At 44.2% G+C, this 274,484-nt stretch overlaps 11 protein-coding genes across 12 annotated transcripts in view; 7 read left to right on the forward strand and 4 right to left on the reverse strand.

Annotated features, from left to right (window-relative positions):
• gigyf1a (GRB10 interacting GYF protein 1a) overlaps positions 1–9,567 on the reverse strand; it is a 15,731-nt gene extending 6,164 nt beyond the window's left edge. For both annotated transcript variants that reach the window (XM_079295742.1, XM_079295741.1), the window contains exons 1-10: positions 9,366–9,567; positions 5,131–5,737; positions 4,973–5,036; positions 3,764–3,893; positions 3,383–3,478; positions 3,096–3,213; positions 2,020–2,128; positions 1,459–1,667; positions 404–678; positions 107–230 (exon numbers count right to left, since the gene is read on the reverse strand). In XM_079295742.1, coding sequence (XP_079151868.1) covers positions 107–230; positions 404–678; positions 1,459–1,667; positions 2,020–2,128; positions 3,096–3,213; positions 3,383–3,478; positions 3,764–3,893; positions 4,973–5,007 — 1,096 coding nt within the window. In that variant the 5' untranslated portion in view covers positions 5,008–5,036; positions 5,131–5,737; positions 9,366–9,567. The remainder of the gene's footprint in view (positions 1–106; positions 231–403; positions 679–1,458; positions 1,668–2,019; positions 2,129–3,095; positions 3,214–3,382; positions 3,479–3,763; positions 3,894–4,972; positions 5,037–5,130; positions 5,738–9,365) is intronic.
• Positions 9,568–15,147: 5,580 nt separating this feature from the next.
• LOC306796831 (endonuclease domain-containing 1 protein-like) lies at positions 15,148–16,198 on the forward strand (the record flags this gene model as incomplete). The annotated part of the gene is made up of 2 exons (XM_079295897.1): positions 15,148–15,441; positions 15,608–16,198. 2 exons carry the CDS (start codon positions 15,148–15,150, stop codon positions 16,196–16,198), a joined length of 885 nt encoding a protein of 294 aa, XP_079152023.1.
• Positions 16,199–17,393: 1,195 nt separating this feature from the next.
• LOC306796832 (endonuclease domain-containing 1 protein) lies at positions 17,394–18,732 on the forward strand (the record flags this gene model as incomplete). Its single annotated transcript, XM_079295898.1, has 2 exons — positions 17,394–17,717; positions 18,151–18,732. The coding sequence occupies 2 exons, from the start codon at positions 17,394–17,396 to the stop codon at positions 18,730–18,732; spliced, it is 906 nt and encodes a 301-aa protein (XP_079152024.1).
• A 744-nt stretch (positions 18,733–19,476) lies between these two features.
• Positions 19,477–20,401, reverse strand: ufsp1 (UFM1-specific peptidase 1). Its single transcript, XM_079295137.1, has one exon. The coding sequence runs from the start codon at positions 20,304–20,306 to the stop codon at positions 19,557–19,559; it is 750 nt and encodes a 249-aa protein (XP_079151263.1). The 5' UTR covers positions 20,307–20,401; the 3' UTR covers positions 19,477–19,556.
• Positions 20,402–31,803: 11,402 nt separating this feature from the next.
• epoa (erythropoietin a) lies at positions 31,804–37,430 on the forward strand (the record flags this gene model as incomplete). The annotated part of the gene is made up of 5 exons (XM_079295899.1): positions 31,804–31,905; positions 35,859–35,989; positions 36,129–36,215; positions 36,414–36,578; positions 37,278–37,430. Exons 1-5 carry the CDS (start codon positions 31,884–31,886, stop codon positions 37,428–37,430), a joined length of 558 nt encoding a protein of 185 aa, XP_079152025.1. The 5' UTR covers positions 31,804–31,883.
• A 1,402-nt stretch (positions 37,431–38,832) lies between these two features.
• Positions 38,833–41,042, reverse strand: pop7 (POP7 homolog, ribonuclease P/MRP subunit). Its single transcript, XM_079295782.1, has 2 exons — positions 40,917–41,042; positions 38,833–39,918 (listed from the first exon to the last, which is right to left on the reverse strand). Exon 2 carries the CDS (start codon positions 39,863–39,865, stop codon positions 39,410–39,412), a length of 456 nt encoding a protein of 151 aa, XP_079151908.1. The 5' UTR covers positions 39,866–39,918; positions 40,917–41,042; the 3' UTR covers positions 38,833–39,409.
• A 4,582-nt stretch (positions 41,043–45,624) lies between these two features.
• On the forward strand, positions 45,625–58,003 carry LOC306796610 (up-regulator of cell proliferation-like). The gene is made up of 4 exons (XM_079295636.1): positions 45,625–45,722; positions 46,934–46,997; positions 47,127–47,241; positions 52,032–58,003. The coding sequence occupies exons 2-4, from the start codon at positions 46,992–46,994 to the stop codon at positions 56,711–56,713; spliced, it is 4,803 nt and encodes a 1,600-aa protein (XP_079151762.1). The 5' UTR covers positions 45,625–45,722; positions 46,934–46,991; the 3' UTR covers positions 56,714–58,003.
• Positions 58,004–74,240: 16,237 nt separating this feature from the next.
• On the forward strand, positions 74,241–80,310 carry LOC306796834 (up-regulator of cell proliferation; the record flags this gene model as incomplete). The annotated part of the gene is made up of 1 exon (XM_079295900.1): positions 74,241–80,310. The coding sequence occupies one exon, from the start codon at positions 74,241–74,243 to the stop codon at positions 78,981–78,983; it is 4,743 nt and encodes a 1,580-aa protein (XP_079152026.1). The 3' UTR covers positions 78,984–80,310.
• A 3,152-nt stretch (positions 80,311–83,462) lies between these two features.
• On the reverse strand, positions 83,463–243,044 carry nlgn2a (neuroligin 2a). Its single transcript, XM_079295478.1, has 9 exons — positions 242,975–243,044; positions 184,595–185,508; positions 163,879–163,932; positions 139,205–139,354; positions 91,489–91,674; positions 87,780–88,045; positions 86,825–86,978; positions 85,721–86,087; positions 83,463–85,427 (listed from the first exon to the last, which is right to left on the reverse strand). The coding sequence occupies exons 2-9, from the start codon at positions 185,100–185,102 to the stop codon at positions 84,608–84,610; spliced, it is 2,505 nt and encodes an 834-aa protein (XP_079151604.1). The 5' UTR covers positions 185,103–185,508; positions 242,975–243,044; the 3' UTR covers positions 83,463–84,607.
• A 15,921-nt stretch (positions 243,045–258,965) lies between these two features.
• On the forward strand, positions 258,966–261,411 carry tmem256 (transmembrane protein 256). The gene is made up of 4 exons (XM_079295439.1): positions 258,966–259,076; positions 259,536–259,573; positions 260,235–260,315; positions 260,852–261,411. The coding sequence occupies exons 1-4, from the start codon at positions 258,995–258,997 to the stop codon at positions 260,993–260,995; spliced, it is 345 nt and encodes a 114-aa protein (XP_079151565.1). The 5' UTR covers positions 258,966–258,994; the 3' UTR covers positions 260,996–261,411.
• Positions 261,412–267,637: 6,226 nt separating this feature from the next.
• tmem102 (transmembrane protein 102) overlaps positions 267,638–274,484 on the forward strand; it is an 11,179-nt gene continuing 4,332 nt past the window's right edge. The window contains exons 1-2 of the mRNA XM_079296022.1: positions 267,638–267,762; positions 269,003–269,214. Of these exons, the coding sequence (XP_079152148.1) occupies positions 269,013–269,214 (202 nt within the window). The 5' untranslated portion in view covers positions 267,638–267,762; positions 269,003–269,012. The remainder of the gene's footprint in view (positions 267,763–269,002; positions 269,215–274,484) is intronic.

The raw sequence follows: 274,484 nt of genomic DNA on the forward strand, positions 1-274,484 counted from the left end.
TTCATTGACATTTAAATTTTGCATTTAACTCATTTGGTCAGTGAAACAATAACATATATTCCAAAAACATTTTAAAATCATCAAATAGAGAGAAGTCTTTCCTCACCTTTGTCTTTATCTCCTTCAGCACTGTTCCTCTCCATGTCAGCGAAGCGCTCCTCCTCTTCCTCCTCCTCCTCCTCGATGCCCTTAAAGTCAAACTCCTCCTCCAGGATTGTATCCTTCCCCCCCTTCTGACGGAAAAGTCCAGGAGAAACAGTGGCAATGAAGGAGTGTGACAAAAAGTGGGGATGACTGTATCAGAAATATACTGTCTGAAATACAAGATGTGCCTGTTTTCGTATAAAACCCAATTGTGCATATGTTTATAAGACCAGGGGCTGAAAATAATTGAAAAACCGACCTTCATAGTCATGAAAGCTCCAGAGGAGTCAAACGTGCCCATCTCCCCGTCCTCATCGTCTGTACACCACTCGGGCAGGCCGTCCCTGCCGTCCTCCAGGCCCTCACTGCCTGCACGCCGGCGGCCACCACCGCCACCGTGGCCATCCGAGTCCCGGAAATCAAAATCAAACTTCCTCCGACGACTCTCACCTGGACCGGTATGGTCCCGCCAGCCTGCTGAGCGAGGACCACCATCTGCCAAAAGGAATGGGCCGCCATCAGTGTCAAACTGGACTGGAGTCAAAAATATAAAGAGGTAAGTTTCTGCTACAAACATTAAAAAAAATAAAAAAATTAAATAAAAATAAAAATAATAATAAAATTTAAAAAAAAAAAAAGTGTACAGATTCAAGGTTTCCGGAGAAACACATTGCAAAGTGACAGCAGTTGCTTGGACAATCATGTGGTTATGTCTTGGGATCTTATATCTCACTTCCTGTTTCGAGGAAGAGTTTTAGAAAAAGGTCTTTCAACCCGACTGTCCTCAGAAACTGTGGAGGCTTCAAAGTGCAGCTCTGTTTCAGCTAAAACTGGATTGTGTCATTCAGGATTACATTTACTGCCACTAGATGTCACTATAGATACTATTTAAGGGAAATCTGCTGCACACATTGTTATTAACTTAGCTCTGATGGCAGTGAGGAGTAACATAAATCATTTTCTTCCACCCAGGACATTAATCTCATCAGCTTTCACAACTTAAACCAAAATGTAACACATTAGGTTATTACACAGATTGAAATCCCTTATCATTTGAATTTTTATGAAGAAAAAAAACCACTATAGGCGACGATAACAAAAGGAAAAGGATTTTAACATTTTGAATTTTTGATAGTTTGCACAGACTTAAGAGCGGTTGAAATGAGGCCTGTATACAGGAATACCTGATTTGTTCAAAAAAGGTCATCGGTCTAGTGTGGTTTAAAGCTCTTCAATACAACATGGCCATGGAACCAACATATGAATTGTTAAGCCACCTGACACCGAATAAATAAGAGTTTGTATTTCTCTTACCATCCCTGCGGAGTCCAGTAAGTCTCCAGTTGGTGCCCGGCTCCGCCCCCTCCTCCTCCTGCTGCTCCTGCTCCTCCCGGAGGATGCGCCAGTTATCGCTGTCAGCCCTTGTGTACTCCTTCCTCCCTGGAACCACGGGACCTACGGCCTCTTCAAAGCCGGGACGTCCCACCTCCCGCCGCAGCGGCTTCTCAAATCGACGCTCGCCCCTGAGGACAGGAGGGAAATAGAGAGGAATCAGTTACAAGCCCAAAAACATGAAGTCATTTTTTTTTTAATCTGAGAGGAATATGTCAAGCCAAAACTTGCATCTCATCACTACTGATACCGATTCACACTTTAACTGGCCTCAAAAATAAACTGGCTAAGATATATGATATACAGATACTTTCGTTCAGCCTCAGCAGATACAAACAAATGTCTGCAAAAGTGAAAAATCATCCCACAAAAGCAAAAACGTACAAAAACAGCAGAGGATAATTGAGTACACGACGCTGGATGACAGCTTCTCTCAGCAGTTAAGATATATGCCGTGACTACGCCATGCACGGCCTTTCTTACCGGTCATCCCAGCTCTGGCTGCGGTGTATCTCTCGGACGCTGCGTCCGAAACCCACCTCCGGCTCTTCAATACTTCTTTGGTAGAATCCACCTTCACCACGACCTCGTCCTGATTATATACACACGGAGAAGAAGGCGTTTGTATTTAATATCGTCAGACAGTCACTCATTCCCTGGAGTAGAACATATCATATATCGCCTCTGGCCAAATCATACACACGACTATAACACTGCTACAGCTGCTGTTGAGGATCAGTGCACTACTGCTTAGTTCATTTCTTCCTACTTAGTTAATTTAATATCATTCTATTTCGTGTATATCCTGTGCATTTTATTACTTTATTTTCTTAAATTGAATAGGTCCTGCTCTGTTATTTTATTATATTGTATATATTGTGCATTTTCCATCCTTAATATTTTTATTTTATTGTGTAACTTCATTTGCTGCTGCCACAGACAAATGTCCCCTTGGTGATGAATAAAGTATATACGGTATATCTAATCGAATCAGTCAAATGTGCTCTCTCGTTTCTTATCAGCCTAACATTTTAGATTTTTTTCCAACAATTCAACAAACACGTTAAATCAACATAAATGTCTTGTACCGACAAAGCTTCAAGGTGCAGACAGAAACAAACACCAGCACATGCACACGAATCATGAAAACCACACAGCATCGCTCTTCCAAGCTGTTTCCTTGGCTTTCCTGCACCGGACGGCTGGTGTTTACGTTGGCCATTCATGTGCGCCGAGTGCTGTGTGAGTCACAAGGTGAGTTCATAAGCCCCAGCCGTTTTTAGACAGGTGTGGCTGGACAAAAGGCTACGCAGACAGGCCGAGAGGAAGTGTGTTGCATCAAGATGGTGGAAGAAAAGGGGGAAATAAAAACACTTCAGTGGTTGGCTTTTGTAGTTCCAGCCAAGGGTTCTGGGCAGCATGTCTGTTGCTGTTGGACTCGTGTGAGTTTTAGCATAAGTGGTTGTGGATTTATCACGAGTGTACTTCGGCCGAATCAATGCTGTTCTATATTTGTGGCAGTTTCTCTTCTAATGGGTGTCTTGGGAAGTTTATTTTACCTCGACCGCCTCGTGTGGCCCCTCGTCCTCGGACCACTCCAGCTGGGGCGGCCCCGCCCACCCCTTTTCCCATGAGCCTCAGCACAGCCACGCTGTTCACAGACATGGAGAAGTTCCTCTGCAGAGAGAGAATGGAAAGAGCAAAAGGGAGGAATGTGAGCTCAGAGCCATATTTGTTAACCAACAGAACAGCTCGCTTTCAAAACGGAGGTCGTATCGCTACGACATGTCACGTGGCGAGCTGAAACGGCTCGACAATTGCAGGTATCCGTGTGTTTGTGACCGACCTGCTCCTCCTCAGTGAGTGGCACCAGTGCCAGTGGCTGCATGGGCTCATCTTGCAGAATAGCAGCAAACTCCTTATCCTGCATGTCCTCTGGGACCTAAAACAACAACAACAACAACAGGCACTTAGATGAGAAAACTATCTTAATACCATTTTTTGTTCATGACTTCTAAAAGCAACTGACCTCCAAACAGGTCTTGATTTTGGAGGATAGGGAAGTCAGTGGAGGTTTAAAAGCAAAATGCACGCTCGTGTTGAGAACATGCATGATCGCTTTTGGCACCAATGACTTCCTCAACATTGCTAAACATTAAAAGATGATTCTTGCCATTCTGGGATTCATACAGTCCCGAGAGAAACGGTGCAGAGTTTTGCCACCAACCTTGTTGTCTTTGATATAAAGTGCTAACATCTCCTCTCGGCCGTAGCGGTACTCGGCCAGCTTGTACTTTGGCATGGCGGGGGAAGGAGGGGGGGAAGTCACACTCCCCCCACTGGACAGTGCACGAAGCCTGCGTGAGGAAGGGAAATGTCTGAATACACTTGGCTCAACACAGATGACATATTAGCTTTCCAATCTCAAGACTTCATTTAAAAAAAAGCTATCGCGAGCAGCCCAGATTCCAAGGCCCGCTGTTTAACAATGGCTCCATTGACGTGCCTCGACAAAACAGGTCATTGACTCACAGACCCACATGGAACTCTCAAGAGATGTGGAGGGGGGGGGAGAGGTGTAAGAGGTAAAGGAAGGCGTCATAAAGGACCAGTTGGTGGCATATCAAAGAGGGTAAAAATAAGTGGTGCAGCAACTAATATGAATAATAAAAGCAGAGCTGAGGAAACATGGCAGTGGGTGAGATACTAAGAAATGTGTTTGCATCCACTTCTACCTCTCAAACAAGACAAAACGTGATCTAACCACACTCAAATCTATACATTCACGCTCCTTTGTGCTCCTGTAGAGTAAAGGTTGGCCTAATAACGGGTACGTAAATCAAAAATGCGAGGCAGAATGTTTTCACTGTGAATTCTAACACAATGACTCGCACTCTCGCCGACTCCACTGCCAAGAAAACCTCAAATGGTCAACATCGTTTTCTCACGCCGACAGGCATTAAAAGACGTGTAAACATGCCGGACACCAGACAGCTGCATGTGGCGAGCACTCCAACCGGCCACTGGATAAAAGTGGGCGAGGAGGACTACCGAGAGGAGAGCAGCTGCAGATGTGTAAAGAGGGAAATATTGTGCAAAGCTGGCACTGCACCAAGAATGCACACAGCACTCACAGGCCGTTAAGAGATGGAGTGCTACCAAACTGAAGACTACTAAGACTAATGGCTGCGTTTACAAAATGTCATACAGACTTTGTAAAATGTCAGTTTTACACAAAAATGAATCTCATCACGAGGGCAAATTGCCATTAAGTTTCTCCACACCAAGCAAGTTAAGTACATATTGAGTTGAGTCGGTCATAACACACTTTAAACTTCATTACATCTTCAAACGGATTACATCGTCAGGAGACACTATGAATTCAGTATGACTTCAAACATTTGCTGAAATAATGCAGAGAAAACAGATCAGTTACCATTCTGGGCCGAAGTTAAGAGTCTCAGCAGTCATATTCCTCACGTCCACACAGAACTGAGTATCTGAGAGGAAAAACAAATCAAAGTTTTAAATTCTGAAGAAAAAAAAAAAAACATCTTTTAAACAAAAGAGCAAATGTGCCTTTATCTGCCTTACCCTGTGCAGATGATCGGAGCAGGCTGGACTGGACCGGGCTGGCTGGCTTTAGTTAGGCTTAGGTGACTAGAAGGCTGAGTGGTGCTTAAGCTGTGGTCACAGAGATCCCCAAACACACAGACACAAAGAGAATAGCTGCCAGTTTCAGGTGCTTGAGGAATACCAGGTAATCAGGTCCTAACTAGATAAGGAAGGGGGGGGGGGGGGTCGACTATAGTTTGGAGAATGGAAGCTCCTGCTACTCACAGCCGAAAAGGGTCGATGAACATAACAAAAGAAACAAAAAATGAACCCTGGAAATTAACGATGGAACAAAATAAAACACTCTTGCTAGTAGTAATGTTTTTGTTTTTTTTCCTTTTTTACAGCAGTTATATCTCACATTAAATTTAAAAATATCAATTGATTCATCAAAAAAGGTAACGCAGGAACGAAACAGCCAAAACACTGAAACAGGCTGCTGGAACAGCTGCCAAGAGCAGACGCGACTCCTCTTTTCTTTTCTCCCTCTCCCTCCGTGCCCTTTCCTCTCGCTCCAACTGAAATGTGGATTGACGGAGACCCTCCAGGTAACTCCTTTATTTCCTGTCCTCCTCCCTTTGCACCACTGAAAATGAAGCAGAGTTTGAGAGAGACGAGATCAGAGAAACCATTAAAAGACAGGTGGACAGAATAATGTTAGAGCTGTGCACTTAGTAAATTAGCTGTTTGTTAAGATGCATTTTCACAGCTTGGCAGTCTGCCCGTATTGTGATCGGAAAACAAGTGTAATTTGATTTTCCACAGCGTAGCCGTCACACACTATTTTCACAGCAAGCCTTGGACTCTCTGAAAGGTACCGGCGCAGTCCGATCGATCCATTACAGTGCACGGCGCTGGGAGAAACACACTGTGGTGTTCCCACACGGAATAAATGAAACTAGCAAACTGTTTCTAGAGGAGCGCTCAATCATGGCCCTGTGCTTCTGCTGCTCGCGGGACATTTTTTCATCCAGAGAGTAGATTTCAGTGATGTTTTAAACCAGGCAGCTGTTTGGGGATAGTTGATAGACGAAAGTGTCACGGCAGCTACACCGATATCCAACCGTTAATGCTCATAGATGGTTAGCGTATTCCTCAACATTTACATCTTCTTTGCGGTTGTATTTACGTGACCGCGCCATGTAGTTTTAAGAAATGTTAATAGAGACGGGTGTACAGCTGGGTCTGGCTATTACCACTATTCACAACTTCGACCAATGTTTACGATAGGTAGATGCGGTCATTTTAAACCTAGACGTAACGCTACACGTTTTTTTTAACCATCACAACGATCGTGTTAGTTTTCACATTCCAGACGCATGGAGCACTGCTCTGTAATAAGCGGCCAGCAGACCAGCCCGATCTCCACAAGCTGAATTCAAGTTGTGCCATGATATGCAATGACACAGATATTATGTTTCCCAAGCACCATCTAGCATCAGCTTAAGCAGTTGTTCAGAGCAATGTGTTCCAGGTTGTTGGGCTTTGTAGGCTGATCTAAGGAGCCGATCGGTAAAAAGGCATTTTAATTAAGACTGCCTTCTATCGAGCAAGATGTTAGGAGCACGATAGAACTTCATGAACACGATGAGTGAATCAGAAAATAGTCTGAACCATTAAGTCAACCATAAAACAAACTACCGGTAAGCATGTGTTCACATTAATGTCTTTGTCCTTTCGATCAATATCGGGGGCCATAAATTCTGGTGACTTAAATAAGCAGATTTTATCAGCTGTACCATATTACAATCACATAGGAAATTGATTAAAAAAAAAAAACAATTGCTGAGGGTTGGATGATACAATGCGAGAGGATCAGAGTGTGATTTTGTCTACTGTTCATACAGACGTGTATTTAATGCATTTGTATGTATTTAGTATCTCTGGCTGTTTGATTAACAGAACACATGCCATTTCAACTTCGAATTCAAACTTCAGAAATCTATAACTTGTTAAATTTGTCCACATATGTGTATAGTAGACAGCTGCATGGTGCAAGCTCCTATCACTTCCATGCTATCCGAGTACCATTTTAGATTTTAGTCAGCATTCAAATTATGTAGAAAAACTGTTTTTTTTTATGAATCGGATGTTTGAAGCAAGCTAAAAGTTGAATATCACTATAAAAAGGAGGAAGAGGCATTCATCTCCTGTGTCCGATAAGTTATTGACAAACAGCAAATATGAATTGTCTGAATATCTCACATGTAACACAGATTACGTTTACATGCACACTAATAATCCACTGTTATTGAACATAAACATATTCCGTTTGGATATTCCAAATTACAGTCTTATTTTGAAAACATGTTGAGCATATTTTCTATATATTGCAGTGCTCGTATGAGGTGACTCAACAGCGTTTGTGACCTCGTACTTGTAATAGTGTTTCTTTTTAGCATTGTGCACACCCCTGTGGAAAGTCCACTGATATGTTGCACGAAGTGAAACAAGCTTTTGTTACAAAGTGTGGAGTGCGTTAGCGTCACGTTATATCATCCTTTCGTAGGTGCACTATTTACATCAAAGTTTTAAAATCGAATACAAACTAACGTTATTTCATTTATGAAAGTTATTGTGAATGAAGCAGACTCTTTTGTGCTGTTCACTGCTAGCGTTGGTCTTTTGCAACTTGTTATGCCACACTGGACTCGGTTAACACTATGTACTTTAAAAAAAAATCATGTGTAACATGATTACAGTAGAGTACTTTGACAGTCTACCTTCTGCATAACTCCACAGATATTCACTACCATAACTAACAACATGTATGAATAAAAAATATACACGTTTAAAGCAACAGACAGTTTGGAAATTGGATGCCGACAGGTTCAACTTACAGCAGTGTGGGTTTAAACTGTTCAATCTTATTTTGAATTTATCAGCTGGAGGTAAAGTTGGTCCTATGTGTGTGTGTGTGAACTTAAAATATGTCAACCACTACAGAAAATATATCACTGTTGTGGAGATATATTGGGACAAAAGCCACCAAATGGGATTGTACTATTTCCCTCAAACCTCTGGATGAGACAACTGTTTGATAAACTTATTTAGGGTGCTGATGCTTTTAAGTATCTGGGAATTATTTAATGCTGGTAATCATACTTAAAAAGGGAATGTTTGGAAATGTTGTGAGCATTGTGACATGTATATTTTGCAATCATTTGTCATTTAAAAAAAAAAGCAGCAAAACAAGAGAACATATGACAACTATAAGGCACTTGCTTTTAAAGTCATAAAAAAATACATATCAGCCTAGAGCAGCAACAATTAAGAATATTTAACATGAACCTCAACATCTGTAGACTGCATGAGGTTAGTATGGCTTCAAAGTATTTCATAACTTTACTCCATCCGGTCTCCGGGCCACAACAGGCAAATAATAGCGATCTTTAGTGTCCAGCTCAAACTTTGTACCGAGGAAACTCAAGCAAGGTCACGCAGTAATAACGTCGCCTGCAGAACATGACATTTCTTATGCATTAGGACATTAGCAATTGTTATGCTCCTTAAAATGTGGCGGGATAACGACTTTAAGCTGCGAGAAGGCCGACTGAAAAGCAACGATAAAGCTGGCATCCAATGTATACCAACTCAAACTTGAACACACTCAACAACGCGCAATTGTTTCGTCGTAAAGATGGCTAACGTATTGACAAAATTGCTCGAGTTGACGTTAGCTACCGTGAGTGGTTCCGAGCTACATTAGCGGACATCGTTACGTTGTTCGTCTTTCAAGCTCATTACTGCAGATCTACATGTGGGTAAAAGTACATACATATATCCTTACAACAGTATACGCAACCCACAATATCATATTTATGTTGCATAACAGAGATAGGTTAGCTAGCTTGCTACCTAACCTAGCACAAGCTATGAGTTAATCGTAAAGGCCTTGGCTCCTAGGTTCAAATGACACCCGATATGATGGCGGAGGGGGCGGAGTGTTCAGAGCAGACTCCCCGGCCTTCTCCGCCAATGTGCGGGACGACCACCTCCACTCCGTTGTCGGTGTTAAGCTAGGGCTAATGCGATGTAAACAAAACAAAATGGCAGAAACAACAACGCTTTAACCTTAAAAGGACTTAGTGCAAATGCATTTTTTCACGACAGATAAAACCAAACCATTCGAGCTGCTAGAGCCGAGGTTAGCATGTTAGCTCACGTTAGCCAGCTAGCTAGAAGACAAGCTGCAAAGAGGAACCGTGTCTTACCTTCACTGTTTATAGCTAACGTTACCAGACTGGTTGTGTGCACGGCGTGTCTACAGCCAATATATCGTATGCATTGGTCTCTTTAAACACTGTAAACGACAGAATCGTACTTTCAGAAAGTCGTGCTCTGTATTTTATTTATTATTTTTTCCCCTCTCCTCCAACGGTCGCTGCTGCGTATCAGTATGTGTCTGCTGGCTCCTAGTCGCTGCTCTTCTTGTTGTTTGTGTTTCGGAAACATGGCCGTCCGTGTGATACCACGTGACTGGACATTGACAAGCGGCTAACCAATGTTGTAGCAGGGGAAACACACCCCTATTTAACAGCCTGGACACTGTTAAGAGTACACTTTGCAACGGTATTTTTAAAATGCAGAGCGTCTAATGATGCGTTTAATCAGCCAGTAAGCTGAGCAGCGAGGCCAACTTTAGCACAAGATTGTGTTTCAGGCATAAACAGCCAGTTCAATACACATTCGCGAGGCAGGAATAACAACAATAACTTGAGACAAAGTTGTTTCATGAACTTTACAGCCAATCGCATCATGCTTGAAATGCATACTGATATATTTTAGAGTTATTAGCTATCAATACCCTTGAAAGTGAACTGAATGACTAGCAGAACATGTTGAGTAGCAATGTCGAACTGAGCATGCGCGAGACTTTGTGGACGGCAGTATAGGGTTTCGTCAGCAGAGGGCGCTGTTGATTAACTGGCAGTGTGTGAATAAACGGTAAACGGTTTGGGACAGATGCACATAGCCGGCTCCTTTGAAATGGGACCAGTCTTCACAATATTATAATGATACAATATTGTAAACATGCATGAAGGCTAAGTTTGAACTAATAATATATTTCATGCGCCCTCGACAAGGGGGTGAAGGTGGATGAGAAAAATATTTAGAACATGTGCCAAAAATATATATGTATACACTTTTTTAATAGGAACGGCTGTATTACCAAGCAGTTATTGTGTTATAAGGCATGCGTAATAGGGTTGAAATGACTTATGTATGCGTGAATATCCATTGTTCATTAGTAATTATCACACAACAAAGAGGGACAAGAACAATAACAACCAAAAAGGGGATGATATATCACCAATTCAAAGTCACATCTTATTGTTTTTTGTGTAAATATTAAGGTGTTAGTTATAATCAAGTGTATATCAACACTTTTTTTTTTTAAAGGAAATACAAGAAGACTACTTTAATATGTAAGAAAGCCTGCAGAAATAAATACAGAACAAAGGTGAAAAAACGCTAATTTAGATGTTTACCACATTTATTTTCATATGAGAATCAGTCATATCCTTGCATACAGGTCACTCCAGGTCTGTCAAACCATGAAAGACTACACTTAATGTTATTATAGCTCGCCCTTGCTTCCCATCGTCAGGCTGCTGCAGGACGAGTGGGACACACTCCATCTTGTAGGAGAAATACAAGATGGAAAAGTTGCCGTGATTCATAGGACACTTGGAGGTGAAGGGCCCCGACTGAATTGGTGCCATTGGCTCGGTCATACACCCGTGGCCAAGAGTTTTGAGAATGACACAAAGTATTGATTTTCATAAAGTTTGCTGCTTCAGTGTTTTTAGATATTTTTGTCCGATGGTATACTGAAGTATAATTGCAAGCATTTCATAAGTGTCAAAGGCTTTTATTGACAATTACAGGATGTTGTGGTACCCTTCTTTATTCAGGGATGTGTTCATATGCAAAATTGTGAGTGAGCCCACTCCCTTGGCTGAGAAGCAACCCCACACATGAATGGTCTCAGGATGCTTTACTGTTGGCATCGGCTGCACACACATTGCAGGAGCAGATAAATCAACCGTGCAGCCAATAGATCCACCCTGAGCTGCTGCAGCTTTGCATACCGAGTGTCTGTTCAACTGTCATTACACTTCACCAGATTATGACAGCAACACCAACGCTCAATGACAAATCAGCCATTCACTCATCGCCACATGGAATTTCTCCCCCCGCAGAGATGTGAGACAGACATGTCCCCTCCACAATATTTGTACCATTTCCACTGACTCCAGTCGTGTGGCAATGCATCTGTTTTGCACCTGCGTCCTGTCCGTCTCCCTGCTGACGGCGTGCCCCCTGGTGAGCGCCAGTGTGTCGAACAGCTTCAAAGACTGCAGCCATTTCTTCTACATGCAGACACCGCCTGCAGGGATGAAGGGAGCCGACCTGAGGAGGGTCTGCCAGCAGTACGCAGACAAACTGCGCTACGCCACATTGTATGACAGCCGTCGCCGCCTCCCCCTCTATTCAGCTTACATCTTTAAGAAGTCTGATGGGAAGAGGAGGATGGACACACCGTGGATGTACGAGCCACAGGTAGAGTATAATGTATTCGTTTTACTTATCAGAAACTGACTTTACTTTTTTTGCCATTGTTGCCAATAACAAGATCAACTGTAGCACAATCCCTGTTTGTATTTCACTCCAGCTGCTTTGCAGGGAAGTTCAGTGTCGGTATGCATGTTATTAAAGACCCAACAGCACCAACAGAAGTACTGGTGACATCACCAGATAGGTTTGCAAAGGTTGAATTTGGGACTACTGCTTGTTGCCATTTGGCCAGTTGCTGGTGGCAGAATTTAGTAAAGAAGACAAGAACTGCTTGGAGTTAATGCCGGACAAACATGGAGGAACTTCCACCTGTCAATCCCCCAAAACATATCCCCAAACACACTTGTCTTTCAAGGAATAGTTACAGATAATGAACGAGGAAAAAGTATCTTTAGAAAACATTTGCAGAAAAATGATTTTAGCAGAAAGACAGCTGGCCTACGAGTACAAACACATACACACCGAGACACTGAGAACACATGAGATCGTCTCATCCAACTCTTGGCAAGAGAGGTAATGAGCTCATGCTCAAAACTACTCCTTTTTTATAAACCCTCATTGGATAATTATCGTTTCAGCAGTTAATAAAACGAACCAATCATTATTCACATTCGATTTGTGGAAGAAGTTGAAACTTTTTGAGTGGAATCGTATTTCAGTCAGATTAGATGAGTGGAACTGCATTTTAGTGTCTTAACCTTTGTAAAACAGTCACTTTGAAGATGATAAACACCACGTTCCTTTCATTTCCTTTTCCCTACAGTTGGTTTCAGATGATGAGAGTGGCAACATGAAAGCGCTTCCCCTTACTGAGGACACCCCACCTCTGATTGAGGACAGCCAGGCCGTGTTGGAGGACTACACAGATGCTGTAGAATATAAACGTGGCCCACTGAATCCTGACCTGCACCAATCAGAGCCCGATGACAAGTCCTCCACATATACTCTGACCAATGTAGTCCCACTAATCACACACTTCCTGGACACTTCCTGGAAGCCATACTTGGACATCATCCGCCGCCGCCTCAACAACTTCTGCCACGGCAAATCTTTCATGGTGACAGGGGTGACCGTCTCTGGGGGGACCCTCCGGCGAGATAACAGGGACCGCCTGGCAATCCCAAAACACCTATGGTTGGCTTACTGCTGCCCACGGTTCGACCATAACTCTCCTTACGAGGTGAGGTTCATGTTCCCTGGTTATGGGGGCTATGCATTGAATGAACAGACTGACCACGGTGTGGTGGAAGTCCCTCTGAAGACTCTGGAGAGCTTCCTGAAGAGCCAGACAGACGTAGACCTGACTATTTTCTACAAGGGTTGTTTGTCAGAAAGCACCTTCAGGAAGAAGAGAGACCTGACCAGTGTTTACTATGACGGGCTGCACAGTCGAGGATGAAGCCTACCTACTGTACAAACAGGTCTAACTCAAATAAACTGGAGTTGAGGCAGTGTTAAGGAGGGAAAAAATAATTTCATGACTAACCTGGCTCTTCATTTGGCAGGTTTGGATTCAGATTAATTGAATGGACCATGTTACAGTTGACCAATTAGCATCAACAAAGCAAATTGTGTGTAAATGCACATTAAAATGTACGCACTACAACCACACGTCCATGGAGTCGGGGGATCTGTGAGGAACAGGAAAATAAAAATAAAAGCAGCAGAGCGACAGGTATCCTGAATTGACTGTCAAATACCAACCAATCCCCAGGAACTCTACATCCTACATTTCCCATCATGCAACTCTAATCCATGTGCATTTCAAAAGAGAAACAACTCCACCACATGTTGGCAAACTCAGATTAGGCCTTAGTCTGGGTATAATTTGCCTGTACTGTAGATATGGCAGTGCTGAACAAATGAAGCTGAAATATTTCACTTTTAAAATAAGAAAATACTGTAGATGAGAAGTATTTACTAACAAGTGAGGTATAGTGTGCGTGGAAAAAGATGCTAAATCAAACAGGCAAGAGCCAAAACATTATCTTTATGGGGAGTTTAGCTCATATGCAATTAGCAAAGTAGCAGAGTAACCAAAAATATGAAGTAATTAAATTAAATTAAATGCACAATAGAATAACAGAGTAGGACAAATTAAAATATCAGAATATAGAATATATATAAGATAAAACAACAAAAATGCACAGTATATGCAGTGTACATAAAAAGACAAACACAAACAATAAAAGTGCATGGGCCTATAGCAATGCCTTACAAAGAGACAGCTAAATAAATGATGTAAGAATTGTCTGGCCTTCAGTCGTCCACCATACCCTGCACCTCCATGCATGACATTGGAGTGTTTAAAATATGTTGGTTACATTACAGTTCCTGTTTGTGAATGGATTATGTATGAATTATATTTAGAACAGGCTATAATTTACACTTTTACTGTGGATATGCTTTTACTATCTTTGCTTCAGTTGTACATATTGATTACTGACAATGTTTGAGATGAATGACACATCTGTAAAAAAAGACATGAATAAAATAAAATTAAAAAAACAGTTGCAAACATGCATAATATGTAATGTGGTTCAGAGTGCACTGCCTATGCTACACTAATCCTACACTAATTAATTTCTCCAGATGTCTTTATAGTTACATTGCATGTTGTACTTTTTGGGGAGGCGTTCATTTGAAATGTGTAACCCAAAAGCTTTGATAATAACAGGCGACAGAGACGAGAACCTTTGGACAGGTTCATACCCCTCTAAGCAATCTAACGGCTCCAATGGCTTCACTGTTGCAGTTTAGTCAAATGCTATGTGGGGCCAGCTGAACCCTGACAAACACACCAGTCCAGCTCAGTGGGCAACACCTCCACCCTGGATACTGATGCTCAACACGCTCGAGGCTGTTGTCTATACAAGGTACATGCTCTCAGCTCAATGACATCAGCCAAGGCACAGTGAACTCAAGAATACGTTGCTGCACTCCAACATAAGCTGTCCTTATATCCTATTCCCTCAATTCAAACAGAGACATACTGCATATTCCAGTGCTCATTAAAGCTATATCACATTTATAATAAAATATTGAAATCAAACATTTAAAATCATGTAATTCAGCATGATATAAATTACATGATACTCTTTGAAAAGCCTTGGAACTTGAGTAGAATTTGAAATATTTATAATTTAGTGTATTTGAGTTTTGGTTGACTGGTAACATGACCTTTCCCCCCCATGAGAAACAGGCGGATGTCTCTGCTGTAGGCTACCTGATGTCGCTGTTCCTCTAGCAGTGGGTGGAGCTGCTGAGGTGTAAGAAGTGCATTGCTTTGCATATTGAGTCCTGATTACAGAGCGTGAAACCTGAGCTCCATGGGCAGCTCGAGAGACACGTTCAATCATTCGTAGCAGCTCGCAGAAACACACTCAACGTCAATTTATCAAAGCTCTCCCGACGATGGCATTGTGGGCTCAGACTTTCCCGCTTGTCTACTTATTAACAACATCAGCGGTAAGAGGCAGAGTGGAAAAAGAGCCGTCTCCAGAGTGCAGAGCATTCCTCTACATGGGAACACCGCCGACCGGGCTGGAGCACCCCTCCCTCCAGTTCATTTGCCAACGTTACAACAAGAGGCCACGCTACATGACACTGTTCAACACTGTGGACCACATACCCGTGTACTCTGCGTACACTTTCAAACGCTCAGATGGGGCGCAATGCGTGGATGTCCCATGGATGTATGAACCGCAGGTGAGGAAGAACACAAGGTGCTAAAAGAGGCTTTTAACATGAGCAGCATGCTGTAATTGTTTTTCCAAATTAAAAAAGAAACTCATGCAGATGTTGTGTGACCACATTCTACCGTCCTATCCTCATCATCTCACGTGCACTGGCTCTGTCTGTCTGTCCCACACAGCTCTCCACATCCTCTGATACAGAAGAGATGCAGCCCTTCCCGCGTGGTTACATGCACATGAATTTTGAAGATGCCCAAGCCGTTCTGGACGACTACACGAACGCCATCCTTTACGAGCGCGGCAGCCTCAACCCGGACGAGCATCAGGACGACCCCGACGACAAGGCCTCCACCTACACCCTCACCAACGTGGTGCCCATGGTGCCCGACTTCACCAACAGAGTGTGGAACAAACAGGAGCACGTCATCCGCAAACGGCTCAACAACTACTGCCACGGTACAGCTTACGTCGTCACAGGCATCACCACCTCGGGGAACATGATCCGCCGGGAGAACATCAACCGCGTAGCAGTCCCCGCGTACTTGTGGTCTGCCTACTGCTGCGTGGACTACGACCACAACGCTCCTCATAACGAGCGCTACAAGTTCCCATCTTTTGCTCACTATGGGCTGAATGAGGAGGAGAACAACGAGGTGGTGGAGATCTCCGTCCAGAAGCTGAAGGAGTTCCTCAAGAAGACAACCTTTGTAGGCCAGAACTTTCAGATCTTTGTGGGTGACTGCGTCCCACCGGGGTCCAGTAAAAACTAAATCGTCAAATATTTAGCGACAAGGCAGCTATGTGCCATTGTTAGCAGTGCTCCTCTTGTACTTTGAACCCTTCATTTCGAAAAAAAAAATGGACTCACTGAAAATGCAACATAAATGTACTGTACCTGCTTTGTCTAATCTGTGGTAATAAAACATTGCGCACTATAATTAAATATTATTCTATAATTCTCTGACGCTTTTTTTTTTCTGTGATATTACATCCATTTGTCATGATCACTTACAAAAGGAACACATTCAAATGAAAACGGTAAACCTACTCTATAACGATTTCATACTTCTCACTATATATCTATATATATATATATATATATATATATATATATATATATATATATAGTGTCTCTTTCTTACTGCCCTACATGAAACAATCACCAGCATTATAACTGAACTAACAACTTTCATGGGGTCACTGCAGACTCGATCCTTGACTCATTGGTATTCATACTGGGTGAAGAAGGTGGACTTAAAGGCCAGAGCTGAGACAGACGGCTGCTTTACATTTGTGTAAATAAACTACAATCTGAAGCTAGTGGGTCAGATCTCCTTCTCTTGTCTGACACAGGGAATCACATTCAGTGTCTGACCTGCATTTGTATCTCCGCCAGGAGGATCCTGAGATCAGTCAGCGAGTGTCTCTGTGTTTGTCCACATCTCACATGCTGCTGCTGCAAACTGCTAAATAATGTATGGCTGCAAAACACCTTTTATTGTCCGTTATAGCCTGTTAACGCCTCGCTCACTATTAACCGGCCCCTGACCGGTAGGGGCCACACGTCATAGCACAGCTGAGTGCATCGCTGCCAGAGACACAGGGAGGGAGATTCATTAAATAAACGCTTGAAGTCGCGTTTACGGCCGTGAGAAAGAGCTGTGACGGAGCTGATAAAGTCAGTGTCATTTTTTTTCCACCTCTGCTGTTCACAGCCATAAACTGCTCTCCATGACTGATAACATTCACCGCTTTTGAATTCCTGCTACGACACTCGTGGAGCTTTGAATATATGGAAAGGACTTCACAATGGGAGGCCAGTTTGCTGGAAGTACAGATGAGGCAAGAAGGGACATGTTGACAGAGCTGGGATAGAGGCTGTACTTGTCAGGCCGTAGCGGGTTTGCAGTGGTGTAGAGGTCTAAAAGGACAAAAAAAAGATCGAGGAGAAAGAGAGCTTCGGTGATGACACCTGCATCAGGAAACTGTGTCTCCCCCCTGGCGGCTGTCATGGCCGTGCTGACCTGCGCGTTGCTACGGGGGGCTCGGGCCGGAGTGGTGGGGGACTTCAACCATGTGGAGCGCTGCAAGGACTCCCTCTACATGGGCACCCCGCCCAGAGGCTACCTCAGCAACTCCTTCACCAAGATCTGCCAGAGGTACGAGGACAAACCCCGCTACGTCACCCTGTACGACCCCCACAGACACATCCCCATCTATTCTGCCTATACATTCAAGAAGTCAGACGGGGAGAAGAAGGTGGACTTCCCCTGGATGTTTGAGCCCCAGGTGAGTGTTCTGTCAAGCTCCAAATGTTAGTCAACTATAAGTCAGAGCTCCAATCCAAATCCATTGTTTTTGCAATGTATACTACATTTTATTGTGCCATATAATAGGCACATATTTAATATATTTACACCTAACAAGTAGTTTAGAGAGCTGTGGTAACTATATAACTGTTGCTGCTGGCATCAAAGTGAGCTCGAGATAAGCTGCTTTATTGGCGATGAATAGTATTTCAATGAGATAGTGTCGTCTTGACCATTCATGCTCTGGTATGTATTCAAATGTATCCTTTGCAAATCTTTATTGTGAATGTGGCAAATTGTCAGAATGTAAAAAGTCGGACTTACAAATGAACAATTATTTTCTGCTCTGTCAGAAGTAATAAAACAGTCGACTAAATTCCAGCCATGTTGTGCCTCTCCTTGTCTCGCTCTAGCTGGCCTCAGAGAAGAGCAGCAGTAACATGGAGCCCTTCCCCCAATCTTCAAGCATGCACATGAACTTCGAGGACACCCAGGCAGTCCTGGAGGACTACGCTGATGTGGTTCAGTACGAACGTGGCCAGCTGAACCCTGACCAGCATCAGGCCGACCCTCTGGACAAAGCCTCCACCTACAGCCTGACCAACGTGGTGCCCCAGATCAGGGAGTTCAACATAGGGCCCTGGGCCGAACACCAGGACCTCATCCGCAAACGTCTCAACAACTACTGCCGCGGCAAAGCCTTTGTGGTCACCGGGGTCACCACCACCGGGCACACGATCCGTCGCAACAACCTGGACAGGGTGGCCGTGCCGGAGTACGTGTGGTCGGCCTACTGCTGCGTGGAGTTTGACCAAAACGCGCCGTACTTCGTGCGCTACAAGTTCCCCGTGTTCGCAGCTTACGGGCTGAACGACCGCGTCAACAACCACATGGTGGAAGTTCCTCTCAAGAACCTGGAGAAATTTCTCATGGGGAGGATGGATGTGGATAAGAACTTCCAGATATTCTACAGTGATTGTGTGCCAGATAACTGAGATGAAGTGATCTTTGTTGTAGTTCAAGTGTTACAAATGTACTTTAACACTGCGGAGAGGTACAGGGTTCTTACACTCAAAGCATACACGGATCTAAGATGCGTTGTCAAATCTAAATCAATATTGCAAGCAATAAAATGTGGAATTGATTAGAGTCTGTGTCTGAAGTCCAAATGAGGATTATTTTCATTTAGATTCCTCTTTATTATTCTCGACTAAATGTTGGGTCTACATGTCAAATATATTCAGTTTACCATCAATTAAGACAAAGAAAAGCTACAAATCTTCATATTTGAGAAGCTGGAACCATAGAATCAAAGTATATTTGGTTGAAAAATGACTTGATTAATTGATTGTCAAAATAAAAGGCAAATAAAATCCAGAAACTTGCAATGCAGAAGGTGAATTATCTTTCGTATTAATAGTAGCGATGATATTGATAGTAAAAGTGCTACAATCACTCTCACTACAACAATCATGTCCAATCTAAATCCTAATCCAGACTTGTTGATGATTGACCTTGAATTGCAATTTGAAAATGAATACAAACTAAAGCAATTTACTTTTGAAGCTACAAAAGAAACCATCGAGGGAAATTGAATTCATGATAAATTCCATTTTAAAAATGAAGAGCAATAATGGAGAAATTGTTCCAAGTTCTTTTATCACAATGTTCTTCAAATACGTTGTCATCATTGATTTCATCCACAGGATGGCATTGCAGCTCATTATAAATGCTGAAAACCTAATAAGACACTTTCTATAGCTCGTCTTCACCATTAATCATGACATTGTAAGTTACAGAAATATGTCTGTCGGTTAGTTTATGTTCCCTTGTTGGCAGTCTGAGGCATACACAGATTATAAAATGACGACTGGTCCAGAGACGACACTCTTTTCCACGCCACCCACCCCCGCTTCTGCAGCTCGGTCTTCTCCAGCGGACCTCCATAGTAGTGAGGGTCCACGACCAGCAAGTAGCTGCCATTGTCCCCAGTGCACACCCCTACTACCCCCTTAGAGGAGTTGTCCCTGTCCCCTCCCATCATGACGGGAGATCCGTGCTTCTCAAAGTGCCGATGGAGCTCTTCCACCGCGACGTGCTCCAGCTCCGCCCCTCCACCTCTGACGTGCACCAATTTACAGGGGACGTCGTAGAAACAGTCAAGGACCAGGGAGGCTTCACATGTTCCGATCCACTCCCTGGAGCACGATAACGAGCCCGGCTTGTCCCCCATGGTGACCAGGGCTTGCTGGATTTCTGGGAGGCTTGGCGGAGCTTGGTGTTTGTCATTAAGTGGAAAGCAGTTACGGGAAAGCCAGGAAGCCATTGTCTGAACGGTGCGGTAGCCACATCCCCAGCCCCTGTCATCGTGTCCATCACAGCCATAATGGAAGTAGAGATAGTCTCCTTTTATCTGAGAACATTTCACAGGATCTGTAAGTGGATTAGGAAGACCGGTGTGGACATTACTGGATAAGGTTTCGGTCTTGTTCATAGTCTTCCCGTCTTCAGCTCTAGCTCCTCCCCAGTCAATCTCCTCAGATCCCGCAAACACAACATTTCTATCCATTTGTCCAATTTCTCTCTACCGAGCACACACTTCGCATTTAACGTACTGCATTTGGTTTTAATTGCTTCCAGCAGTTCGTTACTTCATAACATGAACTATCCATCCGGAAGTCTTCTGGTGTAACTGCAATACCTGTCCCTTCGCTGCACTTACGAGAACACTGTTCCGCCTTATTGTTCCCACTGACGGTGGTGCCTTCAGGAGCTTTTCGTCAGCTCCGTTTCATTCTTGCGAATATAACCATAACTTGTAGTTTGAAAGGGAATTTATTTTGGAACATCAATGAAATATTTACCCTACATTTTCCATTAAAAAACAAAATAATCTGAACAACTGTTGGCATTGGAAACAAAGTGGAACAAAGCTGCAGTAACAAGAAGCACAACATGACCGGCAAACTAGCTTTCATTAAAAGGACTAACTTAGTTGTCATGATTGTATACAGTATAGTCATATAAGATAATTAATAATACATACCTCGTCGTAGCTTAGCATAGCCTACAATGCAATCTATTGTTCCGGGTGTATGATATTTACAATGTTTTTAGCCGCCTTTGAAGATAGCATAAACTCTATCCAGTGCACGTGAGCGCAGCGCATCTCAACACACCTGGTTGTAATTAATTTTACGGTAATCCATGAGTTGCTGTTAAAAAAAAAAGAAAGATAAATGGCTACCCGGGTAAAAGATACACAATTAGTCTCCTCATTCATAGTGTTGCTGTCTGTGTGCGGCGTTTTCTTTGCGAAAAAAAGTGATGTAGAACTAGGAACTCGGGAAAGCGTCGGACTTGAAATAAAATGCGGAGAAGTGGAGGTGACAATAACCGTAAAGCGACGGTTTTTTGAGGAGAAACGTGTTCCGTTCAAACCTGAGAATCTTCGACTTGGAGCAAACTCAACGCAGCAGAGGTCCTGCGAAGCAAATGGACCGCTGTCTGACTCTGACATGGTCATCTCTGCAGGGCTGCAAGAATGTGGGACTGAGTCCAGTGTAAGACGAGGGGAGAGAGGGGGGACAGGCCAGGACATGAGAGGCCCAGAGAAAAAGTTAGCCTGATGATAACCCAGTGTAAAGAGAGAGACACACTTTTCAAATATCTATCAGACATGGAAAGCTCAATATTGAAGCACAAATTGATCTCAGGCAAATTTTGGTATTTTTGTCATTCATGGTTTGATGCATTTCTTCTTAATTGCCATCATCCAGGTTCATGGTGAGTGGCTGGTGTATTCCAACCAGCTGGTACTGATTCGTGCTGTGGTTCCCACCTCTGCAGGCAGTGTGATAGTTAGAGGGGCGACTACTGTCGTCATACCTGTTGAGTGCCATTATAAGAGGTAGGCCTAAGGCAGAGTGTGCCATATTATTGTGTGTAGAGTAGGCACAAAGTCAGGAGTGTAACTGTCATCAACCCTTTGTAATTGCATAAGCAGTGCCTTATCTTTGTGTGAGCACAGAAAGCAGACAGTGAATGGAGAACCGCTGACCCCAACCTGGCAACCCATGACATCCACAGTCAGTGCCTTTGGCCTTCTGCGCTTCTCCCTTCGCACCATGGCAGGTGAAATCAACACCTCAATGCATCTGGACTGTATCAGTGGAAGATTTCTCTCAACATGTGGCGATATTGTTTCTATCTGGAACATATCAAATTGTGACTGATGAAAGCTTTGTTCTCGTGCAGATGACTGCAGCGCTCTGCGTAGTTCCTCGGTGTATCAGCAGGGGGAAGCAGTGTTTTTGGAGGCCAGCGTGGAGGCCCCGCTGCACCCTCCTCTTGCTCTGTTTGTCGACCACTGTGTCGCCACGCTGAAGCCGGACCCTCTCTCCCTGCCCGGCTACAAGTTTATCAGCAAGCATGGGTACATTTTTACTAAAAACAAAAAAAAGAGTTACTCATAAATATAACACTCATTTGTGGATAATTCAGCACATAAAAACTCACACAACAACAAGAGGTCACGATACAGCACAGTGCTTCATCCAATAATCGGATGTAGGATTGGAGTGGGTACTCTTCGATCATGGAGTCATTTCAGCATGTGTTGCTCCTCTGATGCAGATGTCTAATGGACAGTGTATTGCCGGGGTCTTCATCTAAATTCCTCTTCAGGAAGCAAGAGAACAGACTGTGCTTCAGCGTCCAAGCCTTCCACTTCAACCAGGAGTCTTGGGAGCAGGTAACAACTCCTGGTTGGACAGGAGCCGCCAGTCCAATACTTTCTGAATTTCTAATACTTGTAATCGGAGCCATCATTTTAGCATAAAGTATGTTGTGTGTGTGTAATAACTTGGGATTGTTGTGTTACTATTCCTCTTGCATCTAAAGGGTATTGTTTGTCAGATATGTCACATTTTTAACTCATCTTTGGCCTGAAGATAATTATGATTTTGTTGAAATGAAATTCATTAGTCTCTCTCCTAGATGTTCATCAGCTGCCACATGAGGGCCACTCTGAAACCAAACTCTCACAGCCACCGTGATAAAGCCTGCTCCTTCCACAGACCCACATTCAGGTTAGGCTGTTTGGTGCCCTTCAGTTGTTGAATCGGCTCATAACGTCCACTGATGTATTGGATCATGTGGGGCACAGCTGAGGTGTGTTATCAGGATGTTTCTCTGTCATTCAGCTGGAGAGCCACAGAGGGAGACAATGCTCTGTGTGGATGCTGTGACTCTGATGACTGCTCTGGACAGACCAGAGAGGAGAACACTGGACACACAACTCAACTAGATACAGGTTGCTCAGCCCTTTATTTATATATGTTATGGAGGTTTTTATAAAACAATTACACGATGACTTAGCCAGTTGTGTGTTTCCAACAGAAAAGGAGCATGAGGCGGACACAATAGTTGGGCCACTTCACACCCTGCCACGCTCCCATTGGACAGGCCGCCTGTCAGTCACTCAAGAGCCCTTTTCCAACTCTACAATTATGACTGTGACCAACGCCAGGGGAGTTAGGGGACGATAAAGAATCCATGTCATCATGAGGGTTGACATTTAGGATTCTTGGTTCTACTGATTGGAGGCACCTACAAAAGCCATTTAAAGATCCTACAAGTTATCTTTCATAACTTTGAAGCCATGGAGGCCTGTCGCAGCATTATTTTACTATAGCCATCACAAAAAGCTCCACACACACCACTGCCGGCTACAAGCAGAACATGTTGGCAGAAGAGATGAGCGTGCCATAATGTAAACTGAGTAATAGACTTGAATACATTGATGTAAGGAGGGGAGGTTTTTTCCTCTGTGGCACAGATGTGTTCATTATTTCCGACGGATGAATACTAAAGGATGCTGCCTAATTTTGTTTCTGTAAACTTCAGTAATTCCAACAACATTGTGACGCAGATCGTCTGACGTCTGTGTGAGCATGTAGTACAAGACTTCCATGCTGCATGCCGGCGCAGTGCTGTTCCTGTTTTGACTGAGGACGCTCCTAAACCAAAGCTCAGTCGTGCCTACTTCGAGGAAGTTGTATCTGACCCCAGGAGAAACAAACCGACCAATCTCCACCCTGATGGTTTCATTTTTGTGCATTGTACAATAAACAATCATTTTGCGAACGATGTGTTGAAGTTACTATCATACATCTATTTTTCTTTAATTGTCTCAATACTTTTAAATGTCTTTTCATTCTAGACATACCAGGGATTTTCATCATGACAGAAGAGTGTGTAGGTTTTCATTCACCCATGAAAAAAACCCATGAGGGATTTCCACAAAGAGGCCTAAGAACTACAATGGAACCTAAAATATCAATGAGGCAACAAGTGCACTAGAATAACCAGACATTTGAATAAGAATCGGACCGTTACGCAGCCATGCACTGTGCTTCACATCCCCGTCTGCAGCAGAAACACTTGTCCAGTCCTGTGAGAGGACGTGACAGACCAAATGGAAACCTAGTTTTCACTTGGCAGTGTTTTGTTTGATGACAGCAGGGCTACAACACTTCCGGATCTCCGTCCCTGAACATAAAGCACTGCATTAATGTAATTCACAATTCCATTTTAAAGAAGATCGATTCTAGACCTAGAATATGCTGGTTACAGTACAGCAGTCACATCAACTTCTGTGGCGTTAGGCTTTGCTGCGTAATGTTTTAATAAGCTTGTGGTTTGAACAGATGCGGGACTACTTATATTTTGAAATACCAAAATTAAGGTTCTGTGTCAGAAGACTTCAGGATGCATTGGTTCTGTTTTGATATGGTATCGCGGTTAACAGCAATATTTGATCCAGCACGAGAACTGAGACACCAGCAGCTTTTTAGAGGGCTATGCATGCATAGATGGAAATACAATGTACAGGTGAAATGGGGTCAAATGTCTTATCGTGCCATTTAATTATGTTCAACACTAGAATTCTTTTTTTATTTCATATAAATTGTGTTTATATTTTAATGTACTTGTGTGAGCAGAACTGGACAAGTGAAATAATTCTTAATGAATAGTTCCCCTATGATATTTAAGGCATTGGGCATGTTTACTTCCTCACCCCTCGTATCAGTTATGTGGTTCGTGCTCTCCTGTGTTATAAAATATTGTGTCTCGTGTTAAACTAGAGTGTGTGATGCAAGTACTGGTCTTGGCATGGCACACCAGATAATGTTTTATGTTTGATGTCTCTTAGTTGGAGCCTCTCAGGGAACATTCAGGTCCTCTCTACAATAAAATTGATTGCAAACTGATCCAGTGTACAGATAGTGCAACAGTACAAGGATCAAAACAAACATGCAATGTTAACATCACTGGATACTATTCCAGATCCCGTTCATATTGTCACAAAGAGGGCCTTTTAACTACACAGGGACAGAATGAATAATCCTGGAGTTTGGGGTTAATATTTGTAGCCATTAATGCTATTGTTTAGCTTCAGAAAAAGGCTACCTGTCTAAATTTAAATACAAATTTTCAACAGCAAATGTTTTTCTGAATGCATCTGCAAAACATTCACTGACAACGCATTCCATTCGTTTTCTCTACAACATCCGGTTTTGGAATACAGTATTGTATCGCCGCTAGAGCATGATTTGCATTATTTATGGTTATGTTTAGGGACTCGAACCACTTGGTTAAAAGTCCAGAAAAGATCACGGTCTTGGTTAAATATTGAAACTGACTTAATGTCACAACGATGGACAGTGAAAACAAGGGCAACATGGCAACATGGCAACCACATGGCAACTTTGATGAACTGACATTGAAATAAAGGTTTTGGGCCAGTATATATATATATATAGAGAGAGAGAGAGAGAGAGAGAGAGAGAGAGAGGCGGAGATGTGGAGCGGTGTAGATGGGTGGGGTAGCTCAGGTGACTGCAGAGCAGATGAGGGAAGTGGTAACGGGGTGCAGATGGATGGGGCAGTCAGGTGATTGGGAAAGGAGGGAAAGTCTGAGGGCATCTGGTGGATCGATGGAAAATGGCAAAGAAGGGAGAAAGGGATTGTGGCTAGAGAGGAGGGACAGGGAGACAAACAGGGACAATTGAACCACAAGACATGCAGTGTTTATTCTATTAACATTAGTACAAAACCAGGATCTTTCCTTAACCTTAACCAGGCTTTTGTTGCCGAAGTCCTCGTCCACACTTACACAATTATCTTTTTGTAAACAGCCTGTTTCGTCCCTCTTCAAAACTATAATGTTAACAAAAATGCCGCACTCATGAAGGAGGTGAACCCCTGCCTCCGGTGCCATCACGGGTTTGGAAGAACAAATTAGTAGTATATTTCTACACAGAATTGGAGAAAGGATGGAGAAATCCTCTCGTACATGTCGTCTCTCAACTCCAACTCCGGTCTCGCATCTTGAGTTGCTAATCAGACAGTAAACAACGAGCAATAATAAAGCAAACAATAAAACCAGGTCCGTCAGTGATATTAGAATCAATTGTACTGCCTGAATAAAGAGCACCCTCAGAGATTAGTACGGTGAGAGATAACATACCTCATGGGAAGTATGTTGACAGTGCAGCCAGTTGTGTGGAACTGATGCATTAAGAGAAAAAAAAGGTGGGTTGGATGGATGGCATCTTAGTTGGATGCAAAACAAGACATGGTTGCATTGGAATATACAGTATTTATTCTTTTGTTTCGGCGCCAACATAGAAAGGTAAACAAGAGCAAGGCACAAGGGAGATGTTGAGCCAAGAATAATGCTCTCGTGTTGGCTGTAAATTTGGAAAGCAAACATACTGAAGTAATCAGATCAATGGCAGACGATTGTCCGATTGTCTATCAGGATTATGTTGTCAGTAAGTCGTTGAACATGAATAACCCATCCAGGCAAACGAAGAGAAAGTCCCATCCAAGGAGACATTTTACAAAATGGAGGTGAAAGGTTGAGTTAGAATTTAAAAGCTGCAGCCTTAAGCTGCACAAGCTGTACAACAGTCAGGGCCAGCAAGTCAGGGAAATAGCAGACAGGACAGCCAAAAGCAGGGGGAAGAGCGTGAGGTGGAAATGACAAGTGATGAGAGGCCCATTGGATAATGGAAGGTGTGAGGCCAGGGGCAGCTGAGCAACAAGAAGAACACCAGAAACAAGAAAAAGTCGGATGATACCGACCAGATAATGGTCTTGTCTAGACGGCGAGCCTAGATTTGAGAAACGAGATGGTTGAGGTTAGGCATTGACCTCGAATGATTAAGGTTTACATCAGACAGAGAGTCTTGCGAGGGTTTCTGTACATTTTCGCAAACCTAGGAAATATTTGACATAAGGCAAAGTCTTGGGTGACAAAGGTGAAAAAGAAGACAGCATGGTTGGGGAAAGGATGTGATAAGGCAGGTATGGTTCAACAGCATTTGAGTGGGGAGAAACTCCAGCGATAAGGTTTGCTGTCCTGGAATGCTTCTCCACACTTGTGGTTATCGCCATGGGATCACATTATGTTCAACAGAGGGATACAATTCATGTCACTGTGGATGCCTGAAAGCTGAAACAATAACTTCCGACCTCGTCAGTGGCTACTGTCTTGACTCCTGCCTTGGCTCCGGTGTCCCTCACAGACAGTCCCCCCCCCCCCATTCTTTTATCTCAGCTTCCTGTCTTGTGTCGCGCCAGAGGAGTAGACCTAGCTGGCTGCGAGCCCAAAACTTGGATGAGAAAGCGAAAAACAAACACACACACACACACACACACACACACACACACACACACACACACACACACACACACACACACACACACACACACACACACACACACACATATGTTATAGTCCAATATAACAGCTGTGCACTTTCACTTCCTTCTGTATAGTATGATAAAGCCTCTCCCGCCTTGTTTTTTGCATCACCCCTGACCGTCAGGTAAAGATTGTTTGGGTTCGTTACCAACATTGCTTCACTTTTAAATCATTCTAAATTCAATAATTGTGTCCCATTCCAACCACGGAGTCACTGTGGCTGGACTCCCCGGCCCCCGCACTCCCCACACCTCCCTCGCCTCCCACCCAAATCCCCTCCTGGTCACGGATCATGGCTCAAAGCACGTACCTTGTCTCCCTCTTGTCTCTCCGTCATGTTGGCTCAGACATAAGCAAACAGCCCTTTGAGCAAATAGTGCAACAATTTTTTTTGTCAACACTGCTTTCAGCTTAGAACAGCGGTGACCATGTACTGTTAAAGCTCACTCATATCACAAGCAGTAATATATAAATACATTTGTAAGAGAAAGTCTTTCACTTATGAGAAGAATATTCAATACATATTTTAACACCTGAAAAACTATTTATGTTCGATGCATATCAGTCCGAAACATAGGGCGTCACATTTTTGGCATTTTGGCATCATAATGTTGAGAATGGAAAGAAGGTAAAAGAGCAGAAATATTATTTGATATTTCATTATTTATATGTTCATATCAGATACAATATAATGTTGTTCATGATTTATTTTCAGTACATCTTTATATTTTACCTTTATCATTTTTTAAACTTGCGTACACAAGCATGTGTACATGCACCTTACGTACAGTAGGCTTATGAAATAGTAGGTATGCAAACGAGGGAACTTTTATCAGTGTATCAGTATTTGTGGTTCACTTGACCCACATTGCATGTTCGCTCCAGATAATGCATATGCAAAAATATTTTTTGCTTCCTGTGTGATGCAAAAGCCTCATGTAGCCCGTGGTCGACGCCCCCTCCTCTATGACACATAGATGGATGTTACAGGAAATGTCTATACGTTTCCTTTACTCTGGCTCCAGAGGGGCGTTCAAAGGTCAGGTTGGGACATAAATAGGCCTGCTTGAATTGCAGAGAAAAGAACGGCTTCATGCCATCACTGAAATCCCATTTAGTTTCACAATTAGAAATATATGGAAAGGTGACAGATAGCAAAAGCTGTATGTGAGTCACACAATTCCATACAGATCAAATCATTCAACTTTTGAAGTGGGCAGCAGTAAGGGGGCTGGACTGACCATTAGCACCTTCCCTCTGCTTTACCACGGCTTCAACTGGGTTAAGTAGTCGCTTTGATTTGGTAGATGTCAACCTTGCGATGCCACAGAAGAAACGTATCCATCTCTCATCCTTGCCATCTAAGGCAGTGGCTGTGGTCATATCAGGCCATTCTGTCTGTTGGATGTAGCCCTCCTCATCTTCTATGCGTCGGTAGACAAACCCGTAGGCCCGCTGAGAGGCATCACAGAAAGTGTGGATCTAACACTGGGCTGGTTGGTGTCTAGCTGTAACACTTGGCAATGTCACCAACATAGACGCAAACTCTGCTCCAGAGACGTATGGCTGGCTAGTTAGCTTGGTTGCTTGTCCTTCCCCAGAGTGATGGGGAGTGAGACGGAGGGACCGTCAGACACAGCCCTGCCGCTGGCCACCAGCAAGCTGTTCGTCTCATCATCTGTAAGCATGGTGGAATTAGCATGCTAGCTAACTTGCTCTCTGCCCACTAGTTAGCTAGCTAGCTTGCTAATTCCACCATGATTTATTGCTACACCGGTTACAGATAATGATAGCCGGAATGGTGGGTCTGTTTGGTAGGTGGTCCACTGAAGTTTGGTTGTTGGAGGCCTACTGTGTGATCTCAAACCCACCAGTTGCTAGCAGTTCATTCACCAGCTTTTTGGCATTGTCAGGTGATGATACGCTGTAAAGGCAATTATCCACATACAAGATCCTGACTACTATCGATCTCAGTCCGTCACCTATTTCAGTGTGGTCCCTGATGTGCCAGTTAAAGCAATATGATAATACTGGCCATTCACAAATGCTGGGTTCAATGCTGCTTTCCAGGTCACGCCACACAAATTGATGGATGTGGGTATCTTCATGTAATGTATGGACATAACCGGCTCCATCAAGCTTCCCGACTGCCTCCTAATGTGCTGTTGATGTTACAAGGTCTAAAGCCATCTGCTTCTCTGTGTTTCCCAGGTTTGGCATGACTGCTTCCTTTGGAAGCCATACATGGGGCCTGGTATCCTTCTGAAGGAGGGCCAAGGCATAACTGTTGATTCCATCCACTATGACCATTGTAGTTTTGTCCACCAGCAGGTCCGTTGCTTTCTGGTCCAGTCGGGAGCGTGTCACCAGTTTCTCAATCGTGGATGGCTGCCAGAGTTTCTCCCTGTTTTGATACAGCTCTCCCATTGGGAAATATAAAGGCACTGCTGAGCTTCAAGCTGTTCCTTTAGGACTAGTGTCCGACTAATTGGGGTTGGGCCTCCAGGCGAGCCGACATGGACTGGCTCTACTGCAGTGATTTAATGTGGGCGATATGCTTCATTTAGAAGCATGGGGCATGCCTTGCTGATGGGCTGTAAGGGGGAAGTCCCGTAAGTGGCGATACTTGTACACTGGTATTGGATTGGGATGCTCAGCAAGACCCAGATGGATGATTTGAAAGCTCGGGAAATGTGGTAACTGTTACGATAACTAATTTTGTTGGATGATATATTGTTCCGAAAATTTGTACAAAACAATATTAATATTATTTTAACACCATTTTATGCCACTGATCTAATGATAATGTAATTGCATATAAATGCATTGGAAAACATAAATAAACAATAAATAAAATGGAGTCTTGAGCTTAACTAAAAATGTGTTGTTTATTCTGGCATCAATTGGCTAAAATATTAGTTACATCCTTATGTGAACAAACAACGGGGAAAGTCGGGGTCAGCAAAAATGATCGATGTCATGACGAAAACGTAAAAATGATGAAGGTCATGTCAATATACTGTAAGATAATGGAGTATTTTCACATCCTGTCACATCCTCCTCAATGCCGTTTACAAAACAAAAGATACAGAAGATGACGCCTGCAGTATAAGAGTGTGATTTATCCATCTACATATTAACTAGGCTTGCCAGCATATAACTATCTGCAGTAGACAGCTACTCATTGACACCTGTTATAAAACTGAACATCATTCATTACTTTGGACTCTTAACAATAATAACAGAATCAAAGTACAACATAAAGGTCTATTAGCAGCAGCAGTGTGTAGTGTAACATGCTTTTCCATTAATGCAGTCACATCAACTTTATAGTAGCGCCTGCTGTCTTTCCCTGAGGAAATAAAAAAACCGACCTTGAAACGTAGAGAGCGAGGAAGTTTAGGAAGCTGGATGAGGATATGTGTCACTGTGGGAAAGGGGGGCAGAGGGGCAGAGGGTGTTAAAAGGTATGCGCAAAGTGCGACTAACATGTACACGCTTACTGATCTGCTGGCACCAGTATACATTTTAATCTCAAAATCAAATTTTAGATTTGATTTATGTCAAATCTTGATTTATGTAGCATCATTTGACCTGTGGCCGCTGGATGTGTCCTGGCATGTGACAGTTGTCTAATAAAAACCTGATGCTTTTGGACAAAATAGCCCATTTGAGATCTAATTTCAATATTCACAATTTCTGTTTTGAAAAGATTCTGAAATCAAGGTTTCTAAAAAAAACCCATCCTAACAATGGATGGGAAGTCTCCTCACGGCGTCTTTTTTCTAAGACATTATTTACTTATTAGGGCCACACGTTTTATAAACAGGGATAGTCTATTATTTGGATAACAATGAAAGAAAACAGGTGGCCTTAAGGGAGGAGGTCGTGTGGATTGTCATAGAAACAATGCAACTTTATTTTCAAAGTCATCAATAAAAAAAATCTAACGGGATCAGTTTTTAGAAACACCTACCGGATAAGTACAGGAGATCCACAAAAGAGCTTCGTTTCCAATTAAGCGGCAATAGACGAACCTATGGGCCAAACCGCGAGGACCCTGTGAGGGGCAATGCGGACACCGCTATGGAGTTTCCCAGTGAGTTATGGACATGTTTTTTCTCTCCTCTGTACACCGGCTTTACTCGTCTATTTCACGCTGTAAGCAAAGGGGGGACTGCATGCACGGGTTGATGTTTTATCGCTCACCGTGGTGCGTAAAAAGGCGCGTCCTCGTCGGACTATCGATGGGACCCGCGCGCTTGGTTGCACGTTGGACTTATTGGATGCAGTGCCTTTAACTTGAGCCGCAGAGTTTGTGCATAGGTTTAAACACACGATGTTTCTTAAAGATGCGGCACCTATTTGCGAATGTTGCAGAAAACGAATAGAGGTAAGAGCGCCTGAAGCGTTAGGTCTCGTGCGTGACTTTGTTTGAAATCCTTGTTTGCTGCATCATTCTGTTTGCGCAGTATTTATGAACACGTGTATCACGTTAATGATAGGCTTTATCATATGTGGATGTATAGGCGTGCAGATTTCTTGAAAGTGGCATAAGAGAATATGTTCCCATGAACTGCGGTCAATGAATACAGACATGAAGCATGCAGGAAAAGAGTGAGGCACAAATCAGAGGACCGCTTTTCGGAAAGCAGGCATTCATTCAGTATTTAAGATGGTTTTCATTTGTTTTTGATATGGTTTAAAGCCTCTCTGGAGGTCGTTTTGGTTTTTTTATGCCTATTTTCCGAAAAGCTGTCCTCTAATTTGTGCCTAACTCTTTTCCTGCATGCTTCATGTTCATTTCATTGACCGCAGTTCATGAATAGATTGTCTAATTAGAAAGCCTCTGTCCATCAGGTTGTTCTGCTAAACTATAATCCTCTCAATAGCCAAAAACTCCTTTACTCCAAATTAAGCCAAACAACAGGTGTAGGACATTGAACAAAGTTAATAACGTAGGGAATAGACAGTATTCAGTCTCAAAAAGACAAAGCAAATCATCATGTTGGTCTTGGACCTTACACAGTTGAGCAAGGCACTAAATCAGCTGGAGTTGCAGGTTTGATTCCCACTAGCGATGTATTATTTCCTGTTACTGTAAGCCATTGCAGATACAATGGTCTCCTGGGAGGGGATTGCTGAGCACTGTTTCTTTTTCTGTCTTGGCCACTGGGCAAAATACAACATCTGTCATTATTCTCTAGCATGACACAGCAGATTGGGAAGTTGAGGGTACTGAATGCGAAAGCTGAATCTGCAGTTTTTGGCTCAGTGGTCTACTTATGTCAGCAGAAAAGAGAAAAGGGTTATCAAAGGCTAGAAGGGATTCTAGCGAAGACGGACAGGAAACTATGTCAAACCGGTGTCATCTGATAGCTACTTATTTATAACTGTGATGGGGAAGACCTTTTTGTTGGTCTAAATTGCTGAGCTCTCTCTGTGCACCTGCTTGACACAACTTAGTCGATGGCACATGTCTTTTTATTTATTGGTTTATAAGTGACAGTGCACATTTATAAAAACATTGCTGTAAATGCGCCAGAGTTAGCCAAGAGGCTATTTTTTCATCTGTAGTCCCAAAGCAGATGTTACAAAGTAAACCTAAAAACAGAATATAACTTTGTTAAATTTACAAATATATGCAACATTGACCCTTTACAATGCGTGCAGAAACAATGAAAGAAGTGAGAATATTAATATAAGTTGTATCATCATTCAGGCGACTCAAATGTCAAAGGCATCAGCTCACGTGAGCATCTGGCCATCTTTCCAAAGCATCACGTTACATACACAGAGTGAAGCTTGCCACTATCCAAGGCACTGCCACTTGGGGACTACGGCTTCCGATTTCAAATAGCAACATGGTTTTGGCAGCTGATGTTGGCAGATAGAGGTGTTAACCTTCAGTTTGGCAGAGTCCTGGACTGAAAATTCTACCAGAACGTAGAGAGGGAGAGTGTGTGTGTGTGTGTATACACAGTTTGGATTGATGCATTCTCACGTAGGCAATAGCTGAGGTAAAAAGGTCAGCTGAGTCACACACACTTATATCAAGTTATTTATAGTGGCCGCGTTTTTTTTTGAAAATGACAAACGTCAGAGCGTATGGATGTGCAGACATCACTTTGCCTCTGAAACTGCTGTATGATTTGGTATAAGGTAATTTAAACCCTGGGACCAGATTGTTGATCTGACGTTTTGCTCCCGACCAATAATATAAAAAGATGTAGATTGTATAAACTTAGAGTATCATATGAGGCCTGAAAAAGACCAGATTCACATGGATTTCAAGTGCTTCAGTTTGAAGTGGACACATTTACAAAAGTCGGAGTAGGAGTGAATTCACCAGCGTCTCATTATAGTGGAACAGCCACTTACCAGCCAACTGGGTGAAAACAGGCCCAGTAGTAGGTTATGTGTCAAATGCTTTGTAATTCAGTATTCATTCCCACTCTGCTTGTACTCAATATAAGTATATCATACCTTTCAATGAGCCGATGAATGACACATTGAAAACGCATGTCCGCAAGTTCCAGTGAAAGTCACCCGACGACACCATTTGTGTGCATGTATTAGTATTTAGATGCAAGTCTGCAGGGATTATAAATGCTCTCTCAGGGGAACGAGGAGGCTTTAATACTGTTGCTATTGCACCCATTAGTAGCGTGTGAAGTTGTGCGACGCTATGCATAAATACACACTACATACATAGAGTATACACAAGGATTCTGTGAAACAGAGGGCTGGTACAGCTTGGTCCTATGCGTCATCCGCGCTCTGCTCCATGACGTTAGAGTAAAGGGGGCATGGAGGTTAAGATGATTACACAATTGAACTCAGTGGTGGCAAACCTCCAGTATTAACTTAACCTTTTTTTTTTTTTTGCGGTTCAGATGAATTTGTTCTCGTTATCTGGGAGTCTGGGGACTTAATGTAGCCTGTATTTGACCCGTCTGCCCGGGAAGAGCTTCTGTATTTCCTATCATCCGTCTGCGTCACACATCCAGGCTTCTGCATGCGGCACGGAGGAACGAGGCCGGACGCCCACATGACCCACAACAGCAGAACCACTCTCATTGCCAAGTGCATCCTTGGAGTTCAGTGTGCTGCACTCTCCAGAAATATTGTCTCGATTTCTGAATAAAGCTGACTAGCGGCCCAATTATAGAACCGCCCTGCTCTAAATCAGTGTGAAACAAGGATACAGTCATTTCTGCACTGTCATGATATTGGCAGGTTTCTGTTCAGAGTCCAGGATATCACATGGTTTCTGCGGCGTGTGAAACAAGATGACTGAGCTCCTGCTCAGTCATGCTGATTTCACATGATACAGCTCTAAAAGTCATTTGTTGTTTGTGACGCCGACGTATGTCCAGAGTAGACTCATATTGTAATATGATGTTTATTAAAGACCCTGAGCCGCTTATTCGTCCAGATAACAGCAATACATGCAAGCAAAGGCACAGTATCCCAGGCAACTCAAAGGGGATTGTTGTGTAATTGACCTCTGACCTCACAGCAAACAGAAATTTGGGATTTTGTTCAGAAGATCAATGATCTGCAACATTATTTGTTCGCATACATACTTATCTGAAAAGCTCTGGATCTGAATAGGTCACAGGAAGTTAACGGTGGGAATGAAGTATTTGTAGACAACAGATAGATATAGAAATATAAATCATATGTCATGATACCCCTGAAGATCAGACCTTACGTGAGACGCATGAAAAAAAGTGTCCAGATGTGTTTTCACGTGAAGCCTATGTATCGTGATGAAAGACCTCGACTGACGTCACTAGATGAGGGCGGTGGGGAGAGTGGAGACCTATTACAAAAGACACAATGTTCCTAAAGAATGATTCACATGTTAGTTTGTGAAGGCGAGCCGGTCATGACCAGGCTCATCGCTGCAGGAATGTGTCCTTAAATCATGGCAGGGTTTAAATCCCCTCAGTACTGAGATGGCATTTAATTAGGAATCATCGCACACGGTCCAGATGTACAGGAGCGGGTCTGTGTGTAACTGCATCAATCTGAAATAATAGTATTCTAGTAGTAGTAACACGCATCCTGAGACTGCCTCTGTTCTGCTTCTTGGCTGTACCGTGTGAACCTTAATCTCTGTGTCTGGGTACACACACCCGCCCAGGATTTAGGAAGCTGCAGTGGCGTGAAAAGGTTTGAGTCGTGTTCGACTGTTCTTAGATCTCTGCGTTCATCTCAATATAACTCGACTGGTGGGCAGAGGCGAACAACGGTGAGGCGGCGTTTCTAGTTTTCCTTCCGTGTTGACGTTCAGCAGCATTGGCGTGACTGTATGTGTGTATCTGTTGTATGTGGCAGGACTGCTTGCCTTGCTGTTGATGGTGTTGGAGTGGACCCGGCCAGGCCTGCCGTCCCCGCTGAGGCCGATCTGTGATCTCAGGGTCCTGAACCATTTCATTAAAGAAGCACAAGACGCAGAAGTCGCTATGGTGAGAGGAAAACGTATGCACTCGGATCTCAGTTCCTCAGAGATAGTGTGGTCCAGGAGATCAGCCATACTGAACGTCCATGCACCACTGGACAGACGTAGCCTGAACACTAACATCACGCCTTTCTTGTTTTTCTTAGAAGTCATGTCGAGAAGGATGTAGCCTGTCGGAGACTGTCACTGTTCCCCAAACCAGAGTCGACTTTGATGTCTGGGAGAAGACAAATGTAAGTAACTAAAGAAAAAAGCTGTATGTTCAAGCAGCCGACAACAGGTTTAGATCAGCTGTGAAGTGTAAGTCCACAGACATTTGCTGCCTTTTGGGGACCAGGAACTCTACATAATCCCAATGACTTCTTCGCTCTGTATCGCTTCCATAATGAGACTCTGAAACTCTTGTCCTCTGTCTCCTTTCTTTTGGCAAGGCATTAGAGCAAGCCCAGGAGGTGCAGTCTGGCTTGTGGCTCTTACAGCAGGCCCTCAGCTCGCTACGGACCTCAGTCACCAACACAGCACTGCACAGCCACATAGATAACTCCATCAGAAACCTGCTCAGCATCAATGCTGTGCTGCGTAGCCTCAACATCCAGGTGAGTTACAGCAGGTTCAGAGGCACAAAGTCAGTTACCGGACGCCCTTTGTCACCCTAATGGTGTGAAGAGAACCCGACAAATGTTGGATTTCTGTTCAGGAAGTGCAGCAGCAAGGTTTTTTTAATACGGTCTGTTGCTTCTGTTGCTTTCTTGGAATGAAATGGTGTTTTCTCCGGTAATAGAGAAAGTGAGGGATGTCATGGGACATTCTCTAGAAGTGTGACCTGAAGCGCTTCGTATAAAACTGACTCTGAAGCTGCTGTAAGAGTTTGTTCTTAAGGTTGTGGCAACGCAGCCTTTAAATTGATTCAGGACCGAGCGGAGGCGTTGTGGAGAGACAAACTGAAGCTGAATGAACCGCCTGTGTTCTGGCTCAAGGGTCACCGAAATCAAAGTTTCGTCATCGGGAACAGTTAACAGGGTTCTCAAACATGAAACCCAAGACAAATATGGAATAAACAAGAAACAGTTTACAAAGCCTGGGAAGATTATGAATGTATTTTGTTGATACCAAGACGTGATCAACATGAGAATATGTGTTTAGGACTTTCCGAGATAAGACTGCAGGTGAGATTGTGTGGATGTCCAGAGTTTTAACTTTACAAGCCAAAGGAAATGCCATGAAACGTGTCAATCAGATGCAATTGAAAAATACATTTCCCAAATTGAGACATGTTGCTTTGCATTGTCTTTTAGGAATACAGCCCTCCAGCGAGTGCAGCGGGGCTTGAGGGAACGTGGAGGGTGTCCTTGGCAACAGATTTGCTTCAAGTCCACGTCAACTTCCTGCGAGGCAAAGTGCGCCTCCTTCTGTTGGATGCACAGGCCTGTCAGCAAGACGTCGGCTGATCTCCCCAACTCCAGGCGGAGCTCATTTGTGTTTCCGAAGGCAAGAGGAGGGACTTGACACTGTTGACCTGCACGCTGGCTGCTGGAAGCAGCGTGCAGAAAGAGAGAGAAATTGAAGCCCTCCTCGCGTGAGGGGGAGGACGCTGAGCGGAGAGGACAGTCCCAGCTGGGCTTTGGACGGACTGGAGATGATTGCACCTTGGAACGTAGACGTGAAACATGGACACGGCGAAGCACACACTGACCAAAAGGAGGCCTGTGGGAAGCACCGCTCCAATCGCTGGTCTACTGGCACTCTCTTGCACTTTGTGTGTGGATGTTCTTCTGTGTGTTGCAAGTTTAAATCTGTACGTAGCGTGCATGCGTGTCCGCTCCCAGTGAGTTTGACCCCGTCACTCACCTCTTTGGAGTGAATTGTGGAGTGAAACAGAAAATATTGATTGTACCTGGAAACTGGAGCCCTGTGAGGACAGGGCATCCATTTCCACTATAAAAAGAAGGAGGCCCTTTCAACTATGCCTCACAGTCACGGCCTCTTCTGATATTTTTTTTTCAATGAATATTTTTATATATTTGCACAAGTTGTGCGATTACTATTTATACAGGTTTTCTACTTTTAAGCTCCAGTCTGAGTATTTTTTTCAGTGTCTGATCTTTAAGATGTTCTCTTGTGGAACACTGAACACACTCACGAAGCCATTTGTTGGCATAATTTGCAATAGCACGCTTCCCTCCGACTGTATGTACTATGTACCCGACTAGCTGTAGGTTTCACATCGCATTTTCCTTCAAACTAACTAGAAAAGGACTAAAAAGTCAGTTCACAGTGAACGAGAGGTCGTGAGGAGGTGGCTGGAGGGTTGCACGAGATGTCATGTGTTTTTGATGTTGCCTAACAAACACACTCAGCCTGTCTCCACACACCGATAGCCAGACGGCCCGGAAAAATGCTGTTTGCCTTTTACAATTGACATCCTGCGAGGCTGTAATTGCAAATTGTTTTCCAGGATCTGACGTTGACGTTTCTTGCCTCCCTGTATTTGTTCGTCATCAAACAGCAGGCAGGCAATTAGTCCGTCATGGGAACTCGAGGCTTTCTACCAAATTGATGCTGAACTCCTTCATACCGGTGAAGTGTTCTTCCTTGTTTTTTCCCGTACTTTGAAACCTTGTTGTGAGAGTGCAAGATGTTTTTAAGGATGTTTGTACATGTTTTCCTTCCTGTTATTTTTTCTGTTGTTTTGTCCCATCACTGTATAATTATAAATGCTATTTAAATACAAAATATTATTCTTGGATAAAGAAAGGATAGATGGAAACACGACAAGGGGAAGTCTGTCCATTTCATTCATTATCTAGATCAGGTCAGTGGAGTTAAAGGAGAGTTACAGATACATTCCAGCACATTTCATTCATCAAATTTATTGTTTGTCAACAAATCAAATACACTGTCCAAAAAAACTGTCCATTACATATTTTGAACATGAACACCACCAGCAGCAGCTCAACGGTCCGAAACCAAATTTAAATAGATTTAGACTGCTGACATCTAGTGGACATTTATTGCAACACTTGTATGAAATAAAAGCTTTGTATTTGTATATTTGACTACAGTTTCATACGTGCACGTTAACACTTCAACAGTCCCTTAGTCGGGCCTAAAAAAATGAAAGACACTTGTACATTCACATCTGGCACAGCCATGGCTACAAGTACATACATTACACCGAGGTTTCAGCTGGCAAACACCTCTGCTGCTTCAAGACATGCAAAGTAAAAAAGGTACAACAGCAACAAACCAGCTCAATATATTTAGTCAACTCAGGTCGTCCCAATTGGAGTATTCCAACGCAGTTTAATGAATTACGTTCAGCCAACACATTGTCCATTCTGCAGTCCTCTGCTGCTGTCCTCATAGGTCCACACACTACGACTTGAAAACTCATGGAGAGCCTCTGCCTGACACACCTCTATTCAGCTCACTGAGGGTCAGGGTAGAAAACCTTGATATGAATGGCCGAGTTGTTGCGTGTGCGCGTCATTGGCTCCCCGGCCTCATCGGGATCCTCAGGCTCCAGGTCGTCCACGAGCTCCACCGTGGAGGTGTTGGCTGCCAGCTGCAGCGCCCCCTGGCTGCTGGCCTGCAGTTGAAGGGCAATGTTGATAGCCCTGTTGATGGCCAGGCCCAGGCCGTGGACACAGATCTCCCTGTGACCCCCACCGTCCAGCAGCTTCTGACAGCGTGCCAGCTGAGCGCGGAAATCCGTCTTCATGTTGACGTAGACGTCGTTCCGTCTCTTCGGGAGTTTCCGGGGGAGGCGCTTCCTCAGGGTGTACTCCACCGGGTCCATCTCCACAGCCGGAGAGGTGGCGTCAGTGTGCACTGGGGCTGTCTGAGGCATAGAGGACATTCCTGGGTTGCGTGGCTCAGTCATGTTCTTCAGTGTGTTTATGTGCTTTAGGCAGCAGCTGGGGCCAAGTGACCAAGCTGAGAAAATAAAGTTAGTCGGCAGAAGTTAATGAAATGTGATCATGATACCTTACAGCAAGCAAACATATTATATTTGGGATAGCAACATTATCTCTTCATCTACTGAATAGGGTCTATAAAAAAGTAAATATTAAATAATTCCCATCACAATTTCTCATCTTTACCATCTATAACCAGTCCAAATCGCAAACATAGCTCAAGGTAATAACCTATTAGACAAAGAAAAGAGATTCGTAAAACTGAGAAGCTTTACGTTATTTAATTTGCATTATTGCATACAAATTTTAAATAATAATTTCAGCTCTAAATCCTGCAGTAAGTCTACTGATATTACAATAAAAAAATGCAACTGAAAGTCAATGAATCAATCCACACAAATTTGGCTCATTAAAAACACCGAACATTCCCTGATTCCGCCTTCATAGATGTGATGTCAGCTGAATTTATTTGGAGCTTTGCACCGACTGTTGGACAAAACAATACATTTGGGGACTTCACCCTGGGCTTAAGGGAATGGTGATTTATTTCACACATTTAGAACATTTTTAAGACCAAAGGATTAATCTAGAAAATAATAAGCCGATTCATTGATGATAATAACTGTTAATTACATCCATGGACTACTAAAAAACGAATACTACCAGTAAACAAACGCGGTACCATAGGAATACCATACTACAAGACTACTGCACTGTTAATGGAATTAATTCATGGTAATGTTAAGAATATAAGCAGCAAGTGGCATCTTAATAAGAGAAGAAGTCTTGCCTTAGAAACAAAAAAGACATACCGGTATGTCCCATATAACAGTTACCGGTAAAAAAAAAAAAAACACGTAACAGTTACGTTAGTTAATTGTGTCTCATATCCAGCAGCAGGTTGCATTTTCACGTGTAACAGTTATATTATCCCTTCTTCCCTTAGTAGTAAAACATTTGTCCGCAGCAAAACCAACGTTTAAATCAAATATGAATACGCTATGTGAGCACACTTACCTTCAGAAGACGATTTAAAGTCAGAAAAGACGCTTTATATCATCGCAATAGTCTCAGGTTGCGTTACATTGCATGTCTGTAACAGCAGCATTCGCTTTAGCCAACTATTGCTAGCTGTTTATTTCCTGTGTGCCACGGAAGTACACTTCCTCGGTCATTCTCCTGAAACAGAAGTGACACGAGGTTGTCGCCACCTATGGGCGCTACATTGTAACGTCTCTCGTCAAAAGTCTGACAGGAGTTTAAAAATAATTTGGGATTCAGATTTTAAAAATCCCAGAAAACTTTCTGTCAACTCTAAAAGAGGAATTTATCCGTTTGTATTCTGCCAGATATCGAATTGTAGGCAACCACAACATGGCACTATTAATAATAATGCAAAGAAAAAAAAGCTACAATTAGAATTTTGCAGAATGCAATGCAATTGTAGCCTCTTCTATGCTACATGCACAGAAAATAACCTATAAAATCAAATAAAATATTTTAAATCAAAAGAAGTTCAAGCAATAAAACGGGCACTAGAACTAAAAGTAAATATTTGATAATCGAAATAAATTTAATCCAGACATATGCCTATTTCAAGAAACCCACGTGCCAAACTGCAAGTCATCAGAATTCAGTAAAGTTCTCTGAAATGTTGTACAAGGAAAAGGGGTTTTTGATTCACAGGAAAATTACAAAATGATATTTCCATTTCTAACCTAGACAGCAGATCGATTATATACATCAACTAGAAAATGCATTTCCTGCTGAAAATGCGTTGGAATGCTGAAAGCTGAAATGAATCTCAAAAACATTGCTGAAAATAGATATCCAATTTAAAAAAAATTGCAAAAAGCTGAATCATTTAAAAAGTTGAAAGATTACAAATATGAAGTTATATCACCCCTCTCCTGAAAGAGCTGAACATTTTGATATTCGAACCGTTTCTGTAGCTTAAAAGAATTCCAGCAGTAGTGATATTTGTTGTAGTAGTAGTAGAAGTATTATTCGCAGTATAAGTATGAGTAGCATTTGAATAAGTACTAGTTGTAGCAGTAGTGATATTTGTAGTAGCAGTAGTAGTAGAAGTTGTCGTCGAAGTATTTGTAATTAGAAGAAGTAGTAGAAGTAGTCGTATCAGCAGTCTTACTAATAGCTGTAGTAGTATTAGTACTGGTTATTAGTACTGGTAGTAGCAGGAATAGCAGTATTAGCAGTTGTGGTATCAGTAATAATAGTGGTAGTGGTAGTAATAGCAGTAGTGGTAGTAATAATATTTATGGTAGCAGTAATAGCAGTAGCAGTAGTAATAATAGTAGCAACAGCAAAAGTTGTAGTAGTAGTGGTAATACTAGAAATATTAGCAGTAGTAGTAGTTGTCGCAGTATTAGTAAGAACATTCATTATTTCAACAAAAAAGCCTAATTTTGAGCGAAACGTTTAAATACAGTTAATCCATGAGGCTTTTATTTTGAAAGGGTGGGACTGGGTGGGGGAGGGAGGGGGAGAGGAGACATAATCATCATGTTTGACACATAAACAGAGGTTATTAAATGACAGGCTTCATCACAAGCAGTTCAGTTAGAATTCACTCTCTGGGGCTTTTATTTTGAAATAAAGTGAAGATTTAGTGAAGATTGTGGACACAGTGGCAAAATACAAATGTTTTTTTCACAAGAATCTCAAGCTGCTCTTCACTCTAGCGGTGACATCACGCACTCTAAGCTGCGCAATACACCCCCATTGCGCAATACACACCCATTATAAAGTCAGAAAAGGGCTGAAAAATCATAAAAGTTCAATTGCTGCAGTTCAAAAAGTTTAATAGATATCAAAAAGCTGAATCATGTTGGCAATAGTTGAGGGTTTTCTCAACATTTGAAAGTTGAAATGGTGTCTGTAGCTGAAAGTATGAGGATGTTGAAGGATTTGAAAGTTGAAGAAGTTTAAGAGGATTTGTAAATATTCTCCATAGAGATCCCATTAAAAAAAAAGTTGCTAAAAGCTTAATAATTCAAAAAGTTTAAAGGTTAGAAATAGAAAAAGTCATAGCAGAGATGAGCTGAAGGAGCTGAACATTTTGATAGTTGAACGGTTTCTGTAGCTTAAAAATGAAGAAGAAGAAGCGTTGCGACGAAACGGGGGACGGAAGAAATAGAGGAATAAAGAAACAGGATAACAATAGTTGGAATGCTTAACAGCATACCAACAATAAAGAAACAGGATAACAATAGTTGGAATGCTTAACAGCATACCAACAATAAAGAAACAGGATAACAATAGTTGGAATGCTTAACAGCATTCCAACAATTAACAGTATTAATCTGACCATAGCATATCTTTACATCTTTAGGTAATGTCACAGACTATCATTGGGAGGGATTTTAACATAGATCTCAACCCAGCAATCGACCGACCTGGATGAGTAAGCAGGACATGGCAAAACATTTTCAACAGTAAATTATTTTCATGACTTCTCTTGTTTAGAAATAAATCAATCATACAAAGACATAACAGATTCCTCAATTCTCTCAATTATAATAAGTGATCATGCTACCATCTCCTTACATCTCCACAGAAGCAGTTCCATAAACAAGCCTCCAGATGGCGCTATCTACTTTGCCTCGCAAGAAGTGGACGTGGACTATTTCATTGCTGAAAGGTCAAGACTGACATATTTTTAGGAGAGAGTGGGCATCCTTTATGGACATAAACGACTCTCTATAACTAACTAATATTACTCTATGAAACTGCAACAACAGTAATCTGGTGGAAAAGAATCTCATATTCATCCAGCCAGACGCAAAGAGTGACAGACCACAAAACCAATTCATAACTAAAAATCTAATCCCAATATATTTAGGAAACTGTCATGGAGCATGCTGAGGACTCAGGCGCAGACAATCAGAGTAGTGAACAAAAAGGGTTTTAATAACTCACGAAACAAAACAGGTAATCCAAGGACGAGACAAGGGGGGAAATCTGGCAGGATTTAAACATTGAAATATGTCAGAAATAACTAATTGAAAAGCAAAGTTCTTAAAGCAAAGAAATAAGACATCATTAAGCTAAACTCTGAGACACAACCTAAACCTGTCTCTCTATTCAAGTCCTTGAAGAGATTATTTAATTGATTAATCAAATTGAAAGTTCTAAAATAAAGCTGGAAACATTGTGAAACTGTGGTACTGCGCTGTACTGCAGATTAACTCTGATGCTGTCCAACACTTCTTCCAGCCAAGCGAGAGCAGTAAGTGAGGCCATGAAGGACGCAGCAATGAAGCATTCTGTGCTTTGAGAACCTGACTGACAAAGCAGTATCTCAAAAGGGTTATTTACTGTTATTCTAATTTAGACTCAGTTAGTCTTAATTCATTTAAGTTTCATTATACTTGTTAATTTAATGACGATAACCTTGATACGATTTTCTTTCATTTAGCAGAATGTAATCCTCTATGTGCCTTTTTACAAACTGAATAGTGAAGATACGTAAAACAAAAAGGTAATATTAGTTTAACTAACTCTGGCCTGATCATTGTCAGAGTCAGCATTGGAAACAGGTTGGAAGTGCAGATACTGCAACAATGTGTTAGAGAGACATCCTGACTGATGTTCCACCAATGAAGGCCTGACAGGAACCTTTGGAGGAGGGCCAACAAAGAAGTGCTAACTTAAATAAGTCATACCTTGTAAGACTACGTAAACAGCGTTATCGTTTGACTAATCAAACGGTGTGTATGTTTGATGAGTCAATGTTTAGTCGTCTACCACATATGGATCTCGAGGCGAAAGATGCTCCAAGTAAAAAAAAAGGGGGAGAAAAAAAGGGTGCTCTGCTTTTTAGGCTTTTGGAACTTTGGATCTTTTGAAGTCCTAAAGAAGGCTTACATTTTGTATGATTCATTGTTGTAATTTTTTATCTTAATTTCATTCTAAAAAAAACAAATAAAACAGGTTAAGGTCCTCAAGGTAAGAGTGCTCTTGTTGAGCAAAATCTGTTCAGAAGCTTTCTCAACAACACCACCTTAGATGATTACATCCATGAAAGCAATCTGTCCCGTCCACCTGTACAACACCTTTGACTCACTGATGAACTGACCCGAATACTAGACTGCAAGACTCCCCATCGCTCTGCTTGTACTGCACAACCACAGTAAAAGTGGTACTGAGCCAACTGTTGCCAAGAACACCGTCCTCCTAAACCAGAAAAACGCTAAACATCTGAATAGACTTCTTTCCACAACACATGAAGGGAAAACTGACTGCATCCATCAACTGTAAAATACATCAGGTCAAGAAGGAAGGATACTTTTCTCTGGTAGTTTGTGTTTCCTCATAAGGGCGTGTGGGTGGCCAAGGAGAGGAAATCCTGCCTCACTAAGAAACATGAGGAAGGACAATGAGACACAAACAAAGTGTAACACATGCTGCTGCCAGTTCCAAGAGAGTGATCGCGTTAAATAAGCTGATCATCAAATTGGCACTTCATTTATAAAAGCAATCAATGTGGAATGTTGCTCATGTGAAATTAATTTAAATGTGTAATTGAATTTATTTTTTATGATAACAAAAAAAAATGTAAATGTGCTGCCTATGTTTCACAATGCAGTTTCCTCTATGAATCTTTGATTCCGAGAAACCACATGATCATGAAGCTGGAAAGTGAAAGTATCTCCCCCAGAATAAAAGGAGAGGTCTGCAGGGGCGCATTTGCACACGCGGGCTCGCTGCGTACAGGACACGCTCCTTGAAATGCTGCACCGAGAAGAAGCCTCTGCATAGAAAGGTTGATATTTTGACATGGCCACTTCTCTTCTATAAAAGGTAGGTCGCGCTATGCTTTTGATTTACCGTTATGTGCCGAATAAGAGGACCTGAAAAACTGGTCGAGAAACGCAGCGTGAATAACTTCCACTGTAAACTCTTTCAAACGTGACACGTTGCAGCCTCAGCCTGTGCAGATGCTGACATGATATGTTGTGGATTTTGTTTTTGACCGATCAACCCAAATATTTTGACTTTCACCGATGAGCGGATGTCGAGCTATTCAGCCACTCCTTGTTTTAACGACAATATATTAGACTATTCATTCCATTGGAGGTGTAAACAAATGAATAATCTTCCCTAGAAATGCTCAACAGTATCGCATTGTGACTCATGCTGCTTATGTTTGTTGAAGCGCCTCACAATTTAAACACAATACATGTTGCGGGGCGAGGCGCGAGAGGCGGGAGGGGATGGGGGCGTTGAGATTAGAGGACACGAGGTGATGAGCTGTGCAGGGGGCGTTGACAAAAAACTGTGGTCAAGTCGGTTTTCACCCGCCTTAAAAAATGTCAGGAAGTCAATGAAAGTTACATCCGGTTAGAGCCGATCTGTAGGCTACTTGTAGTTTGTTGACCTCTTTTGGATTTATTATGAGTTTGTAAATATATATTTATGTGGAAACTTGCGTTGTGTCTGTGAAACACTGTAATTTCTTAATTTATTAGAAAGATTTATATTTTCATGACCTGATATTTCCCTCAATTACTTTTATTATGGATACAATTAAAGTCTGAGAGAGTTGGAGACAAAACGCTTTTTACATAATTTGTCATCATTTTCATTCAGTCACGTGAGGCTGGTAATTCCCGAGTGTCGGGTTGATGAGTTATGTAATTTAAAAGACGCAAGTGACGGGAATGGAATTAAGAGACTTGGGATGTTCATAGTTCCACTAGGATTTAGCAAAGTCGTACATTTTCAGACCATACACACAAGATTAAAGATTAGTATAAATTATTGCTGTGATTATAATTTCATAAATCCTTTACATTCATACCCCTCATGGCACTGCACATGATAAGCAAGTGTATAAATGCACCCACAAGCTATGGTTCTCGTTGAGCTTCGTGTTTTCTGGTTTGAAGTGACTTCCTGGTTTTGGTCCATACGGCAGTCAAGAAGGCTGCGAGGCATTTTAAACTTTACCGCATATTGTTACAGCACTCAGGCAACAAAGCCTTCAATACTTGTCTCTTTTTTACTTTCAGTGAGAAGCTGTTTGAATAAACCCAAACCAAGTGTGGGGGGACTGACACTGCACCCACAATGGAGGTAAACAGCCTGTTAGTATATCTACAAGAAGAAGAAAAGAAAATGGAAATACTGTCTTATTAACTAATGTGTATGAGATTATAAATTGATTCAACACACATGAAAATGTCCATTTTCTCATGAATGAAGGGAGTCGGTGATGAAGATTCATCCGATGATCTTTACCGTGCAGGAGAAGACGACCCTCCATCAAAGCAGTGGTCCGACAGCAAGGATGACTGTCAACACGGCACGTGTGTTAAAAGTAAGTTTTATACAGTCTACTGTTCAGCAGAAAGGAACTAAATGATGTGCAGTCCATAAGTAAAACAATTATTATTGCTGTTGTTTCCACTGGGCCAAGCCCCACTGTGAAGATGACAGCCTGTCATGTCAACAGCTAGTCTGTCTACACAAGTCAGTAAAAGAAAATTATTTGTAATTGCCAAGTAAAATCTATTGAAATAATCAATGCACATGTAAACTACATGTCTTCAGTCTGTGGACATTGAAATGTGGCCGTACATTGTTTACTAATATATCCCAAATCAAAATCACATATTTACATGATATCTGGTGTTGGAGTAGATTTTCTCTCGTGTCTGTGCTGGTGTAGTTATAGTTATACGCTAAAGAGACTCAAATATCAAATAAAAAAATAGAGTTCTTGACATTGGATTGCATTCAGTACAGTTGAGCGTTTATTACCTCCATTCAACTGGTTTTCTGCAGTGTAATTAAAGAAACAACAGCATACATCTAAGGACAACACAGTATATCAAACTATACGATGACGAGGCAGTTATGTAATCAAATGTAGAGTAACAGCATTTATCAACCAGTATAATGCCCAGAAAGAGACTCACGTTGCCAGTAACGCATGAGGAAGCAGGACGGGAGACATGTGAGCGCCAGGTCAGTCTCCTGAGAACTGTCTCAAACTGAACTGTAATCAGTCTCCACCTGTGTAGACCTGAGCACACCTGGAGTCACTTACTCCAATCAGGAGGGTAACGGAAGGAGAGGAACTCACAGCAGGTTTGATGATGAAGCCACACTGCTGAAGTTACTGCAGGTTGAAAACTGCATTTGAACTGAACCTGGAGAGGCTCTCCAACGCGTCCTTTCAGAACAGACCGACACAGACAGAGCGCTTTGGGACACGATATAATATGTCAGGGGAAAAAAATGAACAACAATCGGAATTCTGACCTGTTCTTCCGTTTTTTGTTTAACGGCTTTAATGAAATAATTGAATGATCAGATGATACATGGACCTTCTTTGTAACCTGCACTGACCGTCACTTTTAAAGGTTCAAATATCAAACACTGCCATCAGCAGGTTTTATCAGCTGCCACTAATTTACATTGATTCTCAGAGTAATTAAATATCAGACCAAAATTAAACTTGCTGTTGTCAGGTTTGTGTGCATTCCACAAGCCAATTATTTTATTCAGCCAAAGATTGAGATGAAAGACGTGTCACTCTGTAGCGCCAATGTGCAACCATGAGTGGACTGTTCCAACAACTCCAACAGAGTGATAAGTCTTCTCTCAAGAGGATCGCTTTAAAAAAAACTTGATCGGAACATCCCTCGTGTTTTTTGCAAATTACGGTTTACGCAAACTTTATGTGCAATTTGGTTTCAATAAATAATGGAAGATTTTAACTTGTACATCTTGCTTAGAACAAAAGTTATGTGGAATGAAAATTAAAGATGTTTATGGGTTGTTCCATGTTAGTCTGCTAAACCTTAGAATGCAAAACAGTTTGCCTCCCTATGAATTACAATGATGAGTGACATAAATGTTCAACTTTTAAATGACTGTCAAAATAGAAAAGTTTCGAAACAAAACACAACTTTCCATGAAAATTGTTTTTTTTTTACAGCAAATAAAAAGTTCCTTTGACTGAAGGGTGTTATGATATAGCTGTGTTGACGATGACGTGATATTAAAACATTTTAATGTTGATATCATGTAAATAATTCACATGATACTAACGTGTAAAGAATCTATTGCTGTTAAAAAGTAACCGCTGAAGCAGCTGTTAGCAAATTTAATCCTACATCGTCCAATAGAGTGGACAGTAACTAGTCACCAAAGGCAAAATACAGCTGCAGTCAAAAAATTGAACAGCCACCTCACGAATGAATGAAACTATAAACCAGCACAAAATGACCATTACCAACATAAGCCACCGTGTTCTGAACAGACACTTTACAAACACCAACAAAAAGTAGCATTTGTATTTTGTAACATAAAACGTCAAACTTAACAAATGACTCAGTCCAGCACTCAATGTGTCTTTCATTTGTGGCTCGACTGCGCACAGGCTGCATATTAAGGTTGACTTGCATCAACATACTGACAGAGACACAAGGAGAATAAACACTCCGGATCACTGCTACACGCCATTCAAATATGGCTACAGTGCAGCATCGCTACCCGTGTTCGGGTAGAGCGAGCATGCGGCCATCTTGCTGAGGTTAAAGATTTTCTCCCTAATATCCCCAAAAATACAGTGTCAGTCAGGCTGTACTCTTAAATCATGCTTTTGTTCAGTTATAGTCACAGATTATCTCTCTACCACCCCACAGTATTTCAAGAGCAATTCATTTGCCAAATAAATAACAAAAACGCAAAATAAACTAAGTTCAATAAAAAGTCCAATGAAGTTTCATATAGTGTCATTCTCTTATCTTGCTTGTGATATCCACCGACAACATAATTGTTGCATTTATGTAGCGCCTTTCTGGTCTTCCGACCACTTGAATCGCTTTATACTCCACATGTTAACATTCACTCATTCACACACACATTCACACACTGATGGTAGAGGCTGTTATACAAGGGGCCACCTGCCCAACAGGATCTAGACATTCACGCATTTTAACACACGGCAGCAATTTGGGGTTCAGTATCTTGCCCAAGGACTCTTTGACATGTGGACTAGACTTCAGAATTCTAGCTCAGCAGCCAGACCCACAGCCGTTGGCCTTCCTCCAGGAGGTGCAGGATTGCACCGTCCAGCTGAGACAGTGCATCTCTGCACCATGGTTGGGAACCACGACACGCTCATTCGTGTCCCTTGTATTCATGGATAGCAGGCTGTGCCACCGCTAACCCGCCCTGATGGGTTGGAGGTGGTTGAATATTCTTAAAGGTCAATAATGCACATTATAACTGGGACTGGGCTGTGCATGCTGCATTGTGACTTGTTCGGTAAAAATTTGTATTGAGATAAATTACAACGTTATGATGTGTTCACGTGTAATCTCATAAAATATACTTTTGGTGAGAAACTTGAATAAATCCAGTTGTTTGAAGGAGACGTTTTCACAGCAACATAAATAGATATTAGAGATGACTTATGACCTGTTTACACGAGCTCTAAGCAGCTTATAATACATCAATTAAACTACTAATGACAAGATTTGTTTTAAGCCATTAAAATGCAGTCATTTATTTCCTTATCATTTGAATTGTGTTTTATGAGGGAAAAAACTACAACAAGTAAAGTAAAATGATAACAATTATAATTTTTTATGGTTTACAGACTTCAGAGTGGTTGAAATGATTTTTGGGATTTTGTTGAGACTTGTTGACCAGCTGCTAGAATCAGACAACGATATGAATCATCAATGATCATCAATTAGTATAGGCAGCAACAAAAACATGATCAGGGATCTCTAAAATTTATATTTGCTCCCTTTTTCTTTTGTGCTCCGTGATCCGATCCAAACCGTGAGTTTTATGGTCCGTTGCACCATTACTGAACAAGTTTGTGTATTTGAAAGGTTGGGAGTGATAATGTGTTGGTCAAACTATGTATACGATACATGAGGATACGATAAATCTGTCACAGTTCAGCTCCACACCCTCCTCACTGTACTTGTCAGTCAGTCCCGCTCAGTCTAAACTCCCTTCACCTGTTCACTCACCTGCCTCTGATCAGTAATCAAGCCCCTATATAGACTCCTGCCTCCCAGACACATTTGCCATATTGTTCTTCGGTTTTCTATGCCAAACTCTCCAGCACGCTCTCACGGACTGATCTCATGTTACCGACCCTGCCTGCCCCTGTTCTACCCGCCTTGCCTGACTCCCGGTAAACCCACCAGCCTTCTGACCCTGACTCTGTTTAAACTCTGCCTGCTGTATTTGAAGTTCATAATAAAAGCCAAAGATCCCTGGAATCCTGTGTGTTGCCTTTGGGTCCATATACAACCGGTTACAACATCGGGCAGACTGATTACCAAACTGACTGCCCAACACGTTACTTTTAGGCCTTGCTGCTGTGCAACAAAAGTTAAATTAATTGTATAATTTGGTGCTTTCATGTAAACTACTTGAATTTCTGTTGGAAGGGCTTTGGATTTTAGACACAAGACACTGAATATTATGAAAACAATTTACTCAATTAAATTTGAACAATTCAGTGTGAATTGTTGGTAGAAATTTAACCGTATGTTAATATACATTATATGAAACTTAAGTTTGTACAGAGCTGAACAGTGGACTACTATGGAGCCCCCCAAGCCCAAACAAGATATTACTTTATCTTAATCCTGCACACAAGACAAACAAAACTCTTTTTCTAGAGGTTTGCAGTTTCCTTCAGCTTGAATGCAAAGGCAGGGTGTGAAATTGTGCAGCAGTGACGTGCGGTGAGGTTCGTGGCTGGTGAGGCACCGACTCTTTCAGAGTCAGATTTACAAATGTATGAACCCAATAGAACCCATTACACAATCTGAGATGAGGCACAGCTCGTCGCTGCCTCACCTCACATGTCTCCTCTGTTTGAACAGAACGTGCGCAAATCCAGCGATTTTGATTGTAGAAATGCTTGAAATCATAGAGAAATTACAATTATAGCACAGATCAGTAGAGTAATTATTTAATTTGATCATGTGTTTTTTACTGTCCCTGTCGTGCATCATTAACAGAAATGTCAGCATACATTCTATGTGTCAATGTACTTTGGATGTATGTTTTGTGGAAACACTTGGTTGGTTGATTGGTTTGAAAGAACAAACATCTTCTTATCCACAGAGACACAACTAGAGACCTTATTGGAGGATCTGGGGTTGGAGCAGCTCTACCCTGAGAAGCTATCCCTGAGCACAATACTTCAGATTGACCAGAAGACCATCACTGATGAACCGGCCAAGTGTAATTCAGATCTTCCATGGTACTTCCTAAAGAAACTGATGATGGTTAATGTCACAGCTAGGAATGCAAAATGTACATCTGCATGTGAGTCAAACGTTGATGCTGCATCAGGAGAGACAGAGTTAGATTTTGATCATCTGTTTGACAATCTGCATTTAGGTGACATGCTAAACCCCCTTGACATAATCACTGCACTCTTTCTGTGTTCTGATGGTTTTGTACGGCAGGAAATGGCACTCAAAATGTCTATGTGTCAGTTTTCTGTGCCTCTGTTGCTTCCTAATTGTGACACAAAGCAGTGCACACTCATGCTTTGGGCCCTGAGAGACATTGTTAAAAAGTACAGACCTCAGTCCCTCTCAGAATCCAAAGGCTTTATTGAAGACAGAATTGTTCTCTCTGAATGTCCAATGATATCTTTTGTGAGACTGGGTGAGTGCTCCTTGTCCAAGTCAGAGATCCTCAATAAGCTTCTGAGCAATTCTCAGCAGTACCATGACACCTTTGTTCATCATAATATGGAGTGTGGTGACAGTCCAAGGAGAATATCCAATGGACTGGTTGAAATCACTTGGTACCTTCCTTGTGGGAACAAAAACATGGACGTCTTCAGTGAGCCAGTAACTGTAGCCAACCTTCGTGGGGACATTGCTTCATTTGAAACACAATTTTCATTTTTGTGTGAGACATCTGCAGCAGTTTTTGTGTTCTTTGACACTTTGGACTCTGAGTGCGAGCTGCTGACCAACCAACACCACAAGGCACAGATCTTCTTGGTTGGGAACCATCAAAGCAAGGACTCCAGTAAAGCTGCTCTAAAAAAGGTAGCAACCAAGCTGGGCTTGACTAACAGCAACATCCTTTTGAAGACTAAACAAATGAATGATGCAGACTTTGTCATAAAATTGCGAAACACTGTCGGCAATGTAGTTGAGAACTCAAAGATCAAGATGGGAATCGAGCAGATGGCTCACATTGCCCATGAACTGGGGATCTGGGTTGATGAAGACTCTTCAGAGTGCCAGACTGCCAAGAAAAATGCAGATGCCATCACTGCTGACATTCAAGATATCCTTGAATACAAAGAAGCTCAGCTGCCCTTGCAAGGCCAAATATGGAAGGAACTGACTCTCTTAGAGAAGGAAGAATTTCGACTTCGAAATGTCGGGTCTGAAAAAATAGAAGACTACAAAAGTAATCTTCAGATACAGAAAACAAAACTTAGAGAAAAACAAAACTCTTCCGACATTTCAAATGCAATGACATGTTTCATCAATGCAATATCAAGCCCAGGAACAGAGAGGTGCTATTTCCTGAAATGGATGCGAATGAACCTCGATAACGTGTCTCGAGGGAAATTGTCTGATCTCAGGGAGCAGTACAAAGAAAAATGCAAAACTTCTGAAAACAAAGCAGAAATCAAAGACATTGACAGACAGCTTTCCAACAACTCATTGGGGACTGAACACTTCTTCCGTGAAATGGGTCAGATCTATGAAGCTTCACTTTCCCTTCCAGACACAGACCCATCACGTCAACAATTACAGCATCTGCCCAAACTATGTGCAGAATTGTTACTTGATGGATTTCCTCTTGAGCTTGTAGATGGAGACGCATCCAACATACCTCTCAGATGGGTTAGTGACGTTCTTTCTCAGCTCAATGACTTGATGTCTCCTAAGAGCAAGATACTGGTAGTCACAGTTCTTGGAGTTCAGAGCACAGGGAAGTCCACTCTCCTCAACACCATGTTTGGAGTGCAGTTTGCAGTCAGCAGTGGTCGATGCACTCGAGGTGCCTTTATGTTGCTCATCAGAATCAATGAAGATGTTAAAAAAGTACTCAACTGTGACTTCATGCTGATAATTGACACAGCGGGCTTAAAGTCACCAGAGCTTGCACAACTGGACAACAGCCACGAGCATGACAATGAGCTTGCAACACTTGTTGTGGGGCTGAGTGATATCACCATTATCAATATTGCAATGGAGAATTCAACAGATATGAAAGACATCCTACAAATAGTTGTGCATGCTTTCCTCAGGATGAAAGAGGTGGGCAAAAAGCCCAAATGTCAGTTTGTTCACCAGAATGTGTCAGACGTTTCAGCCCATGACAAGAACTTACGAGACAGGAAACTGCTCTTGCAACAGTTAAACGAGATGACCCAGGCAGCAGCCAAAATGGAAAAGAAAGAAGAGAACAAGAGCTTCACTGATGTGATGGAGTACAGTCCAGACACTGGGAACTGCTACATTCCTGGACTCTGGAATGGAAACCCACCAATGGCACCAGTCAATGCAGGGTACAGCGAAGCTGTGTATGAGCTCAAGAAGAACATAATTAAAATGTTGGAAAGTTGTGGATCATCTGCCAATAATATCTTGGAGTTTACAGAGTGGATGAAAAGTCTTTGGACTGCAGTGAAGCATGAAAACTTCATCTTCAGCTTCAGAAACAGCCTGGTGGCTGATGCATACATGAGGCTGTGCACAGAATTCAACAAATGGGAATGGGAATTCAAAAAAGAAATGTACACGTGGGTTACACATGCAGAAACAAAGATTATCAACTTTGGTACATTTGCTGTGAAATCTGAGACATCTGACATGTCAGAATTTCTCACGCAGTTGAAAAGTGAAGCTTGCACAGTGCTGTCTAAATGGGAGACGACGCTTCTTGAAAATCTGGCAAAGTACTTCGAGCAAACAGAGGATCATGTCTATCTAGTTGAAGGATACAGAGAGGACTTTGCAAGCAGTGCAAAGAGTCTTCGACGAGAAATGGAGAGCTCTGTGTTTAATCAGCTCACAGCAGCAGCTGACATCAGACAGGGGATGGCAGAACTTGATAGAATCAAGGAGAACCACACAAATGAATTAGAGGGGAGAGTGTGTGCATTGATAGACGAATGTCGGGAAAAAAAAGTCAAGATGGCAGACAAAGAGCTAGACATAGAATTTGATAAGATGTGGAAGGAAACAGTAAATGAACTCTCCTTTTCCAAACAAAAGACCAAAAATGTCATCACAAATGTGTCCTACTACCTGAGAGACAATGTATCACACAAGGGGAGTCATGCATGTGAATTATTAAGTCAAAAAAATCTGAAAGATTGTGGACTGGTGCCTTTCAAATATACAGCGGACGGACTTTACAAACAGATAATACACACATTCAGCAAGTTCTTCAACATTGAAGATCACGTAAAGGCTGTACAAAACCTCGCTGACTGTATCATTGCAAGTTGCACACAGTATGTGACTGAAAGAATGGAAAGAAAAAACAATTACCATGACACTTACATCCAGGAGATCTTACACATGATTGACAAGAGCCTGGAAAACAATCAGAGTGTTAAAATAAAGATCGAGTTTGAAGTTTCTCTGAAACAGCACATCTGTGGAGTTGCAGCCAGACAGTTTCAGAAACTGCATGAGGATTTCATACGTGCGAATGATCCCTACAGATGTCTGAACCAAAACAAGGAAAAGTTCCGCACTGATTTTAAAGATGTGTTCCATGAACGAGACCAGTGCCAGAAGAAGGCAGAAGAATTCACGGATCGCTGCTTGAGGCCTGCAGTCGAAGACTTTGTCTACCGTTCCTTGGGTCCTGATATCATTGGTGAAATGAAGACAAACCAGACGTTCAGCACACGAATGTTCTTCCAGTCTTCAGTCTTACTGGATTTGCTATCAGAGAATGACTTTGAAACCTATCGGCACTACATTTGCTATTATGAAGAGTACGTAAAGAACTGGATACTCAAGCAAATAGTGGAACGCTTCTCAAAAGGGTCTACAATGTTTGAGTTGGAGGATAAACATGTTCAGTCAAGTATCAGGAGCATAAATGATGCTGTCAACAAAGCTAAAACAGAAAAGAGAGGCAACTTGAAGTCATTCATTCAAAATGTGTGTCAGGAACTTGGTGATAAACTGGTCATTTCCCAAGATGCTCTTGGTGCTTTCATGATCCTGAACAATGCTGACCAGGAACAGTTTGCTCACTGGCTGACTGAGTGTGTGAAGGACATGGCACAAGTCATTCAAGAGAAGTTTAAAAAAACAATCATCGAAATGAAACTAAAGAAATTAAATGTGAATCCTCAGAACGAGCTTTTCACCAAACTGATTGGATGTGGTAAACAGTGTCCGTTCTGCAAAGCGCCTTGTGAGGCAGGAGGAATCGAACATGGTGAACACTTTGCTTCACTACATCGGCCAGAGGGTCTGGGTAGAGTCATGTCCTCTGAGACAAATAAACTCTGCACTGACGTATGCTCTTCCTCTGTGATCAGTGGCCAGAGTTTTAGCTGCGCTGCTACAAATGGTGAATTGCACCCCTACAAGGATTACAAGGCCATTTACCCAGACTGGAGCATTCCTTCAGATGCAAGCCTTCAGGCATCAGACTACTGGAAATATGTACTGAAAAATTTCAACCAGCAGTTTGCCGAAGCATTCGCTGCAGAGCCTGCTGACATTCCTGCAACATGGAAACATATCACATGTAAGCAAGCAGAGGAAAGCATCAAAGTCTCCTTCAACACCAAGTGAGAGACTACATGCTTTGTGGTTACAGAGGTGCACATCCTCAAATATATTCATTATCCTCTCGTGGATATTTAGATCTTACTTGTTTTATATAATTTAGAGGAGAATCACAAATAAGAACATGACAAAACAAGATGACAAGGTTGAAGATATAGTGAGTATACAGATATATTTCACCACAACACCTTATAATAGGAAAAGATGAAAACCATTGTCGTGCTCAGATCACATTTAACATGTTTAAAGAAAAGAATCCACTTTAACTGTTTCTTTTGATGTGGAACATTTTAAATACTTGAGGTATTTGTATATTGAGTCAATTTATGTGTAAGGGGCACATGTTAGAAACATCCTAAATGTTTACAGCTTGATCAGACTTTGAAAGAAATGTTTTTGTGGAAGATGATTGTCATATTGTCAGTGAAAAGATGTACACTGTCAATCAAATGTCACTTTGTCTCTAAGTGGTATAATCATAACAGGACAGTTTTATCAGATTGAGTTTGATGTTGTTGAGGTATCCACCATGAATGTCCGAGACACACCACACCCTAAGAGCCTATCCCGGCAGCATCCTGTGATTTGAGCACCTGGCTGACTCTTATACAGAGAAGTCCTCGAGGCGTATTATAGTTTCACACCTAACGGACCAGTATGGGGCATGACCCCTGTGGCAACTAAGCCAGAGGTCCTATCTCACGGTGTTATTTTTGTTTCATACAAGATTGTTTATTCTTTTATTTTCCATTGTCTATCATGAGTTACGATCTGTTTATTATCAAGCAAAGAAAGCATTTTCAGATATCAATATACTCTCTAATATATAATATATAATCCCATATTGCTTAGAGATGGATCAGTTATAAAAATACTTTGTGTGACTTTCTATCATTTATTAAAATGTAATCATACGTCATTGTGATGTTGACTGTATGTTAAAGCTATGAAATAAGTAAACTTTGAGTTAAACTCACTGACATGATTTAGGTCTGTCAGAGGTGATAAGACGATGAGAACTGTCTTGTCCAATGATTTAAGAATGATCTGTTGTCTACCTTATGTGGACCCGGAGGTTGCAGAATGCGTGACACGTGAGAAGGGTACAAATATGGGGAGACAACAAAGGATCGGGGCTCTGGCTCTTTTGGGGTCTCTGGGAAAACTTGGTTCCCTGTGAACTTAGTGCTTTTGATATTTTGCATGATCTTTTATTTCAATTTTTTATTGTTCATTTTTGTAACCTATTTCTAAACCTTTTGTAAAACCAAATAAAACTGGAGTGGATTTTGTGCATTCCAACCAAAGTCCAGTGTTGCTCATCTCTGGTGGGGCCCTCGTAGTCTCCTCAAGGTAAGGGAGCTCTTCCCCGGGGATAGGCTGACAGTAGTACATTTATTAGACATGTGATTTGAATGACGTTGCTGCTACAAGCTAAGGTTAAGATGGTGTTATTCATTAATGTTGTGATTTACTAACTGGGTTGGCTCAGATTGATTTTGAAGCTCTGCTAACATATCATATGTGATGTTGCAGTGTTGGTTAATAATGTTTAGACATTAGCTGAATCTAAATTAAGGGTGTTCGGGCCAGGGCTCTGAAGTTGCCCTCAATAACAGAGCGAGGTTCCCCCTCCAGCGCGGGTCCACCCTGGAGTACATACAGTCCTCCCACACCTATTGCGCGCACGCACGCACGCACGCACACACACACCTAAATCCGTTGATATCCGGCAGTCGGGAAGCACGACTGAAATAAGTGATATGACGGTGGTATTAAGTTATCCTGGTTTTCGTCTCCCTACGCGGGCTGAGATGGTCTCGCGTGTATATTTTGGGGGGTGTGTTCGTTACCTAGGTCAGAGGTTATTGAACAAGCCGTCTCCCTGCGCTTCGAGAGCAGAAGCGCAATCGGTTACGCAGCTGTACACCTTTTCAATGTACAATTGTAGTCAGAATCTTTGAATCTGACCATTCTTTTTTCTTTCTGTGAATGATGCAAAACATTACAATTCCAATCTTTTGAACCATCATTCAGTGTCAATGTCAACATGCATCGGTGTAAGTTGTCTTACCTAATTGAGTAGAATATGTTTTGTTTTATTATTCAACTTTTTAAGTGTTTGGTTTAATTTCAATTAAGTATCTGGTTCCAAATATCAACATATTTAGGTTCATATCGTCTCTTCTACTCTTAAATATATGTATTTTTTTAATCAAATCAATTTTTTTAATCAAATTCCACTTACATTTTAAAATTATTCAAAATACAATTTTCTTTGTTAATTGAATTCTTACTTTTGTTCACGATATCAATAAAGAGAGAAAATCATCAGACTGGCTATGAATGTCTCTAATGTTTCCCAGATCACAATCACAGCATACAGTGTATAATAACTTCGAAAGTAAACAGAAATATCATCACCGCATTTATTGATATAGTTTCACTGTACTTTCTTTTTTTAATAATCATCTTTTTTTAAATTCCATTATTTAACATTTTTCTTCGTCTCAAGTCTTGGGTTTCTGAATTCAACAAAGAATGTAAAAACAAGACAACAGGTGCAACTTGATGCAATCGAGACCAAGCTGGAGGTGTGTGTGTGTGTGTGTGTGCGTGTGTGTGTCACTGTCTTCCCCATTGTGTGGCGTTAACATGTGCTGTCAATGCACCTCTGACCTGATAGAAGATCTCCAACTATCTCAGCGATATGAAGCCATTTTGGTTTGCTTGACTGCAGTTTTCGGGCACGTTGAAATAAGAATAAACCAAAATCCCTTCATAACACAGACGAGGCGAAGTGTGTGTCCACATACATCAGTCTGATCCACTGTTAAACACGCTCGGGCTCTACAAGTGCACTGGACTTTAAGATTTACTGAACATCCATCTCTCAACTGTTTGGAGCATGAAGCTCTCCACTGCTACATCACATCACTGTAAGGTCAACACAACCTCCACACCCACAATGCAACAGTGTGTGGAGGGAAGAAGTCAGACCACCTGTGTGATCTCATTTCTCTACGAGGCATCGTATGGTATCAAAGCCCTCATGTCTGTCCCACATGTGATCAAGTAGCTCCATGTAAACACTGCTACATGTGAAGTGGGAGAATATTTAGTTGGCTGCACTTTGTGTTTAGAAGTCCTGACCATGAATCACAGGCCACGCCCCTCCACCATTACATCATCAGCGGGTCAAAGCGGACTTTTGTCAGGGTGCTTAGCCTCTCATCAGCAGTATAGTTGGACCACAAGATATATTTCAAAATAAAAGGAGAAAACAAAGAAGGAAAAACTATACGCAGAGAAGTTGTTCCATCGACTACAACCCCAAAACAAAGAGCGATGAAGCCACAGTCTTAAATTAAAAACTAGCAGAGTTGACTACAGCATCTTAGGCCCTCTGTCGTGTGGGGCTGCAGTGAAGATGTATTTCTGCTACAGTGACGCTCCTGGTTAGAATCATGATGCTACAGGATGCCCACATGATTATGGGCAATGTGGAACAAACTAAAGAAAAAAAAGTTATTTTGTAATGGCATGAATAATTATCAGTGGAAAGCATTTCTTTACTCACTAATGAATTTGAAACCTCAATCTGGCGGCCATTTTTCTTTTGTTGCAAACTGCACCTGTTGTCTTTTGTTGTCACAAAATAGGCATTTCATTCATTCACTCATGAAAGAAAAAGAAAAACAAACAAGAAACTTAATATTTACAAATATTTTGTCTGTTTAATTCTCACACTTAGAAATGTACAGTTTTGATCCTTACATGTTTGGTCCTCCGTAGGACAGATAAGCAAGGGATCCTGCTGGCAAACATTGTGGGGAGAAAGATGTCCATGCCTTTGAATGTCTGCATTTGCTCGTGATCAGTTCATCCTCTCTTTTGATTTCTACATTTAAGGCTTTGAGTCTTTTTCCAATCTCCTCCCAAAGTCTCTTTTCCACAGCGTGCATCTTTCCTTGCCCTACTGTCCATCACCGGTTCCACTGCATCTATCCACCTGCACAACGCCCAAATCAGTTGTTTTGTGTTTTACATTGTGCACATTTCCCTTTCAGAGGGCTTACAAAATCTCTGACAGGAGCAGCCGGGTATATTCCTCTCCCTTCTGTCCCTCCCCGCCACCCTGTTAGGCAGCAATAAAATAGAAAACAAACAGGCTATAGCTAGAGCACAAGCAAAGACAGCACCGGTGACTAACTTCTCCCATACCGGACGTAGGCTACCACGTGTTCCAGCATTACCCATGACCCATGTTTAAAATCCGTAGCAGAGAATCTCAGTGAGGGAGAGTGGGGCATCGCCGAGCTGTAGGCCTGCACATTCTCCCCCGAATGAAAAATACTGAATCAGACACAGCAGTTGTCAACTGTTGTGGCTTTTACCCCGTTTGGGAGATCCGAACCCTCTTTTCAGCTTGCAGCAAACTGGAACGAGAATCCCCAACCAAGTGTGTGGGAGGGGGCTGACACTGTACCCACAATGAAGGTAAACAGCCTGTTTGTATATCTAAACAAGAAGAAAATTAAATGGAAATACGATCTTATTAACTAATGTGTATGAGATTATGAGTTGATTCATCACACCTGAAAATGTCCATTTTCTCATTCATGAAGGGAGTCGGTGATGAAGATTCATCCGATGATCTTGACCGTGCAGGAGAAGACGACCCTCCATCAAAGCAGCGGTCCGACTGTCAACACGGCACGTGTGTTAAAGGTCAGTTTTATACAGTCTACTGTTCAGCAGAAAGGCACTAAATGATGTGCAGTCCATAAGTAAAACAATTATTTATAAAATTATTATTGCTGTTTCCACTGGGCCAAGCCCCACTGTGAAGATGACAGCCTGTCATGTCAATAGCTAGGCTGTCTACACAAGTCAGTAAAATAAAATTATTTGTAATTGCCAAGTAAAATCTATTGAAATCATCAATGAACATGTAAACTACAGTCAGTCTGTGGACATTGAAATGTGGCCATACATTGTTTACTGATATATACCGATTCAAAATCACATATTTACATGATATCTGGTGTTGGAGTAGATTTTCTCTCGTGTCTGTGCTGGTGTAGTTGTAGTTATACGCTAAAGAGACTCAAATAAATAAAACTGAGTTCTTGAATTGGAATGCATTCAGTACAGTTGAGCGTTTATTACCTCCATTCAACTCCTGGTTTTCTGCAGTATAATTAAAGAAACAACAGCATACATCTAAGGACAACACAGGATATCAAACTATACGATGACGAGATAGTTATGTAATCAAATGTATGCTAACAGCATTTATCAAACAATATAATGCCCAGAAAGAGACGCACGTTGCCAGTAACGCATGAGGGAAGCAGGACGTGTTCAGCCTGACATATTAAGTTTACACAGAAACATTAAGGATTTACGATGGTCCATAAAAACACTGGGATTGGGCCGATTCAATTCTGTCACTCCCTTTAAAAAGCACTGCAATGGACGAGGAACGGTTGTTATCAATAAGACACCTCCTCATTTCACAGTAAAACCCTAAATAAGGTGGCAGCTGGCTGCAGGAAGATCGCCCAAAAGTTTCCTTCTTGCTGTTGGGTAAATTGTATGTCCTTCCGAGTAAATATCACCTTATAAAACAAGTGTTTTCTGTTTAAAAAGTACAAGCGTCGGAAGATAACAAGTACAGCTCACCCATCTTTGAAAAAGTTACGTCTCCAGTTTGATCTGGAGCTCACAGCTGATGGTTTCTTTACAGACGTTTACGTAACGCTTGCTATTAGGAGACGGTGTCACTCTGTCTACGGCCGACTTGTCTACCCTCATTGCTGCTGTTGCTGAATCATTCCTCGTTCAGCTTGACCCAACATTACATTTAATTTTGAACGAATGAAAGTGACGTTGTGACTCTCTTCATGCATGAGACAGACAGACCAAGCAGCAGCCAAGCAGGTTGACCCAGACTTCCCTCTCACCGGAAACATGTTCCAGCTCATTCTGGGGGATCCCGAGGAGTTCCCAGGCCAGCTGGGAGATGTAATCCCTCCAGCGTGTTCTGGGTCTTCCCCAGGGTCCCTTCCCAGTTGGACGTGCCTGGAAAACCTCCAGTGGGAGGCGTCCAGGGGGCATCCTAATTAGATGCCCGGACCACGTCAGCTGACTCCTTTCAACGCGAAGGAGTAGCGGCTCAACTCCAAGTTCCCTCCTGATGTCCGAGCTCCTTACCCTATCTCTAAGGCTGAGCCCGGCCACGCTACGGAGGAAACTCATTTTGGCCGCTTGTAGCCGTGACCTTGTCCTTTCGGTCACGACCCAGAGTTCGTGACCATAGGTGAGGGTAGGAACGTAGACCAACCAGTAAATTGATAGCTTTGCCTTCCGGCTCAGCTCCCTCTTCACCAAGACGGTCCGGTGCAGCGCCTGCTTTACTGCTGCAGCCGTACCGATCCGCCTGTCGATCTCCTGCTCCATCTTAACCTCAGTCGTGAACAAGACCCTGAGATACTTGAACTCCTTCGCTTGAGGTAGGCACTCCGTCCCCACCTGGAGGGAGCAATCCACCGGTTTACGGCAGAGCACCATGGCCTCAGATTTGGAGGTGCTAACTCTCATCCCTGCCGCTTCACACTCGGCTGCAAACCGCCCCAGTGAATACTGGAGGTCACGCCCCGAGGAGGCTAACACGACCACATCATCTGCAAACAGCAGAGAGGCGATCCCGAGATCCCCGAACTTGACGTTCTCCGCCCCCAGGCTGCGCCTAGATATCCTGTCCGTGAAAGTCACAAACAGGACCGGTGACAAAGGGCAGCCCTGGCGGAGGCCAACACCCACCGGGAACGTGTCTGACTTATTGCCGAGAATGCGGACACAGCTCCTACTGCAGTCGCACAGAGACCAGATCGCCTGTTGTAACGGGTCCGGCACCCCATGCTCCCGCAGCACCCCCCACAACAACCCCAGAGTGACCCGGTCGAAAGCCTTCTCCAAGTCCACAAAGCACATGTAGACTGGTTGGGCAAACTCCCAGAACCCCTCCAGTAGTCTTGCGAGGGTAAAGAGCTGGTCCACTGTTCCACGGCCAGGACGGAATCCGCATTGCTCCTCTTGAATCTGAGGTTCGACAAACGGTCAGAGCCTCCTTTCCAGCACCCTGGCATAAGCCTTCCCCTTGAGGCTGAGTCGTGCGATACGCCGGTATTTTGAGCACACTCTCCGGTCCCCCTTTTTGAAGATGGGAACCACCACCCCGGTCTGCCAGTCCATGAGCACTGATCCCGACCCCCATGCGACATTGAAGAGGTGTGTTAGCCAGGACAGCCCAACCATGTCCAGCGCCTTCAGCATCTCAGGACGGATGTCATCCGCCCCCGGCGCCTTCCACAAGGAGCTTTTTAAACTATCTTAGCGGCCTCTGCCAGGGATATGGGTGATCCTCCCCCCCCCCCGCTGAGAACAGCCTGGGGTAAGCCCTGTTTTCCCTTCCTGAGCCGTCAGATGGTTTGCCAGAACCTCCTTGAGGCCAACCGAAAGTCCTTCTCCATGGCCTCCCCGAACTCTTCCCATGCCCGAGTTTTAGCATCTGCGACCACCGCAGCTGCAGCCCTTCTGGCCTGCCGGTCCCTGTCAGCTGCTTCAGGAGACCCCTGGGCCAACCAGGCCTTGAAGGTCTCGTTCTTCAGCTTGACCGCTTCCCTCACCTCCGGTGTCCACCACCGGGTTCTCGGGTTGCCGCCATAAAAGGCACCGATGACCTTCCGGCCACAGCTCCTAGCGGCCGCGTCCACAATAGAGTCTTTGAACATGGTCCATTCGGATTCCATGTCCCCAACCTCCCTCAGGATGTGTGAGGAGTTATTCCGGAGGTGGGAGTTAAAGACCTCCCGGACAGGGTCCTCCGCCAGACGTTCCCAGTTCACCCTCACTACACGTTTGGGCTTGCCGGGTCTTTCCAAATGGTTCCCCCGCCATCTGATCAAACTCACCACCAGGATCAGTTGACAGGTCTGCTCCTCTCTTCACCCGAGTGTCCAAGACATACGGCCGCAAATCAGATGATACGATTACAAAGGCGATCATTGATCTCTGGCCTAAGGTGTTCTGGTACCAGGTACACTTATGAGCCACCTTATGTTCGAACATGGTGTTCGTTATGGCCAAACCGTGGCAAGCACAGAAGTCAAATAACGAAACACCACTCGGGTTCAGATCGGGCAAGCCGTTCCTCCCAATCACCCCCCGCCAGGTTTCTCTGTCACTGATAAACTGACCCGAAAACTAGACTGCAAGACTCCCCTCTCCCCATCGCTCTGCTTGTACTGCCCAACCACAGTAAAAGTGGTACTGAGCCAACTGTTGCCAAGAACACCGTCCTCCTAAACCAGAAAAACGCTAAACATCTGGAAAGACCTCTTTCTACACCACAAAGGGAAAACTGACTGCATCCATCAACTGTAAAATACCTCAGGTCAAGATGGAAGGATAATTTTCTCTGGGTAGTTTTTGTTTCCTCATAAGGGTGTGTGGGTGGCCAAGGAGGGGAAATTCCCACCTCACAAAGAAAAATGAGGAAGGACAATGAGACACAAACAAAGTGTAACACATGCTGCTGCCAGTTCCAAGAGAGTGATCATGTTAAATAAGGTGCACATTCTTAGAGCAAACTTATACAGTTAAATACTCAATTATAGAATTGAGTCTGAAATGTAAGCCAAGTTATACAACAGGTGTGCAAGTATGCGTGATGGGTCACTGTCAATACTCTCTACTGGACAATATGTTTTTCTCTGAGGCAATTGAAAATGAATTGGAACAAAACACATGTAAGTAAAGTATAAGCATAATTCTGGTGGAAGACCTCAATGAAAAAGAAAGATATTTGTTTTGAGACATATATATTCATTTTGACTTAGTTCTTTGAATTGTCATGTAATTATTACAATAAACAGTGATATTGATTAGAAGTCAGATTTTTGTTAATAATTATGCATATCTTTTACATTTGATCACATACACACACACACAAAAAACCCAACTGATAATCAAATCGACACTTAATATATAAATGTATAAAATCCATGAATTAAATGCCAATTTGAACTGATTAAAATACATCAGTTCAAGAAGAAAGGATATCTTTTCTGTCAGTTGCTTTTGTTTCCTCCAAAGGGCCTGGGAGCGGCCAAGGAGGAGAAATTCCTGCCTCACTAAGAAAAATGAGGAAGGACGTGAAGCATTCTGTGGTTTGACAACCTGACTGACACTTAAACAAAAGGAAACTTTTAGGATGCCTTGTGGTTTTCAATTCTAACTGACATCTTCTGCAGCATGCCTCTCGTAACCTTTAGCCATAGTCAGTAAGCAGTATCTCAAAAGGGTTATTAACTTTTATCCTAATTTAGACTCATGTAGTCTTAATTCATTTAAGTTTCATTCTACTTGTTAAGTTACGATTGATTTATTTCCTTTTTATTGAGCTAAGACCAAATTTTAAACTTGCATGGTTTTGTTTGTCATTATTTAATTACATTGTTACCGAGAGTTAATTTAATCATAACCTTCATGTGATTTTCTTTCATTTACCTACTGAATAGTGAAGATAAGTTAAAGGTAATATTAGTTTAACTAACTCTGGCCTGATCATTGTCAGAGTCAGCATTGGAAACAGGTTGTAAGTGCAGATACTGCAACAATGTGTTAGAGAGACATCCTGACTGATGTTTCACCAATGAAGGCCGGACAGGAACCTTTGGAGGAGGGCCAACAAAGAAGTGCTAAATAATAAGACTGACATATATTGTAAGACTACGTAAACAGTTTTATCATTTGACAAATCAAACAGTGTGTATGTTTGATTCGTTAAAGTTTAGTCGTCTACCACATATAGATCCGGAGGCGAAAGATGCTCCATGCAAGTAAAAATAGACCTGCTACTTGCTAAGGTTGAAATAGTGTTGCTCATGTTTATGTGATTCACCAAATGGATGGCTCAGATTGTTTGATGCTTAAACAGAGCTGTGTGTGTTTAGTGTACTATAGGGGTCATATTGGCATCTAAATAGGGCCAGGGTCCCGAAGCTGCCCTTCATAACCGAGCGAGGCTCCCAACACAGGGTTCCTCCTCCAGTGATGGCTCTTGAAACAGGATGTCCCTGGAGTACTTCCAGTCCTCCACCACCCTTCTGTTCTTCAGAATGACACAGGAACTCATCGAATCCAGTGAAATCCCAGCATAGGAACACTGCGATCATTACAGTAACAATGAAACCCGATCAAGATCCCATCAAGCAATTACCCTCTGTCTTCAATCAACAAAGGCATACAAATGATCAGCAAGGCGTCATCAAGTAGAATCAAAGCAGTCACTCCATCTCCAATACATATTCATCCAACAGGTTTATATCAAAGGCAGACGCATACAATCACACATGCAGAATATTCAACATATTGATCATTTAACTCAACAATGAGGAAACTATAATCGATGCAGAAAAAGCTTGTGATGTTTTAAGTTGACATTCTACATGAATTTGGACTCGGAGAGTCGTTCAGCACTTAACAGAACCCACAAATCTCACCACCAGAAACCATGAACTATTCAGAACAGTCTCTAAAATCTCAAACTACTTCATTAACTGATCCACATCAACACTATTGCCACTCTCCAAAAAGAGAGCTGGAAAGTGGCAGCCCTGTATCACCCATCCTTACCTCCACATGGGCACCATAGGATACAGATTCCCCCCAAGCTGTCAGAGCTAGTGCATTCAAGTTTAACCCACTTCTTCAAACAACTGAAGATGACAAAGACAGATTAATGAATGTATTCATCTTCAGAATTGGAAGAATTGCAGTCACCAAGATGAAAATACTTCACCAAATATACTATCTTTTTCAAATGATTCCAGTCCACCCACCCTCCACAACATTACTTTTATTTTTTAGCATTACTGGTTCAACTCTCTAAACTCAACTATTAAAACTTTTTCCTGGTAAAATGAAAACCGTAAACAAACAAATGCTATCCCTGGCAATTGAACACCAACAAATAAACCAACCAGATAGCTCATCCCTCCATTTATCAGCTCCTCCATAAAACACTATGAGTGCTTTCAAATAGTACGATGGATACTGTACAGCACAACTATGGAATAATCTGTAAAATACCTCAGTTCAAGAAGGAAGGATACTTTTCTCTGGTAGTTTTTGTTTCCTCATCAGGGCGTGTGGGTGGCCAAGGAGGGGAAATTCCCGCCTCACTAAGAAAAATGAGGAAGGACAATGAGACAAAAACAAATTGTAACACATGCTGCTGCCATCTAGCTGGTATCGCCACCACCTCCAGGAGGAACCAGACAATACATTTCACTTTACCAGGTAATCTAGTTCCCAGAAAGTAACTTCACAAGGCTGAATAAAAGGCGATGCCAGTGACAGACTGTGGCATTGCAGAGATGTGCAGAGCGTTATCCTCAGGACTAATACTTAACCTATATTGCTACGGTAGATAAAAACTCCTCGATTAAAGAACGGATACAGTTTGTACTATGGATAATCTACAAAGGTAGGCAACAATTTATTTGTAATTGGTTGTTTTTTCTTCTTCTTTTAAATAGTGTTCAAATGTAGGCCTTCCATAGTGACTGAATGCGTGTTCACACCAAACGCCGCATCATTCGCGCCGCCGGTCTCGCCGAGGACCATTTTGGTAAAGGGTCTCAATACTCCTAACTACTACCTAATGATCTTTACTAAAGCTAAATTGTGGAAGTCCCAGACATCCCGGGAAATTAAACGCCGTCATGTCTGGTTCATAACATTCTCCGGAGGAGCTCCGTGGATTTTATCGAGCTGTACTCACTGTGTCTAGCAAGCCACACGTCGGCTGTTTACTACAGCTGTATGAACCCCAAATGAACAGATTTGGCTGTGATTTAACGGCAATAAGCCGACAAAAAGGGACTCCGAAATAACTACGTAATGATGCCGATTTGTATGTTTGTGAATTCATGTTTAGTTAGTTCTCTCCGCAAGGTTTACACACACACACACACACACACACACACACACACACACACACACACACACACACACACACACACACACACACACACACACACACACACAGAGTTTGGTCCGGTCTCTGTTGATATGAGGTATCGTAGAGCTCTGGGTGAACCAGTGACGTGCGGTGAGGTTCGTGGCTGGTGAGGCACTGACTCTTTCAGCGTCAGATTTACAAATATATATGAACCCAATAGAGTAGATTAAATCACCATTCAATTGGCAGCTTGCACATTGACTGCTGGTTGTTTTTCACATCAGTATTCTTTACACATACATAGGTAAGGTACATATTTGATTCCACCGGGAGTTGAGGCAGAGGTACTGTTTGCTTCCCCTCTGTGCTTTTTCTCTGCGGTTTCTGTCAAATCAGCAAGACTAAATAGGTTCTACACATACGTGAAATACATGACCTATTCTATGGAAAGAAAGGACATACTGTATAATAAAAGTGTCAAGAAATATTATAATGGTGACAAACAATGAGAAAGCAAAAGGCATGCGCTCAAACCAGTTTGTGAGGGATTGCACAATGTGAGATGAGGCCCAGCTCGTCGCTGCCTCACCTCACGTGTCTCCTCTGTTTGAACAGGATATGCGCACATCCAGCGATTTTGATTATAGAAGTGCTCAAAATGATTGGACTCATACATAAATTACATTTGTAGCACAGATCGGTAGATGAATATTTATATATATTTATAATAATAATGTTATTAAGGTGAGTCCCTGGTGTGAACGCACCTTAAAACATGACTCAGCATGTTCTATCTGTCCTCATGGCTATACTGTGAATTGATTCCAGTATTTTTGTTTTAGTCTATATTGTAGTCTGGCAGGTTGCAAAGTACACTTAGCTGAGTGATTTTTGTGTAACATCAATAGTTTTGGCGGAGACGGTGTTACTTTCTCTTACTTTCAGTGAGAAGCTGTTTGAATAATCTGGACCAAGGGTGGGATGGCTGAGAGTGTACCCACGATGGATAACTCAGACGAGGAGGTAAACAGCTGGTTTGCACAACTCTAAACTGAATTAACAATACAATTACAAGCCATATATGTGTTGTCCTTCCAGCTATTGTCAATAGATTCATTACACTTTAATCAACAAATTTGTATCCAAGGAGTTCTTTGATGCGTCTGAATGCTGCTGTGAGCTATACTGTGAGGAAGAAGAGAACACTCCACCACCATCACCGTCTGACTGTAAGTGTGGGTCCGTGGTCCGTGCAGGAAGTGTAATTTATCTGCCATAGTTCACGTTATAGAATAAAGAATGTCAAACTAGGATTATTGCCTAATCGCATCAATCTCACCAAAACGTCAGCTTGTTCTATTATCCAACTTTAATCATCAGCTCGCCTTTCAAAGTAAAAGCAATTTAAGGAGAGCTAAATTAAAGAAATAAACAAATTGCCGAAATAATGAACATACAGTAATTTATAACTGTTATAAAGTCATATTTCTAGGCACTAGGCACAAACAATAGGCACAAACCCTGGAGTTATAATGATTCATTAAATTATTTTTTAAATGTATTTAATTAAGGCTTCTTGAACTATTTGGGTGAATGTTACAGGCTATAGCATTGAGACATGTGATGAGTCTGACTGTAGAAAGAGTTGTTTGACCTTAAACTTTGAGTACAGCCTGGACAGGTCGCCAGTTTATCGCAGGGCACATGTCGAGACAGACAAACATTCACGCTCACATTCACACCTACGGGCAATTTCAAGTCTCCAAATATCCTAAACTGCATGTCTTTGGACTGTGGGAGGAAGCCGGAGAACCCGGAGGGAACCCACGCTGCCACGGGGAGAACGTGCAAACTCCACACAGGACGATCCCCGATCCCGGGATCCTCTTGCTGTGAGGTGACAGTGCTAGCAACTACACCACCGTGCAGCCCCACATTGTTCATTATACAACATAAACAATGGCAGATCAATTATACTTCATGCACGGACCAAGTGTGACCGTCAACAACTGATCCAATTGAATGACTAAATACACACTGCAATGATCCTGAGATGTACCTCTCTTCTCTTATGATAGATGTTCGTCCTCCAGGAGAAGTGTCCGTTCTTAATGCAACAAGCAAATCCATGCAAACTGTCTTCACAGGTAAATCTGAATAATAAATCAATTGGATAATAATAATAAAAACATGGAGGGTTGTCTGCATGGTTTTTGGGCTCACAAAAAAAACTAAACACATGTACTTCTTACACTGATGTATTCTCAGTGTGTGTATATATATATATATATATATATATATATATATATATATATATATATATATATATATAAATATAAATATATATATATATATATATATATATATATATATATATATATATATATATATATTTATATTTATAAATACATAGTGTGAGTTTCAGACTAAAGAGATCGTAAATTGTATTCCTTCAAAATAAGTGCATGGCGTGATCATATGTGTCTTTGTCTTTTACTTCACCTCTTGCTCTTGGCAGTACTTTAAATTACAGACTTTAAATTGACCGCTTGAATTTCCAGTGAAACCATTGTATTGTTTCCACAGAGCCCAACCCTCCTGTGCAGATCACAGTCGATCAGGTCAGCAGTGAGTCACTGTCTCTGCGTTGGGACCCCCCTGCTGGTGAAGTGGAGAGTTACATTGTGACTTGTTGCCATGAAGGAGACATTGTGGAAAAGTCAACAGACGCAAACAAACTCACTCTCAGCAACCTGAAGCCCTTGGTGTGTTACACTCTTACGGTTTCTACACGATTTAGGAATAGAAGAATCAGCGAGCCAGCTGTGACATCTGCCCGCACAAGTAAGTAAAATAGAATTATTGTTGCTTAATTAATGATTTTTCAAAATGTTGTCACAGACTTAGGGGCAATCTACACATTTTACCAGAACTCTGTAGAGGTTTCCAAAAGAAGAATCAAATAAAAGAGGAATGAATAAGATGCTAGCATCTCTATCTCATAACTATTTATTGTAGAGATCACAATTTGTGACACTATAGAAAAAATAAAACACCTCACTGAATACGGTTACTGTGCAGTTTTAGTCCCTCTATTAAAATATGTCAATGAAAATGGGTAAGCCCACTCAAAGCCAATGCAAAAACTTTATATCACACTCACACAAACACACATAACGAAAGATAAAGTTATGAAGCCAAAATCAATGAAATTTCTACATCATGTTTGCACCCAGTCAGATTCACACAAAGCACACAGAAACATACACATTAGCGTGCGGCCATGATAATAGCGTAGTGAGATTTTGTGACAGCCCTCATGGAAACACTGTTTTTAGACAATATTCTTCAGTACTTTGATCTCTGTCTGGAAGAAGTTGCACTTTTCCATTTATGCTTCAATCCCTCCTGTCCCAATCTACTAAAGACTGCATCCAGACACTCTAATGGTGTGTTCACACCAAACACTAAGTGAACTTTTCAATTACAAAACAAAGTCAATGCAAAGACGCAAACAGAGGCAAATTCGTGCCGGCCTGCCGTTCAGAAAACAATCATCTTAAAAGTTGATTGCTTGTTGTCTTGCAGACAGACTGGAAAAAGCACTAACACAGACTTACAAATTTTCATCATAATGTCATTTGGGCATCTTTTTGTTCCGTTTATTGCAATTGTAAAATCTGCTAGATACAGTAAATATAGCTTGGTGAAGCTCCTCCATATGATGTTATGAACCAAGACATGACGGCGTTTGGTTTTCCGACACATGTGGGACTCCCCCAACGTGCACAAAGCAAAAGTGGTTATTTCAGCCATTGTTGATGATAGCAAGAAAAGGCATAAAAAAACATTGTTAGTATCTATATGGAGGTAAGCTGTTCATTCATTCTTGCACATGACACCTGAGTAACGCAAATAAACACAAATAGTCCTGGGGTAAAATGTTTAATGTGAACACAGCGTAAGTGCTGCTCTAAAGACAAATAGGGGACACTTACTTCATCAAGAAACAGAGGCAAAGTCAGGAAATGCTGGGGCCCAAACATTTGCTCTATTAACGTCGGAAATGTATTTGGGGAATTAAGAAGGCCAAAAGGCACTCTCCCTTATGGTAAAGCAAGTCTAGGACGTTGGCCGCAGCTGGCTGCAGCCATTAGCAGGACTGGAGTTATTCCATAAAGTGTTGATTGAACAAGGTCTCAGTAATGGTAGAAACCATTGACCCTATGTCAATAAGCAATACTCTTGCTATACCCTTAATATATAATTTTCATCAGGAGAGGGCCCCAACTAACAGAGGGACCTTGATTTAACTGACCTGCAGTGTCTGGCCTCTGGGGGTCACTTTCCTGAGCAAGTGGGCTGCAGCACTGTCTGATGGCTGTAGGGTAGCCTCCTTCTGTGCAGGAGCCCAGATCTGAAGGGAGATTCTCTCTTTGTCACACTGGCTAGCAACGAGACCTGTATATTGAGAGCAGAAACATTGTAGTGGTCATAGGTATGAAAGCAGAATCACATTTTTGATGCAGTCTGCAAGCTGACAAGTCCTTTTTATTTGTTCATCATTTCCTTAAACTGTACTGACTCACAGATATTGAGGGTTAGAGAAGAGTCTTTTGGAAGGGAAAGAGGGAAGAAACAGAATAGCTTCTGACCTGAGACGAGTCAAGTTGAGACGAGTATTTGGGTTTGCAGTACGAAACAGTCTCAGCAGCGAGCGCATACAGCTACGGTAAGCACAGAGGGGAAAATGCATGTGCCACCCATACTGCTTAAAGGAAGCTAAACTTAGCCATGCAGTACTTGAGTGAGTTTGTAACACGGTTTAAGGCTGCAATGCTCCCATTTTGATTGCTGGCAGTTAGTTTAGCAAAATATAAAAGCCGAGGACGTGGGCCTTTAAAGTGCAAGGCTGTGGCTATTTCCTGGAGGCAACACATACCAATGTAGATGCAGTATGACTCAAACTTGCGAAAGATTCAGTTCAAAATATTTATTCATTCAGTTTTTGCCAATACTAGTACTGGTGCACAAATGCCTAACGATGCATCCGAAAACCGAAACTTCCTTTTGATAGTTTGATAGATAGTTCACTTTTTGATTTATGAATTGATCAAAATGAAATGAAATTGAAAAACAATGTCTTCATACACCTCTTTCAAGTCCTTTAGCTGACAATTCCATGACAAGCTACCCATTAGATTTTGATATCTCTTGTTCAAAACTTTAGGCTAGACTAGAGAAAATGTCAAAGGGTTTCCAAAACATAAGGTTTCACTTTATAGTCTTGAAGTATTCGTTATCTAGACCCAATAATTGGACAGACAGATTACTGACTGCCTGACCAACATCAACATAAGCCTTCATTTTAGTTAGGTGTACCATATTAAAACTGTGTTACAGCTCAACAAATTTAAATGTTACAACTTTGATCCATGCTTATGAATATTGACAGAACCAATAATGGGTTTAATATTCATTGTTTTCATTTCTTCAGAGATGCATCTAGAGACCTTATTGGAGGATCTGGGGTTGGAGCAGCTCTACCCTGAGAAGCTATCCCTGAGCACAATACTTCAGATTGACCAGAAGACCATCACTGATGAACCGGCCAAGTGTAATTCAGATCTTCCATGGTACTTCCTAAAGAAACTGATGATGGTTAATGTCACAGCTAGGAATGCAAAATGTACATCTGCATGTGAGTCAAACGTTGATGCTGCATCAGGAGAGACAGAGTTAGATTTTGATCATCTGTTTGACAATCTGCATTCAGGTGGCATGCTAAACCCCCTTGACATAATCACTGCACTCTTTCTGTGTTCTGATGGTTTTGTACGGCAGGAAATGGCACTCAAAATGTCTATGTGTCAGTTTTCTGTGCCTCTGTTGCTTCCTAATTGTGACACAAAGCAGTGCACACTCATGCTTTGGGCCCTGAGAGACATTGTTAAAAAGTACAGACCTTTGGAGGAGGGCCAACAAAGGACTGCTAACTTAAATAAGTCATACCTTGTAAGACTACGTAAACAGTTTCAGTCCCTCTCAGAATCCAAAGGCTTTATTGAAGACAGAATTGTTCTCTCTGAACTTCCAATGATATCTTTTGTGAGACTGGGTGAGTGCTCCTTGTCCAAGTCAGAGATCCTCAATAAGCTTCTGAACAATTCTCAGCAGTACCATGACACCTTTGTTCATCATAATATGGAGTGTGGTGACAGTCCAAGGAGAATATCCAATGGACTGGTTGAAATCACTTGGTACCTTCCTTGTGGGAACAAAAACATGGACGTCTTCAGTGAGCCAGTAACTGTAGCCAACCTTCGTGGGGACATTGCTTCATTTGAAACACAATTTTCATTTTTGTGTGAGACATCTGCAGCAGTTTTTGTGTTCTTTGACACTTTGGACTCTGAGTGCGAGCTGCTGACCAACCAACACCACAAGGCACAGATCTTCTTGGTTGGGAACCATCAAAGCAAGGACTCCAGTAAAGCTGCTCTAAAAAAGGTAGCAACCAAGCTGGGCTTGAGTAACAGCAACATCCTTTTGAAGACTAAACAAATGAATGATGCAGACTTTGTCAAAAAATTGCGGGAAAATGTCAGCAATGTAGTTGAGAACTCAAAGATGAAGATGGGAATTGAGCAGATGGCTGACATTGCCCGTGAACTGGGGATCTGTGTTGATGAAGACTCTTCAGAGTGCCAGACTGCCAAGAAAAATGCAGATGCCATCACTGCTGACATTCAAGATATCCTTGAATACAAAGACGCTCAGCTGCCCTTGCAAGGCCAAATATGGAAGGAACTGACTCTCTTAGAGAAGGAAGAATTTCGGCTTCAAAATGTCGGGTCTGAAAAAATAGAAGACTACAAAAGTAATCTTCAGATACAGAAAACAAAACTTCGGGAAAAACAAAACTCTTCCGCCATGTCAAATGCAATGACATGTTTCATCAATGCAATATCAAGCCCAGGAACAGAGAGGTGCTATTTCCTGAAATGGATGCGAATGAACCTCGATAACGTGTCTCGAGGGAAATTGTCTGATCTCAGGGAGCAGTACAAAGAAAAATGCAAAAATTCTGAAAACAAAGCAGAAATCAAAGACATTGACAGACAACTTTCCAACAACTCATTGGGGACTGAACACTTCTTCCGTGAAATGGGTCAGATCTATGAAGCTTCACTTTCCCTTCCAGACACAGACCCATCACGTCAACAATTACAGCATCTGCCCAAACTATGTGCAGAATTGTTACTTGAAGGATTTCCTCTTGAGCTTGTAGATGGAGAAGCATCCAACATACCTCTCAGATGGGTTAGTGACGTTCTTTCTCAGCTCAATGACTTGATGTCTCCTAAGAGCAAGATACTGGTAGTCACAGTTCTTGGAGTTCAGAGCACAGGGAAGTCCACTCTCCTCAACACCATGTTTGGAGTGCAGTTTGCAGTCAGCAGTGGTCGATGCACTCGAGGTGCCTTTATGTTGCTCATCAGAATCAATGATGATGTCAAAAAAGTACTCAACTGTGACTTCATGGTGATCATTGACACCGAGGGCTTAAAGTCACCAGAGCTTGCACAACTGGACAACAGCCACGAGCACGACAATGAGCTTGCAACACTTGTTGTGGGGCTGAGTGATATCACCATTATCAATATTGCGATGGAGAATTCAACAGAAATGAAAGATATCCTACAAATAGTTGTGCATGCTTTCCTCAGGATGAAAGAGGTGGGCAAAAAGCCCAAATGTCAGTTCGTTCACCAGAATGTGTCAGACGTTTCAGCCCATGACAAGAACTTACGAGACAGGAAACTGCTCTTGGAACAGTTAAACGAGATGACCCAGGCAGCAGCCAAAATGGAAAAGAAAGAAGAGAACAAGAGCTTCACTGATGTGATGGAGTACAGTCCAGACACTGGGAACTGCTACATTCCTGGACTCTGGAATGGAAACCCACCAATGGCACCAGTCAATGCAGGGTACAGCGAAGCTGTGTATGAGCTCAAGAAGAACATAATTAAAATGTTGGAAAGTTGTGGATCATCTGCCAATAATATCTTGGAGTTTACAGAGTGGATGGAAAGTCTTTGGAATGCAGTGAAGCATGAAAACTTCATCTTCAGCTTCAGAAACAGCCTGGTGGCTGATGCATACATGAGGCTGTGCACAGAATTCAACAAATGGGAATGGGAATTCAAAAAAGAAATGTACAAGTGGGTTACACATGCAGAAACAAGGATTAACAACTTTGGTACATTTGCTGTGAAATCTGAGACATCTGACATGAGACAACTTCTCACCCAGTTGAAAAGTGAAGCTTGCACAGTGCTGTCTAAATGGGAGACAAAGCTTCTTGAAAATCTGGCAAAGTACTTCGAGCAAACAGAGGGTCATGTCTATCTAGTTGAAGGATACAGAGAGGACTTTGCAAGCAGTGCAAAGAGTCTTCGACGAGAAATGGAGAGCTCTGTGGTTAATCAGCTCACAGCAGCAGCTGACATCAGACAGAGGATGACAGAACTTGATAGAATCAAGGAGAACCACACAAATGAATTAGAGGGGAGAGTGTGTGCATTGATAGACGAATGTCGGGAAAAAAAAGTCAAGATGGAAGACAAAGAGCTAGACACAGAATTTGATAAGATGTGGAAAGAAACAGTAAATGAACTCTCCTTTTCCAAACAAAAGACCAAAAATGTCATCACAAATGTGTCCTACTGCCTGAGAGACAATGTATCACACAAGGGGAGTCATGCATGTGAATTATTAAGTCAAAAAAGTCTGGAAGATTGTGGACTGGTGCCTTTCAAATATACAGCAGAAGGATTCTACAAACAGTTTAAACACACACTCAGCAAGATCTTCAAAATTGAAGATCCCGTAAAGGCTGTACAAAACCTCGCTGACTGTATCATTGCAAGTTGCACACAGTATGTGACTGAAAGAATGGAAAGAAAAAACAATTACCATGACACTTACATCCAGGAGATCTTACACATGATTGACAAGAGCCTGGAAAACAATCAGGATGTCAAGACAGACATTGAGATTGAAGTTTCTCTGAAACAGCACATCTGTGGAGTTGCAGCCAGACAGTTTCAGAAACTGCATGAGGATTTCATACGTGCGAACGATCCCTACAGATGTCTAAATCAGAACAAGGAAAAGTTCCGCACTGATTTTAAAGATGTGTTCCATGAACGAGACCAGTGCCAGAAGAAGGCAGAAGAATTCACGAATCGCTGCTTGAGGCCTGCAGTCGAAGACTTTGTCTACCGTTCCTTGGGTCCTGATATCATTGGTGAAATGCTGACAAACCAGACGTTCAGCACACGAATGTTCTTCCAGTATTCAGTTTTACTGGATTTGCTATCAGAGGATGACTTTGAAAACTATCAGCGCTACATTTGCTCTTATGATGAGTATGTAAAGAACTGGATACGCAAGCAAATAGTGGAACACTTCTCAAATGAGTCTACGATGTTTGAGGATAAACATGTTCAGTCAAGAATCCGGAGCATAAATGATGCTGTCAACAAAGCTAAAACAGAAAAGAGAGGCAACTTGAAGTCATTTGTTAAAAATGTGTGTCAGGAACTTGGTGATAAACTGGTCATTTCCCAAGATGCTCTTGGTGCTTTCATGATCCTGAACAATGCCAACCAGGAACAGTTTGCTCACTGGCTGACTGAGTGTGTGAAGGACATGGCACAAGACCTTCAAGAGAAGTTAAAAAAAAAAAACATCCTAATGAAACTAAAAAAATTAAATGTGAATCCTCAGAACGAGCTTTTCACCAAACTGATTGGATGTGGTAAACAGTGTCCGTTCTGCAAAGCGCCTTGTGAGGCAGGAGGAATCGAACATGGTGAACACTTTGCGTCACTACATCGGCCACAGGCTCTGGGTAGAGTCAGGTCCTCTAGGACACAAAAACTTGTCACTGACGTATGCTCTTCCTCTGTGATCAGTGGCCAGAGTTTTCAAAACATTGCTACAAATGGTAAATGGCACCCCTACAAGGATTACAAGGCCATTTTCCCAGACTGGAAAATTGTTCCAGATGCAAGCCTTCAGGCATCAGACAACTGGAAATACATACTGGTAAAGTTCAACCAGCAGTTTGCCAAAGCATTCGCTGCAGAGCCTGCTGACATTCCTGCAACATGGAAAGATATCACACGTAAGCAAGCAGAGGAAAGTATCAAAGTCTCCTTTCACATCAAGTGAGAGACGACATGCTTTGTGGTTACAGAGGTGCACATCCTCAAATATATTCATTATCCTCTCATGGATATTTAGATCTTACTTGTTTTATGTGATTTAGGGAGAATCACAAACAGTAACGTGATATAACAAGATGACAAAGTTGAAGATAAAATTCCTGTGCCAGGTTCTTGTCAACTTTTACAGAGGAGCAATAGGAAACATCCTGACTGCAAACATTACAAACTGGCAGAGGATGTGCACGGCACAGGACAGGAGGGCTCTACAGAGGGTGATTAAAACTGCCCAGAACATCATGGGCACATATCTACTGAGCATCACTGATATTGGTGAGAAGAGGAGTCTGTGAAGAGTTAAAACAACATTAAAAGATAAAACACACCGAGCCACAACCTGTTCACCCTGCTGCCGTCTGGAGAGATACAGAAGTATCAGCTGCCAAACCACTAGACTTCACAACAGCTTCTTTCCTCTGGCTGCTAGACTCCTTCATTCACCCTCCACATATAATGCAGTTTTTTCTTTCTTTCCTATGCAGCGAATTGGGACAACAATTACATTTTGTTTTGTTGCAACCCTGTCGTACAATGACAAATAAAAACCTTGCAATATTGTAAGTACACAGATATATTTCACCACAATGGCTTACAATAGGAGAATATGAGAAAATCACTGCAGTGCTCAGATCACATTTAACATGTTTAATAACAATAATCTGCTTTAACTATTATTTATTATTATTATTATTTATTTTGATGTGGAAAAGTTGAAATACTTGTTGATATATAGCTATATTGAGTCAATGTACATGTTAGGGGCACATGTTGGATGATCAGACTTTGATTTAAATGTTTTTGTGAAAGATGATTCTCATTATATTCTCAGTGAAAAGCTGTACTTTGTGAATCAAATGTCATATATCTTTTATTCAGCCTTTTTTTTCTGTGACGTGTCTAATTTTAAATGTCAACATTTATTTTATTCATCTTTTAAAACGTCACTTCGTCTCTACGTGGTATTATCATAAGAGGACATTTTTACCAGATTAAGTTTGATGTACAATTGTAGTCAGAATCATTGAATCTTACAATTCTTTTTTTTATTTGTGAAGTATATGATGGAAAACATTTACAATTCCAATCTTTTAAACCACCATTCAGTGTGAATGTCAACATGCATAGGTATACGTTGTCTTATCTAATTGATAAGAATATGTTTTGTTTCTCAACTTTTTAAGTGTTTTTATTTCAATTAAGTATCTGGTTCCAAATATCTACTTTAGGTTCATGTCGCCTCTTCTACTCTAAATATATGTATTTTTTAAATCAAATTCCACATATTTACACTTTAAAATAATTCAAAATATCATTTTTTCTTGATTTTTAATTGTATACTTACTTTTGTTCACTATATCAATATAGAGACAAAATCTTCAGACTGGCTATGAATGTCTTTAATGTTTCCCAGATCAGAATCACAGCATACAGTGTATAATAACTTCTAAAGTAAACAGAAATATCATCACCGCATTTATTTATATAGTTTTACGATACTTTTTTTTAATAATCATCTTTTTTAAATTCTATTATTTAACATTTTTCTTCGTCTCAAGTCTTGGGTTTCTGAATTCAACAAAGAATGTAAAAACAAGACAACAGGTGCAACTTGATGCAATCGAGACCAAGCTGGAGATTATGTGTGTGTGTGTGTGTGTGTCACTGTCCTCCCCATTGTGTGGCGTTAACATGTGCTGTCAATGCACCTCTGACCTGACACAAGATCTCTAACTATCTCAGCGATATGAAGCCATTTTGGTTTGCTTGACTGCAGTTTTCGGGCACGTTGAAATAAGAATAAACCAAAATCCCTTCATAACACAGACGAGGCGAAGTGTGTGTCCACATACATCAGTCTGATCCACTGTTAAACACGCTCGGGCTCTACAAGTGCACTGGACTTTAAGATTTACTGAACATTTCATCTCTCAACTGTTTGGAGCATGAAGCTCTCCACTGCTACATCACATCACTGTAAGGTCAACACAACCTCCACACCCACAATGCAACAGTGTGTGGAGGGAAGAAGTCAGACCACCTGTGTGATCTCATTTCTCTACGAGGCATCGTATGGTATCAAAGCCCTCATGTCTGTCCCACATGTGATCAAGTAGCTCCATGTAAACACTGCTACATGTGAAGTGGGAGAATATTTAGTTGGCTGCACTTTGTGTTTAGAAGTCCTGACCATGAATCACAGGCCACGCCCCTCCACCATTACATCATCAGCCGGTCAAAGCAGACTTTTGTCAGGGTGCTTAGCCTCTCATCAGCAGTATAGTTGGACCACAAGATATATTTCAAAATAAAAGGAAAAAACAAAGAAGGAAAAAATCTACACAGAGAAGCTGTTCCATCGACTACAACCCCAAAACAAAGAGCGATGAAGCCACAGTCTTAAATTAAAAACTAGCAGAGTTGACTACAGCATCTTAGGCCCTCTGTCGTGTGGGGCTGCAGTGAAGATGCATTTCTGCTACAGTGACTCTCCTGGTTAGAATCATGATGCTACAGGATGCCCACATGATTATGGGCAATGTGGGACAAAGTAAAGAAACAAAAGTTATTTTGTAATGGCATGAATAATCATCAGTGGAAAGCATTTCTTTACTCACTAATGAATTTGAAACCTCAATCTGGCGGCCATTTTTGTTGTTGTTGCAAACTGCACCTGTTGTCTTTTGTTGTCACAAAGTAGGCATTTCATTCATTCACTCATGAAAGAAAAAGAAAAACAAACAAGAAACTTAATATTTACAAATATTTTGTCTGTTTGATTCTCACACTTAGAAATGTACAGTTTTGATCCTCTTCCAGATGTTGTGTCTCTCTGTCCTGCCACACAGTTTTCTTCACACATCCAGTTTCCTCAGAGTGGGCAGTCTGCGTAAAGCAGCCACAATGGCGCCCTCCAGTGTTAGCTTATAAAATAGACAGGGATAAAGAACAGACCAAACTAAATACCTTGTTTCAGTTTTCACCTCTGGTGGTTTCATTGTTGCTGTGAGGTTCACCTCACGACCCCTCACTGCCTCCTTATCCACAGGAGTGAGTACAAAAGGGTTCATATGGGTCTGATCGGACATGTTTGGTCCTCCGTAGGACAGATAAGCAAGGGATCCTGCTGGCAAACATTGTGGGGAGAAAGATGGCCATGCCTTTGAATGTCTGCATTTGCTCGTGATCAGTTCATCCTCTCTTTTGATTTCTACATTTAAGGTTTTGAGTCTTTTTCCAATCTCCTCCCAAAGTCTCGTTTCCACAGCGTGCATCTTTCCTTGCCCTACTGTCCATCACCGGTTCCACTGCATCTATCCACCTGCACAACGCCCAAATCAGTTGTTTTGTGTTTTACATTGTGCACATTTCCCTTTCAGAAGGCTTACAAAATCTCTGACAGGAGCAGCCGGGTATATTCCTCTCCCTTCTGTCCCTCCCCCGCCACCCCGTTGGGCAGCAATAAAATAGAAAACAAACAGGCTATAGCTAGAGCACAAGCAAAGACAGCACCGGTGACTAACTTCTCCCATACCGGACGTAGGCTACCACGTGTTCCAGCATTACCCATGACCCATGTTTAAAATCCGTAGCAGAGACTGTTGTGGCTTTTACCCCGTTTTCAGCTTGCAGTGCCGCTCCGCAGGCCGTGAAGGCCCACCGGTTACCCTCGGTGTGCTTAGAGTTTAATTTACAACTGACGAGCTCACAAAAAAAAGTCACTAGCGTTGTGAACTAACCCTTGAATGTGAGGATAATAGCAAGAGCTGAACTGAGGTCAGAAATTGTGGAGAACGCAGCTGATACAGTGAAGTCAGGTGTTTCGGAGTTTTGTGGTCACAGCAGGGATTTGATCACCGCAATATGAGCTCCGGTCTCCAACACGAAGCTAGTGTGCTGACGGAGACAAGAAAAGGGAGTGAGTGAGTGAGGTTGATACGGAGCGGGGGGGGGGGGGGGGGGGTTTGTACGCAGCCGGAAGGAGCTCATTTTGAAGTGTGAAGTTTTCACCATGAGGGTGATCCTGCCTGTCTGCCTCTCTATCTCTTTGCTGTCTAATTAGGGCCCACCTATGCCCATGTGAAGCACATCTGACATCACACACACACACACACACACACTAGCACACACACACACACACACACACATCAAACTGTATATGCATGTGCTGGAAATAGGGGTGCAGACAGGATGTAAAAGAGCAAAGGCTGCCTGTCTCTGCTTTGTTTTTTACACTTACTGAAATACAAAAATAATTCTGCACAGGCCAGCTACAACAACAGATCTGGTACTTCACGCACCCTAAAAAGTAATCATCTCCAAACAGACTGGAAGGAAAAGTAGCTACTGCAGGATGATGGGCTTGCGGTCGCCGTGATGCATCACTTGGTTGGAGAGAAACCTCTGATTATCCGGAGAGAATGAATGAAAGAGTACGTTCACAGTTGATCAACATCTTCTGAGATTTGTGGAAATGACTCTTTTAATAAATGGGTGTTGGGAGGTGAAGAGGATTTTTGGGGGATTTTTCCTTGTTCTGTGAGTTCTACAACAAAAACCAAGATATCCAGAGAGCCGATGTGATCTGATTAGATTTGGGGAACGTGCATTGACAGATACAGTGTCCTTTCCCCCCCGTCATCTTAAAAAATAATTCATGCACAGATCCCCACTGAGAAAACCCCTTTATATACTTTCTCCTTTGTACACATTTATATATAACTATATATAATATCATTTCTCTATATCTATATTTTCAGCAAAAGTTCTTTCCACCAAAAACAACAACTAAACAAATGCTTGAAAAGAAAAAGAAACAGAAGATGAAAGAAAAAACAAAAACACAATCGAGGGCCAGTTTGGCACTTTGTCATGAGAACACACAGCATCTGTTAATTGACAGTAAATAGGAATACTCTCGAATTTTCTTTTGTTTTTTTTCCTCCCTCGATGAGAAAGCAGACACAGTAGTACATACTTGGCACCAATAATGCTGGTAGAATGAAAGTATCAGATATCAATGCTTTCCTAGCTCGAGGATTACTGGTGGCACTCTATGCCCCCTCCTACAGCTCAGTCGTTTGTGAGTCCCTGGAGCAAAGGAGCGCTGGGAGAGAGGGAGAGAATCACATGAGAGAGAGAGGGAGAGAATCACATGAGAGGAACAACGCAGGGAGAAGACACAGATGTAGAAAAGAGAACGATAAATTGCACGCAACACGCCAGGGAAAGAAGAAGAGGATGAAAACTGCAAGGGCCGAAAAGCATTTGTCCTTTTGACTAGTGTCGGGGGGCTTCAGTCTGGAAACGGCATACCTTTGAAAACAGTATCTTTGAACGATCTAAATCACCCCCAAACTGATCATCTGCTGCCGTGCAGTTCAGTTGCTTCTCCACACGCCACCAGTGGAGCTGCTGAGTTTGACAGCACACGATGGAGGAGGTGGAGTTGTTTGTGGGGAAAGAGAATAGGAGAACAGAGCAAAGGCCCACATCCAGAGGGCCTCTCTTCTAGATCTGCGGCAGAGCCAGTCTTCCTGGTCCCTAGGTGGCGCTGTGTCCTGCTAGTCCCTACTATACCCTGGTGGTGGAGTGGGGATGGGGCAGGGTGTTGTTGTGGCCGGTGGAGGGGAAAGTGTTGAAGGCATGAAGAGGCTGCATGCTGGTGATGGTACTGGGGATCATGGTGATGGTGTTAGGCGTCATCAGCGGCACGTCGTCGGGGGCACGGCGCAGCGCCAGTGTGTAGTCAGGTGGGCAGGCGGGCCGTAGGATGTCATGGGGCCGGAGGGGCTCCATGTCGTGGTGAGAGTCGTGCTCCGAGTGCTTCATCTGCAGGGACATGATCTCCTCCTCTTGGCTGTGAGCCAGGTCATTGGAAGGCCCGCCGCGTTGAGGAGACAGCCGGTGGCGTCGCATCTCGTGGCGCTTGTCGCGCTTGTAGTAAAGGGCGGCAAATGCCAGGATGTTGAGAAAGAGGAGCGATGCCCCCACGGCAACTGTCACACTCAGCTCGGTGGAGTAGTCCCGGGTGTCTCCAGGGAAGAGGTTCTGGTGCGGACGCTCCGAACCCTCGAGCTCCGGATCAGAGGCGAAGGTAGGGTAAGGGTGACGAGATGGGCGAAGGCCCGGTCGGGGGGTGCCATGACCAGGGCCTCCCGGCGAACGGGTCGTGGTGGGGAAGAGCTCCTCATGTAGACTATGGAGGTGGGGGACTAATTCCAGCCAGAAGGCCACCTTGTTGGCCCTGTAGTTGTCTCTAACACGAGGTTTTAATCCAATGTGGAGGTACTGCTTGTCCTTTGAGTTGAACTTGGTCCAGATGACCTCTTCAAAGCGGTTGGGTTTGGTGTGAATGAACTTGGTGTCCTGAGGGACTGGCAGGTTGGGGTCCCTAATGGAGGACAGAGGGGACATATCAGTCAAGGATTTAATCATCTGGCTCAAAGATTTCCTCAATGCGTGTTGACATCTAAACATTGAATATATAAGTTTTTATTCATGAACTTGCAGCACATGAGACAAGACACTGAACTTTGAACAATTCTGCGAACATCCGGTTCATGAGATCAGCCCTTCCACCAAAGACAAAGACACTTCAACTCTACTACTAAAGAGGCACTGCACTTGCTAGTTCATCAAAAACGTATTCCATCATTATGAAATAAAATCATCAAAAAGGCTTACCCAGTCTTGGCGAAGTTGGTCCAGTAAGTCATGACCACAGCGCTCAGCATCACATCGTTCTTGGAGAAGTTGCATGGGAACAGATCTGTAGCACCGATCATGGGAACGCCAAACACGTACGGTATCTCATCTCCGTGGGCGGCATCGGCCCATTCGGGTCGCGTCTCGGTCTGGCAGTGGTGGTAGAACGTGTAAAAGTAAACCGGCGACTGAAACTCCGCGTGTAGTTTGGCGGTGGCCACTGCCGGCGCCACCCACTGGTGGTCTGTAAACAGAGCTAGGAGCGTCTTCCTTCGCATGTCGCCATTGTCCCTGTCTGCCCAGTCTGTGTACATGAATTTAATGGTCTCCCTCAGGATGTCTTTGCCTGGAGAATAAGAAAAGGGATAGGGGGGGAAAAAAGGACAAAGGGAAAAAGAGCTGATACGTTAAGAGGAAAGTAAAGACAGAGCTTGAACACATTTGAGAGATAAGAGTGGTCAAGAGATGTGAAACAGAAGGGGGGTGGAAGATGGAAGCAAACGCTGCTAAAATGAACAGGAATGACGGAAATAGGAAGAAAAAGACGTTTGTATGTACGTGTGAGAGATAACCCGATAAAGCCGAGAGAGACACTGAAAGGACAGACTGAGCGACACAAAGGGCAAAAGAGGGAAACATGCCCCGTCAGAGTGAAGAATGAGTGACAGGCACTTGAGCGGAAGCGTGACTGCATTATCCAAATGTGTCTGTATTTTGACTGTGGCCCGCTGCGAGGGGGTTGCAGGCTGATCTGTTAGGAACAACAGCGCTGTGATTGGGAGCTGGCTGCCTGGGGGCTGATGAGAGACAGCATTAGAGCCCACGGAGCCTCAAAGGCCAAAGCACAGACCCACCGTGGTGAAAGATAATCCCGATGATAGGCAATCTCTTTAGTATGCCTGTCTTGGTTGATTCACTTGGGCTGGGCTCACACATGAGTGTTTTTTTATTTTCTGCCACTGGCACTTCTAATAAGCATAGAAAAACAATGACACTGCAAAGTTCTGTCATCTGAGAGGCGGCAGATGACATAATGTGGAGGACATTAAAGCCTGAAAGGAGTATAATCTTGGCTCTCCTTACCCTCAGGGTAGCCATAGAGGTTGTCAACAAAGTTGGAGATGGTGTAGTCGAACGCTGCCGCTGAGATGCCGTCGTTGTCCTCGCTGTCGTCCACAAACTTCAGCCCCTCTCCTTGGTTCACTCCTATAAGGATGTCATAGTTGAGGAACTCCCCCTGGTGGCGCAACAGGGGAAACACATGTTGAGTGTGGAATTTGTTGGTTTTCAGTCACAAAGTCAAATCAGCTTAATTTACATTTTGTATGTGGTATTTATGCCATTAATGTAAATCTGCATCTTTGTAGCTGGTGATATGGGACCGCCAGTACAAGTTCACTACTGCAATGCTGCCATATGTTATCATCAACTACACTAGCTGTGATCCATCATAATTATAATCAATATTAGGACAGAGATAGTCATGTGCATGTCAAATGTGACATTGTGGCTGCACTGGGTTGTGAACAGGGAGGGAAAAATAGGAATTAAGACTAAATGAAATGTTGCTGATATATATATATATATATATATATAAATACACACATATAATCATGTTTATTCTTTGGACTATTCACCATCTTTTCTTTGCTCTTATACAATATGGTGTGACCTCGTCGGCTGAGAAGAGAGGATCAGTCTTTGATTGAACTGCTCACGACTCAGACATGCAAACTGTGTCGAAGGGTTTGTATATACGAGATCACAAACAAAAAAAGTTGTGAGCCGTGGGTCCAGAATATACCACCAAGGGAATGTGTTCCAGCATTTTAGGATGCGAGTTCACACCAGCTTTTAAATGTCACCGCCAGACCCCCCCACTCTGTGGAAAGGTCACCCTCACACCAACAAGTTCTTCATGTTCTCACTGTCTGCTGTGTCATCACAGCTCAGCTCACTCTACTTGCAAAACAAGAAAAAACAAACAGTCTCGGACATATCTGCAGTGCCACCTTTGATCGTGGTGGCCGACCCTCACCTGCTGCATGAGGATCTCAGGGTCGTCAGGCACCACGTCTCCGTCCACCACGGGGCCAAAGGCGATGTGGTACCGGGCCGGCTGGATGTCCTGGTCCACCAGCTCACGGAAGTTCTTGCGCCTCAGGCAGTCAACCAGGTCGGCCGTCTCCGTGTAGGTGCAGCCCACCTTCCGGGCCAGGATCTTGGTGTACTTGAGGGGCTGGTAGTTGACAGACCAGCTGGAGATGGCAGTTCCACTCTGGGCTATGGCCCTGTGGAACAGACCTGAGGGGACGGATGGAAAGGATGCGGTATTACTGTATGCAGAGGTAAATGTGAGCAAACATGCAAAAATGTCAGGTGATCTCTCCAGTGTCTACATTTCCCCAATTTTTGCAGGCAAGATGGCGCTCTGATAGAGATAGACAGAGCGAGATTCAGAGAGACTACATGACGCAGAATTCACTTTCTCATTTTCCACTTTTAGAATGAGAGCATGCTATGGTGCTCTCAGCTCAAACAAAAAAAGAAGCAGAAGCAGGACTGGGAATAAGCTCATCTGAGACGTCAAGAGAGACGTTTTCCTCTTGTTTTTGTGCTGGCTGTTTCTTCTGTCAGACTCTCTCTCTAGCTGCGTTCCTCCCTCCCTCTTTGTCTCTCCCTCTACTTATTTTTTCTCTTTCTCTTCCCTCTCCTGGGCTGAAGATTGGTCAGTTAATTATTAAGCAGAGCCGCAGCGCCCCCTCTCCCTGGGAAATCAATTATAGTAAAAAGTAGCTTGGAAACAGCGACACCTACATATCTGCACTGAGGAAGTCGGAGGCGGGAGAGGCAGACTAGGAGAGAGCTGGGAGGTAGGTATCGTTTCATTCGTCTTCAAAATACGTTTCTTTGTCACTCCCTAAGTCCTTTCCTATACTTCCTTTTTCTGATATGCCACATCAGAGTATTTGCTGTCCTCTATTTCCTCCCTCAACAATGTTATTACCTCTCCTCCTGCTCCCTTGAACACAGGGTACCATGGATACTGTCGTCCCCTCTATAGTTCCCCACCCTTCATCATATCAGTATCACTAAGAGCCCGTCTCTCCATCCTGTCTACCACTTCCATCACGCCATTCATCCCGTACGGCTCTGCTGTGGGCTTGATTTGTGATGCCGTGTTGTTGACATGATTGGTGGGGATGACGGACTCCTTACCTGGCGTGCCTGGCGGGGGGAGAAGGGGGGAGCATGACAGACAGGCGGCGTCTTTAGGGCTGATGTTAGATGCTGACGAAGACGAGGACGATGATGATGACGACGATGGGGTGACGACAAAGCGGAGGCATGAGAATGGACTGGTGGCAGTGTGAGGGGGTTGGTTGTCAGCAACAGGAGACAAGGGGTTAATACAGGCTTTCCCAACCGTTAGGGTCCCTCTGCTGATAAAGTGGGGGCTTCCCTGAAAAATGAACAATGACTATCAATAGTTCTGGTTGCTATCTGGCTTTTGGACAGAGAATTGGAGAGAGATTGTGTGCAAAAAAGTCTACAAGTCCTGCTTCAATGTAACATTTTAGAGAAGACACTTCTCCAGTTACTTTAAGAGAGTCAGATGAGAAGACTTACACCACACTCATGTCTGAACGTTATGTACGGACCTGGAGCTGGGACGTAATTAGCTTAGCGAGAAATGTTTTAAGTTTATTTTGACGAGCTCTTGACCTCAGCTTCCTGCCTTCATGTTAAGTTAAGCTGCCCATCCTCTGTCTCCATACTTAAAACGGTGCTAGATTAATATAGCAGCAAACAACTATGTGCTATCTAAAGATATGGTGGAGGAGTGTCTACCAGAGCAGAGAATGGAGTGCGTTGGAATCGGAGCTTCTCTGTACTAGTTGACTTCGTCGGACTGGCCGCTCATGCATGTTAAAGTGCATGCGAGTCCCAGTTTGTGTCCCACGGCTGCCGCTATACACTGTGTTTACACGACAGTTAATGGTGATAACACCCACGGCTTTGTCGTGGAAGCGATGAGAGCCATGTGGAGGCAATAGAAATGATCCAAACTTGGCACCATTAATGAGCAGACAAGAGGGTGGTATCAGTCCTCTATTCCCAAACAAATCAACATATGCTTTTAAGCAACGTTTTCCCTCCGTACAGGATATCGAGTGGTTATACACATGGTTTCAACTTTGCATTCTTAATGTCAGATATGCTAATAATTTCAATTTAAGTAATGTAAAACTTTTCAAACGGGAAGCCTGCTTTGTATTCATCACAAACACTTTGTATCATCATGATATAAAGATACCAATTGGGGTCTGAGGCGGTTTCTACTGCTGAGGGACAAAGGTTGAGTGTGCCTGGGTTAAGATGACGGGTGAGCAGACATCAGTGGTAATTATAGAGGTTGTGTTAGAGGGACACAGCGACATGCAGCAGTGTACAGATGTTCACTCAATCATTGATGATACACATATTTGTTCTCAAGGCACAGAATGAGTCAAAGTAAGAGAGCTGTTAGACACACACACACACACACACACACACACACACACAGAATGGTTATTGAAACAGTTGCGTGGTTGTGTGAACACGCTCTCTCTAACCTCTCGCTTTCTCCTCACCCACCATTTCTTCCCTGCTTCTGTCCTGTGCGGTTTGTGTGTGAGACGGAAAGTGAACGGAGGAGAGCGACATTGAGGGAGAGTCCTCGAGCGGCGAACAGAACAGAGAAGTTACGATCGGAGGAGGACAGCTTCAAGAACAGCGTGATCAAAGGCGGCGAGTGCGCGACCATTTGGCTGCGGGTCGTCAGCCAAACTGATCTCAATTCAGATCAAAGTCGATTGGTCCGTGGGCCGCTCACTCTTGGCGGTTCAATGTTAACACTTAGCCCTCGGGGTGTGTTGTCGGTAATGGGGAGCATGAGGTCAGACGGATGTAGGCCTCTCGGCGGAGGTAGAGCCTCTGTGCTGCAGAGCAGCGGACCGTTAACAGAGCACGGAGCGCTCGCCAAGTCAGGTAATGTGGGGAAATGTTCGAGCTCCGGCGTTATTTATCTTCCAGAGACGTGAATGACATAACCTGGGTCAAACCCGGACTCGCTCATTAGCCACACGGCTGCATACATTCTTCAGTTCGGAGGAAAAGCAGTGCTTTCCAGGGTAGAGGTGTCAAGCGGACATCACAGGACTTAACGATTTCTGGGCTAAATGCTGCTAACTGAGTATCCATCTGACCACATGGGTATAGAAGAGCCTCGCTGCTATGATTGCATTATCAAATAGCCAAAGGACAAATATAGGTAAAAATATAGTATAATAAATATACTGTGCTGAGCGTAACACAAGTAATTCAAGCAACAAATACAGGAACATCATTTTTGTTTTTGTTGAGAGTTTTAAAGGATGATTCAGACATGCAGGTGTGCATCGCCATCCGTTTCCAGCTAATACAGAGAACAAATACACAGAGATAGATTGTAAATATGCCCTGTGGCTATTCAGGGATTAGAGCGGACTGACACTTTAACGGACCAGGAGGAAATCACGTAAGCAGCCACGACCCATTTGTCAAGAAACGTGTGGTTAATGAGTCATTCACAGGGCTGGATCCAGGCTGTTAGCAATCACAAGAAACACGACGACAACAAAGTCAGATAATCAAGGAATCCCATGACCAGTGGAAACATTGTGCTCGGGGGGTGTTCTGTGTAAAAAGCAACGGTCTTAAATTACCCTCCGAGTGGTGCGAGAGGATGAGGAGGTTGACGCAGGACGCCCCAGCTCCGGATCCAAAGATGGTGATTCTGTCGGGGTCTCCGCCGAAGTGGCCGATGTTCTCGTTGAGCCAACGCAGGGCCTGAATCTGGTCCAGCAGGCCGTAGTTCCCCTTAGCGGACTGATCACCTGTACTGAGAAAGCCTGGGTATTCGCAGAGACAAAGGTTGGATGTAGGAAGAAGGTGAGGGAGGGTATTTAGGAGAGAAGAGGGATGAGGACAGATGGGAAAAAGAACAAAGAGGAGGAGGATATAGAAGAAGAAGTGGTGCAGGGATGGGAGGAGAAGAGAGGGAGACAAGATGGCGTTAGTATCAGTACATTTAGCATTTAGTACCTGGCTGGCAAATGTTCCCTACTTTGGCCTGTAAATCAGCTTCTGCACGAGAGAGAATTGCATGAGAACAAGTATGTGTGAGTGTGTGCATGTGCGCAACACCATCATTCATCAACAAGGAGTGACAGACGGAACACAGAGAAAGCAAAGGAAGTGAGACGAATTTGCTTTTTCAGCTCCTCTCTTCATGGCGTTTACTCCGTCTCATGGCTTTGAAGAGTACAGCAGCCTGCACTCCCAGGAATACAGCTGACCCGAATCTGAATCACATCCATGACTGGATTACAAGGGATGAAACATTGTGCTTTGAATTTAGGATTGAACAATGTCGTTCTTTTTTTATTTCCACAAACAACTGTCAATCATCAATATTGTTATGGCATGCTGTGAGAAGACTCAAAAAAATATTTTGACATGTCACAGTCACAACTCTACATATTATATATAAAAAACACCCCCATCTTAAGTCTGGTTTCCATCCAAATGTATACTTTATATATATTATATATATATATATGTAATATATATATATAATATATATATAATAATTGTATTGCATTGTAATAATAGCTTAGCTTTTCTCATAGCTGACATTTGCCTCTCATTATTGCTGCTGAGTATCTTCGATTGTTCCACCAAAAGACCTAAATCTTTTCTATTTAAGTGCCCATTAACTGGCAGCCTCTGCGATCCGAATGGGACTCCCAATTAGAGCTTAATTAAAGGCAGGCGAGCTGGAAAGGTCATCCATTAAGCCCATACAGCAGAGGTTAAACACTTGTACACAGACAGACGCTTGGATCCTTCCAAACGTCTGTTGTCTGCTCTGCGCACCTAATTACTGTTATCAAGATCAAAAATAGGTTTATGTAGCGAGTCAGAAAGTTGTGACTGTCTGTGGGCTTTTGGTTCAGGACATGGGAGTGAGATATACATGTATTCAGGATCCAGGTGTAGTGGGCAGGCTTAAGAAGACAAGCTGCGACTCCTCGTCTGTGTGGGGAATGATGATGCAACTGAAATGTGTAAGTTGGAATGTAAAAAAATGTAAAGAATGTAAATCTGCCCAGTGGTTTTTCCGTAAACCTCCTGATAAGCAGACAAACACACCGAACCGGGAAACCTCCGTAATGGCGAAGGTATAATCAATAGTAGGAATTACACAAATGACAATATCAGGAATAGGATTACTTAATATATAAATGTGGAAAAAAGCTGCAGTGACAGGCGTGGCCTCGCTAAACCTCAGCAAACAGAAATAACAACACTTCTTAACAAGATACAACCGAATGGATGTGAACACAGTGTCACCTTGTGGCGAAAAACATGATGCAGAACAATAAAATACACAACGGTGAGTATCTCTTCTTCTGACAGAAGACGTTTGCCTCGTCACCCTTTTACGCGTACATATCTATCCTGAATTTGCACTTTTATTTCCCCACGAGTGAGTCTGCCTGTAAACACTGCACTTATGGTAAAGGCTTGTACTTTACTGAAGTTCACAATGTTACCAAATCATTTCTCTCGTCATCCTGCAAGTACAACCCATAAATATTCATCATCTCAGGTGATCCATAAAAACAAGTTTCATCATCAACATATCAGTAAGCACATCATGCATTCACTGGCTTTTGTGCTGCTCATTAAACACACACAAGCTGCATGTCTGAGTGCATTCATTAAGCCGAGGCAAATCAGCTGCCTAATGCCCTGCTGTAATCGCCACGACATATCAAACATACCCAAATGTGCTTATGAGGTCATCAATTCTGCTAATTAATGCGATACGAAGCAATACTTCTATGTCAGAGTACTTTCTTGCGCACAATAAGGGAGCCAGATATTAACGTTCTTATTATTGTGCAAAGTCATGAAGAAGGATCATCTATTGCTGTGTTTTTAGAAGCGACTGATCTGAGCCACACAGAGCCGGCAGACAGCACAGGTCCTATAACGTCGTCTTGTTCCGGCCAAAGCCGCCGTCTCTCTCTGCGCCTTCACGCCGCGTCCACCTGACTGTGAGTCAGTGTACAACAGCGGGCCACTTCACCCGTCCTCCTCCTCTATGATCTGATAAAAGGCTGGAAAAAAACAAAACAACAACAACAGAAAACAAGAGGAGCTGGTTAAAACGCCGCAATGCGAGATGAAAGCGCGGCTCTACATGAATAGCCTTTAAAATGGCTGTGGTAAGGACTGGTGGTGGGGGGGGGAGAGAGAGTAAAGGAGAGACGGATAGTGGGTGTTCTGTGAGTCCCGGATAGAGGCACAGTGTTTCATCTGCCTCCAAGACACCAGGGGTTGGCTCTCACACACACACACTGATCAAAGGCTCACACTACCTTTTCTCTCCACCTCCCTCTCTCTCTCAAACGGTGCTCCTCACACACTACATCCCATGCAAATTCATTGTTTGAGGTTGACATGGGTGCCAGGGCTCTCCGTGTGAGTGTGTGTGTGTGTGTGTGTGTGTTCTTGGCAGCGTAGCAATGATTGTCTATCAGAGGAGAGAGTGTGTGTCGTCCAGAGACACGAACAGATGTGGGCAGCTCGAAGCATCTGAATAATGGATCGGACGCACACATTTTGGACAGGACACACAAACACACGCCTCAGATTGAGCCCGGCTCTTTCAGAGGCGATGAAAGCCGCCTACCTGTTGGATAGGCTGCACGTTTGCAAATGGTGTCTAAGTGTATTATTGTTTTCCACAAACACCAATCACAGCGACTGGCCTTGGGGTAATCCGCTGCGCTGCTTTCCTTCTTTCTTATTGGGCGCGTTCTCTCTCTAAAGTTGGTATAACTATTGCCTGGCTGTGACAACCAAATGATCTGTGAAATCATTCTGATGATATGCCCACACACCGGGCAGGACCCTTCTAAGTGTGTGGATGTGTCTAATGGGCTGTACCCTTTCCAGAGCAGAGAAACAACAGCATTTAGAGACGTGAACAATCAGCCGTTTGAAGGGAAGACCTGCTCGATGCCATGGACTAGTCTGCACGCCATTTCACTGTTCTTCTCCTCTCTCCATTTCTTTCTGCGACAGTCACCTCTGACTTGCACAAACAACAGCAACGTGGTCCCACATTTAGTAATGCTGCATGTTTTTACCTCCATATATTGTAGTTTTCATTGGGAGTGGCGGAGTCCGCCATTCAACAAATAGATAAAATTGCTTATCTGTGCACAAAGAAATATTGAATGCAATGTAATCCAGCGTTACTGTTTGTAGTTTTATCACTTTATAACTTATTTTGTGGTCCTTTTTAACCACCAGGTGTCGCCAAATCAACAAAGAAAGGAAATCAAGAGCAATACAACTGTAAAGAAAAGGCTTTGGGTTGTCACATTTTCGTCAGGTTATGAGACTATTTTATCTTTCACTGGTTTTCCTTTTCATTGGATGCCCCTTCGCTAGATCTCCCCAGTCCCCTGTGGCTCAGTCCTTCCATCTTTCAGGGTTTCGTCTGGGGCTAAGGCTACTAGCCTCTGAAGTCCTGTCCTTTGTGTATATGTGTGTGTGTGCGCGCACTGTCATTGGACTTTTTCAACTTTCTCTCGCTCCACCCTTTAACAAAGTCGTGGACATGCGAGTGTGTGTGTGTCTGTGTGTTTGCATCAATGTGTTTTGATGTCGTCTCAAGCTGTTGTCGTCCTGTTTGCTCTGTGTGTGTGTGTGTGTGTGTGTGTGTGTGTGTGTGTGTGGTACAACAACAGAGATAGCGCATGCAGCAGCAATATAGAAAACGTGTGTGGACGCTGGTGAAAGAGAAACCAGGCCAGCTCCCAGCAGAGCACGACCGTGTGCCCACAAGGGTGTCCCAGAGCCTCGAGCTGCACATGCATGTTTATGTATTAGTGTGTGTGTGTGTTTAGCACTGAGGAGTGCGACTGCTCTTGTTTTGTTTTGTCACTGGCCGGTCCAAGTGTGGCAGAGGGATGCAGAAGAACACACACACACACACACACTCGTACACAGAGGAAGGATGACAGGGAGGGAGAAGGATGAGAGCCTCTGACAGAGACAAAATGAGTCACAAAGGGACAAACAGTCAGAGGAAGTGAGATGATACATTGGCAGGTGTGTGTGTGTGTGTGTGTGTGTGTGTGTGTGTGTGTGTGTGTGTGTGTGTGTGTGTGTGTGTGTGTGTGTGTGTGTGTGCCCACAGGGACAAGAAGAAGGGCCGGTATCTATTTCACTCCGTCTTTAACTAGAGTCTTTACAGAGTGGCGGTGTGTGTCTATCGATCAGGTTTTGTTGCCTTGTGAACACTTTTACAACCCCAAGGAACAACAGCTCAACTGCCTGATCACACACTCCCACCACAATCCTTTTCACGTGTGTGTGTGTGTGTGTGTGTGTGCTCAGAATCGAAAAGCCATCATCTCCCCTGTCTCATTGCTTCTTTATCATTTCCCTCGCCTCTTCCTTCCCTGCACTCCCTGTTGATCCATCATTTGGCTCCCTTGGGTGTTGCTGTCCCTGGGGGCTTCCATCCAGTCAGAGGGTAATGGCGGGTGAAATAGGGGTGCCACGGGCCAGATCGGACACAATGTATGGCATGATGTGTGTGGGCGCGTGGACAGCATCTGTACAAAGCTACGGTAATTGTTTTTTGGTCATTGCTGTGATGGACACCAGCTGAAAAGACTCGTGTGATGCTTTTAGAAGACGAGAGTCATTGGTGCCGTATGCTTTGTATCTTACCGTTATAATACCGGCATTTTAGTCCACATACTTGGGTCTAAAATATAATCTATTAAAATAATATAATATATATACAACATATGATAATTTATCAATTTGATTTGATAATTGAGGTCAGGTCTGGTACTGAGCTTTGCCACAAGCTGACCTCATCTTGCTTCTGTATGTTAATTTACGTGATCCTTTTTCAGGCCGAACAATATATCATTCTAAAGATTATACTGTAGTTGTTTGGTTGAACGAGGTTCTGAACTATCAGAAGTCAAAATAATAAAAGCATGTTCAGTGTTGAAGGTAAATGTAGTTAATGAAAGCAATAGATTACTCAATGCTGCCCGCGGCGTCGTGCCGGCGGTGCCTACATGTACCAGGATGCAGCGAGCTTCTGACACCAACTATCCTCTTGCACATGTCTTCAGCCGCATACTCGGGCTGGAATACATTTGGCTGAACATCTATCCTCGTACATAACACACTCTACTCATATTTTGGGATTCCATTCAAGCTGTTTGCAATACAAGTGAAGAGAACAAAGAAGGCGTGTTTTTGAGCATGCCCCCTGGCTACTCAGAGGCGGAGACTAGGAATCCAAGCCGCCTGTAGTTCTTTCTGGCCTCCGACGACGTAACGCGCAACAAATAACCATATAAAATAGCTTTCTGGGTCAACATAGCACACACTGAGGAATTTAGTGCTTCAGTCGACTACATTTTCCAATCTACACTGATTTGACATCCACATAAAAAGGTGCAGAATTCTCCCTTTTAAGATTCTCTATTGGTTTGCCATGACAAGCGGACTTTTTAAAGTCCTTGAGCGCCTGTTTTCTCAATCTTAACATGAGCGATGTGCTCTTGCCTAATCACAAAGAACTGTTTTGGTCATTTTAATTGACAGAATCTGTTTGTTTCGTCTGAGCTGTTTACCTGGTCGGAAGTGGACGGAGCTCAGGTGCCATGTACTTCCATTCATCAATCGTGAATCAGCTAGATTTGATGGCAGTTGTGGAACTGTTAGCAGCACTGTCACTCAAATCAGATCAAACTACATGTAGGGAGTCCTGATAACGTTTTTGAGTTGCCTGAGGATGCTTATTTAAGTCACTAACATCTAATATTCTAAAGAATTTGACCATATTCTGACCGTTATTCCCCATCATGAGTCAAGCTCCAAAGACACTGGATCCTACAGCTCACATGATCTCACCGCACATCATTTCTGGGTCAACGTAGACAGATTTCCAACTCCATGCTACCAGTTTGAGACGCGGGACTGTTAAAAACTTGCATCATCCAATTACAGGTCAAAGCTGAGATAACCCTGATGACATCACTTGGGTCACTCAGCAAGCTTCTCCAGAAGCACAGTATTAGTATTCCTCATGGAAACTTTAAAAACTCAAAAAGAAGACAATAAGAAAAAGAAAACAGTGCAGAAATCAGCTCCACATAACCAGTATCCTGCTCCAAGCCGACAGAAATCTGTTGGGGGGGGGGGTGTAGGACAACAAGAGCTAATGAATCCCCAACCTGCTGTCCATGCCTGCTCCAGCAGCAGCAGCAGCTGTGCGGTGGTTAGGATTTACCGAGCAAAACAAACAAACAGCAAAACTAAATGGATAAACACTCATTGCACGTCTGCAGGAGTGTGCGAATGTGTGTGTGTCTCGGAGCACCGGAGTGTGCATGCGGTTCTTTTATTTGTACATTTACCGGTATGTGCACATGCTGGTGTGTGTGTGTGTGTGTGTGTGTGTGTGTGTGTGTAGCCCCTTCTGTGAACGTTTGTGCGCGCCATTCCCCCTTCTCTTCATGTTGTCGCCTTCCACGGCTGCGAGTGCAATGAATGGCTGTCGTGTCTGCGCATCACTGGAGCTAAAAGTAGACCTCTGCTATTCCACTACGCGCTGGCAAAATGCTGCAATACTTCAAACGGAGCTCATGCCGGGTTGGCCTACATACTGTAACACCTCCTCGCGCAGCACTCAGTTTGCATGGCGCTGAATAAAGCCGGCATGGTGCAGTTTAGCTGAGCATGGGTTCTGTTCAGCTGGCAGCGCTCACGGTTTTATGGAATCATTTCATTTGGCCATTCTGTCATCGCTTACCATTATAATTGTTATCGTTTACAATGTTAACAAACGTGCGATAATGAAGCGTGGATCTAATTTGGTGAACCATCCTCTATTATGGTTCCCTTATGAATCATTATTCAATGCTAAGTTAAGTTTTTCTATGTTCTGCAGTGACAGCACATAGGAACTGGGACTCAAAGTGAACAGAAAGGCCCAGTATGACATGCTTCACAACGAAACATGCTCAATGACAGAGGCTCCAATGGAAAAGCGCTTGGATTCATTATTCATCGGGTAACCTCCTCCTCTACTCACAGTCGGCCTCACGCTGAGGTGCTCCTGACCCTGCTGCATGATTGATACCAAACCTCAACACCGCTAACTCACCACCTCAGTAGACACATCATTCTCTCACACACACACACACACACACACACACACGACCCATCAAAAGTGAAACGGCAGAACAGACATTCATCGAGATGTCTCATGTTCTCCCCCTACCGTGGCAGTGTAATTAAAATATGCAAATGAAAAGGATAAAATGCATTTCACTCCGATGTCAACATCGTCAGTTATGCCCAATGCCTTCAGTATTGGAAGGTAATTGCCAGATAAGGCCCGGCGTCAACGGCGTGGATGACACGGGCCTGTGTGTGTGACAAAGAGACTTGCATGTATATAGGGTAAAGTATTTAGATAAAGAATGTTCTGGAAGAGCTGTGCACGACCATCGCCTACACATTTGGTGTGCGTTTGTTTAGCTGTGTCGCTCAGGATTTCAGTGTTAACAGGTTCAAACCGAGGCTGACCAATGAAACCCACATAGATCGGCTGAGCAACACGGCAGCGCACACTCGCTGACATTGTCCAAAGAACACCATCTTTCTCCAATTTGGAAGATTTATCAGAGGAATTTAAAGGGTAACTTTGGTATTATTCAACCTGGACCCTATTTTCCCCATGTTTTTTGTGTTTAAGTGACTAATGGAGACAACACTGTTTGAAATAGGTCCAGTATTGAGGGAGAATGCTGCAAACAGGCTACAATGTAACCCTATTGGGCAACTCCTGGATCTCAATGTACGTCCACTGTCGGACCCTTAAGGAAAGGACCCTGAAGAGAAATAAAACCTCTCTTTACCTTTCGCTTCCTCTCTGTTATAAGGGCGGAACGATCAAAACCTAAGAGATCCCTCTGAGCTCATGAAGAGTGAAACGCATTTTGAAGATACTTTTTACCGATACATTTTCACATTCAAACTTTCCACCATTCCTCGTCCATGATGAGAAACACGTCATGACATTTCTCCACTCAGAATCACAATAAATAAATGACAACAAGAGCAAAATATTATTGATTTACAATGAATTAAAATGTATGAACATTACAGTTGAACGACAAAATCTCCACACCCAGGCATGTGTTTTATTAAATAGTTATTACGGATGCATAGAGGGACATTTCAACGTTGTATCCGGTTGGTGTGGAGCGAATTTCAGTTCACTTTTTGTTACTTTGTATGTTTTTGGTTTTCTAATCTATATCGATAGTTCATATTAAACACATGTGTGTATTTTAGTGATCAAAAGTACAGTAATTATGGTAACTATAGCTGTCAAATGCATGTAATTGAATAAAAAGTGCATCATTTCTAAACGTGGAGGCGTAGAAGTATGAAGAAACATCAAATGGATATTTTTAAGTCAAGCACAAATAGCTCAAAACTGAACACACACTTTGAATATGAAGGACCCCATGACACTGGCAGGATGACACTTGGTTGGTGCCTGAAGGAGTAAAACTGTGTGGACCCAGAATAAAATAATAACTGAAATCTTGGTTTCCCTCTTCACACCATCACATGCAAATGGGAAACTCTGCTCCCATGTGCGGAGCCAGATAACACCGTTTGTAATACTTTGTCAAACCCCTCATTGTTGTGAATGTGTGGAGGTAATGCCCCGAATGAAATCGCTCTCCAAAAGGAGAGGAAGGCCTCACTTGTCTAAAACACGATCAACTCACGAGGCCCGTCCGCCTCGTGAGATAAACGCAGTCTGTGAAATCATAGACTGCGTTTACCTCACGACATTTGCAGATCGTGCAAAGTTGAAGAAAGTGAAGAACATTCTGTGTATCCGTCCCAGGATTTGTATCGCTCTAAAATGAAATGCCTTCCTCCTCGTCCCGTGCTACACCATTCCACTGAGTTTGATGAAAATCGGGCCCTAATCCTGCTGACAAACAGACAAACCAAACAGAAAACATAACCTTGCGTTGGCGGAGGTCTATTATTAACCTTGTATGAACATTTATATTCTTTGATCAGCTGTGCTGTGTCAGCAGACCAGGGCTTTGCATGCATTTACACCCCAGCGTAGCTTTGAAATGACCAACACACTGCTTCTGAACATTGCACTTCATGCGTTATGTCGCTAAATGACGTCCCCCGTATCCGTAGATGTGAGAAAGCTATATGTACGATGCTGTGTGATAGCATCCCAGTTATCACAAGAACTGGGTGGTTGCCAGGGGCAGCAATGGAACTCATCAGCAGAAGATTCAAGGAAAAAGCTAATAAAAGCGTCTTCGTGTCCTCAACGCCGGGCAGACAACAATGGAAAGAACTGAACAATCAGCCGGGCGAGCAGGCACAAAGAGGAAGCACCTGTCAGGTAGCAGTGAGCAGTGCACCTTGATTGGAAGTGCGGATCTATTCCTGCAATTTTCCACCACTGTTATCTAGTGCATCTGTCCCTCGCTGCCTTTCTTCTCTCCAATTCAGCCAGCTGTGCCCGGACAAGCTCATGCATTAATGAAGCTTAGCGTGTGTGTGTGTGTGTGTGTGTGTGTGTGTGTGTGTGTGTGTGTGTGTTTGTGTGTGTCCCAGAACTGTATACAGTGCGGTGGTGTTTCAGAGACTGTCGATTACTTTTCATCCCCTCTCCTCTTTTTTAATCTCGCCGCCCATCGTCCCCTTCTTCTGATCTCTGAGGCAGACTCAGCTGTAAGGCCGCCTAAACATCAGCTGCAACACAAGTACTCGCTGTATAAATGACGTGCTGTGTTCAGTGTCAAGGAAAAACGCAATTCATGAGGCAGAAAGAACGCTTTCACTAAAAGGGAAGACGCCTTTGTAAAAACAATGTCTCAAATACTTGAAAAGCATGAAATTCAGCAGAAAAAGAGAACGATGTTGCTCTAATTGGTGACATATCTGGGATGCTTTTACATTGTGTTAGACTCACACCTACAGGACGGATGTATTAAGAGAACTTGGATAAAGATTCTAAAGATTCTATTTAAAGCCGCTAACAGACCCATATGCCCAAAAAGTTCTTTGGACTTCCACTTTTTTTGTTACATTTCATATAATAGTCGTTTTCCTTTTTCCTCATTGTTTTGCAATGGATTGTGACAGTCTGTATTGTTGCTTTTACTTTCTGGTGTGCCAGCCAGGTATTGTCCTGACCAAAGGTATTAAGGAATTTGAGCTAGATACCCGACACCAAGCACAAAGGCTGCGCACAAACACCTTCTATTTTTCAGCAATGTAGAGAAAAGAAGTCAGTCCACTTCTCTTATTTAAATCTTCAATATGAAGTCTGTTTTTTTAATAAGCAGAAAAGAAAAGGTCCAACATCAGATCCTTCAGTTTCAAGCTATCGGTTCACTTCATAATGCTAAAAGACTGTATAAGTGGATGTAGTCCTCATGGCATCACCTTATTGGTGTGTGGACTGTGAAGCCTCGAGTTTGGCAATTTGGTCATCGCCATCTTGGTTTTAGTTTTTTTGCAACCAGAAGTGACACGAGAGCTCAGTACAACTGAACGCTGAATAAGACATTTTTAGGCAGCCAAAATGTGAAAGGGTTAAAGTTCGAAGACGAAAACACAGACAACTCCACCACCGGACAATGCAGTGGTAGCCAGCTGTCAATCACTGTGTAACCACGCCCTAAAGCTTGCTTTATTGTCTATTCTACTCGAAATGGACCATAACTTACTAAATGAAAAGAAAACTTGAAACTAGAGATCATGAACTCATGTTTACAATGTTTACTGAGGGAATAAATCAAGAGAGAAGTCGGGTCATTTTCTCATAGACTTCTATGCAACCAGAGGAGCCGCCCCTTGCTTCAATTATGCCGCCAAAATCACAGTGCAGCCGGCGCGATCAGGGTTTGATGATATCTCTGGAAACTCCGAGATGCCTCCGTCGTGTTTATGCTTCTCGATCTCATATGCATGGAGGGCCAGGAGCAAACGGGGTTTAGGTTCATTCTTTGACGTAAAACCTGAGCGGTGGGTACCTCAACTGTGTCAGTGTCATCACTCTTCCCATTGCAAAACAGTGGCTCAAGCTGGTACAAATATCTAGAGTATGAGGCTTACAGTACGTCTGCGTTAGAGAGAGCTGATGGAGTGGAGATATGTCAAAAATAAGATGGATAGTCAGAGAAATGTGTGCAGATTGTGCTGTCAAAAAGCGCGCGAGAGAGAAAAAGAGCAGTCAAAGTCAATATGTTCGTGTGTGTACCTTGAATCTACAGAAAGACCGATATGAAAGAAGTGCAACGCCTTGATGAATAATTCATACAACAATATAAATAGATGCAAGGGAACTTGGAAACTCTTTACTGTGTCGCATTTTCTTTATGTTATGGTTCAGGACACCAGAAATGTCTATTATTCAGATGATTTTAAAATCACCATCAAAAACCGGAGCTATGAAGTCTTTAAGTTTAGCAGACCATTAAAGAACCAAAATTTAAAAAAGCACTTTCAGATTCCCCTCGGCTGCACTCAAGGTTTTTGACAATTATTTACACTTGAGCACAGAGCAGAGGGATTACATCTTCTGAACCATCCAAAGTCACAGTTTGGGCCGATCAATTAGCTTTTCTTTTGCTTTTTTACCCGTTAGAAGTTTTGCCAGCAAAGATTGGCAGTGGCATTGCTTCTGCTGGACTACCACATGAATGAAGATAAATAAGCATTTATTTTCTGCTGGCAGAGAAAGTGCACCGCTTTGAATGTGCACCGACTTTCAGCCAACCTGCTATTAGCGCGTGGACACTTCCTGCGTCGGGGTTGGTCCAAGAAACCCGGCACGTGTGGGAGAACTAGAAAAAGAAGCTGCCAGTTCGTCTGTTTTCTTCTACCCGCTTCCTCACAACCTCTTACTTTCTTCTTCTTAACCCCCACCCCGCAGCTCCAACCGACGCCATCGGCTTGTTAGGCGAGCCGCAGTCTCTCGCCCTCCCACATCATCAGACTATTCGACTTATCTCAGCCACAGTTGCTCCTGATTTGGCTGCCTCGCAGCAGTGGGTGTAGAGTGTTGAAAGTTATCAGAGTGAGGCCAGCTCCCTATTTGGCAGGCAGAGGGGCAGCGCCACCGCTGTCTGTCTGCCAGGTTGATTAATAAGTAGTGGCAGAGCGGCTACACTAACACACTGGCCTGCCTGGGCGCTTCACCAGCTCTGCTAAATGAATGGCACACAAACACACACACACACACACACAAGATGTGTTTACCTACACACAACTACACACACCGATACTCCTTCTGTCTCTCTCTCAAGACACTTGTATTCTTCACACTTGCAACACCGCAAGCAATATTGCAGCACACTCCAGGTCAGCTGATAGCACAGAACAGACGTACTAAGTTGTAAATTAGCATAAACTGGAGGGAAAGAAACACACACGCGCTCAGATTATAAAACTACCTCTCGCCTGTCATCTTCTTTTCCGGCAGCGAGGTGTTTGAGTGACACGGAAGTGAAATCAAGCAGCTGCACACATTTCGTTTGGTTTAGTTCGATTGTTTTTGTCGGTTTACCCATTCATCTGTCACATAGCTCAGATGGCATTGAATGTATGGAACTTGAGGGGGAAAATTAAGCATTTCAGCATTTAAAAAATAAAGATGATTAAAAATCACAGTTGAGAGAAATCTGACACATTGGTGGATGACTGGGAACTGCAGAGGAACAGAGCATTCTTTTTCAGGACAACAGCTCATTGTTGCCTTGTGCATTTTCCTTCTGGGTTTCATTCATGCTACTATCACAGTTCTAGCTTCATACAAGAAAGAAAAGAAATGGGTGAGAAGCAGGGTGTAAATATATTTTAAAATCTCAACATATAATCTAAAGTCGTCATCCACAATGTCAAAAATGTGTTTTGCTTCGTGCTACTTCACTTGGGTGTTTGTTTTTGCCCCAAGCATCCGCTGAAGGAGGAAAGTTTCTCCGTGCTCACCTCAAACCTTTCAACACATCTACTGATGAGCAGGATTGTGTGACATCACAGCCAATTCTGGTCAAATATGGAGTTATGGAAACTTGAAGTCTCCGGCAGACATCTCGTGTCCAGCAGGTCAACTTTTGAAATATTTGCATGTTCATACGTTTTGAATTGATCTCTACAGATGTTAAAGACATTTCTTATATGTTAAAACTAAACCACATTAGGGGCTTAGTGTAAATGTTTAAAAGTCCAAAACTGATTATTGTACATAGCTTGATTCTTTTCAAAACAGCTGAGCACTGCAGTTTTTAACAAACATTACTGAAATAGGATCAAACCTGCACTAATGAGCCCCATGGAATCTCCAAATGAGTTCATATACAGACATTTTCAATGGAAACTTTATTTGCATTGTGATATTAAATGAATTAGTGATTAAATTAAACTGAATTGAAATACTTCTGTACTTATGAAGGACTGTCAGATGCCCTCTGATGTTTCCTTATACTCTAACCCTCATCTTGCAGCAACTTGAGGTCTTTTTTCCTCGACTCCCACTGCGGATGTTCAGTGTGTGTGTGTGTGTGTGTGTGTGTGTGTGTGTGTGTGCATCAATGGTAGCATTACCATGAGCTGCAGGTGTAAACAGTGGTGGGTCTCTGTCAAGGCGTTTGCTTGGGGAGTGGGAGGGAGCAAAAGGCGGGCAGGTGGGCTCACACGCGGCGGGATGCACAGACATTCACTTATTCATGCACACAGCATGACACGGTAGAGAAGTACACACACCCACACACACACACATACACAGAAGTGCCAAATACTAACTCACTGTCTGACCTTAACGGCCACATTCTTGTGCTTGGCTACATGGACTGTGTGCATGTCTGCAAAAGTCAGTGCGCGCCTCGAATCCACGACACTAAAATCTTCAAGTCAGGCCAAAAGTTTTAGTGCAGTCATTGACTCGCACCGACATTTTAACAGCAACATAAAGACGATCGCAAAATCAGCCCACTACCATCTTAAAAACATAGCAACAGTTAACCTAGACAAGATTCAGAAAAAGTGGTTTGTGCGTTTGTCTTTAGCAGACGAGACTATCGCAAAAGGCAAGAAACAAATCGCTGTATATATGGCCTCCTGTGTGTCATACAGTAGATTTTATATTTCTAACACTCGTCTGTAAAGCACTAAATGGTCTCGGACTTAAATACAACTCTGGTTTACTTGTATGGAAAGCATCCAGACCACTCGGGTCATCTGGGACAGCTTTACTGGGTCAAAACCAAGCGGGTTGAGGCAGCGCTCAGCTTCTTTCCTCCCCACCTGTGGAACGAGCTCCCTCACCATCTGAGACCTGCTCAAACTCATTTAGTCAGTCTTGCAACATTATTGTTTCCTGCAGCTTTCCAATAAACTAGATTACATAACTTGTTTTTATTTTTTATCTCAAACTACTTATTTGCTTGCTTTCGCTCTTCGTTTTTATTGCTATTTAAAATGCAATTTAATCCGAATCTTTAACTATTTATTTGCTTGTTCTCGCCTTTCGTTTTTTTTTTTGTATTTTAAATGCAATTTTAATGTTTTCTTACCGTCATTTCTATCAAGCATTTGAATAGCCTTGTATCTGAACGGGGTTCTGTAGATAAAATTGCCTCGCCTCTGTGTGTGTGTCTGTGTGTCTGTGTGTCTCTGTGTGTGTGTCTCTGTGTGTGTGTGTCTCTGTGTGTGTGTCTCTGTGTGTGTGTCTCTGTGTGTGTGCTCCAATGGGCCAGCGAGTGTGTACCACTCAGGTGAAGCCTGTGAGGCGACTAATTCTTGACACGCACGCACACACACACACACATACACACACACCTACACACACACATATACACACACGCACACACACACACACACACACACACACACACACACACACACGCACACACAATGCCATTCTGTTTTCTCTGTTCTCCCATCAGTAAAAGATGAGTCCCTCTTATTGACCTTGTGTGTGTGTGTGTGTGTGTTGGGGGGGGGGGGGGGGGGCTGTGTGACATTGGCTACCCCCCCGATTCCTCGCTGTGACCGGAGAGCGATATATATTTCATCCCCGGCTGTTGTCAAGCACACTGTTGCCTGGCAACTGGCCGAAAGAAGCGCATCGCTGGAGATGACGAGAGAGACGACGGCCGCTCCGTCTGTCTCCTCACTATTTGTCTCCTCACTATTTGTCTCCTCACTATTTGTCTCCTCACTATTTGTCTCCTCGTTCTCCACACATTCGTTGCTTCTCTTCTATTCTTTCTATCAGAATTTCCTCTTCAACCTGCACTTTTCTAGCACTTCCCAAGTGTGGTCCAATGCTCTTTGTACCGTTCTCTTCTTCTGTCTCTTTTCGTTCACGTGTCAGTACAGTCCCTTTAACTTCAACCAACTCACCAGTCAAGTTTAACTTTCACAACGTGGTAGGAGCGGTTTGGCCCAAATATGAGTATATTCACTACCTTTGTAGACCTTTTGTACACCAGTTTAAAAGAAATGTAAGACAATCATAACTTTAGACCTGTCAGATACTGACTCTCACTAGTAAACACTGCCAAAGGAAACTACATTGAGAACTTTAAACATTTCATATAACTCATAAAAAAGTTAAACATATGAATGAGCCAGAGGAGGGAACTCTTATAACCGCTTACTGCTCTCTTATTATGCCTCCTCACTCCGCCTTTTTGTCGTTCCTGTTTTCTTTCTCCCCCTTTCACAACACAAACACCTGTTTTATGCTCTATTTCCCTCCCTCTCTCCCTCTCCCCCCCAAACCCTGGCACCCTTGTGACAGGTCTGCTATGTAGATGACAGCGGGCTGACGCTGAGTTTGCATTTAAAGAACATTCCAATATTGCATTGATGCAAGTAATCATGCAAGATTTGCAGGTATTTGACTTTCGTACCACACACTCTGGACCGGATGTATGTGAATGGAGCATACAGCAAAGAGCACATTGCAATTCATTTACATTTATTTTGATCTCATGTAATGGAGATAATGTATCACAAAAAAAATAAAAGGTCAAATTTTATTTAATTAGCATTTCTTAATCGGTTTGCTTCGTACAGGAAGCATTCTATTTTTTGTGATATTTTTTAATTTATGCAACAGCTGTATGATACAAGTAACTAATTGACAAAAAATGGTTTGGTTCAAAACTTTACATTCATTCAAACTAGCAAAACCACGGAGATCATGTCCTCATTCATGAGAACAACACAAAGTGTAAAGTAACATCACATTCAACTGTCTCAACTAAACCTTTCCTGTTTCCTTGCTTCCTTCCCCATCCCTCTATCCTCTGCTAGTCTTTTTTCGGTGACTCTCTGGAAGCCTGGCTGTCTTTACGCTGAGGGCAGCACTTTGTCACGTCCCTCATACATATGCAACACACGCCCCCAGTAAGACACAGAGAGAGAGAGAGAGAGAGAGAGAGAGAGAGAGAGAGAGAGAGAGAGAGAGAGAGAGAGAGAGAGAGAGAGAGAGAGAGAGAGAGAGAGAGAGAGAGAGAGAGAGAGAGAGAGAGAGAGAGAGAGAGAGAGAGAGAGAGAGAGAGGACTGAAGTGAGGTAATGAGGAGATGGAAAGGTAATGGAGGAAACAAATGGAGAAATGGAAAGGAAAGGCACAAAAGGGGAGGAGGATATAGGGAGGTGAAGAAGACAGAGATTAAGATGAAGAGCGCAAACATTTGATTAGGACAAATAAATGACAGGGAGAGAGAGAGAGAGAGCAGGAGACAGAGAGAGATTGAGTGGACAGGAGTCAAAGCCATTAACCTGCAGGCTGGGTGCTGCTGTGTGTGTGTGTGTGTGTGTGTGTGTGTGTGTGTGTGTGTGTGTGTGTGTGTGTGTGTGTGTGGGGGGGTGTGTGTTTGTGTGTGTGTGCGTGTGTGTGTGTGGTAGGTGGATGGGGACATAGTTGTATCCCGGGGCCAGGCCAGCCAGGTCTGTCGTCAACCTCTCCCCCCTCGTTCTAAGATGGATGGTGGACAGTGCTGGCTAATCACGCGCTCCGCTGGCCGGGACACGCACACCTGAGGCCAACGGACACATGCAACTGTAACAGGTGCTTTTCAACCCTGAGTAATGGTGTGCACCGCTCTGTATGGTTATAGACGGAACCTATAGTGCCCCTATAGTCTCTGCTGTCAGGGTCCAAAAACATCGGTTTAACATAATCCACACAGCTTTGCGTTTCCTGCAAATAACACTTGGTAGAACAGACGAGTGGTCAACATAACGTCTGCTCCCGGCTTTATTTGCAGAAACTCTACAAGAAGAAGACTTAACGCAAACACTCACAAAACGTGCTGTTGTTCTACAAATATATCCACTCACACTCACACACTCGTCTCTTCCTCCCACTACCACAAAATAATATTGGGCTTGCTGCTAATGCATCTGCTCTGAGAGCTTTCAGAAGCGGCTGATCCCCCCCCCCCCCCCTTCCACTCATCCACGCAGATGAGAGATTCAGAGTCCCACCATCCGTCTCTTATTTCAGCATGTCAGAACTTGGAGTTATTAGTCTGCTAATTACATCTCAGAATCCCTCATTTACCCCCAGAATCCAATCACTCTCTGATTATAATGAGAAAATTATGATAGAGCACATTAAAGATAGAATATGGGATTGATTGGTCCGCAACGAGACCGGGAGGCGAGAAGGGAGCGGGACAAGTGGAGGGGATGGAAACAGAGGCAGGGACAGAACATTTGAGACGGAAGGAGAAAGGGAAGAGAAAGATGAGGCGGGGGATGTTCAACGACAAAAGTAGAAAGAAGCTCGACTGGCCAAAGTATTAAAGGAAAGAACACACCAATCACCATCATCCTTACTGAGAACATGCCCATGGAAGACTGTTAAACCAAGAGACAATACAGAGAACTGTACATACAGTATGAGAGGGTGTTCAAGCCCTGGGACTGAATGGCAGCAGATTGGTTGTGGTGATTTAATCGCTTGTAATTATGGAAAGTTTATTCACACACGGCCCTTTATCCTGGCTATTGGCGGGGCTTACACATTTACCATATTCATGAAGAGGGGGGCTAGATGTACGAATACACACAACCTCCCTTTATCTGGTGGTCTGAGGCTAATGTTTCAGCTGAATAACATCCATAACCACACACACACACACACACACACACACACACACACACACACACACACACACACACACACACACACACACACACACACACACACACACACCTTTCTCCCTGAAGGTATAGGTTTCCCATTTACTAATGAGAGATTGTCATCTCTAAATTCTATAACTCAAGGTGTAAATGTGTGCCCAGTATGTGAGGCTGGATTGATATTAGCATGGTGTGTCTCTACAATGGTGGAAGATTACGATTTGTAATACCCGCTCGGAGGGAAGTTAATCATCTTTTAATGACAGCGTCCATGTTAGGCAAGGCGCAGACAGTGGGAACCGACGGCGGTGGTGCTGATGGTGCTGGTGGCGACGGTAGTGGTAATGAGAAAGTAGGCTTACTAGGTGTGTGTGTATGGGAGACACATCACATTGCATATTTGCATGTTTTTTTTGTCATCAATCATGCAAAATAAGTGTGACGACATTATTAAGCTGTGTGCATGTGTGCTCACACAGTGGAGACAACACATATAATCAGCACGTCCATCTCTCTCTCGCCATCCTGCTGAAGTCACCATGTTAACAGCAGCTGATAATGACGGGCAGATTGAGCAGCCCTCCCCACACTCAAGTCTTCCGCTACGTTCTTTCCTCCCTCTCAAGGCCTCTATCACTCCCCCCCCCCCCCACCCTCCCAGCCTCCCAATCAAGATACGATAAGCGGAATCTTGAGCACATCTTGATCGTGCTGAAAAAAGAAAAACCTGCTGCCATGGACGTGCTGCCAAAAGCAGTTTGGGCAGGCGGGCGACGGAGGGGGTGTGGAATTGAAGTGGGACAACACTGAGATAACATTGGGGAGGTGTGAATGCAGCGTGGGTTGTTTTTTTTGGGGGGGTACGGTGGGCGGTGGAGGTGGAAATGCTGGTTACTCGTCTGAACAAAAAGGCTTTGTGCTCTCATTGCTTTCCTTGCAGGGCAAACAGAGCGTCTGTGGAAAGGCCGATAAGAGCAGAAAAAGCATGATTCCATTCAATAATATCCCTCTCCGACCAGAACTGGCGGTGGTATATGTGTGCGTGTGTCTGCGTATGTAATTTTGGCATTAAGCCATCCTAATGCTGTTGTTGTCTTTGGGGAGTTGCCATTAGCACACACGCAGGATTAGGTGCCGTGTGGATGGCATGTCAGCGCTGATAAGATGACTTTGACTGGCATGTTTCGTAGGATTACATTGTGTGCGAGCATCAACCTATATTTAGGTAACGACTGCATTATGGAGAGTGCAGTTTATTCTAAATACACACACAGCAGGGCTCCAGTTCCCAAATAATAAAAAAAACGCGTGCCAAAATGATGCCAAGGCTTGATAGATGATATATGTTTTTCATTTCCTGCGTATAAAATGATTTCCGGAGTCGGAAGAGTTATGTTCAGCGTGACCCTGTTGGTGAAAAGATCAGGAGGCTATTCAGCGCCTCAGCTGTTGAAATTGGCCCGCACCGCAATGGCTATCCGCCGCAAGATAACCGCGATGATAAAGATGCTAACGATAGCCCGTAGCCCTGTGTGACAACATCCATTCAGCTTGTGCACCGCCAGATGAGCGCGCCGACTCCACAAGGATGAAAGGATGAGGATGAAACACTTCCTCGTGTGCCCGCCTGACACTGCAGCAAGAGCGATGATGACCTCACCATATGGATCGCTTCAACGGGGTTTCTTGTGATGTTGGATCAGAGCACGCGAAAGAAAGGAGGGAGAGGGTGCTGAGCAAACGAAAGCAGGCCGAGGCAGGCGATGGGCCATTAGACAGAGAAGATCACCACTTCAAACAATGTGAACGTCTATTCGTGTGCGAGTGGTTGTTGTGTCTCAAGCTAGGGCGATGGAAAGAAAAGCCCCATCTTCAAACCAGTGGTGGGAAATACAGCACTCGTTTCATGACACTGATGAACGAAAAAAAGAGCCAAGTGGCAAAGTGAAAATGAATTGCAAACAAATACCTGTTTGCATTAAATATTAACATCCTCCAAGTCTCCTATGTAGTGCATGCATCTTCACAGAGTGTGCTTTTGTCTTCATGCTGCAGGTTTTGACACAATGCTGACTCAACAAAAGCTGGACCTTCCAACTGAACCGATACTACGATCAACTGAACGCCATCGACTCCACATGGTGATCTTCATCTCACTAATCATGTGATTTACTGCGCCGGTGAAGATTTAGGCGCGTTGTATTGTAGTCGTATGTTCTGCAAACATGTATTTTCATACGTGTGATTAATTACGATCACATTGAGATCAGTTTTCACTGTAAAATTAAAGGGTCGTTTTTTCTGTTCATCAGTGACATAGAAGCCGAATTCAAACATGATCCTCAAAACATGAAAACTTCAGAAAGCGTTGTAAAATGAACATTAAACCAGTGATTCCCAACCTTCAATGGCTTGTTACTTGGAGCTTCTTGTCACGTTTAAGATGTCTACTAGTCGCGAGCAGTTCCAATAAAGAGACGTTTCCCCTTTAAACCTCTCACATGGTTCCATTTAAATTACTGTTCGAGGCTCAATGAGATCAAATGATCCAACACTGTGAGGCAATTAGAGAAAAAAGAAACCTATTTTGTGTAACAGAACATAGCTTTTTCTTCTTTCTACCCCATTAATCATCTCATGACCCTTCAGATCTATCTTGTGACCGTGACCCTCTCCCAGGCTTTAACTTTATTGATCAGCTTACTTTAACGACCTACATCACTCCTTTCTGCTGACATCTGAGTGAGTGTTGCCAGATGGACCTGCCCTTCATGTTGGGTTTTGAATCAAGAATTCGACTTGTGTTTTCTTTAATTGTTAGATTTGTGTGTTTATTTAAGTTAAGGATCGGAGTATTTCTTCCCATCGCTGCTGTGAACCCTATAAGTCAAGAGTCCTCAACAAGGGTCGTGGCAATAGCAGACGAAGAAATGAAGAAAACTCTTCAGTCTTTGGAGCAGAAACAAACACAAAAATACATGTAACATAGTCCTTGAAAGACAAACGAGCCCTCTGTCCTGGCAGATGGAGCTCTAACTAGATAACCAAAATGACATGAGCCCCTCGATGTGCTAATTGCTTTCGTCGACTCCACTTGTCCACTCATTCCTAGCATCCGATAGGTCAGTGGAGGCCAGTGGGGATTATAAGGATTCTTAGGTGTCCTTTTTATCAACAACAACAACAACATGGTCGGCCTCAGGAGGGAGCGAGACAGAGAGGCGATCAGGATATAAAACAGGCAAAGTGAAATAAAAAGAGCCTGACGGTTAATGAGAGGACCTGCCATGACCGGGGGGGGGGGGGCTACCAGGAAGTAAGAAGCACAAACATAGTGGTGTCTCATATTAAGAGTCGCTTCATCGGGTTCACAACAAATGGAGCAAGACGGCTGAACACCGTCACCCCCGCACGCGGCACATCAGAGGGAAGAAGATCTCTTTCTGAGTCACAGGGTGTGATACCGGACTGGGACTTCATTAGGAAAACATTTTGACCTGAAAAGGCTCTTTCATTCATCAACTCGGGGAAACATTAATGCCTAAGTTGTCGCAGTTTGTTCTCGAACATCTTCTCTTTTCAGCGCTCCACAAATGACGATCATCTCCGACCTGCATGAGAGCCACTGTTGGAGACTGGGTGGTACCTTCGTGACAGAAATGAACTTCTCTGTGATGAACACCTCTAAAATACTCTCTGTCTCTCTCTCACTATTTGTTGAGTCACGCAGCACTACTTTGGGTGACTTGAGGTGATCTTAGTGTCGGCGTGTGGTGATGACATTTTGACAGGCGCGCACACACACACACACACACAATGTCAGAATGCACACTGCTTGTCGTTGGTGAATTGAAGTGGACAAAGAGTACAGCGCTTTGCCTCAATTTCCTTGATTACACCTCTTTTCCTATTTTCACTCCCCTGAAAGTGGGTGTCTGTGATGCCATTTTGCCGGTGAGCGAGTGAGCCAGCCACCTGGAGAAACATGGAGAGAGAGTCGTGAGAGAATGGCAAATGACACTCAACCGGCCCGCCAGTGGAAAGTTTCATATTAAGTCATCACTCCCGATCCGAAATGAAGCAGTGGGCAAGGCTGAGGGGCAAACTAATTCCACTCGCTCAGCAATATTATTATCATTACTAATAATGTGGGATAATTATAGCTATGTGCCTCGGTCTACCCCTTCTCCATCCCTCCAGCACCGCCCTCCCTCCCTCGCTCCGCTCCTCCACAGTAGCGACCTGAATTAATAAATGGAAAATTAAAAACGCAGTGCTACCGCAGGCAACGTCAACAGCTCAGGAGTTTTGCCAGGTCTCTCTGCCGCCTGGCTGGAGCGACAGTTGCAGCGGCTTCGTCCCCGTTCATCCGGGGCCTGATTCATAATTAATGGAGGTTATAATTGCAAAGCGAGAGCATCAGAGACAGCGAGCGACAGACAGACAGACAGAGAGAGAGATGGGTGCAATAATGAAAATTTAAAATAACTCCCACACACACACACGTGTGCACAGTTGACATTTCACACGGCTTTCCTTTAGCCTTCCCTCCATTTCTTATATCATTAACATTTACACACGCACACAAACATGCACACACACCGCTCACCGCATGGCTAATGAAATCACTGTCCTCTGCTCCTCTGTTTGAAGGTCTCTGATGCAGTGAGTGAAGAGGTCGGCCGCCAAGCACAAAGATTCAACTTTGTTCTCAAAGTGAAGTGAAACACAATATACCTTCACTGTATGGGGTCAGAGATGTTTGTATTCCTTTTATGTTTAGGATTTGTCTCCTCAATTAGCCGTTTGAGAGGAGGATATGATTATGTTCATATTGTCATCATGTACAAATTATTTACATTTTCCTAATGATGGTGAATGGTTTCATGTGAAACTGCATGAATCAGCATATATGACAACAGCTGTCCTTTTGAAAGCCATAAGTGGCGAAAGACTGAAAGGGTTTATTGAGTTTATTGTGATTTATTGTGAGTTATTAAATGTGTTTGGTGGATAAATATATCAGCATTTTGAAATGCTAATACAAACTAGAATTACTGCCATACGGTTGTATGCCGCCGCCAAAGTTACAGTTTAAATCCATGTCTGTCCAAAATGTCATCACTCCATAATTTTTATCCTGTTAGACATTTGTGTGAAATTGTCAGAATTAGCATAATATGAATTCTTAAGTTATGGGCTATCACATTGACCTTTAACCACCAAAATTGAATCGGTTCATCCTCGAGTCCAAAAGGATGGTTGTGCCAAATGTGAAGAAATTCCCTGAAGGCGTTCCTGAGACATCGTGTTCCTGAGAATGGGACGGCCGGACGGACAGCCTTTTATCCATGGTCACGGCAACGATGCATGAAACCCCACACAGACACCATGATCGCAAAAGCAGAAGTCACTGCAGTGAAAACATGCTAACACTAGCATGATAGAATTATCACCACTAGCAGAGGAGTTATGAAGATGTTTAATTTGACTTCGTAATGCTCATAAATGTGAGAAACTTTTTTTCGCTGGAGTCTTTTCTGAAAACACATCTCTTCAACCTCAATCAGCCTCCTTTTCAAGGCCAACGCGCTCCAGTCAGATTTCTCCGTGACTTACTCCATCACCTGCATCTGTATTTACCAAATGCCAGCAGGGAGAAAAGAAAAAGTAACCTTAGATTTCTCTGACTTCGCCGCCTTCACTCTCAATGGCAGCGAGGCGAGCGGCAGTGAGCTATTGAAGCTGGGGAGATGTAGGACTTTGCCGAGGATGTGAATTAAAGCAATTCATAATTAATTAGCAACCTCGAGAAGGGGAGATGGAGGTGACGTGAGGATTGGAGAAAGAAAGTCAGAGTGAGGATGGAGGAGTGCAGAGGACATTGATTTCTGCCATGTCGGGGTCAGCTGAGCACCATGGCTGGTTTAGTTCACATCACAGCCTCGTTCTCTGTGATTAGAAGTCACGAGCGGAACAATGAGCCTCCCACACACAGGATGTGTGTGGGAGATCTAGTTTGAGCGTGGACGTAGATTGAGTGCCTCTCTGTGATTCCAAGACAAGGTAATAAGCCGGTATTTGGGTCAATCTTTCCTCCGTATTGCCCCCACTCTTAGTATGGATGACTGAACTTTGATTAAGAAACACTTGGAGGCATGTCTCTGTCCCTTGAATAAAAACCTAGTGTTCAACAACCACAACAGCAAAGAGCCTCCAGTGACAAAAACCCAGATGGCAAAACTTTATTACTCTTTTCAAACTTGACAAAAGGCTGCTCAGACCACACCCAATCGTTTTGCTATTACCTTTCACAATAAAAGCCCTCAGAGCATTTCACAAAACGGAAACTCATTAAAATAGCTCACATAACTTTACACAACAATTTACCTCGGACAGAATGCCAGACGATGCTCTATTCAACCCTGTTGTTGAAAAAAGAGGTTGCAATTGTCTCAGATTGGCACAGCTGTCAATATGGATAGTTTTGATGCGAAATACGCCACCGACGGCTTTCTAATGCTGGTGAACATTCGCGGTTGATAGTGAAGACGATACAATTTACAATTTTTTGGGTACAAGTCAGGAATTTACAAACTTATAACCAACGTAGTCCTAAAGGTTGCTATTCTGGAGCTAGGCAGTACCAGACAATCTCAACTTGAAGGCACTCATAAAGGCAGCAATAGTGGGGCCAAGAAAACTGTGATCTTTCTATAATCCTTTTAAAGTATTTTCTTGGACTATACCAAGACCTTAGCAGTCAGGGCCTGTGTCCATATAGCGTTGCTTTCTGAGCATTGTTTTACGATATTTCAGAGCGTATGGCACGTGGCCACCTAGAGAGAAAGCATTTTCTGAGCACTTAGCCTTTTTCTGTGCCGCCGCTCCGAGCCCTTTTAGTTGAAAATCCCTTAACTTTTCAGAAAAGAGCTGGTGACATCACTGTAGAAGATGGAGGATAAGCTTGTTTTGGCCGCGTCCGTCTGTCCTGAGCTTTATATGTCCGACAGACACTGTCATAACAAAAGACCAAAAAGCACATTTGTTGAAAAAGATTGTCCGGGAGGACACTGAATGTTGCTGGTGAGTGTTGTGCTTTTATCGCAGCACGCGTTGTCCCCGACGGATCGTCCTCCTTGCTCTAACGTTACGGCTGTCAGATTGAGCAGTGACAGCTCATCTATACAAAGTATGAGGGCAAACATCCTGCGGTCGGTGCTCAAAACTATGTCAAACAAATAGACAGTAGCCCAAATAGATGATAAAAAGAAAAGGGGCAATGCTAGGTTAGAGTGGTGAGATGTTGTCAAAAATGTTTTTATCAAAGAAACATTACAAAAAGTGCTAGGAGTGCCTTTTCGATGAGATGCTGGGATGAAACTCTCTTCAGGCGCTTTTCTGCCAGAAAAAGACGTTATGTGGAGACAGGCCCTTAGCCGTTACAAAACTAACAATTTTTGCAGTGATGATTAATAACGGTTTTGGAAGGAAGTGCCAAATGATGTTGCCCTTCAGATGAGGGGGGAGGGGGGGGGGGGGTCGGATCAGAAAACACTGATGAATATTCTAGAGGGCAAATACTAACAACATATCTTGTATTATTTTGAGAACTTATTGGAAATACGCCATTTCTGTTTTCCTCAGAGAGGATAAAAAGCTACACACTCTCGATTCCCGTAAGGAACAGCTCAGTCTTTGTCACGCTGCCGAATATGTGATCATTCTCCCATCCTTCCACTTTACTGCTTTGAATTGTATTTGGTTTAGGTAATGAGTTACAAACACAAAAATTGAGTGATTTATGGACAGATCGGCTAGACCATGCATTTGGGAAAGCAGTGTCAGAAGCATTCATACTGTCAAGTCAACAACAATTGAACCGGGCTGAACATCAAGCCCCCGCGCCATCTCGGGGCTCATTCCCCCGAGTGGCCCGCAGAGAGACGGCTGAAGATATGACACTCCTTTGTATTCTTTGACGAGTGTCTGGAGTGGTTATCTTTCTGTCCTCCTACCCCTCTTCCCCACAGATCGATCTTCCCCCTGGGACACCTGAGGCAATCAGGAGGTGTTGATTGGTGTCCCTTTCGCTTGCCTGATCCGTCCTATCCATTCTCGTCAACTCCGATACGTCGCATACTCTCTCGCTCTCCAACTCTCTTCCTCTCATTGGCATCCCTCATCAACCCTCTTTCCCAATCACTCTCACTGATAACTAACTCCGATGCCCTGTTCTCTCTCCGTCTTTCTCTCCACTCTAGATTTCTTCATCCCTTCACTGTGTGGGTCTCTCAGGTCTTGCAACGCTCAAGGACCATTGAGCAACATTGATTCATGTTCTTAGAGGTGCTGCTGTTCATCCACATCCTCGGTCACTTACAGTTTTTCTCGATTGCTAAGACACATTTCTTGAAACGGTCACCCATTCTCTCAAGACTGTAAACACAAAACCTCATCTTCAAGCACTATTTACAAAACCTCTGAATCCTCTTGCAAAATGAAACTTTCGCCTCAAAACCTGTGCTCAAAATCAAACACTGCTCTCAAATCATAAACAAAGTGATCAAAATAATATACACTATCAAGCAGTCAGTAAACAATACACCAATAAATAGAAAACACATTGTTCTCATCAAAACATATAGTTCTCAGGGAGAAGTCGATTTTTAATCTCAAAACAAATTTCATATGAACGAAAACATGTTCTATTACAGTCGCTCAAAATTGATCAGAAATGACTACTGTGCTTTGCTCTTTGCAATTAATTTTGTTCTTCCTCCTCCTTGTACCCCTATTTTTACAGTACTTTACCCTGCATCTCACAAACGTGTCCTTTGTCTCTGTGATACTGTAATTTTTGTTCTTTGTTGATATGAACCTGCAACCAGTCAAAATCTATTGAGCAGTCAGTGCTGTTCCGGTTACAAATAGAAAGCACGATGTCCTCTCACATTGTTTCTTCTATCCATTCTCAGACTTTCTCCTTCCCACCTTCAACCACCTGTTTGCTCTCTAAACTGGCTTATATTGGTTGTGTCACATCATTTGATACAAGTGAAATCAATTTTGAGTGATTGTGTTTAATCAATGACATGTGTTCTCTATTTCTATTTGATTGTTGCCACTTGTGTTTACCAGTATGGATGACATGTGCATTACAGTGCAGAATGTGTTTTGAGACTGAGAATGTGTTTAGAGTTTTGCTGAAAAGTCGAAGTGAGATCTGAAAATTGTGTTTTACCATGTGAAACAGCTTATTGACAACAGACTGCACAATTAGCTAAATGAGTTCAGGCAACTGAGAACTTTGTTCAGCCAATGGGTTTTAGTGTTTTAGCAATTGAGAAAAACTAATAGTTACCGGGATCACAAGAGACTTGCTGAACACGGCTAGATTTCGCCAGGACAAACATCCGGTTTTGGCAAGGCGTATGACTACTCGGGCTCTGATGCGAGACAGACTTCAGACAAGTAACGAATCACTGTGAGAACAGTTTGGGGTGATGAAAGGAACACTATTGTGTTTCCTTGCATATAAAATAAGTGAATCTGAAATACGACTAAAAGAAATCAGTCTAAACAGCAGGTCATTTGTAAAATTCAAGCAATGTAGTCTCGCAATGGGTACTTACAAGCATTAAAAACACAAAGTTATATTTGAAGAGCTTCAATAGAGTTCAGAGTTCTAGGCACACACACCACACTCGTGTCCTTATCTAAAGGAGAAGAAGAAAAAGTTCCACCGTTGCCAGTTTGGTCCAATCTGAAATAATGAACCAGATTTAATATTGGTCTTGGTTAAGTGTAACTGTTCGATATTAGAAGATGCTATTAGTCATCGATTGAGCAGAGAAGATGTTACGTCTTATCATAGTTGAAAGATACTCATGAAGACAACAAAACAATTCCAATAAGATGTGGAATAGTAGAATCAATACAGTATTGGATTTGCTTTCTCACGACATCTTAAACACATTGATCACGAGTTGAATCACGTGTAGGGTAATGGTTAAGACGTATTATTGTATCGAACATGTCGGGTGGGAATTTCAATTCAGCGGCAGTAAAACAGAAGCACAAAAACAAGCACAAAAAAAAAAAATCTAAATCCTGAACAAGAATCAATGAAATGAAGTCACTCAGTCTGGCAGCCACCAGATCAGGATATGGAGTCCAGATCCATGACCCAGAAATACTGGGTAAAACATATTCTCCCGTCTCCTGTGGATCACACCCCATCTCCATCGATCCTGTGTGTGCGTCATTGTGCGCGTCATTGTGTGCGCTCGTATGAGTCTGCCTGTTTGTAGTAGTTATGAAGAAAAGCAGGAGATTTACTGGCCAACTGATTCAACGTGTACTCTATACGTCATCAGCCAGACATTCAGCCTGAGTATGTGTGCATCGTCAGCTCGGTGTTTGTCGGATGCAGAGGCAGAGTGAATTGTGCATTGGTGTGTCGTCCTCTGATTACTTGGTTCTCCTCCACCCGGCTGCTCTGTCAGTCACAGTAATGGGAAGGGAAAGCCGGGGCTCAGCAGCTGCTAATGGGAGATGACTAGTGAAACCTTAGCACTGCCCTCGCTAACCGCTAATGCAAACCAATGAAGAGGGGAAAATCTAGCACTGTCCAGACTGATGCTAACTGCTAATTCAGAGTAATGAAGAGGGAAAACTCTGATAATGCCAACACAAGATAGAAAAATTAACACCGTCAGCGCTTATGTTAACCATTAGTTTAAAGGAGGGGAAATGTGACATTTGCTAATGCTGGTGTGCAAACTAATGCAACTGGAAAGATAACAGCAGCACTGGCCTCATTACTGGTTGCTGCTGACACCAATTAGCATGATTCAAATCATAATGTGATGCGTTATTGATTTATCTTCTGAAACTCTCTTTATTCTTGCCCTGTCCAACAAGAGGTCAGAGGTCAGGGTCAGGTAACAGTGCAGCCTCTGCATTATTATCACTTTAAAGGGAAAGGGCAGACAGGACTTGCTGCAGCAGTAATGAGGTGGGTTTGTTTGGACGTGCAGGGTTCAGGAGATAAAAGTCCTTTTATATTTTCTGAATGAGACGATGATAGGTGACTAGCAGCTGAAGCACTTTCACAGACAGAATGAACATGAAATATCTGGTCTTTTGACAAAAGATAAAAACTAAAGAAGAAATCTTCACCGCAACTTCCAAGTCTGCTGTGTGCAAACCCAACATTAAGCAAAAGATTATAACCTGATAACATTTAAATAATTCCGGGTCAATTTTGAATTTGTTCTCGCTTGCAAAGATGATGCGTTTTGATTTTGCTGTGATTTGAGTCAATGAGTGGCTTCTTATACAATACTAAAGTTGAAGAAATGAAATCAATCGTTTGATATTTTGGGAAGTATGCTTATTATTTCTCTCAAATCTGTTCAATAAATATGAAACTGGAGCCAGGAGACAGTTAGCTTAGCTTAGCCTTAAGACTGGACAGCTGGCATAGCTTGGTCAAACATCAGCCTACAGTGTTTCTTAAATGTGAATACTTTGAAGTACTGTATTAAAAAATATATTAGTCATGCATGATTCGTAAAATAATTATACTATAATAAGTGGAATAAAAATTGTAAATGTAAGTTACACAAACACATTTTCTATTCAATATTGTTATTTATAATGCAATCTTTAATTGCCATAAATTGTCAACTGCCGCCACAAACGCAATAACGTTCACAGTGACGTTTCACCAGTTATGTGAAATTTTTTTTTTTTTAAAAGGGGGTTACATTACTGAAAGAAGTTTGAGAACCACCGCACGAATTAACACATTATTTTTTTATTTCTTTAAGAAATGTGTAAACCGCAACTTTATGCTAAGCTAACCATCGCTTGGCTAAAGCTTCAGATTTAAAGAGGTACTGCACTTTACGCGTGTATCATTCTATAAACAATGATATGACTGTACTGTGATGAAACACACCAATGCCGGTGTTAATATTGACATTTCTTCCCAAGTGTATACAAATCAGTATCACATGGGTTGAAAACAGGCCATCTACTGTTTTAAATCAGCCCTGAACCTTACAGGCCACTGCTGACATGGAGTCGACTGGTTGGGACTGATCTATGTCACTGGATGTTTCTAAGAATAGAATGTTAACGCCCACCGAGCGAATACTGCCTCACACATCCATGCACGCCTCAGCCCTCTGCCCTCTTTTTAAGCATTTATTTGAAATGATGAAGTGGGCGGAGTTCAGCTCAGACCTGCGGGTGAAGGCACGCTTTCAGGGAGGGACATGAGAGTGATGTTGATCTTTCAATCTTAGAAAGAAAACCAGTAATGGTCACAACATAAATCTATAGCACTGTTTCCAAGGAGTCGGTGTTATCATTACATCATCAAAAAAAAATGTTTTGAATGTGAATTAACGCTGAATAAAACGTAACCAGTGGCTTCCACCACCACACAACTCTATTGTTATTGTTAAGGTAGTTATTAATAAGAAACATCATTATTACAGGATGTTCTCTTGGCTGCATTCAAATCGCAGTGAGAAAAACTAAACATGTCCATTGGGAAAATGTTGCAAGGTTATATTGTAAAGTGTATTGAATTAAACTCAACAGTGATTCCATTCCATGTAACAGCGATATCTTTATTGAATGTAATTATATGCGGGCTGATGCAGACTGAAGCTGCTTTTCTTTTTATTAGGGTTCATCCTGTCTCATCATTAACTGCTGAAGTCTAAGCACTTGTAGGAAACATTAGTGCTTTGTACCTGCAAATAAACACGTAGAGGATTAGCAATGTATTTCAGATGGGAATGAGTTTCATCTGAGGAAGAGTGGTTTGAAGTTCGGAGGAGCTACATATAGAGGCAGATAGATGATAGAATAGAGGGAGAAAGACGGGGGGAGTGCTGAAGATTAATGAACAGACGGACCGCTTGCAACGCAAGAAAATGAAGATGAACGATCCCCAGGTTCACAACGAACGGATCTTTTCATTAGGAAAAAGTAGAAAAACAGAAAAGAGAGGGAGGAAAAAAAAGATGAAGTGAGTGACGGATGAGGGACAGAGCATGGGCGATGGCGTGGGTGTGTGGCGCAAGAGGAGAGAGGAGGAGACAGATGAACTGATAGAGACGGAGACGGAAGGACAGCTATTAGGGTTTGAGACATATGCATGGCAACGAGAGAGGACAGGGGGAGCCGGTGATGGATGGGAGGGCCAACGCGGGGTTACAGGGGAGGAAGAAAAGATGACAACGGCTGGATGGGAGCACGAGATAGAAGAGGAAGAGGATGATGAAGAGGGCAGGAGGGCGATCACAGCGTGAGAGTGAGGGGGAATCAGGAAGGGCAGAGAGTCGAGGAAGATGAGGAGGAGGAGCAGGAGAGGGGAGGAAGGTGTATTCACTTGGACAGGCTGTCATAACGGGAGCCGACTGCTCATCCTGACGCTCTGAACCGGCCTGACCCGCACTGCTGAGGACGCGGGGGGGGGGGGGGGGGAGAAAAGGAGGGCATGGAGCGATGGAAGACGGGATGAGGATGGGGAAGATGGAAAGGTGGGGATGGAGGGGGGATGGCAAACTGTGAGAGAAAGTAGGAGGCTTCACTTTGAGCTCCTCTGACCTGCCTGGCTCTGGATACCACAGAGATAGAGAGATGTAAAGAAGGGTGGATGGATGGAGAAGTACGGCACGGCTCGTCTCAACTGATCTTAGTTTGTGGCAGGGAGGGAGACGCAGAGATGCAATGAAGGGAAGAAAAGAGGGAGTTGGAGAGTGTAGAAGGCTGCTGCTACGTCACCAAAACTCTTCACTCTTAACTCAGTGCAATCTATTTCGTTACCAAAATTCAACTTGGAATAAGTATACTTTTCTAACTTTCCTGGCAGAGAAACAGTTGAGTGCTTCATCAATGAGAGTCAGATGACTCATTATTACAAGGAAAAGGAAATCAGAAAATTATCGAGGGTTATGCTTTTCAAGGTTAATCCGGTATTCACGGGGGCAGATAACAACAGTAACAACTTATTTCTGAATTGTAACTAATGACTGAAGTGGTTATTTGATTTTCTCTTTTGGCAGACAAACCACTTATCTGGAAAATGTGTCTTCTTTATTGGAGAGAAGGGTGAGGGTGAAATGTAAAGGGATCGGGGCGGATGTAGAAGAACAGACGTAGCGAGGATGGAAGCGGAAGAGTTGGTGAAAGATAGAAAGGTGTGAAGTCACACAGGAATACAGAATAAAAAAAGGGAGGGAGGGGGGGATTGGGAGACTGGCTGTAGGAATAAAAGGTGGGGTTGGGCTGACTGAAGCTTGGAATAGAAGGAATTCCTGGTGGAGGTCTCTGCAACAGAGGTAAGGGAAGATAGAGCCTTTTTCTTCTCTATTCTTCCTCACAGGATATCAACTCTGCCAGGAAATCCGTCACAAGGCCACATTGTGCGAGTGCGTGAATACAGAGCGGTACATAATCATACTCTTAGCCGCTGAGGGGGGCGATCCACAACCCCCCTGCTAGGAAACCAGTTTGGGAGTCAAGATGTTCTTAGGGCATGAATGTGAATGCACACACACACACACACACACACACACACACACAGGGTATATGAATAATGTTGGAGGTGTCGGGGCTCCTTGGACTATTTCACATCAGCTGCATTCAAGTCATACATTATCCATGGTGTATCAAATGCATGATTGAAGTGTGTATACGCGACAAGTGTAGGAAAGCTAAATGTGCGCCACATGACACATAAATGGTTTGTGTCATGTTTGGAATGTGTCGTGTGTTTGTTTAGGTTCACAGCCGTCTGTGTCAATGGACTTGCAGTTAAAGCTGTTTTGACATGAAGGCAGGCAGTAGTCTCCTATTAGTCTCCTATTAGTTGCCGGAAAAAGAAGAAAAGGCTTCAACTCCAAAAGGTAGCAGTATTTTCAGGATCTACAAACGAGCCAAAAAAAATACAAAAAACTAATCAAATAAATCCCGTCATCTTATTCCCATACTGGGCTGCACTCAATTTACCACACTCATATTGAGGACGGGAGGTAAGAACACAGCCAAGTTGTCAGATCAAGTGCCAATTCCAATTTGCTTTTTCCCACCACTCACATCTGCTCAAAGCACACTTGGAGCCAGCTAATTTCCGCAAAGTCACCCAGACATCTCCTGTTTACATGTGTCAGGCAACACCCTCCATTTGATCCTATTCTATTTCGTAGAGAAACACAAACGTCTCAACACTTTGTTCACATACAAGGATCTCCCCTTTACATGTCTGGGCATGTACAGAAGACAGAGTATCAGTAGAACTGAATGTTGTTGTTGTTGTTGTTGTTGTTTTTATGCCTCCTGTATTCTTTCAAGCCATAGTTGGCCAATCAAGCACGTGTATTTCTTTCTAATTGAAAAGGGTACAAGCGAGCGTGGGGAAGTGTGCTCGGTGACGAGGGAGGTGAGACGGCGTGAAGTAGGTAAAAAGCTTTGAGCGGACACAAAGACACGCTTCGTGAGCAAGAACAACCATTAAGAGATTTCGTAGGCCAATATGTATTCTGCAATCATAACTCGACTCTCACCCCAAAACCACAAAGGATTATCCTGCATTGTAGATGGAGAAAAAGAGGCACTAAAGCACCAACCAACCGTCTGTGATCAAAGATCAAAGATTCTACATGGCTCAGATCATGTATCAAAACACTCATGTTCGTGATCCAGTATCGCACTATATTGATGTTCAAAAACACACACCACATTGTAAAGCACCACAGAGCAAATTCATTTCTTGCCACTTTTTGGGTGCTGCTCCGACTCAAACTATTTGACAAACTAGTCCTTTAATCGGGGACATTCCTACAGAGAGGAAACGCTGGTGCCGTGTCCTATATATACATATATATATATATATATACATATACATATATATACATATATACATATATATATATACATATATATACATATACATATATATACATATATATATATATATATATATATATATATATATATACATATATACATATATACATACATACATATCTATATATATATATATATACATATATACATATATACATACATACATATATATATATACATATATCTATATATATATATATATATATACATATATACATACATACATACATATATATATATACATATATACATATATACATACATACATATATACATATACATATATACATATATACATATACATATATACATACATACATATATACATATACATATATACATATATACATATATATATATATATATATATATATATATACATATATATATATATATATATATATATATATACATATATATACATATATATATATATATATACATATATATACATATATATATATATATACATATATATACATATATATATATATATATACATATATATACATATATATATATATATATACATATATATATATATATATATACATATATATATATATATATATATATATATATATATATATATATACGAATATAAACATTCATCAAGTTTAATAATCATTTATCGGCCCTGAGAGCCACTGTTTCTGTTTCTGTCTGAGTCGGTACACTACTGCTAAGTAATAGTGACGCTATAACTCAGCGAGATGGCTGAAAACTGTTTCCAGCTGGCTACATACATGATTTCGGGCATCAAGACTGAGGCTAAAGCTGCATGTCTCCCGAGGAACCAAACATCCTCCAGCCGATCCCTGTTTATTTCCATGCAGAACACATGGAGCAGCATTGTTTTTGAAGTCCAGGGTAAGGCTACTTATCCCAGTATGATTGTGCTAATAAAGAACAATGCTTCTAGCCTAACCAAGGGTAATGATGAACACTGTTTCATCCACTCCTTGCACTTTGTTACGTGTATTTCTGGTTCCGGAGACACAGAGTAATGTTGTTGTTGGAGCACTACGCACACTGCTTTGGTGTTAAAGAAATCCAAAGCTCAACGGGCCTGCTGTGCCTAGTTACGGTTCTAAGCTTTAGACCATCACTGTTCGGGAGATGGGGTTTAGCGAGCGGTCAATTAGTTGTTGCAGGGTTTTGTCTGTTTTTTGAAAGGTTTGTGCATAAACACACACCAAAGGACAGAGTGGCCTTATAACTGTGTTCATTACTAATTCAACAGTCAACAGTTATGCTGCCTGTCGTATGTACAAACATTGACAAAAGGCAAGCAGGCGCGCTAATGCATGAGCACGGATCACAGCCCCTCACTTCCCGTCTCCCTCAGACCCAGTGCTGCCAGTGTGGGCATGTTCAGGGTAGTGTTCAAGCATAAAACATCCACTTAATTCACATGAAAGCTTGTCATAACTTTTGGTCGTCATTGATGTTCCACAGATCACGGTAATTGCACGGCCACGAGGCTTTGAGCAACAATTTCAAGCAGTCATTCATTTGGTGCTCTTTGAAATGTTCCAGAAGTGTTCAGAAAATAGCCTCACACAGAAAAAAAAGAAAGAAATTGGTGTTGTTTTTTTTGACACAGGAGCTTTTCACATGAAAACATGAACTACATCCAGCGCGTCCGTATGTGTGCGCCCACGCGCATCCGTCCATGAGACAGCATCGTTTGTACAAATAACCTTTCATCATCATCATCATCAGCACGTCTTTGTTTCCACCATGCCGAGTGTGAGCAGGCGTGTCAGGGCTGTAAAGAGTTAACGCGGCGAGTGGAAGAAAGATAGAGCCGAGCGCAAACCTTCCCTTCGGGTCGGTGGACGCGGCTCATTCAGACCCGCTGATTGGAAAAGGGTTGGCTCCCCGGCCGGCGTAGGCTGGTTAATTAGATAATTAGCTGCAGCAGCTTCCTAAATAGATGCCTACGCTGCTCCAGCCGTCAGCCGGAGGAGAGCTGGAGTAGCACAGGTGGATGGCGCACACACACACACACACAACCCCCACCGTGTACATATTCATGTCCCATCTCATCACCATCACATAAACCAACACATATGCATAGATTGCTTAATATGCTGAGTTCAGGAATAAGTGCAAATGCACTTTCACACACATTAGCAAACTTAGAGGAAAATGTTCAATGTTTTTCAATTGGCCAGGTGTGGTAACAGGTTGAAAATGAAAGTGTGTCGGTGCTCTGGAGTTTACCAAAATTAGGATTCACAGCTTGGCTTTAAGGAAATTAACAGGAACCTATTAACATGCATGCATACTTGTGTGAAGAGAGAAATAAATAAAGACTTATATGAACTGCGACGGACAGTCTGTGTGTGGGTTAATGGCAGCATAGCTTATTATAGAGAAAACCAGGTGGAGAAAGAGAGGTGGAATGGGACATGGCTCGGAAAGTGGCCAGGCCGAGAGGTCTGGCCACTGGTCTGGCCTGGCTGTGTGTGTGTGGGGGGCGGGGGGCTCTCTGTGTATGGACGTGGGGGCTGTGGACCACAGAGGAGGTGGAGCAGCAGACGAGAGCAGGTGTAGCCTGCATGGCTCTTACACTGCTCGCAGCATCTGTTACTGGGCCAGTGAGTTACTACCGCCAGCCTGTGTTTGGCATGTGTGTGTGTGTGCATGTGTGTGTGTGTGCATGGGTGTGTGTGTGGAGAAGAGTGAACTCCTCGGCTGAGTGAACTCCATTTCGCTCACTATTTTCCGCGCTTTTCATTTGTCCAGCTCCCTCTCCCTCGGCCCTCCGCTGTCTCATTTTATTGTGGGTGTGTACATGCAACAGTGTGAGTGTGTGTGTGTGTGTGTGTGTTTGCTCAGATGTCCTTTCGCCTCTGACATGGCCGTGCTTTCCCTCCTGTCAATCACACTCTCTCTCTCTCCTGGCCCCAGGTCTGTGTTAGCCAGACTTGATGGGTTAATGCAGAGGAGATCCATGAGGGTAGATGGGTCACGGGTCCCGCTGGTCCCCCAGCCCGGAGCCTCCTCCTGGGGAGAAGGACCAAGGGTCCAACAGCTTGAGCTCCAGGATGATCCAGTGTTACTGGAACCATAGGGAGGTGACAACTGGCACAAGCTGGATTAATGGGCTGAGGGAGTTTGTGTGTGTGTGTTTTTGGGGGGGGGGATTTATTTTTACATTGTGGTGGAAACTTCCAAATGATGAATAATATCTGAATCTAGGCCTTCCCTGACATTTGCACAGGTGGACAGTAATCCCACCAGAACCTTCCATGTCCATATCCTGGTTGCTGAATTCTAAAAGTTTGTTATGCCCCAAACTTTTTACTCTTTATTTTTAGTAAGTACTGCAGCTGCCCTTACAAAGTAAGTACGTGCTGTATGCAGTACGCAGTCAATTATCGTCACAACATTGCACCTTGAACTTTGACCCCCTCTAGAGACAGAGGGCCACCCGGAGCGCTCTGCTCTCGTTACTGTGCAAATAGTTTGAACTTCTAAGTTATAACCGCACACACTGTGGATTGTAACGCGCAGCATTATATTCACGACAGTAACATTACAGACACATTTCTCTGTCCTTAGTTGTGTCATTTCGTTATTTCTATGATTACTTAATCCCTTCTGTCTCTGATGCCACCGGGGCTCAGTCTATGTGACATATCGTCCACTGCACAGAGGACTGTGAGTCAGATGCAAGAAAAGAACATAGCTTTGCATCCTGCAAGATGTGACCGGATGCATTATAGGACATCTTGGTATTTTTGGCACAAACAAGACAATACACTTAAATGTCCCCATCGGAAAACCTGCCTTATACTAATGCACATCACAACCACACATTAAACATATTGCACATATATTCAGGTTTTTGTACTGACCTGAACAAAATACATAAATACATATAAACCTAATGGCCAAGACGATTCAATTCATACGTCTTCTTAACGGTTCTTCACTGTAGCTGCCTTTGGGGCTAAAATAATTGGTTGGCAGCTTTTCATTTAAATCGACAGGAGAAAACGGCAACACTGTCAATCATCAATGTGTATGAATACAGTTTCCCCACTTTTGCATTCCCTACACTTAGATGGTCGTGATATTCAACAGCCTCACAGGTAGAAATACGCTGCCGCAGAGGCAAACACACCGACAGCAGCCTCAGCAGACTATAGGAAGTAATAAAGCCACACACTGAGGTGGGACTTTCGATGGGGAGGGACATGGAAAAGCTCTCAATTTACTCAACTGGCGAACAGTTGCCAGTCGCTCCTTTGACAGAATCAACTTTTTTTAAAGATTTTATTTGTACAGGGACAGTTCACATTAATCGACAGCACACATTAATAAAAACATGACTGTAAATGTGACAGTGTTAGCTAAAAAAGCTAATTTTCAACCTTTGTCCCTGGGCACGGTGTTAAAAGCCGCTAAAAACATTTAAACATTTAAAAACTGTTTAAAAAGACAACAACACAAAAACAAGCAAACAGAGCTGTGCAATACAATCCTGCAGACACAGGATCAAACATGACAGACAAGCAGGCAGGCAGACAGACAGACAGACAGACAGGCAGACAGGCAGGCTACATACGGACATGGCAGGCATGAGACTGTTAGTGCTGACACACCTGGTTGTTAATGAGCCAGGCTTTGAGGTTGTGTGTGAAGAACCTGTATGTGGTGCTCTGTCTTATGTGTGATGGGAGAGTGTTCCAGGTGACGGAAGCTGTGACAGAGTATGATAGCTGGCTAAACTTGCTTCTCCTGCGAGCTGTTGCTCTGGTTAGTCTGCTATTGGTCTTTTGTGTTATGAAAGTGCTCAACGGGGGAGGTGCAAGGCCATTAAGAATTTTAAAGGTTAAGCAGCTGTTATGGAATTTGACAAGACTATCCCAACACAGAAGATGGTATTTGGGCAAGATGTTGCAAATGTGGTAGTGTCTGGGCTTGATGTCAAGTACCTTGATAGCCTGCTTATAGACGGACTGTAGGGGCTTCAGGGTTGTGTTGTGAGTGTGTGACCAGGTAGTTAGACAATAAGTGATATGAGGGAGGATCATTGCATGAAAGTACAGTTTAGCAGCTTCAGTTGTGAGGTTGTTGCGTATGTATCTGAAATTATGTAGACTAAACTTGACCTTTGCCATTACATGCTTCACTTGTTTTTTGTATGTGAGTGTGGAGTCAAGAATGATCCCCAGATATTTATAGTTATGGACCACCTGAAGCTGTTCACCAGATATGTACACAGGATGCTCTGTTGTAATATTATTCACCCTCTTTGAGAAAAACATGCAGACTGTTTTTTTCACATTGAGATGTAAGCAAGAGTCTGACAGCCACTTAGTGACATGGACCATTTCTTCAGTGAGTTTGTCTGCTGCCTGTTTGATGTTGGGTGCATGTACAAAAATGACTGTGTCGTCAGCGTACATCTGTATATCCACCCGTGCACATACTGATGGCAGATCATTAATGTACATGCTGAAAAGAAGAGGACCTAGCACAGAGCCCTGTGGAACACCGACACTGTAATTGAGGATGGGGGATGAAACACCGTTGATCTGTACACACTGCGTTCTATTGTCCAGGTAGGATTTGAACCAGCATAGGGTGTCAGGAGAAAAATTAAATTTGGCCAATTTTGTAATTAATATGGAATGATTTACTGTATCGAAGGCTTTCTTTAGGTCTAGAAACACTGCTCCCACCACTCCCCCTTTACCTAGCTTGGCTTTAACCTGTTCTGTAAAGAAGCAGTTGGCTGTTGCAGTAGAATGCTGGGCTCTGAAGCCAAACTGCATGGGGTGGAGTCTGAAGGGACTGCTATTGAGGTGAGCAATTACTTGTTGTGCTACACACCTCTCGGCTACCTTAGAGAAAGCGGGGAGAATGCTTATTGGCCTGTAGTTATTTACATGGGTTCTATCACCTGCCTTAAAGATGGGTATAATTATAGCTGGCTTCCAGACCCTAGGGAAAGCATTCTGTTCAAAAGACAGATTAACTAATTTAGTGATGGGATATAACAGTGACTCCTTCATATTCTTAAGAAACATGGTGTCTAGTCCGAATACATCTAAGGCTTTAGAGTTTCTAAGTGAATCTATCACCTTCAGCACATCAGTTTCAGAAATGGGTCTTAGGCTGAAGACTGGTTGAGTAAAGTCTGTGGAGGGGAGAATGGTGGGCCCATTGTTTGCATTCTGTGTGAGAGACTTAACGGTATCTACAAAGTAAGAATTAAAGGCGGTGGCGATCTCCTGCTGGTCACGTGTTAAGTTGCCATTTAAGTTAACCTGGATTTGATCTTCTGAGTTATCACCAGTTTTCCCTGCCAGCAGCTTAATGTTTTTCCAAATTATTTTAGGGTTGCCCTTTGCTTCAGTTAATATTTGGATAAAAAAGTTAGCTTTTGCCTTCCTGATTTCTTTTGTGACCTTGTTTCTAAGCATAACAAATCTGTGTCTATCAACAGTTAGTTTGGAACTGAGGGCTGATTTAAGTGCCCTATCCCGTTCTTTCATGATCTTCCAGATGTCACCCTTTATCCATGGCAGAGATGTTTTTTGCCCATGTTTTGGTTTTGAGACCTTCTGGAATCTACCTTTTATGGACTGGATGGTGGAGATCATGACCTGACTGTCTTCCTCAACATTAAGATTTTTCAGATTATATATCCAATTAATCTCTTTGATAGTGTTCTCAAATTCAGTGATGTTACCCCTAGGTATTCTGGGACGCTGTGGCTTTCTGTTTGTGGTAAAATTAAAACGGTGTTTAGTGAGTTTCCGGGCTATGAGTGTCAGATTGTGATCAGAGAGACCTGTCACCATGTTGAATGATTTAGTGATCCTTTCTGGTTTATTACTGAATACAAGATCAATCTGTGACTGGGTTGTGGAGGTGATCCTAGTAGGGCCTTTGATCAGCTGAGTTAAATCAAAAGAATCAACAACCTGCTTTAAGGGTTTCCTGACGGATTTGTTCTCTCAGGATTATTACGAATGGCATGGGGAAACGTAGTAAATCACCCCAGAAAGCTGACGTTAAAGAATAACCATGGAGGCAAAGTGGGTACAGCAGAAATAATTGAACTTGAAATACTTCCACGAAAAACATCTCAATTAATAACACTATGAATTAACGATTGAAAAAGTGTGCATCCGGGGATTCATCTTTTACACCTGAACATGTGTATGTGAGCTGAATGTGTTAGCACTGACACATAGCACTGTTATATCCTGTGTTGGCTGCATGCAAATAGAGCTTAAATGCAGTGTTCATTTGGCACAGACACAAGCATCACATCCCAAATGCCGACTGCTTTTTCGTTTGTACGTACACTCACTAACAGCCTTTGTGAGTGTCAATCTAAATACAAAAGGTGTACGGGATGGTATTCTGGCTCCCCAAACAACTCCGCCATCCCCACGGGAGAAGCAAGTATCTCGTTTAGCCTCGCAGCGCCGCGTGGTGATTCAAACGGGTGTCATCCCTCCGTAATGATGATCCATCCCTGGCTATTACCAGCCCATGGCTCCTCACTTACAAAGCAGATTGTTTGGCATGGGAAACATACATCAGCATAATCTGCCCCATAACTCAGTTTTTAAAGAGTGCCCACAGGAAATCACACACGTGTGTGTTGATGTTTCTTCATCCACAAGGAGACCCCATATTTTTTAACTTGGATAGTCTGATCCACCACGACATATATTACATGCTTTCATTCATCCATACCGGGGACACTCTCCTTGTAAGAATGAGGCCAATACTGAAAGCAGTGTTGCACAATACATAGCTGTACTCCACATGTTCCTGAAGGTGGGAATCTATAGGGGGAAAGAGGAGAGGAGTGTGGGAAATAGATGGAAAAAAAAGAGAGGCAAGAAAGTGCAGGCATGTCAGGTGAGAGCGTGTGAAGGCCACGGACGAGCAGAGGAGGAATGAGAATGGGAGCTGTGAGAGCTGTCTGAACACATGTCTGCAGCTGTGTTGATGCGTGTGTGTGTCTCACCTGCCCATGGGACTGTGTGTCAGTCTATGATTGTGTGTGTGTGTGTGTGTGGCAATGGCCAGCTGAGGTGCTAATCCCCTCTCAGATAATAGTGGACCAGCCTGTCCTCTTTCTCAAAGTCACACACACTATACCACCAAGCACACACACACGCACACACACACACTTAAGACACCACAGTCCCCTTTTTTCTCCCCTCGCACAGAGTCAAGAGGACTCTGCTCATCAATTCCGCCGGAGGTTGCTATGGAGACTGAGAACAGTGTGTGTGTGTGCAAGCGTTTGGGAGAGGTGTGTGAGTCTTAATATCTTCTCTGGTCCTCTCAGGACACGTTTCACATCGATGTCTGGTCGTGGGACCACACACACACACACACACACACACACACACACACAGTTTGAGCAGGCATTTTTCACTCCATACTCCCTGAATCCCAAAGTTGTACACAGTAAAAAAAAAAAAAAAAGGACTTCGCACAACACATTCAAGCCTGTGTGTGTTCAGTCTACGCACCGATAATGATGCCATATCCGCTGCATGCATGTGGGCACGAAGATGTAGAGCATATAGAATTGTGCTGTAGATGAATGTCTGCTCTAGTGCACACTCTAAAGTGGCTCTGCAGGTTTTATTTTTAGCATCACAGGCAAATGCAGTCCCTCTACCTCCCCCCTCTCTCTCCTCCCCCTCCCCCTCCCCTCTTATCTCTCTCCCACTGTCACGTCGCTCATCTCTCAAAATCTGTGTGTGTGTGTGTGTGTATCTTGGCCAGGGCATGCGCACACACACACAGCTCATGCTGCATGCAGTATGTCGACATAAGTGTTGCAGCTCCAGAAAAATGCTACAAGCTCTGTACTCTGTTCCAGCCCTCTGCTCTCATCATCATCGTTAATGTCAGAATGAATGCAACGTCTCCCTTTCATCTCTCTCTCTCTCCTGCCCTTGTTCACCCACCCAGACTCTGGCACAGTGGGAGAGGTTATAAAAAGCTCATTTGGGGTGGAGGTGACGTATATGGACTGTAAGCATGTCTGTCGCAGAGGCGGCCGGGGCCAAAGTCAAGCGCTCAGTGGCCCGGCGAGGCTTTTCATTACATATTGAACTCCGCAGAATTCCCCGCAGAGATGCACGCTCGCTGCTTACTCCCTGAGCCGGGTCTGCTGCTGGAGAAACACGTCGGCCTGGGTGCAGACAGGTGCATTTCCACATTAGCATATGGATAGAGCCGGGCGCCTTCCGCTATGCGAGTGAGTCCATGGTGGTTAGGGCTGGAGAGGCGGCTGTTAAATAAGGGTGTCAGTGGAGACGGAGAGAGAGAGAGAGAGAGAGAAAAGATCACGTCTCTCAATCAGCCAGAAGGAAAGAAAGATTGAAAAGGTTGATTTCTCTTCCCTGACCCCTATTACTGTGATTCCTGTCTGTCTGTGCTTGATTTCTTTCACCTGAAATCCTCTCATATATGGACAATGCGTGGATGCGTACATGCAGTCTAGAAGAAATGGAGGTTAGCAGAGAGAGTGCAGATGCATTTACATATTAAATATATTGTATCTACAGTGACTGAATACACCCCAAAAGCTATGAGTCCTAAATACTGTTTCACAATGAATTAAGGTAAGGGAATAAAAAGCCAAGCGGGTCCAAAGTCACTCTGCTGTTACTGAGCTTTCATCACGTTCATTTCATTTTGCCCCCTGAGAAGGTGCTCCAACTGGAATTCCAACAAAACTCACCCAGTCCTCAAGCAGTGGTCTTAACCCCTACTGTGCAAAGCAAGTTCCTTGTGGTTCACTGGTTCGACCGACTTACACCAAACTAAAGATCTGGTGTTCAAACCCTGCTTCAACCAGCATGCCTTATGAAGATACTCCTCCCACTCTCATGGCTAGGTTTACTACTCCAGAACTCTTGAACCATCAACCAAGATAACCCAGTTCCATGTAGTTTCCAAACTTCTCCAGTCAAACGATATCTGCATTCAATCCCCTTTGTACCCAGATCCATTGTACGGTTTCGCACGCAGCCAATCACAGCAAGCTTTCGATTTAATGCGACGGTGTGATTGGCCCACTACCGGAGTAGCCACAACCCACATGCTGTGTGCTTTGGAGAAGTCGTGCGCAGTGTATTTGACGGGAGGTGGCATTTCAGCGTGCCGAGATGCCACCAAAACATGTGTGGCAGTAATACTACATTTAAAATACCAACTTTAAGTTTTAATCAGCACCAGTGCATTCAAATGACCTCCAGCTGCAATGCAAACAATGTGCAACCTTCACAGTAACTTGTGGTGGGCTTCGTAAACTTTTGGACTGCTGACTGAAGCTAAAGCAAACATCTATAAACTCCCAATATGCGCTGGAGAGAGTGAAGATAACCGTTTCTGTCTGGCAGGCACGCAGTGTTGAGTTTGCATTTCACATGACCACATCGAGCTGCTGTGTCAATAACTCCCGCGGTGCCCTTCCAAATCAGCATGTGGGAGCCCTCGCAGCGTGGCCACAGAGCAGACATTGATATGCATGAATGCACGCAGCTACACGTGCTTGACGCACACCACCTCTAAAAAACACGTACAAATGTGCATTTCTAACCCCCCCTACCCCCATACTGGCTTCTCTGAGTCTCTCTCTCTGTCAAAGTAAAATGCCATCCATCATGTAGGATGCATGGTGCGAAAGATTACTCACATTTCTCCTAATCATGGCCAAATTGCACTGGATGGCTCCCATATTTGGGAGGGAGCTGCGGTGTTCTCTTCGCATACAAATGACAGAAGTCTGCCTCTCAATTTGCTTTCTCCTTGATGCAAGAGATGCCACCAGACAAGCGAAGAGAGACACGAGTCACGATACCGGGACGGGAGATGAATAAGATCCAGTCCTACCGAAAGCCCATCCAGTGACAGAGTAACAATCTGAGACAATGTAGTACTTCACCGTTATCTTCTTTCTTACTTCAATCAAATTCAGTAAAAACTTCTGTTATTAATCCACTCACTTGAATTCCTTCTGATCCAAATTATTTTTACATCTAAAACTCTAAACGACAAAAGTTTAAAGAATGAATCATTTGTTTCGTAAGACTTTGTCTCATTGTGAAGTCAATTAAGGACTGTCAACCTGATCAGAGCACCAACCGATCTGATAACAAACCAAACACATTCACAAAAACAACGTGGTCGGTTTGACTGCATCAAAGGAAACTCCCGGTTACATGTTGGGCCTTTTTTTGTCATGATAACACTGTAATCATATAAGTCACTCCTACATATGGGAACTCCATGTCTCCATGTCTCCCCATCACGACGACGACACGTTGTGAACAAGCAAACAGGGTAGAAGGAATATTGAAACCACTCGGAGGTAGAAAAATGGCGATAATAGTTCTACAAGTCATGAAATGTCGTCTGTAACACCGACTGCTCGTCTCTTCAGGCCTCCCTCCAAAGCCACTCCCCCAAATTTGATCAATATGAAGGAATTCAAAGAACATGTCTGTTGTTAGCACTCACGCTAGCAGCTTGTGGAGGACTCCGGTGACGAGCGATGAGAATGTCACACACTGGTTTCCTGACAGCTTCAACCATCTTTGATAATCCTCACATTTTGGATAGAATTACAGAACAGAAACACTCACGCGGTAATTGCAGGCAAATAAAAGAAGTCTGTCATTATTGTAAATGCTGCGTAAAGTCTCAGAAGAAGCACACAGACGCTTTCAAAAAAAGAAACAAAACAAATGCGGAGCAGCCGATTTTAAACAGCTTCCAGCAGCCCACTCTCTCTTTGGCTAATGAAATATCTAATGCACTTGGTTGGCTTTAGTTAGCACCTGTTCCTCCTCTCCAAGCTAAATGACTTGGTCTCAACAGAGCGAGACAGAGCGTATTTTTTTCGGAAAAGGATGACGAGCTCGTGCCAGAGAGCCGAGGCGACAGATGATACTCTCTTTCTATTCAGAACCTCATGCGACTCGAGCAGACAGGTTACAGTATGCCCACTGCACTCGCTCTGTCGAGCCACATTAACTCCTTTCCAAATCCCTCAACCGTCAATGTGTGCCGTGTCTGGTAGCAACGGCTCAAAAGTGCATCATAACCATGCCTGCTCTGACCAAAACACACCGTCAATGCATTCTCCTCTTTACAATCCTCGCTCTTTGTGGAATGAATTATACAGCCGCAAAAATAGACGAGGTTGCAGGCGCCGGGGCGACGGCGCGCAGTTAAAATGAAGAATTGTGAGGTGCATTTCTGTGTCAGTAAAAATGCCAGATCTGTATCTGATTTGCACGCTTGTTCCCGTTTCTCCCTCTCATAAAAGGCCTTTCCGAGAGAGTTACTAACTGGAGACAGTATGCAGGACTCGCTCGCCGAATAAATAATAGAGTGAGTGGACACATGGCGAGAAGGTCAAAGGTGGTGCAAGTCCATCAATCTCTTTTGAGCCTAAGGTTGTGAGTGTTCGCCTGTTGAACGCACTGCTGAAAGAGAAAGAGACACAGAACTCTCACTGCTTGTGATGAGAAGATGAGGATATCTCTCACCTTGGTACTTGAAGAAATGCTAATTAGAACAATGACAAAAACAATGTGGAGTTTTTTCTCGCACTCACACAAATGTATCTGTAATCGAACATTTTCGGCAAAAAACTAAAACAAAAAGGTTTTCAATTACAATCCGGATGAAAAGATGATGATGAGTTTAGTCACAAGCACAGAAATCTGATCAGATCTTCTAAAAAAACGACAGTCCTTGCCGTGCAAATCAAATGCTCCTTTTAAACCAAATTCAACATTTAGTTTTGTTTGAGTAAAAATATCAGTGACACACGGTGCTTTTTTTGGTGGAGGGGGTTTGAAATGGCTCACGGGCCTTTCATGTAAACACACAATCAGTGTTCAGACGGGAATAATCAACAAAGCAAATCCATAAGAACAGTGAGCGCTCATGATCAACGCCTGCACTCGTTGTCATTATATCGATCAGTTGTATTGAAGTCGTACATCACCGACTTCATCAAGAAGAGTCTGCTGAGCGACTTTGCGATGAGGATTGTTTTGTGATAGGAGTAAGGAGGCTGAATGAATTATCCGCCCATTATGCTCAGAGGAACAGGAATGTCTGTGGGGAGCGTGTGCCGATCACTTACCGAGCACCCCCAGCCGGTAGTTCATGGTCACCACGATCACGTTGCCGTAGGCGGCCAGGACGCTGGCGTCAAACATGTTTCCGGTGCCCTCCATGTAGGAGCCTCCGTGAATGAACAGCATCACCGGCTTCTTCCTGCGGTCCCGGATATCTACACACACACAGAGGAGAAAGAGAGCACAAACGTCAATAACTGTATTTACACCTCTCATATTCTCTCTGATCATATATTGTTGGACCATAATATACTGAACAAACTCCACGACTAGAGTCTGATCAAATGTTTCCTGGGAATTAAAGCAATAATGTTTGAAGACAATCACTGAGGTAGCGTAGCGTATCAGAGTTAGCCCGCCTCTGACGGTCTTTATGTCACACTGAGGCACAGATTGACCAACACTGATGCAAAGGTTGAGTGCAATTGGTTGGCAGAAATAGTTCAAACTACGTAAGAATTTACGAATGTGTGGACGAAACGCAAGACTAAAGAGACTAAAGACTAAAACTGCGGGAGCTCAAAGTGTTGGTGTCCAAGCTCACGCCAAAGAAAAGACGTTTTAAAAGGCTGTGTGAAACGATGGAGCTCTGGGACGACAAACAAACTGAAGGCAACTGGGCAGCACAAAGGCAATTTACTGGTAAAAAAAAAAGCCCCATTAGGACGTGAGGAGTTACTGTACATTAAAGCCAAGTCTGCTAAGAGAAGAGCCGGGGTCTAAAGAACGTCCTGTGTGAAACCAACAGATAATTAATGGCCACTGGCTCTTAATATATCATGTCTGCTATGAATTTCCATAATTTCCTCATTTTATTTTGCACATTGGAACTTAGAACTCCCATAAATGCAAATCGCAACTCGCCCTGAGCTGCAGGGACGGCTACATCAACCTATTTCTGGGTCGATTACCCCGCGGGGAATCGCTAGCAAACACCGCTTTTCTTTGATGCCATCATTTTCTTTTTCGCACTGGCACAAATTGTTCGTGGATACTGCCTCGAGGTCAAAAATAATGGAAAGAGAAGTGAAAAGTTCCATGTGATAATGTCATTTCTATCGTTGGGATACATGACACATAGTTTAGGTTGGGATTGGTTCTTGTGGAACACACAATGGCAAGTACTTCTACCCCAAAGAGTATTGGGAGTCTTAGATTGTTGTTTCTCTTCAAACATGAACAAGTGCTTTCCCTTTTCTTCACGTCATTGAGTCATTCTGCTTTTTAGATGCATCAAAAGTTATGCATTATTCTTGAATATGATTGAAAAGAGACAAATGACGATGATACATTCTAGCATCGTTCTTTAAAAAACACTTCAGAGTCAATGTCAGATGCTTCAACATATGCCTGCCACCACAGTGCTGTGTGCATGCAGCCTGGTCCCCGATGGGTCCTCGTTGACCTTTGAACCAGTCTACCATGGTGACTGAGAGCAACGATACTCCTGCCAGGAGCCTACGGTAGCATATGGCGCACAGTGACAGCGCCTGTTGGCTTCTGTGTGTGTGTGTGAGTAGGCCTGGGGATATGAAAGAGTAGTAGTGCAGAACAACCACATGAATAACCACGACAGCTGCTGTTAGAAGGGAAGAGAGATGGAGGGTGTCTACCTTCCTGTGAAACCTGCTTTGGTATTTATATACGAACACACACACACACACACACACACACACACACACACACACACACACACACACACACACACACACACACACACACACACACACACACACACACACACACACACACACACACACACACACACACACACACACACACAGAAGAGCTATGTGAAATACCTGCTGAAACATGCATCAAATTTTTCAGCGCTAAAACTACCGCGATGCACTAGGGTCACGCACACAGTCATACTTAATACATAGGCTCAGCTAAAGTCAGGCAGACACTCTCACACTTGGGGGGGGATTTACAGGCAGCTGCAATGGAGAGTCGCTATGGCAACTGCTTCCCTTCAACTTGTTTCCTCCTCTCCTCTCCTCTCCCCCATGTGAGCCACTCTCACATGGACAAAGTGTCATTGACTGTTGCCGTGGCAACATATTGCTCTCGTGAATCTCTAACCCCGTGATGCCCTTCGTCACATCTCTACCTGAATCTCATTTCATTTGTGGCACACACACACACACCTCTGCATTGTGAATCAGGAGCTGGAGACTGACAGCCACTGGCATCATGGGAGACAGACTGCAGATGCACTGATGTACCCACCCGCACCTACGTAAGACACAAACACGCACACCAGGCAGGCTGTCACAGTTGACCTGTAGACTCGGTGTCCATGGATCACTTACAGGGAGAATCGTTCTGGCACAGTGACAGATAGGGCCGAGGCCCTCGGGGGTGACAAGCCTTCTCTCTATGTATGATTAATTTAATGTGGTTTAGTGGTTGGTGTTCACTTTAGTTTCGTTTTGTTCTTTGTGCTTTTGTTGGGAGAGTTTGGGTTTTTTGGGTGTTTTTTTTTCCTCCTGCCGGTGTTTCGCCGGTCGGCGTCTCTAGACGCCATGGTGAATGGAGACGCGCTGTCCCACCTCACGAGGAAGCACGACATCAAGATCGCCGTCGGCTCCTCGTGCAGCGTGGAGGACGTGGGGCTGGCTGTGGGGGAGAGGGTCGGGCACAGCAGCATCAAGTCGGCCGCTCGGATGAACGGTGCCGTGGTCCTCTTCCTGGACCAGGTGGAAAAGGTGAACCGTGTCGTGGAGGCAGGCCTCACGGTGAACGGATTGTTTGTTCAGGTGTTGCCCCTGGCGCAGCCGGCAACTAAGGTTGTCCTTTCCAATGTCCCTCCCTTCATCACCGACGAGTTCCTCAGCAGAGAGCTGTCCAGACACGGGAAGATCGTATCCCCGATGAAAAAGATCTTGTCTGGGTGTAAGTCTCAGTTGCTGAAGCACGTGGTGTCCCACCGCAGACACCCGTTTATGATCCTTAACAACCGGAATGAGGAGCTCAACCTTCGCTTCCATGTTAGGGTAGATGATTATGAATACGTGATTTTTGCGACCTCGTCGGTGTTGGGGTTCTGGCGCCACCTCCTGGCTGGTTGAGTCCCTCACATGGGCCTCCCCTCCTCACAAATGACCTGGGGTCTGATCCTTGCCCCCTGGAGATGACCACACCTCCACCTTCGGTCCACCGCGGAGGTGGACCTTTCATTGGCTGACAAGCCGTCTCCCGCTGTGCGCAGAGACCCGCTTATAAGCGGCAACGCAGCCCAAAATCGCTCTCTTCGCTCTGGAAAGGACAAAGGAAAAAAGATGGCTCTGGCCGACCTGTTGGACGTTAAAGTTCAGGGTGCACTGGTCAGGTCCCGATTCCAGAGCATCACGGAGATGGATACTCCCTCTGGCTTCTTCTTCGGCCTGGAGAGGAAGAGTGGGCAGGGGAGGGTGATCCACTCACTGTTGGCAGACACGGGACAGCCGGTTGTGGAACCAAGCCAGATTCGGAGGCGAGCGGTGGGCTTTTACTCCTCCCTGTATACAAGTGAGTACAGGGAGGAGGAACCCCTCATAGAGGAGTTCTGTGGGGGGCTATCTCAGGTCTCTGAGGGGACAAACAGGGAGCTTGACAGGCCCATAAGCTTGCCGGAGCTCAGTGCCGCCTTGCAGGGGATGCAGGGGCGGCGTGCTCCCGGCATCGATGGCCTCTCCGTAGAGTTTTTTAAAACGTACTGGGATGTGTTTGCCAGCGACATACTGGACGTTTTTAATGAGAGTCTGGCCTCTGGTTCCATGCCGATGTCCTGCCGGAGAGCGGTAATAACACTGCTGCCGAAAAAGGGGAACCTGCAGGACATCGGAAACTGGCGTCCTGTGTCTCTACAAGCTCCTGTCCAAGCTCTTTGCCTCCAGGCTGAGGGAAGCTATAGAGCAGGTCATCTATGGGGATCAGACCTACTGTGTGCCCGGCAGGTCCATGGTAGACAATGTCTACCTCATTCGGGACGTTTTGGAGGTCTCCAGCTCTTTGGGTATCGACACTGGTCTGATTTCTCTAGATCAGGAAAAGGCTTTTGACCGCGTTGAACACAGCTTCCTCTGGACAGTTATGGGGAAGTTTGGGTTCAGCGCTGGCTTCATAGCTAAGATCAAGGTGTTGTACAATGAGGTTGAGAGTGTGCTGAAGATAAAAGGCAGTCTGTGTGCTCCTTTTAGAGTGGGTAGAGGGGTCCGGCAGGGTTGTGCCCTGTCCGGGATGCTCTATGCACTCTCCCTGGAGCCCCTCCTCATCAAGATACGCGCTAGCTTGCAGGGGCTGGTTTTACCTGGTTTTAGTAGGAACATGATTTTATCTGCGTATGCTGATGATGTTGTTGTTTTTATTAAGGACCAGAGGGATGCAGACCTTTTAACGAACATTGTGGGGGTTTTTAGCAGGACATCGGCAGCGAGGGTGAACTGGAGGAAAAGTGAGGCCCTTGCTGTCGGTGAATGGCGTGGCGGCCTCCCAGTTCTCCCCCAGAGCCTTGTGTGGAGGAAGGACGGGTTTAAATACCTGGGGATACATCTTGGGCAAGAGAACATCATCCAGAAGAACTGGGAGGGCGTCACAGAGAAGATTGAGGGGAAACTTTGCAGGTGGAAGTGGCTGCTCCCTCAGATGTCTTTTAAAGGTCGGGTACTGGTGTTAAACAATCTCATAGCATCCCAACTGTGGCACCGACTAACCTGCCTAGACCCTCCCTCAGGTTTTTTAGCCGACATACAGAGGAAAATGGTGGATTTTTTTTGGGAGGGTCTACACTGGGTGCCACAGGGGGTGCTGTTTTTAGCCAGAGAGGAGGGGGGACAGGGCCTCGTCCACCTAGCCAGCCAGACGGCCACTTTTAGACTCCAGTTTTTACAGAAGTACCTCACAAGTCCGGAAGGTTTAGTGTGGCGAGATGTGGCCAGCTGCATCCTCAGGCGTGCAAATAACCTGGGGCTGGATGCTGCTCTGTTTTTAATTGATTCTAGTATTTTAAAGTTAAGTGGGTTGCCTCCGTTTTATCAGGGTGTTTTTAAGTCTTGGGCCCTTTTTACTCGGAAGAGGTGCCCACAGTCTAACTCTCTGTACTGGTTGCTGAGAGAACCTTTGATTCACAGGGCCAAGCTGGACATCAGCAGCAGCGTCACCCCCGGCCTGACGGGGGCGCTGCTGAGGTCACGAGCCCTGTGCCTGCAGCAGCTGGTGGATGCAGTGGGGCCGACGCTGAGCGATGCCCCGGCCCTGGGCTCTCTACTGGGTCTGCGGTCTGTCCGGGTGGCGAGGAGGCTCCTGGAGCTGTGGAGGCAGAGGCTGAACTGGAAGGAGAGGAGCCTCCTCATGGACTACAGCCGAGGAGTTGAGCCGGACCCTGCAGACCCGTTCCCTGATATCTCCCTGAGCCCGGGGCTAGGGGAACTCACCGGCCCCCTGCTCGCTACGACGTGCCCAGAGACTCTGACATTACACAAGGCAGACAAGAGGACGCTGTATTTTAATTGTGTCAAGAGCACAAACAGGTCTGGACTGTGCAACCGGCACCCCACTGTGTGGTCAGGCAGACTGGGACAAGGCGGGCCTGGCCCACAGTGGAGGATTTTATACAAGCCTCCCCTGAAGAAACGGACTGCCGACCTCCAGTGGAGGATTTTACACGGTGCTGTCGCCTCCAACGCTTTTATTTCGGTTCTTAATCCCACTGTTTTGAGCTTCTTCTCTCTTTTAGCATTGGTTTTTAGTCTTTTTAACATGGTTTTTACTGAAAGGGTTTTTATCATGGGAGCTGCCTATAAGAAAGCAGAAAAGGAAAAGTGGCAGCTACTGAACTATCTTTTGGGGGAAGCCAAAATGGCCATTTATTTGAGCAGAAAGGCCAAAGTGGAGACCGGGGAGGGGCAGGAGGCCGGGGCAGTCTGGCTGTGTAATATCAGGGCCAGACTCTGGCTAGAGTTCAGGTTTTACACACACATTGGAGATTTAGACGCTTTTAAACGATGTTGGTGTTTTTGAAAATATTGTTTGTTCCATTGTAAAAGATAAGTTGGTGTTTGCGCAGGTGTTTACTTGATGGGTTATGTGTGGGTTGTTTAAATGGAGCAATCAGTGATTTTAATGCATTAGCTCTTTAATTGTAAAAATTGAAAAATGTGAATAAAGTGCTTTTGAAAAATCAAATCTCTCTCTCTCGCTCTCTCTCTCTCTCCCTCTCTCTCTGCCTCTGGCTTTGTCCTGTTGCTGCCACAATAAAAGTTTAGCATGCAATGCCCACAGATGGGCGGGTGGTTCGGTTCCCAGCCTCAGGATTCACACGTGATCCCCGTGTGGGATGAACTGCTTTTAAAGCTTACACCACACAGCTAGCCTCCTTAATTTATCTCATTAAAAAAATGCAAATGTTATGCAGCAAATAAAATAATAACAACATCATCAGCTCTCCTGGGAAAACATGTGGTATACGTATAACATTTCCTTGACTTGCTTTTCCCCGAGTTATTTTGTTCACCACCCGTCTGCAGACAAACAGAGCCGGCGCTGAATGACAACATGTCGTCTTGTATTCCGTGCATTGTGCTGCGTCCAGAATATACATGCGAAAAGCCTCGACAAATCCATGACATCCGATGCGAGATTATGGACAGATGGCAAATGCTTCCGCACAGACGCGGGCTGATGGAGGGAAGGCAGAGGCTTACTCATGGTGGCATGGCGGCGCAAGCACCGATTCGTGTTAGACTGCTGTTATCATGTCCAACTAAGAGGAACAGCAACAGGTCAACGTCACCAAGAGACATGGCCGGGAGGTTTCCTCACTCTTTGCTTGTTGGATTAAGTTGAGTTTGTCTGATCAGTGATGGAAAGTAACTACATTTACTGAAGTACGGAGCACATTTTTGAAGTTATTTTTTTGTTTTAAATAATGTTACTTTCTGCACATACATCTGGGTATCTGCAGTACCGACCAATCCCCAAACTGTGAAATCAGACAAGAAGTATCTTCGCAAAGGCTTAAAGAGACAGGCGCTACAACGGGGAGGATGAAGGCAGATATCTTCAGTCAGACAGTGTGAGAACAACAATGTGTTGAGCATGTAAACACGTGCTAGTAGAAAGCCCAAAAACAAGCATGAACCTGACAACCAGCCACTTGCCACCACTGCTGTTGCTTCACATTAAAAGCCTATTTTGACTTGCGTCAAAGGATCAGAATACTTCTCCCACCGCTGCAATAATAAACTCTGTTAGAAATAAAGACGCGAATTACTACCGACAAGAAAATACTGACAGGCTGAGCTCATTTCTCATAACAGCACCTCATGAACAACAAAGCACCCTAAAGACAAAGAAGAAACAATGATTAACTGAAAACCATATTGAAAGGTCGACAAAATAAAACAAACCAAACAATGCCACCGAAATAAATTGGCTCTGCTCGGCGATCGCAAACAACAACAACAACAACAACAACAACAACAACGACGACAAAAGCAAGATGGCAGAGAGCAACTGAGGGCCGGTACCCCGAGGAGCTTAGCATGGCTGCTGATCCTCTCAAGCAGAACGGAAACAATGAGACGATTAGGCCCGAATTTGTGTCGAGTTGCTTCCAGCTGTGCGCGCCGCCCACCGCCCGCCCCTCGGAGACGCCACCCTCTCGTCTCCCGATGAGACGCGGGGCTTTCGCTTCCACCGCGTTATCAAGCCACTGATTCGTCGCGGGGATGTAGCGCGAGCCGTGTGTCACTGTCTGCTGTTGGTTTTATGGGAAGAATGATGTGTGCCGTCAGTAAACACTGATAGAGCCGAGCCGAGAGGCAGAGGAAAGATTGATGCACTTGAGTGGCACACAGCTGAACTTCAGGGTGTAACAGGCAGGATAACAAAAAGCCTTAGATTATCAAGCTTAACAGCTAGAAGAAGTGACCTCAACCACATCTCGTCGAGCTGCGACGGCAGAGAGACGGCTCGCAATAGAGGACACGGCGTTTGAAAAGCATGTATTGCTTCTTAAGAGGAGCCGGCTGAGATATCATCTTCCCATACGTTAAACCGGGCATGGACAGATGGAGGCGGAGGGCCCTCTCCTTACAGAAGAGACGTAATAAAAAAAAAAAAGATATTGAATCACGTTGGGGTGAAACGGCAACTCAAGGTGCAGCATGCAGAAAATCACACCTTCTCAAAATTAGCATTTTCATTTCTCCCAGAAAAAGGCTCGACTTAGTGTACTTTTCCACCGTTTCTATTTCCGTCAGTGTGGATAGGCCAGGGAGTGTGTGTGTGTGTGTGTGTGTGTGCACAAGCACGTGTGGGTGTGAGGTAAATATTGACCTTTTACGCCGAGGTTCCAAGCTGTAATAATAGGGAAATTGCTCACAGCAAATGATGAACTGTCATCTGTGTGCAAATACACAGAAGCTCTTTGTACTGGTGGTCCGATTAACAGAAAGGTTACAGAGTGGTGAAAATATTGTAACAGTGTAATGGAAGGAATACATTTCTGTATGTTTTCGTATTTCTGAGATCTGTAATTTAAATCGTGATGGATTGGAATTATTACAAATCTATGAGCAAGTCGAGCAGCTGAAGAAATGCATATACATCCTCGATTTACAAGGTGAAATATGCGCTGGAATGAGGCTTTGCTCCAACTATGCCAATCATATCTGTTGCATATTCAGAAGAAAAGCCTCAAACGAGTTTCATTTGTACAAAGAAAAAAAGCTTTTAAATCATTTTTGATGCGCCAAAATTGAAGATCTTGTTTTGATCGCAGCAAACAGTGAAACACAATGAGATGATCTGTCAAATATTACTGATGGATCTGTAAGAATGGCTGATTCTAATGGAAAATAAATCCAGTAGTCACCAAAGATCTCATATTGCAAACAGGGACTTTGCCCAAACCTTGAGTGAGCAACATGAAAGGAACTGCATTCAGGAAAAGCTAAAATAATACAGTGTACTGTCAACTAACTGTATGGCTGTCGGTCTCAAACGTGTGTGTGTGTGTGTGTGTGTGTGTGTGTGTGTGTGTGTGTGTGTGTGTGTAATAGTAGGTCAGTGGCAGGCTGATGTGATAGAGGACTGGAGGTGGAGACAGACACAGGGTGATGAATGGGATGTGATGAGATGCACAGCAGCAGAGCTGGCCTATAGGCCACCGAGCAGGGCGAAGGCTTAATCGTTAGAGCACAATGGATCAAAGCAAAGGCCACACTGATTGCATCTGGGACATGTGTGTGTGTGTGTGTGTGTGTGTGTGTGTGTGTGTGTGCACTGGAATTAGAATACTTGTGAGAATCAGCTGGGTTTCTGGATACGAGGAATGAGCTTCTTCAAGGAAAGTAAAGAAAGACATTTCACTCTTTTTTTCAGTTTCTTTTGCATTTCTCTATTCATTTTGACACAGACTGTAAGTGTATTTAAATACAAACAATCCAACGTACAACATTTCTATGCATTCTAATGCGTCTCTCAAGTGTCAGTACCAGTGTACTGTGAGCCTCTTAACACATTAAAGTATGCATTATTATACGAAGATGATTATCAACTATATTCACTTGTAACTTTATTACATTTTAAAGTGTTTTTGCATCAAACAGGTCTGTTGTCACGCTTTCAAAACTCCATAAAACATCTGTTTTGGGGGATTTTTTGACACAGTTAGATGTGGCTGCATTTGTCCACTCTTTTCTATTTTGCGCATGAACATATGGTATGTGCTCGCCTGTCGAGGGTTTATGGGATAATCACATTTGGCGGAATAAATACACTGACAGAAAAGCTGTGCCTCGTGTGTGTGCTTGTAAATATCCGTGTGTGTGTGTGTGTGTGTGTGTGTATTTGTGTGTGCAGCCGATTGGATAGTGGTAGATTTACCAACAGATTTTGTTTGGTTGTTCGGTTTTACATCAACTAAAATTTGTTTTTGGAATGAAGTAAGTTCCCCCCCTGCACATTTAAGAAAGACCACCGCAGGAAAACGTTATCTTTGTTTATTTGATCAAACGAACAAATCTAGCTACATGGCTAACGCTGGCCATGCTAACGCTGGCCATGCTAACGCTGGCCATGCTAACGCTGGCTTCCTTGTTGCACCCGGTTCGTTTTTCTGCTGCTAGCATTAGCAACATGCTACCACTGGCAGCCTGGCTACTGTCCAGAAAAACAACCCAATCTAAATGCCGAAGGCAACATTTATTTCACAATAAATTGAAAGAAAAAGAGTCGTCTTTAGCCGCTTTTAAAGCCTGGATACTTAATTTGCTGTGCATGCATTGTAAGAGAAAATGTTTTTGCAAACGTCCCACAAACAAAATGACTCCAAGTCTAACTTCATGATGAAGGTCCGTAAATTAGACGAAATACATGAAAATCAAAGAGAGCCTAAAAGCTCCACCAGTTCCCCACTGGTTGGTGCACATACTGTGGAAACACACACACACACACACACACAGCAAACCAAGTGCTGCTGCCTCCGTTCTCGCTGTGGGGACCAGTTAGGGTGATCCTCGCTGCTGTGCTGTTTGTACTCCGTCTACACCGACTTCACCTGCGACAGCGAGCAAACACCCACCTGACAGCTCAATATGCTTCCAAAGATCAGACCAGCAAGCCCTCCAGCTCAACAGCTCAACAGATTCTGCTCTAAAGCCATCAGATGTGCCTGCATCATCTATCTTGTACTGCATACAAATGATCCGTGCTATTATATGCGTAAATATTGCTCACGCTGATTTACAGTTTCATCACATTTCCAATGGTAGCGGGCTAGTTGTTATTGTGGTTGCAGAGCACCTGCTCCTCTTGTATATCGAGCTCAACACCTCCTGCGCCGACTTTCCTCTCCTCAAATTAGACGGCAATGCTTGTTCTTTCCTTCAGCAGATTAAGTGTGGGCGAGGTAAAAAAAAGAGCGAGGGAGAGAAAAAAAGACCAGTTGAGCCACCGGGGGTAAGAATAGCCGCCCTGACCAGTCTCACAACAACACGCTCTCATTCGACTCGACAACATCTCCAAAAACACAAGTGCTCCTCACTAATTTCTCTCGCTGTCCATCTATCGCTCCTTCGCTCTCCACCACCTCTTCACCCTCTCGCTGCCGCCCGCCAGCAAGTGCTCTCGCCTCTTTCTGTCTCGCTTCCTTTTGCTCTCAATCTATCTTGTGTTCTTCGCCGCTCGCTCTTCGCTCTCGTCCTCCGGCAGCCACCAGCCTGGCCTCTCTCATCCTCTCCACTCGTTGGTTTTTCTGATCTCCAGTTTCTCTGCCTTAACCCCTTCCTTCTCATCTCTCGCTCTCTCTCAGTCGACCACTGGCTCTCTTCTTGCTGGTAGTCTGTGAGCTCTCTCATACATCCTTTCAGTGGCACTGAGTGGTCTTGCTTTTTTCCCCCATTTCTTTGTTCCCCTCGCTCTCCATTTGTCTTCCTCTATATTTCTTCTCATCTCTCTGTCATAGGGTTTTGTAGCACTCTTACTGTTGAATTGTATCCCTCACCCCACCTCCTCTCTCCCATCTGTGTTATAAATAGAGGTTGGATTAGGCTGACTTTTTGTTTTGCTCACTATTAGGGAGCGGATCAATTCCACAAATTGAGTGGATGGGGACGTGAATGCGCGCACACACACACACACACACACACACACACACACACACACACACGCTGTCCTCCAAAATGCCACAGTGACAAAGACGATACAATCACAGGCATTGTCCTTGTTCTCCCACTGCCGCCTCCCTCTTCTCCCCCATAACAGTCTTCTTCTCTTCCATTTCCCACATCCCTTTCTTTGAGCCTGAAGCCTTTTAGACTTCCGTTGAACCGTCTCCTCTGCCTTCCTTTCCTCCCTTCCGTTCCGCATGTATTTATCTCCACATTCTTTATGTTTGACAAAATACCCTGGTTTGCATGTGATTTACACTGTTGGTTGGACTGCGTGAGGCTTGACACTTATACGCACAGTAGCTCAGAAGATTATGAATACAAGACATGATAGTATCACAATAGTAATAGTGATTAATAAAAAATACTATCCTAACTCCTTATTCCTCTAAGGCCATCCTCACTCCTTGTATTTATTGAAGGGATATCATATGGGCTTACTGGCAGGTCCAGATAGGCAGGTTCAGGAAAGCAGGCAGACCGGCCTGTGCAGGTCCAGGTTTAGGGGTAACAGAAGCTCCAAAACAACAACACCAACAAAAAAAAGACACAACAAGAAAACCATGAAACACTATGACGGGTCTGGCAGGTGATGAATGGACCTGGGCCGCCTGGTGAACTGAGAGGCTGATGAGGGAATGAGCTGCAGGTGAGCAGGTGGAGGGAACCGCAGAGCAGATGAGGGAAGTGGGAACAGGTGTGCAGATGGGCGGGGCACTCCGGTGAGGGGGGAAGGAAGGAAAGTCAGAGGGCGTCCGGTGGATGGATGGAAAATGGCGACGAAGGGGAAAAGGAGATGTGGCTGGAGAGGAGGGACAGGGAGGCAGACGGGGCTGTGAGGGCCTGGAGATAACATGTGTGTGTCATTTCTATTCATATATCTTTGGTGCAAGAGGTGGAAACAATCATGAATTGGCTCCCGGTTTAACACTTTAGTGCTGAATTACTTGCATCACCAATAGAATATAACAATATGGATTTTCATGCACTGCATATGCAGCAGGATATTACTCTGAGGAAGTGCAAGGAATGAAGGACAATGAAAGGCTCTCAAGCAATCATTTGTGCTCTGTATAGACACGTCCATGCATTTATTCCCTTTGCATCTCCACATCTGTGTATGTCTACAGCAGAATCAACCCCCCGGTCCAGCGCTCCTCGTCTGTCCTCTCGTAACCTCTTATTATCCCCAATCCACCTCCCTCCTCCCCTCTCTCGGCCTCTCTGCCCTCGCTACTTCCCTCCCTCCGACACCATAACGATCTGGCCATTACCGAGGCTGCCGTTCCAGCCCTGGTTTCACAGGGTGTCCAAGGTCTAATTGGGACTGAATGAGTGTGTGTGTGAGTGTGTGTGTTGTGAGGCCTCATTGACACAGGCTGAGATGGAGTCTCTGGCTTGTCCATCCCCCCTATAGAGATGTTCTCTGAGTGAGTCTTGACATCCAAACACAAACACACACACACACTCAAGCATATTACCCCCACATGTCCCCTTTGTTTTATTTTTGTTCGGTATTACTTTTGATGACCAGTGTAGTTTTTATGCAGATTTTCTCATGGTTTTTGGGCAGTTTCATGGTTTGTTTTTATATGCTTTGATATCTGTTTGGCATCCTTTCAGATTTTCTATATTTTCAAGCAGGTTTTGTTGATTTTGAGCTTGTCATGGTTGAACTTTGGAAAGAAATACAAGTTTCTAAAACATTCAATTTCTACGCAAAACATTAGCAGCGTGCATTAGCACTTCTATGCTCACATTCTGCCTTTGCTTTTGAGTGATTTTACAGGAACAGTGTCTCAAACCACTCTTTAGGCTTCAGCTTCTAGCTTTATCTTTTTAACCTGTTGTCGCTGCTCAATCCGTTTGACATCCTGGATATATCCTTCAAACACATTGTCTTGACCCTTCTGTCTGCTTCCCTCTGAAATAGCTTTTTTTCTTTATTCCAAACGTTAGACTGTGACAGCTTGAGGGAGGAGCAGCGTGGGGCGGGGCTTAGCAAAGGGTCAATTGACGCGCTTCCTGCCGCGCTGACGCAGTGCCGCCGTGGCTGTAGAGGGAGGGGTTGCTCTTGATAACTGCACAATGCTTCAATCCTGTGTTTAATGTGGGTTGCATTGGCAGAGTGGCCATGATATGGATTATCAGCAGCCACTTATCTCGTCTTGTCTGCGCTGACAGTTGATCTGATGGCGGAGCAGCGAGTTCTGCTTCGGCTACAGCGCTGTCAGACCTCCAGCTCTGATTGGTGTTGTGGCAACTCACATTCACCACAGCGCACACTTTCCCTGTGTCTGTGCAACTGCACCGAGAATGGCCGCTGGCAGACAGCGACATCTCGGCGTTTCAAATCATCTGGGAATATGACCGATGGAAGTTTTCCACCTGAAGTCCCACTTGATCACATCTGTCCTGTGATGATCCGGAGTCCAAAATGAGCTGTTTGGCTCCCATTCCACAAACTCATGAATAAATGTACCTGCCAAGAACATTCGGCTCAACTATTTATATGCATCACAACATCACATCACTACCTGTTCACTGTTTGTTTGAGCTTGGCATTGTTTACTCATCCCTTAATGCTGATTCAGTGATGTTAACATTCATGCAGCGAAGACACATCATTTTAGACACCACTAGCAGGTCCAGCATATTAGTGTATTTGCTGACGCCACAGACAATTGATCGGCATTGTTTACTTTAATGATACCAACCACCAGAGGCTGGGCGAGTTTGATCATGGGTAAAGAAAAACATTTGCATAATCAAGGAATTCAGACATCATCAAATACCAACATGTCTCCTCGAAGTGTAAATAATTACTTCAGCTGAATACGTTTGAAATTAAATGATGTTCTTGATCGGTGTTTTTTCTTAAGGTGCCACTTTCTTGTCCCACACAGACGTCGTAGGAGGGAGGATGGGATGGAGGGTGTGTAAGTGAAGGACGTTGACACGATTGACAAGATGGTGTTTTTCATCAAATACTGTAAAAGTGTCAGTGTTGACTTTTTCCTTCCCTAACCTTAACTAAATGCTGCTAGCGCTTAAACATAGACGTAGAGTTCACCATAAAACAGTCCACAGTAGATTACTGACAATAAGACAAATATTTTTGGTCTTGTGTTCTGACATTTTATGTTTAAGTATTAAATATGTGCTAATTTGCATACATTTCCAGACCATAAATCCGAAGATTGGATGAAGAGAAAAAGTCAAAGGTTTTTTTTTTATCTCTTTTTATCACTCCATAAATCAGAGAAGACTCTGAACAGCCAGGAAAAATGAATACATTTCGCCATGTTTTTGGGAATAAAATGTTCTATAAATCAGCCTATGAATAATATATGAACACACCCCTCTGCAAAACACCTTCAGAATGTAGATATACTGAGAATGTGGTGGCTGTAAGTGCTGATGAAGGGGAGATTTCTTGCTTCCCTTTAAAGATGTTTTATAAAATGATGTACATTTTGCAAGACACTACGAGTTTGTAGGGTAAAATAATGAACTAAAAGATATCACCATGACACTTCCCTAGTTTATTACCGACACTAAGACAATTGTTTTTTGTTTAAATACACTAATGATTATATAATGGTAACTTTGGGTTAATTTCGGAGAAATCTACAGAAGCAAACAGACAATGTCGTAAAACAAACACCGTAATGTGTATTTAAAAATCCCTTCTTTCCACGAGTCGGAAAACTGACCAGAAACAATTTGAAACAATATATTTAAATGTTTTTAATTCACACTAAAGAGATACAGTACTGCTTAGTCACATGCCCAGCCCTCCACCGCAGCGGGTAAACTGTGAAACTCTTTGCCAATTTACGACGGGGTGAGAGAGGGCGATTATTAAGAAGGGTCCACGGCTGCGTCCCGCTCCTCGGCCTCCTCCATCACTGCACCACCGCCTCTACATCCATTAAGCCTAATAGGGCAATTCTCTCAACGGTTGCAACCACACCTCCAATACAGCATAAAGGAAAATGGCCACATGAAGACATAAATAGCAGAGGAATCCCATAAAGGAGGTGAGATTATTACCTATCCTCTACTGGTAGTGCAGCAGACCCCTTCTTGCTAAAGCACTTACATGTTGGAATGCTCCCTTTCTTCTATCATAATGCAGCATGTATTTCAAAACCACGCATCATCCAACCTAGAGTATATTTCTGTGGCTGGTCTCACTATAGCGCCTGCTGGGAGGGCTTCTCCGCCATACAATTTGACAAACTTCATTTGTTTCAGTGAGCGCTTTAAAGTTGATTGATTTGGATTAAATAGGCCCGTAATAGCTCTGGGCTAGGTCAAAGCCAGCATTGGGGTATTTACTGAGTTCCAGGAGCGGGAGAGGAGCTGAGCCAGCCTTCACTGTTGCTTCCCTCGGCCCCTTATAGCCATTACACAGGGCAATAAACTCAGATAAGTGCCAGAGAAAAAAAGAAAGAAACTGTGTTGAGCTTTTCCCCAAACGCTAAGCTAGCTGACAGGCGACACGGCGCCAACTAGCTCTCTCTCTTCTTCCCCGTCTCTCTCTCTCTCTTGCTCTCTCTCCCGGTACCTTCCAATCCTTTTCATCTCCCTCTTTCCCTCAGTCTCCCTCCTCCTCGCTTTCTTTGTCTTGTCAAAGGGTTTCAAGCTCAATAAAATCCTATCCGTCAGCGAGCGATGGAGTCGGTGTATTCGACACGATATTGACACAACCTTGACACGACGTGGGCCGAGCATCGAGGTATCGGGAGAGCGCTGGGAGCTCCAGCAGCAAATAACCGACAGGCCCACCGAGAGACGGAGCGACGGAGAAAGACAAGAGAGACAAGAGACATCTGTCGTAATGTTAAAATAAAGTTGCTTTGACAGTACTGTTGATCCTTTTTTACTGCAGAAATCCTTTTCTGCTCTGCGCTGGGTGTTTTTACACTATACGCTGAGCCCAGCTGTGCTATTCTTTGGCACACTAGCACGTGTGCTTCCCTATTCTCCTGTTTTCTTGTTTTATTTTGCATTTTTCACAGTCAGTTCTGCTCTGCCCTTCCTCTTTCTGCTCCTTCCTGTTGTTTCTCTCCGTTCTCCTTTCATCATTTCTCTATATACTACCCAATCGTGTCCCGGTTGCCACCTCGTTCCGTTCAAAATCCTCTTAAAAAGTAATTTGTACTCGGATGTAAGGATGTAAAAAATGGTGAAATGAGTAATAGAATGGACGCCGGCCACCACATTTCTCACTGCTGATTGCTCACGGCCTTCTTGTCTTTTTGTATTTCACGGCGGTAGCAATGTGTATTGTACAGCGTGTCCGTGGTAAAAAAAAAAGCCAAAAGGAAATTGAGGGATTTAGCAGGACAGCATCTTCCTGGATGCTCCTAATTATATGAAAAGGACGAATCATGTCAAGTCTCCGTCCTGGCATGGCGCGAGAAAATCTCCTCGGGCAAAGGTCCGAAACATTTCAATAATATCGAGCTTGCGCTATTTACTGCCATATATATATATCAATATGTTCAAGAAGCCTAATAGTAGTAACAACGTCTCTGTGTAGTCAACAACTGTCAAATCAAATAAAGTACACATCAATTATATTTTAACAAATTATTACTCTGTTTTCAAATTCAACTGGATGGATTATAAATAACACATAGAAATACATAAATAACTATTCTTCTCATTTAAAGTGAAATAAGGTCTGGATTAAAGGATATGAATATGTGTTTGACTCCGTAAGTGTGTCGATGTGTGAATGAATGGCTTCATGCAGAGATGCATGTACAATAATAATAAACACATCGTTGAATCAACACCTCTGTGAACGTTTTTTACAAAAACTAAACATTGATATCTGAGCTGTTGTAGTGGATTGTATTAGATTATATAGTACCGAACAAAGTGACCAAGGAGTTTAAACTCACAGTAAAATGACTGAGTTGCTTATTTTACTGGTGGACATTTGTAATACATGTAAAACATAATATGTTTTACATGTGTTTTTTACATTATGTTTTACATATTATGTAAAACATAATGTGCACCATTCAGTGAAATGGCTTCTGTCAAAAGCAGAATGACACTGTTTACAGTGTGGATTATATGCAAAACAGCAACATTTATCATGTTTTTGCCACTTTGGTGAAACACCACTGTCAGATTGATGTACATGTAAAACACAAAAAGAAAACTAAGTTGCAGCAATACATACTGCATAACTTTATGCTTGTATGACAATCGCATGGTCTAGGGCATGAACAGAGAGGCCGATATGGAGGGATGCGGCATTGCCCACAGGCCAGCGTCTGTTAACAGAGTTATAACCACAGTGGATGCACCACATAATACAAAGAGACAGAGAGAGGGGGAGGGGGAGACAGATACGGTCAAAAAAAGGGGGAGGAAATGGAGAGAAATTTTGCTGTTGGAGACAACAGCTGGTATCTGTCTCACTACAGACAGTCTCTTATTATTCCTGCAGACCATCGAGCATCTTGCCATCCAGGAGAGAGCATTATGTGTCTGTGATGAAGCCACTCCAGACGCAACTTTCTCTGTTCCCGCCATCGCTCTAACTCATGCCCCTTCATGTCTCTTTGTCCATTTTCTCGTTCTTCGCTCCTCCGACTTCGTAAAAATATTCTCAGCAGCCGCGAATACATATTTATTTTTTTACATTGGGACTACACTGTACGACCATCCGGGCCGCTTTTCAGCCGTTCTGCGACATATTCAATTAAAAGACAAAGCTGATTCAGTAAACCGTGCTCACTCATCCAGCCGGTGGAAAAAACACTTTGTAGAGAGCCAGTGTTACAGGCAGTTAATCAACAGCCTGTTGGATACGGAGCCATTGTTCCTGCTTCGAACATACAGTGGTCAGCAGGGACAGTGACTTTTATAGATGGAGCTTAACAAGGCTTCGGTGCTTGGTCAGTATTCATTTCAGTCCCCGCATGCTGTTTCACAGCTTTGTAAAAATCCCGGATGAGATGAATAATTATGAGAAACACAAGTCTGAATGCTGACATTGCTCTACTCAGCTGTACACATGGCATCCTGGCCACTGTTGTTTTATTCATGTCTAATAATTGAAGTCAACACTGTTTCTAGGCACAGTGAGATTTACCGGAGAAGCACGGTACGAGCACAGAGCATCTTCAATGGCTCTGTCTTCATTCTTCATCATAATTCACATTGCCACTGTGGGCTTTTGCTGCTGATGCGTTCTCTTTCTGGACGAGTGCTTAATTCTGTTACACAGACGGCCTTGTGCTAATTGGACCTAAAGCACCGTGTTTCCGACTATACTACTGTATGTTGTGCTGTGTGTAGATCACAATGAACTACAACATACTAATACAACATAAAATGTGCAACCAGGCCCTTCTTTTTCATTTTATGTTGCAAAGTATTTTTGAACACCAAACTAGCATGATCAGAGGTTACACGACTACAGAGTACTAAAATAAATAGATACTTCCATGAAGTATAGGTCTTATGATCTAGTTTGAGATCAGTAAACAGTGTTTATCTGCAGTAGTTACGTTTAAAACACAATGGCGGAATATGTGCAGCTGCAATTTGGACGAATACAATTGAAGTTTCTATTAATAATGATTGAAGAATCGTATTAAAAAATGAAACATTTGGTTTTGTTTGCTTTTGCACTGATAATAATTGAAAATATAGGCCTTTTAAAGCTGCACCAATCAATATTTTTTATATCAATCATTATTGTAGAAATCCCCTTTTCTGCTGCCCCCTAGTGGCCAACATGTTTTGGCACTTGGTGACACTTTTCCTGACGTTTTGATTCAGGCCGATCCCTTTAACAAACTCAAAATTGGATAAAATTGGATGCTATTCAACAGTAGTGATCTGACGTTGATTATCTGTTTTGCGAAATATAAACTAATATAAAACTTAGTTAGTTCACCGCAGCCATTTGGGTCTAGCGGTGTCCTAATAAAGATATCTAATCCCCTGTAAAGACTGGGTAGTAAATGAGAAAAGGTTTCTTCTACAAGTTCAATTCATGTTCTTGCAAAACAAACCTAATTTCCTTGCGCAAAGGAAATTACAAGAAACCTTGAAATCCATTACAGATTATTATTTGTTTCTCATTGCAGTGAGGAACTGCAATGACACAGCCAGCCCACATTGAAAGTCAGTATCCTGTAGTCTTGAGTCTATTTTCCTTTATTTGTATTTTACATCTACAAACTAAAAGAAGCTCCATTTGTTCAATAAACATGCAAGTCATTAATTCAGTTCATGTGTTATAAAAGTATCAAATCGGCAGTCTACCTTATTATCAGAACTGGCTAAGAGGTCAAATGGAAACCTTTCACTGCTTTGTTTGAATAATGATACCCAATATTATACTGTAATTAAATATTCTTATCATCACCAGTCATGAAGAATATTGACTACATTATTGGAAGAAGCCAGAGCCTCTTTCGATCCTTCATATAATTTACAACATGTTGCCTCCAAAGGATGATAATCAGGATCATGAAAGAAATAGTCTTCTCGATACTAAAGTAGCTTTCACAGTCGAACCTTTGATTGCGTCCTAAGTCTATTTATTTGACTTATTTATCTCTGTTTTACTCCACTGACCAGGACACGTTTCATCAGAGTGCAGGATCTCGACGCTCTGCTCGGGTTGTAATTTGCTGGCGGCTAATCTCAATGGATTTTTTTTTTAGCATTTTAGGCACCTGTGAGGAGTCTGAAGTGACTGGCTGCAGATTGCAGATCAGCAGAATCGAATGAAGTACTGCATTACGCCTGCCTCTCAAATCACCGAATACAACCTCCTGCAGCTCTCTTCAATCTCCCTTATTCCTCTTTATGGAATAAATACAATGAAGCAGATGGAAGAACAGTTGACATTATTTGATATTTCTTTTTCTTATATTGTCAGTATCATTTCAGAATCAGAAAGCGTGTATTTTTATTCTCAATTGACATAAATCCCTAAATATGTAGGTCACTGTGAACAATGGTAAGTGTTGCTACTGTAGTTTATCCCTGCACTGCACGGCTTCATCAGGGCTCAACAGTAATACCTTGGCAACCAATTCAAAGAACATAAAGCTTTTATTCTTTTATGATACATTTCTATAATTAAGCTTCATTACTCAAAATATTAGGGGACTAAAAATGGCAACCACATTGTAAGTTTCGGCAACCAACGGCTGGCAACCAGTTTTAAAAGTTAGTGTTGCTGCTATAAACTGAACTTCATCTGTGTCTGTCAATTTGGTTTTGATGGAACATTTCCTTTTTTTCCGGGCATGTGTGTATTGTCTGGCTCTGCTTATATTATTATGTGTGTGTGTGTGTGTGTGTGTGTGGCAGAGAGAGGTGACATTGTTCTTGGCAGAAATATGTTCCAGGTTTGGGGCTCAGGTGGCTCTGGTTTGTCTCTGATCAGAGCTGACACACAGGATGGCACAGGAACACTCTCTCTGTCTCTTTCTTGATTTAACTCAATCTCGCTCTGGTTTGTAATCCTCACACACACGTCTACACACAGCGCTGTGCTGTAAGCCCTATCAATCTTTCTGAACATCAACATTGAGCAGCACTGCGGCCCAATAGCCTTTGCTCGCTCACATCTGACGCAGAGCAGAGAGCAAGTCCCACTGCTGCTGAATGGAGTCATCTCTCTGGGCGCAGGATGCTGCCTTAAGTCCTCGCTGCTCCTCTCCACGTTAGAGTGTGTGTAATAGTCATGAATAGGTTTTCACGCTTCATGCTTGAAAGCACGCTCAATTTGGAAAAATGGCTGTTGATATATACAGAGGAGAGAATGAGGACGAATTTGATGAACTGATTGTGCCGGCCGCCGCCATAAACAGATAAAAAGCCGGCCATGTTTCCGGGTTCGTTCAAGTCGAAGATATTGTTTGTTGGTCGGAAAAATAATGAAGGAACCGAATGAGGGAGGATTCTGCCACGCTAACGTCGGATTATAACCGTTTTCCGCACTCTGAGTCTGGTTTCTAACAACTCAAAACCATTGCAGGTCTTTGACAGTGAACAGTGCTTAAGCCGCAAGGTTGCACAGGTCAGGCCTCTGAGTGGCTTGGAATCATGTATCACAGCCATGAGTATGTGCATGAATCATTTCCACCAGGCAGGAAGTAGCCAAAAGGTCATACCGCAAACAACTTGCCCATTGTGCCCGTTTCACTGTATTTCTGACACAATGCAGACATTGTACAAAGAGCAGTCCCGCTTCAGCTTTGTTTTTAGACGATAAAGCACCTTTTCTGCGTCCAAACGCAATCCATTTGAGGCTGCAAATTACAAGTTGTGGTGCTTAGATTAACACTATTAGTACAGTATTGTAACGGCGATCTGCGTTTATCATAATAGACGTTTACGGTGATTACCATCAGGGCCGAAGCTATCAATGAGGTCACTTCATGTCCTCTGTGTATAGCTTCTGGAAATTTGCTGAATTTTCTTTAGCGACCTGAAGAGCAGTTTCATTCTGCACTGACACGAGGCTGGTTCTAATATCACTGTTTTGACTAAATGTATTTAAAGATCCCCTCCAGACATGTTTTGAGACATAGAAATGCTCAGCTTGTATGAATAATGTAATTATGAATATGTATGAACAATCATTTGAGTCCGATTTAGATTTTTCATGAACAGGTTTGACTTCCTCATGAAATATTCTTCAAAACAAATCTAGTTATTCTCCCCCGCTGAAAAACACAGAATCTATAAATATGCTGATCAAATCTGTTTCAAAAAACTTCCTCATGCAAAGGTCCGGAACATCACAATAATGTTTAACTTGTTCTATGATTTAGTCACAGATATATTGAAGTAGCCAACAGTTGTATTCACGTCTGTTTGTAGTCAACAACTGACTGTCAAAGCAAATAAAGAAAGTTCAATGAAATAATATCTCAACAATACTTATTGTCAGATTTCAAATTGAACTGGATGAATCATAAATAAAACATACTCTAATCATAAATAAATATTCTCTCTCTTCAAGTAAAAATAATGTCTGGATTAAAGATTAAATGACATCACAGAAAGCTTTTAAAAAATAAAGTAATTCATTTTCGAAAAGTTCATTTCACTGAATTGCCGTGCAGCTTTAAATTGAGTTCATTCAGGGTGAAGTGATGTCAACCAAAAACACATTATATTTTTCTCATCTTCTCATCAACGTTACATCTGTGGTTATTAACACTTGTTTCAGCTCTATTCTCTCTGTTAACATCATTGTGAATTAACGTGATAGGATTCTGATCATATTGGGCTCTCAGGTTGTGTGTCATCTGTGACTTCATTCCGGATTCGAGTTGGTACGTTTGCTAAGAAGAGTTGTTCTTTGCCTCGTCAAGGCGCTTCATTTACCGCTTTTAATAATGGTCACGGTCTCTGAACATAATGACATGCTGGCCTTTCGGACCACTTTTCTCTTTTTGGAGAACGTCATGAGAAATAACTTCTCTGACTTATGTAATTCTCCTGCTCTTCCTCGTCCCTCCCCATTGTGTGTAAATCTCATTTGAGTCGGGAAACTTGTTGGAATACACACATTTGATTGGCTAAGCAGCATCACGTGATGTGATTTACAACGCATGTAATTGGTCGGTGTGTTTCCTGCACCGCTGAACGAGTGCCGTAAAGGCTAGAAAAGCTGCGCCGGTTAACATAGAAGCGCTCCGTCAAAAGTTTTAAATTCTCAATTACCAGTTTTAAGTTCAGGGTCTGGATACAATGGAGTCTGGGTCCAGATCCGGAGATATTACGCTGACAGTAACCTATAATATTGTGAAAACATCAACATCTTATGCAAAGTACATTCTCTACCTTTTTCTTGACAGAGAAACCTGTTTGTATATTGTTAAGCAAGACAATTATTATTAAGTATCTGTGAATTACTCATTTTGGTCTCTATTCAGTGACTCCAGTTTTCCACTTTGACCTCAGATGAATTGCAGTTTGGGATTCTGTTGCAGAGTTAGTGAGTCGGGATCAATAGTTGGCGATCAGATGTTGTTAATTCTATGTCGTGACGAGGGATGAAATACATGTTTAGAGGAAGGTGGAGAGCCTCTTGACTGGGCTCGGCTGTTTTTCTACATGCCTGCTGACTGCGGGGGCTGAAGAAAAGTTGCGTCTGTGCCGGTGCGTTTGATCACCAAGAAAATCCTCTTGTGTCAAACTTCCTCCGACTCCCAACTTCAAAAAATACCCCAAATCAAAGAGCAAGAAAAAAAGAAAAAAAGAAAAAAAAAAGACTCAACAGCACAACCCTCTCCAAATAGCATGAAGAGAAATATGTATCAAAATATCATCAGTCATCTTTTTCTCCAAGAAACAAGTCCAAAAGAACAAGGAAGGGCAGGGGGGGGGGGGGGGGGGTGAGAGAGCAGATAAAATCACATCCACTGTGAAATCTTCCAAAGTAGGGCACCAGTGTCCTTGGACGTCCCCGATTTTAATTTTTTTGTTCCTTCCTTGAGTTATCATCATTGACTTGGAATGAGGCTAGCTTAATATTTGTGTAGGTCCTTACTCAATAGCAATTTCATCCTTGAGCTGCGGCTTGAGGCGCAATAATAATGCACCTCATTGTGTAAGCTCGTCTCAATAGGTGCTTTGTTTGCGCTGGGACAATGCTGTTAGTTGGCCAATGTATTTTCAAGGGCACAGTGGAGATGATGATGTGTTTAAGAGCCAGATGACGACCTCTGGAAGACACAAACCAGCGCCTGCAGATGATTGTATAATGAAGGGTGTCTGGGTTCCATTAGCCAGGCCTTATATAAGGCTATTATTATTATTAGGCTAGGATTTGCAAAGGCAAAAGTCAGCAACGGTCAGCACACACACTTACAGCAACACATCGGTATGCATCTCATATCCAAAGTCCCACCCAAGAGATGTTTGACTTGTGTGTGTGTTTTCCACTCTATGTGTACACAGCCCCCAAAAAGACTTCAAAACAAGAAAAAAGGAAAAACATGCAACAAAAATACCTTCGTCTCGAGGCTTGTTCATTGAAGAATCATCGTGTTTTTTTGTGAGCGGACCTAGGGTTAAGAAAAAAAGGGGGGAAAAAGAGAAAAGACAAAATTCAAAAAAGATTACTGGCAAAAAATGGAAAAAAAAAGAATATCAAAAAAAGAAAAGAAGAAAGAGCAAAAAGGACTAATCAGCAAGAGTTCATGGTTGCTTATTGTTTTGTGTTGGGTTTCTTTTTTTCTTTAAAAAGAGTACAAAAGCAAAAACAAAAGGCATCACAGACACAGATTTATCACAAGAAAAGACACAAGATCAAAGAAGACTGCTTTTTGGATTTTCTTCTCTCCCCCTGCGGAAGGAAACGGCTGCTTGTTGTTCATGGTCCGTCTTTCTCTCTCTCCTTTAAACCTTCTTTGTTCCCTGAGCCTAACTTTGTCTTGGGAGCTGGGTGGGTGGCGGGTGTGGTTGGTGATGGGGGGGACGGGGACTAATAAGGCCTCTGAGGTTTAAAGAACAGGACCCAGCCCTTCCCTCCCACCATGTGACCAGAAAAACCACAGATTCTTAAAAAAAAAGAAGCAAGAACAGGCAAAGAAGAGGACACCTATAGGAAGAGCAGCAGGGTTCGGGTCCTGATGCTCAAACCCTTCAAATCTTAACCCCAACCTTCCAGCAGTAAAAGCACACAGGACACGTAAAGGGTTGCACAACAATGAGACCTGTTTAGATCGACACACTGAACACAGAGGCACCTTTGATTAGACAACCACACACACGATGACCCTGTAATGGTAAACGGCACGTTAAACATGTGGCAGATAAATCAGGGCCCAGGTGTGTGTGTGTGTGTGTGTTCGTCATTATTTACTGGTCATACCAGAGAGCTTTTCCCCAGACGGGTAAATAATTACATTGCACAACAGCAGTGTGTCAATTTGAAATGACAAGTTCGCGTGACACTAATTGCGCTGAGGAGTGCAGGTAAAAGGTGAACGTAATTTGATCCCCATCTGCCCACTGGCTGTTTTTATTTGGTAAATTATAAAAGAGTGGTGGAGTGAAGGAAGAGACAACAGACAGACAGAGAGAGAGAGAGACAGAGAGAGAGAGAGAGGAGGAATGAAAGAGGAGAAAGAACCTCTTCTCTTCCTTCCATCATCGTGTCTCTTTTTTTATTCCTTGATGAACTGCTCGTGTGGAACCTGACTGTGTCATCAACCGTCCTCCTCCTCACAGAGTCATTATGAGGAAGTGAGGCGTTTAAGAAAAAATACAAAATCAGCTCTGAACTCGATCTTGTTCTGTCATGCTCGCAGTTGTCATTGTTATTGTACAGTACGCTGCATTCATGTGCCGATGTCACAGAAAAGAGAGAAACAAAGACCATATACAGTATGTATGCTGTTCACCTCATCTTTCACAAGACGCATGATCGAAAGAAAATAGTCTTCACCTCAGCGTTCAGAAAGAAAGTACTTCTGCAAAAATACTTTTCTCCTTTCATCTTATGAATCAACTTTGCGGTTTGGCAAAGGAAACTGGATTTTATTCAGATGAATGTGTGAAAAGAAAAGAACTTCTCGAACACTACGTGACTTGCTGGAAGAGTCTGCTCCTCATCGGGGCGTCGACAGAAAAAATGGTTAAAAGCGCCGACGACAAGATGGCTGGATATTTGTCAATCCTCCGCAGAATTAGACGCGTGAACGTCCAGCAGCCTGGATGCAGCATTTCAAACACGGAGAATTTCAAAATAAAATGTACACAACAAAATGTTACATTAAATCCTAAAATACACAAAATACAATTAGGGACGTCATTTAAGACATGAAGAACACAACCCAGGGCTGGCCGATAAATTCACTGTGATCATTTATCATCGTTCAATGGACTCACGGTGAGATAAATTCATATCGAAATATCATGATACAGAATTACCTCGTCTAAATTGATAACAACAAACTCAAACTAACTCAAATGTCTCAATATGTCGCACTAAAGTTCTGAATTAAATGAGAAAATAATCAGTTTTCACAAAGTATTTCATTCACATAAGAGTATCCAAAGCCATGTGGTTACTGGAGACTATTTATCTTGAATCACCAAAGAAACAGGTTGTATAGTGACAGGAGATGTTGGCCATCACTCAGCCCTAAACCCAACATACGATTCCTATAACTCTCGCGGCACACAGCACAATGTTTTTTTGGGGAGTTAAATACCACAGAATGGGGAGAGCAGAAAATCAAGCAACCATTAGCGGCCTGGCAACCCGCTGAGAGAAAGAGAAAAAAACGACTTTGATTGGCATCTTTTTGCAACGAGCGGGCGAGGAGCCGAGCAGTGTGAATCAAGCAGAAAGACAGGAAAAAATAGCTGGCTTTTTCTGGACATTTCACTTTTCCCAATCAAAGGTGCTGAGGAAGACACACACACACACACAGCAAATACAAATACAATGCATATAACGCACTATGCATGCGTAATAGTACATTTCAGCACATGTCTAAAAAAGGACATAAAAAGGTGAATTAGACTAAAGCAGTTGTTTGACGCATGTTCTTTTCCAGATGTTGTAACCAATCACCTGTGCTACATGCATAAGAGAAGCTGCTCGAGGGTATTTTGCACCTAAAGTTGTTTGTCCTCCTCTCTCTCTCTCTCTCTCTCTCTCTCCCTCTCCCTCTCCCTCTCCCTCTCCCTCTCCCGTGTTGTCGACTGCAGCTCACTTTCTAAGCCGGTTATATAAGGCTTCACTTTGGCTCCACTTGTCCCGAAGGCCACACACACACACAGACACACGCGCGTCGTCACCCTTTAACGCATTCCTCACACAGTGCACATGCAGAACAGACAGCCGAAATGTTTCAGCAGAAAAAAACACACACAACGGACGAAAGAGAATCGATACTCGTTACGTGTTTTGTGTTAATGCACCTATTGAACTGTGTACCTGCAGCTGTGTCCTGGCAGTCTGTTTCTTTCCTTTCACTGCTTTGTACTCACATGTATTGTCAATGTTCAATCAATGTTCTCCAGCTCAACCAGTTGCTCATTCAATGTCTTCTATGGATGACGACATGAAGTAAATGCAACATGAAGGGCCTTTCTACGGGGGTTTGAAGATATTCTGCTGCTGCTGTAGCAGATCTTAATTCATTGCTTTTGACCAAAGGTTTGATTACTTTGTGTGGGTTGCATATACGCTGCTGTTTAAAAGTTAGGATGGCCTGCCACAAAAGCTGGATTTGTTCCAGTCAGACGGATGAGAGGACGATATGTTTGAATTATCTTTCATGCAGAAAATGCTCTTTATGAATGGATGTTATTTTGTGTGGATGTACAACGGGTCAACCAGACTGAAAGGGCAGAAGGAGACAAAGATTCCTCTGAGCAACAGTTGAATGAGATTGAATACGAACAGAAGAAATCACCGGCCGTCTGTAACAGAAACTGGAGGCTGGGCTTCAGAATGTGCAGGAATATGTTCCTGTGTCAGTGTCCAGTGCGCCATAATGCAAACTGCTGCAGTTTATTAATGCTCTGAATTTCAAATAGAACACCTTTAATAAAATTGAGATTGATCTAAAACAATACATCATCCAACCCTGTTCAGTATCGTAGACTCAGTGAACATAGCAATGTACAATATATATATATAAACTATATAAACGTTTTGTCACATCTGTGTCAGCGTTTCAACTCGTACCACTTGGTACCGTTGTGAGAACTGAGGCGGACAGCAGCCCGTACAAAGAAAGAGGCTGATGACTTTGTGTTTATGGATATGAGCGAGCGTGTGTTTGTGTGCAGGCACAAGAGTAAGTATGTGTTCAGTAGCTCATTTCGGCAATGTGTGCCAGTCCGACATGATCTACGAGGAAGTGGAACGCAGTCTGACAGCTTGTGAGTGAGCGTCGGCCATAAATGATGGACGCTCGTATGCGGGACTGTGTGTGTGTGTGTGTGTGTGTGTGTGTGTGAGGCTGAAGATGAGTAACCCGGGATAAGTGAGATGTGACGACGGAGAGTCGCATTTTGTATTTCACGCGTTGTCGTTAGATGTGCAGAGAATCAGGCAGGAAGGCCAGCAGACTGCTTCATTACCGCGCGCCACCGCTGCTCTCTCAGTCCACCAACTGTGCATGTGTGCGTGCACGCTATAGGTGTTTGTGTGTGTGTGTGTGGGCAGGTCACAGATGGGTAAACTGTGACTACACTACAGTGCATTTTGGCATGAATGGCAGGTTAAAGCGGGATGCTGTGCGAGCCGGCGGAGCTCGGCGTCCCGTCAGGTGATGTTCTCTCCGCTCACCCTTCAGAAATACTCTGAATGGATTTATATCGTCGTCATTAGTTACCCCGTCACAATCTGCTGCTCTCGTATCATTAGCTCTCAATTCAGTTCCCTCAATTAAATGACGTGATCCGCCTGGCTGTTTGTCAGACGGCGTTACAGAATACAGAATGTGAAGAGCTAGCGAGCAAGAGGCGGTGAAAAACAGCACATGACTGCCTTCATCGTTCACGTAATGGAGCTGTGAGACGAATCAATTTAAAGCTGCAGACTGCAGCACGGGCCCTCGTGTAGTGTGTATGTGGCCCCCTGCTCTTTTCTATCGAATGATACCATGTCCTTTGTGTTCCCTTTGAGTCGCAAGACTTTGTACGAGGACTCGGGTGCTCTTCTTCTTGCTTGTCCGTCTCAATCAACACGCAGTAACCTCGCCGGTAGCAGCATTCGGTGAAGAATAGGCTTTTCAGGGACTTCAATGTTACGGGACAAAGACAAATTATACAGTCATGATGGCGTCTCGGCTTGTTCTAGCAGTCTGCGAGAGGGTAACAAAGGCTTTATGGGGGATAAATAGCTGATGAACTTGTACGTTTTGATTTTCTGTCTTGCCTTGTGTAGCCTGACTGCACTAGTTTTGCCATTTTTTTGTAGCTTTGAAAGGGAAAAATAAAGCAAAGACTTGCATTAAAAGGTCGGTTACGTCTACACTTTCCACATGCTTGATAACTTTACTGTGCTGCACTCATTGAAAACATTGTTTCCATCCTTGTTTTCGGGGCTTTGAGAATCAGATGTGTTGTGCTTGAGCAGGCTCTGACGCGCTTTAATCTCATTCTACGTTCTTCTCTTGAGAGTATGCACATAAAAAAGGGCACATTTAATATGCGTGGAAGGTTAGACGGTTAGTGATTCGATGTATGAATACATCACAAGGGTGAGGGATTGAATAACAGCTTGGGACTGTTGCTGTACTGTAATCTGAAAGTGTTTTTGAAGTGGCAAGCTGAACGTGATGGCGAGGAGGCATTGTGTTTGTTAAGACAGTATTGTTCCACTTACGGTCATGTTTGTTTGCCTCTGATGGAGCATCAGAAGGACTCTTTAGTAATAACAGCTGACTGTGAGCTGTAGCTGATGTGTGTACATTCTGAATGTGCTGACTTTTTTTCCTGATGCAACATACAGAATTTGACAGCTGGCTGTTTCTGACTGGCACCGTGTCATATCGAGTAATATAAACTGTGTCTTTCATTGAAACGCTGTCTTCAGCTGATGTGAGACTCATATCTTCACGGCACATGTGTCTGAATAAATCTGAACTGTTTGGTACACGTGTTACTGCCACAAGCATTCAGCCGGGATTCTCTCGACATCTCCCCCTCCCCGCTATTTCTGTCTGTCTTTTTTTATTTTCACAATCTGTCTTTTTACTTTCCTTTTCTGTTCCCCCCCCACTCCCTTTTTTCGTCCGCCATTTTCCCCGCTCTTTCCCTTTTTTCATTCTCCCGCTGCCTCTTTCTCAAGCCTCAGACTGAGAGCCGGAGAAATATCGCTCGAACCTGGCTGATGGGCCACAATTAAATGGAAAGAAATGGAAAAAGGAGAAGGATGGAGAGGACAAGGGCACATGGGTTATGCTGGCATTCGTTTTTTCAAAAATAATGGAATTGGACGAGACAGAGAAAGAGAAAAGCTGTGTATGCTATAGAAAGGAACAACGAGGCTGTCATTTGTACAGGTATCAAGGTTCCTAGAGGAGAAAAATGAGAGGAAAAAAGTCTTAATGTGGGAGGGGAGGAGGGAGAGGAGGAAAGTGTTTTTCGGGGGTATTTCTAACGGCAGAGGAACAGGAAGTAAACAAGGTGGGAGAAAGAGTTTAAAGCTACAGTTGGTAACTTTAACAAAAATAACCTTTTGTCATATGTGCTCGAACTGTCACTGTGTTCTGACAGTTGTACATGAGACAGATAATCTGGTTCCTCTGCCTCCTTTCAGCGCTCCTAAAGGAGTTCAAAGATTCCAGGGCGCCTGGAGAACAACAACCAATCAGAGCCGACGAGTGTCTAATGCAGCGATCACTGATCCTGAACTCCACTCAGACTGTTCAACTAGGGAGCGCTGATTCTGTCACTACTAATGAGACGGTTTGCTCCGGCCGGTGGGGCGGAGCTTGATTTTGGCTCTTTTTCCAACATGGCGGCCGGGTCACAAACTTTCTCATTTTATAGCTAAACAGACAGCTCAGAGTTCCCGGACTTCACAGGCAGCTGCGTTAAGGACTCCCTCCGCTCTGCTTTTTCTACGGGCACGGCGGAATCTTGCAAATGCCATTAGGAGCGCTAACAGGAGGCAGAGGAACCAGATTGTATCACAGATGATCTGTCTCGTGCACTACTGTCGAGATATCGTGTCACTTTAAGCAAATATGATAAAAAGCTTATTTAAGTTAGCAACAGTAGCGACATATATCAGGAGAAAAGGGAGAGAAAACCACATGGGAGGGAAGAACAAGACGTAGGAAGCAGAGATGGGAAATACAAGGTTAAAAGTGTTGCATTGCAAATTAAGAGAGGTTTACGGGGAAAAAAAGAATCTAAAGATAAAGAGATGACAAGAGATAGAGAGAGAGGTAAACATAGATGTAGAGAGTGGGGGGGGGGCAGATGTAGTGACATTTACGGAGTGGTGATGATCGAGGAGGCATGAAGGTTAAAGCCATTTGCTCCCAATGTAGCCACACACACACACACGCACACACACACACATGTAGGCTTATCTGCTCATGCGTTCATGCATACACTATGTCTACAAATGTGGGCTTCAGAGTTTAGATTCCCGTTTGAATCTGGATTGCTATTGAAGTATTGCCAGACGACACAGTCATTTTAAAAATGATGACAGGATTACCAACCACCTCTCAGACCTTTACCCATCCTGCTCTCTTCAAGCACGAATACTGTGCAGAACAGGAGAGATTGTGAGCTCCATTAACTTTTCATAAGGTGGCCAAATAAAGAACAGAAATCCAATAGTTACATGTCACGTTGAATCCCCAGTGTTATCGCTGCACAACTTCTAATGAAAAACACCCCCCCCCCTTTTTCAGCACATTTTTTGCTTGCATGTCTGTTCAAACTCAGTGTTTCTGCACAGATGCAGATAAAGATTAGACGACACTAATGTGATTATTTTATCGTTCCTAGGATTGGATTCCAGCGGTGGCTGCAGATTGTTTGGATTGTTTCAGACTTATGTGATCCACTTCAATAACTCCGGAGTGTTGTTGAGGCTTAAATTGACTTTAATTATGTTATTATCTATCGAAATATTCTGTGTCAATGCACATTGGTTGCAGTTCCATTCAAACAACGTGCACGCACCTGTATTGACGGGGCAGTCTAGCAGAAATCTAACAGCACCATGAATTTCAAGTATACATGAACAAAAAATCCCACATTTTTTGGAGTGATGACATCATTAAACATGACGACAGACAGAGCTTCAATAGAAGCAGACATCTGTTTGTCTCCTCGTGGAACAGATAACTGGCGAGTTGAGGAAAGCCTTCCCTTTAAACATTTTGACATTTGCGGTTTTGTCAGCAGAGCTGCGTGTGCTCTTTATTGGGCTAACCTTTGAAGAGCGAAGAGTCTTTATGTTGTCTTGACATATGGGGGAAGGAGGAGGAGACGGTAAAGGGAAAACAGGAAGAATATGGCGGGAGGTTATGTTATCAAAACGCAGACAGGCTCAGCTGCTCCGTTGCCATTTCATGTGGTATTTCATCTCTGAGGTAATCCCTGCGGTACCTCGGTTTTTCCTTGACTTTGTCCATGAAAAACACAAAGGAACCAATCTGCGTTTGTGTGTTTGAAGAGTCACTCAACCCCTGGGCTATTTCTGCCCTAAACAAAGGCTTGTTGGCGATCTGTGCAACACCCTTCCAGTGTGATCCAAGAGCACGTCACTGTTTATCTGTCCATGTGGGCTTTGAACTGCTGTTGCTGCTCTAACACCACAGCAGTTTCCATTACATGGAACACAGAGGTCTTCTCTCCTCTCCTTCGTCTCTTTCTCTTAGTCTAAGGCCCAGGTACCGCGTGTTTGCACTCGGCAGCTTACGGTTACCACGATCGTGGAAAGGGAGGAGTGAGGGGGGGGGGGGGTATTAGCTGCCACCAAATCCAACACACTGTCCCTTTAAATTGGTGCACTAAAAATGCTGTTGTTGCACAGTGCGGGCTGCAGACGTGTGTCCGACGCTGTCAGCCAAGTGTCTAACAGGTAACCGTAAATGCTACTTGAAAACACTTTCGAGCTCACAATGGCTATGGTCAGTGGAAACAGCCGTGTCAGCGTGTCTGTAGTAAAAGAGCTGAATGTGTTTTGAGCGCCGGACACAAAGGGCTGAAGCACAGAGCTTGTTTTCGGGGCTGGCCCTTTGCCATCTTTCCTCCCTGCCTCCATCTAAATCCATCTCCTCCTCACAGGCCGGCCTCGTAAGAGCTTTTCCCGCCGCGGGCCGCAGCACTGGGACGTCACTAACCAGAGAGCGGACGAGGCAGAGCTCCTAATGCTGACAGAGTGGACCGCTGAGGGAGTGCCAAGACGGAGCACGGGGACTAATTTAGGTCAAAGGCCCAGGAGGGACACCAAGATGCAGACACATGCCCATTTCCACTTTCTTTGCATATTCTTTTGGCTCCTCAACTGTCCCCGTCCTCATGTGTGCCAGCTGTGCATATTCTGTGAGAGGAAGTGTCCTCTCTGAATTATGCCTGCAATCACTGAGTGACCAAATCATGAGAGATTTCCCATCTATACCAATTTGTCCCACTGAGGTCTTCTAAGATGGGATGGAAATCCTGATAAACTTGAACGCAAAAATAAAGGAGACTCCTGGGAAATAAGGCCGAGCTGACTGATATCGTAGGAAACATGTTATTTTAATGCTTGTGGACAGTTCAATTGCCATCTCTCTTTCATGCCAAGCTATCTCCCCCCAGCTGCATCACACTAAAACAGCAACAGTGTAATCCGTTGTGTCACCTACTGACTAAAGCTGGAGCTGTTACTGTAAAATCCAGCTCTGTGTACCGCTGATTGGATATTTCAATAAAAAACACCTTGATTAAGAATAAAACATTTAATAGATCAAGTGCCTTCTGGACAAATTGCTCATATCCCTGTAGAATCCCACGACTAACTGCTGAAGTGCTCTGAGAATAAGGCCCATATTATGTCTGTTGGGCTACGGCCGGCTGGGGAATTCTTTCAATTTTCTAAAACATTACTGGACACTTTTTAAACCTTTTAAGCTGAACTGCTAATTACTTTAGGTTTAGATAACACGCTAAATCAAATGAAATCGAATGATTTTGTTTGCCCTGTTGTTTTTCTTAAAAGGATATTTTTATTGCTTCTTATATTGTGTTATTATGTTTTATTTTATGTCTTTTTACATTTACTGTCTATTTTTTATTTTACGGAGCCTCTCCCTGCGATAGTTTGATTGATAGTCACCAGAGGAATTTACGTTTGACAGCATTTAAACAAACTTTTGATCAAGTTTGTATTCATTTGTTCGCCATGTCGTAGTCTGAATGTCGAGGGAGGAATATAACACTAGTCTATGTGGCTCCTAAATGTTCACTTACAACACTTTGTCTGCCAGATTAAAGCAAACAGTGCTGCATTTGAATCCAGTAGAGTTAATATCTTCCAGTAATTCACAAAAGACAGCTATAAAATAAAGGAAAGCATGAGAAACACAGTCAATTGTCTTGCGCAGTCTAGAAAAGTACTGTAAAAAGTACCATACAATTGATGCAAGGTGAATTCAAGCCACTGCTAGATGAGTAGATAGCGAGCCTGAGTAGTTTAACTTTCTCCTAGGATTTCCTAAAAGGTGAATAGTGACGAATGATGCCTAAATAGCCATGAGTGGGAGAAGCACTGCAGTGAATCTGATTTGGTTGTGTGCACATGTGTCAGGACTGGTTCTTCTGGCGCTGTCCATGGTGCTGAAATGTGATCTGACATCGGTGTGGCGTGCACGCTGCTGCTCCTTTTTGTTTGCGCCTTTTCTGCCTCACAGCACCGGCCGAGAGAAGCCTCGATTGCCCGACTGACTGCACGCGATTCTGGATGTAAGTTCTTGGTTAGTGACCAATGACTGTACACTACGCTTGACCTTGCAATGCAGAATCAAACAAAAAACAAAAATGTCAATCACAAACAATTATGATACTTGACCGTATGCAATTATAAAATAGTTTATTATGTGTTATTATTATTGATATAAAGCAGTATGGATATGTATGAGTGGGTATAAGTATAATTATACAGTGGTATTGGCAGATTATAATGCATTGGGTGTAACTTTATAATGCATTTCAGTAAAATAATCAATGGAACGATCTTGAAGAATGCACGAAACCACTGAATACGATTTAGAAATGTGTTGAAAAATAATGCAATAGCCAAATACAAGATAATAATTTACGTGAAATGGTGTTTTTCTGTGTGTGTACATCAGCGTATCTTCGAAATCAGATGATGTAATCACAACTCCATGGATTATTCTGAACGTCATTAATACTCGGCGTCAGCTTGAGCCCGGCAGCTACTCTTGCTAACTAGTGATGAATTGCGCGGCAACGTTGCATCGACTTTTCTCCTACGTGAACATATCGGGAGACTTGTTCCCCCCAGAGGAGGAGGCCTTACCTCTGGATAACCTCCTGCTCTCTCTGTCTATTCATGCCTCCCTCCTTTCTTTTAATCTCTCCCTTTTCTCTTTCGTTCTCCCTGCCCTTACCATTCAGTGCTGTGGGAGGCAGCGGGGCCTGGCAGAGGGAGCTGTGTGTGTGTGTGTGTGTGTGTGTGCAGGAGGGGTAATTTGCATTCATTGCCACTGGCCAGCTCGGCTTCAGAAGCCCCGAAGAGATGGCCCTTTGAGCTGTATTGAAAGAGATGGAGTGTGTATGTGTGAGGCGGATGGGAGAGTGAGAAAAGGCAATATAACTCGTAATGCAGAATAAGCGATTCATGTGGCTGCGCTTGTGTCCGGGCGCCAAAAAGGGTGAGTCTTGTTTTTTGTGTGTACCAACGAGTGTTTGCCTGTGTGTGTGTGTGTGTTTGCATATATGCACATCTTCAGTAATTTAGCCTTGGGTCAATCTGGACCCATTGTTAATCCCCAGACGGCTGAATTCTGACTTTTGTGATGCGTTCCATAGGTTGCTGGGCTCTTTGATCTCCCTATATCGTCTTTTTTTTCAAGGTTACTTTAATAACACCTCCAGTCTGAGAACCCGATTTGTTTCCAATTTCCATGGGCAGAGGCATCAGAGGTATGAGATCCTGTTGAAGGTCCAGTCGGTGCTGTAATCCCTCATGAGCTAGCAGAATTATTTGATTCTCTTCTTTCTCCAAGTGGTTCTTCTCTTAAAATAAAAAGTTTATATTCAAGAAGTTCCTATTTCAACATAAAATATCAATTCCACTCAGTTCAATAACACAATTCAATACAACCTCGCAACACTACTCTGTGCTCGAGCTTATCTCTATCGCACAGCATTGCTCAGCCATTTTATAAATGCTGTTGGTCTCATCGAGGACATGGTACCGCGGATAGCTGACCACGCTGGCCTGAAAAAGGGGCCGACTCAGCGGTTCAGCATGTGAACTGTGTCAATAAACTGGAGGATTAATTATAAAAAGGCAAACACACTGAGAGCCGAGGACAATTCATGACCGCTAGACTTCATGTGACAAAGCTGAATCCTGTTTGTCCTGATTGTTGACGCTCAGAGTTAAAGTGAGCTGAGATTGTGCTGAAAAAGCATCACTATAGCACTACAAAAACACAAAATAATATCGCTATATATACTTAGATCATATAAAAATACTACCTAGCAACAAGAGTGTTAGGAATAATGTTTTTTCTTCTTCGATGAACACAAGTAAATATCCAGCTGTGGATCAGGAGGATGCAGTAGGAGACGTGTGATGAGGCTGAAGCCGAGTTCTTCATGTTCAAACTAAAGCACAGATAAAGGAGGAGTCAGCTAGTGTCACATATATGTTATGTAATGGCAACCTACTGTTATTGGTATTGTAATATGAAGTGAAAAGACAGTATTGATTATATTAAGCAGCGTTTGAAGCTTCAGTTAGAGGGGAGATATCGTGTTCATTTTCCCATTCATACTTGAGTTTCTACGAGAACACGTTGATATGCTTCACATGCTAAAACGATCCGTCTCTTTAAGAGACTAGGCAGCCAACAGAAACTGACTGGGTTGTCTTATTTCACAGTTTGTGGGTTGGCAGGGACTTCAGATAATGTATGTTTTTCATGATATGTCCCTTTTTAGTTGAACAGGTCGGAGCAGAGCCTCCTGAGTCATTCAAAGAGACTAGGAAAGAGCGTTTGAGTCAGAAACCCCGGCCAGAAGGCAGTGACCGCTGACCCACCTGCAGCTTATTTCCATTAGATTGCTGAACTGATAGGAGAGGGCAGATCAGACTTCATCAAATCCCATTAGATGTACTTGATCAATCCTCGAGTTAAACCAGATGATATCCCAGGTTGTGCTGTAAACTGCTGCAGAAGCAAAGCCAAGAGAACATGGATAGTCAAAGCCTGAGAGCTTATTATTTAAGTACTGTTGTAAAGTCAATTCACTCTCCTGAGGCTAAAACGATCATTTAAATGGACTGTCTCTGGCTAAATCCCATTTGTGCCTTCATTGCTCATCCAAAGCTTATGGTGATGACGACTGGGAAGCTGTGAGATTTTCAGGCGGGAGGCGGGGGGGACGTCACACTTAAGAGAAAAGGAAGGGAGGAAAGAAGTGAAATGGTATGGAATATAAAAGGAAGAGAGGTTGGGTGAGAAGGGGAGGCAATGCACAAAGAGAGATAATATGAGTGAGAGGAGCGGAGAGGAAGACGGGGGGGAGGAGAGTCGATCGAAATGATGACCCACGTGAATGCGACAAAACGGGTGCAAACACACCGCTGAGATTATTAGGATCATGTGATGTGCATGCATACACACGCTAGAAGCCTCCCACCCATGCATGCATCTACACACATACACACACACACACACACTCTCTTTTTCTTTGGCTTACACGCTATAAATAGTTGGAACTGAGCCTTTGCTAATTCCTTCATTCAGAGTCGAGTGGAAAGGCAAAATGCACACGGCTTTTGATGCGTGCCCTAACAGGAAGATACAGGAAGTGGTGGATGGTTGCCATCACAACCCCACCGCCTCCCCCGCCCCCACTTCCCCCTTTCTCGTGTCCTCGATCTAAATTATGCACTCCTTCAACCTCCACCCACCCATCCATCCCGCCCTCCCTCCCTCCCTCCCTGGTTCTTTTCCTTTCAGTGTCTCTCATTAACTATGCCGCTGCTTCGCAAGTGAAATCTGCAGAATGCGATCGATATCATAATCTGGCAGTGTTCTCCGTCTCAGTCGTGTAATCGCATTATCAAACCGCTGCATTTGCTTGCATCCACAATAAGTCAAGATACTGAGTAAATTATGCAAATCGTTTCTCCAATTACAGTCATTATCGATATCTGCAGAGATTATTTGAACACAGTTACACTTGAAATGTTCAGAAGTGATTCAGTGTTTTTCATTGAGAGTTTTAACGGCAAGAATTACTGAGGTCAGTTGACTGGATTTAAATGTTAAGGATCAGAAAAACAAGCCAGGTATAATATAAGTAATATAAGTAAATATAATCTGCAGTGAGATGCAGTGGCTCGGTCCGATCATGTTAAGCAACCGTAAGCAGGCCTGCTTACTAACTGGATAATAACCTGGTTAGGTTTATGCTACAAAGGTACTTGAGTTAGGTTTTGGAAAAGATTGTTACGTAGAATAGCTTCATGTGTTACATAGCTGGTGCTAGTAAAGTTCAGAAGATATGTTACAAAACGAAGGACACAGCAGTCAATGTTGACTTGGTTTCACTATGGTCGCAAACAGAGGTCTCCCGGATGAAAGTCGTGTGTTTGTTTGACTCGTCCACCCTTCCATGTTGACATTGGAGTTAGTTGAGAGCCCGGTGTGTCTCATACAGACACTAAAAGGTGCTTCGGTATCAGACGCCGAGCGGCTCTGACCAAGCTGCGGTATTGGAGCAGATGGTGGTCAGAATGGGTTGGGTTTCAATCTTATTGAAAGTGTTCATCTCTTTTAAAAATGTTTGACATTTGTCGACAGTGGCATCAAAAGGATGTAAGACATTTTGTGACGATATGCTGTAGATACCTCGCCTGTTGTGATATTATCAAAATGTTCAAATACCTTTTGAGAGCTTGAGTACAATCCAGTGTTCAGATTCATCTATCCAGGATTGCCGACCACCTCAAATGAAGCAAGAGCTGCACTTTAATGAAGTAAAATGCAAGTCCAGTTAGACTCAGATTTCAAAACTTTTAAAACCTTAAACATTTATAAAATGTGACTGCACCCCACAAGAAGGAATTTCAAAGAAAATCTGTCACATACAAACACACACCCTGCAAGATTTGAAAATAAGTCCATCCCACACGACACAATAAATCAGAGCTCTCTCTCCCTCTTCCACGCCCACAGACACACAATCACTCCCTCTCCCACACTCGATCCAGGTTCTCCTCGATTCCTCTCTTTGTCTTGAAAACATGTCAACCTCTCCCCCATTTCAACAGTCCATCAAACCCACAGGTTAAACCAGCTAAGCAGTCGGCAATTTAAAAACCCTCCTCCTCCGCTGGTGTCTCACATTTGATTTTGTAGGTCTGTGCTGAGAGGACTGGTGCTACCGCAGATGTTTCTCTAATATGAACAGAGATAGAGTTTTGCCGTCCCTGGGGAACCGCCTCGGTATCTTTACTGACGTGTTGATTGCTTTCCGCCCTTAAGTAAAACTCTACTATCCTTTCGTTTTTCGTGGAGCTTAGAAAAATCACTAGCAAGCTTGGAGAAAGGTATCGCCATTTCAAACCGCAGCTACAAAGCCCCACCCCACCTTAAACCTATTTCTATGCAAACAAATTATAGTCACAAATCTAGTTCAAGATCAGGAACCGTTTTTAAGGCCCAACACTTTTCTTAATTTAAGTCCTTGTCAGACTTTTCAACAACCCCGTACACCTCGTATACTGTGTGGCTGCCGGTGGCCTTTTTCTCGGTATGCATTGGACTGTCCTAGGTTGAATGGAAAAGTTCAAAGCGAGTGACCGACCCCGGCTGATTCGATTCTCTCTTCACCCCCACCAACTTCCCGGAGGAAGACAAAGCCTTTGACCGAGCAGGACTGTTGCTGTCTGCTCCACTGTGCCTCAGGATGGAGCAGAGGGGAACAGGGGGGAGGGGGAGGAGGGAGGTGCAACATGAGAGGAGGCGAAAGAGCAAAGAAGACAGACTTTGTAAGGGATGGACCAGAGGATGGATGAAGTCCTCTGCTCTGACGTCTACCCTCTATAAAATGACAACCACCTAGAGATGCCTGACTTCAAATCGGACTCTCTGCTTCTCAAGCTGTCCTTGTTTCTTTATTAAGTTCTGTGTTTTGTCATCTTCAGTTCTGGCAAGCGTGCTCACATCAAAGAAAACTTTTGGTTTAGTGATAAAGGGTGTGTGTGTGTGTGTGTGTGTGTGTGCGTGCGAGGGGGTGCCTGTCCCCTGGGAGCTACAGGCCCATACAGTATGTAACAGCAATTGTTCATTCTAAGGGAAGTGTGCCTGCAGAAAGATGGTGATCTATTTTTCCCCATCATTCCTTCTTTCATCCTATTGCTGTTCTTTAGAGGGTATCATCTGGGCCTGGCAGGAGAAAGAAAGACATGGAGCAGAATAATCAAGGTTTTTTCGGGCATCAGAAGCAATATATTTATTTTTTTCCCCCATTGCTGCATGCTGGAATCTCTCTCTCCGTTATTTATTTGTTTGTTTTATCTCTTTCATTTATTCATTCATCTCGAGCCCTTTGGCGGTGCCGATGTCGCAGCGCGGCCCTCGGACCACCGTTATCGTGTTTGTATCGAACCCTTCTTGATGAATCTCCTCAGAAAATTGAAATATTGCAGAATGGGGAGATGTGGGAGTTTGAGTTTGATGCATGGAGATAGATGAAGTATCGGATGGAATAATTTATAAGGCCTCCTGCTTGCGCCCTGCAGCTCAGCCCGAGAAGCACGGAGCTGACAACGCTGAGGTTAGCGGTTCAAATCCCAGAGGATTATCTGGCAAACTGATGTATATTCTCCTCCAAGAGGCCTAATTGAATAGAACTAGCAGCTTAAAAGGCATTTTGTAACAGCTCATCAGGGTTAAACCTCAGCCGACCACCAATAAATCTTCTAGGGGTGGTGGAGTCCGCCTCCGTATATTCAACATCCATACTTGTCGGTTTTATTTCAGAAATAAAAGCTTATATTTAGGAATTATTGATCTTAAAATGCTGTTCACACCAGTCACCAGCAGGGTGTCACAGTCAGATGCCTCAGAGGCCCAACTGAAAGGCTTGTCTTCAGTCATGGGACATGCATATTGATAATGCATATTGGTTGGCCCGAAGCCAATCACAAATTGTCACACGAATGGGTGGGAGGCGGTTTGAGGGAAACAGGCGGGAAGGAACAGATGAATATAAAAGGCTAGACTTCCTTTAAGGAAATGGTACATTGCAATATATACAAGACTCTACTCAGCCAGGAAAGACGCTCTGCAGGTGTTGTTGTTCTACTAACGAGATTTTCCTTCTTCACCAGCCCAAAATCTGTTTGTACTAACCTGCTCTTGCTGACATCTAAGCCACGGTTCCTCGTGTATGAGATCTTGTGTGTTGGCAAACATTTACAGCGAGCTCCCATTTGAGGAGCTGCCGAGTTCAGCTACTCCGACTTATTTACCATGAAGCCTTGCTCCTTGTTAATGGCTGCTGACTGCTGAGAGAAGCATGCGGTTTGTCGGTGAGCCTGAGGCATCATCAGCAGCAGCATCAGCAGCCGGTCGCTCCCTCCCTTCCCCTCGTCCATCGATCCACCGTGACTCTGCAGAAGCTAGATCAAAACCTCTCGCTATGATTTATGGGATGTCATCTCCAGGGGAACCGTCGGAGCCCCTCCCTCCCAGGATTCGGTGAAGGAGCCACCTGCCGGAGGGGCAAAACCAGTTCCCCTGGGTCCTAAGGTCCGATAGCGGTATTCCAATGACCATTGATGTATTCTTAACATTGTGCTTTATGTATTTGCTCGTATATTGTTCCATAATCTGTCCTTTTATGAAATAATGTGAACATAATGAATCATTAGGTGCGTTGAGAACAATGTTAAAACGTATGGTTGATGAAGTAGGAACACATATGGTTCCAGGCTCCAAAATATTCATGTATTGGATGTAATACAATTTAAAATCATTTCCAACATTAGAATAAGTTTCTGTAAATCAGATAGTAACAAGTGTAATTTTGTATCATTACTGTACATGATTAGTTATGTTCCCTTTCTTGTTTGTTTTTCCTCAAAGTATTACAAATTCAGAAACATATTCTTTCATGCGCGCCATGGAATTAGTAAAAAAAATGTCAACACATGGCTAGCTTAGCAACTTATTAAGTACTTAAGTATTAATTAAGGGGCCACGGGTAAGCAGCAAACATTTGTGCGTGTGTTTATCTATGAACAAACACACACATTCTTGTCAGTGTCCCACTTTCCTCCATTTGCACTGATGGCAGCATTAAGCAGTAATTCTGCAGCCTTAATCCACTTAAAATTAGAGGAGGTTTAGAAGGAATCTGTTTTAAGGTGCGCGATGAAGAGGATACATGTAAAAGGCCTCAGGAGACTCAGAGATGCAGCATTCATTATTACAATGTAAGGCGAATAGAAGGGGAATGGACAGCGAGAGGAGATGGGAGAGTGTCATCGTGAGAGCATACTCAACCTCGTGTGGCGTTGTGTCTGATTTTTGATATATTGGCCAAAAGCTTTCTCCTCCTCTCTGCTTTCCTTGCTTCCTCTTTGCCTCCCCTCCCTCACAGCAGCACATGTTTAAAAAAAAAACTAAAAAAAAAAAACTAGGAGAAGCAGAGAGGAAAGGACGAGCAGAGAGAAAGACAACCCCTGGAGCTTTTGGAGAAGTGCTGAGGCCAGCAAATCTCATGCCTGAATCATGAATCAAACAGCGCCGATTATGAGGGATGAAGCAAGTTTCATACGTTGCCGCTGCATGTTTTTAACACCAAATTCAATCATATTTGTTCTGATATAGATGTTGAAATGTATGACTTTTTTCTGATGCATTAAACATCTGCCCCGCTGAAGTATTATGCTGACGATGTAACGCTGCTGTTCCCCGTTGATGAATGAAGGTCACTACTTTACACCTGTATGACTTTTTTCCAGCGAGTGCACTGTACACCTCTGGGACAGTGTGTGAGCAAGAGGCCGGGGGGTATATATCTCTCTGTGTTATATCACAAGTCTCACAAAACAGGAAGAAGAAAAAAAAGCTGTGCGAGACTGCCAAATGAGTCCAGACCTGATGTATAGTGCTCTATATGTGCCCGAGGAGCTGTAAGTGGCAATGACAGGGTGTCGAGGGCTGAGGCTGCGGTGTTGGAGCGGAGAGGCGGAAGGAAGGAAGGAAGGAAGGGAGGAAGGAAGTGTGTTGAGCTGTGAGGGGCTGAAAAAAAAAAGAAAGTCCAGTTGAGTGATGGAAGTGCTGACAGGGCGACCGGAATGTGTTAGAGCATTTTTTTCAGGGTGGAAATCACTGCCTCATCACTACACTGTCGTACACACGACATACAGACAGCGAGACACACACGCGCTGGTATTGATACCGTCAAAGCAGGTGATGGAGGATTATTTTCTAGTTGACTTGACACAAAACTTGTGTGTGCTTATCAAGAAAAAACAGGAAAAACCCACATTGTGTTAGTACAGTAAGTTGCTTTCTGAAGACCTCCAGTTGTTTGAGGTCAAAGCAAGAGACAGTTTCTGAATGGGGAAACTTGACAGCCTTCTCTCTGTGAAAGGGGCTGGCTTAGTACAGAGATATAGAAATGAAGAGACAAACGTGACACACGTTATACAATATCCTAGGCGAGGAGAAAGAGAGAGAGAGAGAGAGAGAGCTGATGGAAGTCTCTCCTCTTTATATCTGCCGACAAAACGGAAATATTTCTCTTTTATTACTCGCACACCTCGGAGTGCCCGGGCAGACAAAAAACGTCTGAGAGAAAGATCTGAGTTGAGAGAAGAGGCTTCTTGATGAAAAGAGAAAAAGTCAGATGTCACCTAATCTTTTTCTCATAAAGCACCTTGGAAACGGCTTCAGTCCTGGCCTTTGTTCTCTTGCACCTTACACCTTACACCTTGAATGGGAAGGACTGTAAAACCAGGGTAGGGTAATTGAAAAATTATCCATGGAAAATGTTGCACACTATTTCTTTTTTTTTTTTAATACATATATATATATATAAGACCCTACGCAAACACACAGCATGCATATGCAATATTTATGGTGTTTAAGGTAGTGCACATGGAAAAAAATGTAAACATTCACAAGAGTTTTCCAGACATTTTTTTGAACTTCCCTGGGCTCCTCTCCATCATGAGTGGTACTAATTGACCGTTCCCTACACCCCTCCACTGAACAATCGATTGTCCAATCATCGCGTAGCAACCGTAACTAGGCACAGCTGGCCTGTCAAGCTTTGGACGTGTCTGCATGCTGAGGTGGTGTGCATGGGGCTGTAGTCGGAGCTGTGGATGGTGGTTTCTACATGGATCACGAGCCTGTGAGGATGCAGATTTTGTGCCTGGGATACGAGGCTGTTTAGACCCTTTTACAGGGTTCTTGTTTTAATTAAGTTGACTGGAAATATTTTAAAAAGTGAGCCGGTCGTTTCCAACCCTCTCATGAAGGTAATGTAACATCTGCCAGCGTCAGTTCACACAGAAAAAAACAGTGAATCTGTCCCCATTATCAGAGCAAACGACATATTGGGACTGGGTATCGTCAGCACTGTTGCTGTTGTTAGCGCTGTTAGCTGTTGGAGGGCGGCCCAGGCATCTCTGTGCAGGTGGACAATCCAGGCTGTGTGGGTTGTAGCTGCTGCGGTAGTGGGCCAATCAAACGTCACATTAAATGGAAGATCGCTTGCTGTGATTGGCTGCGAGAACCATACAAATAGTTATTTTGTCGACATTGATCAAGTATTGTGTCCCGATACCCAGCCCTACTACATATGTCCTGGGAGAGTATGGAAAGCTTGACAGGCATAGCAAGAGTACCTAACGGGACGGGGCTTAGAGAACAGTCAATCTCTTCATTCTACCCACTGTCACCCACTAAATCCCTCATCGCCCAGCCTCCCCCAACCCTTCATAAAACAATGCCCACTCACCATCCTCAGTGGGCACGTAGATATTGAGGTAGAGGCAGTCCTCGCTCTGGTTCTGGATGTAACCCGCCGCCACGTCCAGATTGTCAGTGAACCACACAGGCAGCATAATCTCTGGGAGCACGCCGTGGACATTCTGAGGGCACACGGGGGCAAACTGGGTGGCGTTGCGGATCTCCTGCCAGGATCCCGGGGCCTCGGGCGGCTGAAAGCGGCGGTCGCCGATGGGTGCCGTGGCATAGGGGACGCCCAGGTACTGCTCTACAGGGCCCAAGATCTCGTTGTTCAAGTCCTTCTTGATGCCTCTGATCTTACCATAGTTGGTGGTGACTAAGGGGTTTTTGGAAGGGTCCATTTTCTGGCTCGAGGCCAGGCTGAAGAGCACAATGAGGCCTAGCAAACCCATTAGGCACCAGTCCGTAATGAGACTATGGGGGCGCGTTCTGGATAACAAAGCATGCCGCCTTTGTTTACTTCGAGCAAGTGGAAGGGGGTACATGACTGGATTCATGGTGTTCAGCCACCAGCTTTTAGTCTGTTCTGAAGTACTTCAGTCTTTTTGTGAGAGAATGTGGATTATAACCAACAGTCTGGAAGGTAAAGCATAAGAGGGGATTTAAAAACCAAAGCAGACAGACCCTGAAAGAATAAAAGGAGCTTTTTTGTGAAGATTTGATCAAGGCCAGGAGCTCTGCGTGAAGGCGAGATGGAGGGCGAAGCAGTCGCTGGGGGAGAGAAGGGTCGTTGGGGTGCCGGAGAAGGAGGCCGGACCTCGGTGCGGGTGCCAGGTCAGTGTTGATTCTGAGCAACAAGGATCCGAAACGCTTCCCCAGTCATGGTTCTGTTGCGTTCCATCCCTATTGGTCCTCTATTATCCAGATCATTTGATCGATGTGTTTTTTAACAGCCACAGAATTCTGCAGGGTGAGGCAGAGAAGGGGAGGAGGAGGGAGATTTAAAGGACAGGGATACACAGAGAGAAAAACAGAAAGACAGAGGGTGGCAGAGGGGGGGGGGAGCAGGGGGGGAGAGAAAGATAAGAGAGATTATAGTTTATCTGAAGCAGAAATATATTCCATTAAAAGTTGTCAGTGCAACATTCGCCCTTCAACTGTTGCCAAGTGAAAAACATTCCTGAAATGAAAGCAGTGGAGATGAAACGACAGACAGCATTGTTGAGATCAAGTCAAAAAGACTAATTTTGTGAACTTTTTACGTGGCGATCAACGTGTTTCGCGTCACACGATTACAAGCTGAATTCTCCAGCATGTAATACTCGTGATCTGTTGTCTGGTTTTTGCAATGTAATCTAACCCGCAAAAAACAGACGAGTCCACTCTGTCCTGGTCTGACCTGTATGAAGACACATCAACCCTCTCCTGGAGAACTGTGTGTGGACAAACACATCCCGGCAGAGAGCTCCTGCAGCTGATGTAGACACTGCTACAGGTGCCTCAGTATTTAGCCTCAGTTTAGGAAACTATCATATCGGGCACTTACTTTCGTCATTGAGTGTTACATTGATTAATCAATTGGATGAAATACAATTTTGCTTTATTAAGGAGGAGTAATTAATACACAAAAGAGAAAATATGAAAAGTAATTGGTTTCCTTCATCGTCATATTTTCTCTTAACCTGAATACAAAGATATTATCTGTCAAAAGTACTCTTCTGGCTTTCAAGGCTCCAGCCTAACTTTTATCACCTGTATTATTAGCGGCTTAGAGTTTTTATTGCGGCTTAGAGTTTTTATTGAAAACAACTGTATTTATTCAAGTATCTCACCAAAACTACATTTTACAAGATAGCATTTGAACACATCATGATGGCGTTATAATTCACCTTCTCCCACTACTAATTTTTACCGAACAGAGCTTGAACACATCATATTATAACTCAACGGAACCTCCGTTTAGCGTTCGCTGCTAGCTGAGTTCTTTAGTCAAGCAGGACTGTCCACCAGCTGTTAGCTGTTAGCAGCTAACGTCAACTAGCTCTCCTCTCCTTGCGTCCATGATCTTTAGTAATGGAGCTACTTCAATTTCTTGAGGAATCCTTTCAGCCCGAGTACAGTACACAGCGTGTGAGAGGAGTAGAGGCTTGGGATTAGGGTGAGCCTTTCACTGCCCAGTTAGGTCAAGGGTCAACAATGTGCGCCTGTAAGCAGCTTATAACAGCCCGGGCATTTTTGGGCTACATGCAGAGCACAAAGACACACACGCATGCACGCAGTAAGCCTTAATTGACCCACACATGAATAAGTTCCCACACACTGTACACTCATCCATGTAATCTACTGCGGAAATGTGCAAATCCTCATGTAACTGACCCAGTCCGAAATGCACGAGGCATGGAGGAGATTACCGCGTCATGGCATTGTTGGGTGGTGTTATGTAACGGTAGGAGGCCAACACCCTATAGCAGTAATAAAGACAGAGAAATCTCTTTTATGTTCCCGTGGACGCTCTATTTCCATCTTATCCGATTTTTTTTTTTACAATTCACCATTACCTCTTTCACGCTTCTCCCTTTGCTTTATCGCCATGCCTTAATTGTCCCATTAAGCAAGTCATCATTAAACGTATTATTGGATCGCCTGCACCCATTGGAGAGCCTCTGTGTTTTTGTTGTCTTCCCCCCCTCCCTCCCTCCCTCCCCTCTCCCGCCCTCTCCCACTGCCAATAAAGCCGTTTGAATTTGAAAGTATGGGAGTTAAGTGTCCTGAGGCAAGACGGCAGATAATGAGAGTCTATAGGCTGATGAGCAGGCGAGCAGTCTCACTCTCACAGACACACAAATAAGGAAGCTCCTTCATGTAATAATAAAGTTTCTTATGTACAACAAGCTCTTCGAGCGGTAATTGCAAGCGAGTCCGTAGCCGTCTGTAATTGTTCATTGTCTCCTTTTGGTACAGTGCGTTCCACCTAAATTTATTGGCGGCTGCCTTTGTTCCTCTCATTGTGGACTTCTCTGTTCCACCCACGCGCCTATGTGTGTGTGTGTGTGTGTGTGTGTGTGTGTGTGTGTGTGTGTCTGGGAGCGTATACTCTCTTACAGAGGAGCGGGCAGCCCGATGCAAGCTCTAATTAAACCGCACAGGGACGACCCCTCCACCCACACACACACGCATCCAACAATTTACCACTACGCTTTCATCCTTCCAAAAGACATAAAAGGGAATGGGAGATGGAAAAGAGAGCAATAATGAGAAGTGAGAATGTAGATGGAGAGGAAACAGGTCCTGGTGTTAATGAAAAGCCTCTCTCCGGTCAGCAGAGACTCTTCGGATTGCTCGAGCGAAAAGCCACATGAGGTGCTGCTTCACTGACCCTGGAGTGTCTCAGAGAAGCGGCCGTCTAAAAGACACACATCCAAGGGCCCGAGGAGGGGGGCCGACTGGACTCCTCTTGCCCGCAACGAGCCGGAATACTTGGTTCAATTCCAAGGTCCTGGCAGGCTGTTAGTGTCCCTGGAGGGACCTCCGGAATTTCGGGGTGCATCTGAGTGTTTAATTGCTAATTGGCTCAATTAGGAGGCCTAATTGGTCCGGCTTTGCGGTGAGCAGCGGGAGAGCTTAAGTGATTGATGAAGCAGAGAGGGAGAGACTGGTGGGAGGAGAGCTAAGCACGGAGCCAGACTTCTGCCCATCACAGGTTCTCCCCAACACACTGTGTATCCCGCAGGTACACACGGATGCACACTCACCCGTGATTCATCTCATCAGGAGAATGTTTTTTTCCTCAACCCCCCGAGAGAAAGAGAGGAGGGGGGCCGCACAGGTCTTTTCAGTATAAACCTCCCATCTTTCTCTCGCTCACTTGGTATTACTCATCTCAATGTGTTCCACAGGAAAAAGCTCTGGAGAACAACGCAACACAAAGCATTCTATTTTCGTCTCTTCAGCCCGTTCACTGCCGGCTGTATACTTCAACAGGGCCGTCGTGTCTGGCGCTGCATCATCGAGGATGAGCAAAGACATTGTGCCATCATTCTTCGGGACTTGAAAACTATTTATGGTCACAGCGCTCAGACCTGCAACGTCTTGCTCTCATAGACCGCTGTGCTGTCTGGGGCCAGACCCAGCCTGAATCTGACCCACAAATCTGTAATACAATTCAGTTGCTTAATTTGTTGCCCTGAAACGTCTCCTGCCTGTTCACAAATTCACTTAGACGATGCGGCCATTTTCTTCATATTGGGCCCACAGCTAGGCTTTAAAAGTGGGACCATTTCTCAGTACAGTCGACATCCCCTCCGCTGCAAAACAAAATAAAATGAATGTTGTGAAAAAGAGTTAAAGTCGACAGTGAATGCTGAGCATATGAGACAGACTGGATAGCTAAATACTTCTCACGAAGGTGGAGAAGAAAGCAGAATGTCAGGAAGCCGTTGAGGAGTACAACATCAAACAGCATTTTTACAGCATCTACACTAAAAGGTAGAATAAGGCAGCTTCATGTCTGGCATCTGTCTGAATAATTCTTTTTTTTTTCCTATTGCTTTGGATATACTGAAGAAAACAGGTTGACATTTTGAGGAATCTCTTATTCACCTTCTTGCAGAGAGATAGCAGGACGCCTGTGTTAGCAACCGAAAATCTGTCAAAGTGCAAGTCAACGTTTTCATTGAAAGATGTTGGGGTGCCTGTTACACCTGTACCCAGACCCGATGTGCCACCTGTCTCCCCTGTCCCTGCTAAGAAGCCCTGTCAGCCTACCGCATGCAAAAGCGAATAAGCACATTCCACAAGACAAACACGAAGCACACTGCTCGACGTGATACTCAATTAACTCTGCCTTTGACAGAGGAACTCTTTACCGGTAAGGTAATTATGCAGGGGTTATATGTATTTGACACAGTTTGGAAGAAGTGAATCCACTGTGGGCTAGTGTCACAACAAACAGGTCACCGAACATATTACAGGGATATCACCCCTCGGTGAAACCACCAGACCGAGTAAAACCTGAATATAGAGGAAGTAGCATCGATCGGGAGGCAACGAGAGGAGGTGTGTCGAGGCTTTGCCATGTTTTCAATGTGTTTGTGACACTTATTGAATGAACTGATGTTTAAAAAACTTTGCAGTAACAAGAATGCGACTTGGAAGCTAGACTGCTGCATAATTAGATAATCGATCGTTAGATTGCAGGTGCCTTTCTCTCGTGTTTGTGGGGGAAATGTCCTCCCTCGTCACTTACAACAGGCCTCAACAGAGATCAGATTCCACAAATCGTTACTCATCCTTTATTCCGCCGATCTCGACTTCAAAACTGATGCCAGACTTTGATGTTGTTGCCATGAGGGAGGGGGGGGGGGGGGGTTGGAGAGAGCCGCTCCACTGCTCACATGAAGACAAGAATTACATAAAGTGCTTATGATGCCATGTTTTCAACAGCGAGCCCACTTTGTTGTCTTTAATTGCTGCGAGGAGCCACTTTTATGTGACAGAGGCTTCCTATAGCAATTAACCTGCCGGTAATCTTCCATGTGAAGGTCATGTGACTGCTCGTGGCGACGGCAGTGTGATCAGCGGGCGTGATTGAAATTGCACCAAATTTGAGAGGAAATAAGGGGTTTGTTCCTGAAGGCCGGGTGTGGATTTGGATTCGATGAGGTTGTGTAATGGAGTCATGTGCACATCAAAATGGAAAGCCTTCTGGTATTCTCCTATAATCCGGTATGTTTTGTATCGAGCTCGTCTGCTTGACTTTACCGCAAAGTACAAGAGAAAGTGTTGTAAATGTTGCCGAGCCAAACAAGACCAATGCTTAAAAGACCTGATCGGACATTTAGACTCACGTCCTTGCACTACTCTCACAGATTGGGTACCAGGAGGACCCGTGAAGCCTGATACCAGACAATCAAAAACACGACTTGGTCTTTGTGCTACTTTCGGCCGCAATGGTAAAAACACGTCACGCTGTCCTCTTCTCCGGTGCAATGGTTTCCTCTCACCTGCTCGTTTTGTCTTCACAAACTCAGCGCGGCTCTTTAGCTAAAAAGTTTCCCCAGCTTTCCTCCAGCGGACAAATCAGCCCGGGGATCACTGTCTCAGAATCAAATCCATCGCCACTCTGCCACATAGCTTACTGGGCACAATCTAAATCCCACCAAAACCAATTCCACCCAATTTTACTCCAATACAGCTGCCGAACCACCCAGACCTCCCCTGTAATTGCTTGCCACCTCTCCCTCGGTCTTGCGAGTCGGTCTGTCAGTTCCGGTTCAACTTAATGATAGATAATAGGCGGTCTTTGCCAGGCTGGCGGCGCCGGCCGATAGCTGGAATTCAGTGTGCGAAAGGGTGGCGGATGAATGAGGTCAGACAGGTACTGCCTTAAAAGGATCTCGAGGGTCTGGGGGGAAGAAAACAGACGAAGACAAATCAAAGCAGTCACACATCTACTGTATATATAAAGGGCCTGCATCGCGTGAATCTACGCAGGTGGGCGTAGAACAAGCTAGAACGTACACAGCAGCACTGTTACCGTGTCAGTGTGCAGCCAAGCGCCAACTTACACACACACACGTGCCCACGCACACGAATACTTTACGCTCATTATCACCTCAAGGCTTCCCAGGTCTGACAGTATCTGATTGCAGCCCATTTGTTTCCACAATGGCCAAGTAATACATCAAGGCTGAGACATGGAAACTTGACACTTGAGCATCAATGTGTCCCTGTGACTGTGAGCATATGTATCCACACAAACGTGTCTGCTTGTATACGTTTAGCAAAAAATGTGAATGTTTGGAGTTTCTGTGTGTATCCATGATACCCCTGTGTGTGTGTGTGTGTGTGTGTGTGTGTGTGTGTGTGTGTGTGTGTGTGTGTGTGTGTGTGTGTGTGTGTGTGTGTGTGTGTGTGTGTGTGTGTGCTTTTATCTGTGGGACGGGAGTTAGATGTGTTGATCGTCTCATGAAGTCATTTTTGAGGACACGGTAGAGTGGAAGCTGAGTGGTTGAACAGAAAAGGGCCTTTTCATCTCTGCAGATGCCACATTAATGCCAGTAGATGGGGCGGACACAAGTGTGTGTGTGTGTGTGTGTGTGTGTGTGTTCTTGTATGTTTGCCATCCTGCTGACAGCCTGAGTGCGGGCTCCGAATAGAAAAGAGCCGGCGGCCAGGTCAGTCCTCACTCTGGCTCCTGTCAGTGCCATAATCTTTATCATTTTTCATCCGTCCATCTCGGTATCTCGGTGCGGGGAAGAAGGAATTAGATTCGGGCCAGAGGTCAACACATATAGCTGGAGGGGGGGGGGGGGGGGATGTATGTTAAGAGCGTGGAGGAATGTAAATCAACTAACATCCAGCTCTTCAGAAAAACAGGAAAAAAACAACACTAACAGTGAGCTGAAGTCAGGGGAACGTGTTCGGCCGTATGACATATGATCATCCCTCCAAATACTAAGGCGGCTCCCCATCACCCTATGATATCATACATCATGTATTAGTTTCAATTTACCGCATTTTTTAATTGTCAAATTCATGTAGCATCATGCAACCATCTCTAGCTTTCCATTAAAAACCTTATTATTCACATGCAAATACAAATTTCAAGCAACATTCTTGATCTTTACTAAGAGACCAATTTGCAGGCTGATTAATGTGCTGCACTCTCTTGCAACACCGCCATTCCAATGACTTTGTAAGTAAGGAACATTCGATTGTTTTTAATTGTGCAGTCCACACTGACAATGAAGGATGAAGGAAGCTCTCTGCATGTGAATGTCATTGTTAAAGCGGTTCCACTATTTTACAACGTTCAGAGACTTTAGGTGGAGAGTAAGGAGTTCATGGAGATCGAAATTTAAATTTCTTCATGGAGATACAATTTATGAATTTAGTTTTCCATTTGTTGTCGATGCAGATGATTCAGCAGCGATAGTTTGGGTGATTTTCAGGTGACGAGATCGGCATCTATTAAAAGACTCACCACACTCATATAACACTGTCATGCTCGCAGTGGGTAGTTTGTTCATGAAGTATGAAAATCGATGCAGCAGAACCAGAGATATCGTCTTTTTACTCCGTGCATTCTCACTCCTTGTCAGAAACCTGTTACTTACATTACCCACAATGCAGCTCGACCGTGACAGTTCGATCGGAACTCGGGCGTGTTGTGCTGCCGTCAGATAACGCAACCTGGAGCAGCTTGCGTCAAGCAGAGTGAACGGATGTGTGAAATGTATGTGTTTTTGTGGAGTTTCCTTCTACAACTGGGCAAAGTTCTGTTTTCATGACATCTACTACATGCAACCCTTCGTTTGAAAGCCATGTTCATGACTATATTTCAACACAGGACATATGTTTTTGGCAAACGGGGTGATGAACTTTAATTCCTTACATGCATGACGTAGTGCATGGATTTACATGTGACATGCCACCGCAGTGATGGCAGTTCGACATCGGATTAGTCTTCATGCACAAACATTTCACAGACACTTCAGAACATCGTAAGCTGTTACAACATGTCTGTAAACGCTTTAAAAAAAGCTTTTCTGCCGTATTGAGGAAATCCAATTGAAAAGTGCCTTTTCTATCTTAATACACTTTAGTACACTGTCTCCCCTCCCTTCCCGGACTCTTTCCACGCATTAAGGAGACGAGACCGGGCCGGCCGTGGACGACAACATAGACACAATGGGAGGATGCAGAGACAGAGGGAGGGCTGGGCGGAGGAGAGTGTAGGAGCTGTCAGTGAACATGTTGACAACACAGAGACGTACACACACATGAGCGGGAAGTGTGTATGCATCTGTGTGTGTGTGGAGTACGGGGGGGGGGCGTTGGGGTTGCGGTCCACTGGAGCGCAAAATTGGAAACAATGTGTCGGCAAGAGTTAAAAGCAAATATTTGCAGGGCTTTAATTTGCATGGGGAGCGGTGAGTTTCCGGTGCGGGTCAGCGCGCCTACGGCAGAGCTGAGGAACACGGAGGGGCATGGGTGGTAATTAGACAGACAGTGGTAGATTAATCACAGGCTGACAGCGTCGCAGACGCTCGCACACAAACACATTCGCAAGCCGTACGCAGCCCCATCATTGAGTCTGGCAAAACACTCTGGACGTTTCCCTCGCACCCAAAGGGGATGAGTGTGTCCAGCGTCGGCGGGCATACCTTATTCTCTCTCATTCTGCCGCTTCTTCTTAAAACGCACACCCGTACAGACTGCCCTGCCGTCATGCTCTGATTACCTGCCTCTCCCTCTGTCTCCTCTATAACTCACTGGTTCTATCACTGGTTCTAACTATACCTGAGTGACCCATCTTCTGGGGTGTCTTCTTAGCAACACATAAGCATAAAAAACAAAAACTGCTCCTTAATGTTATGTAGTATTGTTACTTACATCTTGCAAAAGAGATTTTTAATCTCAATGGGACTACCTGGTTAAATAAAGGGTTTCTTTTTAAAAATATATTAAAAAATCTTTTTTTTCTTTCTTTTTTATTGAAACGTATTCGGTTCGTCATGCGTACCGAACCGTGAGCCTCGTACCGAACGGTTCAATACGAATACGCGTATCGTTACAGCCCTACCCCGACCCCCAACCCACCCACCCGCAGATCCTCTAGACCAGGGGTGGGCAAACTGTTTGGCTCGGGGGCCACATTGAGTTTTAAAATTTGACAGACGGACCAGGCCAGCAGCAGATGAATGGAGTGTTTGTGTGAACTAATATGAATTACAAGTAAAAGCCATGACCTAAAAAGTAACTTGCATTTCATTTCAGATAAAAAAAACAGCTTTACCTTTCGTTTTTAACAGAAAGGGGCTACGCTTCTCTCATAATGACGTTCATCATAAGTCCGATGAATATTGAACAGGTTTCCATAAATGTTAAAGTTGTTCAGCTTAAAACTTTCAGGACCATTCGTGTGGTTGGTTTGCAATGGCTGCTGCAATACAGATTCAAAGGCTCTTCTCTAACCTCATTGGCAATCTTTTACAGGACTGTGGTCAGTGAAGGCCTCGTCACATTAGCATTTTAAACAGGAATGTACTGATCTGACTCTTTCTGTCCCAATAGCAATGCCTTTGGGTGTTTGCTGATACCGAGTGCCGATCCGAACCAGTGTTTGATTGATAAGACTTTAACACTGCTTTCCTCCTAACTTTCTCATACAAAATCGAACAAATAAATACATAGATACAGTGTGCTGTATTGTTATTTATCCTATGAAAACAATGAAATTGTACACCAGCAACTTGGTAAAAAGGATATGCAAAACATATGTACTTATAGTATACAAACATAAAACTGAATTTAATAGATCGGCTCCATTGACACAGATACACGATCCAGCAATTTGAGTCAGTATCGGCCCGAGAGCAGATATCGGTATCGGTGCATCCTTAATTATGAAAGATATATTTTTATTTGATCCCTGTGAGGGAATCCACTGACGGCAGATTCTCCAGCAAGGCTAGTCTCCAACAGCAGTGGGAGAGTATAGTCCGTAGCTTCTAGAGTCAAAAATGTAGCAAAGATGTGCAGATAAATTTGGCTCTATTGTTTTATGCCATATGGGGAGGGACAGGAAGAGGCAAAACCTTTCTGAAACAAACTGAAAGAGGTCCAATCAAATGTGAAGGATCAGATTTCAACCCTTCTTGTAACTGTACATTGCTTGAAAACTTCTGTTTCACCGGGACTTTAATTGTGAAAGGGCGGCTGCTACTAATGCGACCTTAAATGGGGGTAAAGGGAGGGTCACTTTTTAAACGGGGTGAGTGGGACGCACTGATGCACCAACGGTGAGGATTTAGCCCGAGGCAACACGGGGCCAGGCTTTCACAAAATGGCTCCGCTGTGTTCGAGAGACGGGGTGAATGGGGTGTAATTGAGCAAATTAATGCCGTTGAAGGGAAACATATAGCGAGCCACGGCGGCAGAACGGAGGAGGGCACATGAGGACAAAGTGTTCCCCAAGCCAGGCTAAAGAAAAGCTGATGAATGTCAGCTGCAGCTTACAGCTGCTCACTTGCCAGGCTGAGAGGCACTTGGACTTTGTTTACAGTTAGACGGGGATTTGTGACCTGGGACAGATAAAAGCTTCCCATTAAAATATTGACTTAGAGGATCAGGAACGTAATAGAAGTTGTGCAAAGTGACAGAAATCTGCAATTTTTCCAACCGAGATGCCGTCCAGGCTCTAGAGTAAAGAGATATTAAGACATCAGCGGATAAATACAGCGTTTAATCTGAGTTTGTAGATTACAACAGCAGACAACTACTTGCTACGTAAAGATATAAAAGACAGATTAAAACTTTTAAATACTTGTTTACTAATATATTACATTAATGAATTAATAAGACAGAGGAGAGCAGATGCTGGTGTACTTCATTAGAAGCAATTTCAGTCTCAGTGAGTATATTGAGTCAGGAGGACAAGATTTCTTTAAATATGAATATCACTCTTCTGCATTCATCTAGAAACACTTAAACCTCACAAGAAACGACTCCCTGAACTTCATTCAAACCTAAGCAGCTGCATTTAAAATTTTATGGGGGAGATCAAGAAGCCTTCAAAGGTATGAAATATGTAGAATCTGAGAACATCTAGAATATTGTCATTTGAATGAAATGGTGCAGCCCTTTGAATAGTTCATTCAGTGTGGACATCGTATCGCTTCACTGAATACAGAATATATTTGAGACAGTCGGCGTGGAATAAGACCGTTTTCACAACTTCTTATATTTGTGGTGTTACAGTGCAGACCCAGGGTGAGTGGGCGTGCCTTCTGAGTTGTTACAGTGAAGTAAGGTTGAGGAACGTCCACACTGTGGAGACTGTCAAAGGTTCTGGTGAGGACACTGAGTTTGTTATGAAAGCAGGATAGCGGGGCCAGCTGAGGACGTGACGCTGCGGGATGTGAGTCGGTGTCATTTGACTGGTGATGACCGGCTATGAACCTTGAGCGAGAGCGATATACATGAAGATGAACGGCACAGAGAGTGATGGAGAGGGGGGGGGGGGGTTTGGAGCAAACAAGAGGACACGTCATGCAGTCGCTGCCTCCCTCTCTACCTGTTCTCCTCCTTCCTCTCTCCACCCAGTCTATTTTTGGTCCTCAATTAATTGAACTCCATCCTTCTAAAAACCAAGGAGAGGATGAGGGATGGATGTCAAAGGAAAAAGGGCATGGGTGAGAATAACCCCCAGTTTCTAATCAGCGTTATTAATAACAAGCTGCAGCTGCTAAACACTCTTCCTCGCTCTCTTTTTTTTGCCTCTCCTCCTCTCCTCTCCTCCTCGTTGGCTATTAGCATGAGTGATGAATATTCATCCGGTGCTTTAATCTATAGCTGAGCTCATCTCGATGGGCCGTGTGTTTGTTTTACAACCGGGGGAGAGCTGTAGGAGGAAGACATGCTCATAAATAGACTGTACATGATCAGCACCATAATATACTGGGAGGATATGGTGTGCATGATGAGAGCAGGATTCTCATCGCTACTCCTTGACTGTCAATTTTTCCGCTGGCTGAAATGACAGCCGTCGCTTGCGGATGTTATCAGCTGAAGGTAGCTAGCTAATTAGGCGTAGGCTTCTTTAAAAAAAACGCTGTCTCCGTTTTACACACCCGTGAAACGGGTCTTAAATATGCACTTGATGGCTGCACACGTCATGGTGCTTAAAGACTGAGCAGACAGCCATACTCCTGCTGTGTGTAACCGGTGATGTAAGGTCTGAATGAGGTCTGCTGGTTTGCAGCACAACAGAAAGATTCCCACATCTCTTGAGCTACTGCGAGGTGTGCTGGCAAAATGTGCACCTGTACTAAAGTTCCACCCTCTTCCTGCTTCTGTCTTACTTCCACACTTTCCTCTGCTGTTTCTCTCTTTTCAGCCGATGCTTTCTCACTCTCCTATTCCATCTCAGACAGTTTGTCTTTTCCCTCCTTGCCATCTTCGCCATTCTGCCCTTCCCCCTTTTGATCCCTTCTCCTCTGCTGCTACTGTACTTCAATGTGTGTGTGTGTGTTAGTCTGAGGTGTGGTTCAGGTGTCACAGCAGTGTGGTGCTGCACAGTGGGAAGTTGAAGTCTCTCTCTCTCTCTCTCTCTCTCTCCGTCACTCTTTCCCTATATCTCTACATCTGAATCTGGAGTCTTTGCCCATCGGCTCCCGAGGAAATAATGAGGTGCAAGCGGAGAGTGGGTCAGTGAGAAGAGACTGAAGGAGAGCTGAGAGACTTGTTCCACTTAGTGTTGGGGGGGGGGGTCACACTCAATCCTTGGTGGTATGTTGTTGCAGACAGCCAGGGGTGAGGGTGTGTGTGTGTGTGTGTGTGTGTGTCAGCGTATATGTCCCGGTTTCCTTGTCGTTGTTTCTCAGCCCCTTGTGTTGCTCCCACCTCTGGGATCCATGATGCACTGTTCCTGTGAACCAACTGGAGCAATTACAAGAGAAGTGTTTCTGTGTGCGTTTGTCTGTGTGTGTGTGCGTTTGTCTGTGTGTGTGTGTGTGTGTGTGTGTGTGTGTGTGTGTGTGTGCGCGTGTGTGCGTGTGTATTTGCCACTCGTTAAGCTTCTACATATGCACCCAGAGACGCAGTGCAAAAAAAAAGTAGGTTGCTCTGTTTTTTTGTCTTTCATTCCTCCAGCCTCTGACTTTAGTTGCCTCTCACTCCTTCTTTCCTTTGCTCCCTCAGTGCAGCAGCATGAACAATGAATAAGACTCGTTTCGGCTCGTTTGATCGTCTCTCACAGCCCGTGCTGTAATTTGAGATGGGCGGCTGAGGGGGGGCGGCAGGCCATCGTCTAAAAGATGATGCAAATCTGGAAGCGGGGACTGCATCCATTGAGCCCCCCCCCCCCCCCCCCCCCGACCCCGTCTCCCTCCACTTTCCTCCTGTAAATGTCCCGCTGCTGCATTTTCAGCTGGCTTCCTTTGTTTTACCTTCCCTTTAGCCCTCGCTCCCTATTTTCTCTCTCCCCTGGGTACAATTTTCACTGAGATATATATATACGACGCTCAATACTCATCTACTTTTCCCCTAAATCTGAGCACCGTGTGTGTGTGTGTGTGTGTATATTGTGAGTCCCTTTTCGTGTAGGCAGCAGCAGCCCTCTGACCACAAGGAGAGGACAAATCCCCAGCTCACAAACCCATAATCTTTATAGCTCCCAGCAAGAATATTTGCCCTTTGAGGCCAACAGTAGACGCTACCACCATACGACTATAAATCCCCATATTTGGTTGCGCAGCTTCAATTGACAGCTTAATCCAGGAGCTAAATAATTTCATTTTAAATCAGTCAATCTAACCTTGGATCCCCCCCCTCAGTCTAAGGCACGGCAGCCACACCGGCACAGTCCAAAACACACCAAAATGACACCACCAAAGTGGTCCTGGACCGTGTCTGCCGGCTGCTCTGAGGCTCTGCAATTAATTACAGCGGCCAGTAATAATAATTATGGCCGGCCACCAGCGAGCGGTCGGTGAGCAGAATGTGGGAAACTGGCGGTTAATCTGGTGTCCGTCTACAGCCTGTGGGCCCTGTGGGCGCTGCCACGCCACGCTAGCACCTGCTCTCAAACTAACAGCTAACAGCTTCCAGTGTGTGTGTGTGTGTGTGTGTGTGTGTGTGTTGGAAAAGGGAGCATGATGACACAGGCTGTTAGGAAAGGGAGGGAAGAGGGGCACAGAGTGCTCTGACAGGGTGGTTGATTCACAACAATACGCCGGCGTCAGCCACTCGCCTCTCGGGCTCACTGAACTGTGAGAGCCGCGATTCATCTGCTTTAATTCGCCGGAGCTGGATGGAAACATGGCGCTCCCTCGCGAGCGAACAGGTGTGTGAACAAACAGTGCACACACACGAGGGCCGTAACGTGGCCTGAACAAGCGCACAATGCCGCACATGTTCGGGGAGCGGTTTATTGTTCGCGCGTGCTTCTGGTACAATGTGATCTCGGCGTGCTGTGTTCTCTCACAGATGTAGACCTGGGAACGTGTGCACTGCTGCACTAAACACTCACATGCATTAAAAATGAGCATTCAAGCTGCTAATGCCGGCATACTGGCTTCATGCGGAGTACTGAAGGGGCAGAGGCTGCTGCTGTGCTGGAATGTGTGCTTTCTTCATTGAGTGAGCAATTACCAATAGGAACAACTGTTTGATGTGCATATTATTGAGATTATAAACTCTTTATTTCAGATTAAGAATGTGTGCGTTTATGCACATGGGCTCTACTCTACATTCTATTGGTTTATGAGGCAATCTATGCAAAGCTTCTGCAGTACCTCCATCTGAATATCTGATGAAGTGCCAGCTGACTATGCAGTTTGCACATCTGCACGCACTTCTGTTTATTCTCATTTTTCCATCTGCGCAGCTAATTGAGGGAACAGCTACCACTGCCCACTGGCACATTTGCTTGCAACCTGTAAACCTGTCACATTCTGTATATTTAATGCTGTCTTTTTTATATCATGCATTCATTTCAGGATGCCTGCTCCTTGTTAGCGCTCCGCCAGTCCTGTTCTTCAGAGGCTGATTATAATTGGTGTTTTTTTTCCTTCTTCTCTGTAGCCTGGCAATCATCAATCAGAATACTGATTAAAATAATGCACTGTGTTTTTTTCGACGGATATTCTATTAATAATGCTGCATGGAAAAGTACACAAGAAGAGTAACTATCCATCCATCCATCCATCCATTATGCTTAACCAATTATACTATTCGGGGGGGGGGGGGGTCACCCTGGACAGGTATCCAGACTATTGCAGGGCAAGAGTAAATATAATATTTCAAAAGGCAAATGTCTTCCTCTGTGTTTAGATTTGATCAAAGTACGGTATGTAGACGTTAACGATCGTAAGAACTCGTCATCACACATCAGAAATACAGTATATAGTTCCTGATCATATGTGAAACAGTGATGAACTGGTCATCGATTCAATTCTTTGAAGGCACTTATGGAATGCGTGTATTGTATTAAGATAATGTTTAATTAAAGGAGACATATTATGCTAATTTTCTGGTTCTTACTTGTATTTTGGGTTTCTACTAGAACATGTTTACATGCTTTAATGTTAAAAACAACAGATGATATTCCTCCTACAGTCTGTCTGAATATACCTGTATTCACTCTCCGTCTTTAAGCCCGCCTCCTGGAAAAAAGCCCAGTCTGATTGGTCAGTGACTTCCGGCCGCACAACCTTGTTAAAGTCCCGACGGCTTGTTTAAAAGGCCCAGTTTCTGAATTTGGGTCGTGTGTTTTGATACTACATTGCAGCTAGACCAGCTTTAGATGCTGGAAACTTACTTTCCTAAATATGGGTCAGTGATCTCCGCCTTGCATCGAAAGGAAGTTGATATCTGAGTTTAAGGTTCTGTCTCCCGGAATCTACGTAAATGAGATGCATCGGCCGCCGCATCCTCACTGGGACGTCCCACGTGGGATTTGTAGGCGCTTACTGTACACCCGCATGCATCCAAAAAAACCTTCAGCATCACTTGGGCTACGTTAGGAAGGGCTTAGCACTCTCGAGGCGATCGCCAAAATATCCAGTGGTGATCACGCCGCATTTAAACATCCCTCCCCACCCGCGTCTCTCTGTGAGGTGCCTCAAGCTGGGCTCGCCATCATCTGGCAAGCTTGCTCAAAGGCACATGGGGCACTCATTTGCATATCGCTACCCCTAATGCAGTTACAGTCGCAAGGGTGCTCATTTGTTTTGCCATATTAGGAGCTTCTTGTTTTTTTGTGCTTCTGTTTTTAGCTGTGGGTGTGTGTGTGTGTGTGTGTGTGTGTGTGTATGTATAACTATGTGAGCATTTTGCAATGACCTCGCCCATATGGGTACCTTCTGCTGCAAATAATTCAGCCAGAACTCGCCTCAGCGTTAACATCCAGCCATAAATAAATCTTCAGTCGTAAATAGTCGCGGCTGCATTGGACGTGCATTTAAAGGCCGATACAGCAACTTCTTCAAATGCTCAGTGACAGCTTTAGTTCATAAATGCAAAAACAAAGCCAGAGGGCACGAAAAACAACGTGACGTTTACAGCTGCTCCACTAAAAAACAAATGGTGGACTGAGTAATTTATGGGACAGGGAAACAAATAACCCATGTGTATTGTACCCTGTCATTCCAGAGGGTTGTTCAGGAATGCACTGTCAGGTCCCAATACCAAAAGAATGATGAGAGTCCGGTCCCGTTCCCATGTTCATTCATATTAGAACTGCATATTTATATTTAAAAACTAGTGATGCACTAATTGGCCAATATGTATTTATTGTTTGAAGCAATGCAGTGCTTTCTGATGAGGCATAGCTTAATTGATTAAGTATTTACACAGGATATCTTGTGACTTTGGGAGAAAATAGTTCCCTAGAATGTGTATGATTTGTTGCACAGAAGAGAGATCTCCAAACCAAGAAAGATGAGTTCTCTGTACAGCGTGTGGTTGGCTGCAGAGACTTTCATCATGATGAGCATTTGTAATGTGACACAGACAGCGTTGTGTCCTATTCTCCTGGGAAACAATGAGCAAGCTAGTACAACAACAACCAAGATAAGAGGGATCGGCAGGATGCTCATAGGGATGATCATGACCGTTTCATGCTAACAGCTAACTGGTGACTCTCAGCCGAACACGTCCGTGGTTACAGCAGCATACGTTAACGGGTAACCTAGAAAATAAACGCAGATAAGAATGTATTTATGTTGATTTAAGGCTTAGTCAGCACGGTCACGAGTTAAACCAAAACACCGGCGGTGTCTATGGTCGCCAGCTATTACACGTGTTGACTGGACTGGTCAGGAATGCTCGTGTTTGTCTCTGTCATAGTATCTGTCAATTACTCTCGACAGGCCATCGCACTCCGCCATGCTTCCGTTGCCAAATTTCTGCGCATCACCATAACGTCTCATTCCTCTCAACTCTTGCCCGGAGATGAAGCAACCCAAAACACAAATCCTGGTTTAGCAAAAGGTCAAAGGAAAAAATCCTCCTGCGTCTCAATTAAGACCTTAAATACTGCAGCTCCTGGTAATTACTGTACGACTCGACTTTAATTAGCAAGAAGACTGCCTCACATTAGTCACTGCCATTCATACTGAACAGTCGAAATCCATAAATGTAGTGTACGACCTGCAGTGGAACACAGCAAGGGTCACCAGGACGCTCCCGATGTGTGTTTTTGGAGTCCTTAGTTAAAAGGCATCGTGCTGAACTTTAACTGGGAGGACGCGTGTTTCTATTGCACTATTCTATTCTCGCTGTGACAGCATATGTGTGTGTGTGTGTGTGTGTGTGTGTGTGTGTGTGTGTGTGTGTGTGTGTGTCTGCAGCATGGAGCATGACGGACCAGCGCTGAGAATAATTAACTCCGATGACACCGCTGTGACTGGAACGCCTGTCAGATAGACCGGTCATCAGGCTCCTCGGGCGGCACCGGATGAAGAGAAGCCTTCACACACACACACACACACACACACACACACACACACACACACACACACATGCATATGCACATATACACAGACAGACAAGTCGAGGCACATACGGAACACAGAGCTGTCGTGTATTAATTAACACATTCACCACCTCTATAGGCTGAAAAACACAAACACACGCCATGTCGCACCTGCAAAATGATCTTCACAGCTATCCACACGGCAGCTAAATATACGCGTGCACTTGTCTGCTTGGCACACGCTCGTTCACACCACGCTGCAGTACGTGCTCACACACACACACACACACACACACACACTCGCACGCACGCACACAGGCATATGGCAAGAAGCTGGCTGTTCGTTAGCACCCTTGACATCTCTGACAAATTGACTCCTTTATGTGAGTGGAAGTGTGCGGCAGAGTGGGGGGGGTGAGAGGATGGAGGCATGGAGGCCGTGAGAAGGTGGATCATCTCATTCACACCGAGTGAGAGCGATATCATTCTGAGACACACACACACACACTCCACCTGTGACATCACCGGCAGGCACAAAAAAAACAACCTTTTTTCCGCAATGATGAGCTAAGATGGAGGAGCCGGAGAGGGAAGGAGGTGAGGAACGAGGAGGTGGGCTGAAGGATGGAGGGCAGGGGCGAATGAAGGACAGGAGGAGGAAAGACGAGAGTTTTAGGGATGAAAGGAAGCAAAGAAGGAAAGGATTGAGGAGAGACAGGTCGGATTAGAAGCCGGGTCACTGCTCAGGACTCTATAGGTCAGGGGAAGGTCGTGGTAACGGCAAATAAACATGGTTCAAGCTAGGGCGGGGGATGGAATGTAGTTTAGAAAAAAAAAGAGAGCGTGATTCATACCTGGCATTATGAAGAGAGTGATGAATCTATACTGCCGTCGGCCGTGCATTGTCCTCGGCTCGCCGTGAAAGGCTGAAGAGTATTCCCAGCAATCCAAAACAAGATGTGTAGTGTATCGCATGAATGATAACACAGTGTTGATACCATATTGTGAACGTTGTCATGCACAGCGGGGCCACGTTCCAAAGGGAAACCGTGACGGAGCGGCCTCCGAGTGACAACATTTGGCCAGATTACAACCCGTTTAGTTGGATTAATATTGCGCGGAGAAGAGCGTGATAGAACGAATCAGCTGCTGGACGGAGAAGAGAAGGATGTGTGCCTTTCATCACCACAGTCTTTTTGGTGTCATTCCTCAGTGTTGGCTGGGCTGCAGCTACACATTGAAGACGGCGGACTGGTTTAAAGAGTTATGTCGTTCAGCCTCTGACCCTTTTAAAGTGAGACATCGTAATGTGTGAAAGACTTTCTTCTTCTTACAGATAGAATTCATCATTCAGAAAACTAACTCCAGGTTATTTCTTGAGATTCCACAGGTATCTGTAGTATACAAGTCGACAAAGCTTTTAACAAACATATTAAAGCCCGCGCTCCGACCCGCCGCGGTGGCCCGGGGCTGCGTGGCGAGGAGTTTGCTGTTTGTTTGAGGCTGTTGCTTATTGCTGATTCTGTTCGATATCTCGGGCCCCGGGGTCTTATCTGTTTCGCTGCCGAGGTGCTGCAGTTGCTCTGATATCTTGAAAGGCGGCTCGTTTTTGGGCAGCTGTCAGCGTCTGCTCTCCCCCTCCCCCCCCCCCATCCCCCTCTCTCTCTTCATATCTCTCTCTCTATCGCTCTCTCTCTCACCCTTTTTAATCCTTCCCATCAAAACAAGGGCTGCAGACATCGGATTGTTGGATCGTGAACCTACAGCTTCTACAATGCAGTTAAACGTGTCGCCGCAGAACTATCTCAAGTTGTAGATGCATCTGGTTATTAATTTCCCCTCCTATAAAGGCCGAGCAAAAGTGTTTTACGTCCTTTCTTTTTTCCCCCCAAAGCTTCACAATATTATCTGGTCCTCCATAACGTCACCAGCTGTTGAGAGGCATCCTTGTCAAGTTTTTATTATATATTTGAGACTTTTGTTTGCGCGGTATCAGGAGTATGTGACAGCTACTTGCGAGCTGGTGGACTCAACTGTTATAGCTCCTATAAAAAGCAATTTATATCGTGAGGCTTTTATTGTGTTCTATGTGGTAAAGGTCTACTCGGTGGCGGTATACGGGGGATAGATGCAGCAGTCAGTGCTCCGTTCAGGGAGCACCGTTGAGTCCAGAGCACACCGACGCCAGCACACAGATCTTCAACAGCGCGGAGCTAATGTAGCATACGGCGGACGCGGAAGGGCAATTAACTCAGCATGTGGCGGCTCGCATGACACGGAAGTGTAACGCGAGAGTCACAGCGGCCGGCCATTTCTGGCTCTCTGCCGCTGTGCTTTGATGAATACCTGCGGGTGGTGGTTGGACGCAAAGGGAAAAATAACTCATGCATGAGCATAACAGCGCATGCATGAGTTATTGTCTCACACATGCTAGGCTAGGCTTTGCATTTCCGGGTCGGCCTCCAAACAAAGCAATCGGCTAAACGTCATCAGAGCACCTCTAGAAAATGAGCCTCGCTGCGGCCCGTTCATCCCTCTGATAGAGCAATCACAGTTTATGAGATGTCAGCGTGTTTATTCTCGCGCGCAGAGAAGGAAATATGAAGAAAAGATGTGCTTCGAGTCGTTCCTCGTGCACCTTAACAAACGGACTCGTGCGCACACACACACACACACCCAGGTTGATGTTTTTGTGTCTGTCTGTCAAAGACGTTGTCCCACTGAAGCGTTTCTATAAATAGCAGCACCAGCGCTTGCCAGCTACGCAGCATGATGAATGTGTTATATAACCTTGTCGAAACGCACACTGGGACCACATCAGCATCAACAACCAGGCCGCTACCTGTTCTAATGCTGCAAGGCTCTCTCTCTCTCTCACGTGCACCAACACACCGATTACATGGTCTTCGTCATTATTCAGAAGGCATTTCTGCCTTTACTAGAAGCGGTGCAGGGAGACAGACAGGAGGGAGATATGAAGTGTGAGATGGTAAAAGGTTTGATGCTTAAACATTTAGGTGTGACTTATAAGAATTGATTGATCGTCTGTTCATTGAAAAGCTATCACAGCTGATGTATCTAACTGATGATGAGTTGTTTTACTTCTGTAAAGTTGCCACAGCATGAGATATGAAATAATTATGAAGCCTGTTCCCTTTTGGGAATACGGATGCGCATGACTTTAACTGATGTCACATTTTCATCAGACAAAATAAAAGCCCCTTTAAGGTTTGTCACAAAACATTCTCCTGATAATCCGATGAGCTTTAAAATGGTTTGTTTGGCTTCCTCTCCAAATTTGGAGATACACATTGAAGTCATGCGGCGAGAGTTATTGTAATGTTCATTGTGCAGGATCATTTCTAGAGCTATCACCGATTAGTGGATCGACAGATAAATAACTATTTTAATAATAGAATAATCGTTTCAGGAGTAGAGTTACAGTACGCTAGTTTCTCAAATGAAAGGATTTGCTGCCTTTCCTTCTCATCACGGTTTACTCAATGTTTTTGGGGTATTTGGGTACTTTTGGTCAAACAAAACCAGACATCTTAAGACATCATGTCTGGTACTGTGTAGTTGTGCTCATCATCAGAATAATCAGTAGTTGCAGTCTCAATCATTCCACTTACTTTTAACCCCAGGTTGTCCTGCACCTGTCACACCTTTGAAGGATCCACTAGGTTTCATCCGGCTGATCATTTTTTATTCCTTTTGAAGGAAAACATTTTGAGAGACCTTTCAGGACTCAGTGAGTTTAATATCACGTTATTGACGAGCCAACACACAGCATGTGGATTAACTGTGCGCATCCATAAAACACTTGGAAGCACCTCAGCGCCTCACAGGCATGGGGCGACACACACATACAGCCCCCCCCTCATCTTTTATCACCCCACTGGCCGCTGCCATGATTCCCTGCTTACTGTGAATCCAACGAGCTGTGTAATGGCTGCAGTGACGGCTGCCGCGGTCGCTGGCTCGTGATCATCTGCGGGAGATTTCTCTTATATCTCCAACCACTTAGAACTGATCGAACTCAACCTGATAGAGGGAGGCTAATTGGAGTAAATGTCACCGCCGGGTCATTTAGTAGCCAAATGGAGCCGAGACTGTATTTACTGTAAACGACTGGCTCGGAAGTGCTTTGTGTGTGAAAGTTTGTGAGCGTGGGCGTGCTGTACGATAATGTGTGTGTGTGTGTGTGACTTTGGTCAGTGTAGTGTAGACAGAAGCTGCCATCCAATAACCCCACCCCCGCACTGTCTGACTGTATGACAGGGCCTGCTGAATCAGCAGTCAGAGAGAGAGAGAGACAGAGAGAGAGAGAGAGAGAGAGAGACAGAGAGCGAGAGAGACAGAGAGAGACAGAGAGCGAGAGAGAGAGAGAGAGAGAGAGAGAGCGAGAGAGAGACAGAGAGAGAGAGAGAGAGAGAGAGAGAGAGAGAGAGAGAGAGAGACAGAGACAGAGACAGAGAGAGACAGAGACAGAGAGAGACAGAGACAGAGAGAGAGAGAGACAGAGAGAGACAGAGAGAGAGAGAGACAGAGAGACAGAGAGAGAGAGACAGAGAGAGAGAGAGAGAGAGAGAGAGAGAGACACAGAGAGAGAGAGACAGAGAGAGAGAGAGAGAGAGAGAGAGAGCGAGAGAGAGACAGAGAGAGAGACAGAGAGAGAGAGAGAGAGAGAGAGAGAGAGAGACAGAGACAGAGACAGAGAGAGACAGAGACAGAGAGAGACAGAGACAGAGAGAGAGAGAGACAGAGAGAGACAGAGAGAGAGAGAGACAGAGAGACAGAGAGAGAGAGACAGAGAGAGAGAGAGAGAGAGAGAGACACAGAGAGAGAGAGACAGAGAGACAGAGAGAGAGAGTTCAATTTGAAGGAGGGCAAACAGAGGGGAGCTGTCTTACAACAAGTGTAAGGGGATGGATTATTAATAGTGAGTGTAGTCATGTGAGAGAGAGATATGGCTCGAAGGATGCAAGGGTGTGTGTGTGTGTGTGTGTGTGTGTGTGTGTGTGTGTGTGTGTGTGTGTGTGTGTGTGTGTGAGAAAGTGTACCCTTATCTTAATTGTTGTTTCCATATCAAATTGAATCGCTTCATTTTCTGTGACATTCGTGTGAAGTGCGCTGCAAATTGTGAGAAGTAAAAAAAAAAAATGGAAGAAACGTGAAACTCTCTCAAGGCTGGAGTTATGAGTTCCTCACATTTCTACTCTCAGTGTATCGGCCTCCTCTCAGTGTCTCCTCCCCTCTAATTCCTCGGTTGCTCCGTGTCCACCTCGTAGCGCGCCGTGGCCTCGGATCTCTCCGCGACCGCTTTCATCATCCTCTCCTCTTGTCAACAGCCCATGGCTTTGAGCCTCCACCTTTCTCATTTTCCCCGTCACCCCATGGCCACCCCTTCCTTCCTCCTCTATTTCCCTCACGTTGTGGTCCAACACACACAGACACACACGGAGCCCAGGACATTGGTGCTATGTATAAGATCTGGCCACATGCTTCAAAGAAAAAGGGGGCAGCGTGTCTCCTCCACTGCTGTACAATCTGCATTTAAAAGATGAGCCGACTAGGATATCAAAACAACTTCAGCTTGTATCAATCATCTGACCCCAAACCTCCATCCCACTCGAGCCTGTATCATTGGCTCTCATCATGATACACAAATGCATATTCAATGATTCACATCACACACAATTTTCATGAAACAAAACATGCCAACCCGCTGTTCTTTTCATAGCATTAAGATCAAATACGGCACCAAGGGAACGCTGCGTTCCGACAACGGCAGGAGAGGGAAGCGCGAAAGTGCGAAAAAAACAACAAGAAGGAAGAGTGCAGACTAGATCAATGGAGACATGTGTTTATGGGATTGAGGCGAGCTGTGACAGAGCCTGGTCCGGGAGTGGAACACCAGCGCGTAATCTTGTTCTGTTTTCTCTCCCTGCGGAGCGGCAAACTCACTCCCTCACGCCTTCAGGCCGCAAAGAAGCATGCGATATATATACGGCCGTCGATCTGGTTGGGGACTATCGGCTGGGGAAGGGGCTGATGGGAAGTAAACGAGGGCCTCGGTGCGTCTTCGGTTGTGCAGGTGGGCTGCTGGTGATAGAAGATCTGAATCCAGTTTGAGGAATCACGGCACAGGCAGGCAGAGGGGTACGCATCTATTGTTAGTACACTGTGTTGTGTTCTACATCTCGTACGTATTGTGATACTTGTGATTATTCCTCAGCTAAATACACCATTGGTCTCTTTAAAGAGCCAAAGAGCCATTTGTAAAAACCAAAAAAAAATAGACTTTTGGCACGCGCTCCATCTCACATATTATATGTGTAATGAATATGCGGTCTATTATTCATTTGTTATGCTTGGTAACATCCACCACAGTAACTGAGGTGGAACGATAACAGGAGAATTGAGACAAATGGAGCCCCACTGCACAACAGTAACGATGCATCAGCCACAAGCAGCAGCCGTGCCGTTCCACAGAGGACTGATGGGGGAAAGAGTGAGGAATGTGTTGTTCCACGCAGCAGTGTGCCAGCATGTCTGAGTCAGAGGGAGGTTTCAGCATAGCCCTGGACTCACATACACAGACCTGTCGGAGATACTGGCGCGGGTGACGTCCGCTGGCAGCTTGAAAGAAATGCGCAACATTTGTACAAGATGTTCGCATGCAGTCATTCACCACATCCCCCGGAGAACAAGCCGCGATACATCGGGTATATTCCATACATCGCCCACAAGAAGCTTTTTACAAAGCTGTGTTGGTGGGCCTGTGCATCCACTCCTGCATGGGCAGGTACTTTAAGGTAAAACTGTGTTTTCTTTTCTTCTTTTTAAAAACAACATATCCTGGCACTCTAATTGTAAAACACAAACAGAAACCAAGGCACCCACTGAAAGCATTTGTAAGTGAATCAAGTCATTGCTAATATTACCTACAGAGACAATGAACTTAAAACAATTATCCATCTGAAGCAATTTAGATCGGTATTACATAAGCAACGCATTTGTGGAGACACAATTGAATTACTTTGTAAAAGAAATCAAGAGATTTGAATGAGAAGTGATGTTATTGTCCTAATTGCTGCAACACATTGTCTTGTTAGTGAAGACTTATACAAGCGGAGGTGTAGCTCCACTGGAAGCGAGTAGAAGCTCTTTTAAAGGAAAACACACAAAACTAGAGCTGTAAAGGACTCGTCATGGTGCACATTTGTCACAGTTATCGGGTCAATGTGAAGCGATTTCATTTGGTTTCTCATCAACCAATCGGGCACCTCTCCTTTAAGCATATTGACCGTGTTCAAGCGGTAAAAAGTACTGCTGCTTAGTGGGCTAATTAAGGATGCAGTATGTGTACACTTCACTCGCCTCAAATCTCTAAGCCTGTTAGAAATCTGCACACATTTCTCGGGCTTGGTACTGAAGTGGTTGTGCTCCACCAGTGATCTGGGTCCATTCAGCATCTGTTCTGGCTGTGAGAAAACATGACATTTCCTAGGAACGTTGCCATATTGTTGGTTATGCAGGCATATGGGCAGTTTCTTCTAAATAGGGCAACTGGGAAAATGCCCAAGCAACCCCATATGAAAAAAAAAAAAGATTTTTTTTATTTTATTTTTTTAAAACTTTATTTAACCAGGTAGTCCCATTGAGATAAAAATCTCTTTTGCACGATGTAAGTAACAATACTACATAACATTAAGGAGCAGCTTTTGTTTTCTATGCTGATGTGTTGCTAAGAAGACACCCCAGAAGATGGGTCACTCAGGTATAGTTCCATCATTGTTCAAAGTCAAAGAATAACTTTATGATGTTAGTTGTAATGAATAAATATATTTTAAAATAAAGTACATTTCTCTGGCATTTATAGTTTTCTACTGGCTCCACTGTATCGTACCGAACCCAACCGTGGATTTTGTGAACCGTTACACCACTACTACATAAGGACCTGGACTTTTTCTTTGGATATCTCTTAAACCTTTAAGAAGCTGTATTGGAAGAAGACTCATTTTACGGAGGAGATCCGGTGGTAGATTTTAGAGCTCATGATAAACCTCAGGTTATGCTTTTTTTTATCAAAAGTTGACATGAGGTTTATCGTATATATATCGATACGATAAAATACAGGAATTTTCACCCTACATTTTGAACATTTGAAAGTGAAATGCATCAATCTGGTGCGCTTCGAGAGCAAAATGAAAAGGCGACATCTGTGAACAACAACTATTTAATCATAAACTCAAAAAACCAGACGGGCTACATGTTTTCCAGACGGCTCCGGGTGGGTTGCCAACATGGAGACCCCTCAGACTGAGGACAGGGAGGGGGAACGAGAGCAGCCCCCGACACCTCTATCCTCGATATCTCTGTCGCCACATGGCACATACTCCGGCAAAGTTGCCCTTTCGCCTGCTCTCCCAACACGTCTGCCCAAAATGTCTCATTGAATATTTAGTATGTGCACCAATCTAATGATGGCAGAGACCCAGAGCACGGCTCTGATTATTCAGGCTTCCACCCGCTGAGTCATCGAGGCCACCACAGGGGCTGTGGCTCCTTCCACAGAAAACCCTCCTCACCTCCATTTCCCCCTGCTCCTCCCTCCCCACCTGTGACCTAACGCCGGCTCGCCTTTTGCAGGAGACCTCCTCCGACACCTCCCTTTGCACTTCCTTCTCCGTCTCTTTTCAGTCTGCCTCTCGGTGACATTAAATGTTGATTGCATCTCTATAGATAGTAAATTGATGTAGGCAGAACGCAGAGCGTGGAGCGGTATGGGAGAGCAGTATTTAAATGACTGTGTCACCCTGCTGTTAGATGTGGAACGCTGCCACGGCTCTGGCACATAAAGCACCTCTATGAATATGCAGAGCGGCTACAATAACGTGCAGTTTACACAGAATGTGTGTACGACGCGTGTTTACAGTGTGTGTGTGTGTGTGTGTGTGTGTGTTTACGAGAGAGAAAAGGGGAAGCGAAGGAAAACGCTTTGCCTAAATGATCACGTTCTCCGAAACCCCGTTGCTCGAGAGCAGCTCATCCACACAGAGCGATGCTGGAAGCACACACAGAGCTGCCCTGAATAAAACATGACTGCATCAACGCATTGCCCCCACGAAAGCCTTCCTGAGTGCATGCGTGTACATGTGTGATGTCTAAATGCGTGTTCTCAACATGTCCCTAACGGTATGCCCTTGGGCTGAGGGTTCCTCTCCGCTCTCCCACATTCATGCAGAGATGGAAAATATAAAAATAGAGGAAAAGCGTCTTCCGTCCACATTAGCGTGCATGAGTAAGTCCCTTTCATCTCTGGCTGACCAATCAAGTGCAGTGAACTGGGAGAGGATAATGACAATAACGGGGGAATTTATTATTTTTCTCCCTTTATGCTCGTTTGAATGAAGAGCAACAGACATGACAGCGTGTTTCCCACAAATCCAGATCCTTCTAACTCACCCAAAGACTCCATTTGTCTTTGACGAACTACATCCATGAGATGGTTGAACGTTTTTAGCAGAGACAGTGGTCAAACATTTTTTTTTCCTCTTCATCTCACTGTTTCTCCGCTCACTAGGAGCCACTCTGTCCAATGTTTATCCATTCCTCTCCAGACATGGCCGGCTCTGAGTCGACCATGCTACAAACCCTGACCCTCCTTCCTCATCTGTATGCTTTGCAAAAGAGAGTCTTAAATCCCGCGCGGTCTGCCTGCAACAAAACAAAGCCTTCACCTAATAACGAATCCCAGCCATATCTCACACGGCACTTTGATTTGGCTTTTGTTTCCCAATCACGGACTCGCTGTCTGCATTGGGGATTGGGGGGGGATTGGAGTCGAGGGACCGAGAGAGTGTGTGTTTGTGTGTGTGTGTTTATCGGGCACGAGTTAAGCGGGTAATCATGCAAATGTTGGTATTGGGGTTTGTGCAACGTGCCACTTTTTGCCACGGAGAAACTGCATTCTTTTTACGTTTAGGTTTAGGCAAAATAACTACTTATTTAGGGTTAGTAAAAGATCATGTGTTGGGTTAAAATAAAGTACATTACTTTTGGTTTCACACAGGACAAGAACATCCATTCTGTGCTTCATTTTAGACTCGGTGACCGCAGTTTGACGTCAGTTACATAGAGTATTGAATCGTTTAATTGTTTCTTAATTAGCGTTAACTTACGGTTACAGCAATGGTTTATTATTACTGATGCAAAAATGCCCTCGAGCATTCGTTAAAAACCACCTTGTCAGTGTGTGTCCAGGCTTCATGAGTGTGTTCAGCAGCGTCTACATCTCCTCGTCCCAAAAGGCTTCCCTGCTTCCTGACAGCATGCCCAATCAGATTATTCTTGCCAGGCGACACATGCTCTTTCAGATACTATGAGGCTTAGCAATAGAAGAACTCATCTACCCATCTCAGGAATGGATGGATGCCTTCCACACACTCAGTGTGTATCTTTTGATTGCCTTTTATGAAGGATTTTTGCCTGCGTGGCAACATTGACTCTGATACACTGCCTCTAATAGCATGTTGGCAAGCTAAACTTTGCTAATTAGCGCTAAACTAAAAATGCAGCCGCGGCTGGAGGGAATGTGGACATATTTGCAGGTATTTTGTCATCAATGAAAGTATTTGACTTGGTGAGAGTAGCTCGCAAGGCTATCTGGTTAGATACGGGCATCCAGTACTTAGGGGAAATGCTACTTTATATTGACAATAACTTGTAGAAAATATGGCAATAAACCAAATGCCAACCCATAAACCTACCGCAGAGTTGTCATTGTTTATGTCGGCAAACATTACCAAGTATTCCCTTGTGGTGAAATGCAGAGTATCCGCTCAGTAAGCATGTGGCTGTTGCAGACGAAGGACTAAAATAACCTCCTCTGCGTAGAAATCCTGATTTTAAATATTCTGCTATCTATTATTTAGCCAGCAGCCTGTTCTTTAACCTTTCAAGACCATGTCAGCAAGCATCTGCCGGATTGTCCTTGAGCTACACACCGTTTCCCTGCCAGCGTTCTGACCTCTGTCCCCACTGTGGACAGAGCGGGACAGCGAGACAATCTCCCTACAGGGATCGATAAAGAAAGAGTGTCTTTCGGAATATGAGTGTCATTCTTTTTTTTTAAATCTATTTCCTAATTTCAACACTTACCTTCGGTACGACTTTGGTTATGTCTGAATGTCACTTTAGCCTTTACTATTGCCAACAGGCATCCAGACGGGTTTCATCATGCAAAACCCATCTCAACTCACTATTTTCTTTGTCTTTTTAACTCGATACATTCCTCAACTTATTGTGTCTCGTGTGTTTTGTAGCGTGTTTTGCGGGTCATGCGTTGCCTCTAAATAACTGTTACAAACTGTTCCAAGCTAGCCGGAGCTGCGCTTGTGCTAGTCCGTCCAAATCCACTTTGTAACTGTGGCGAGCAGCTTCTCTCTGAAAAGCTCGCAGTGCGTTTATATGCATTACCGTCAACATTACGCTGTCAATATGACAAAACGTTTTCTCTGATCTCGGGGTTTCAATTAAACTCGGAGGAGAAACATTTGTGTCTAAATGGACCAAATATCCAGTTCCTTCCCGTCCCTTTGCTGCAGCTCTTTGTCGTGAGGCAGAAAGCCATGTTCGGGAAGAGAAGAGTGCATGGTGAATCTATTACTCCAGGAGACTTCAAATCTTTTGCGTCGCGCAAATGTGACTTCGCAGAAGCCTGTTTTGAGAAAAGGCTGAGCTATTTTTAGTTTCTACCTCCCCCTCCTCCTCCTCTTCCTCTCCTCTTCACCTCTGTCCGTCCCTTTAGTATTCTGAGGAGGGCTCCTCTCACCACCGACACCCCCCTGTGCACACACTGAGTCCTTACAATTCACCTCAACACCCCTGTGTGTGGGTGTGTGTGGGTGTGTGTGGGTGTGTGTAGGTGTGTGTAGGTGTGTATGTGTCAGAGTCTCCACCAAAGAGAGCAAGAGAGACGGATTGATTTAACTTGACGGAGAGACCTTGTAAGACAGTACTTCGGATCATATTCCCTCTCCACCACCCTGCCCAAGCCACTTCTGCACAGCTGCTCTCGGTCTAATGGAGGCTGCAGCCTGCGTTCACGAGCTCATTCGCTAACACGGCCAACTGGCGTCCACCACCAGAAACGCATCCTTAAAAGATGTCTTTCAGCGAGGCAATATTCCAAAACATGCCGCACTGCAAGCACAGCGGTGCTTTGAGCTTTACCAAACCTCACGGCAATCCATCCAATTGTAGTCATTCCGCTAAAAAACTACAAACGTCAACCTCATGGTGGCGATAGAGGAAACATCAAAGGAGCACCAGAGTCAGTAAGGTTTGTCCTCTGGGGGCAACGAGTGAATGTAAAAAATGTAATGACGATCCATCCAACGGTTGTTGAAATATTTCAGTGTGGACCAACAGACCGTAGCGCTATGCCTGGGTCTATTCTATTGCTGCAGCATGTGAAAGGCCTGTCCGGTGATTCTGTCCGACCCGTGTCCACTCTCAAAGCTGGAACTGGGCCTAATGTCCGGCTCCGAGCACCCTGACACATTGCTATAATCCTGCGGTTCAATAGGAATCCTGTGAGAGCTATTTTCCCTTCCAGCTCAATATACTACGCTATAAAGTGCTCAGCAACAGTAGAACAGTAGGCTCGCACTGGGGTCAGAGCGGGACACCAGTCATGATTAATTCAGCAGAATGAAAAATCCGCTCTCACATTCAACCTTGCCTCATGCATCACAAATGTCACACAATGTCGATTAATGATTTAATCACCCAACAAATTAAACTCCAGTCAGCCCCACTGGGGACATGGCTGTACGACATCGTCGGTGGGGGAGATTAATCCAAGCAAAAAACATTCATGGGTCTTGTTTTGTTTGCTGATTTCGAAGAATCCAAAAGAGAACCTCTGAAGAAAGCGAGTTAAATACGAACAGGGGTTCATGCAAAGTGTCGGACCTTATTCTGGTCTTCAGAGTGTTGCTACGGCAGAGAACGGGCGGAGAGAGACGGAGGGATGTAGAGAGTGCCAGGGAGGGAGGGCTGAGGCGGAGAGTAATTGTTATTGAGGAGACGTGTGAGGGAGTGTGATTACTGGTTTGGAAGTTGTCTGGATGAGCGAGGAGGTGGGACGGGGGAGGGTGGGGCAGGTGTGCTGATGTACTGGTCAGGCCCTGCTGCTTCCTCACCCTGGACCGCTGCGACCCACAACACCTGAGCCCGCCAACACTGCCTCCCACCAGCCCCACCCCCTTCCCTCTCATTTACCCTGTTCATCCTGCTCACAGTTCATTTCGCCTCCGTCCGACGGAATGAGACGCTGTAAACACAGGTCATCTGAATGTATGTCAATATGCTACAATGAGTTATTCAATGAATATGTAGCTGATATGAGCACAAATTAGATTCCGGCGCAAATGGACTGTGACCGCGGCTAACATTAGCCACCATAAGCTACTTGTCATACCAGATCAAGTGAGGCTAAAGCAGCGGAAGTAAAGGACAATAAGTCTTCGTAGATGCTAATACGCTAATAATACTGCTGCGGGATATAGCTGTTCTTTACACTTGTTCAAGGTTTGGTGATGAATTCGTGAGAAACAAAAGAATTCAGATGAAGCTGTTTGATTGGCTGAGATCCGCTACAAGTAAATAGCTTTATTGCTCCATGAGTCGTGCAGCATCTGTCCTTTCTCAATCAATCCCTCCATCCCCTCCCCAGCACTCATTTGCAGCCTCTGAGTCGATCCGTCTCCTTCTGTTTGCTGTCCTTGGTCTCTTTCTCTGACTCATTGCCACTCATCTAATCCCTCTACACATGCACTGCTGCACTGGCTCCAGCCTTCTTAGCAGCAGAGTAAAGAAAAAGCAAGTGGTGGAAACTAAACTTGGGGTAAAACAAAAAGACTAAATGATTGCAGTCAGAACAAATTAGCAAGATACAGCAGGCTGAGACAGAGGCAGGTTGCGTCACAGCTCCAATCAGATATGACAGAGAGGGAGACAGAGAGAGAGACAGAGAGAGAGACAGATAGGGAGACAGAGAGGGAGAGAGAGAGAGAGGGAGAGAGGGAGAGAGAGAGAGAGGGAGAGAGAGAGAGAGAGAGGGAGGGGGGGAGGAGGGGAGGAGAGGATTGATGGGTTTAGGAGGCGGAAAGCCATAAAGAGGCCGAGGTCTATTAAAAGTGGAGTGTTGGGACGTACGCGGGTGCAGTGGTGATTTAAATTAAACGTGTGTGTGTGTGTATGTCGGGCCCTCTGTGTGTGTGTGTGTGTGTGTGTGTGTGTGTGTGTGTGTGTGACACTGGTCTTTGTGCATCTTTCACTGTGTGTTTGTGTCCCAATAGGATGTGTCTATTATTTCTGTCTGTTTGTACTTTGATGCATGTCTGTTTTTGATGTGTGCACATCTGAGTCAGTCTGCCTATTTATCTTTGTGGTGTGTGGATGAGTCAACAGTCTTTTTGGAATAATCAGCTTTTTGGTTTGAACATACAACTTTCAAAACACAGGGGGAGGTGTGGGGGGTGAGTGAGGACAGGCAGACGTGGAGAGATGGAGGGATGGATGGAGGGATGGAGCGGTGAAGGAGCTGCAGAGCAACACTTTGCCTCTCACAGTGGCTCCCTGCCAGCTGACCACAGCTCTGAGTCTATGTCATCCACCAGTGCCGACTTCAGGAAGAGTAATCAGCGTGTTTACCGTCCTCGGCAAGCGGTTCTGACTGAGTTCTGATTTAGTTGTGACATGCATCCCAGCTCTTTCTTCTAAAGTTCTTATTTTGAACCAACCTGCAGATAAACCGTCCTGTCCTCTAATATTATATGCACACAAATAAACATGTTTTCCAGATTAAAGCAGGCCTGCCAGCAACTTTTCTGTTTTTGGTTCACAGCAGGCAGTTATTTTCAGTGGGAAAAAAAGAACAACACCAAAACAGAACTGTGCTCACTGAAAATCTGAAACGATTGCATGACAATGAAAATTTGGTCAGACCTCGGTCGCAGCTGGCACCTAAGATTAGCCGGTCTGCATTTCAGGGCGGGGCTAATTTGAATCTACAGGTCCAACAAAAATCACAAACGCTGTGCGTAAACCAAACACGTAGCAGTTTTTATCTGATACTCAATTCTTTCTGGTCTGATTACTGTTGCGTATGTGTGATTACAGATATTGGTTTTCTGAAATCAGATTACTGGAGCCCCGGTATGACATGTAATCAATTTCCTCCTGAGCCTTTGTTGGCAGAAGCAGGTATCCGCTGTCGTCGCCAGTGACTGCCCTTCAGTGCCTACTGATGCCCAGTCAAACCTCCCCCCCCCCCCCCCCCAACACACACACACACGATGCCGTTACAATGCATTCAAGCTCCATTCAGAAAGGAATGACTAGTTGGGTGAAGGTAAATTATTGGGGCACCTCTAAAAATAACAACTCTTAAATCAACATCACACATTTTGTCTGAAAACAAAGTAATCTGCAAACATGAATCCTCGTTTTGACTGAAGCGGACTTCTTTTTTTAAGGATTAGGTTACTTGTCGTGTGCAAGCTTTCAGCGAAAACTACAGCGAGAGTACAGCAATGCACCCAGGGTGAGAATCATCGGTGTACTCATATCAAACAATATTTAACCGTCCTCATCACATTCTCAACAGACTCCTCTCCCTCTCCATCCTACACAATTCCCAGCACAGCCCTGGACGGCCCGGGGTTTGTTTTAACAATAAGTTCACCGCTGGTATTACCGAGCGCCCTTCAACCTGAAGAGCCAAAACCTCTGCCCGCAGCCACTCGGGCTCCTCTTCACAGGTCCTAAGCAGCGGCCCGCTGTGGCCGAGGGGGCTGCTCGAGTTCGTCATTATCATCTTTACACGAGGAGGTAAGCGCTCGCTACTTCCCTTCTTGACTCCTGGCCTCTCTAACTCTTTTCGTAACCACTTGTGGGCTGACAGGTTTGGCGTCAAGTGCAGGGAAGAGGTAAGCGTGTCTGGGCATGTGTTTGCCAGAGCCGAGTACCAAAGAGCGCCGCTTCAGTTAATGAAGAGTGGCAGAGCTCGTTCCGTTTGGCCCACCGGAGGAGCACTCCAGTCACGGCGCCGCAACTTGGAGACACCTGTTTTATGTGGCCCGGTTTCAATCAGGCACCAAAAACATGTTTCAAAGTCAACCGTGCACATGGATACCTCCGAGACGGAGCCGAGAGGAAATAACACAGAGGTCTATAACGACTGCCTCCCCCGGAGTTCTCTCTGCTCCCCGGAGCTCTGGGATCGATTGTGAGGTGACTGTCGGAGCGACCAGGCGCCGCGGTGTGGAGTGACCCGACGGAGCCGGCTCGTCCCAAAACTCATAAACACAGCATGCCGCCCAATTACTTTAATAGAGCAGAGCCACACAGCGCCTTGCATACTTGTAAAGAAGCAGGACAATTAATATCAGACAAGAAATAATAAAAGTGTAATGAAGAAGCAGCCGCACCTGGTGAGACAGGCCATCATTTATTTGTGTGTGTGTGTGTGTGTGTGTGCACTGATTCATAAGACAGTTCCAGCTATTTCTAGGGTGAGGAATGAGAGAAATTCAAACAAAGGCATGGCTGCTAATTCCCTCACTTACTGTCTAATTTCCAGGCGTATGGTGCACGGCACCGCTGATGCTCAGCTGTATCAGTAACTGCTCAAGTGAGAGCTACACTGTGCTAACAGACGGCAGGACTTCATGTAAAACCTGCTGTTTCACGACACTGACGTCGAAAAATGCTCTTCCCCCAACATCAGTGTAATAAACAGCCCCCCCCCCCCCTTAATGCATTCTATGTGGCCTTTCACACTCTGTACATGCACTCCACTTGATGTTTCCATTTATTTTCTGATAATTTTTACCTTTTTTTTTACATTACCTACCCACACATGCACCGCAAATATCACTAGAGTTGGTCTCCCCCACATTAACCGTGTTGATGCACTTTGAGTAAAAAAATTGAAGAAAAAAAAAAAAAGCGATTTGCAAAAGCAATTTCCCTCCTTTATGTCACAGTTTCTTCCTTTCTCTGCTCTTAAAATGTTTGGAGGTGAAATTGTCTTCTGGGAAATTGCAATACTATGTCACGAGAGAGACAGGGGAGCTGACACAATGGGCCCTTTCTTATACCTGGTGCTAGAAGTCACTGCTTGTGTCAGACTGTTTACATTTTCACACATCGGCCAACCCTAGCGCGCTGTTTCCCTGCTATCTAATGGAGCCATTGTTCAGATAGTAAGACGCGCCTACATAGGCGGCTTCACAAAGGCAATTTTGAGCGCAGGTTTCGTATAGATAGCTCCTCATTTCAACGTCACCAACCGGTCGTTCCTCGTCCCTTGCGGGCTTTCAAAGCGAGTGATGGGAATAAGAGGGCGTCCGACAAAAGTCCAAGATATTAGAATTGTTCGAAGCCTGTGTCTTTTATGAACTAAATATTCAAATGCCAATTTTGGTGGCCCAATTTCTCACATGCACAGGCATTGACTAAGATGTCCTCAGAAAAAGGAAGAGAATACATGAATTATTTCCACTGTAGCCTACATTTAACAGTGGGAATCTTAATGCAATATCTGGCTCTAAAGGTTTGAAAGAGGCTTTTAGTTCATCTCTAAAGATGTGAGGAAAAGGATAATGATCAGAGACACTGTGACTATGATAACAAAATGTATTCGACTGCAAGTATATCTAATCACGACTTCTTTGGTGTTTATTGCCTCTTCCTTAAATATATTGCAATGAATGAGTCACTGCCGCTGAGCAGTTGACATGAATTGTCTGTGTGCTCTCCGCCTGACTCCCACTCATGTTTGGGTGGCAGCTTCTACTACTTTCATTTCTAAAGATATCATCAGAGAAATAGATGTTGTTTCCTCTCAACTCGTGTTCATTCACTTACCGTTGCTGCGAGGCTACATCTGACAGTCACCCACTCAAGTCAAAACAGCATCACTTGGCTTCAGTGTGCGTTTGCACCAACACATCCTGTTCTGCTCCTCGTATGCTGTCGCAGATCACGATGTTCTCACGAAGGGTTCAGGCAACAAAGTAGCTTTTTAGAAACAACGCGTGCACTTATCCGAGAACGGATATTTTGAAAAAATGAATATCTGAGACACAAATCTTTGCATGGCAACCAATAATTACAAATGGATAGTCAAGTCTTAATTCTTCATGGTTGCTCGGAGTGATTATTATGATACTAACAGCACATACCCACAGACTGCGTCCTGTCCCGTGACCATGCCGACATCTTAACATCCGAGAGCCATGCTGTTATTCCCAGCTCCTGTCTCGAGTTCACAAAGAGGAGAGGCCGGGCGATGCTTGTGAAAGGGATCGGTAATCTTATGTTTGTTTGACCGTTAACTTACAGTCCTCTTAAATCAGTCAGTTAAAAAAAAATAAGAGCCCTAAATCTATAGATCCGGTATGGCTGATAGAAGGTTGGCAATATGGACTCAAGGGCGACGCTGGAGTCAGGCTGTAAAGCACAGTGCTGCTGTACGTGTGTGTGTGTGTGTGTGTGTGTGTGTGTACGTGTCTGTGTGTGTGCAAGTGCTGATGTGCTGTACACAGGACTCGTAAACAACAAGCCAACACAGGAGCAGACAGGACCCCAATCAAATCAATGCAGGTTCAACATATATTGCCCCTGTGTGTGTGTGTGTGTGTGTGTGTGTGTGTGTGTGTGTGTGTGTGTGTGTGTGTGTGTGTGTGTGTGTGTGTGTGTGTGTGTGTGTGTGTGTGTGTGTGTGTGTGTGTGTGTGTGTGTGTGTAGGCGAGCCAGATCACTGGATCAATGCACAGGGGGAAAGAGGCTGACAGAATAATGACCTGTCCTCTCTTTTCAGCAGCCTTCCTCTCTCTGTTTCTCTCTGGAGCCATATTCTCTACTTTCTTGCCCCCCCCCTTCTTCTCATATCCACTTCACCTTCTTCATTCATCCCTCCCATCTTCATCCTCTTTTCTTTCATCTTCCTCCTCACACTGGTCCAGGAATAACTCCTCTCTGTTGCCTCAGAGCTCACATATTTCCCCTTCATTCCCTCTTTTCTTCGTCTCACTCCACATCAACCGAGATCTTCCATTTATTTTGCTTTTGTTGCCAATCGCCTTTCTTTCCCCTTTTTATATAATTCTCTTTTCAAGCCCCCCCCCCCCCCCCGACTCCCAGCCCCAATAACTCAAACAGTCCTTTCTTTGCTGGTTCCGTAATGCACTTGTTATGGGAAAATATGTCATGGTCTTATGCTTTAGGATTGAAGAATGTAAGTCTTTAAAAGTGCAGGCACAAAACCTATTTGAGTAGATGATTCTATCAGTTTTGCATCCAGGTGTCTTGTTTTTGTTATCTGTTATCTTGTTATCTGTTTTCCTGTGCATTGTTTCTGTCTTCAAAGACGGCGACACACAGGTCTAGATTACGGTACTTCCTGATCAGCATCAGCTGAAGAGCATGACCCTCTGTATGTATGTGTGATATGTGATGGTAAAACAGGCTTATTCAGACTCTGTATTTCTTGTGACTGAACTCTTTGATTGGGTCACAGTGACCCAATCAAAGGAAGCAGTATAAAGGTCCATGTATCTGACTATGTTGTCAGAGCACCTCTAACAGATGACGGCGATGTGTCTGTGAGACGTGTTCTCTTTGCTTGCAAGCAAATAAAATGACTATTACAACTTTGATCGTTCATCCAGACTCTGTTCCATTTGACATTGATTTGTTAACACTGTAACACTCTTCTCCCGACTTTTCATAGAAATATTCCAAAACAATTTGGCGCTGTGAGCAGGGTTCGCTGTCTGTCTATCAGAGCTCCAGAGGGACTGACCGGAGGAGAAGGCCTCTCCAGGAATCCACAACTGAAGTTCCTGTCTCATACCTCATTAGCCGAGAGAGAGAGAGCCGGCAGACCCGAGGGAGTTTCTGATTGACGGTACGCGAATCCAACGAAAAAGAATTAATTTCTACAAACGGGTAAGAAAGTTAAAATTCCAATTGTAAAAGTAATGGTAAAATTATACTAAGGTCATATGATTTAACAGACACAGATGAATGGTCAAGTAGTCATTTTATTTTTTTTATTATTTGGGTAAAACAATTGTTTTTGACGTTCGTGTTTTCGTTTTAAGAGTGTGGTTCATGTAAACTCCCTTTTTCATTTTCTGGCATATCACTATTTGCACGCTTCTTACGTAGAAGACAGGATTGTGTTATACGGTGATGATTTAACTCAGAATAAAAACATTTTGAGATCGTAGACACAGATCGCTTGACTACAGATATAGGTTTGTTGTAAGACCGTTGTTATGCGCTAAATACGTGAATTCTACTAAAGTAATTGATAGAATAAGATTCGTGCGCCAATACGTGAATTCTATACTGATAGAATAAGATCGTGACAAATAATTAAACGTGAACTTCAAATAACATTTGAAATAAGAATCGTGGTTTTCCACAACATAACGTGAATTTCAAATAAAGTTTGAAATAAGAATCGTGGTTTTCCAACATAACGTGAATTTCAAACGAGGTTTTTTGCAAAAAGTTTTCCTTCGAGAGAATAAACATACGCTGTATGGTGACGACTGTACTGTAAAGGTAACGTTAACGTATCCACGCCTGAAAGATGGGTGGTAAAGATAGTAAGTGCGCGGAGCCCTCGGGTCCGATAGTGGATGTGATGAGACAGAAATATGGAAACGGGTGTTTAGAATGCCTCACATACTGGTTAAAGGAGTTTGGTTTTCCTGAAAACGGCTGATTGAGCGCCGCGAAGCTCAAAATGTTAAGAGGGGATTTAGAAGGTAAATTGAAACAGATTAAATGTACGAAGAAAGACCGAGTCAAAGACTTAGAAATAAAAGTGAAACATTTGGGAATGATAAAAGTCATAGAATGAGTCTGAGCAGCCCGATGCCAAGGTCTTACCTCCGATAATAAATTAATGTGGGACAAGGACAATCAGACTGCCAAACAATTGGAAAAATGAACTAAATTGGGATTCCCTGAAAGAGGCAGTTTTAGCCTATGATTAAAATTTGATTAACTCAAAACGTGCTTGGAGCAGAGAAGGAGGTGAAGCAGATACAAATAAGTTGATGTCCAAGAGGAAACAAAAATAGGTGTAACTGTTTAAAATAGACAGAGAGGCATATGAGCAGAGAGAGAGAGGAATGCAGGGGTGAGACACACACACACACACACACACACACACACACACACACAGAAGCACGCACACACAGAAACACAGAGATCTAAGAATTGTATCTCTACATGAGACAACGTTGTCTAACATTTACTGCTGAACTTTCGGCAGCTGTTTTGTTTTGTTTGTTTTGTTCATTTTTAGTCCTTGGTCCTGGTCTGGGGATTCCGCTTCCTGCTGTATGCTCCCCAGCCACAAACAACTTGAACGACACCCACCACTCAACACGTCGAGGATGAAGAAGACGAACGAGACTCGTCAAAATCTACAGAAGGCTTTCCGCCATCCATAAGCCTGGAGAACATCACACAAGAGAGTTGTGTGACATGCAGCATGCTGAACATGAGGATCAGTTCAACAACGGACAACAGAGAAGTTTCGTCAGCACAGATGCAAGCATGCCCAGCTGATCAGGGCATGAGAGGAAGCTGAAAGAGACTTTGAGACTTTGACACACACCAACTGAAGACGTTGTGTACCATACATGTGGCAGCTTGAACATTGAGGAACAGATGCTCACGCTCCATGAACAAGGAGTGGTGGGAGGGCTCGACAATCAGCCATCAGGGGGGTGCAGCAGGGACCGGAGTGAGACCAGAGCTGGACCAACGACGCGCACACAAATACAACACAGAGGGTGAGTTAACTTTAGATTCTTTAGATGACAAACTTGTACATTTAATACACACATTAGGAACTAGACAAACACCACTCACACCCACATATGTATTCGAATGAGATTGAAGGATTTAGAAAGTCACAGCAAGTCACGTTAACTGTTAAGAAAAAAAAAAAAGAAAATGTTTAGACTGTCACATACAGGCTGATTCACTTCACTGCACAGCACATGGGTTACGTGAACGAGATGCAAGGTTAGAGGAAGTAAGAGTTTGTTGGACAAAAAAGTACTGCTGCTGTCTGTTTCTCTGTGTCCCACACAATCTGAGTTTGTAAAGGGGGAGGAGTCCACATGTTTCCACATGTTTCCACATGGTACAGGCCCAGGACTGGTGTGAAGGACATGTCTGACTGGCAGCAAGTCAGACTCAATTCACTGACTTCAGCAATATAGAGGATCCTGGTAATGTACAGAAACAAAGGTGACTTACACAAATCAATTTTATCAGTAAAAAGAGTCATTCAACTTATGTTTGATAAAACACACACACACATCTGTTAACATGGCTGAGCTGTCTCAAATGAGAGGCTATTGAAAGTATTACACCTGTTTTTGAGTTTTTATTGAAGGCTGTATAATAATGGAGTGTGATGATTCACCAGTGTGCGCACTAAAATTTACCGGTAAAGAAAATTCATGGTCTGAGGGAACCAATTGAGTGACGATTTGGCGAACATTTGTAAGCAGGTTTGGTGCAGCCGCGAGCACCTCAAATTTCTAATCCACACACCATTATGTCACTCATCCCTCCAGACTTATTTCGTCGTCGACTTGGCCAATGCATATTTTATTTTATTTTAGTTTTTTATTTTTCCTGTACCTGTGCACAAGGACAGTCAATTTTTTGCTTTCTCATAAAGGAAGAGTCTCTACCTGGACCCAGGTGTCCTTAGGGTTATTCAGAAAGATAGGATTAGATTAGATTAGATTAGGACAACTTTGTTAATCCCCAGTGGGGAAAAACTTTTGCCACCCAAAAGCCCTGATGTGTTTAACAAAGCCTTGTGAAACAATCTGGTTGATTTACACTTACCAAATGGTTCAGCCTTTTTACGATATGTTGATGATATCATGATTTGCAGGCCGAAGAAGAAGCATGTAAATTAGAATAATTTAGACTTACAGTTGTCCTATTTAGGTTTTGGCTCAAGCCTAACCGTCCAAATTGCAATTTGCTCTCGATAAAGTTTCATATCTGGGACATGTGATCACAGCAGAGGACAAAAACCCTCCCTCCCAAAATAATACAGGCAATTCAAACTGTGCCTAAATTATGAACGAAGAAACGAATGATGAGCTTCTTAGGAATGACGTCATATTATAGAAAGTGGATCCCAAACTAGTCAGAAAGAGAGGTACTCCTCTCTTCCATGATTCATGGTAATATCTTTATGCGCAAGACGAACTGACCCAGACTGATTACTTGACTGCTGTTTTTAATGACATAGAGGACGCATTACTATCAGCTCCGACACTTGGACTATCTGAACTTGACACACTGTTCATACAATACGTTGACCTGAGAGACGGTTACATTACTAGGTTAGACCTCACAGCACCAGGACCTCTTCTGTCTGCATGCTGTTGCACGTGATATTGCGACACGTTTCCTTATGCTTTTTTTTTTTTTACAGATTAGAGCAAATGAATACAATAGATTTGCCTAACACTACTTTGAAACGATACTACCCTTAATCCTAACACTCTTTTTCCTCCTCCAGCAGATGGAAGGCTGATTAACTATGTAGTTTCTCTTCAACAGGTCTGCATACAGAGACCTGACCTCACCGACACTCCCACTAACGCTTTTGATCCCATTTCTACAGGAAATGCTGAAGCTGATGTTGTGAAGGCGATTTTTTTTTGTTTTTGTTTTAGGTTCGGTGTGTCTACGGAAATATTTCTCACTTAGGATATTCGATTGTTGTAAAATTATGTATGGCTTAGCTTAGATAGATTGCTATGTGGTCTCTTCCATTATTACGCTAAATTAGGTTACAGCAGAGCTTATCGTACTCATGGAAGCCTGCAAACTCGCAGAGGGTAACACTGTGACTATTCACACTGGCTGCAGATATGATTTTGGTGCATTATGGAAACACAGACAGTTTTCTAAAATCTGACGGTAAACCTTGTTTGCCTAAACATTATTTCTCACTGAGTTGACTCATGGGTTAGACCATGTGTCAAAAGGGGGGATGTTAAATGTTAAGCATTAAATGAAACACTTAAGACCAAGTTAGCTAAATGTTGTGCTGACACACACAGGTCTGTCTTGGACAAAAGCTTTTGGTTTTCCTCCCCATGTGGGCACGGAAGCACCGAGAGCACCATTTCCCTCAAACCGCCTTATGCGAACATAAAATGTAAACATATTGTGCACAATTGTCGTCTGCTCTATCTAACATAAGACAACAGGTGTCTGCTGCCCTCCCGAGACCAGCTGAAGGACCTCTCCATAAGCTGCAGCCTGGTGATTTCGTGGTGGTGAAAGATTTCAGAAGGAAGCATTGGAACTCACGACGTTGGCTGGGTCCATTCCAGGTCCTCCTTGTCACTCAAACGGCTGTCAAAGTAGCTGAGAGGGCAACCTGGGTTCACGCGTCACACTGCAAAAAGGTTCCAGACCCAGGAGAAGCTTCAGGTGAGCGAGCGCCTACACCAAGTGTCAGCCAACCGGCACCACCGAGGGACGAGAGACGGACGACGGTGCCATCGACAGATGAGATGCAGTGATTCACGGACGGGATCACGACGAGCAGTTAGCCGACAGACACGTGCGTGTTCTGTGTTAACGGTCTACAACTGGACGTGGATGCCACGCAAGAAAGACGGCTAGAAGAGCCCCTCTCGACACGTGTTTGTGCCAGCAAACACAAGAAAAGAAGACCGGTCAGGCTTCTAAAGGACGAAAAACTTTTTATTATAACTATATTCACATTATTGCTCGTTTTGTGTTCATTTTATTTCTGTATTATTCAATCTGTCTGAGCGGACCAAAGAGAGAGAGTGGCGAGATAACAGTGTCTCTGACAGTTTTGTGGAAACCTCACGGTGTCAACGCAAACAAAGCTGCTCACACAAACCAGTTGCTCGGGTGAATTCCATACAAACTTGGTGGCTGTTGCACTCTTTCACCATGGAACGACGACGCCCCTGGAGCCCACTGAGGAGAGTGGGGGGGACTCGTTTCATTTGTTGTTTATTTGTGGTCATTGGGTTATTTACTCTTCTTGTATGGCACCACAAACAGATGAGAAGCAACCACGACCAGCGCCACAACACGACTTTTGACTCAGACAATGACAACTCAACGACGCATAACCGTACCAGACGCACCGCAGTAAAAAACTTAAAACATGATTGGCTCGACAACAACCCAGGTGCATTAATCCACGTCTATTCAACAAATATGTGGTGGCGATACGCCAAAATTATCCTTTCACTGTTCCCGGGGTTGGGAACGGGCAAGAACATGTTACGTTTAGAAACTATTGATTACCGACTGAAGAGCTTCCTGAACTACACTCTTGCGGCGTTCACAGGAATCACTGAAGAATTGACTGGCCTGCGCCTTATGGTTATGCAAAATAGAATGGTTTTAGATCAATTGACGGCACCACAGGGTGGCGTTTGTGCCATTGTTGGGGAAACTTGCTGTACATATATTCCAGAAAATGACGCTGATGGTCATATCATTGCACAAGCAATTCACAACATCACTAAAATACAGGAAGCTATGGCTAAAGATGGTACTCCATCTCCAGACTGGCTTACAGGTTTATGGTACTCATGGAAGGGGATTTTGATACAAGCAGCCATTATCCTCTGTGCGTTCTTTGTATTCGTACTTTGCGTAATCCCACTACTCAGAAACATGATCTCTCACCTATTCACCAAACAGCTGACTATGTATTGTCGTGTGGCAACCAACGACCAGAGACTTGACCTGTTTCCTAGTACTGACTATGCGGACGACTTTGACAGCAACACTGACTCCTTTGATGATTTTGATGTGCAGGTCTAAAGTCTTTGATTTTTAATTATTTTATCTTTGTGGTTATTGAACTGTACTGCTTAGACAGTTTTTGATTATTAACCCTTGTGTTAATTGAATTATATTGCCTGCTACATTTATGGGATCTTTTATCTCACAAGAACAGTTTTTCTTCAGTTCTCTCACATGATGTATTTTTCAAATCATATTGTTGGGTAATACTTCTGTTGTAATTGAAATGTCCTTATAACATATTTTTACTATATTGTGTGATTTCTATGTAATCAAAGAGTGGAATGTTATGGGAAAATATGTCATGGTCTTATGCTTTAGGATTGAAGAATGTAAGTCTTTAAAAGTGCAGGCACAAAACCTATTTGAGTAGATGATTCTATCAGTTTTGCATCCAGGTGTCTTGTTTTTGTTATCTGTTATCTTGTTATCTGTTTTCCTGTGCATTGTTTCTGTCTTCAAAGACGGCGACACACAGGTCTAGATTACGGTACTTCCTGATCAGCATCAGCTGAAGAGCATGACCCTCTGTATGTATGTGTGATATGTGATGGTAAAACAGGCTTATTCAGACTCTGTATTTCTTGTGACTGAACTCTTTGATTGGGTCACAGTGACCCAATCAAAGGAAGCAGTATAAAGGTCCATGTATCTGACTATGTTGTCAGAGCACCTCTAACAGATGACGGCGATGTGTCTGTGAGACGTGTTCTCTTTGCTTGCAAGCAAATAAAATGACTATTACAACTTTGATCGTTCATCCAGACTCTGTTCCATTTGACATTGATTTGTTAACACTGTAACACTCTTCTCCCGACTTTTCATAGAAATATTCCAAAACACACTCTCTATCTCTTTCACAGCCACACTATCAAATCTTCATCATGTGCTTTTATCTTGTGTTCCACCCCCCCCCCCCTATCCCACTCTCGTACTGTCTTGTCTTGGTTCCTCTTGCCCTCTTTCTATCTATGCAGCAGAGCTCAGTCTCTCTCTTCATCCCTGCTCTTTCAACCCTTTTTCTTTAATGCCCCCCCCCCCCCCCCCCCCCCCCGTCATTCCCTGAGGTGTGTGACTGAGTGCTAAAGCCCAGGTCCCAGTAATGGGATAATCCTTCACATCAGAGCAGCAGCATCAGTCAGGCTAACATGTCGCTCTCTAAAAGCCAACCTCATCATTGGAATAGCCCTCCAATCTCTGCATCTGCACACCTTTTCACGGCAAATGTACACACATGCATGCGTGTGCTGATGGGACGCCTCATCGTCGAGCAACGGACCATTTCATTTGTTACCGGCCGAGTGCCGCTGTCACAGACAATGGTCCTGCGTTGCATTTACCTGCAGATAACCAGGGAGCCTACAGGATGTTTCTCTTCCCTATATGGTGGTTAAGAGGCACGTATGTTCCGTGGCATGATGTGGCGAAATGTATCTACGGCACACGGTAGATGCACAGCGGTCTTTGAGTGCAAGGTAAACGTGTGTGTGCATTGTGTGTGCGGATACAATCATATTATTTTGCTGCCTTGCACTCACGTTTCTTTCCTCCAATGTCAATGTGAAGAGTTTGGAACACCAGTGCACCTGTGTCTGTATGTGTACACACACTCACACAGGACTCTTCATGCCAGAGCTAAAACATCTGGGCTCCCGAGTGGCAGGACCGTCTGGGGAGCGTTGATGTGTTGCTTTGACTGCCCGTGTGTCCACCTGTTCCCAGAAATAGCTTGAAATACACAATCTCTCTGCAACACCTGCTGTGGACCTTACACAAGTGTAAGTGGAGACCACACGGAGACGAGCAGGGGGAAGAAGAGTCGTCATGGATCGGGAAGTTAGGAAGAGGCTGTGTGCGTGTGTGTGCATGAGCTGAATGAAAAGAGAAGCTGGGGCTCCACATAGCTCAGAAGTATGTTTTGAGCCTTCCTACCATCCAGATATGTGAGTGTTGAACATTTCTGACCGAATAGGTTGCACCATCATTGGTATTGCCTGGTTTTTGTTTGCTGTCAATGCATTTTCTGACCCATTAACTGCTATGGTTTGGTTTGGTTAAGTTACGGCAACAAACAGCACTTGGTTACGGGTAGGTAAAGATAGTAATCATGGTTAATCAGAGCCAGCTGTGACTGTTGGTCGGAGGCGGGATGCTAACATCAGCTTCCGGTCTTTAAAAGCAGACACGAAACGACCTACACGACCATTACAAAGAGTGGACCGCTTGGTTTAAGTTGGGGACATACTATGGTCCCGGTTGGGTGCTGAGGAAACACGGTTTCATGGTTAAAGGAAACCAACACTGACTGTTGATGGAGGACCAGGATCCAAACAGCGACATTTTGTACAACTAACAATCCTTTCTGACCTCGTCCCAAACAGCTTTTGTGGTGCTATTATAATGCCACGCTACCCCTACCGAAACAATCACTTTTGGCATGACTAAATATGTGTGATTGATGTGTTTGAAGGAGCAACCAATGCTGTCACTGAGTGATGAAAGCTCCTTTATACTCTGTACTCAGCAGGATAGCTAACTGTTTCCCGTTAGGGAAGGTTTCCAGAATCAACTCATCATCTGTGTCGACTAATACTCGAATTATGAATGTTTTTATCAATTTACAAACGCATTAAGGTGAGAGGAAATGAGATTGAAGGAACCTGAATGCATGCGGACAAGCAGAAGTAATGTGGTTGTATTGTCACACTTGGCGTCACATCAGGGAGAAGCCCTGACTTGTGTGTTTTCATGGAGGGCGACCTTTCAGGAGGAAACAAAGATTCTCCTTGACGACAGCGACGCAGAGGCGTAACGCCTGTGAACTTGACAGTGCGCCTCGCGCAGGAGACCGGCAGTTCCGCCTTTGATGCTGACGTTCATCCCACAACGCGATAAATAGATGAGACACTCGACTGTACCACTCTCAAGCCGCTGAGAAGAGATTGCGTATGTCGCTGTAATACGCACATCTGTGGATGCGGCAGGGGTCAGTGCTTGTGGTCAGTGTCTGCCGTGTGTCACAGTGCGTGCAGCCATGCGTACGTGTGCCCATGTGAGTGCGCGGTCATTTGATACTTAAGGAAAGTGCCGTTCATGCTTGGCTGGCTTTAATGTGTGCAGCCCGCGTGTGAGCGAGCTCGGTGTGTCTGCATACATTTACTGTACACTTCTTCTGAAATGATCCAGCACGATTGTGTACATGTCGTGTGCGTTCATGAAAATATAATGTTGCTCCGAAAAGGCAGCCTGCGGTAATGCTGAGCGTGACGTCGCGACGTGCAAAGCAGTGTGTGTGTGTGTGGTACGGACATTGTTTTCACACATGCAAATGCTAATTATACATATTCAAATTACGAACAATTCGTTTTTCTTCCCCTTTGCATTTATCTCTCCGGGACGCTTTCGTGCACTTCTCAATGGAAAGAAGCGGTTTGTATGCGGATGGCGCTTCGCTTGTCGTCCATAATGTGACGCAAAGAGCCGACAACAGGCGGATACTCCATCACAGACAGCGAGGTGAGTAATGACTCCCGCTTCGTGCCAGGGTCTGTACCACCCATCATGCATCAGTTCAAGAGAACATGATAGACTTTGATGTTCGTTCTGATTTAGCGTGCCACTGTTCAATGTAAGGAGCCCTGGCAGCAGGGAGGAGGTGGAGGCTGAATCCACCTAGACTCCTAAACTACCATTTGGGCTGAACTACAGCAAAGTTGACTCTTTCTAAGTAAATAAACACACACACACACACACCAAGACACTACTGTGACGAGGTGGTTTTTCAAGTCGGGGGACTGCAGAGATATGAGGCTGTAATGAAAAAGAGCCCCCCCCCCCCCCCCCCTCCAGCTCTGAAGCTGGGGTTTCAGGCTGGCGTCAGCTGATCTGAGCTTTATGATGATGACTGACTGCGAGTCATAATTTACCACCACTTCACTGCTTCCAGGGTGAGGATAATGGTGGGGATTAAGGTGCAGCAGGTGGAAGGGGGGGGGAATAAGCGCTGGAATAAGCGCTTTATTATGCATCTTCCCAGCAGTGTAACAGAACAAAGACTCAATATGTATGGTGTCTTGAAGGACATGGATCTGAATTGTTTTCTTTACAGAGAACTTTTGTTTCTATCTATTTGGATTTTCCAGGGATGCATATACAACATTGTTCGAGCATTTCAATTGTTGTAATGTGCTCTCAAACCATATTACAATTTTAAATGACGAGGCAGGTACTACAAGCAGCAGGGATCAGGACTCCAGACTAACGGCGTCCCGTCGTCCCCGGGGCGATAAAAAAATGATTATTATCCCTGATAATGCTTCAATGTAAACAACAAATCTGTGTTGAAATCGGCAGTTGGGGAGCTAGTTAGCGTTAGCTGTTAGCAGCCGGTGGGCAGCACAGTGAATCAGCATCTGTAAATCTGAATTCTACTGTTTTATTTTTATTTTTTTTCCTACTGAGTTAATTTAATACAATTCTATTCAGTGTATATACTGTGCATTTTTATTACGGTACTTTGTTTTCTTAAATTGACTCTGTTATTTTATTATATTGTGTATATAGTGTGCATTTTCCAGACCCAATATTTTATTTTATTGTGAACCCTGTTTGCTGCTGCCACAGACAAATTTCCCCTTGGGGATGAATAAAGTACATTTCTATTTTATTCTATTCTATGCTTTGGTGGAGAGTATTGTACTAAAAGGCCGGATGTAAAGATGGTGATGATTCGTGCCAACATCCTAGCAGCTAATAATTGTAAATAGGGTTCTTTATACAGTATAAAATGATGCACATGCTGAGAGAAGGGCTGACAGGTATGCTAAGCTCTGTAGACTCTGTCACACCAAGGATAAAGTTGGGATGGTGTTTAATATCCCCACCCAGCCCCGTATCATAGCGTTATCACTGACCTTGACATGTAGAACCCTTGGGAATCATTTGACTGTAATGCGTAAAACCACAATGTTTAACTTGTTCTCTGCTCGGCTCTGACTCTAAATCCCTGTTGGTCATGACTGACCTTGAAGTCTGGCTTTGACAAGAGTAAATGTAATAGCATTATAACTGTGGTAGAGAAAGGACTAGTGATAGAGAGGGGGGCAGTTGGCAGATCAGATTATTCCCTAAAACATATTCACCCTTGTGCTGCAGTGACAGCTGCGGTGAAACATGCCCGAGGCGAGTACACCTGCATGTGTCCTTGCCCGTTTGCATGTGCGTGACAGCCTGAACCATGGGAGCCACTTAGGCATCCAGCAGTCCAACGCAATGTGGTCAAACAACAATGGGGACTCTCCTCCACCAAGCTACAGGCTCTCAATCTAATGTCAAATGTCAAAACACTACCAGCAGGTGAGAAAAGCCACTGCTGTGCCTCATCAACATCATTTTCTCAAAAACACACACACACACACATGTTGACGTTTTTCTCCCGCCTCCATGGTAACATCCTCATTACACATCCGAAAAGATGGATAGATAAGCCCACGGCAGAACCAATGACTTGGATCTCTCAAGTCACACATGGCAATACCATCTTCTGCAGAATCCTTTCCCTCCAGCCTTAGCAACAGTGGGCCACCACATGAGCAGAAAGGAATCCATTCAGCACCCCCTGGGCATGCTCAGCTCTCCTTAGCCCTGCAGGCGTTCCGTCCCTTTGAATCTTCACCGTCTTTGCCTCTTTTCTTTTTTTGCAGAAGGCCAAGAGGGACGGCACTATAGCTCTGTGTGTTGTTATTACTTTTGTAAGAGCTGTCCTTACAGAAAGAACAGAAGTGCCGCTTGTCAAGGTTACAAGGAATATCAAGCACTACAAACATGCAAAATGGTGAAGCCACAAAAACACTTTCTCACCTCTTACACCCTCTGTTGGCCTAAGGTGGGAGCCTATGGGTGTGTCGTTCCACACACACATTTCATCTGCAAATGAGGAGCTTCACCAATTCACTCATCCCGCCCCACACAGCCACTCGTGGAGCCACTAGCGTAGTACAGCAGAGATATCGCTGACTGGCCTTCCTCCCAATTGGTACCTGCCAAAGGTGGTGATGAAGCACCAGGAGCGAACCCAGCTCACTTCGGTGGTGGTGGATACGTATATATTTCCCCCGTGCCACACAGGCGCTAACCCATGTAAGCTTTATTGTGACAAATCTCTCATCGCTACACTCTTATATTTCTCTTCTATATGCATTCCCCTCTGCAGTTTGCCGAAGCATTCTACATTTAATAAAGGGACTTCCAGACACATAGCTTCTGGCTCAGCTACAATCCACTATGATCCACAGCAGGAGACCTCAAGGTATGAATGAATCATGTATCAATGCGGCAAGCCCTTAAATCAGACCGTCCACCCACCTCACCTGACCCTTCATCAGACCACAGATTACACAAGTTCCTGCTTCGGTTCCATTTAGCACACCTAAAATCTACGTTAGGAAAGGATGAAAACTAGACGGGCTGCGAAGGGTGTGGTGCACCATGGAGCGTGGATAAAACGTTACAGACGTAAGGGTGAAGACTTCAGTGTAGAGGGAGCGTAGCACGGACCGCTGAAAGGAAGTCAGTCAGGAGATTCAGGGAGAAACCTGGAAGAAGGAAGGCGTGGTAATAATAAGAGGAATGCCTTAATAGAACAGAGGAAGTTGGGGTAAAGCATGAAAATAGGGCGGGACTTGTGAAGGGGTTCCAAGCAATGTAAACAGGAAAAAGAGTAAAGAGGCAGGAAAGGTTGTTATAACGGCCCCCCTCCATCATGATCTCTGAGAGCCTCCTAATTGGGCAAATCTCCGGGCAGGCACCCAGCTCTGGAGGACAGGTCAGACAGAGAGCAAGAGAGAGAGAGAGAGACGGAAGGAAGGGGGAAACATTTACAGACACAAGGAGGGTGCCATGAAAAGGTTGAGCTCTGTGAGTCTAATGAATTGAGGGGTTGTATAAGAGCAGCATTGACCTCCAACTCCCTGCTCCCTGCTTGCCATTTATTCCTCTTTCGACGCTCTCCAGCGATCGCTGCCCCCGTTGCAGATCTATGAGCAGCTGAATCGACTGAAATTTTGTGAAAAACAAATCCATTTGGCCTCTGGTGATGACACGACCGAGGCTTCGGGTGGCCCAGGGACCGGGTAGGAACAGTGTGGCCAATGAGAGAAGGGGAAGACGAGGACGTCTTCTTCAGAGGACTAATTTATGAGCGTCCTGATCAATGGGTTAATTAAGTGGAGAGTGGAGAAAATGGAGAGGGCAGGGGGATGGCCAGAGTGGCCAGTGGCAAAGAAGAAAAGGGGGGTGGATGGAAGGGCAAATGGGCGGAGGTTAGGAGGGGGATGACAAGAGAGGGAGACCGATTTTGGCAGGATGCAGAGGCAACTGTGGGGGTCCATTCCCTTGCGTGCTTAACTAAATTGACAATAATTCTCTGGTGGGGATTTGTAGTTACTGGTGATCATGAGATATCGGCTCACCGACTTGAATTAATACCACCCCCCCTCGTCAGATTTGTCAAAGTGGTGCAACATAAGATGTCAAGAACGCGTCTTTCAGAGAGACCTTTGGAAAAATCAATTCAGATATTCACAAACAAATCTCGAAAGGAAGAAATTACGTCCACCGTACTTACACAATGTACGCTTGCAGCTGTTCTGGCTTTCAGAATGTAAAGCACATTCTCCAGTGAGAGGGCTAGAAATGTGTTTATTCCCCACAACAGCAGAGAGAGAGAGAGAGAGAGACAGAGAGAGAAGCAGTGAAAGAAACACGGCCAGAAAATCCTGCTGACTTGCAGCCTTCTAAGTCGCCACCCCCTTCTCCTATTCCCCTTCTTATTTCCAAGTGTCTGGAGTTTAAACCCAAATGGAAAGAGACTGTTTCATGTAGGCACCGGGGGAGCGCTGGTTGCTTTCTTCCCAGGTCTTCATCTTTGCAGAAAAACCACATTCCGCCATCCAAAAGCGATACATGTTAGCATATATCCCGGCAAAGCAATCTCGCCACTCATTAGCAGTTCAGTTAGCACTAGCACGTGATCAAGGTTCCTGGCTAATTAAGGGGCGTTCTTCCTCTAATGCTGCGCTGTTCTTTACCTTCCACCTATACATTACTCTCTCTTTTACATTTATAGTCCACGATTCCTATACTTGTATTTATCATCTTCTATATTCCTATTGGGATCACTCTTGCCTCCTAAAATCCTAAATGTGTTCCCACTAAATCCCTTTCCCTCTTTCTTACACCTTCGGTAAATTCCGGAGAGAAGGGACATATGAAGGGCACTGCACAGGCAAGATGAGTCATTTTCACCAAGATACTGAAGCCTGAGGGTAGCAGATAAGTGCACTCAATAAAGCCTGGTACGAGTCAGACCACTGACATTTATGTCCCTGGTGCTGTGAGCCGCTACCTGTGCCAGTAAGAGTCCACAAAAAGCTGCTCATACAGGCTGTTTGTTGCAGGAGTGATCCACACACATTGGAATTTAGCCCCACTTTCCTGCTACTATTTGTCAGCAGAATAATTGCTTCAGCCTTGAGAGACAGTGTGAAGAGCCCCAGATGAATGATTCAACCGACGCGCATTGTTTTCTATGAAGGATGGAGGATGCACATGCTGCATCCTTAAATATTAAGAGAGAGCAAAAAAGAAAGTGCCTAAAGTTAAAAAGAAATCAAGGGGGAAAGGCGTGCCACAGGTTTTTTCCAGACGTTTGCTCTGTAGTGTGTGCACAAAGGCAAGACCGTGTGTGTGCGTGTTTGTGTGCGCACGTGTGTGAGTCCCTGATCATCCTGAGGGTTCGTGTTTTCTTTGCTGATTGTGACAATAACAGCGACGATCATCGCCTCCTCGGCATCAGCGAGCGCGAAAGTGTAACGCTGCCATTCTGGTGCTCATTCATCACTGTCGCACCTCTGCTTTCACACACACACACACACACACACAACTAAAACCAGGAACTCGGAAGGAGCTGTCAAGGAAGAGACATCCTAATTCACGACGTGGGCCTATTCTTTTCATTAGCGCCCGCCGTCACGACAGCCAAACCCCCGGCAGCCTAACAATGCATCAACTGGAGCTAGACGGCATACAGAAGCGCTCCATTTGTTTAGAGGTGATGGGGTCGGGGCTCAATTCTTGCTAGTGAGGTCGAAAGAGCTGGCGTACAAGCGAGCACGCTTGCCTGCACCCAACGCACCCACTCCGTAACAATAAATGCCATGGCAGTGGAGGAGGTAGTGGATATGTTTGCTGGAAACAGCTCACCCAGAGCTCCCGCAGGGGCAGCGCTCGTAAACGGCAGCAGTGAACCCCTGGGAGATCGCTACATACATCTCCACACCCTCAAGTGTCGCCATTAGCCGGCCCGCTCTGGTCACGCCTCGAGAAACCCCACTACCGCAAGCCACCGCCACTTATGCAAACAGATGGACATCAGATGGATAAAGTCCGGGGCCCTGTGCTACGGGACGGCCACCGACTACGCCTCCGCGGAGGCTCGTTATCTTCGACTGAAGCACCAACACACGCCGGCACTATAAGGGGAATATGTGTGTTTCATAACAACCCTCATCGTTATACTGTGCAGCCGCGGCGATAACACTTCAGCATGTTGGCCAACAACCGCCGCTACTGCCGCTGCCTGCCTTGCCAGCAGTGCCATTCAACTGGTCTTTCTCTGGCTAGTTGTTAGGGCTCCGGCTGACAGCTCATACTAATATGTGCGGCGGCGTGTCAGCCAATACTAATGTGTGTGCAACAGCAGGGGGAAGAGGTAGCATATAGCAGATGTTAAAGAGTGCAAAATAGAGATGATGGCGGTGTAATGCCCTCTCCCTCTCTCTCTCTCTCCCTCCCTCTCCCTCCCTGTTGCACAGTATGCTCCTTCACAGCTTGCTTCTCTGGAACACCCTCCTGTTTGCTCTCCAGATTGCTACCTCCGCTTGTGACATCCGCGCTCACTTGGCTTTCAGAGCACATTCTCCCCTCCTCCTCCTCCCTCTGTGTGTGTGTGTGTGGGGGGGGAGGGGGTTGGGGGGTAAGAGGGCAGCTATAGAGCGGTCTCTCGGACCCATTGACCCGCAGCTTGTTTGCGATGCTGAGGGTTTGCTGTGGCTACTCCTGACCTTGAGATGCTGTCAATACCATAACTCACTCAATTTCTCCGCGTCCCCATCGATGGCCCCGATGTAACAAAGATGTGCCGTGTGTGTGTGTGTGTGTGTGTGTGTGTGTGTGTGTGTGTGTGTGTGTGTGTGTGTGTGTGTGTGTGTGTGTGTGTGTGAGTGAGTGAGATAGCACGAGACTGTAATGAATAACACGGTGGGAGGGGAGGAGGGGGGACCAAAGAAAAGGATGTTTCATAAACACTAATCGCCAAATGTTGCAGTAAGATTTGTGTATTAAATCCCTGGACTATAAAAAGGATTGCAACGGGGTATTGCGGACAGAAACAAAGCACACAGCAGAGAAAACACAGGGAGGGGCCCTCGTTCTGCCGGAGGGATCAGCTGCACTGCTCAGGGCGACATGGATTCCGAACGTCAGTCAATCTGATTGGCCAGAAAGCAGGATGTAGTTAATCCCGTCTGTTGCTGACTTCACTGCTGTTGAGTCCATCAAATCTGTATCATACCTCCGATTCAGGACTCGCAGGCATGAAATCCCATTGCAGCCTCGCACCCCAATTGTGAAGGGAATTATTCTGTTCAAGAAATCACTCAGTGGTTTTAATTTTTTTTGTTGCACGTTTTTCTATTGTGTGGGGGGGGGGGATGTGGAGCTGTATCCAACCGACTGGAGAGGGGAGCTAGCAGTTGGGAGTTGTTCTGGGTGGTTCCTCACTGTCTCTGTCTTCCTTTTGGCTTTTATCTCTTTGAAGAAAAGAGGAGTAAATGTTCATTGATCTCGGCCGGTGGTCAGCCTGGTTCTATAGACGTGGGAGGAGTGGCGATGTGGAGACTCACGAAGCAAACATGCAGCGTTTCTTTTCTCTTTTTGATAAAAATGTATCAGAGAGTGTTCAACCTTGATCTAACCTTAATGAGCCCACAGGGGACAGCACAGCGCCGCTCGCTTCAGGTTGACGGACGACATGTGGGTCTGAAGACGGAGGAAGGAACGTTTGGGAGGGAAAGACACGAGAGCCAGGAGCAAACCAAAGAGCAGAATATGCTGCAATACGAAGAAAAAAAAGAAGATCAGTGAAAGCAGGGAGAAAGAGCGAGGGAGGGATGGCGCTGAGACGAGTAATGGCTGCAACCCCTCATCCCCAGAGAGCAGGGATCTCATTCAACAGGCTCAGACAAAGGAGAGAGACGGGCCACTGTGGGGGGGCTGTGGGAGGCGACGAAAACCGACACACTGAAGATGGAGGCCCTTTCCACAGAGCGCCACCTCCAACAATACCATATCATCTTTTACTTTTACTCTTTCAACAACCAACTGCCAGGATTCACAACCATTGTTAGCTTGATAAGAGATGATATCTGTCGGCTTATTGCTTATTTTTCAATGGAATAAAATATTTGGGCAGAACGATTTCATGTCAGGACACAGTTCACTGGGCGTTATCATATCGGGGGGGGGGGGGGGGGGGGGTTCAGCAACCAGCAATTTGGACATTGCAGCAGTCGATACGGTGATGTCAGTTGTTTTTTTATTGACTTTGTAGCTTTAATACACACTGGCAAATGCAGGAGCACACACAAGCAAAACAAAAGGTTCAGGTTTAAACTCTTTGCGGGGTTCATCCTCTCCAAAAAAAGAGGCTGCCATAGCAACCACACAAACTCCTTTCTCAAAGAGAAAAAATTAATAAAAAACACAGCCACAGTCCCTTTGAACCGAATGAATGAGTCAGCCGCAAATGGAGGAAGAAGAGAAACAAATGAATACACCAACGAGGAATGAAGGCAATAAAGGAGTCGTGCAGAGCGTGTATACGGTCTCACAGAAGCACACGGTCTTTGGCCGAGGGGTGGGGGGGGGGGTCCAAAAGTCAAATTCACTCAATGGAGTAGAGAGCGGTAGCACACGCATGATAACAAACACATGGGTGGTGACATGGGGAGGCCGGTGCTCCTATTGTGAACAGCTTGTCGTCAATTACCAGGCCTTGCTTTATTCAGAAGAGAGCATCCATCATAGAGCTATTTCATTTAACTAGCTTTGTTTTGTACTTTATTAGTAACACAGATGTGGTCACAGCAACAAGTACAGTGTCACAGAATCTGCCAAAACATCTGATAGACTCATCCTCGCCGTTGGGGAAATAAAGCAGCCCTGAAAACACGTTTCTCCACCTTCAAAGCAGTGACTGGCACACATAGTTTCCCTCTTCTGCTCCTCATCACAGAAGCGGGATGTGAACCAGGGAGCCAATTTCCTGACTAGTTTTCAGGGGGTCTTGCATGCTCGGGGACGAACCAGCAAACACAGGATGCTCACACACGTGAAGTAGTGTGTGCAGGCCTCCCTGACAAGGCCACCTAGTCTTTGTCTTTTCGTAAAGCCTGTTGTAAATCAGCCACCGACCCAAAACGAATTACAACACACCACATTGCACTGCTGCAGAGAAATGCATCACGATGCCCACCATTCAGTCTGTGTGTTCATATTTCTCTCTCACACACACGAATGCCTGCAATCACTCCTCACAATGCATTAGCGTGTCACCGTTATCCCCTTTAAATATCCACCACAGGTCTTCAAAGTTTCCAGCCAGCCGCCATCGAGATAACTAACAACACCTCTGCTGTGACAACATCTATTTAGCACAAGGACAGTCCCCCCCCCCCCCCCCCCCCCTACCTCCATTAAAATGCTTTATCTGCTATATAGGGCAGACTAGCTGCCTAACACCGAGGAGAGGAGCCGGGCTGAGCCGAGCGGAGCTGCCTTCCTCTTCTCATCGCCGCAGATAAGAACAGAGGTCTTCTTGTCCCCGCTGAATTCTATCATCTCGCAGGCCCTGCAGAGCCGAGCGCCCCACAACACCCGCACCAGCATATAAATGCGCCCCATTCTTTGTGCTGTGTGTGTGTGTGTGTGTGTGTGTGTGTGTGTGTGTGTGTGTGGAGGGGAGCATTTAGGGGGATATGTTGTCATCGCCTTGGTGTTTCCTGTGTCTTCTGAGTGTAAAGACCCCATGAAGATATGCTATGAAGGATGGTTTAACTTTTGAAGAGGGACCTTTGTGTGTGTGTGTGTGTGTGTGTGTGTGTCAGCAGCACAGGCCGGTCGGCTTGCAGAATTCCCCTTCCACTTCCAATTCATTCCCACTGCCATTCCAGACAATGCACAGTAGAAGAAGTGCACAATGACCGGGCCATATATGCGGCAACTGATCCAGCATTGCTGCAATCTCAGCGAGGCGCTGGGATTAATAAACTTCACATTGTGCACGTTACGAGGACAGAGAAAGAAGCTCGGCCCGACTGAATGGCAGCCTCTGTTTCTCTCGTTCCACCAGAGGAAGGGATGGGATACATCTTCACCGTCGTGAAGGAGCAGCTCGTCTGCATGAAGCACGACTCTCAGTCACAAACAGGTTCGACATGGACAGACGAGCAGATCGCAGACACATCCATACAACATGCAGATAACAGAAATGCTGCAGAATCCAACTAAATTGACCCACAAACCTGTTCAAGTGCAAGATGAAGTCATTCATGTGTTTCGGACAGTTTTTTTTCCAGTGGCCTGTTGACAACATGTATCTCCATTCATTTTCCAAAAATATGCTTATTTTTTAATCCTATATCGGGTTAGGCAACAGACAGTTAAAGATAGAAAATCTTTGTTTTGAACAATCCTCCTTTGAGCCCCATTTTTCTCATTCTGATCCCTCATTTCTTCATTTTTTTCCCATTATGTGTCAAAAACACCTTTCGAGCACAGACACACACACAAATGCTCTTGTATAATGCACATTAGGACAGATTTAAACAAGGTGTTTTAGTGTGTAACCAGGATTTTTGTGTCAGAATAACATCAGCCTACCTGTTAATTTGTGATGCCAGATTCCCACTGACGATTCCTCCTTCTTCTTCTCCTCCTCCTCCTCCTCTTCACTAAACCTTCCTCCAGCAGTGGTAAATGTCAAGCGAGCAGAAAATACTTGTTCCTTGAAAAAACAAAAAATTTAAAATAAATTAAAAAAACACCACCTTTAAAAAATACCCCCCCACCCCCCCACCCCCCCAACCCGCCCCCCGACAGCACTATCTCGTTCAATCCAACCGGGCCAGCAGGTGTGACTTCATGGCTGGAGACACCGACAGTGGAGACTGGACGTGAAGGATGGAGCTGTCCTCCCGTATTAAACACCACACACAGCGGGAGAGCGTTACAGCACGACTCCCCATCCGAGCAGGCGGGCTCGGCTCGGTCCCCGTCTTCTCCAGCACGGAAAGGTATTAATGCATTTCTCGGCAGAAAAGTCCGGTTTGCCTAAAGGGAGAATGCCTTTTATTTTAGTCGAGGCCTTAATACGACAAAAATACAAAAATAAGCCCCAAAATAACTTGTGTCCGCGGGGTCTCTGCAGCTTTGACAGCCGGGAAGCGTCACCTGTGGTCGCGGCTACTCAGTTTTATTCCAGGACGTCGTCGATAAATCCTCAATAAATCCCCTCAACGAGACCTCCGGTAACGCGGAGCGGCGGTTCGAGTCACGGTGCAAGCCTTGTCTCCGTAAACGGCGGACATTGACTGCGCGGTCCTCCGGTAGCCTCGTGTGGAAAGGATGCTACTGTCTCTGCTGCTGCTGCCGTGTGGATGCCCCGTGACCGCCTTGGCTAGCCGTCGCACGCGCGCGTGCTCACGTGCGCACGCTCGTTCCCTTGCGTGTGACGCGCGCCGCAGTGTCCTCCCCAGCAAAGCGGTCGCCCTGGCAACGCTTTCCTCTGACCTCAATATGGTCGCTTTTCTGCTAAAATGATACGCGTCGCGTTTTCACCTCCGTTTTCGTCGCGATGACAGCACGCGCTCCAGCTCGCTCAGTGGTGAAAATAGGTATTCGGGGAGTTGTGGGGTCGCTCTCCGTCTTCTAATGCGTAGAGATGTGAAGAATTAGTGCTGTGGGGGAGTTTCATTTCGGCATCCCTTCTCTCTCCTCCTCCTCCGCTGGCCGAGCAGATCTGCATCAGCATGACGTCAGAAGATGTTAAAGGGATACTAGCCCTGTTTTCCCCCCCACATCCTCCTCTCATCCTTTCCTCCATCCTGAATCTCTCCTTAACCTCTATCCCTTCACCGTTCACCCAGCCACCTTTAGCATCCCTCCATCGGTGTTTACCTCGCTCGCTCTCCTCCATCTCTCCATCCATCTCTCCGTCCAACATGGTTTAGCCTTTTAAAGCAGAGAACATGTAATTCTCCATTTCTGCCTGCTAATCCCTATAGGAGGCTAAACATGTTGGATAAATATCACAGCAGTATTTTGAGGGCCAAATGAGGTATTAAGTGAGCTTTATAGTGATAGGAGATGAAACATGATATAATATACAATAATATTAGGATATGCACTCACTAATCAGCACCTCAGGTCCCCTTTGGAATACTAATACTACTTGCTGATTTTTTTGGGGGGTGGGGGAGTTGCTGACTTCACTACTTTGTAGGTTTATTTATTTAATGTTTTACTTTAAGGGATAATAACCATCTGACATGCAGCATAGCTGAGTCCCTGATCTCATCAATACAGATGGTAATGGTTGTGTGGTGGCAGCACCTGCTCCTTTGGAGGCAGCACAGCCACATGTCTGTCTTATTACCAGGGTCACAGCCAAACGTCTGCCTCAGAATCATGTATCCCATAGTTGGTGGGCTGCTGCCTGCCAGGAATTCAAAGCTCACAGGATAAAAGCCCCCCCCCCAAAAAAAACCACACTTTGAATTATGCTCCATCTTTGTTTGTTTTCATCCAGCTATCTGCAGTCGGTATAACGAGTGCCACCCCCAGTCACATCCAAATTATGCTCGCGTGCTCTCAGGCATGCATCCAGATCTCATTGTAGGGAAGATTTACCGCTTTACATCCATGTGCCAGTGTTCATTCGCTTCCTCGTATGAACCCCAGGCAGGGAAGCTACCGTCGTCAATCAGCCAAAACCTCATGTCAGCCCCGTCGTGCTCTTTACCACCGGACACATCCAGCTGCCTGAGGGACACGGATGAAGCGGAGAGCGAGAGAGGAGAGAGATCGCTTTGGGGGCCCGCGAGCTCGGCTAGCAAGACAAATTGTCTACCGTGGAGGATGTACACCCCCGTGATATCATCAGGCCAAGGTGAGCAGGAAAGGGGCCTGTGTGTGTCTTCATGTACAGGGGTGACGTTGATGTCCTACACTTGATAGACCCTTGCCAAGCATCAGAGGTAATGGCCCACCAGGGAGGCCTGTCAGCTGAGCCCAAACCAAGACGTGCACACACACACACACACACACCTTCACACAACTCCTTGTGGGTTGTCACTGATGGACTACAATGATACGCGATAGCAAACACATGTAAGGCAACGCAAGCAGTCCCTTTTTGCTCTCCCTTAACACAGGAAACACACACGTCCACTCCCAGTCGTGATGTGTTCGTCAGTTTGCCATGGTGGAGCCCCAGGGAGGAGCTGCAGGTCTGTAGAGCATTCCTCTGCAGAGTTTATGTGTGTTCTTATGTGCCTCCAGAAGCCCATTGTGGGCTGTACTTGACTGGTGCAGCTCGACGCATAAGTGACCAGTCGAAAGGCCCTTTGATGTGGCCCCAGGGTCCTGGGCCCCGGCAGACTCAGCCTCTCTTTTCCTATCTTGAAGCTTACGTGATTTCTTTCCGTTGGAACAGAACAAGGGAAAGATATGTGTTAAGACTTACATACTCAAATGAGCATAAATGCGTACATTGTACACATTAATGTGAACACATACAAGCATGTACATACACGTGTCCATCCAGCTGTAAGCCATTACATATCCACATGGATTTAATATTCCATTAACAACAGGCTGCCACAGCCGCTGCATCCTGCGATATTACGATCAAATAATGTTTCGCGCTCGGGGGTGTTTGCAATAATATGTCATTGCAATCCCATAAAGCCATTAACCTTTCTGTGCAGAAAGCCCATTTTCGCTCCGCCTAATTTACTTTTCCTGCAACCTGACCTATTGAGCATGCCCACAACTCCCGACTCTTTGCAGACCGCGAGAGCCCGTGCTGTCCCCGAGATCCAAACGGAATATCAGAGAGAAACGATTTTATTGATTGCTAATTTTAGGTTGAGTTAACACTCACCTGTGCACATGGGCACTCAGTGGGGGGGGGGGGGGGGGGGGGGGGGGGGGGGGGGGAGGCTCGCAAGAGATGTGATTCCAAACAAATATAGCTAAGACCGAAGTGCAGCTCGTGGGTGCGGAGCTTTTAATTCACAAAGCTGTTTTGTGGAAAAAGAGACTGGGCTTTAGCACATTTGGATGCTTGCTTGCCAGGAGAGGCAGAGGAACTGCACAAATGCTCTTTTAATGAAACGTGCTCAGTGTCCTCCTGTTCCTGCAGCAGTGACTGTCGTTCAGCTGCCTCACACTCAAACAGTACGACACTGGGAGTTCAGAATCTCACCCCGTACTCCCCTCTGCGCCCTTATCTGGTCCTCCGGGTTCTCACCCTTGCACCTTTAAACCTCTCCCGCATCGCACCCCGTCTGAGTTCCTTACACCGATTTACCCTTCTCCACTTTCAACTTCATCACTGGTAATCTTTCTTGACTTCCCAGTAGCTTTTCTCTTTCTCTCGTCCCTCTCTCTAGCTTCCTGCCCACCACGAGACATCTGCCTCCGGGTCTGTATCCGCCACACTTCCAACATCACTTTTTCCCTTTCCCCCCCCGCTCTTTACCTCCAGGCATTCTGTTCTAGCTCTCTCATACTCACGTATCCACTGTGAGGTTGGATTTTATGTTTGAGCCTTATTTTTTTTTTAAATGCCAACAACTTCTTGGAACATTGTTCCATGTGGGGTGAAGAAGCAGCTGCTGAGCATGTGGCGTTCGAGTCAGGCATGAGACAGAATGATGGCTTCAGCATATAGTTCAATGGAGCGTCAATGGCACTTAGCAGTAAACATAGCTATCAGTTGTCAGTCACCCTGAGGTGTGACCCTTGCTGTAATGTGATAATGAATCCCTGGTTTATTACCAAACGACAGAATAATACATTAGTGCTCTCCAGATGATCACATATCCCACTTGGTCCCAGCACGGGAAAGTCTCTGTCTGACAGCACTGCTGATGTCGTTCTGTTTCTGTCGTCAGATGAACATGTGGAGGCACATTGACTGATTTCATCGAGGGCCATCAATGCTGTTATCAAAACTAGCGGGGAGACAAAGTTAGCGCCTATAGCTGGTGAACAGAGAGGAGCAATGAAGCGCGCAGGGGTCAATGGAAACCAAAGGCAGAGCAGGACATTCATCAAGTGGAGAGAGACACGGCTCCAAATGAACCCAGCTGCTAACTCATTAATAAATTCAAGGATAAATGAGATCTGAAGAAATTAATCTCTAAGAGACCCACATGCTGTAGACCCATTGTTGTCTTTACAGGGGAGGATGGGGGAGACAGCAGGTCAACAGTATGTGCCACATAGAAGTGGTATACATCTTCTCAAAGCTGGGAACATGAGGATTAATTTGAGTGTTGTGTTATTCCAATCATAAATCTGTCACAAACATAGTGTCTCGAAAACAGGAATGTTGGCCATGAACGCCGGTGATCAAGCAGGTCTCAGTACAGCATCACAGGCCAAACCAAATGTGTCACATCACACCACCAAAAAGACATTCACTAGCTTAGGCCCCCACCTCGGCCGGAGCGAGCCTTCGTCGGTTGTTTGGAGTGTTGAGGAATGGTTGATGGAGATTTGGCCTGATGCGGTTTGGGGGAGGCTTAGCTGAGGATCCACTGCGGCTCCCGGGCCTTGCAGACCCCCAAAATAAGCCTGTGCGCTGGTCGGCAAGATCGAGTGAGGATTCGTGGGTCTAAAGACGGTGTTGGATATGGCCGAATAGATGTTGGACGGGTGTCTGCAGGAGGGCTGAACTCCTGGAATGGGAAACGAGAAAGCCATGGCATTGCGGTGGCCCAGACGTGAGCTGCATCGAGGATGCACCCTCGGCGGACGGGTGTCGCAGCACCATTTGATGATTGGGTAACCGACTGCTAGGTTGTCAGGAGTTTAAGAGATGGACTGCTGGGCCATCCGCAGCCCCACGTGATGCTGTGGCTACTATTGGTCCGATTTCGTAGCATGAGGGGAAACGACTTGGCATCTGCTTGCAAGATCCGAGGCTGGTCTACGGCAAACGTCGTGGAAAACCCCCCAAAAGACGGCAGAGGGAGCGGCATCGTTGTTGGCCAATTGTGTGGATCCATCGCTGGAAGCTTTTTCTCTTCTCTCTTTCTTCCTTTCTTTTCTCTCTTCCTTTCTCTTTCTTCTCTACTTGCTGTCTTTTCTTTCTTCCTCTCTCTCTCCTCTCTTCCTTCTTTCCTCTCTTCTTTTTCTCTCTCTCTCTGCGATTCGTTGTTGCTTGCTGCGGTTCATTGTTGCTTGCTGCGTTCAGTGGTTGCGTTGTTGCGTTCAGTGGTTGCGTTGTTGCGCTTAGAGAGGGGGACAGCTTAGAGAGGGGGACAGAGGCAAGAAGACCTGGCAACCCGGTGCCAGGAATCTGCATGGTGGGAAGAGTATGCGTAGTAGGAAAAGCAGGATAGGGGAGGGGGACAGAGGAGAGGGAACCTGGCAACCCGGTTGAAACCTGGACCCCCCCCCCCTCTAAGCCGACAGCTTAGAGGGGGGGGGGGGCGCTTAGAAAGGGGGACAGAGGAAAGAAGACCTGGCAACCCGGTGCTGACAGCTTAGAGGGGGGGGGGCAGCTTAGAAAGGGGGACAGAGGAAAGAAGACCTGGCAACCCGGTGCCTGGGTATAGACAGAAGAAGGGTGGTGTAGGGGAACAGTGAAGGGACAGACGGGTGAATCCGGCCAAAAGGTGGGATGGAATGCTGTGGAAATGGAAGGTAGGAAGATAGAGTCGGCGTCTCTTGCGGCTTTGGAGAGTTGATTTTGCCTGAGGTGGTGGAGGGGGATGAGAGGTGAGGCGCTGCGACCTGGCAACCCGGAACTTTGTGGGTTGGGGGCGGAGTTTCGGGGTGCGTGGTGGCGTCACGGTCGCTGGCGTCACGCCGGTGTGTTTGGATGTAGGTACGTTTGTGTTTGTTTGTTTTTCCTAACGTGACTTTGGGAAAGTTGTGAGGAGTTGGCACGGTTTGCTTTGTTGTTTCGATGCTCTTAGCAGGCGGACTGTGGTCCAGTTGGAGATATCAGCTGGTGCGTCTTCGATGGGGGACCTGGCTGGAGCGTGTAGGGGTGGCGGCGTCTTTGAGCGCTGCGTGCCGGGTAGCCAGAGTCGTCGGAGCTGGGTCTGGAGCGAGCGAAGAAGGAGAGAGCTGGATTTACGTTTCCGTTGTCTACGTCTGGAGGTAGCGGGTCTCCCTCTGCCACCGAGATGTGAGTTAAAGGAGGACGGCCGTGAGTCCGACTCTTCGTATTGTCAGATGCTGGCGGGTGGATGCAGCTGGTCGGCGAGGTGGAGATCGCGGGTTTGGCTGCCCGGACCCTCTCGATGGCGGTTGGCAGCGTCCTCTGCGTGGTGTTCCGGTTGCGAGTGCAGGAAACGCGAGCATGCCGAGGCTTAGAGTGGGTAGGTATTTATAGGAGTGTGGCCGGAAGTGGGCGAGTGGCTGAGGTGTGGTCCTGCTCCTGAAATTCAGCTAAGTTTTATCTCCAATAATATAATCGTTAAGATGATGGAAAACTCCCCAGTAAAACCAAATACACCGTAACTCCTCGTCCGTCTCCAGCTCATCTCTATGCAACATCGCCCACTCTACTCCCAGTGGTTTCCAACCCCCCCTCCACCTTCTCGCTTTTCTCTATTTTGACATCCACACACCATGTCACAATAATCCCGTTCTTCCACCTCCAGCCGGCATGTGAACCAGTTTTCCTTACCTCTCTTCCGTTTCCCACTGCTCTCCTCCCTCCCTGTTTTCTCATATCTCCGCTCCCCAGCAAGCCTCCAGCCCCTTGGGGTCGGGGATCGTTTCCTTCTCCTCTGATCTGCAGCAGCGGGGGAGCCTGTCAGATTAATGCTAAACTTGCATTGGTTCCCACCGTTAAGACGCTAGCCCACCTCCCCCCCCTATCAGTCTATATAGCTCAGCATCCCCCTACCACATACAAGTACACGTTCACGCCCCATTGTCTCGAGTGGCATCTGCTTTTTAATTGCACCCATCTGAGCGCTGGCCTGGTCCCTGCGTCGACACACCGGCCAGTGCTAATCGCAGAGCCACATGTCCCATTGATGCATGGCTGCCACAGCGAGCTGCAAAGAAAGACAACGGCACGGTGTGACTTTGCATTTTTCATGACTTCCTCTGCCCCAGAAACTTTTGGTTCATGGCCTTGTGATCATATATGCACACATCGTCATTATCAACAGTAATAGGTTCATAAACCCTGACTGTACTTGGGCCTGTGCCTGTGTGTGTGTGGGTGTGTCTGTGTGTGTGTGTGTACAGTGGGGGAATGAGAGGACTGATGTGTTATTCATGTGCAGGGGAAACTCACATCAAGGGGAAATGTGCTTATTTTAATTGAGGATGGAGGAGGCCTCCTCTTCTTGTGACGGCCGACAGCAAATGTTATGCTCACACATTCACACACAAGTCCTGAGGATGCCATTTGTGCTGTATAAAGTTGGACTCATCGCACCTATCATAGGCTTAATCTGACATTGTTCTCACTTTAGGCCTTTAGATGGAAACAAAACGGTTTCCCTCTCTTCTTACGAGGACATTTGAGCATTGCAAAACTCTCACACACTTAAAAAGGGCATGCTGATCAGCTACCAAGCCATCTTCTTAACATAGCCCCATCTCAAATAACAATAACAATCGATAACAATTGATAGCAAAATCCAAATCATAATCTAAACCACTTTATTTGATTCAGGATTTTTGTTATAATCCTTATTCCCACAGAAAAAAAGTACAACTACGGCAAGTACAGTAGATCACATTTAAACCAGGAAGTAAAACAGGAAGGAGCAAACAACAGAAAACAACAGAAATAAAACTTGCAATAAAGCGATATCATCCGTAAAAAGCTTCCACTTTGCATCACGCTCTGTCACTGTGTAACACAAGCACCAGTACAAACACTAGTGTGTGCCGGTTCACTCCAGCCTACTTGAGTGTCTATGTGTGTTTCTGTGGGCATGCACATTATGAATAATAAGCTGAACGAGACATCATTTTCCAGGCTATTGGGCAGACTAATCCCAGCCTCACATTTTGCTGACTGTAATTGTTTTGGATACATTTGATTCACCCACTGCTCACATTCCTTTTGTTTCTGTTGCAGCTTGCTTGCCTTGTGAGCAAAGCGTTCAGAAACAGAGAGGCGGAATGCGGCGCAGAGGTAAATCAACATAATGGAAGCAGGAAGTGGCTCCCCTGGGAAGAGCATCCGAATGACAGACGTCTCAACGACTCCATCGCGAGCAACATCGGTGTTCCAGATGGACAACGTTCGGCTTAAAGCAACAATTTGCTCGTGATGTGTAGAACGCTTGAACTTTTCAGCATTATTAGATTAGGTGATTAGATGGAACCTCAATAGTCCTCATGGGGGAACTGGGCTTTGTTGCAGCAGCAGAGAGGAGGATCTACGTGAGAATTAAACAAATACAAAGTACTGCAGACAATACTACATGCAATTTGTACAACAGAGCATAGTGGCTAAAAGATTCCTTTGTGGATTTGCAATGGACATAGAGCGATGGAGCAGTTGCTATTAAAAGGATGTCGATGTCAGGAAAAGGAAAAGTAGAGGCATAGCAGGAGCGGCACGCCTGACCGGAGTGGAACATGTATAGTGGAAGTGGTTAAAGCCGCACAAACCAATACATTGTTGTACAACAATTGCTCAAATGAGTATGTGAAAGAAAATGATCACCTGACAGCACCATTTCTCTCAGTTCAATGGAGCGTTTTAGCCTCTTTCAGCTCATTATTTTGTTTTTAAGGCCAATTAAGGCCATGTATTGTACTAATATAATAACTTTATTTGGTGATAATATGTCTGAGTTGTGTTTTTAGCTGGTTCTGATGCCCCCAAGTGGCCATGCAGCTTTAATGTTCATGGGACCAAAGTGACTTGGATGCTGGATAACCATCAGACCTCTGTGCCAACAATTTTCATGTGGACTCTCTGTCGGTGAGGGATGTACATATTCAGAGTAACGTAGTGAAGACTCCTACTCGAGTACTTTTGTAATTCAGAACAGTAACGAGCACACATCTTTCATCTGACACAGTGAGTTTGTCTTGAGTTGAAAGTGCGGATTATCCAGAGTAACCAGGTGCAGCGGAAGAAACTAATTTTGTCCAATGCCATATTGCAACGCTGAGAGCATCACAAATTCCATTCACCTCCATTGCATGGGGGCGGAGGCAAATTAAACCAAATGCATCTGCATAGGAGAGATACCACCGCAGCTAAGAAGCAAAAAAATGAAAGTTTGTTTAAATTGGTTTACAAGAGGAAAGGGGAGCCTTGAAATGTTCTTTTGCTTTTACGTTTGCTGGAGGCAAAGAAAGTATCAACAAAAAAATGAATTAAAGAGAAACACTCAACAGAATGTTTGTAGGATCTGTAGCAACATTCTTCAACAGATACAACTCTGACAATTGCTTAACAATTGTATCTTGAAATTGTCAATATCTGCCTCCGCAGGTACACAGAATAATAACACTTTCTTCTGTTTTTATGAGATTTAATGAGATATTCTTCAAGCTAACACTTGTATGTCCTCAATAATAAGTGCAGCTCTGTCAAAGTGTTTGTCTGTCTTTCCTGCCAAACTTGGCAAAAGGTAATTATGTCTTCTTTGCAATTATAGATAACAGCTGTAAGAGAAATACCCTCACTGTGAAAGCTGCATACAGATTAACTGTATAGTTAAGGCAGACAGTGGATGCTCCCATTTTAAGGAAAGTAGTTAGAAAATGAAGAAAGAAAGAGAAATTATTCCTACAATGTGAAACAGTGGACGGATGGAGGCGTAGCAGAGCGACATTTGTTTCTTGCACACGATGGGACCTGGAAATGTAAAAGAAAAAGATGAGCCAATACGCTGGTTTAGCAGAGCAGCACTACATAAGACCTGCTACTCACCAATGGAGCTGATTCACTCATGAATGAAGATATTCCATTGTGAAAATGTTCCCCCAATACTTACCTTTGAGATAGTATAAAAAAACATCTCCTCTTTGGCTCAACTTCTCTGCAGGTACTTGACTAATGAGTCCAGGAAACAATGTCAAAATAATGACTTCGTTAAAAATATAGAAAAAGTACTGTTATCTGTTTGTCTGTGCACTATATTTTATTGTAAGTTTCAATTATTTGCACTGTGTTGATTGTTTAATGTTCTGCACTATCCACCATGTAAAATTCCTTATATGTGCAACATACTCTGGCAAAATAAACGGCTCTGATTCTGACTTTGATTCTGATTAAAGTCAACGTTTTCTTTGGTTTTCACAGAGGACACAAACAGTGGTCTCCTGGGTGAAAGTCCTGTTTATTTTCAACCCATTCACCACCCCTCCCACCCACACTTAACTTCACCCAACTTCTCGCTTCGTGTGTTAGTTATTATATCACGTAACTTTTAGTCACGTTATTATCAATCAACTCTCAATAATGGTCACTTGATTTACTACGTCACCCGGTGTACTACGTCAATTGGTGTCCAATGAACAAAAGCAAAAACATCGACCTTCAAACTATCCGTGGTTTACAGAAACATGCAGTGACCAATATTTCTTCCTGCTGACTGCACTGTTAAAGCCTTATAATGTTAAACATACTTACAAATGCATCCATCCCTCCCCCTCCTACTCTCAGCCTTGAATTTAGCTCCAGGCATCTGCGTGTCAATCAATGCGAAATTCATGTTTTGTTGTAGAAAAGGAAGCATTCAGAAGGGGTCTCATCAGAGGTGTGAAAACAGACTGATGGAGCTGGAAGATGGGAGGAATATGCAAGGTGAAGTGAATGGAATGGATGACCTGAGCAGCCCTTAAGATGAAGCCCCGATGTGACTGGAAAACATGTTGTCTGACAACTTTGATGAAGGCGCTTGCGGGCTAATCCGCTGCCTCTATGTATCTTACTCTCTGACCCTCACACAAGCATGAACGTGGGTATGGAGCAATGGTGGAAAGCATCGAGGACAATGTGAAAGGAAGCAATCAAAAACAGGATGTGATGTTCCTTCATGACCCGAGTCAAGGACGGACAATCTCAGCCACCAAATCAAAATTAACAATAATCTGTGGCAGCCCCAGTTATGCAATACTTATGTAACCATAGTTACTGTGCACATTACATTTTGGGGATATTTTATTTACTTTTTTTTTAAACTTATTTGCTTATTTTATTTATTCAGTAATATTCTTTTTTTTTTCGATTATAAAGCTACTGTGAGGAACTTTCATTTTGTGTTGATTTTGGCGGTCCCTGTGGACAAAAGCGGTAGTGATTCCAAGCACCAGATTCCCTTTGGAAAACGTATTATTTTACTGAAGCGGGGTCTGACAGTCTGTCCTGCAAAGTCCTGGTTCTGGTTCTTCCGTGCCTCCAGTAGAAGTTTCTACTGGACCTGCATTTTTTTGTCATATTTCATCAGAATCGGACCGAGTGGCACTGATGCTAAGCATGAAGTATAACTGTAAAGAAATCGGCAATCTTCTCGCTGACAGTCTGGTTCGCTTATGGGTCATAAAGAGGCATCAGGATTACATTGAGACTGTTTCATAAACAGTTCAAGGTTCATTGTAGTACTTTTAAATACATGCCTGTTGAGTCATTCTGGAGGAACCAGAGCGGGAAAACAAAAAGTGAAGCTGCCAGCGCTGAGATGAGCAAACTGCTGACTAACTCAGAAAAGCTCCGTTTCTAAAACTCCTCTGCTCAGTGTCTGCCCCACAGGAGCTCGATCCACGGTCAAAGCCATCCATAAGAGGTTTGACAAGTGCCCCAAGTCCTTGCAACAGATGGACTGTGAGAAAAGAGAGAATCTTCTCCACAAGTTGCTTCATTGAGTTAAAATAGACTACAGAGTGTGCGTTCATGGTCATAAAAGAACCTGTGCGGCTCACTGATGTGTTTTTCAACACTGACGGAGCTCAACTGCACAGATGAATAAGATACATCAGGATTTCAGCTGCACAACCAATACTTGTACCTCAAAGCCTGGGATTGTGTGATAACCAGGAGGGCTGGTACCAAACGTGATTAAACAGAACTAGATTTGACAGGAGAGTAAATGAAAGCATTCATTTTGGATTCCATTATGCGCTCAGTGCAGGGGCAGAAAACCCATTCATTCCCAGCGATGGAGCCGACTCTTTGCCTCGCTGTAGCCGACTTTCTCCAGCTAGGATTTATTTTGGCCTAATTGCCGCCAGTGGCTAAATCCTACACATCTGCATCGATCTCCTTTGAAGAGGGATGCAGATGAGCTTAACGAGTCTGCTAATTATGCTCGCTCAGCGTGGGGAGCCGGCTGAAACCGCAACTTTGTGTGTGTGTGTGTGTGTGTGTGTGTGTGTGTGTGTGCATATTTGAGATTAAATGCTCGAGTGCTTGTTTTTGTACGCATGCAAAAACGCTGGGTACAAACAACCTGACATCCAGCAGAGAGAGAGAGACTTAGTTTCAGTATCATTCAGTGGATTAATAATGAGTCCACTGTGCTTTCATTGTGTAGTGCGGAGCTGCACGTGCAGAAACAACCTGCCACGCTAGCAACAAAAGAAGAAGGAAACATCCACAAAACAATATGTTTCAGTGCAGACATGAGAATGGAGACAAATACTATTGTGTGTGTGTGTGTGTGCACTTGGGGCTGTCTTAGTCCAGTGTATGTGCCGCTCTGCCAGCCAGTGTAATGACAATGACTGGTGTTGTCTCCCCTAGCACACAATAGCCTGGACGCCCAGACAAAATGTCACTCGACAGGCCCGTCTCTTCCATCTCTCTCTCTCTCTCCACCTCCCTTCCTCTCCCTCTCCCCCTCATTCTTCCCTTCTTAGCTGAAAGGGATGCGGTGACATCGACGAGTGACAGAGCCGGAGCATGAAAAGCCGTGACAGCATGAAAAGCCGTGACACAGGGGCACAATACGTACGTTTGCGACTAAACATCTCGGGAGACATGAAAGTGCCCAAACGGATAGATAATTGGCTCCTCAAAGCAAGCAGGAGACAGTGAGGGGCTGCAACCCGTCAAAACGCATCAAGGCAAATTGAGAATTTCAGAAATTTTGGGTTCTTTTTTAAAAATCCAACAGAGGACGAGAGCACGCCGGCCAGCGGGCAAAGCTTTCGGCACACGAGGATATTCCATTGCTGGCAGGACGGAGTCGTCCTGTTTTTTATTTTGGAATCACTCAGAGTCTATCACAATCCTTTCAATAATGACAACTGTGAGGCCTCGCCAGGTGTTCCCATCTGTCTTGTTACTAACGACAAACAAAGCACAATGTTTATTTGTATGCAGACTAGACCGGCTGCTTCTACTTTACCTGCCATGCATTAAAATTCCCTTATAGAACAAAGACGCATATACCTTAACAACATAGTTAACAAGAATTGGAAATTGGATTTTGAAAACAACCCTGGGCATAGGCCTACATTAAGCTGAAAGAAAAGTGAGATACACTTGTTTTAAAATGTGGAGATGGAAGCATTCCTAGGAAGGCATCTTCCTCTGTCATCCTCACACCCCACCATTGTCATCCTCACCACAAAGAAAAGGTGGCACCAGGATGAAATACAGCAGCTGTCATGCAAACGTGCAGGTTGCAAGACAAGCCACCGGTTCCAATTTGGAAGGAGGCGCTCGCTCGATACCCTCGTTTTAAAGCAAGTAATGTTCTGCTTGTCGGCCGCTTGACTGTTTTTCGCCAGAGCTGAATGTTTTCCTCGGACGGCAGCTCGATCGCAAGACAAGACAATCCCGGGGGGGGGCAAACAATCTCAGGGGATCACACACACATACATGCACAGGCCTCTATTCAAACACACCAAGGTTTGTGGACGGGTGAAGAAGTCGCCGGAGAGGAGAGGAGATGCTAGGCGGGTGGGCTGGAGGGCTGAAGTGAGATGGATGTTGACTCTTGGAAGGAACCTCACGGCACACGGCTGCTGGGACGTGGAGATAATTTGCTGCTCGTCCGCGACAACAAGCTGTAAAGCCATAGTTCATTGTTGCCCTTGCTGTCCCATCTACCATGGGCCAGAATGAAAATGACCTGTGTGTGTGTGGGTGCGAGTGTGTGCACAGTAAGCAAGCATCCTTCTGCACACAACCCAACATGCGGAAAGGGCTCCACAGACATCATGCCAAGGGAAAGTCCACGCGCACGCTAACACAAGCACCCGCTGGCCACAGGTTTGGTTCGGGAGTTGATGATGAGGGCCTGCAACTCACGGGGCTTATTTTTAATTCGCTACATGGTAATTAAGATGTGTTAATTGTATGCATTGTGTTAACGCTGTGTCAAAGTCAGCTAAGGACGAGACTCGACGGAAACTGTGGTCTAGCGGCTCTCCGGTAATGCAGTGTGACCCTGAGTAATTTCAATATGATAATTGGAAGAAGTCCCCCACGCCCCCTCCACACACACACACACACACACACACACACACGCACACGCACACGCACACGCCAACTCTGGACAAACTTTGGCAGATTAGAAAGCGATACAGCACCCCCTTTTGGTGGGCTCTCTGCAGGGATCAGTGTGTTTTCATCAAAGGGGTTACATCAACATGAGTCCCCAACACCTCTGCAGAGAAAATCACCAGTGTTTAAATTGCAGTGATGGCCAAATTGCAAAGTGCTGGACACTAATGCACCGTCCGCACCGCTGAGCCTATCATTCAGTGTTATGTGGCAATTTGGTGCATACCCCGATGCTGAAAAAAAGCAGAACATTAAAGACCCTTTCTAAAGCCACGCAACCCCAGAGAAATTTATTATTCATACAAAAGCAGCACAAGAGTACAATTCAGCCCTGCCATGAATAATGCATTTCAGATGTGAAACCTTAAACAAAGCAAAGGTAAAAACAAATAAAAATAAAAGAAACTGTCGGATTTTCTTTTTCCATTTGAGAATAGAGGTGACTGAATAACAGTGAGTATGAGCTGACAGAATAACATTTTATTTTTACTTTCATCCTGGTTGCAGTGTATCCTGCAATATCAAATGAAAGCATTGAAAGTCGGAAGTGACCAGCCTATGTCCGAAGCCTGAGGTATCACTAGAGTGCTGAAGTGTCAGGTCTATTTGGTACAGTTATGACGTTTGCCAGTGGGCTGAAACTGGAGCATGGCATACGCCATTTTGGTTCAAGCCTCCACACGGATAACGGATGTGCCTGGCAGCCAGGAACCTTTGGCTCGAGCGCAGCATCGTCTCTCTGTGATGCCGCCTTCATGGACTCAGCGGAATGTCGTAATTAGCACAACATGCGGACGACTCACCAAAAGAAGTGGCGTGGTGCCAAATAAATTGTGGGTTTTGTGTTCTTTGTAGGCCGTCTAGTACATGCATTTCTTTTATTACTTGAAATTTTTTTTTTCTTTTTTTACTTGGAAATTAAATAAACAATTGAGACATGGAAATGTCCGTGAGCCGAATAATAGACTGAGAAATCCCACAATTGAGGTACATACAGAGAACGAGAAAGAGAAAGAGAAAGAGAAAGAGAGAGAGCGAGAGAGCCCAAGGACCATGTTCGTAATCCCTGATTTCAGAGTTAGGCATTTATCAGAGGACAGTGAAGGCACCATTTCCGTCAGTCTTCCGCTTGTCGGCTACACACGCGCCTGCGAAACATGACTGCGTCTGTTGTTGTCCGAAGGTTAGCGGCTCTGTCGGGGGCTTCTGCAGTGGCAGCAGGGGCATACGGGGCTCACGGTAGGAAGTCTACGTTAGCTTACAGTCCACACTCATGCACGAGTCTTTAAGTATCGTTACACAGTCCGGAAAACAAAGCCAAGTCAACGCTTACCGCTCCAGCCTCCGTCCCAAAAAATGCCAATTCAAGATTGTCTTCTGTACCGACGCAGCTGCGTGATGCAATAAGACCAAATACCGGCTGTGTTTATGTTTCTTTGGCTGATGATTCATTCGGCATCCAAAAGACACACCAAGCAGCGCGTTGTTTTAGTCAAATATACACTTTGTGTAATCAATGTGACCCGCTCCCATTGTGAGACATGGTGGAGGAAGGCTTACTTAAAGGCAAACGTGTGTCAAGGACTCCTGAATTGAGACACATTAAGTCACAGACCCCCCTTTCATAATATTTCGCTTTACGGACTTCCATCTGATAATATTTAATTGTCCTTTTCTCTTCCATATTTATTTCTTTAGGTTTCAAAAACAGCGACCCTGATGACTACCAGAGAGTGGTATGTATGTAGTAGGCCTACTGTGATCCCATATTGTGATATTATGTTATTTTTTTCCCAATACAGTTTCTACTTCAGAGATCATGATCTTGATTATGCAGTTAGACTTACTGTAGCAGTGTTGTTGTTTTTTTTACTCAAGTGCCTGTGAGTTTGGTTTCTTTCCCAATCATATTTATGTGGAAACTTTCTGAATGGCGAAAGACATTGAAAAGGGTTTTTTAAAATATCTCGTTTAGAATAGAGTCATTGAGTGATTACAATGATGCAATAGGTGGATGATAGTAACCAACTCCCCTTTTGCACTAGTAGCAACTCAAAGGGTAACTTCAACCTGGACCCTATTTCCCCACATTATTGTGTCATGTGACATGTAGCTGGAAGACAACGGTGTAAACGTGAGGGTTGTGAGAGTTTGGTGGCTGCCGTCTGCAGCGTTCTCCCGTAATACAATCAGTCAAATTCAATCAACAAAAACGTTGTCCCCGTTCGTCACTTTGACACAAAAAACAGAGGAAAATAAGGTTGGAAAACTACCTAAGTTACCCTTTAAATACTGTCTTGTAGTCCATTTACACTGTACAGTAGTAGCCCTGGGCTAGCTTTTCCAGGCACAATCTTTCTGAACCCTCTGTGTCTCTGTGTGTTTGTGTCTCTCCAGCTTTTTGAAACCGCCAACAAGTACCATTTCTACCACAGCCTGGCCCTGCTGGGTGCTGCCCACTCTGGCAAACCCGTTGTGGTGAGTATGCCAGCCTTTAATACCAACTCTCAGGGCTGGATGCACTTGAGTGTCCCTTTTTAAAAATGTAACGAGTGTGACGGTGTAATTCTGCCATTACCCGTCTGACCCGACTCCCCACTCAGAAAACCAGTCTCCGTTTAAGCCGTAACTACAACCCCGTGGCTAACAGCTGGCAAAGGAGCAGTGAAGTTGTCGTTAAGGATTTGTCTTGTGTGTCCTGGCTTCATCACATTGTGACAAATGGAATCCCCAGCACACGCCAAGTATGTGCAGTGTAAAGGTTATCTTTAAGATCCATTAACCACAAAAGATGTGATTGAAAATCAAGCCAGATTAGCTGTGATCCATGTGGGGGCCAAACCAACAGGATCTCTTGGCTGTCACATTGCCTCCAGGCTCGGCGTTTCCTGTGGGACATCATATACTTCCTTTCTCCAATTCAGAATGAGCTATTCTTACAGCCCCACTACTTCTGTCTAATAGTGTTCAGGTTCAGTTTGACGAGTCTCACATCTGTCTCCCCCTCAATACAGGCTGGTACGCTCCTGATAGCGGGCATGGGGATGTTCTGTGGCTCCCTGTACCACCAGGCCATGACGGGGGACCCTGGTCTTCGCAAGATGGCTCCCATGGGGGGCATGGCTATGATCGCCGGCTGGCTGGCCCTGATTCTCTGAGCCGCGACAGTTCACGTCCCTTCCACGGGACACGAAAGCTCTCAGGCTGTTAATGGACGAACTGGAGAGTTTGTGAGAGTTATGTCACCCGTCTGAACCACGCCCTGTCCCGGGTGGTGGGTGTCAGCGGGAGATAAAGTCACAACAGGATTATCACTCTCCTACCATTGCGTGAGTTAAAACCGATAGGCAAAATGAATAGAGCATGCCATAGCATTTTGACTGTCATGTCAACTGTCTACTGGGAATGAAACCGTATATCTTGTTGTTTCTTTGTTTTTACTATATTGCCCGCTACTGCAGTAAATGCAGTTTCTACATTTCTGTGCATTTCTACAGCGTAGGTACGGCAAATACAGTGAAGATGAAGAAATAAATGTGAAGTGTTTAAAAATGAAATAAATATTGTTTTCCTACATGTTGTTGGGTTGGCAAATGTTTCCACACTAGTGCAGTGCCCACTAAGGTGAAGTTGATCGGATGAACAGTTGTCAAAAACTTGAATGACATAATACATTCATACAGACAGAGACTCCTTCCCTTTTAGTTCGATGGATGAGTTTTTATTACGTTTCATTCATGGTCCCCAGAAGATGAACCCCACTAACATCTGCTTTCAGTCAGTGCCACCACAAGGTTGATTTAAGACTAAATACTTGCAAAACTTTGCTTTTAGTGCTTGTTAGCAGGCCAATACTCTAAAATGGGGACCATAGTAAGCGTATACCTGCTCAGCGTGCCGAGGTTCACCGTTTGATGCAGACTTAACCAGCTGCCCTTAGCATATGCAGACAGACAAAAGTTGGTACGACCCACACAGTCCTCTGCAGGCCACCTCCAGTGCTGATTTTGGGTACATCCATACATCAAAGCCTCCCGGGTGGGTTTACAGCTGTTGCAACACCGATATGCAAACTAATCCCGATTGACTGATGCCAATGCGAGTGGAACATGGCTCCACAGTGTGTGGTTTTCAGCAGACGGTGGATAAACTCAGGATTCACCACCTACAGCAGCCAATGTTAAATCATCTCTCTCGCAGTGACATGTCTTCACAGCCTCAAGCGTTTGATCCTCTTAAGTGTCGGGACACAAAGGAGTTCATTACCCATGGCCTCCCTTCAGCCGGGGCCGAGTTCCAACCACTCCGCATTCAAATTGAAAGTGAAATCCATTGAAACACTCATTTGCCTTCTTGATTGTATAGGCCCACCAATGGGGGACCTTTAGAAAATAGCTGGATAAATCTTCGGGTCAATTGCTCGGCACATGAGCCGAGGCTCTGCACAGAAGAGGAGGCGCTATTGACTCAACACATTGCCAATGTGCTCTCGATCACGACTCATAAAACCCTCATTCGAATTAAACAGCTATTGGGAAGCATTCTGCTATTCCGGGACCAAGCAATCGGGCGGCAGAGAAAGCTCCGACGCCCAGTCACATATGTCTGACTCACAACTTTCAAGTTCATGGGAGACACATGACTGAACGTTATCGGGTGCACAGCCTATTTAAAGTGCCAACGTCAAATCTTCAGCTACACGCGTTAAATACTCGAGGGTGAAAATCATGTGATTCTCTGACGAAGTCAGCGACACATTTTGACCAGTTTCACACTGCAAGTCTTATTTTAGGGCAATACATTTCTCTCCTGGCAGCTGACAGTCAGTGGATCCTGTTGCTGTTCAAATCCAGCTGGATCACGATGTTCCGCGTTCAATGTGTGATCACACGAGAGGAGGAGAAATAGAAAGTGAGACGCTTGTGTCTGCATTCATCTCCTTTACAGTAACTTTCAAAGCTATTCAGCCCTCTGTATAGTGCTTATCTTAGCATCGGCTTTTTTTCGACTCAGTTTACAGAGTGAAGTAGATTCAATGGGCTGTTGTTGATACGGACCCCCAGATAAAAAGACCCTCTAATTTCAAAGTGAGAAAACATCTCTACAAAATATTTGTTTCACCCTCTCTAAATGAGCAATTAGTATGTTGCTACATTCATTTCACCATCTATCCTCAGGATAGCCGTGCTAATCTATTGGGGGGAATGTAACGTAATTAAGTTCAGTATAGTGTGACGAAACAATCCCAACTCAAGATCCACTTAAGTAAATCCAAATCAAAACAGCTACCGAGCTCGCAATTAAAAGAATAACCAAAATCCTCAACAATAATTCAACATTTGACTTGTGTTGCGTTATGTGGGCTGTTTGTCCTCAAGCAGTTGCCAGACAACCACCACAGACCTCCGGAGGTTGCCTAGCCAAGAAATAGTCTCAAGCCAGATTGTCAAGTTGCAAATTATTGATTTAACTGTGTTCCAAGGGACGTTCTGCGACTTGGAAACCCCTGACTCTTGCTTTTTCGATCGGGTCTTCGCCGAGTTGCTTGGAGTGCAGACACGGCAGACTTCACGTCAATGTAGGAAAAGCACAGGTGTTAGTAATAACGTGAACGATGGCTGTGTGGTAGTGACCCAGTAGGCCATGACAGAATGAGAGTGAGCTAGCATGAACAGCAGAGGCCGCTTTTCCTTCTGTGATATATCTTTTAAAAAGGCCTATTGGCTGCACCTGCGATGATTTAGATGTGTGTCGTATTAACGGCGTGAATGATCAGTTTAAAAAACGGAAAACACATCAGATCCCGCTTGATTCCATGTTGTTTGTCACTGCATGTACCACACATTATGAAGCGGGATGGTCTGCACAAGCAAACCCACTGGCAGAGAGTCCGTCTGGGGCTTTGCCTCCGCATCCGTCTGCACTGTAGTCAGAGAAAGAAGGAGCACAGACACTATCGTTAATTATGCCTCCGGGAACTTCGCCTGCACTTCACAAGCTTTCCTGTCCTTTATTTCTCTTACACTGCACACGGATTCAATGATATCAGCTTCTTCCTTTGGGGGGCAACCGGCTCCTAGTTCCATTGATTTCTTGGTCGGAGTCTGTTTTGGTTGAAGATGAAGAGGACGGTTGTGTGAGAATCATCAGTCTTGAACGAGTAGGGTGATGGAGCGCGTTTAGGAGCCAACTGTGGAAAGGTGTGCTGCTCCAGATCCTCAACACCTGGAATGAAACACGTGACCTGGCCATCTTACATGATCAGCTACAGCTTCCTCCCTCTTATTCACACGGACCAGGGACACACACAAATATCTACCCAGGGACACACACACACACAGGCAATATACTAAAGTGCCGCGCCAAATCCTCTCTCAGGCATCAATCAGGCGGTGGCACCTCGCAACAGTGAAGCAGAATGTCTGTAATGGCCGTCCCGGTTTTTCAAAGCCACTTAAACGATGGTCAGCGCTAGCTCACCCTCAGATGGATTATTCCCTCACTTCAACGGACACTGAGGCCCCATCACCACTCCCCCCGGTTTCACGGCTTCACACTCAATTATTTCACTTCTGCGGCACAGCGGTGACAGCCACGCATCAGAGGAGCTCAGGGGACGACGCCAGGGAGCTGCCATTGTTACCGTATCACCGTAACCACTACCAGCAATGCAACGTCTGGGTGGCATTATCTAACCAGATGGGGGATGCTAGATGGCGGTCGTGGTTGGTGTTATGGTGTTTTTCTAACTTAGAGAATTCAGCAATGTGTGAGTTTCATCAGTCAGAGTGAGACATGTAGCACATCTCTTTACCGATATGTCATGTTTTATTATACATGTACCATCGGGCTGCGGATAGCAATCATTTTAGTACTGATCACCTTATGTTCGCTACGTCTACACAAGATGTACAATACTACTATTTTAGCAGTTGGTTTTTCAAAATATCAACTTGCTTATTTAACCGTTTATACTTAATTGATTTATGTGTGACATTGGTTGTCAATAAAACTGCTACTTTGGAATGTTTCTACCACTTAAATCTTCACAAAAAGACATCATCAGAATACTATTTTTGTTTCCGCAGAATGTTTGGGGGCGCTGTTTCACCACCTCATGGAAAACCTGACAACAGTTGGGAAACCTTTTAGGCGTTGTTGTTGTTGTTGTTGTGAGGATAATTTCTAACTGTTTGTTGTTGTGATACAATATATTGTGTGTTTAGAGTGCATGGAGAAATTAAAAGCCACCTGGAAGAAACGCTTTCAGCCCTGTTTAGAACAAGGGCTGGTGGTGAAATTCAGCCTTTTGTGGCTGGAATGAGTATTACAACGACAAAAGCCTTGATCCTGACAAAAACATTTTGAAAACAGATGGAAAAAAACAATGTTTTGCCAAAAGTAACTTTGTTTTCACCGAGCAAAACTTGTATTCACGTTGTTCTATAGTCATAAACACAGGAGAGAAAACAACCTGAGATCAGACGAAATAAATCACCAGAAATGTTTGCCTCTCTGTCCTCTCAGGGCTTCCATACCACCTCTCACAATTGATTGAATTCTTTTCCAGGTGTGAGCAGCTCCGCTGTTTCCTTGGTGCATTGCAGTGTAGCAGAATAGTGTGCATCAATGGCCCACTCAGGAATGATATGCATGCTTGGATTATACTTTATTTTGTCACTTTGGGGAACACACGGAAAACCTGCTTGGAATCAACATACAGTATGGATTTACAACATGGCATAAAAGTCTACAGCCATGCCAGCTAGTAAGATAGAAAGAATAAAGAATTGACTATTTGGCATTGATAAGACAAGATATGATAACATAATCCTTTATTAGTCCCACAGTGGGGACATTTGCAGGATTGCAGCAGCAGAGTGGATCGTGCAACAAGAGACGTCAGTAAAAACCCAAAACAGGAAAAATAAAAAGTCTAACGGTATAAATAAGTAAATCTCAAACAACAGAACAGTTGTATATATCTTGTTTTTATGCACATTTATTTGTAATATTTTGGAAATATACAATGAGTCAGTGAAAAGCTCATCCCCTGGTAAAGGCAGGATAGGTGAACATGCTTTTGAGATTCATTTCTTGCTTCCTGTTTGTGTGAAAGGCAAAAAAACCCGATATTCTGCTCATTTCCTTCCTGCTGCTCTTCCATCCTCCTTTCCCTATTTTCATTTCCTTTGCATCAGGGTATACCTCCTCTCTCACTTTTTAAATTCTTTTATCACTTTTCCTTCACCCATTTCGCTGAACAAGCACTGACTTGGAGTCCGAGATTGAATCCTCGTATATCAGACCATCACTTAACCGGACATATTTCCATCACATGCTGGCAATTTTAGCCTCATTTTACTTGCAAAGGAGACAATTTGTATGACAGCACCGATTCTAGACAGGGTTATATGTGGAGGAATGTCAATGTTTTTCCATTTCTGCCCTTTTCGGTTAAAAGAGGGCAAAGAAAGAGGCTGACTTGAAAGAGAGAGAGAGAGAGAGAGAGAGAGAGAGTCAGAGAGAAAGAGAGAGAGAGTCAGAGAGAAAGAGAGAGAGAGATTGCACTCATTTCTTTAGTGTCTCACTGTGAAGGCCGGGGTTGTACCTCTCATTTAGCAGAGGGGTAGTGTCACTCCCTGAACTTGCTCATTAAGTGCTGTTTGGTAAAGCATTACTTTGATAGATGTTTCACGTATACCACAAAATAGAACGATGAATCAGACACAGCGTGGCAACACACACACACACACACACACACACACACACAGCTCTTTCCTCAGAGAGCGAGGTGGCAGTGTGTGAGAAGTAATGATCCATCGTCAGGCGAGAGAGGTCTGACAGGTTATTCTGGACACTATCAATCCAAAGAAGCTCAGCAGTGAGGCAGGAAATGAATAACTTGGAGTGTAATGGAGGCTTATGCACGTCTCTTAAACAGCAATTGGTTTAGAGGGGAACAATTGTCAGAGGACACGAGAACAATGAAACGTTTCATTTCAAGAACTTTCAACTTCAGGTGATTCGGCATTGGAATGATGAAAAATGCAAATAGAGGTAATACATCTTTTTAGAAGATAAGATTTTGACTCAAATACTGCTTTAAAATGGGGCCCTCTATGTTGGACATATGAGGTCAACTATAGATTTAGTTGTAAATGAGTTACTTCATAAACATTAAGAGACAGATATTAGGGTAGTGTGCATTGTGGGACAAATAAGGTTAAAATCCTTTTTATACCCACATATAACCCCCCCCCCCCCCCCCCCACACACACACACACCACAAATATAACCAAAAATAACCAAATACATTCTTTCAGGTTTCTTTTATTTGTACCCGTAGGTAGTAGCTTGTGTGTGCATTCTCAAAGTTAGAAGTTGCTATTCTTAACTTAACATATGTTATTGCATAACCTAACCCAATAATTGCATAATCAATTTAAAATATTACCCTAGGAGGACATGGAAAAGTGCAATCTACTGTAACCCACCTCCATCTAAGCATTATTGAAAGATAGGGGTGGGAATCAGCACCCATTTCCACAAGCCGTGCTGCTGGACCTACAAAGGACTGCTCGTATGCTCCTGCATCAAAACACTGGCTGTGTGTACTCGCGCGCTACGAACCTGCAGCACAGCCTTATCGCCTGTGCACGGGCACAGTCTGACTCTGAATCATAACCAGACCTCTCAAATCCGTTTGTCGTTTTGTAATGTGGGGCGTGCGTGCCACATATACTACTAATCCCTGGATCCTCAGAGAAGGACCATGATTTGTGGGACGGTGTTGCCGGGGGGAAGGTGGCGTCTGCGACCTGTTGGAAATGACAGCTGAAGAAGGCGGACTGAAGCACAGGGATCACAGCAACAGTAAACGTAGCAGATAGCGAAGAGACTCCCTCGCATCACTGTGTAAAGGGTGTGTGTACGTTTGCCATATTTGACAGCTTTAGCCCCGGTGGCTAGTGATTGCACTGTGATCCGCGGCTCGCGAGCTAACGAGACCCGAGCGGAGGGCATGTGGGTGCATGCGCGTGCGTGCGTGTAGCTATAGATTTGGGTGTGAACGTGCGGTTGCGTTCGTGTGAGTGCGTTTGTATGCGCGGATGTGTGCCGCTGTGCTTATCTTCGCTGTCGCCCACCTGGCACGATAGCTAGCATGCTAATTTGATAAAGCTAACGTTAGTTTGCTAGTAAGAGAAATTAGCTGACTGTGAGCGAGGTACCACACCAGCTTTACGACTGTGACTCAAATGGTCTGCTAATACTGTGTTACAGCAGTCACGTGAATCTATCCATAACAGTAAAAGCTCATTTGATATCTGTCACGAATTATCTAATTAGTTAATGTTAACGGTCAAGACAGCAGGCTGGCTAATTTGCTCGGCTATTAGCTTAGCAGCTAAGGGCAAGCTGAGGGCGCTCGCTAATTGACCTGTTCATGTTGACATTCCACTGGGCTGAGCTGTGTTTACATACAAGTTTTTGCCTTGTTACTTTTCGGCTTCACCATTTTACTCACATATTTAAACGTGTTGACAAAGAACCACTCGATATACTACGACTAACGTAATGCCATTCCACCTGACCCTAACCCATGGGCACATGCAAGTTTGGTTCAACAACCTGTGTGGTTAGCAGGTTTCTTCTCGAGAAAGGCGGAGGTTTTACTGTGAGTCACAAAACTATTAATGCAAACGTTTCGTATTTAAAAAGCACTATTTACATGAGATACTGAGCATCAGGTTGACTTACTGAATAACGAACTTTGAATGCTATTAAAATGTAATGTTAGTTGGTCCCTGATGTCACGTGTTCCTCCAGAATGGCCCTTTTTAAAGTCTCATGATTCACTCAAGGCTGTTGAAAACAAGGTAAGCATTATATAGCAATGAAAACACGAAGGCCCAGGAACTAAATCAGTCTAAACGTACAGTAAGCTGTCTGAAAACAAGTCAAATACAGGCCTGTGTTTCCTTCTCAGGTGCTAAATAATACCCTCAAAACCAACAGTTGTTATTGGCACTGTGACCCATCTGGTACCCATCTGGACTGAGTTAGCTGTGAAAATAAGGCTGTTGTGATGTTAAAATATATAGGTCTGTGATATGGGCTGACAAACCAACAACAATGTCTCTTTACTCGCCCTCACCCCACAGGGTTGTAGCGATGGAGTCCCTGATGAGTGCGGTGGCGCCGCGCTCCCCGGCCCCAGCCAAGAAGCTGTCGGAGGTGGACTTCCGGTCGGGGGCCACCCTGGAGCAGCTGTCAGCTCAGGTGTCTGAGCTGGTACTACTGGAACAGGGAGACTTCGGAGACCAGACCGCCTTAGAGGTTCACACTGCCAAGGACTTTATCTTCAACATGCTGGGTATGTCTGCTAGCAAAGCACACTGGATAGTGTATCTTTATGTCATTATTATTATTATTATAATATTCACCCAGGGTAGTGTCCCTGAGAGCAATGAGTAATCATTCCCAGGAATGCCCTGCTCCACACGGTCTCACCTGGAAGCTGCCCAGTCTGATGAGGTTGGCTGCTGAACAGGCCTTGTGCTGCAGTGATGCTCAGCACATTTTATGTGACGTGATGAGTCAAATCTATTTCATACTGGAACAAATATAGCTTAGTTATATAGCTATAGTTATGCCACATGTGGTTGCAGTGATGGAGGGAATTTCAGGAGACTTCTGCAGTATACTGAAAAGAAAGGAATGTGTGACACTGTTGTGCTTTATGCAAATCGATGCCACCGGGAAGGTGGAAGCAGAAGATCTAGTGTCGATGCGTCCTGCTTTCTCTGGAGGCGCCCTCACATCCTGCGTTGTATGTCATTCTTAAAGCGATAGTTTGGATTTGATCGGGTCGGACAAGGCAGAAGATATCTTTCCTTTCATTTCTGAGACTCTTAAACTACAACCTGGAGCATCTTGGTGGTGGTTTTTCTTGTCTGTAGAAATTTGACACATTTTGATTCAAGGCGAAAGGGACAAAGCTGCAGGATCTCATTTCAGCGGGATGGGACACGGCTCTCCTTGGCAGACGCGTCTCATGACTCAGGTTGTGAGACAGCACGTGTGACAAACACCATCAACGCGATAGACTCAGTCTGCGGTGAAATGGTACATGTAAATCTTCAATTGAATCCCCCAGCAGACACATTATTACATGTTTTTCAAGTCTTACTTGACATGCTTGTAATTTGTATTTGTGGATGCAATCATTTGAAATGTTTCAAACATTTGGCATTTCTCAAATGCAAATTTGATTAGACGTGACATCAATGCACATTTTCACTGAGTGCGCTGCTCTCCTCCCTCTCTCATCTACGCGTGCTGACTTTCATGCGGAACTCCTGAGAGATGGGTTTGCTAAGTGAGACACGGAGCCGTCCCAGACGTTGTGTTTCGTGTTGTCAGTTGAAAGTGTGAACTGTGAAGTGTGTTTGTTCGCCCAATAGGTGGCACTCTCCCCCCTCCCTGCTGTCATCCTTGTCCTCTCACATCTCATAGCAGTTTTCAGGTTTTGGTGGGGTTACAGGAGGTACTTATCACCACTATTTTAGCCACTTAGTCACCGTTCTGACAGGGAACTGAAGCAGTAATATCCATCTGTGCTCTCCAGACTCCATTGACCATAACAATCCTTTTAGCTTGTAACACGTGGGGGGTTTGCTGGTCCACTCCTGCCTCCATCGGTGAGTTTGTTTGCGTTATTGTGTGACTAAAGTGAATCTGAAGTGCCGACCGCCATCTACTGTAGGAGGCTATGGATAAGTACCTCATACAGCCCTGCTGTCCCTCTCAGTACACAGCGGTAGCTGCATTAGGAGGTGTCTGCCTCTCAAGGCCCTGCGGAGGATGAAAGGCAGCACTGAAAAGTAAATATCATCCCTTTGATGGAGGGGCCTTGTTGTAGCATGCCGGGCCTGATGGAGGAGGCTCGTCGTACAGGAGCCGCATAGGTATGTGTGCATGGCTGCTGAACACCAGTGGCTGGGGCTGTTTTTGCCAGTTTTTTTTAAAATAAAGTTTGAGCTGCAGAAGGATCCCCGCTGTGCTTTGCACGCCGTCGGGGGAAAGGAAAGAGAAACGAGATTAAACTTGCGCACTCGAAGTACACCCAGTGAATTCCTTCACAGTCTGACAGATCCAAGACGAGGCTCTTATTTACCCTGCGTTTGAATAAACATTGCGGTTTGCCTCCGGGCAAGCGCGGTGGGGGCAACTGTATACATCTTTTAGAAAAAACAAAAGTCTGATGAAGGCAGAAATAAATCCCCCGCTGAAGCAGAAGATCTGTTGCTGGGCAAACATGCCCCGAGCCCCACTTTTCAGATCTTAAAGTTTGTAAGCCAGCTTGAGAGAGTTCAGTTCAGAGTTCATCTAAAATGAACCTGAATAAAATGAACCTGTTTGTTGAGATTTTGAATAATTTAGTCTTCCTGTCTATGCGGTGCACCAGATCGTCTCTCTGTCCCACAGTGAGGTCAGCGTCTTGCCTTTCTGTGGGGCTTCTTACATCAGCCCCCTTTGTTTTTCCGCTATTCTTCACACTCAGGCCACTTAGCTCGGTGCACATTTGGGCTTGAACAGTGATAAGTGGAGGCGTTTAAGACAGAGAAGGCTGATCAGCACCTGAGTTGGGTTCTTTTAAAGTCGGGAGAGGCACCAGTTAAAAGTGCCCCTTTGAGCTGTGATGAAAAAACGAAGCCCGTCGCATGAATCAGTCCCGCTACAATCTCAACGTTTCTCTTTCTGTCGGGGCTCAACAAGACTTTGCAGTTGTTCCAAAACACAGATACATTTTCCAAACTTTCCCTATTGTTTCACTTTGAATGGCAAGCTCACGAAAACCCTTACAGTTCCGTTAACCTCTTAGTTATTTAAATATCCCCTGCAGACATGTTTAGCATGTATGTAAATGACTGTTTTTAATCATAATTTCTATCTGATATATTCTTTGCACATGCAGCATTCTGTGCAGTGAAGCTTACTTTAAGCAACTTTAAGATGTAAGGGAACTTTAAGATGTATTAGCCACTAACACACCAGTCGGAGAATGAACTTTCTAAGCGCTCTAAGGACCCACAAATATTCATGAGAAGTGATGCATATTTTATCTTGGTTAAATTGTATTCCCTTTGGGAAAGCAGCTCACTAAGCCAGGCTAGCTGCAGCCCATTAACACTGCTGGACCCCCCCCCCCCCCCCCGATGCTCAGAGTTCAGTTGTAGTTGTTCTTTATCTCGGGATCTGGGGCCCGCATGACTGCTTTGGCTCACTCATCCTCCGCTGATGCCATTTTGGATTCAAAAGTCTTCATCTGGCAGCCGGGCCGGATCCATGGCACTGATATGTCTCTGTTTCATTTTTCATCAGAGCGGACGCACCGGTGCCAGGCACGGAGATGAGATGCGTCTTTAAACGATGGCCATTGTTCCTCACTGACTCGCCTTTCTTGCCATTCCATCTTAATTGTTGGACAGCTGGCGCATCGGTGGAAGTGAATGCGAGCACCGGTTGAGTTGTTGTTAATTTACCTTCAGCTCACAACCTCTTATTGCATGCGGCTCTGTGACAAATCAACCAACAAGTGTCTGTCATGTAAACGCAGGAGAGCGTCCTGCGAATGAGCACGGCCACATCACATCATCCATTAAGCTCCTTTCACGGCGTCTAATTAAATGTGACTTACAGAATTCGGCATGTTCAGGAAGCGGTGTTTTGACGTCGCGCGACATATTATGGTATTGTGCCGCTCGTTTTAATAACCAGGGCTGACGTTGTGATATTTTCTCTTTCCTAATCGCACTCCTGAGGCAAAGACGGAGCTGCTGGTCTGTAGCTGTCGACTGATAACGGTATCTTATCCTGAGAAGTTAGAATGCTTAATGTTTGCCACACATCCTCGGCACTTTAAGTATCCCGTTAAAAGAGTGTCCTGTGTGTAGCTCGAGATGTTGGAGTGCACAGAACGGAAATCATTTAAGTGAAGTTACCTTAAGATGCTCGGTGGAGTTGAGGAGTCTGTTTGTCTTTTATCTTGAGCATTATAACAGTGTGTATGTAATATTTTTTTAATGTGAGACTTAATTGATCGGCTCTCTTTCCCCTCCTCACAGTTTTACTTCCACGCTTGTTGCGGAACTTTCTACACACAATATAATTAAGACACAACACTCGACAATAAGTCTCCCACGAATATGCCAAAATAAAATCAAAACCTCACAATTCCATTTTCAAAATGGCAGTTTTTGCATCAAAATGAAACACACATGCAGCATTTGAATTAGTGTTTCAAAGCAGCAGCAACACAGTGATGTGCTTTCTATACAACCCTGCTGTCTTTAGTACTTCGAGTAAACCTTGTTAGTGTACTCATACAGGCCTCTGTATGAAGATGTATTACAGATATTACAGTACAGTGATGAATACAATATGAAACAGACAAAAATACCTAAAAATACAAGTAAACACAAATAATAGTTTGGTAAGAGATGGTGGATGGTTTTGGTTCTCGCCCACTGTTCGGGTTAACGTTGTGCTAGTGACTAGGCCCCCCCCCCCCCCCCCAGCCCTGAGATGTAAAAGTAAACCTGCAGTGACGCTTTCTTCTTTCAGTGGTAATTGCCTGTCATTTAGGGGAACGTGTATCACAGTACAGCTGGCGTCAAAGCAGCAGTGAGGCGCAGTGAGACCCTGACAGCTTCCTGCATCCTCTCTCCCTGCAGGTGGTTTAGACACGCGATGTCTGTCATCCCTCTGAGCCCTGTTTGTAGTATTAAACACACACACACACACACACCTGGCTCAGTGGTTTGAGACCCCCCCCCCCCCATCAGATTAAATTGGAACTTGGAAATTGGAACTTCTCTAAGTAGCCTATTTTTAATCGAATCTCCTGCCTTGATATGAATTCATAAACAGCGAGCGGCTCACCTTCCAGCAGCCGGCTCGTCTGGGATTAATCCTGCTATTGGCTCGCGAGGTGATTCTGTAAGAAGTGGCGGTTGAACAGCGCCGATATCATCCGTTGAGACTATATTAGTCGGGAGTCATTTGAAACGAATTCAATTGCTCCTTTTCCGGGATGAGGCTGCTGCTAACGTCATAGTTACGGCATGCGCTGCTGCTGAATGAAAGGGTTATTGTCCCAAAAAGCAGAGAGGTCACAGAGAGGTAGAGGATGTGCTACGACGACTGTGAAAAACATTTTGACTTACCGGTAACTCTTTATGCAAACATCCCCTCCTTCAGGAAGTACTGAAGTTGATCTGAAGTTAGGTACCACAGTCGCCGTAACATCCAACATCATCGCGATTAATTTAGTGCAACCTGAGCCCCTGACTGCCATCAGTCTTTGCATTTAAAACTATTAATTCTTTATTTTGATGGACTTTTGATGGACTTGCGTGAATGGATGACAGTAAACTTGCTTACATCTGAGTTGTTGTGCAGCCCAGTCTCTCTCTCTCTCTACATAGAAGTCATCGGCTTATTTAGAGGAATCCCATGTTCCAGAGAGAGTTCTGAGCTACTTTTAGAGTCGATCAAACTAGAGGTGTGTGGCAGACTGCTGTTGCTCTGCAATGGCTGTGATGAGAAAGGACGCCTTTCCCATGATGCCACTGTGCGTGC

Source organism: Melanostigma gelatinosum (genome assembly GCF_949748355.1).
Source record: "Melanostigma gelatinosum genome assembly, chromosome: 23".
Lineage (NCBI taxonomy): Eukaryota > Metazoa > Chordata > Actinopteri > Perciformes > Zoarcidae > Melanostigma > Melanostigma gelatinosum.

Coding starts and splice junctions, on each gene's coding strand:
- ufsp1 (XM_079295137.1), bottom strand. CDS start 20,306: ATGGATAGAAATGTTGTGTTTGCGGGATCTGAGGAGATTGACTGGGGA.
- pop7 (XM_079295782.1), bottom strand. CDS start 39,865: ATGACTGAGCCACGCAACCCAGGAATGTCCTCTATGCCTCAGACAGCC.
- LOC306796610 (XM_079295636.1), top strand. Junction 47,242..52,031: donor ACACGGCACGTGTGTTAAAA/GTAAGTTTTATA, acceptor TCTTATCCACAG/AGACACAACTAGAGACCTTA.
- nlgn2a (XM_079295478.1), bottom strand. CDS start 185,102: ATGAATCCAGTCATGTACCCCCTTCCACTTGCTCGAAGTAAACAAAGG. Junction 86,088..86,824: donor CCTCTATGGCTACCCTGAGG/GTAAGGAGAGCC, acceptor CTTATTCTCCAG/GCAAAGACATCCTGAGGGAG. Junction 85,428..85,720: donor ACCAACTTCGCCAAGACTGG/GTAAGCCTTTTT, acceptor GTCCTCCATTAG/GGACCCCAACCTGCCAGTCC.
- tmem256 (XM_079295439.1), top strand. CDS start 258,995: ATGACTGCGTCTGTTGTTGTCCGAAGGTTAGCGGCTCTGTCGGGGGCT. Junction 259,077..259,535: donor AGGGGCATACGGGGCTCACG/GTAGGAAGTCTA, acceptor TTATTTCTTTAG/GTTTCAAAAACAGCGACCCT. Junction 260,316..260,851: donor ACTCTGGCAAACCCGTTGTG/GTGAGTATGCCA, acceptor CCCTCAATACAG/GCTGGTACGCTCCTGATAGC.